This window comes from Heptranchias perlo, chromosome 31 (assembly GCF_035084215.1).
Source record: "Heptranchias perlo isolate sHepPer1 chromosome 31, sHepPer1.hap1, whole genome shotgun sequence".
Classification (NCBI taxonomy): Eukaryota; Metazoa; Chordata; class Chondrichthyes; order Hexanchiformes; family Hexanchidae; genus Heptranchias; species Heptranchias perlo.
The window spans coordinates 33,774,025-34,001,941 of NC_090355.1; the positions used below are offsets into that span (position 1 = coordinate 33,774,025).

At 44.6% G+C, this 227,917-nt stretch overlaps 2 protein-coding genes across 8 annotated transcripts; both read left to right on the plus strand.

Moving 5' to 3' along the window:
• The first annotated feature begins 5,631 nt into the window (after positions 1-5,631).
• Positions 5,632-29,096, plus strand: LOC137300355 (fibrinogen C domain-containing protein 1-A-like). Its single transcript, XM_067969438.1, has 7 exons — positions 5,632-5,673; positions 10,971-11,435; positions 13,347-13,503; positions 15,278-15,414; positions 23,238-23,334; positions 27,880-28,059; positions 28,837-29,096. Exons 1-7 carry the CDS (start codon positions 5,632-5,634, stop codon positions 29,094-29,096), a joined length of 1,338 nt encoding a protein of 445 aa, XP_067825539.1.
• A 29,590-nt stretch (positions 29,097-58,686) lies between these two features.
• On the plus strand, positions 58,687-207,798 carry abl1 (c-abl oncogene 1, non-receptor tyrosine kinase). 7 transcript variants are annotated; one of them, XR_010958148.1, is made up of 13 exons: positions 58,687-59,144; positions 149,612-149,776; positions 151,315-151,610; positions 173,434-173,706; positions 183,456-183,540; positions 185,662-185,839; positions 186,901-187,085; positions 188,067-188,219; positions 189,948-190,037; positions 193,263-193,433; positions 194,978-196,751; positions 199,436-203,051; positions 206,947-206,985. XR_010958148.1 is itself a non-coding variant. In XM_067969935.1 (13 exons), the coding sequence occupies exons 1-12, from the start codon at positions 59,012-59,014 to the stop codon at positions 203,014-203,016; spliced, it is 3,528 nt and encodes a 1,175-aa protein (XP_067826036.1). In that variant the 5' UTR covers positions 58,687-59,011; the 3' UTR covers positions 203,017-203,051; positions 206,947-207,798. The 7 variants fall into 7 exon arrangements, 6 of the variants coding, with proteins under 6 accessions (XP_067826036.1, XP_067826033.1, XP_067826035.1 ...); XM_067969935.1 differs by having other exon boundaries at positions 202,992-203,051; positions 206,947-207,798; XM_067969932.1 differs by having other exon boundaries at positions 199,436-207,798.
• The last annotated feature ends 20,119 nt before the right edge of the window (positions 207,799-227,917 follow it).

Here is a 227,917-nt window from a genome sequence, read left to right on the forward strand (position 1 = left end):
TTTGGACTGTGATGTTTGGAGTGTGATGTTTGGAGTGTGATGTTTGGACTGTGATGTTTGGACTGTGATGTTTGGAGTGTGATGTTTGGAGTGTGACGGTTGGACTGTGACGAATATTATGGAACGATAGATCTCCAAGTATCAATGTCCACATTGTCCTGTACGACTTCTTTGTCTCATAATGGAACACTATTTTTTTTAGAAATGAAACTGAAACATTTGAACAGCTTCAGTGATTTTCTCCCACGGTGAGGTAAAGCATCTCCACATGAAGGAGGATTATGTCGACAATTCCCGGCCCTTAATGTGCCCGGTCGCTGCGTGAACACAGGTGTGGTCCTTTCACCAATCAGCATGATCCCACGTGTTCACCTTTCTGAGCTATTAAACATGTCTCAAGGTCACAATTAATTATGAGCCAGGTATTCAGCTGAGTGATGGCAGATGTTAAGTAAATATTTTATGATGTTCAATGCATTTTTTGCACCATGTTTTTTGCTTTGAGAAATGTTTAAATTGGTCTGGGACGAGATTTATAACAAAACACGTACTGACCTGAATTGCAATTAGCTCCAAACCGATCCATATCCAGAACGGAAAGCCACCAAATCACCTCTCGATCGGTCTCTCCGCTGTGCAGAATTTTAAATTCAGACTAGTGAATCTCCCGTGGCAGTGCTCACGATATGTGTGAGGATACCGCTTGTTATGCAGTGTGTCAGCTGTGATTTAGTGGGTAACACTCTTGCTTCTGAGTCAGAAGGTCGTGGGTTTAAGCCCCACTCCAGGGACTGGAGCACACAATCCAAGCCGACACTCCCAGTGCGGCACCGAGGGAGTGCTGCCCTGCCGGAGGTACTCTCTCTCAGATGAGACGTTAAACCAAACGTAAAAGTTGTTACTCGGATTAAGGTCTCATCTGAAAGACGGCACCTGCAACAGCGCAGCACTCCCTCGGTACTGCACATCGGCCTGGATTATGTGCTCAAGTCTCTTACAATTACATAGAAGCTACAGCATAGAAACAGGCCATTCGGCCCAACTTGGCCTATGCTGGTGTTTATACTCAATACAAGCCTCTTCCAACCCTGCTCCCATATCCCTCTGTTCTCTTCTTCCTCACGTATGCATTTATATAGCGCCTTTAACGTGGAAAAACACCCCAAGGTGCTTCACAGAAAGATACCGAGCCAAAGATGGAGGGGGAAAGAGGTGGCTTTAAGGAGGTTGATAAAGGAGGAGAGGGAGGTCGTGTAGATAGATAGACACTAGGCGACAGGACGTGATGATATCTCTTCCACCATTCTACGTGCTGGAGCATAATTACGAATAAACCTACAGCTGAGACAGCTCGCCTGAAAACATCTTTACTGGTCCTTTCTCTACCAGTGAGAACCCACAGACGCTATCGCCTCGTTTTAAGATTTTATACAGAGTCCTAACATTCTGCACACCAAAGGCCCTCCAGGTATAATAAATCTGACAGCAAAATGATGAACATTTGACTTCCATCTCGATATTTATATGTACCATTCCAACATTAGTCAATACTCCCCTGTCCTCAGAATTAAATCTGCCAATCGCTCCTGTGAGAAACCCATCCAGGATTCTGAAAACATTCGGAATATTTCCAAACAATATACTCTGCGCAGACCCCTCTGAATTCTCATTCTAAAGCCCCCCCCTCCCCCACTCACAGTTCTTGCACAAAAATGACAACCGTATAATACGTAGATGCATTTAAGAGGAATTACATAGAATGGACAGCGCAGAAACAGGCCATTCGGCCCAACAGGTCCATGCTGGTGTTTATGCTCCACATGAGCCTCCTCCCACTCCTCTTCATCTCACCCTATCTGCATATCCTTCTATTCCTTTCTCCCTCATGTGTTTATCTCACTTCCCTTTAAATGCATCTGTGCTATACGCCTCAACTACTCCTTGTGGGAGCGAGTTCCACATTCTCACCACTCTCTGGGTAAAGAAGTTTCTCCTGTATTGCCCATTGGATTTATTAGTGACTATCTTATATTTATGGCCCCTAGTTCTGGTCTCCTCCGAAGCTCGATAAACACATGAGGGAGAAAGGAATGGAAGGATATGCTGATAGGGTCAGATGAAGTAGGGAGGGAGGAGGCTCATGTGGAGCATAAACACCAGCATGGACCTGTTGGGCCGAATGGCCTGTTTCTGTGCTGTACATTCGATGTAATTCTATGAAAGGATCATTTATTTCACAGTTTACAGGTTGATCCCATGGCCTTTCCCCGATTTTCCTCTCCCGTAGCCTCTGAGAAACACTCATCCTGGGAATTCCAAGGCTTCCGGAATTCCGGAATATTGGCATAGCAACGATGGCAGAAGGGCTGGGAACGCCCCCAGTGTTGCTATGGCAGCAATGACAGAAAATGTGACGGATATCGTCACCATGTCACATTTCCTTATTTGGTTATGTCCCCTGCCCCCTCCTCTCTGCCTGTTTCCATCCGAATTATACCAGGAAACCACACCTGCCACTGAAACACTCGAGACTCGACTATTCCGAGGATCTCCTGGCCGGCCTCCTGTTCTCCACCCTCGTAAACCTCAGATCACCCAAAACTCTGCTGCCCGTATCCTAACTCACCCCATGTCCCGTTCTCCCATCACCCCCTGTGCTCACTGACCTCCATTGGCTCCCGGTCCAGCAACGCCTCGATTTTACAATTCACATATTTGTTTTCAAATCCTTCCATGGCCCTCGCCCCCTCCCTATCTCTGTAAGCTCCTCCAGCCCCACGACCCTCTGAGATCGCTGCGAACCTCCAACGCTGGCCTCTTTTGCATTCCCCCCACTCCCTTCGCCCCCACCATTGGCGGCCGTGCCTTCAGCTGCCTGGGCCCTCAGCTCTGGAATTCCCTCCCTAAACCTCTCCGCCCTCTCGCTCTCCTCCTTTAAGACGCTCCTTAAAACCTACCTCTTTGACCAAGCTTTTGGTCACCTGTCCTAATGTCTCCTTCTTTGGCTCGGTGTCAATTTTTGTCTGATGACACTTTGGGACGTTTTACTACGTTAAAGGCGATGTATAAATGCGAGTTATTGTAATTTATTTCCATCTGGCAGATCGTGTCGAGCTTCCTAACTGAGAACTCAAACATTAAGTTCACTGTGGCCTTTTTAATGACACATATCTTCTTCCCAGTCGGCTAAACATATAAACTTTTACACAAAGTCAGTAGTAAAAGCGATGAAATAGAAACAATACAGAAAATTTGTAAAATCCCCCCAAATCACACTGGAAATAAAAGGGGGGTCTCAGTAAAAGTGACCATGAAACTGTGGGATTGTTGTAAAAACCCCATCTGGTTCACCAATGTCCTTTCGGGAAGGAAACCTGCCGTCCTTACCCGGTCTGGGCCTGTATCTGACTCCAGTCCTCACACCGACGTGGTTGACTCTTAACTGCCCTCTGAAGTGGGCCCAGCCGGCCACGCGGTTCAGGGCAACTGGGGACGGGCCATAAATGCCGGCCTTGCCAGCGATGTCCAATTGGCCTTGGAGGGGGTGCAGCGCAGATACACCAGAATGATACCGGGGCTAAAAGGGTTAAATTACGAGGACAGGTTGCACGGACTGGGCGTGTATTCCCTCGAGTGTGGAAGATTAAGGGGTGATCTAATTCAGGTGTTTAAGATGATTAAAGGAGTTGATAGAGTAGATGGAGAGAAACTATTTCCTCTGGTGGGGGGAGTCCAGAACAAGGGGGCATAATCTTAAAATTAGAGGCAGGCCGTTCAGGGGTGATGTCAGGAAGCACTTCTTCACACAAAGGGGAGTGGAAATCTGGAACTCTCTCCCCCCAAAAAGCTGTTGAGGCCGGTGGTCAATTGTAAATTTCAAAACTGAGATTGATGGATTTTTGTTGGGTGAGGGTATTAAGGATTACAGAACCAAGGCAGGTAAATGGAGTTAGGATACAGATTAGCCATGATCTAATTGAATGGAGGAACAGGCTCGAGGGGCTGAATGGCCTCCTCCTGTTCCTATGTTCCTATAATAATAAGAAGACAGACTGGAATCTGCTGTGAATGAACTGATTCCGGCCTGGTGCGGAACACTGAAAGCCGTGATTTATCCATTATCCAGCACCGGGGTTCCTTAACTCTCTGCACCTCGTGTATCTTTGCTCAGTGGCGGGTCTGCTCTGCACTTGCTGAAAAACTGTTAAATCTTTACTTCTTCCTGTTCTGATGAAAGGTCATCGACCTGAAACATTAACCCCGTGTCTCTCTCCGCAGACGCTGCCTGACCTGCTGAGTGTTCCCAGCATTTTCTGTTTTTATTTCCGATTTCCACTATTTTGCTTTTGATCTTATATTCTGACTCCACCATGCTGTCCCAGGGCCTGATTTTGAAAGCCCAAGGCATTTACCCTGGTTAAATATTCCCAGCGAGCGATACATTAACAAGCAAATAAGGCTTTGCTCTTATTCACAGCATACTGCATCAGGGGGGAACTGCATGTCTGCTCATATAAGAGAGAGATGGAGAGCTCGTCTGCTTCCCATTTGTCCAGCTTCTCTTTTCTTACATTACCCGAGGTCCTGAACCTTCAAGCCATGGTGGAGGACGTGCTCGGAAGCAGCAGGTAGATGGGAACGAAGCAAGAAGGGGCTGTGGTCAGAGCTGATGTGACTGATGTCTGTCCCCCTCCCGACAGGAGGCTGTGTCTCCCGACCGTACAGTGTCTCTGCTGTTAGCTCCCACGTCCAACCCTTTTTTCTAATACCTGCTGATCAAATGAGCTGGTGACAGGAAGCTGAGGGATTTTTTTTTTACCTTGTACAGAATGCTGTGTGGGCTGAGATCGAGACTCCGACACTCTGACAGATCAAACTGCTCCTGTGTCCTCGGGAGGTGGGAATTTTAAATTGCTTTCTGACCTCTCGAACACACCCTCACAAACAAAGCAAACTCTTCAACTGTGTGTCTATTTACCCTGAGCAACAAGGCACAGTACAAGGAGGCTGCTCACTCTGTGTTAAAACCATTCTCCAGCTCCCTGTCTATCTCTACCACTCTCTCTATCTCTCGCTCTCTATTCACTTCTCTCTACCGCTCTCTATCTCTCTCTATTTACCTCTCTCTCACTATCCCTCTCTCTATCTATCTCTATCTATCTCTCTCTATCTATCTCTATCTATCTCTCTCTCTGTTCCTCTCTCTATCTATCTCTGTTTATCTATCTATCTCTCTCTCTATCCCACTCTCTCTCCCTCTCTCGATCTCTCTCTCTATTCTTCTCTCTATCTCCGTCTATCTATCTCTCTATTTATATCTCTCTCTCTATCCCTCTCTCTCTTCCTCTAATTACATAAATCTCTCTATCACCTCTCGCACCCTCCCTCTCTCTCTATTGCTTTCTCTTTCCTCTCTCCTTCTCTCTATCTCTCTGTCTCTCTATCTCTCTCCCTCTCTTTCTATCTCGCCTTCTCTCTCTCTCTCTCTCTGTCTCTGTCTATCTATCGATCTCTCTCTCTCTCTCTTCTTTCCTGGAAGAAAAACTGTGGAAAGCCTGGAATGAAAATAGGACGAGAGCTTCTTCAGGAATTAGTCAGAGCCCCTGCTGCCTGGCCTCAGGTGGAAAAAGTATGGATGGAGATCTGCAGGACAGCCCAAAGCAAAAAGTCCAGGTAACCAGAACATTTACTTTCTTTTACAAGTCACAAGAAAGTAAGAAAGCACAAATGTTAATTCTTCTCACAGCAAAGACTAAAAATAATCGTTCGAAACCTGTGGTCGGGTTTTTAAAATTCATGTTTTTTTTTTCCCTTTTAACCTGCGGGGACAACGCAGGAGAAAACCAGGAATAATTCCCGAACAAGGGATCGCTGAGCAGCATTCCGATCCCACAAAGCAATTTCGATACCTGTCGTTATCGAAAGGGGACAGAATTAGCAGTGATCGGATCGCATGACTGTGATGGTGGCCTGTACATTATGAGAAATTCTCATTGCTTTATAATTCATCGCAATACAGTGAGAGCAGTGACTGGGTCATATCAGATTCCTGTTGTGCATCGGGAGATGAAAGGGCACAGCGTTCCTCGTATGTACATCTCCCATCTAAACTGCATTGCATTTCTCCAGTAGCAGCAAAAGGCTGATGTTATCCCTGCTTTATTCAGACACGGATATTCTATTCCGCAGTTTAAATACGTAACCTGGGGAACAGACAGTGAGCTGAATGGACAGTGTGGTTCCTCACTGCCTTCCAGACTTAATTCTTTTTTAAGTAATCTGACAAAACTCGCAGATGATAAAAAAAAAAGTATTTATTGCACCAGAGGCAGACGGTGGGAGTGGGGAGAGGAGGATTCAAAAAAAAAAACAACTTGCAGAGGCTGGAAATTAAAATCAGAAGAAATGCTGGAAATACACAGCGTCTGAAAGAGGTTCGGGGTGTCGACGAGCAAACAATGACTTCAGCCATTGTTCTCTCTTCCAGGTACTCACTGACCTGCTGTGAATTGTAGAATCGTACAGCACAGAAGGAGGCCATTCGGCCCATTGTGCCTCTGCTGGCTCTTTGAAAGGGCTATCCAATTACCCCCACTCCTCCCTGCTCTTACCCCATAGCCCTGCAATTTTTTTCCTTTTCAAGTATATATTATTTTATTATATATAGATTTTCATGTATATATTCCCAGAATTTATTATTATTATGGCACCTCTGATTCCCACCACGTTTACTTTTATCTGTCTGATTGTTTAATGCAGAGATCGTCCTGATTACTCTATTTCTCACTATTCCACACTATTTAACGCCATTTTGCACAATTCCACACTATTTCACACTCATCTACACTATTCCATACTATTTCTCACTATTCCACACTATTTAATACCATTTTGTACTATTCCACACTATTTAATACCATTTTGCACAATTCTACACTATTTCACACTCATCCACATTATTCCACACTATTTAATACTATTTTGTACTATTCCACACTATTTAATACCATTTTGCACAATTCTACACTATTTCACACTCATCCACATTATTCCACACTATTTCTCACTATTCCACACTATTTAATACCATTTTGTACTATTCCCCACTACACCTCACTATTTCTCACTATTCTCTATTATCCCACAATATTCCATGCTATTTAACACTATTTCATGCTGCTCCTTAGTGTTCCACGCTATGTGATACTATTTTACACTATTCCAAACCATCCAACGGCTGCACAATATCCCGTGTTATTTCACACTATTCATAGGAGCATAGCAACAGGAGGAGGCCATTCAGCCCCTCGAGCCTGTTCCGCCATTCAATTAGATCACGGCTTACCTGCACCTTAAGTCCATCTGCCCACCTTGGTTCCGAAACCCTGAACACCCCCCCACCCAGCAAAAATCCATCAATCTCAGTTCTGACATTTTCAATTGACCCCCAGCCTCAACAGCTTTTTGGGGGAGAGAGTTCCAGATTTCCACTCCCCTTAGTGTGAAGAAGTGCTTCCCGACATCGCCCCTGAACGGCCTGGCTCTAATTTTAAGGTTACGCCCCCTTGTTCTGGACTCCCCCCACCAGTGGAAATAGTTTCTCTCTATCAACCCTATCGAATCCTTTAATCATTTTAAACACCGTAATTAGATCACCCCTTAATCTGCGATACTCGAGGGGCTACAAGCCCAGTCTGTGCAACCTGTCCTTGTAATTTAACTCTTTTATTCCTCACGACTGCCCCTGTGGTTTTCAGTTGTGACCGATGGTGACGGGAGAGTGAGGAAACACAAAATGATTCTTGCAGCTCTGGGCGGCTTCCTGTCACCAATTTATTTTTTATTAAGCCGGAGGATCAGAGTCCGTGTTGAAGCTGCAGCTCGGAGTGATTCAGACCGAACGCTGTTGGGAGCGGTTATTTTTGTTCAACACGCTGCTCTTTTTCCGTCAGTTGGGGTCGATTTTGACTCCCACTCTCCTGGAGTTAACGGGGACGGGAGCTGCCTCAGAATGGCCTCACCGTTAACGGCAGGCGAGGCGTCCGACGCCATTTTGAATGGGGCCTACCACCAGGTGTCCAAAGCTCCCGCCCGTTTGGGGCGACAGACCCCCCCCCCCTTTCAATATGGAAATTAGGTGTCCCGCAAGGTAAATGGGACCCCAGTCGCCATTGTAGGCCGGAGCCTGCGCCTCGCTCACTCTGAGCAGCTCCACGGGCGATGGAGCCAAAGAGGCCCCGGTCAAAGGTTAAACATGGAATTGCCCCCCCCCCCCGCCTTCAGCGATGACCCCCACCCTTCGTGATCACGGGACCCCCATTCTCCGCGATCGTGGCACCCACCGTCCACAATCATGGGACCCCCACCCTCCGTGATGACAGGACCCCCACCCTCTGTGATGACAGGACCCCCACCCTCCGTGATGACAGGACCCCCACCCTTCGTGATCACGGGACCCCCAACCTCCGCGATCACAGGACCCCCACCCTCCGCGATCGCGGGACCCCCACCCTCCGCGATCGCGGGACCCCCACCCTCCGCGATCACAGGACCCCCACCCTTCGTGATCACGGGACCCCCACCCTCCCCGATCACGGGACCCCCACCCTCCACAATCATGGGATTCCTACCCTCCCCGATGACAGGACCCCCACCACTGGCGGGAGGGTCAGTAACCAGAGGACACAGATTTAGAATAATTGGCAAAAGAACCAGAGGTGAGATGAGAATTTTTTCAGGCAGCGCGTTGTTTTGATCTGGAATGCTGCCCGTATCCGAACTCGCACTAAGTCCTGTTCACCCATCACCCCCTGTGCTCGCTGACCGACACTGGATCCCGGTCTGACAACACCTCCATTTAAAAAATTTTCATCATTGTTTTCAAATCCCTCCCTGGCCCTCGCCCCCTCCCTCTCTCTGTAACCTCGTCCAGCCCTACAACCCTCCGAGATCTCTGCGCTCCTCCAATTCTGGCCTCTTCCGCATCCCCGATTTTAATCACTCCACCATTGGCGGCCGTGCCTTCAGCAGCCTGGGCCCTAAGCTCTGGAATTCCCTCCCTAAACCTCTCCGCCCCTCTCTCCTCCTTTAAGACGCTCCTTAAAACCTACCTCTCACCTGTCCTAAAATCTCCTTATGTGGCTCGGTGTCAAATTTTGTCTGATTACCCTTGGGACTCTTTACTACGTTAAAGGCGCTATATAAATGCAAGTTGTAGTTGTTGTCTTGTGGGTAACTCTGCCTTGTGGAAAGCTGGCCGGGTGTGTGGGGAGAGAGGGGGGGGGGAGTTAAAATGGGGAGTTCCCCTCTCCGTTCCAGCCCCAAGCCAGTGGGGTCCTCTTTAAATATGCAGATCGAGGCTCTGACGACGTCATTGGGGCCCGATCTGCGATTTTAACCCAAGGCCTGAACCAGGGAGTGGTAGTGACTTCCCTCCCAGACCAAACCTAGATGGATTGAGGGCCAGAAGAGGCCCAGGCAGGTAGAATTATTTTTAGGTTTCCGTGTGGGCCAGAAGGAGATGGAGTTTTTTTCTTTCCTTAGCCTTGTGAGGGAATTTAACCCCGCTCGTATCTCAAGAGTTTAGAACAGTGGGCATTGGGTCTTTAGAAATGATTCTGTAAACACTGCCTGGAACCAGTCTCATTAAATCCAGCTGTGGACCGAGATCAAAACAGAACATAAAGCCACAGCAGAAAATCCTCTCAGTGCTTTGTTTATAATACATTTGCATTCTGACTTGTTAAATGCCGTATAAATTTTGAAGTTGCATTAAACACTCTCAAAAGCCTTCAATCAACAAGTGAAGCTTACGGTAAAATCAGATTAGTTCGTTCAATCCACTGGAGACTTTGGTTTCCAAGAGTAGGCTCTGATTTTTGAATTTGAAATTCTCATCTTCACCTTCATCGGTTCAAGGATTGGTTTGCTGGCCTTCCTCCCCAGCTCCTCACCACACTATCTCCGAGCCCATCCAGAGTTTATCCCAACCCACACAAAGCCCCACAGGGCCTGTCACCCCCCGTCCTCAGTCAGCTCCACCAGCAACTTATCTCCCAGAGTATCGACTTCATCGTCATAACCCGCCCTGGCCTCTCCTCGCCCTGCTTCCACAATCTTCCCCAGCTGTTGTATCTCAGCTCACACTCTCTTTTCTTGGCTCAGTGGGTATCACTCGCGCCTCTGGGTCAGAAGGTCACGAGTTCGTGCCCCACTCCAGAGACTTGAGGTCATAATCCAGGCTGAGGCTCCTAGGCGCCAGGGCTGAGGGAGTGCTGCACTGTCAGAGGTGGGATTAGAATGGGCACCTGGTTGTTCTTCGAGCCGGCGCGGACACGATGGGCCGAATGGCCCCATTCTGTGCTGTATCTTTTCTACGGTTCTAGGTGCCGTCTTTCGGATGAGAGGCTAAGCCAAGGCCTCGTCTTGCCCTCTGGGGGCGGACATAAAAGATCCCATGACACTATTTCGAAGAAGAGCAGGGGAGTTCTCCCCGGTGTCCTGGCCAATATTTTCCCTCAACCAACATCACCAAAACAGGTTTAAGATGATTAAAGGGTAGAGAGAGAAAGAAACTATTTCCTCTGGTGGGGGGAGTCCAGAACAAGGGGGGCATAACCTTAAAATTAGAGCTGGGCCGTTCCGGGGTGATGTCGGGAAACACGCAAAGAGTGGTGGGAATCTGGAATTCTCTCCCTCAAAAAACTATTGAGGTTTGGGGTCAATTGAAAATGTCGAAACTGAGATTGATAGACCTTTGTTAGGCGAAGGTAATAAGGGTTACGGAACCAGGGCAGGTAGATGGAGTGAAGATACAGATCAGCCATGATCGAATTGAATGGTGGAACAGGCTCGAGGGGCTGAATGGCCTCCTCCTGTTCCCATGTTCCACAATCTCAATGATGACCCTGTCCCACTGCCGTGGTTTAAATATGAGCTTCCTAATGTTCTAATCCTCTCCATTGTTGCAGAAGCTGAGCTGTGGCTACGTGCTGTGTATGGTCGTGCTTTTCCTGGCCGTGTTACTGGCAGTCGCGGTAACGGGAGTGCTCGTCTTCCTCAACCACTATCACCAGGCCGGGGAGACCCCGCCCCCCATCGACGCCAACCAGGACCAGACCCAGGCCCAGGCCACCACGGACCAGGCCGACGGCTCCAAGACCAAGGGCCCCACCGTCGGCCCGAACTGCCCGGACTACAGGAGCGACCTGGCCCTCCTGGGGGGGCTCCATTCCTCGCTGCTCGCCGCCCTGTCCAGCCAGGGGGAGGAGGTGAAGGCGGCCGAGGGGCGGGACAGGGCCCTCCTGCTCACCGTGGCCAAACTCTCAGACCGCACCGCCGGGCTGAGGCAGGATCACGAGGCCTTGAGACTGGGTCAGGCCAGCCTGAGCCAGGAACTGAGCTCGCTCCAGTCCGAGCAAGGGCGATTAATCGAGGTAAGGTCATGGAATTCCCCACCATTCGTGGGCAGCAAGACTTGACCCGAAATCCCCTTAGGTCACGGGGTTCAGACCTCAACACACTGACTTTGCTACCCGCTTTCCAGGTTCCATGTCATCACAGTAAAGGATATCCCTTTGATCACTTTTATCATTGAAGCAGAGACTGGAGAAGCTGGGATTGTTTTCCTCAGAGCAGAGAAGGTTAAGGAGAGATTTAATCGAGGTGTTCAAAATCATGAAGGGTTTTGATAGAGTAAATAGGGAGAAACTGTTTCCAGTGACAGAGGACACAGATTTAAGGTGATTGGCAAATGAACCAGAGGCGAGGTGAGGACAATTTGTCATGCAGATTGAGTAGTTCTGATCTGGAATGCGCTGCCTGAAAGGGCGGTGGAAGCAGATTCAATAATAACTTTCAAAAGGGAATTGGATAAATTCTTCAAATTTGCAGCTCGATGGGGAAAGAGCAGAGGGAGTGGGACTAATTGGATAGCTCTTTCAAAGAGCCGGCACAGACACTATGGGCCGAATGGCCTCCTTCTGTGCTGTATCATTCTGTGATTCTATGAAAGATTCTTCACTTTATTTACAAAACGACTTGTTTTCACAGCAGTAACAAGGGCCGTCATTCAGAGCAGAATGGGGTTAAAATGGCCAAGTAGTTGGGAATGACCAATAGCAGCAACACGGGAACGAACGCTGGCTTTTGGCTTAAAAGATCACTTTTGAATCGAGGGCCTCGGCGATCGGGGATCGGCAGCCTGAGTTGCTCTTCTGTTGAAGTCGGCCGTGACACAGTGGGCAGCACTCTCGCCTCTGGGTCCAAGCCCCACTCCAGGGACTTGTGCACGAAATCCAGGCTGACGCTCCCGGTGCCAGTACTGAGGGGGGTGCTGCACTGTCGGAGGTGCCGTCTTTCGGATGGGATGTTAAACTGAGGCTCCGTCTGCCCTCTCAAGGTGGACGTAAAAGATCCCACGGCCACTATTTCCAAGAAGAGCAGGGGGAGTTCTCCCCGGTTGTCCTGGCCGATATTTAAAGATTAATCTCTTGGACATTGCTGTGAGCAAACCGGGAGTAAAATCATCGGGGCGTCTGTTCGCTTTCCAATTGACAAGTATAGGTGTGTCGAGCGACCAATGGCGGGAGTGTGGGGGCGGGGCGTTTGGAGGCAGGAGGTCATGTGATGACACCTCCAGGAATATGTCTAACCAGAGTTGGCAACCTCTACACATTCCTATTATTCTTTAATATCGCCCGTCTCCGCCCCTGCCTCAGCTCACCTGCCGCTGAAACCCTCATCCGTGCCTTTGTTACCTCCAGACTCGACTATTCCAATGCTCTCCTGGCCGGCCTCCCATCTTCCACCCTCTGTAAACTTGGGTTCATCCAAAACTCTGCTGCCCGTATCCTAACTCGCACCGAGTCCCGTTCACCCATCACCCCCTGTGCTCGCTGACCCACACTGGCTCCCGGTCCAGGAACACCTCGATTTTAAAATTCTCATCCTTGTTTTCAAATCCCCCCATGGCCTCCCCGGCACCCCCCCGGCTCCCTCTGTAACCTCGTCTAGCCCTATAACGCTCTGAGATCTCTGCGCTCCTCCAATTCTGGCCCCTTGCACATCCCCGATTTTAATTGCTCCACTCTTGGCGAGGCCCGAAGCTCTGGAATTCCCTCCCTAAACCTCTCCGCCTCTCTCTCCTCCTTCAAGACGCTCCTTAAAACCTACCTCTTTGACCAAGCTTTTGGTCACCTGTCCTAATATCTCTATGTGGCTCGGTATCAAATTTTGTTTGATAATCGCTCCTGTGAAGCGCCTTGGGACGTTTTACTACGTCAAAGGCGCTATATAAATGCAAGTTGTTGTTGTGGTTGTTATTATCCCAATTTTCTTCCCCACAGCTGCTCTCGGAGAGTCAGGCTAACTTGGTTAAGGTTGCGGGCTGGGTGAGCGATGTGCTGGACTCCCTTCAGAGAGAACAGGGAGCCACGAATGTCCACCTGAAGGCCGACCTGGTGAAACGACCCGCCAGACCCAAGCCCAAGAGCTGCCTGAACTGTGAGTCGTTGCCTGTCCCATCACCTCATTTGTCCCGCCTCACCATCGGTCATTCCTCCCCGCTCTGGTGCCATGACTCCCATTTCACTCGCAGCCAGCCTGAAACCGAAAGATCCCACCTTTCCCACGCTTGGCGAAAGAAAGAAAGAAACTCCATTTATATAGCGCCTGTCACAACCTCAGGACGTCCCAGAGTGCTTCACAGCCAATGAAGTACTTTTGAAGTGCAGTCACTGTTGTAATGTAGGAAATGCGGCCGCCAATTTGTGTACAGCAAGATCCCACAAACAGCAATGTGATAATGACCAGGTTATTGGTGTTGGTGATATTGGTTGAGGGATAAATATTGGCCCCAGGACACCGGGGGGGAAACTCCCCCTGCTCTTCTTTGAATAGTGGCCGTGGGATCTTTTACGTCCACCTGAGAGGGTAGACGGGGCCTCGGTTTAAGGTCTCGTCTGAGAGGCGGCACCTCCGACAGTGCAGCGCTCCCTCAGCGTTTAATTGGGAGCGTCCGCCTGGATTACGAGCTGAAGTCTCTGGAGCGGGGCTCGAACCCACAACTTTCTGACTCAGCAGCGAGAGCGCGACCCACACTGAGCCGCGGCTATCAAAGTTATGTGTTTTTTCAATTCTAGCCTGAATCATGAAATGGGGCAGGTTTCAGAGTAGGAGGACTTACACACGAGAGGGGCGTGAGTGAAACTGACCAATTCAACGCGCCAACCGATCCGGGAGAATTGAGACGGTCGGTCAGTGTCATTTGGCGCTCTGACTGGGCATCACCTCCCAGGATCGCAAAGGGCCATTCCTACCAACCTAGATATTCAATAACAACAAAAGCTTGCATTTATATAGCGCCTTTAACACAGTAAAATGTCCCAAGGCGCTTCACAGGAGCGATTATCAGAGAAGCTTTGACACCGAACCACATAAGGAGATACTAGGACAGGTGACCAAAGGTTTGGTTGAAGAGGTGGGTTTTAAGGTGGGTCTTAAAGGAGCAGAGAGAGAGGCAGAGGGGTTTAGGGAGGGAATTCCAGAGCTTAGGACCTAGACGGCTAAAGGAACGGCCAGCAATGATGGGGTGAAGGAAATTGGGGATGCGCAAGAGGCCAGAATTGGAGGAGCGCAGAGATCTCGGAGGCTTGTATTGGGGCTGGAGGAGGTCACAGAGATAGGGAGGGGGCGAGGCCATGGAAGGATTTCAATACGAGGATGAGAATTTTAAATTCAAGGCGTTGCTGGACTGGGAGCCAAGGTCAGCGAGCACGGGGGGTGATGGGATTATGGAGGGTAGAAGGTCAGAGGCCGGCCAGGAGAACGTTGGACTAGCCGAGTCTGGAGGTAACAAAGGCATGGATGAGGTTTGGGAACATTTTTGTCAGGTCTTGTGTGGCCCATTGGATGTTGAATCTGTATGGTTTATCTCCCCTTACACCAAACGCACGTCAAATCCATGCAGTACAGCGGGGGTGTTAGACCTGTGAGGAGCAGGACATTTCCTGCCTTGCACTCCCACTTAAAGGTGATGATTGCACAAAATATTCTAAGCAAAAAAATGTCCAGCATCTGGTGCTGTCTCCCCATCTGTCTCCATTTGTAACCAATATGTTCATGATCTTAACCATTTTAACTCCACGCAACGTTCTTTCATGATCTTCAGTTCTCTGCTCTTCTAACCTTTAATAATTGGCATCATTCTAAATGCCCGAATTGTCATTATGAATTGGTTCACTGCATTAAGCCTTTCTTCTTTGGAAAACCCCTGTAGGCCCTCGCCCTCGAGACTGCTATGATATCTACATGAAGGGACAGAAGGAGGATGGAATCTATTCGGTGTTTCCGACCCACTATCCCACAGGATTTCAGGTATCCTGTGACATGACCATGGCCGGAGGAGGGTGGACAGTAAGTAATCGATCAAATCAAATGGTGACAATCTTACATTTCTTGTGGAATTCCATTCAATCTCCCAATCCCATTCCATCCTATCGCTCAAATCTCAATCCATAAGAACATTAGAAATAGGAGCAGGAGTAGGCCATTCGCCCCCTCGAGCCTGCTCCACCATTCAATAAGATCATGGCTGATTGACCTCAACTCAACTTTCCCGCCCGATCCCCATATCCCTTGATTCCCCTAGAGTCCAAAAATTTATCGGTCTCAGTCTTGAATATACTCAACGACTCAGCATTCACAGCCCTCTGGGGAAGAGAATTCAGTTCTATCTCCCAATCCCATTCCGTTCTATCTCCCAATCCAGTTCCGTTCTATCTCCCCAATCTCAATCTCTTTATATATTCAGCCATTAATACCACTTAAAATGGTTTTATGGTCATTTCCAGGCTTCGAGCTAGTTATTCCAAAATATTTCAGACTGGGGGCCTCAAGTCTCGGCAATCCAGCTCACCAATCCCAGCCAACTCTGTTCTATTTTTATGTTTATATTTCTTCGTCGCTGGTTTGCCTTGTTTGACTCGCCTCGGTCTGGAGGTTTGGGAAGGGCTGTTCCCTCACTGATGGATGAACCCTAAATCAGAATCTGTCAGAATCAGCTACTTGAGATATTACAAAGAATTACATTGAATGTACAGCACAGAAACAGGCCATTCGGCCCAACGACTCAGCATTCACAGCCCTCTGGGGTAGAGAATTCCGTTCTATCTCCCAATCCCATTCAGTTCTGTCTCCCGATCCCATTCCGTTCTATCAGGTCTATGCCGGTGTTTATGCTCCACACGAGCCTCCTCCCTCCCTCTCACCCTATCCTTCTATTCCTTTCTCCCTCGTGTGTTTATCTAGCTTCCCCTGAAATGCATCTGTGCTACTCGCCTCAATCACTCCATGTGGTAGTGAGTTCCACATTCTCACCACTCTCTGGGTAAAGAAGTTTCTCCTGAATTCCTTATCGGATTTATTAGTGACTATCTTATATTTATGACCCCTAGTTCTGGTCTCCCCCACAAGTGGAAACATTTTCTCTACGTCTACCCTATCGAACCCCTTGGTAATTTTAAAGACCTCTATCAGGTCACCCCTCAGCCTTCTCTTCTCTACAGAAAAGAGCCCCAGCCTGTTCAGTCTTTCCTGATAGTTGTACTTTGCTGATATCTGTAAATTAATAGGGGCATGGATTTAAACCCCGTGGGGGTTAAGTTGTTTTACGTCTGAAAGCGAGCGTGGGCATCGCATTGCGCGATTAACCTGCGCCCGGTCGACCTGTTGCAGGTAGCACGAGACATTTGTGCCTAAACGGACCTCGTGCGTGCGATAAAACCAGGCCTTGTCACCGCGCTACCGCGACATTCGCACTTTCCACCAGCAAGGGGAGCCCAAATCTCTTAAAGGCAGGCTGTTTCTCTTAAAGGTAGCCGGACCTGTTATTTGCGAAAAATAAGATACGGGTCTGCAGTGAGTCTGAACAGAGATCAGACATCGCACACGTAAAACACAGGTGCAGGTCCCGTCCCTATGTTTACAAACTGTTGAGTTATGTTAAAACATTGAATAAAGGTCGCGCACTACTAAATCCCACATCCTCCAATCTGCACACCAGACCTCAGCAATCTGATGGTCCGTGTTGGTACCAGGCCTGTGAGAGTGCGTGCACCAAGGTTCTCTGCTGATGCACTAGAGACCTTGGTGCAAGAGGTGGACAGAAGGAGGGACATCCTATATCCGCAGGGATTGGGGCAAGATGCCCTCCAGACACATGCTCAAAATGGAGGCCGCAGGGGGCGGAGTCAATGCCAGGCGCACAGCACCACGAACATGGATGCAGTGCAGGAAGAAGTTCAGTGCTTTGACACGAGTGGTCAAGGTGAGTGAGGTCAACTGTCAAGTGGTGTCTCCTACCAATTACACCATGCACTACACCCCCATCACCCACATACCAATAAACTCTTCCCAACAGTACTCAACTCTTCCAACCAGATGCTTCCTCTCACCCTCACACATTACCACTGTTGCAAGCCGCCCACCCACAACTCACAGACCACACACACCAGCAGCTATTCAACCATGACAGGCACATCACCCAGACACACGCCCCGCTTCCTTGCAGGAGAAGGTGGCGCATATCAGGAGGCAGCAAGTGGCAGTGGCATTTAGCCCCTCGAGCCTGTTCCACCATTCAATGAGATTGTGGTGGACCTGTGACCTAACTCCATATACCCGCCTTAGCCCCACATCCCTTAATACCCTTGGCTCACAGAAATCTGTCAATCTCAGATTTAACATTCACAAGTGAGCTAGCACCAACTGCCGTTTGCAGAGGAGTGTTCCAAACTTCTCCCACCCTTTGCGTGTAGAAGCGTTTCCGAATTTCACTCCTGCACGTCCTTGCTCTAAATGTCAGGCTACGTCCCCGCGTCCTAGAATTCAAGTGTAGGAGGCCTCCAAAAACAGGTACAGAAAACAGCAGCCAGAAGAAATAATCTCCGAGCCTGTGAATCCTGCATGGTCCCTTTAAATAACGTTGGTAGGGGGGGTCCTCCAGACACTCTGAGATGTGTTCGAATGGTCAGGGTTAAGACAGTGCGTTGAGTGGAGCGTTAAATGCCAAAATGGTGTCCATCACTTTAAATCAGCGTTGCACACTGATCGAACGCATATTATTCTCCTTACTTTACATGATGCCGGCGTTCGTTCTTTGCGTGTGCGCTGAACCCTTTACCAAGATGGCGTCCGGCGCACATCACACTAGAAGCGTGCGTGTGCACGCAAGACGCCATCTTGGATATTCAGGAGACCGCGTGGCGCTGAAACAACCACGGCCCAATTCAGCGCCCGCTATACGAGGTGCCTGGGGTGTCGCGAGACGGACCCGATGCAACCCACAAGGACGTACCGCTGGGACGCCACTGCTATCGATGTTGTGAATCAAAGGCACTCGTGTACGTCATCTGCAGCCCACTCTCTTCCATTTGGAGCGAGAGTGTTCGGAAGCAGAGATTTTTTAATATTTTTTTTAAAACCTGATTTTGTAAAGCACTTAAAGTCCGAAAGCAGTTCGAATTCCCCAGGTTTACCTGTCATGTAGCATCAGGCTCAGGCTTGCATCGTTAAAAATTTCTACTTGCGACATCCCGATGAAAGCAGCCCTTCCCCCACATCGGAGCTGCGTTCCTACTCCTCGTCTATCCACCCATCTCTTCCAGAATGCCCCCGGTGTGGACCTCAGGTGATCTCTGAGCTCCTCCGATTCTGGCCTCTTGGGCCTCCTCGATTCCCATCGCTCCACCGCTGGCGGCCGTGCCTTCAGCCACCTCGGCCCCGAGCTCTGGAATTCCCTCCCTCGACCTCTCCGCCTCTCTCTCTCTCTCTCTCCTCCTTCAAGACGCTCCTTAAAACCCACCTCTTCGACCAAGCTTTTGGTCACCTGTCCTAACATCTCCTACTGAGGCTCGGCGTCAAATTTTGTTTGATTCTCGCTTCTGTGAAGCGCCTTGGGCCGTTTTGCTACGTTAAAGGCGCTATATAAATGCAGGTTGTTGTTGTTGTTGTTGTTGACATGCCCGGTAACCAATGGTGGGAACGCGAGGCTGAGCAGTTGGAGGCGGGAGGTCATGTGATGAAATCTCCAGGACTGCATCCAACCAGAGTTGGCAACAGCAATTGGGCCCTGCGAGGGATAAGCTGATTTCACACCCTTCAACGCAGAATCTCCTTTGAGGAGTTCTGAAAATGTCTGTGTTCCTCATTTATTTTTTCAGGTTTTTTTTTTAATCAACCTCTCTTTGAGGATCTCGTCCCCCGTGTCAGGCCCGAAAGACAGGGAATGGGCGAACAGCCTGATCCCGAGAGTTAGACATATTTGCTGTGAGGAACGAGCAAAGGAGAGAGTGGGACTAGTTGGATAGCTCCGTCAAAGGGCCGGCACCGGCACGATGGGCCGAACGGCCTCCTTCTGTGCTGTGTGGTTCTATGATTCCATGTCGAAGATCGCACGCCCTCCCCTCCCTCTCCACCGTACCTCAGGATGTGTCAAACTGAGGACCCACACCCGCCCCCATTACAGGGCGAAATGTTTAGATTTTGAACAGCACCTCGTTAGAAAACGGCCAATCGTCCCTTAAAACGTCTCACGGTGCTTTGCCTACCCTCCGAGTCCAGAATTCCCAGCAGTGTGTGGGTTATATACGATCCAGTGGGGATCTGGACAAAGGGAATCCACCCAATGTCTTGACCCTTATAGGCCCATTTCAAGCGGGCAAATTCCACCTGATAGGTGTGGGGCTGCCAACCCTCCAGGATTGTCCTGGAGTCTCCAGGAATTGATGATTAATCTCCTGGACGCTGCTGTGAACAAAAAAAACCCAGGAATCAGAGAGGACGCTAAAAAAAAAATTGTGTTTTTTTTCATTTTCTTTGAACTTTTGTTTATCAGTTATAAAAATATTCGAGATGGGGCGGGGGGAAAGGCTGTTTGACTGACAGTCAAGAATCAACCAATCGGGTAACGAGGAGTCTGTTCTCTTTTCCAATTGGCCGTGGGAAGGCGGGGCACCGCCAGGACGGACATGTCGGGCGACCAATGGTGTGAGCGTTGTGGGGGTGGCGGGGCGGGGCGGGGCGGGGCGTCCGGAGGCAGGGGGCCATGTGACGAAACCTCCGGGAATACGTCCAACCAGAGTTGGCGACCCCGAATGACAGGCGGAAACTCTTAACGGCGAGATAAAACGTCGACCGTCCTCTGAGACTTGCCTGTTCGCATAAATGAGCAAAAAAAAAGAAAGAGAGTGGGTTTTTTTTTGTGCAGTTTCGCTTTTCTGCAGCTGCTTTCATCACCTGGAGCTCAGTCTCCTTGGTCTTGGCCTTCACCACCTCACTGCGGCATCGAACCTGAGCACTAATGAGGCTCTGAGTTGTAATAATGGCTTGGGACGTCCCCGCTCATTGACTGAGTAAATCCCACACTTCCACACACTCGTCCTCTTCAAAAGCGAAGTGGTATTAAGGCGGACTAGCAGGATTAGTAGATCGAGGTTTTTGATGGACTCCGAAAGTAAATCTGTGGAGGGAGAATTCTCTTCTTTTACACGCTCTGACCTTCCGTGCCTTTGCTCTTTGCAACGAGAGGCCTTCAGATCTTCTCAGCGGTTCCCATGTTTAGACTTTCTGTTGCGATGCATTACAGGCGAGGGAGGCCATTCGGCCCCTCTGGCTCATCCTTCCTTGGAAACCTACAGATCCCGCCCCCCCGCCCCCCCGCGACCTCCCCCCAGTCACGGCGTCTAACAGCTTCTGGAATCCATGGAGAGTTTTTGCCTCTTCTCCCCCCCCTCGCCCCATCCCGAGCCCTCTTGCAAGCGTTGTCCCCCTCTGACAACGGTCCCGAACTCTCCCGTCACCGGCTTGTACCTGGCCCCCTTGTCCTGCCGTCATGGTTTGACTCGAGACAGTGACTCAGCTTTTACCCTTTCCCTCTCACCGAGTACCATTATATCCCTCCAGCCGAGGCTCTGCGTGGGTCGCACTCTCGCCTCTGAGTCAAGGAGGTCGTGGGTTCAGAGTCCCCGCTCCGGAGACTTGAGCCCAAAATCGAGGCCCACACTCCCGGTGCCAGTGCTGAGGGAGTGCCGCACTGCCGGAGGTGCCGTCTTTTAGATGAGACGTTAAATCGAGGCGCCGTCTGTCCCCTCAGGTGGATGTAAAAGATCCCACGGCCACTGTTTCGACGAAGAGCAGGGGGAGTTCTCCCCGGTGTCCTGGGGCCAATATTTATCCCTCAACCAGCATCACTAAATCAGATGATCCGGTCATTATCACATTGCTGTTTGTGGGATCTTGCTGTGCGCAAATTGGCTGCCGGGATTCCAACGTCACAACAGTGACTGCACTTCAAAAAAAAAAGGTACTTCACTGGCCGTGAAACACTTTGGGACGTCCTGAGGGTGGTGAGAGACGCTGTCGAAATGCAAGATCGTCCTTCTCTCATTCGCCTCCTCTCAAGGCTGAAGAGTTTGAGTTTTTGTAACGTTCCCTCCACACCACGGTGACAGGATGTGGAACGGCCGCAACAGCGCTCGACTGCGGTGTGATCTGTGGGACCTCTCCTTCGCAAAATAGTCAACATGAAACGCCTAAAGTCAGCCGTGTGAAACAGTGGCGCCGCCTTTTTGCGCGGATCGCTGTTGTGCTTGGCTCTGTTTGGAGGGAGGTGCAAACGCGTGTACTGGATTCGTGAACAGGGCTCGAGGGGCTGAATGGCCTACTCCTGTCCCCGCGAGCTCCATTCTTCCAGCTCCTTCCCCTCTCCGTGCCTTTTCCCTGTGCGGGATTCCACCCAGTGCCCACCGGCTGAGCCCGGGATAGGTAGCCGGGAGAGAGGGAGAGGGGGACTTCGTCTTGTCATGTTTTTTAATCCCAGACTTTGAATGCTCGTTGACTGTTTAATTTTCACAGCTCTCCTCGTGTCTCGTTGTGTTTAATTTTCACAGCTCTCCTCGTGTCCCATTGTGTTTAATTTTCACAGCTCTCCTCGTGTCCCATTGTGTTTAATTTTCACAACTCTCCTTGTGTCTTATTGTGTTTAATTTTCACAACTCTCCTCGTGTCTCATTGTGTTTAATTTTCACAGCTCTCCTCGTGTCTCATTGTGTTTAATTTTCACAACTCTCCTCGTGTCTCATTGTGTTTAATTTTCACAGCTCTCCTCGTGTCTCATTGTGTTTAATTTTCACAGTTCTCCTCGTGTCTCATCGTGTTTAATTTTCACAACTTCCCTCGTGTCTCATTGTGTTTAATTTTCACAGCTCTCCTCGTGTCCCATTGTGTTTAATTTTCACAGTTCTCCTCATGTCTCATTGTGTTTAATTTTCACAGCTCTCCTCGTGTCCCATTGTGTTTAATTTTCACAGCTCTCCTCGTGTCTCATTGTGTTTAATTTTCACAGCTCTCCTCGTGTCTCATTGTGTTTAATTTTCACAGCTCTCCTCGTGTCTCATTGTGTTTAATTTTCGCAGCTCTCCTCGTGTCTCATTGTGTTTAATTTTCACAGCTCTCCTCGTGTCTCATTGTGTTTAATTTTCACAGCTCTCCTCGTGTCCCATTGTGTTTAATTTTCACAGCTCTCCTCGTGTCTCATTGTGTTTAATTTTCACAGCTCTCCTCGTGTCCCATTGTGTTTAATTTTCACAGTTCTCCTCATGTCTCATTGTGTTTAATTTTCACAGCTCTCCTCGTGTCCCATTGTGTTTAATTTTCACAGCTCTCCTCGTGTCCCATTGTGTTTAATTTTCACAGTTCTCCTCATGTCTCATTGTGTTTAATTTTCACAGCTCTCCTCGTGTCCCATTGTGTTTAATTTTCACAGCTCTCCTCGTGTCTCATTGTGTTTAATTTTCACAGCTCTCCTCGTGTCTCATTGTGTTTAATTTTCACAGCTCTCCTCGTGTCTCATTGTGTTTAATTTTCACAGCTCTCCTCGTGTCTCATTGTTTTTAATTTTCACAGCTCTCCTCGTGTCTCATTGTGTTTAATTTTCACAGCTCTCCTCGTGTCTCATTGTGTTTAATTTTCACAGCTCTCCTCGTGTCTCATTGTTTTTAATTTTCACAGCTCTCCTCGTGTCTCATTGTGTTTAATTTTCACAGCTCTCCTCGTGTCTCATTGTGTTTAATTTTCACAGCTCTCCTCGTGTCTCATTGTGTTTAATTTTCACAGCTCTCCTCGTGTCTCATTGTGTTTAATTTTCACAGCTCTTCTCGTGTCTCATTGTGTTTTTTCAGGTATTTCAGCGGCGGAAAGATGGGTCAGTGAATTTTTTCCAAGGGTGGGATGCCTACAAAGACGGATTCGGGAAGATTACAGGAGAGCACTGGTTGGGTATGTGTACATGTGTTTTATTGGGAACATTGGGAACAGGAGTGGGACATTCAGCCCCTCGAGCCTGCTCCGCGATTCAATTAAATCGTGACTCATCAGTACCTCAACTCCATTTCCCCGCCTTTGCTCCGTATCCCTCGATACCCTCACCCAACAAAAATCTACCGATCCCAGTCTTGAAAGCTCCAATTGTCCCTCAGGCTTTTGGGGGAAGAGAGCTTCTCTGATTTTGTACATTTGCCTCCTTTTCAGTTTCAGAGGGAGAGGGGGATGAGGGAACAAAGAGGCTCCAATCCCTTGTCCCACATCATGGTTCGATTCCCTGTCTTCCTTGACCAGATAATCTGTTTTAGTGATGTTGTTTTAGTGATAAATATTGGCCCCAGGTCACCGGGGAGAACTCCCCTGCTCTTCTTCAAAATAGTCAGCGTGGGATCTTTTACCCGAGAGGGGGCAGACGGGAGCTCGGTTTAACATCTCATCCGAAAGACGGCACCTCCGACAGTGCTGCACTCCCTCAGTACTGGCACCAGGAGTGTCCGCCTAGATTTTGCGTTCAAATCTCTGGAGTGGGGATTTGAACCCACGACCTCCTGACCTCAGACGAACGACCTAAACGGCTGCCGTGTTTAACCTACATAAAAACAATGGTTGTACTTCAAAGATAATCACAGTGCGCGGAAAGGTGGCTTTGGGATGTTTCTGCAAGCTCAGATGAGGCGCTGCGTAAATAAAAGTCTTTTTTTTTTACTTTGGCTGTCTGTCTTGTTCCAATCGATCGGGTTCCCAGTACAGCGATCCTGCAAGGTGAAGGAGCTGACCTGGTCACTGGTTATTATATAAATACCAGGCCGCCTGCTCTGCAACAGCCACTGATAGCTGTCAACCTCAAGATGGTTTCACTCTGCTGATTTTAGCTAATTTGATTCTGAGTGCAATATCCTGCTGGCTCTGACATTGATAATTGATGTTTCCCATGTTGGCAAGGAATCCCTGATTCACTTGTCGGAGTTTTAACTCAATCCACTCTCTCCAATCAAACATTACATCCAGGTAAAAGATCCCATTTTTTTTTAAAAAAAATACCCCAAAGCTGTTTTGACCTTGGGAAATCTCCGCTCTCCGACTGCTCAGTATCGAGAGCAGACCACTTATCGTCAATACCCGACGAAAGTTGAATTGCTTCAGATGTTCCTCTTTGGAGGATTCGACTAAAGGTGAGACAGATGGCATCACTCGTCATCACCGGTCAATGCTCAACGGGGTTTATCTCCCCACTGTGCCGCTCCCTCTTAAATTCCTCTGCGTGCTACTTAACCCAGGTGTGACCTCGTTTGTTTTGTTGCACATGAAGGGGAAAAAAAAGAACTTGCATTTATATAGTGCCTCAGGACGTCCCAAAAAACACTTTACAGCCAATGACGTACTTTTTGAAGTGTAGTCACTGTTGTAATTTAGGGAAACGCGGCAGCCAATTTGCGCACAGCAAGATCCCACAAACAGCAACGCGATAATGACCAGATAATCTGCTTTTTTTTTTAGTGATGTTGGTTGAGGGATAAATATTGGCCCCAGGACACCGGAGAGAACTCCCCCCTGCTCTTCTTTGAAATAGTGGCCGTGGAATCGTCCGTGTCCACCTGAGAGGGCAGACGGGGCCTCGGTTTAACGCCTCATCCAAAAGATAGCACCTCCGACAGTGCAGCACTCCCGCATTGGGAGTGTCGGCCTGGATTTTGTGCTAAAGTGTCTGGAGTGGGACGTGTGTTCAAAATAAAGCACAGGGAGGAATTCACTTTTCCCGCGCAATGTTTGAAGTGAGCCGGCTGTTTTCGCTGTGGGGGAAACACGGCCGCCATTTTGGGCATTCATCTCACTGCTGTTTTTTGTGGGATTCAGCAAGATCCCAAAAAACAGCAAGAAGACGAATCAGCAGTTCACGGGTGGTGTTGGTCGAGGGAAGAACATTGGCCGGGACATTGGGAGAACTGCTTCTCTTCCCATAGAGCCACGGTATCATCAAAACCCACCCAAAGTCCTGCAACAGGGAGATAGAACCTCGGGTTTGGTGCTCGCACAGAAACAACGCTGGCTGGAACATCCACCCCAACGACCATTGCCATGACCACGAGAAGGTGATGTCACAAATCAGCTCCAAACACCACCAAAACACTCATTCAAATTCCCTGTGTGGGTTTCACCCCCCAGTTGGTGGCAAAGTGGAATCAGTGGCTGCCTTTAATGATTCTCGGTGATCAGCCGGTATCTGCTGCAACGCTTTGGCTCCTGCCCCTCATTTGGTTTTCGATCACCATTGTCGAATGAGATGTGCTCCCTCCAACCGTGTCATTCCGCTGGGTCACCCTGAGCTCACAGCTCCCACCGCAGCTCCGGCAAAGTGAGGGCAGCTCGGTGGGATTATCCCAGCCGCTCAGTCCAGCATTCTCCTCATCCCCCTGATAATCTCCTCCTGCCCCCCTGATAATCTCCTCCTGCCCCCCTGATAATCTCCTCATCCCCCTGATAATCTCCTCCTGCCCCCCTGATAATCTCCTCCTGCCCCCCTGATAATCTCCTCCTGCCCCCCTGATAATCTCCTCCTGCCCCCCTAATAATCTCCTCCTGCCACCCTGATAATCTCCTCATCCCCCTAATAATCTCCTCCTGCCCCCCTGATAATCTCCTCATCCCCCTGATAATCTCCTCCTGCCCCCCTGATAACCTCCTCCTGCCACACTGTAATAGTGCTACATTTTGGAAGTGACACACTATAATAATTGCACACTGTACTAGTGCCACATTGCAATATGACCATGCTGTTATAGTGCCATGCTGTAAAAGTGCCATATTATATTAGTGCCACATTGTAATCATGCCGTGCTGTTATAGTGCCACATTGTAATCGTGCCATGCTGTATTAGTGCCACATTGTAATCGTGCCATGCTGTTATAGTGCCACATTGTAATCGTGCCATGCTGTATTAGTGCCACATTGTAATAGTGCCACAGTGTAATAGTGTCACGTGGTAATAGTGCCATATTTTAAAAGTACTACACTGTAATAGTACCACACTGTAATAGTACCGCACTGTAATAGTACCACACTGTAATAGTGCTGCACTGTAATAGTACCACACTGTAATAGTACCGCACTATAATAGTACCACACTGTAATAGTGCTGCACTGTAATAGTACCACACTGTAATAGTACCACACTGTAATAGTGCTGCACTGTAATAGTACCACACTGTAATAGTACCACACTGTAATAGTACCACACTGTAATAGTGCTGCACTGTAATAGTACCACACTATAATAGTGCTGCACTGTAATAGTACCACACTATAATAGTACCACACTGTAATAGTGCTGCACTGTAATAGTACCACACTGTAATAGTACCACACTGTAATAGTACCACACTGTAATAGTGCTGCACTGTAATAGTGCTGCACTGTAATAGTACCACACTGTAATAGTACCACACTGTAATAGTACCACACTGTAATAGTGCTGCACTGTGATAGTACCACACTGTAATAGTACCGCACTATAATAGTACCGCACTGTAATAGTACCGCACTGTAATAGTACCACACTGTAATAGTACCGCACTATAATAGTACCACACTGTAATAGTGCTGCACTGTAATAGTACCACACTGTAATAGTACCACACTGTAATAGTGCTGCACTGTAATAGTGCTGCACTGTAATAGTACCACACTATAATAGTGCTGCACTGTAATAGTACCACACTATAATAGTACCACACTGTAATAGTGCTGCACTGTAATAGTACCACACTGTAATAGTACCACACTGTAATAGTGCTGCACTGTAATAGTGCTGCACTGTAATAGTGCTGCACTGTAATAGTACCACACTGTAATAGTACCGCACTGTAATAGTACCGCACTGTGATAGTACCACACTGTAATAGTACCGCACTATAATAGTACCACACTGTAATAGTGCTGCACTGTAATAGTACCACACTGTAATAGTACCGCACTATAATAGTACCGCACTGTAATAGTACCGCACTGTAATAGTACCGCACTGTAATAGTGCCGCACTGTAATAGTACCACACTGTAATAGTACCACACTGTAATAGTGCTGCACTGTAATAGTACCACACTGTAATAGTACCGCACTGTAATAGTACCACACTGTAATAGTGCTGCACTGTAATAGTACCACACTGTAATAGTACCGCACTATAATAGTACCGCACTGTAATAGTACCGCACTGTAATAGTACCGCACTGTAATAGTACCACACTGTAATAGTACCACACTGTAATAGTACCACACTGTAATAGTACCACACTGTAATAGTACCACACTGTGAAGGCAGTTCACATTTCCTGAGGACTGATTGCAAATCCCACCATTCTCTCCCGTGTACTAACAGTCCGACCCTCTGCCGGCACCGATTGCATCCAGCTGTTTTATTGAGCTGCTGTGGGCTGCCCACATCTCTGAATCTTTCCTGCTGCTGTCCTATTGACTGAAAGTGAAACTTCATCCACCCCTAGGTTTGAAGAGGATTCACGCCCTCACCATTCAGTCGCACTACGAGCTCCGTGTCGAGATGGAAGACTTTGAGAACAGCACAGTTTACGCTCAGTACGGAAGGTTTGGGGTGGGCCTGTTCTCTGTCGACCCGGAGAGGGACGGATATCCACTGACTGTGGCCGAGTACTCGGGCACTGCAGGTCTCAAAGTCCTTTTATTACCTGACCCAATGACACACACCTTGGGAGACCCTCCTGGTCAGGGGTCACGAGGAGATTATCAGGGGGGGTAGGAGGAGGAGGTTATCAGGGGACAGGAGGTGATTATTGGGGGCATTTGGAGATTTTCAGGGGGGCGCACAGAGACTATTGGGGGCAGGAGGGAGCAGGCACCAGGAGATTATCAGTGGGGAGGCTGTAGCACCTTTCACAATCTCAGGACGTCCCAAAGAGCTTTACAGCCAATGAAGTACTTTTGAAGTTTAGTCACTGTTGTAATGTAGGAAACGTGGCAGCCAATCTTGTGCACAGCAAGATCCCACAAACAGCAGTGTGATAAACGACCAGATAATGTGGGGGTTTTTTTTTTAGCTTATGTTGGTTGAGGGATAAATATTGGCCCCGGACACAACTCTCCCTGCTCTTCTTTGAAATAGTGGCCATGGGATCTTTTACATCTACCCGAGGGGGCAGACGGGGCCTCGGTTTAACGTCTCATCCGAAAGACGGCACCTCCGATAGTGCAGCACTCCCTCAGTACTGGCACCGGGAGTGTCGGCCTGGATTTTTGTGCTCAAGTCTCTGGAGTGGGAATTGAACCCCGACCTTCCAGCGCGGAGGCGTGAGTGCGACCCACTGAGCCACCAACCGTTGCTGAGCAACAGGAGTTCACAAGGTGATAAGGAGCGAGACACGGGCTCAGCGCGAGACTCAGCGCCTTTTCCATCCATTGCCGTGACCGCTCGCTTCTTTTCACAGGGGACTCCCTCCTGAAGCACGGCGGCATGAGGTTCACCACGAAGGATCGGGATAACGACCACTCCGAGAACAACTGCGCCACGTTCTATCGCGGGGCCTGGTGGTACCACAACTGCCACACCTCGAACCTCAATGGCCAGTACCTGAAGGGTCACCACACCTCGTATGCTGACGGCATCGAGTGGTCCTCCTGGACAGGCTGGCAGTATTCGCTCAAATTCGTCGAGATGAAGATCAGGCCGAGAAATGGAGGCGAATGAAGAGAGGTTCAGCAATGTGACTTTTTAATCCTCGAGAGTGAGATTCGTTGTTGCAAAGTACTGAGTCCTTGAGACACATTCACACACTCCGCCAGCAAAACATTATATATAATATAATATACACACTCCGCCAGCAAAACATCATTTATAATATACACACTCCGCCAGCAAAACATCATTTATAATATACACACACCGCCAGCAAAACATTATATATAATATAATATACACACACCGCCAGCAAAACATCATTTATAATATACACACACCGCCAGCAAAACATTATATATAATATAATATACACACACCGCCAGCAAAACATTATATATAATATAATATACACACACCGCCAGCAAAACATCATTTATAATATACACACACCGCCAGCAAAACATTATATATAATATAATATACACACACCGCCAGCAAAACATTATATATAATATAATATACACACACCGCCAGCAAAACATCATTTATAATATACACACACCGCCAGCAAAACATTATATATAATATAATATACACACACCGCCAGCAAAACATTATATATAATATAATATACACACACCGCCAGAAAAACATTATATATAATATACACACACTGCCAGCAAAACATTATATATAATATAATATACACACACCGCCAGCAAAACATTATATATAATATAATATACACACACTCCGCCAGCAAAACATTATATATAATATAATATACACACACTGCCAGCAAAACATTATATATAATATAATATACACACACTCCGCCAGCAAAACATTATATATAATATAATATACACACACTGCCAGCAAAACATTATATATAATATAATATACACACACCGCCAGCAAAACATTATATATAATATAATATACACACACCGCCAGCAAAACATTATATATAATATAATATACACACACTCCGCCAGTAAAACATTATATATAATATAATATACACACACCGCCAGCAAAACATTATATATAATATAATATACACACACCGCCAGCAAAACATTATATATAATATAATATACACACACTCCGCCAGTAAAACATTATATATAATATAATATACACACACCGCCAGCAAAACATTATATATAATATAATATACACACACCGCCAGCAAAACATTATATATAATATAATATACACACACTCCGCCAGCAAAACATTATATATAATATAATATACACACACACCGCCAGCAAAACATTATATATAATATAATATACACACACTGCCAGCAAAACATTATATATAATATAATATACACACACACCGCCAGCAAAACATTATATATAATATAATATACACACACTGCCAGCAAAACATTATATATAATATAATATACACACACCGCCAGCAAAACATCATATATAATATAATATAGACACACTGCCAGCAAAACATTATATATAATATAATATACACACACCGCCAGCAAAACATCATATATAATATAATATAGACACACTGCCAGCAAAACATTATATATAATATAATATACACACACTGCCAGCAAAACATTATATATAATATAATATACACACACCGCCAGCAAAACATCATATATAATATAATATACACACACTGCCAGCAAAACATTATATATAATATAATATACACACACCGCCAGCAAAACATCATATATAATATAATATACACACACTGCCAGCAAAACATTATATATAATATAACATACACACACCGCCAGCAAAACATTATATATAATATAATATACACACACCGCCAGCAAAACATTATATATAATATAATATACACACACTGCCAGCAAAACATTATATATAATATAATATTCACACACTCCGCCAGCAAAACATCATTTATAATATACACACACCGCCAGCAAAACATTATATATAATATAATATACACACACCGCCAGCAAAACATTATATATAATATAATATACACACACCGCCAGAAAAACATTATATATAATATACACACACTGCCAGCAAAACATTATATATAATATAATATACACACACCGCCAGCAAAACATTATATATAATATAATATACACACACTGCCAGCAAAACATTATATATAATATAATATACACACACTCCGCCAGCAAAACATTATATATAATATAATATACACACACTGCCAGCAAAACATTATATATAATATAATATACACACACTCCGCCAGCAAAACATTATATATAATATAATATACACACACTGCCAGCAAAACATTATATATAATATAATATACACACACTCCGCCAGCAAAACATTATATATAATATAATATAAACACACTGCCAGCAAAACATTATATATAATATAATATACACACTCCGCCAGCAAAACATTATATATAATATAATATACACACACTGCCAGCAAAACATTATATATAATATAATATACACACACTGCCAGCAAAACATTATATATAATATAATATACACACACCGCCAGAAAAACATTATATATAATATACACACACCGCCAGAAAAACATTATATATAATATAATATACACACACTGCCAGCAAAACATTATATATAATATAATATACACACACCGCCAGAAAAACATTATATATAATATACACACACTGCCAGCAAAACATTATATATAATATAATATACACACACTCCGCCAGCAAAACATTATATATAATATAATATACACACACTGCCAGCAAAACATTATATATAATATAATATACACACACCGCCAGAAAAACATTATATATAATATAATATACACACACTGCCAGCAAAACATTATATATAATATAATATACACACACTCCGCCAGCAAAACATTATATATAATATAATATACACACACTGCCAGCAAAACATTATATATAATATAATATACACACACCGCCAGCAAAACATTATATATAATATAATATACACACACCGCCAGCAAAACATTATATATAATATAATATACACACACCGCCAGCAAAACATCATTTATAATATACACACACCGCCAGCAAAACATTATATATAATATAATATACACACACCGCCAGCAAAACATTATATATAATATAATATACACACACCGCCAGCAAAACATCATTTATAATATACACACACCGCCAGCAAAACATTATATATAATATAATATACACACACCGCCAGCAAAACATTATATATAATATAATATACACACACCGCCAGAAAAACATTATATATAATATACACACACTGCCAGCAAAACATTATATATAATATAATATACACACACCGCCAGCAAAACATTATATATAATATAATATACACACACTCCGCCAGCAAAACATTATATATAATATAATATACACACACTGCCAGCAAAACATTATATATAATATAATATACACACACTCCGCCAGCAAAACATTATATATAATATAATATACACACACTGCCAGCAAAACATTATATATAATATAATATACACACACCGCCAGCAAAACATTATATATAATATAATATACACACACCGCCAGCAAAACATTATATATAATATAATATACACACACTCCGCCAGTAAAACATTATATATAATATAATATACACACACCGCCAGCAAAACATTATATATAATATAATATACACACACCGCCAGCAAAACATTATATATAATATAATATACACACACTCCGCCAGTAAAACATTATATATAATATAATATACACACACCGCCAGCAAAACATTATATATAATATAATATACACACACCGCCAGCAAAACATTATATATAATATAATATACACACACTCCGCCAGCAAAACATTATATATAATATAATATACACACACACCGCCAGCAAAACATTATATATAATATAATATACACACACTGCCAGCAAAACATTATATATAATATAATATACACACACACCGCCAGCAAAACATTATATATAATATAATATACACACACTGCCAGCAAAACATTATATATAATATAATATACACACACCGCCAGCAAAACATCATATATAATATAATATAGACACACTGCCAGCAAAACATTATATATAATATAATATACACACACCGCCAGCAAAACATCATATATAATATAATATAGACACACTGCCAGCAAAACATTATATATAATATAATATACACACACTGCCAGCAAAACATTATATATAATATAATATACACACACCGCCAGCAAAACATCATATATAATATAATATACACACACTGCCAGCAAAACATTATATATAATATAATATACACACACCGCCAGCAAAACATCATATATAATATAATATACACACACTGCCAGCAAAACATTATATATAATATAACATACACACACCGCCAGCAAAACATTATATATAATATAATATACACACACCGCCAGCAAAACATTATATATAATATAATATACACACACTGCCAGCAAAACATTATATATAATATAATATTCACACACTCCGCCAGCAAAACATCATTTATAATATACACACACCGCCAGCAAAACATTATATATAATATAATATACACACACCGCCAGCAAAACATTATATATAATATAATATACACACACCGCCAGAAAAACATTATATATAATATACACACACTGCCAGCAAAACATTATATATAATATAATATACACACACCGCCAGCAAAACATTATATATAATATAATATACACACACTGCCAGCAAAACATTATATATAATATAATATACACACACTCCGCCAGCAAAACATTATATATAATATAATATACACACACTGCCAGCAAAACATTATATATAATATAATATACACACACTCCGCCAGCAAAACATTATATATAATATAATATACACACACTGCCAGCAAAACATTATATATAATATAATATACACACACTCCGCCAGCAAAACATTATATATAATATAATATAAACACACTGCCAGCAAAACATTATATATAATATAATATACACACTCCGCCAGCAAAACATTATATATAATATAATATACACACACTGCCAGCAAAACATTATATATAATATAATATACACACACTGCCAGCAAAACATTATATATAATATAATATACACACACCGCCAGAAAAACATTATATATAATATACACACACCGCCAGAAAAACATTATATATAATATAATATACACACACTGCCAGCAAAACATTATATATAATATAATATACACACACCGCCAGAAAAACATTATATATAATATACACACACTGCCAGCAAAACATTATATATAATATAATATACACACACTCCGCCAGCAAAACATTATATATAATATAATATACACACACTGCCAGCAAAACATTATATATAATATAATATACACACACCGCCAGAAAAACATTATATATAATATAATATACATACACCACCAGCAAAACATTATATATAATATAATATACACACACACCACCAGCAAAACATCATATGTAATATAATATACACACACACCACCAGCAAAACATTATATATAAAATAATATACACACACACTGCCAGCAAAACATTATATATAATATAATATACACACACTCCGCCAGCAAAACATTATATATAATATAATATACACACACCGCCAGCAAAACATTATATATAATATAATATACACACACACCACCAGCAAAACATTATATATAATATAATATACACACACCGCCAGCAAAACATTATATATAATATAATATACACACACACCACCAGCAAAACATCATATGTAATATAATATACACACACACCACCAGCAAAACATTATATATAATATAATATACACACACACTGCCAGCAAAACATTATATATAATATAATATACACACACTCCGCCAGCAAAACATTATATATAATATAATATACACACACACCGCCAGCAAAACATTATATATAATATAATATACACACACACCACCAGCAAAACATTATATATAATATAATATACACACACACCACCAGCAAAACATTATATATAATATAATATACACACACTCCGCCAGCAAAACATTATATATAATATAATATACACACACTCTGCCAGCAAAACATTATATATAATATAATATACACACACCACCAGCAAAACATTATATATAATATAATATACACACACACCACCAGCAAAACATTATATATAATATAATATACACACAAACCAGCAAAACATTATATATAATATACACACACACTGCCAGCAAAACATTATATATAATATAATATACACACAAACCAGCAAAACATTATATATAATATACACACACTGCCAGCAAAATATTATATATAATATAATATACACACACCGCCAGCAAAATATTATATATATATAATATAATATACACACACATTGTGTATATATAGATTCATATAAATAATATATGTGCATGTGAGTGTATATGTACAGTACATACATATGAGTATATACATATACACATGCCTGTGTGTATGTGTGTATATGTCTGTGTTTATATGTGTATGCATGTGTGTGTGTATATATATATAAAATGAGTGTGTGTATGTGCATGCATGTATGTGTATATGTGCCTGTATGTTTGTAGATATACATATATATGTGTATATATGTATATAACATGTATGTATATGTGTGTTTGTGCATGTCTGTATATATGTGTGTGCATGTGTGTGTATATGTATATCTGTGTGAATATATATATATGTATGAGTATATATGTGTGTGTGCATATATATATGTGTGTGTATATATGTATATGTTTGTGTGTGTCTTTTATTTCTGTTGCCAACTCGGGACACCCATCTCATCCTTTAACTCACTCTGGTTCCTTTCGATGTAACTATTCCTACATTGGGCTATAAAGTGGTGAGTCCCTGTGCCTGGGCCACAGTGGTGGGCCTGGAATGGGGAATGCAGCAGGAGGTAAGGATCAAGCGGACCAGCAGGTGAACACAGACCTTGGACTCCAGGGACAGGCTCTGCTCTGACAACCAGTTCATGGGTCAGCCCATCCCTGTCTCCCCGTGACCCTCCAGGGTTCATTTGGTGAATCCCTTTCATTATGTCCGTGGGTTTGCTGCGGGGTTTTCACCACTGTGAATTTACATAGAATGTACAGCACAGAAACAGGCCATTCGGCCCAACTGGTCTATGCCAGTGTTTATGCTCCACATGAGCCTCCTCCAATCCCTCCTCCTTCACCCTCTCACCCTATCCTTCTATTCCTTTCTCCCTCATGTGTTTATCTAGCTTCCCCTTAAATGCATCTGTGTTATTCGCCTCAACTAATCTTTGTGGTAGTGAGTTCCACATTCTCACCACTCTCTGGGTAAAGAAGTTTCTCCCGAATTCCCTATTGGATTTATTAGTGACTATCTTATATTTATGACCCCTAGTTCTGGTCTTTGTCACAAGTGGAAACATTTTCTCTATGTCTACCCTATCGAACTCCTTCATAATCTAAAAGACCTCAATCAGGTCACCCCTCATTCTCTTTTCTGGAGAAAAAAGCCCCAGCCTGCTCAGCCTAGTTAAAACCTCTCAGTTCTAGTATCATCCTCGTAAATCTTTTTTTTGCACCTCGATATGCTTTTTATAATATGGAGACCAGGACTGTTCACAGTCCACCCCGCAAGGAAGTAATACTTTCAATTCATTTTTATTGCTTTAATTTGACTGAAACGTCTAACCCGCATCCAGCTGGTGTGGAATTATGTTGAATTGATCCGAGGTTGTGTTTACACTGACACTCGAGGATGGTGTTTTGGGAATGTGCATCTGCTCAAGTGGTGACATTTTAACTCAGGATGATACTGGGGCTTAGAGGGTTAAACTATGAGGACAGGATGCATAAACTTGGCTTGCATCCCCTTGCGTATAGAAGATTGAAGGGTAGATGCTGAGGGATTATTTCCCCTGGCTGGAGAGTCTAGAACGAGGGGGGCATAGTCTCAGGATAAGGGGTCGGACATTTAGGACTGAGATGAGGAGGAATTTCTTCACTCAGAGGGTTGTGAACCTTTGGAATTCTCTACCAGAGGGCTGTGGATGCTGAGTCGTCGAGTATATTCAAGGCTGAAATTGATAGATTTTTGGTCCCTAGGGGATTCAAGGGATATGGGGATCGGGCAGGAAAGTGGAGTTGAGGTCGAAGATCAGCCATGATCCTATTGAATGGCGGAGCAGGCTCGAGGGGGCGAATGGCCTACTCCTGCTCCTATTTCTTATGTTCTTGTGATGTGATCAAGGTGTTTAAATTGTTGGAAGAATTTGGTAGGGTAGATACAGAGAAACTATTTCCTCTGGTGGGGGAATCAAGAACAAGGGGACACAATGTTAAAATTAGTCCGGAGCCATTCAGGAGGGAAATCAGGAAGCACTTTTTCACACAAAGGGTCGTAGAAATTCTGGAATTCTCTCCCCTAAAGGTTGTGGATGCTGGGGGTCAAATGGAGCTTTCAAGACTGAGATCGATGGATTTTTGTTGGGTGAGGGTATCGAGGGATATGGAGCAAAGGCAGGGAAATGGAGTTGAGGTACAGATCAGCCAGGATCTAATTGAATGGAGGAGCGGGCTAGAGGGGCTGAATGGCCTCCTCCTGTTCCTAATGTTGTTCCGTTCCTAAATACCATCCCCAAAACACGAGAGAGAATTCCCAGAAGCGAGTGTAATAAAAATAGAGGGGGAATGTGATCAGTCGCAGGAGCAGGGTTGTGGAGTGAACAGGTTTGGGTTGGACTGGATTGGCTCTGTGCTCTCATATCCCACTCAACCACAATGTGACCTCCAAACGGCTCTCTCACAGAATCGCAAAAAGGGACAAACACATCGCTGAACCGTCAGAAAGATGTCGATGAAATGTATTGTACACAACCAACACTCTGTGGACCTGGGTTTTAAAAAATGGGAAAACGCATAACTGGAATGCGCTGCCTGAAAGGGTGGTGGAAGCAGATTCAATAATAACTTTCAAAAGAGAACTGGGTAAATATTTGAATTGGAAAAATTTGCAGGGCGATGGGGAAAGAGCTGGGGGGAATGGGACTAATTGGATAGCTCTTTCACAGGCAAGATGGGCCGAATGGCCTCCTTCTGTGCTGTATCATTCTATGATTTTCATATTGATTTACGGCAAAGAACATTTGCTAAACTCACCTCCCATGTGTACTGCAGTTTATTGTTTAAAAATGAAACAATCACACATTGATCCCATGTATACTTTCCATTAAAGCATTCAGTTAAATAGTCACACAATTGTGAGCACTTTTATTCCGCCATTTATTACTCTATTTCATTACTATATAGTGAATTTTTAAAGACCTCCCAAACTTCACTGTAAAATTAATAATGATTGACAGGATAGTGATTTCCACCCAACCTTGCCTGGATGAGTGCAGCTCCAACAACACTCAAGAAGCTCGACACCATCCAGGACAAAGCAGCCCGCTTGATTGGCACCCCATCCACCACCCTAAATATTCACTCCCTTCACCACCGGCGCACTGTGGCTGCAGTGTGTACCATCCACAGGATGCACTGCAGCAACTCGCCAAGGCTTCTCCGACAGCACCTCCCAAACCCGCGACCTCTACCACCTAGAAGGACAAGAGCAGCAGGCACATGGGAACAACACCACCTGCACGTTCCCCTCCAAGTCACACACCATCCCGACTTGGAAATATATCGGCCGTTCCTTCATCGTCGCTGGGTCAAAATCCTGGAACTCCCTTCCTAACAGCACTGTGGGAGAACCTTCACCACACGGACTGCAGCGGTTCAAGAAGGCGGCTCACCACCACCTTCTCAAGGGCAATTAGTGATGGGCAATAAATGCCGGCCTCGCCAGCGATGCCCACATCCCATGAACGAATAATAATAAAAAAAATAGAAGCCCACAAGTAGCTTAGATATCAGGAAGGATTTCAAAAGCCCTTTGATTTTAAAAAGAAAAGAAACACTTTGCATTTATATAGCGCCTTTCACAACCTCAGGACGCCCCAAAGTGCTTTACAGGCAATTAAATACTTTTGAAGTGTAGTCACTGTAGTAATGTAGGAAATGTAGCAGCCAATTTGTGCACAGCAAGATCCCACAAACAGCAATGTGATAACAACCAGATATCGTGTTTTAATGATGTTGGTTGAGGGATAAATATTTGGCCAAGACATCGGGGAGAACTCCCCTGCTCTTTGAAACAGTGGCCATGGAATCTTTCACGTTCACCTGAGAGGACAGACGGGACCTCAGTTTAACGATTTATCGGAAAGACGGTACCTCCGACAGTGCAGCACTCCCTCAGTACTGCACGGAGAGTGTCAGCCTCGGATTATGGGCTCAAGTTTCAGGAGTGGGATTTAAACCGATGACTTCTGACTCAGAAGCAAGAGTGTTCCTCACTGAGCCACAGCTGACACCTGAGTGATGCTGCTCCGATTCAGTTATCAGACAGTTCTGTGTCACCTGAAGCTGCCTGCCAATGTTTTGGGTGAGTTCCATTCGTTCACAACTGGGCTGAAACACAACACTCGGGAACTCGATCTTGGGGAGGGAGGAGCTGAAGAGGCCCCACCTTCCCTGGCCACAGATACATGTCCTGTTCCTCGGTCACCAGAGCTTCACGGCAAATTGTCTGCTCTAAACGTCAGCCTGGGTGTCGAGGTGCTGGCAGCTATTCCACTGTGGGGGCATCACAACCAGATCCTGCCCACACCCGGCATCCGTTGACAGGCATACACACGTATAGCCAAATGCGGGCACACACACACACACCCACACACACACCCACACACACACCCACACACATACACCCACACACACACACCCACACACACATGTGCACCCACACACATATACACACACATACACAGACACACACATGTGCACTCACACACATACACACACACACCCCCACACACACATGCACACACACACATATATGCACCCACACGCACATACATACCCACACACACACACATAAATGCACACACACATACATGCACACACTCGTACACACACATACACGCACACAGACACGCATGCATGCACAAACACCCATATACACACATAGATACACACATACATACACTCACATAAACAACATACATACACACACACACATACACGCGCACCCAGACACACATACCCACACACACATACACACACATGCACACACACACGCGCACACACACATATACACACACCCACAAGCACATACATACTCACACACACACGCACATACACACAAAAACACACACACCGGACACTCATGCACAGATACACACACCCACACACATGCACACCCACATGAGCACACTCACATGCACACACACACCCACACACACACAGGCACACCCACACACACCCACAAGCACACACACATGGTGATGTCTCAAGGCTTATATATTCTTTATACTCCTTTTTAAACAACAATAAGAACAACAGCTTGCATTTATATAGCGCCTTTAACATAGTGAAACGTTCCAAGGCGCTTCAAAGGAGCGATTATCAAACAAAATTTGACACTGAGCCACATAAGGAGATATTAGGACAGGTGACCAAAAGCTTGGTCAAAGAGAGAGGTTTTAAGGAGCATCTTAAAGGAGGAAAGAGAGAGGGAGAGGTTTAGGGAGGGAATTCCAAAGCTTAGGGCCCAGGCAGCTGAAGGCACGGCCGCCAATGGTGGAGCGATTAAAATCTAGGATGTGTAAGAGGCCAGAATTGGAGGAGCGCAGAAGGTTGTAGGGCTGGAGGAGGTTACAGAGAGAGGGAGGGTTGTAGGACTGGAGGAGGCTACAGAGAGAGGGAGGGTTGTAGGGATGGAGGAGGTTACAGAGAGAGGGAGGGTTGTAGGGATGGAGGAGGTTACAGAGAGAGGGAGGGTTGTAGGGATGGAGGAGGCTACAGAGAGAGGGAGGGTTGTAGGGATGGAGGAGGTTACAGAGAGAGGGAGGGTTGTAGGACTGGAGGAGGCTACAGAGAGAGGGAGGGTTGTAGGGATGGAGGAGGTTACAGAGAGAGGGAGGGTTGTAGGGATGGAGGAGGTTACAGAGAGAGGGAGGGTCGTAGGACTGGAGGAGGTTACAGAGAGAGGGAGGGTTGTAGGACTGGAGGTGGTTACAGAGAGAGGGAGGGTCGTAGGACTGGAGGAGGTTACAGAGAGTGGGAGGGTCGTAGGGCTGGAGGAGGTTACAGAGAGAGGGAGGGTCGTAGGACTGGAGGCTACAGAGTCTTGGTTTAGGTTCATTTGAGAGTTTTTCTTGGAATGCTGTCAAAGCTACTGACTCATAATGAAGACATTCTACTGACTCGACTCGCAGCTCACAGCCGCAGCATTGGAATGGGAGGAGAGGGAGATTAGAAAAACATCTCTCATATATGAAAAAAATCTTCGGTCTGCTTGCACTTCCTGTCAAATTCTTAAATCCTTCCTTGTGTCCACGTTTATAAACAAAAGGAATGGACTTCCATTTATATGGCGCCTTTCATGATGTCCCAAAGCACTTTAAAACCAATGAAGTCCTTTTGAAACGTCGTCACTGTTGTAATTTAGAATGAGATAATGAGCAGATAATCTGTATTTTTTAGTGATGTTGGTTGAAGGATAAATATTGGTCAGGACACCGGGGAGAACTCCCCCTGCTCGTCTTCGAAATCGTGCCGTGCGATCTTTTGCATCCACCTGAGAGCCCGTTCTGCCTTTCTGTCAGATCACGGCTGCTCTGTACCTCAACTACATTCACCAGAGGAAATAGTTTCTCCGCATGTACCCTATCAAATCCTTTTAACATTTTATACACCTCGATCAGATCACCCCCTCAATCTCCTGTACCCAAGGGAACACAAGCCAAGTTTCTGCAAGCTGTCCTCATCGTTTAACTCTCTAAGCCCCTCTTTCACAACTTTATTCAACAACGACCTGCATTTATACAGCACCTTGAATATAGTAAAACATCCCAAGGCGCTTCACAGGAACGATTATCAAACAAAATTTGACACCGAGCCACAGGAGATATTCGGACAGGTGACCAAAAGCCTGGTCAAAGAGGTAGGTTTTAAGTAGTGACGTAAAGGAGGAGAGAGAGGCGGAGAGGTTTAGGGAGGGAATTCCAGAGCTTAGGATCTAGGCAGCTGAAGGCACGGCCGCCAATGGTGGAGCGATTAAAATCGGGGCCGCGCAAGAGGCCAGAATTGGAGGAGCGCCGAGATTGCTGAGGGTTGTAGGGCTGGCGGAGGTCACAGGGAGAGGGAGGGGCGAGGCCATAGAGGGATTTGAAAACAAGGTTCAGAATGTTAAAATCGATGTGTTCCTGGACCGGGAACCAATGTAGGTCAGTGAGCACAGGGGGTGATGGGTGAACGGGACTTGGTGTTAGGATACGGGCAGCAGAGTTTTGGATGAGCTCAAGTTTATGGAAATTTCTGCTCATCCAGTACTGGATATTCATTTATAAATAGGTCTACTGTGTCATGGTGACTGAATCAATCAAATCCTAGTCTATTACAATGGGATATTTGGATTTTCGCTGATGTGTTTTGGGGATCACGTTCCACCCGCCATTCCATTAAAAATTGGCCTCGTTCGCAACGGAATCCGTGTCGTAGCTACAGCATACTCAGGGTTAAGACCGATGGCCGCCTGAGGCTGAGACCTGCCGGCCGACTGGGTGAGAGGAATGCAAGGGGCCTGCTCACTGTTCCTCCCCCCCACAGCAGCTGAGATGAAACTTCCACGGAAGTGACCCAGGCTCGCTCGCACGCCAAGTCTGGAGATACTGCACCGCAGCTCAGGAAGGGTATATTGGCCTTGGAGGGGGCGCAGCGCAGGTTCACCAGAATGATACCAGGACTAAAAGGGTTAAATTACGAGGCCGGTTTGCACTGACTCGGCTTGTATTCCTTTGAATATAGAAGGTTAAGGGGTGATCTAATTGAGGTGTTTAAGATGATTAAAGGAGTTGATAGGATAAATAAAAGAGAAACTATTTCCTCTGGTGAGGGAGTCCAGAACAAGGGGGCATAACCTTAAACCAAAAGACATCAGTGCAGTGCTCCCTCAGTACTGCACTGGGAGTATTCGTCTAGATTTTGTGCTCTCAGCTCTCTGGAGTGAGACTTAATCCCACGACCTTCTGACTCAGAGATAAGAGTGCTGCCCGCTGAGCCAGAGCTGGCACCTGAGTTCAGAGTCAACCACGTTGGTACAGGGACTGGAGTCACGTACAGGCCCAGACCGGGTAAGGACGGCAGGTTTCCTTCCCCTAAAGGAGATTGTAAACAATTTTACAACACCAAGTTATAGTCCAACAATTTTATTTTTAATCCCACAAGCTTTCGGGGGCTTCCCCCTTCCTCAGGTGAATGGTGTGGAAATGACATTTTCGAATCCTTCGCATTTGAAAATCACAGAACAATGCCTGGTGATTACTGCCCGTTGCCAAGGCAATCACAGTGAGCAGACAGAAAGGTGTCACCTAAAAAGGCCACCGAATATACAAACCCCCATCGTTCACCTGACGAAGGGGGAAGCCTCCGAAAGCTTGTGAATTTAAAATAAAATTGCTGGACTATAACTTGGTGTTGTAAAATTGTTTACAATTGTCAACCCCAGTCCATCACCGGCATCTCCACATCAAAAAAAAAGAGAGAGAGAGATAAGGAAGACAGTCAATGACCCGTTATATTAAAAACAGATAACATTTGTTCGCTGGTGGGGTTACGTGTAGCGTGACATGAACCCCAAGATCCCGGTTGAGGCCGTCCTCATGGGTGCGGAACTTGGCTATCAACTTCTATCAATATAAAGGAGATTAGTGGTTTTCACAACGATCGGACAGCCTCGCGGTCACTTTCGCCGATACCAGCTTTTTAAAAAAAAAAAATTTAAATCACTGTCTCTGGGCCGGAACTCACATTCTCTGGATCGCTGGTCCAGTAACATAACCACGATGCTGCCGTCACCCATTCATTCCATTTGGGACTGTCCCTCCGCCAAAGCAATGCATCAACACCAACAGCAGGTGGCGCTGCAGCCTTGCAGGTGGACCAATCGCCTCCAGCATCAACGAGGGCCAATCAGGGGCTCCCCTCGAGCAGCGGATCCATCTGCTTATTTGTCGCCGAACTTTGAAACTTTTCTTTTTACTCTCACCGGCCCGAGAGAAAAAAAAAACCCCCCGCCAAACCATCGAGCAGCGAAACCAGAGGCATGTGGAGCAGCGATTCTATCACCAGACCTGGCTTCAGGTGCGAAAACGGTCTTTCAAGAATAATAGAGAACGAAAGGCAATCGTTGAGCCGCAGCCTGTGATTTACAAGCCGCTCCGACTGCCCTCTGGTAGACCTCAGCAGTTTATAAGTCGTTCCAATTCTGTCGGCTTGCATTGATATATATTTATATATATATATATATATATATATATATATAGAGCGCCTTTCATGTTGTAAAAAGTACCTGGACCTGCACCTAAAGTGCTGTCAGCTGCAGGGTTACGGACCGGGTGCTGGAAGGTGGGATTAGAATGGGCACCCGGTTGTTCCACGAGCCGGCGCGGACTCGATGGGCCGAACGGCCCCCTTCTGTGCTGTATCTTCTCCATGGTTCTATGGCTCTATGGTCGTGAAACGTCCCAAGGCGCTTCTAAGGACAAAATTTGACACCGAGCCATATTAGGACAGGTGACCAAACGTTTGGTGAAAGAGGTAGGTTTTAAGGAGCGTCTTAAAGGAGGAGAGAGAGGCGGAGAGTTAATTGTATCCATGTGGTTTATATCAATTGGTGTTAATTGTATTCAGGGAGTGGATATCAATTGGGAACTCTCTTGTATCCATTTATATGAGAGCTGATTTAGGGTGTGGTGCAGGTAATGTGGATCTCTGTGAATAGAGGCTTGGAAGCAACTGAAGACCAGGCTCTCGTATTCTATCCTTCAACACCTGGCTATCCAGTTTATTACAATGAGGCGGAGGGGTGTCAGGAGGGAATTCCAGGGCTCACAGGTTAAGCAGCTGAAGGCACGGACGCCAAAGGTGGGGGGTGAAGAAAATCGGGGGATGCACGAGAGGCCAGAATTGGAGGCGCGCAGAGATCGCAGAGGGTTGTAGGGCTGGAGGTGGTTACAGGATAGAGGGTTATGGTCTTGAAGGGATAGACCAGGTCATCAGCTAAAATACCACAGTCGTGCTTCAGATCCAAGACAGCCCACGAGCAACACCACGGGAGATAGGCTAATTCTTCCCATTTTATATATTTTATAAGATAGCTGGATTCGAGTAAACTTTTGAAAAGTCAACGGATGAAATATCTTCTACTCTATCACATTTATTTACCAATGTTTAACGTGCCTGTTTCTCAAGAGAAATCTCAATTATTATCACACTGTAACAAAAGACTTGCATTTATTCTGCCTCTCAGACACACCCCACAGTGCTCCACAAATAATGTGTTCTGTTGAAGTGAAGTGAATGTTGTTATTTAGAGAAAGAACTTGCATTTATATAGCGCCTTTCACGACCTCAGGACGTCCCAAAGCGTTTCACAGCCAAAGGATTACTTTTGAAGTGTAGTCACTGTTGTAATGTAGGAAACGCGGCAGCCAATTTGCGCACAGCAAGATCCCACAAACAGCAATGTGATAAATGACCAGATAATATGTTTTTAGTGATGTTGGTTGAGGGATAAAATATTGGCCCCAGGACACCTCCCCTGCTCTTACTTTGAAACAGTGCCATGGGGTCTTTTAAGTCCACCTGAGAGGGCAGATGGGGGTTCAGTTTAACATCTCATCTGAAAGACGGCACCTCCGACAGTGCAGCACTCCCTCAGTGCTGCACTGGGAGTGTCGGCCAGGATTAGGTGCTCAAGTGTCTGGAGTGGGACTTGAACCGATGACCTGTTTGAATCGGAGAGGTGAGAGTGCTGCCCCACTGAGCCACTGCTGACACCATCATTTAGGTAACTGGATCGCTGAAGGTGGAGTTTTGTTTGCAGAAGCTGAACTGCTGCTCTGTGCAACGTTCTTAATTCTTAATAAAGTTATTCCTTTTCATTCAATTTTGGACTACGAGGAAACAAGTTCAGAGTAAAATGCAATGATTGGGGACCTGCATGGGTTGGAGAATTGGGGTGATAGTGTTGTAGTCATCTCTCTGACCCACCCTCCCTTCGGGAGTGGCTTTCCTGGTGGGAGCACCGAACTTACCCTGAGGACTTTTTTTTTCTCTGGAAAAGAGAAGGTTGAGGGGTTACCTTACGGAGGTCTTTCAAATTATGAGCGGGTTTGGATAGGGTGGACGTAGAGAAGATGTTTCTGCTTGTGGGGGGAGTCCAAAATTAGCGGCCATAAATATAAGAGAGTCACTAATAAATCCAATAGGGAATTCAGGAGAAACTTCTTCACCCGGAGAGTGGTGAGAATGTGGAACTCGCTCCCACAAGGAGTAGATGAGGCGAATAGTATAAAAGCACTTAATGGGATGCCAGATTAGCACATGAGGGAGAAAGAAATAGAAGGAGATGCTGATAGGGTGAGATGAAGTAGGGAGGGAGGAGGCTCATGTGGAGCATTAACACCAGCACGGACCAGTTGGGCCGAATGGCCTGTTTCTGTGCTGTAGATTCTATGTAACTCTCAATGTAACTCTACGACTTTACTTCGGGTAAGGAGTTTTTCCATAGCTAACGGGAAGCTCCGATTGCAAGTATTTGCTTTCAATTTGGTCGACTGTTCTCAGTAAAAAGGCATTTACAGTGACAAATACCCACGCTACTTTTGTCTAAATATGGCCAGGTTGAGACTCACTCCTGCCCTTCACTTATTTAGGCCTCTCCCTGTTGGTTCTTTTCCTGCCCCTTCTTCCCTGATTCTGTATTTTCTTAAATGCTGTTAAATCTCCAATATCTTCCAGTTCTGATGAAAGGTCATCGACCTGAAATGTTTCTCTCTCTCTCTCTCCACAGATGCTGCCTGACCTGCTGAGTGCTCTCCAGCATTTTCTGATTGGTATTTTTATTTTTATCGGTCCAGAATGTATTCCCGATGCCGTACAGAAGTCGCTAAACTTGTCCACTAGATGGCGGGTACTTTGGTTGCCTCGTTTCCTGTCTGAATGAGCAGGAACATTGGGGCAGGAGGAGGCCATTCAGCCCCTCGAGCCTGTTCCGCCATTCAGTTGGACCATGGCTGAACCCATCCACCCGCCCTGGTTCCATAACCCCTAATACCCTTGCCTGACAAAAATCTATCAATCTCAGTAGTGCAAGTGGCCATTTTAAGCGTGCCAGAAACCAGGTAGAGAAACAATAAACCATTCAAAGTGGCCACCATTGCTCTCATCTCCAATATTCCTTTACCGCGTTCCTGTTTTCTGCTGTTTAAATTTTATTAAAGCATGATGTTGTAAACTTAAATCCTACGTTAATAAAGCCGAGAGCATGGAAGTTGGGTTGCCAACTCTGGTTGGACATATTCCTGGAGGTTTCATCACATCCCGCCTCCAATTGCTCCGGCCCCCCCCCCGCAACACTCCCGCCATTGGTCACCTGACACCTCCATCCTCACAGCGCACCAGCGTCCCCTGGCCAACTGGAAAGCAAGCAGACTCTTCGTTACCCAATTGGATGATTCTTGGCTGTCAAACAGCCTTATTTTCCCATCTCCTAATAAAAGAAAGTGTCAAAGAAGATGAGAAAAAACACCCAATTTTTTAAAAAACCTGTATCTACGATTTATCTCCCAGGGCGTTTGCTCGCCTGGAGATTAATCTTTCATTCCTGGAGACGCCAGGACAATAGAATCATAGAATCATAGAAGTTTACAACATGGAAACAGGCCTTTCGGCCCAACATGTCCCTGTCGCCCAGTTTATACCACTAAGCTAGTCCCAATTGCCTGCACTTGGCCCATATCCCTCTATACCCATCTTACCCATGTAACTGTCCAAATGCTTTTTAAAAGACAAAATTGTACCCGCCTCTACTACTGCCTCTGGCAGCTCGTTCCAGACACTCACCACCCTTTGAGTGAAAAAATTTCCCCTCTGGACCCTTTTGTATCTCTCCCCTCTCACCTTAAATCTATGCCCCTTCATTATAGACTCCCCTACCTTTGGGAAAAGATTTTGACTATCTACCTTATCTATGCCCCTCATTATTTTATAGACTTCTATAAGATCACCCCTTAACCTCCTACTCTCCAGGGAAAAAATTCTCAGTCTATCCAACCTCTCCCTATAAGTCAAACCATCAAGTCCCGGTAGCATCCTAGTAAATCTTTTCTGCACTCTTTCTAGTTTAATAATATCCTTTCTATAATAGGGTGACCAGAACTGTACACAGTATTCCAAGTGTGGCCTTACTCATGTCTTGTACAACTTCAACAAGACATCCCAACTCCTGTATTCAATGTTCTGACCAATGAAACCAACAATCCTGGAGGGTTGGCATCCCCTAAGTGAAAGCCAGCCTTGTGAGGTTTGCAATAGACTCACTGAGTGCAGCAAGGTGGAAATAATTGGATTAAAACGTCTGGTTACTTTTAAGAGCAACTCAGTGCAGAAGTGTATGAAGTTCAGCGTTTGTGCTACAAGCGTCGATCGGCATCGGTGGGAGCAACGCGCAGATTGGCGTCTCGCGCGAGACACCCGGAAAGGTCGCGTTTTACTTTGATGAACGCTTGAGCTCCGTCGCTGGTTTTTGGCCGTTGGAGGTTGGGGCTGCCGAATCGAGTTGCGTTCCTCAGCAGCAGCAGCGCACCGCACCTTGGTGGGGAGGGGTGGTGCAGGGAAGGGGCACAGATGACCCCTCCCCAAGAACGTGCATCTCATCTCAGCTAATCGTACTGTTGATGCCTGAGGAGAAAGCTGTGGCTCCCGGCCCCAAGTAAAAGTAAAATTGAGTGGAATGGGCCTCTCCTCTCTGGAGTTTAGAAGAATGAGAGGTGATCTCATTGAAACATGTAAGATTCTGAGGGGGCTTGACCAGGGTCGATGCTGAGAGGCTGTTTCCCCCGGCTGGAGAATCTAGAACCAGGGGGCATAGTCTCAGGATAACGGGTCGGCCATTTAAGACTGAGATGAGGAGGAATTTCTTCACTCAGAGGGTTGTGAATCTTTGGAATTCTCTACCCCAGAGGGCTGTGGATGCTCAGTCATTGAGTATATTCAAGCCGGATATCGATAGATTTTTGGACTCTGGGGAAATCAGGGGATATGGGGATCGGGCGGGAAAGTGGAGTTGAGGTCGAAGATCAGCCATGATCTTATTGAGTGGCGGAGCAGGCTCGAGGGGCCGAATGGCCTACTCCTGCTCTTATTTCTTATGTACTTATGTTCAAACCAGCGCTCCTTCCTGAGGTTAGAATCGTAGGGGGGGGTAATTTTAACCCCCAAGGAAGGGTGGGCTGGGGGTTGGGCGGGAAGGTAAAAATTAGAAAAATATAATTAGAAAAACATAAAACCCGCCCCCAACCCGCCCACTTCCGGATTGAATGGAGGCAGGTCGAGGGGCAAGTGACCAATCCGCTCTCAGGGGGCGGGGCGGTCAGTAAAATCTTTTAAGATGGCGGCTGCGTGCCTCCATCTTAATAGTTTTTTTATTTTTAACCCCTGGAGGCCCTAAGAAAAGGCCAGGACCAATCGGCGAGTGCCTTTATTGCACTGTTTGTGGGCCCGGAGGAGCAGGAGTGTTTCCTCCAGGCCCGACAAGCTCACCTGCCACGATCCCACACGCACGATCGGCCGACCGCCCCCTCCCCCCATGTCTGGCCTCCCCGATGTCTCCGACCAACCCCCCCCCCCCCAGCCTCGATCTATCCACGGCCCCCACCCATGTCTCCGACCCCCTCCCCCCACCGCTGATGATTAAACCCAAGCCCCCCACCCCCCCCCCCCCCCCCCCCCCCGATGTCCGACTTACCTGGCATCTGCTCCCGGGCTGCTTTCCCGTCCGACAGGCCTGTCAATCTGGCTGGTTGCCGGGCAGAAAACCTGCTGAGAAAATATTAAAAGACGTCCTGACTTCAAAATTGTCAGGATGTCCAGGAAACCCGTACTTCTAGGATTCCCGTCCGGAAGTGCTTCCCCCTCACCCCGCTCTCTCCATGGATCAGTGTCAAAATCCAGGCCATAGAATCACACAGCTCAGAAGGAGGCCATTCAGCCCATCGAGCCAGTGCTGGCTCTTTGAAAGTGCTATCCAATTCGTCTCACTCCCCCCTGCTCTTTCCCCATAGCCACTGTGAATTTTTTTCCTTTTCAAGTATTTATCCAATTCCCTTTTGAAAGTTATTATTGAATCTGCTTCCACCGCCCTTTCGGGCAGCGCGTTCCAGATCAGAACAACTCGCCGCGTAAAAAAAATTCTCATTTCGTCCCTGGTTCTTTTGCCAATTATATTGAATCTGTGTCCTCTGGTTATCGACCCTCCTGCCAGTGGAAACAATTTCTCCTTATTTACCCGATCAAAACCCCTCATGATTTTGAGCACCTCTCTACTAAATCTTCCATTAACCTTCTCTGCTCTAAGGAGAACAACCCCACCTTCTCCAGTCTCTCCACATCGCTGTAGCCCCTCATCCGAGGTTGGAGAAAAAAAAAATCATAATTAAAAAGGAAAGATTAGATACCCTGAATCATCTTGAGTCATTTTATCTAAAATGCCCGTCTCTGTTCTAACCAGACATGGTAACCCTCAGGTATGCTGACTTACTGTGTGAAAATAAATTGACTGATGCAATAATGACATCTTCTGTCTTGAGCTGTGGAATCAGTGAGGAAACTGAAGGGGAATTGAACTGAAGATTCATCAAGCTTACAGCACAGAGATGGCCAATGTCACGCCGGCAGTTCGCAATGAAAAGATCTAGAGGGGGTAAGAGGCCAGAGGGAGGGGTCCCAGGTGGAACGAGGATTCTGAAGACGGGACAAAGGGCCCGCTGTGCCTCGGGGTGGGGTGGGGGGGGGGGGAAGACTCCCGGGCCAGAGGAGTGGGCGCGGAGGCGAAGGAGGAAGAGCTCAGCATTGTGTGGAGCTTGAAATTCACTGAGGAGGGGGCGTACGGGGATGAAGCTGAGGCCTTTGCTGAGGACTGATCGTTCGGGGTCAGAGGGGGAAAGGTCAGCGGTGGGGGGGGAGTTTGAAAACACGACAAAGGGTGAGATTGGAGGGAGGGATGGGGTCAGAGGAAAGTGAAGGGGAAGAAGGTGCTGGTATCCAGGAGTTGTTGAAGCTTGCGGTCCCTGACACCTGAAAGGAGGAAAAAATGTTTCGATGAGGCGAAGGATGAAATGGAACTGCGGACCAGGGTAACTCTGAAAGAGCGTGAGTCGGTGCTGCTGCTGAGAGAGGTCGAGAGTGTACACAGAGCGGCGCGTGGCGTTGAGCGTGGATCTCGGGAAGCAGCGAGAGCGGTGGTTCGAGGAACGTCCATCGTGTCTCTGTGTTGAGCTCCTTGCTGGAGCAATTCAAAACATATTCCCACTGCCCTGCTCTTGGACGCGGTCTTCCGGAAGAGACATTAAACCGAGGTCATGTCTGCCTTCTCAGGTGGCCGTAAAAGATCACTATTTCGAAGAAGAGTGTCCAGGACCAGTATTTATCCCTCAACCAACATCATTAAAAAAAACAGATGATCTGGTCATTATCACATTGCTGTTTTGGGATCTTGCTGTGCACAAATTGGCTGCCACGTTTCCGACATTACAACAGTGACTACACTTTGAAAGTAAAGAGCTTTGGGGCATCCTGAGGTCCTGAAAGGTGCTATAAAAATGCAGGTCGTCCTTTGGATAGCTGGCACTGTCTTTCAGGGGGTGCCCGGGAGTGAGGCGGCATTTGCAGAGGGTCCCTGGAAATGGATTCATATTTGCAGGGGGTCCCTGGGAACGTGTCAGTATTTACAGGGGGTCCCTGGGAACGTGTCAGTATTTACAGGGGGTCCCCGGGAGTGTGTCAGTATTTACAGGGGGTTCCCGGGAGTGTGTCAGTATTTACAGGGGGTCCCTGTGAGTGTGTCAGTATTTACAGGGGGTCCCTGTGAGTGTGTCAGTATTTACAGGGGGTCCCTGGGAGTGTGTCAGTATTTACAGGGGGTCCCTGTGAGTGTGTCAGTATTTACAGGGGGTCCCTGGGAGTGTGTCAGTATTTACAGGGGGTCCCCGGGAATGTGTCAGTATTTACAGGGGGTCCCTGGGAGTGTGTCAGTATTTACAGGGGGTCCCTGGGAGTGTGTCAGTATTTACAGGGGGTCCCAGTTATTGTGTCAGTATTTATAGGGGGTCCCTGGGAATGCGCCAGTATTTACTGGGGGTCCCAGTTATTATGCCAATATTTGCAAACACCCCAATGTTTGGAAGAGTTTGGAAGGCATTGCCTTATTGCTGAAGGAAACAAAAAAAGGTCTTGAGTGGGAATGAAACAATAGAGTGGAGTATGTGGGCATCTGTCCAAAGTAATTTCTCAAGTTATTTTGTTACTCTGAGGAAGCTGAATCACTTTCTCAGCTGCTCAATCTCTGCTCTCTGGTAAAAAAAACAGCCAACAGGAACTCTTCACAATGAAAATACAGTGTCAGGGCCGGTGCTGTATGATTTGTGATGGGAATGCAAAGACCCAACTTTCTAAATATATGAGATAGAGGGTATGAGAGAGAGGGTATGAGATAGAGGGTATGAGAGAGAGGGTATGAGAGATGGTATGAGAGACAGGGTATGAGAGAGAGGGCATGAGAGAGAGGGTAGGGAGATGGAGGTGTTCAAAATCATGAGGGGTTTTGATAGAGTAAATAAGGAGAAACTGTTTCCAGTGGCAGAAGGGTCGGTAACCAGAGGACACAGATTTAAGGTAATTGCCAAAAGAACCACAGGCGACATGAGGAAACATTTTTTACGCAGCGAGTTGTTGTGATCTGGAATGCGCTGCCTGAAAGGGAAGCAGATTCAATCGTAACTTTCAAAAGGGAATTAGATAAATACTTGAAGGGAAAAAATTTGCAGGACTATGGGGAAAGAGCAGGGGAATGGGACTAATTGGATAGCTCTTTCAAAGAGCCGGCACAGGCACAATGGGCCGAATGGCCTCCTTCCGTCCTGTATCATTCTCTGATTCTGTGATATTTCAGCTCATCTAAAGGACAGTACTCCAGACAATGCAGCATTCTCTTTGTATTACAATGGTGTGTCAGCTGAGGTTATGTGCTCATGTCTAAGCAGGGGTTTGAACCCACGACCTTCTGACTCAGAGGGAACTGAGCCAAGCTAAAAAGAAAAAGAAAATGTTGATGTTTCTTCGATAAAAAGAAGACTCCTTCCAGGATTCAGATTACCCATTTTCTCGGCACTTTGTTCCTATGGTCCCTTTTGAAAGTCACGGTGGTACAAACACGGTTTGGGAAAACGAGAAGGAAGATAAATAGACAAGGAGTGAGCAAAGCAACACAAGAATTTCATCAAATTGAGTAAGAGTGCAAGAAACAAACCACAAGACCACAGAACCACACTCCCATAAAGGTTTGGAGAAACATAAACGAGATGAGGCTCTGCTGATTCTGAATGCTGACCTGACTGAAATCCTGAGATGATATTGTGTAAATATAAAAAGAAAAAAAAATATGAATGCTGGAAATGCACAACAGGAAATGTCCAATTCTGGGCACCGCACTTTAGGAAGGATGTCAAGGCCTCGGAGAGGGTGCAGAGGAGATTGACCAGAATGGTACCAGGGATGAGGGATTTCAGTGACGTGGAGAGACTGGAGAAGCTGGGATTGTTCTCCTTCGAGCAGAGAAGGTTAAGGGGAGATTTAATCGAGGTGTTCAAAATCAGGAAGGGTTTCGATAGGGTAAATAAGGAGAAACTATTTCCACTGACAGGAGAGTCGGTAACCAGAGGACACAGATTTAAGATAATTGGCACAGAATCTGGGGGGAAAGGAAGAGAATATTTTTAACGCAGTGAGTTGTTATGATCTGGAATTCACTGCCTGAAAGGGCGGTGGAAGCAGATTCAATAGTAACTTTCAAAATGGGATTGGATAGATATTTGAAAAGGAAACATTTGCAGGGCTATGGGGAAAGAGCAGGGGAGTGGGACTAATTGGGCAGCTCTTTCAAAGAGCCGGCACAGGCACGATGGGCTGAATGGCCTCCTTCTGTGCTATATCATTCTATGATTCTATGAACAGGTATGTTAAGATCTGTAAAGAGAAAGGACAGGTTAGTGTTTCAGGTGTAGACGCTGCTTCAGAACTGGGCACTTACCCAAAATGGAAATCTGTCTTTCCTCTTCACAGATGCCTCTTTTTGACAAAATGGTAAGTAGACACTGGGTTGCCCCAATGTCATCAGCTTAAAATAACTGACCAAAGTGCCCCCCTTTTTAGAGGGGGCACAACTAAAAAAACCCAAATCATAAGAAAGACAAAGGAAACTTATCAAGTTAAATAATATTATTTTTGCTATCCACCATACACTCCAGTCCCTGCAGTGCCCACCAGTCGCGCAAGGCCTCAAGCATAATGGCGGACACCGCACGCTCCTTCTCCAGGGCCACCCGGGCGCGGACAAGGCCACGGAAGACAGGCAGGCAGCCACAGCGATCGTCCCCCCCGCCCCCCAGGGGCCACGTCCAACCTGGACCTGTGGGAGGCCAACTCGGCCAGGCCCAGGAGCAGACCCAGGAGGAGGCCCTCCGACTTGTGTGCACCCCCTCCCCCACTCCGCACCGGGCGGCCAAATATCAGGAGCGTGGGACTGAAGTGGAGCCAGAGGTCGTGGGTTGAAGTCCCACTCCAGAGACTTGAGCACAAAATCCAGGCTGACATTCCCAGCGCCGGTACTGAGGGAGTGCTGCACTGTTGGAGGTGCCGTCTTTCAGATGATACATTAAACCGAGGCCCCAACTACCCTCTCAGGTGGACTTAAAAGATCCCACGGCCACTATTTCGAAGGAGAGCAGAGGAGTTTTCCCGTGTCCTGGCCAATATTTATCCCTTAATCAACATCACTAAAACAGGTTATCTGGTCATCATCACATTGCTATTTGTGGGATCTTGCTGTGCACAAATTGGCTGTCGCCGTTTCCTAAATTACAACAGTGACTACACTTCAAAAGAACTTCATTGGATGTAAAGCACTTTGGGACATCCTGGGGTCGTGAAAGGCGCTAAATAAATGTAATTCTTTCTTTCCTTCATTCGTGAAAACACAAAATTTGATCCTCAACTCAACAGTTAAGATCCTGCATTTCCGTGTCATGAGAACAGCAATTTGACTTATTCAGTCACTGTAAATCAACGACTAATGCCTTCATTGCCAACTCACCTTCTTGAGCTGGATGACTTTGAGTGAGAGACACTGATGAAATCCCACAACATCACAAGATATTTACAATGAAGAAAGCCATTCTACCCACCTTAGTTCATACAATCCAGAGACACCCTCCAATACCCCCCCCCCATTACAGCATTCAAGTGATCCTTACGTGATTCCAGTGTTTTTGCCTCTTTCTGGAATTTCATTCCATGGAGTGATTACTCCTTGTGTGAAGAAGAACTTCCTGACATCGGTCTTAAATCTGTCCTTTACCACCCTGAACCTGAATCCCCCTTGTCCTTTTTACGCAGTTAATGCTGTTAACTATCTTATATTCTTCTATAAAATGACCTCTTAGGCATCTCCTCTCAAGGCTGAAAAGAAAGAAAGAAAGAACTTGCATTTATATAGCGCCTCTCACGACATCCCAAAGCGCTTTACAACCAATGAAGTTCTTTGAAGTGTAGTCACTGTTGTAATGGAGGTAATTGCAGCAGCTGCTTTGTGCACAGCAAGCTTCCACAAACAATGAGATAAATGACCAGATAATCTGTTTTTGTGATGGGGGGATAAATATTGGCCAGGACACCAGGGAGAACTTCCAAGCTCTTCTTCAAATAGTGCTATGGGATCTTTTCTGTCCACCTGAGAGGGCAGATGGGGCCTCAGCTTAATGTCTCATCCAAAAGACGACACCTCCCTCAGTTCTGCGCTGAAATGTCGGTATAGATTATATGTTCACGGCTCTGCCATGGGACTTTGAACTCATAACCTTCATGATTCAGAGGCAAGAGTGCTACCAACTGAGCCATGGCTGACACCTCAAACCCCCACTTTCTTCAATCTTTCCTCATAACTTAGACCTCTGACACTGGGGATCAAGCTTTGTGGCTCTTCTCTGCATTGCCTCCAATTCTTGAATGTCTGCCTTGTGTCTCGGTGACCAGGACACAGTACTCAAGTTGTGGCATGGCCAGAACTGGACACAGTACTCACGTTTTGGTCTGACCAAAGCACTGTTTGATCATGCGTTCTTTTGACTTGTATTCTACTCTTTTGAGTTATGTAGTTGCTAAGTTATGGATTCAAGCACAGCCAAACACATGAACTATTGAGCAAATCATCTTAACACAGTTATAAAGCTGATGTGTCATCATTCCTCTGGAATATTATATAAAAACCCAACCAACGCCAAGCTAGGGTTGCCAACTCTGGTTGAATGTATTCCTGGAGGTTTCGTCACATGACCCTCCAGCCTCCAACTGCCCCCACCCCCACACTCCCACCATTGGTCGCCCAACATGTCCATCCGCCTTCCCATGGCCAATCGGGAAGCGAAAAGACTCTTCTTTCCCAATCGGATGATTCTGGACTCTTAGTCAAACTGGACTTTTATTCCCACCATCTCCAGTATTTTTATAACTTATAAACAAAAGTACAAAAGTGTTCAAAGGAAATGAAAAAAAACTCCAGCATTTTTAATGCCCCTCCCCTCTCTCCCTCCCCATGATTTTCCTTTTGCTCCTGGAAATTAACTTTCAATTCCTGGAGGCACCAGGCCAATCCGGGAGGGTTGGCAACCGTTCTGCCAAGCCATGGTCCACTGAAGCCAGAGGTTCCCCCTTTACGTGCGCACGTCGGCCGTTTTTGCGCGATGACGTCACGCGCGCCGTGCGTGGCCTCGTTTCGGCAGCAGTTTCCCCCAAACATGGCGGACGATTCTGGCTGAGCGAGTGGCGGCTTCGAGCTGAGAGGAAAGTTTTTACTCCCCCTTCACGCCTGTCTCCCCGAGGCGTAAGAAGAGAAATATGAGTGAAGGGGACCCGATGGGAGTGGAGTCGGCCCGAAACAGCGCCCCGTGAGGAGACCGAGAGGGTTCTCATTAACCCCCCCACCCCCGGGCTGGGAACTTTGACCCCCCCCCCCCCCCTGTCTACCCCTAGCCTCTGACCCCAGCCTGACCCCACTCTCTGCCCTCAGCCTCTGACCCCCTCTCTGCCCCCCAGCCTCTGACCCCCCCTCTCTGCCCCCCAGCCTTTGACCCCACTCTCTGACCCCCCCTCTCTGCTCCCTAGTCTCTGACCCCCCTCTCCACCCCCCGTCTCTGACCCCCCCGCCTCTGACACCCCTCTCTGCCCTGCAGTCTCTGACCCCAAGTCTCTTACCCCAGCTTTTGACCCCCCCCCCTCTCTGCCCCAGCCTGACTCCCCCTCTCTGCCCCCCCAGCCTGACTCCCCCTCTTTGCCGCCCCCCCAGCCTGACTCCCCCTCTTTGCCGCCCCCCCAGCCTGACTCCCCCTCTTTGCCGCCCCCCCAGCCTGACTCCCCCTCTCTGCCCCCCCCCCCAAGCCTGGCTCCCACTCTGCCCCCCCCCCCAGCCTGACTCCCCCTCTCTGCCCCCCCCCCCAGCCTGACTCCCCCTCTCTGCCCCCCCCCCCAGCCTGACTCCCCCTCTCTGCCCCCCCGGCCTGGCTCCCCCTCTCTGCCCCCCCACCAGCCTGGCTCCCCCTCTCTGCCCTCCCCAACCTGGCTCCCCTCTCTGCCCCCCCCCAGCCTGACTCCCCCTCTCTGCCCCCCCCAGCCTGGCTCCCCCTCTCTGCCCTCCCCAGCCTGGCTCCCCCTCTCTGCCCCCCTCCAGCCTGACAACCCCCTCTCTGCCCCCCTCCAGCCTGACAACCCCCTCTCTGCCCCCCTCCAGCCTGACCACCCCCTCTCTGCCCCCCTCCAGCCTGACCACCCCCTCTCTGCCCCCCTCCAGCCTGACCACCCCCTCTCTGCCCCCCTCCAGCCTGACCACCCCCTCTCTGCCCCCCTCCAGCCTGACCACCCCCTCTCTGCCCCCCTCCAGCCTGACCACCCCCTCTCTGCCCCCCTCCAGCCTGACCACCCCCTCTCTGCCCCCCTCCAGCCTGACCACCCCCTCTCTGCCCCCCTCCAGCCTGACCACCCCCTCTCTGCCCCCCTCCAGCCTGACCACCCCCTCTCTGCCCCCCTCCAGCCTGACCACCCCCTCTCTGCCCCCCTCCAGCCTGACAACCCCCTCTCTGCCCCCCTCCAGCCTGACAACCCCCTCTCTGCCCCCCTCCAGCCTGACAACCCCTTCTCTGCCCCCCTCCAGCCTGACAACCCCCTCTCTGCCCCCCTCCAGCCTGACAACCCCCTCTGTGCCCCCCTCCAGCCTGACAACCCCCTCTCTGCCCCCCTCCAGCCTGACAACCCCCTCCCTGCCCCCCTCCAGCCTGACAACCCCCTCCCTGCCCCCCTCCAGCCTGACAACCCCCTCCCTGCCCCCCTCCAGCCTGACGCCCCCCTCCAGCCTGACATCCCCCTCTCTGCCCCCAGCCTCTGGCCCCTTCTCTGCCTCCCAGCCTGACCACCCTCTCTGTCCCCAACCTCTTAACTCCTTCTCTGTCTCCAGCCTCTGACCCCATCACTGCCTCCAGCCCGTGACCCCCACCTCTGCCCCCAGCCTGTGACCCCCCCCCCCTCAAGCTGTGACCCCCCCCTCTTTCCCCCCCCCCCCCACACAGGCCAGGCCCTAGGACATTCACCCCTTCTCTTCCCTCTCTGCTCCTCCTCCCCTCCTTCCTCTTTCCCCATCACTATCGGTTGTAAAGGACTATACGTTTTAAATTTTTTTTGTTGCTTGCACCTGGAGCGGGTTAATTTATGGGGCAACAACCAGGCAAAGTTCTTGCGGACCAAAGGAGGCCGAGTCTGCCTGCGCTGCACTTTATTAAAGGAGGAAGGAGAGAGGCAGCCAAACATGGAGCTCAGCATTTCAATGTGTTCGTGGAGCACGGTAAGGAGAAATCTGATTGTTGCTGACAACCATCCCCCTCCACCAGCCAAATAAATCATGGTTAAAAGTTAGTAAAGTCAATTATATCCAGGGCTTTATGGTGATTAAATCAATCAAAATTCTGTTTTATTGGATTTTTAACCATGTTTGGAGAGTGGGTGGGTTATGGTTGCTGGTTATCATCAATGTATAAATTCTAGATTTGTTACCAGATTCTTGGACTTCTTTCGAAAATCGCTCGTGCCTGTGATCGTAACCAGTGTGGAGGCTGCTCATTTTAAATCGTTATTACGTTTGTATTTCCAAGTCTAGTGCTGCTGCAATTTGTTGGATGAGTGGAAAGCCAAGGGACTTCAGTCACCCCACTTTAACTCGGCCCTGTGGAAGGTTATTTGCATGCTATTCCTAGAGATTGATTGTTCCAGTCTTAATATTACACACAATTATTTTACAACTTTGTGTAAGAAGCAACCCCACAGCACCAGCTCTCTAATTAGTGGTATTGCTTACAGTACAGGTGAGCTAGGAGGAGGTGGCATATTAAAGATGAAGTGAAGCCTAGCCTCGAGGGAGTACTTTCAGTACGAAGTACATCCTCTTTATATAATTAGAAAACAAGGACAGGAACTCTTCAATTTAGTCACTTGTTTTTTTTCTCCTGTGGAGTTTTGCCATTGGTTTTCACTCAGTCATTATTACATAGAATGTACAGCACAGAAACAGGCCACTCGGCCCAACTGGTCCATGCTGGTGTTTATGCCGCATGTGAGCCTCCTCCCTCCCCACTTGATCTAACTCTACCAGCGTATCCTTCTATTCCTTTCTCCCTCGTGTGTTTATCTAGCTTACCCTTAAATACATCTACACTATTCGCCTCAACCACTCCATGTGGTCGGAGGTTCCACATTCTCACCACTCTCTGGGTAAAGAAGTTTCTCCTGAACTCCCTATTGGATTTATTAGTGACTATCATATATTTATGGCCCCTAGTTTTTGTCTTCCCCCCACAAGTGGAGACATCTTCTCTACGTCTACCCTATCAAACCCTTTCATAATCTTAAAGACATCTCTCAGATCACCCCTCAATCTTCTGAGTTGCTCCAGTATCTTTGGTTAGTTGAATATTCTGGAGTGACTCTGTACAGCAGCACACACCCCAGCATTTAGAACTGGCTTGGAGGGTGATTTGGAGGCATTGAAATGGCTGGGTGCACTTAAGTTAATGTGGCTCCGGTGACTTTGGATCGGCCCCCAGATGCGTCTGAAGCATTGATTTCTGTGTGGGGGATTGGAAAGCTCTGGGAGCGTCTGCGACTGACATGGATCAGAGCCATTATGGGTGCGAGTGGAGACTTGAAATGATGGGCCTCTGGGTATGAGATACATTCCTGTTTTGTCATGCTGATGGAATACTTGGCTGTGGAAGAATATGCTTTTCTTCAGCTTTAAGTGAAGTTCTCATCAAATTTCTGGAGAGCGAATGGTAGTAATGACAGCTTCACCTTTGAGTGATGTTCTCAACAAATAGCTGTGGGGAGAATGGAAGTGATGACAAAGTTTAAAGCTGCAGAATGTAGTGATTTAATCCAAATAGAACAGTAACATTATGGCCCTGTGGATTTTGAAGTAAATTATTGTGTGTTTAATTTTTTTTCTGGTTAGTTGGGTTCCTGACAAACCAAAACCCATCACCAGACTTTATACCAAGTTGCTGAAAAATTCTCACAGCTAGAGTTTCTATTCCGTTAAGGAGTCACCCTGGAGGGACACGTCCCACGTACCTCAACTGGGAGAGCTGAGGCACAAGTTGGCAAGAGCTTAAGAACTCGCTGTTCCATGCAAGGGCTATTGCTGGAATTTAATCAGCCCAAAAAAAAACATGTAGTTTTCTGGCACAGAGCACTGGTACGCTTGCCGCTGTTTGTCCAATTAGGACCATTTTGCCCTTTAGGGGATTGGATTGCAGGGTTACCTGGAACTGAGTGGGAAGAATTTCATCTGTCAGTGACGCTTCTGTCTGCCAGACCCAATTGATGAGCCGGGGTAGCTGGTCGCTTGTAAACTGTGCTTTGGCGTACTGTGGACCTGCTGGCTATTTCGACCCGAAAGAGATCCCACTGACTTATGTTCCACTGAAAGATGAAGTTTAGTTCCCTCCTCCCATTAACAGCACCATGTTGGGAAGGGAGTATCAGTCACTTGGTTTTGGAAAAGCCAAGCAGCATCCAGCTTATGTCGTCCTGTCATGGGCAAGCAGTAGAATTATGTGACACAAATAACTTGTGCTGTGATTTGTGTTGATAAACTAAGGTTACAAAAGAAAGCTGTGCTTAACAGCCATTGAAGGGTGACAGTGCTCCTTAAAAAGGCTATTTAACTTTACAAATGATCAGATCTACGTGATTCAAAGAGTTAAAGTTCACAAATGGAAGTTTTACCAGTCACGTGATGTAAATATGAGGCTAAATGTACCCAGTTATCTGGTCAGCCTTATTGGAGGTGTTTACTTATCACATGGTGGATTCATAATGTTCTAATTGTAATACTTGCAGTGGTCTTCAAATGAGAGATGAATGGTTATGATGGATGTTTTTAAGTTATTATTATTGTTCACTGTCCATTGTGTAATTTCTTGTTGGGGGCGTCCTGTAGACACATGATTGTGAGCAGTGGTTTTAGTGTACAAATTTAAATTGTGACAGCCATGCCACAGCCTGATGATCGTAATCTCCATGAATTGTTTAAAATCGGATACTGGGCATTGAAAGAATGCACAATTTTTTTTTAAAAAGAGTGTTGTCTGTTGCGTGTTGCCCACAGCATATACCTTCGATTGAAAGTGAACGAAGATGAAGTATGCTGGCCGCTGGAGGTAGGGAAAAGTGTTAGTGTTGCAACAAAGATTCTGGTTAATACTGCGACTGGGGCATTCTATCTAACACCTCCCTGGCTCCCCGTGTCACATTTGGGAGCTGAAGTGCTGAAGGAATCAACACTGGAAGTGTTCAGTCGTTATGGTTGTCCATTGTACTCGGGACTGCTGGTAGAGGGTCAGAAAATAAAATGTCAGGAAGTAGTCCTTCTGTGCTGCAACCATTCTATGATTCTATAAATTTGCAGGGCTACGGGGATCGGGTGGGGGAGTGGGACTAGCTGGATTGCTCTTGCAGAGAGCCAGCACAGGCTTGATGGGTCGAATGGCCTCCCTCTGTGCTGCAACCATTCTATGATTCGAAGTAGGTTTTTAGGTTTAGCTTTCAGCCTTAAGAACTGCCAAATACTAAGGGAAGGTGTTCTCAGGAGTTTTTTTTATTTCAACCCAAGGTGAATTAGCAAAGCAGCTGGTTGTTTTTGAGTCCAAAATCCCAAACTCGGTATGTGACTCAATTTCTAGTATTCTGACAGATACAAATGAGTTTTTTCTGATATCCTTTACAGGATTATAGGAAGCAGGGTTAGTATACCATGTTCTACTCTGGAATGTCCTGAGTACAACTACCACGGATCCTGGCCTTGAACATAGTACTTTTTGATAAGAACCAGTTAAAACTACATCTAGAATGACGCTGCTGTCAGTAACTCCTGAAAGCATAAAGCATGGAAGAAGAAAATCCTGTTCAGTTCATCCAGCCCACTCCTTCCACAGATCATATGTAACCTATCATATCGTGGACTCTACATCAACCATTTTATTCCTCCCAGGGAAAGTTCTATAAATACTTAACTGATGTCCAAAGGTAATCAATCAAAACTCCATAATGGTCATTCGTTCTTGCATTTCCATGGTTCAACTGTTGCTCTTCTCTTCCCCCCCCGCTCTCAGAAAACCGCATTGACTTGTTCTCTTTGCCTCTCACCACCCACCACTCTTGGTGGCAAAGAACCACTGTGTCTTGTGCAGTATTTAGCTATCTCACTCTGTACCTATCCTTGAGCCTCATGGACTCCCAACATCCTTACATTGCTGTGACACTATCACCTGAGATAGTTGCCCTCTGTTGGAATTCTCTTCCATCTGAGCTATATCCACTGCCATCCATTTCCCTATTGTTCAACAACTCCTCTCTTACCTGGCATTACAGCAACCAAGAGAAAGGGAACATCGCTGTATTTGACCCTCAGCATGTACAGAACCGTTATTTCCACAGACATATGCTCTCCCACTCTGGAGGTGAAATTAAGTGACGTTGGCAATAGATGGGATGTCGGGTTTAAAACTCAGCTCAGGATCAAACAGGGTGCCAAGATTCTGGATAGTCTGGCTTAGCAGGAGAGTGGCCAGGGAATGGATCTAGTTGATGGTAAGTAAGCAGAGTTTCTGGAGGGGCTGAAGGTGGTGGCTTTGGTTTTCCTGATATTGAGTTGGAGGAAGTTCTGACTCATCCAAGATTTGGTGTGGGACAGACAGTCTGACAATATGGAGAGGAGTGATGGTGCTGGGTATCGTCAACATATGAAAGAAGAAAGAGCCCAAGCCTGTGGATCATCTTGCTGAAAGGCAACACGTAGATACGGAAGAGGAAGGGACTGAGAGGATTCTGAGGTGATGGTGGTAGGAGGGAAGAGAACCATTGCTGGAAATACACTGGCTGCTTTTGGATAGGTAGGAATGGACTCATGCAAGTGCAGTCCCATGGAGCTGGATGGTGAAGGAGAGGCGTTGGAGGAAGATAGTGTGGTCAGTTGTATAAAATTCTGCAAAGAGGTCAAGGAGGAAGGGGAGCGACACCATTATGTTACAGAAGATGTCACTTTTGACTTTGGCTATGGTTGTTTCTGTGCTGTGAGAAACGTGGAAGCCAGATGGGATGGAACAAACGGGCAATTTCTGGGTGAGTTAAGTATGGTGCTGTGGAATGGCGACATGCTGAAGGACTTCTAAAAAGGAAAGGGAGATTAGAGATGGGACAGTATTTGGAGAAAGAAGACAGGAGATTGGATGGATGGATGAAGGGTGAGCTTTTTGAAGAGGGGAGAAGGATGGTGTGTAAGGAAAGGGAGACATTGATGATGACGTCAGTTAGCTTGGAGCCCCACAAATGGGAGCTGTATTCAGGAGTTTAACAGGGAGGAGATCTCATGGATGAGATAAGTTTTGAGAGGGCAGCGTACAGATAGATGAGAAACTGAAGAAAGATGAAGGATCCTGGGCTGGAGATGGTGGGAGACTGTTGAACGTAGGGATGGTAGCAGAAGGTAAGGAAGGAATTGGTGGAGGTGGCTGCACATATGGTCCTAATCTTGAAGGTGAAGATTTGGTGTGAGGTAGGTTTGAGGGGGAGGAGGAGAGGGGTTAAAGGAAGTGGTTGGTCATGGAAAAAAGAAGCCTGGCATTGTCCTTGCCCTCTCGTGTGATCCTGGTGTAATGGATAGTTTTGGCTGAGGAGGTGAATGAGGCATGGTAAAGCCAGATCTGGTTGCCCCCGAAATAATTCTGGCCACAACTCACTGGTGATCAACAGTCCCAATCCTCTGTAGCCCATTTCCTTATCTTTCAGAGTAAGGAATTGATGCACGAATGTGTATGGGAGAAGCACATTCATCTAAACAAGGGCAGTTGGGTCTCAGTGCATGGGGATACTTTCTCCCAAGGCCTGAAACAAAAGAACAAGTTCAACAAGATAACTTGATGCAGAATTAATGTGGGTACAATCTGCCGGGGCTCCTGTGTTTAACTTAACTCAAGTGGCTGCTGCCTACCTAGTTACAAAGCACCTGATGCCTCAGTTTGCTCCCGCAACCACTAGCTCGAATGCTATGGCAGGTCCCAAGGCAAGGCCCACTGAGAAAACTGCACCCCGCCCCAGAGGACACAACCGAATCACAACCTGATGGGAAAATTACCTCCTGTCAGTCCCCGCACAGGAAATGCTAATACTGGAGAAGGGGCTCTGGTCCCTTGTGCCTTTCATGGAATTAAATAAAAACCATGTGTCAGACTGGCAATAAATCACTTTTGTTCTGTAATGATGTGAACTTGCACAATGTAAATAATAAGCATGCTCCTTATTTCTCCCGCCCCCATTTGCCAGAGACACTGAAACGGAGGCCAGTATCCATGGCCCACCAGTATTGCTTCCCTCCCCCCGCCCCCATTTCCTCTTGAAGTGGATTCCCATCGGTTTTTGTAGTCATTTAACCATACACATTCTGCAGGTTTAAGGTTGTTAGTTTTCACTGAACGAGTCAATTCTTATGAATGGTTAATTGAAAGAGAAAGTCTTTGCCGTTATCTATGAAAATATCTCAAAGCAGAATCGGTGATGGGAAAGTTTCACAAACTGCTTCTGCATCATTTTCAGATTTAAAAAAAAACACCCTTTGTCACAGTTTGTAATTCGTCGTGGTGCGTCCTTTACCAATTTTATTTTCATATTTAAGAAAAAACTAGCACCTCCCAAATCCGCAACCTCCACCACCTGGTAGGGCAAAGGGCAGCAGGTGCATGGGAACACCATCACCTCCAAGGTCCCCAACAAGTACTGCACTGGAGTGCTGGTCTAGATTACGTGTCCAAGTCCTGGAGTGCAGCTTGAACTTCTGACTCTGAGATACTAGGGCGACCAACTGAGTCAAGCTGATGACAAAAATTATTTCAAATATATATGATTGACAATTCTGCAAAGGGTTAACAATGCCTACATATAAAAATCGCTTGAATGCATAAACAATATTATTCTGATCGAGTATATCGCCATTAAGACCATTTAACTGTAGAAGAGATTTATTGGAATGGTACTAGGGATGAGGGACTTCAGTTATGTGGACAGACTGGAGAAGTTGGGGTTGTTTTCCTTAGAGCAGAGAATGTTAAAGGGAGATTTGATAGAGGTATTCAAAATCATGAAAGGTTTTGATAGAGTAAATAAGGAGAAACTGTTTCCACTTGCAGAAGGGTCTGTAACCAGAGGACACAGATTTAAGGTGATTGGCAAAAGAACCAGAGATGACATGAGGAAAACATTTTTTGCACAGCGAGTTGTTGTGATCTGGAATGCGCTGCCTGAAAGGGCGGTGGAAGCAGATTCAAGAATAACTTTCAAAAAGGAATTGGATAAATACTTGAAAGGATGAAATTTACTGGGCTATGGGGAAAGAGCAGGGGAGTGGGATTAATTGGCTAGCTCGACCAAAGAGCCGGCACAGGCACGATGGGCAGAATGGCCCCCTCCGTGCTGTATCATTCTATGAAAAACCCTTCAATAGTCTCAAAGATCATCATAGAAACCTACACATCTATTGCAATGTGAGCAGGTTTGTTAAATGTAAGTAGTTCGATTGCAAACGGTGTCTGTCTTCACCAAAAAATATTTTACATTTGTGATTACCCTATCATAACAGTGGGTTATAAATGTCTCCATATTTTGATTACTTGAGGATCTTGTAGATTTTTAACAGGCGTTCTTTAAATGCGTTCTCTCCCACCCCCTCTGCACAAACACACTTCTTTGCAAGTAATGAGCAGCAGACCAATTTCAAGTATGTGGATTACATTTGCCAGACCTCCTTTTCTCTGCGTACAGAGTGCAATGTATTTCCTGGTCACGCCAACTGAATGACAAGATACTAAAGTTAGTTTGGAAAATTGAATAGAGTTGATAACTCGTTATGAATATAGTGAGGAGTAATTTAGATTTTGAGTTCTTCATTTCAGTCTCCGTTTCATCTGTAATTGTAGGTTTAACGACATTTTAAAAGTTTCAAAACCTATTTTGTTAATATCCAGGGAGCGTTTATATTGGCATAATTACTGGTTAGGGTTTATTGGTGTGCAGTTGTTAAAAAAAAATGTCATGGTGCCAAAGAACAGAAAATGTGCATGAATTAACATCACCAAACCAGCCAAGTGTTAGAATTGAGCATTTAAAAAATTTTATATAAAGGACTTCAGTATGTGATTTGTATTTCCAATCTTGGGTCACAAATCTGTAGACCAGATATGTGTTTTCAACCATCTTGGAACGCTTAAGAGTAATACCATTCCTGTTAAAGAGAATATACAAGGAAACCACGACAGTAGTAAGAGATGTCCCGAGATCATAGAATCATGCAGCACAGAAGGACGCCATTCAGCCCATCGGACCTTTGCCAGCTCTTTGAAGGAGCTATTTAATCTGTCCCACTCCTCCTGCTCTTCCCCACCCACCCCCCCCCCACCAACCCTGCAAAGTTTTGCCCTAAGGATCAATGCCCCCTACAGATCGCTGTACACGTTGTTAATAATTGGTTCGTTGTTGGAGGATCATCACTTTCTACTATGTTATAATATGGGTTCTTTCCTTATTAATCCTTGTGGGCTGATCTGAAATGGAAAATGATAGCTTTCAGTGTCCGTTAGAAGGTGATTGAACCATGTGCTCAGGTCATTGAACGTTATCTACTTTGACAACAGAATGGAGCAGTATCCAACCCTCAACCTGACGCTGTATCTTAGTTGGTGATGTCCTATATAGGTCAAGAAATTGCAATTTTTCTTCCCTGCTTCATGTATATCTAAAATGGAGGGGAGGTTTAATCATTTCTCTGCAACTTGATACATAAAGTGCAAGATGACTGGAAATCCACTAAGTAGCTGGCATCCTCAAGCTATAGGCATTTAAATAAAAATCGATGGTTACAGCTTCCAGCTCCAGTCAGTTTAGATATATATATATTTTATCTGGATCCTGTTAAAATGCTTTGACTAAGGAATAAACTCTGTGTGCTTTCTTTTACTTAAAACTCTCTTAAACTCAACACAGTCAACATGGCAAAATAAGAGTAAGCATTTTTCATTCAGGTGTGTCTGGAAATTAAGAGGAGTATTTTTTGCCCATTTTTGGGATTTTTATTTGGTTCTAAAAGAAGTTAACCTTACGGATAGACTGGTAGTTTTCCATCAGTAATTGCCATGACTTGTGCATTCTCTGGTTAGATTAAGTTCCATCCGTTAGTAAATGTACAAATGGTAATGGCAAATAGTTTGTAGTTTGCTGCTGGTAATCAGAAGTTTATTTACTAACAAAAGTACTGTTTAGTTCAGGCTGCATTGTACAACAACTGTAGCATCTATAGAAAGTGAAATGCAGCCAAAGTTGTCGTGTAAAGTTAAAACAGAAAATACTGGAAACACTTAGGTGTCAGTCAGCATCTGAAAGAAAGAAAAAACTTGCATTTATATAGTGCTTTTCACAACCTCAGGATGTTCCAAAGCGTTTTACAGCCAATCAAGTACTTTTGTAGTGCAGTCACTGTTGCAATGTAGGAAACACAGCAGCCAATTTGTGCCCAGCAAGATCCCACAAATGGCAACGTGTGATAATGACCAGAAAATCTGTTTTTAGGTGGTGTTGAGAGACAAACACTGGGGAGAACTCCCCTGCTCTTCTTCGAAATAGTACCATGGGATCTTTTACATCCACCTGACAAGGCAGACAGGGCTTCGGTTTAACGTCTCGTCCAAAAGATGGCACATCCAACAGTGCAGCACTCCCTCAGCACTGCACTGGAGTGTCAGCCTCGAATTTGTGCTCAGGTCCCTGGATTGGGACTTGAACACATGACCTTCTGACTCAGAGGTGAGTGCGCGACCACTGAGCCACGGCTGACACGATGACTCAGAGGTGAGGATGGAATTGAAGTTAATGTAGATCCTTAGTCAGAACTGGGAGAAATTACAGATCAACAACATTGATCAAAGGGGTAGGAGGAGAAACGACACATACAATCTTGTCCCTTATGTCAGTATTTGTTCTTGTGAATGCTGGCAGTGCGGTGAAAGGAAAGGTAGTGAAATGACGTGTTGCTAAATTGTCATTTAGAAGAGTTTTGTGGTTACTTTGAGGAAATGTAACGTGAGATTTATCCACAGGATATGCATATGGTTTTGTGGTGGTTGACACAAAACCTTCCACAAATACCTCAGCTCTGTGAATAAATAATTGAAGGTCTGCCCGACAAAAGCTGAATAAGTAGCACTGGCTCTCCGAGAAGTGCTTGCGCTGAGTCCAACATTTGTTTCTTTTTCTGGTGTGCAACAACTAGCTGCACTTGTAGTGGTTGAAGGCACGGTATTCATTGCGGGCCCAACCCCCAACCTTGCGGAAGGAAACTGGGGAAGTAATTGAAGCTTGTTTCACTAAAACTAGCAGATCTCACGTGGTCACAAAAGCAAAGTACTGCGGATGCTGGAAATCTGAAATAAAAACAGAAAATGCTGGAAACACTCAGCAGGTCAGGCGGCATCTGTGGAGAGAGAAACAGAGTTAACGTTTCAGGTCAGTGACCTTTCTTCACCTGGTGTTGTTTATGGTGAGTCAGAGATTAAACTGTTTTATAACCATTGTACATCAGTGAAGTGTGACCCTGGAATATGTGCAAATCTTTTAATGTATAGATGGTTATAGAAAGCCTGTTTTACACAGGAGTACTGAAGCTCTATAGCATTATATCTGCTTTCACTAGTTAGCTTGTGTTTTTAAGGGTTGGTTTGTATTATGGTATTGTGACCCTCTGTTTTATTTTTCTGCTGACTGAAATCGACACACATAGAATTGCACAGAATTTACAGAACATAAACAGGCCCTTTGGCCCAACTGGTCTGTGCTGGTGTTTATGCTCCACACGAGCCTCCTCCCACTGCTCTTCATCGAACTCAATCAGAATATCCTTCTATTCCTTTCTCCCTCGCATGTTTATCTAGCTTCCCTTTAAATGCATCTATGCTATTCGCCTCAACTACTCCTTGTAGTAGCGAGATGCACATTCTAACCACTCTTTAGGTAAAGAAGTTTCTCCAGAATTCCCTATTGGATTTATTAGTGACTATCTTATATTTATGGCCATGATGTGGAGGTGCCGGTGATGGACTGGGTGGACAAATGTAAGGAGTTGCACAACACCAGGTTATAGTCCAACAGCTATATTTGAAATCACAAGCTTTCGGAGCGATGCTCCTTCGTCAGGTCAGACTTCACCTGACAAAGGAGCAAAGCTCCGAAAGCTTGTGATTTCAAATATAGCTGTTGGACTATAACCTGGTGTGGTGCGACTCCTTACATTTATATTTATGGCCCCTAGTTCTGGTCTCCCCCACAAGTGGAAACTTCCTTTCTACATCTACCTTATCAAACCCTTTCAAAAAGTTAGTATGCAGGTGCAGCAGGTGATCAAGAAGGCCAACGGAATGTTGGCATTTATCGCTAGGGGGATAGAATATAAAAACAGGGAGGTATTGCTGCAGTTATATAAGGTATTGGTGAGACCGCACCTGGAATACTGCATACAGTTTTGGTCTCCATACTTAAGAAAAGACATACTTGCTCTCGAGGCAGTACAAAGAAGGTTCACTCGGTTAATCCCGGGGATGAGGGGGTGGACATATGAGGAGAGGTTGAGTAGATTGGGACTCTACTCATTGGAGTTCAGAAGAATGAGAGGCGATCTTATTGAAACATATAAGATTGTGAAGGGGCTTGATCGGGTGGATGCGGTGAGGATGTTCCCAAGGATGGGTGAAACTAGAACTAGGGGGCATAATCTTAGAATAAGGTTGCTGCTCCTTCAAAACTGAGATGAGGGGAAACTTCTTCACTCAGAGGGTAGTAGGTCTGTGGAATTTGCTGCCCCAGGAAGCTGTGGAAGCTACATCATTGAATATTTCTGCTTTGAATTTAGACAGTTTCCTAGAAGTAAAGGGAATTAGGGGTTACGGGGAGCGGGCAGGAAATTGGACATGAATTTAGATTTGAGGTTAGGATCAGATCAGCCATGATCTTATTAAATGGCGGAGCAGGCTTGAAGGGCCGATTGGCCTACTCCTGCTCCTATTTCTTATGTTCTTATGTTCTTATAATCTTTAAGACCTCCATCAGGTCACCCCTCAGCCTTCTTTTATCAGCTAGTCTAAGTGACCATGCTTCACATGTTGGCCTGCATAGTAAATGTTGGGCTCTTCTACCATGGTTGCCATTACAACCGAGCCCGATCCTGTCCTTGTCCAACATCCCCATCCATGTAGGGGTCAGTGGGTAGCAATCAGGAGGTCAGTTCCACATACCCAGACATACCTTCCACGACACAATTAGGTTCAGCCCAACTTTATTTCAGCAGCAGAATTGAGAATTTACTGCAGCATCATAAAGTGGGAATTTGCTAGGCATGAAAGAAAGAAAGAACTTGCATTTATATAGCACCTTTCATGACTTCAGGACGTCCCAAAGCGCTTTACAGCCAATGAAGTACTTCTTGAAGTGTAGTCACTGTTGTAATGTAGGAAATGCATTTGCACACAGCAATCCCACAAACAGCAATGTGGTAATGAGGTCACTAAATCTGTTTGTGATGGTTGAGGGATAAATATTGGCCGAGACACTTGGTGATGGCAAGGGAGGGGAGGAACTCCCCAGCTCTTCTTAGAAATAGTGCCGTGGGATCTTTTGCGCCCACCTGCGAGGGCAGCCGGGGCCTCGGTTTAACATCTCATCTGAAAGACAGCACCTCCGACAATAAGGTGCTCCCTCAGTACTGCACTGGAGTATCAGCCAGGATTATATGCTTAAGTGTCTGGATAGGGCATTAAACCCACGACCAGCTGAAAATGCCAGTTGTCACAGCAAACATAGCAAGCAAACTCGGATAGAACATGCTCAAGAGTAAGGGAAACGTCAGAAAAATGGAAGCACTGCAATCACGGAGAACCTGCTGAGACTCCAGCCCAGGACCCAGAGAGAGGGGTTAAACTGTGTGGGGGGAAGTTGTTACCGGGATTTCTACGGTAAAGTAGGTAAGCTTGTGGCTAATTTTAGTGATTGAGATTTTGTTTATGGGTTTGTTGTAAATTAAATTTTTCGATGTTTATAGTAAGTGGCTCAAAAAGTACTTTTTTTTTTTTATTCGTTCATGGGATGTCGGCATCGCTGGCAAGGCCAGCATTTATTGCCCATCCCTAATTGCCCTTGAGAAGGTGGTGGTGAGCCAACTTCTTGAACAGCTACAGTCCGTGTGGTGAAGGTTCTCCCACAGTGTTGTTAGGAAGGAGTTCCAGGATTTTGACCCAGCGACGATGAAGGAACGACGATATATTTCCAAGTCGGAATGGTGCGTGACTTGGAGGGGAACGTGCAGGTGGTGGTGTTCCCATGTGCCTGCTGCTCTTGTCCTTCTAGGTGGTAGAGGTCGCGGGTTTGGGAGGTGCTGATGAAGAAGCCTTGGCGAGTTGCTGCAGTGCATCCTGTGGATGGTACACACTGCAGCCACAGTGCACCGGTGGTGAAGGGAGTGAATGTTTAGGGTGGTGGATGGGGTGCCAATTAAGTGGGCTGCTTTGTCCTGTATGGTGTCGAGCTTCTTGAGTGTTGTTGGAGCTGCACTCATCCAGGTAAGTGGAGAGTATTTCATCACACTCCTGACTTGTGCCTTGAAAATGGTGGAAAGGCTTTGGGGAGTCAGGAGATGAGTCACTCGCCGCAGAATACCCATCCTCTGACCTGCTCTTGTAGCCACAGTATTTATATGGCTGGTCCAGTTAAGTTTCTGGTCAATGGTGACCCCCAGGATGTTGATGGTGGGGGATTTGGCGATGGTAATGCCGTTGAATGTCATGGGGAGGTGGTTATACACTCTCTTGTTGGAGATAGTCATTGCCTGGCACTTGTCTGGCGCGAATGTTACTTGCCACTTATCAGCCCAAGCCTGGATGTTGTCCAGGTGTTGCTGCAGCAGGCACAGACTGCTTCATTATCTGAGGGGTTGCGAATGGAACTGAACTCTATGCAATCATCAGCAAACATCCCCATTTCTGACCTTATGATGGAGGGAAGGTCATTGATGAAGCAGCTGAAGATGGTTGGGCCTTGGACACTGCCCTGAAGAACTCCTGCAGCAGTGTCCTGGGGTTGAGATGATTGGCCTCCAACAACCACTACCATTTTCCTTTGTGCGAGGTATGACTCCAGCCACTGGAGAGATTTTCCCCTGATTCCCATTGACTTCAGTTTTACTCAGGCTCCTTGATGCCACACTCGATCAAATGCTGCCTTGATGTCAAGGGCAGTCACTCTCACCTCACCTCTGGAATTCAGCTCTTTTGTCCATGTTTGGACCAAGGCTGCAATGAGGTCTGGAGCCGAGTGGTCCTGGCGGAACCCAAACTGAGCATTGGTGAGCAGGTTATTGGTGACTAAGTGCTGCTTGATAGCATTGTCGACGACACCTTCCATCACTTTGCTGATGATTGAGAGTAGACTGATGGGGCAGTAATTGGCCGGATTGGATTTGTCCTGCTTTTTGTGGACAGGACATACCTGGGCAATTTTCCACATTGTCGGCTAGGTGCCAGTAAATTGGCCCCTGAAAGGAGTTGGTGCAAAATGTCTGAGCAATTTGGACTGCAGTACTTGATTCATGACTTGTACCGTTGGAAAGAAAAACTGAGGTATTTTTGTTGATAGTCAATTGGTAGCTTTTCCTATCAATCACACAGTGGTAGCAACAACAACTTGCATTTATGTAGCGCCTTTCACGTGGTTAAACATCTCACGGTGCTTCACAGGAACGTAATCAAACAAAATTTGACACCGAGCTACACAAGGAGATATTAAGATAGGTGACTAAAAGCTTGGTCAAAGAGGTAGGTTTTAAGGAGTGTCTTAAAGGAGGAGAGAGAGGTAGAGAGGTTCAGGGAAGGAATTCCAGAGCTTAAAGCCTAGGTAGCGAAAGGCACAGCCGCCAGTGGTGGAGCGATTTAAAATCTGGGATGCCCAAGAGGCCAGAATTGGAGGAGTGCAGAGATCTCGGAGGGTTGTCGGGCTGGAGGAGGCTACAGAGATAAGGAGTGGGCAAGGCCATGTAGGAAGTTGAAAACAAGAATGAGAATTTTAGCACTCTGGCCTATATGTCAGAAGGCTGCAGGTTCAAGTCCCACTCCAGAGACGTGAGCACAATATCTAGGCTGTCACTTCACTGAGGGAGTGCTGCACTGTCAGAGGCGGTGTATTTCGGATGAGACATTAAACCGAGGCCCTGTCTGCCCTCTCAGGTGAACGTAAAAGATCCCGGAGCACTATTTCGACAAAGAGCGGGTGAGTTCTCCCCGGTGTCCTGACCAATATTTATCCCTGAACCAGCATCACTAAAAACAGATTATCTGGTCGTTATCTCATTGCTGTTTGTGGGACTTGCTGTGCGCAAATTGGCTGCTGTGTTTCCGACATTACAACAGTGACTACTTCATTGGCTGTAAAGTGCTTTGGGACGTCCTGTGGCTGTGAAAGATGCCATATTTCTATTTTTTTCTTTCTTTTTACTTATTTAGTGAATGGAACTGGTTTTTGACTGGTTCATGTTCACCAATTTGCACAGCTAACAACCAATGGTCGTTATTTGAACCAGATACAAAAATTTTAATTGAGTACAGTAACACCGTACAGGAAACGAAATGCAGGAAGAGGAAGTCACCTGTGGTCACTTGTTAGTTTAAAGAACCACACATCCCACAAGATAATATTGCAAATACTGGTTGTGAATGTAACAGTCGTGGAGGGTTATGTATAGATAGTTTACTAAAACTGCAAGGACACAGCATTGATGTATACTTTTTCAGTTTTTTTTCGTCCATTGGTCCTCCCCTTTTCCTTCCTTCCTTGCTCCACCTTGGCAGCGAAGCATCACTACCTACTGTGAGCAATGCCACGGTAGTCCAGCTAACACTTCAAAACTCAGCGTAGTAACTAAATGAAATTCAGATGGTAAGTTGTTCTTTCTGGCAGTTGGGTTAAACCACAGAGGTCATCCTTCCAACTATTTGCATGTTTCAGATATTGATGTAACTGAGTAAGGGCCGGGAATAAAAAAAATAACAATTTGTTGAGAAAGAAAAAGAAACTGTTTAGTGTGATTTGATATTTTTTTTCCCACAAGAATTTCTTCATCCCCTGTGTTCAGTCTGTTAAAATGTCACTGCCTCTTTCTTCAACACCTTTGAAGACATGATTACAATTTGTGTTGTTTAATTTGGATCAAAGTAACCTTGTGTTTGGATTGGGCACACGTATAGTGCAACAAACACAAATTTCAGAAGGACGCAGATTTCTTTATCGGTTCTTAAATGAGTAGATTATTATCGAACACACTATAGGCATCTTGAAGCAGCACTTGATGGCTGGACACATCAGGAGACACCTCATGCAGCCAGAATCCCCAAGATCATTGTAGTCTGCTGTGCGGCCCATAATCCAGAGGCATAAGCATGGAGTAGTTGGTGGAGGAGAACGCCACTCAAAGCCAAGAGCATTCCTTTGGTACGGTATATTTTAATTCACCATTGGCCATATGATTGCACGTCTAGGTAAAACCACACACTAATCAATCCATATGTTTGAGGTGTACACACTAAGAGCAAGGCTTCACTAAACACTCGCAATGCAAGCTGTTCTAATCAGATTTAAAGGTCTGACTTGATATGCTCAAGTATGAAGAAAAACAGTTGGAAACAGTCCTTTGTGATAAATTCAAGGCTGTCACATAACTGGCACACGCAAGTATTGTGCTGAGAGACTTGTTCAGTTCTGTAAACATAGCCATTATTTTGTTACTGATGCAATAATCTAGCTCAGCTCTCTCCAACTTTGAAGGTGGTGCATGTCTCCCTGAATTGACCGCTTGATGAGAGTGTCCATCTCACTGCAGTCAGTTTCCCTTCACTTGGGCGTTCTGCTTTAGTTAAGCATTTCACCCAGTTAGTCTCTCTGATACGAGAGTGGTGAAGAGCTCGAATGCAAACTTATAATCACCAAGTTGCCAGGCTGCTCTCACAACATTTTCGATATCCAGAATGAAGTATAAAGAGTTGGCTCCATCATGTTTGTAGATGCTTTGTTGCTGTAGGTTTTGACTTATAAACTGGATCTTTTGCTGCTTTTGTAGTCGCAGAATGGAAGGCACAAGTTCAACAGCTTTAATATTCACTGCCGAGAGGGAGCGTTTGTCTGTGCATTGTACACAGAGCAGATCTTGTGCGATATTTTGCATAAGGCACAGGCAGTGTGGGCGCTAGTGTCGCCTACTGCAACTTTCCCAGGATTTTCAAAACATTGTTTTTTATTTAGGAGCATTGTATTTTGATAGAGAAAGGCATACAGTGATTGGCACACATGGACTTGCAATAAAGAATGTGACCCTTGGCAGATTCCAGCATAAAATGCTTCACATAACTTGGTGCATTTTGGCTTGTGTATGATGAGAACTTGCTGCCTTGGTAACGCTGTATGGCTGGTACATAGTACACTTCAACAAGGTATAAAATAAGTGCCATATTGGGAATGAAACAAAACCCTACACAGTTTTTAAGATGTAAAATACTACCTTTTGTTCGTTCAAGTAAGCTACATTTCTTGCTGTGATTGGGAACTTGTATTAGCTTATGGGAGGCCTAACTAAGGGCTGCAGTTTATTGCATTCAAAACTGCTAGTACTTGTGTCAGCTTGGCTCAGTCAGAAGGTTGCGGGTTCAAGCCCCATTACAGAATTTGAACGTATGATCTAGGCTGACACTTCAGTGCGGTACTGAGGTCACCATCAGAGATGCCATTTTTCAGATGAGACGTTAAGTTGAGACCCCAACTGCCTGTTCAGTTGGACAGAAAAGATCTTTTTCGTATAAGATCCGGGAATTCTCCCAGTGTCCTGACCAGTATGGGGCCTAGCCCTAGGTTAAGAATGGACTGGTTGTGAATTGGCCTTGCGTCTCTCTGCCTCTCTTTGACAGTTGTAAACAATTTTACAACACCAAGTTATAGTCCAGCAATTTTATTTTAAATTCACAAGCTTTCGGAGATTTTCTCCTTCCTCAGGCAAATGTTTCAAGATCTCCTTGAAGCCTACGCATTTATACATATTGAACAATAATACATGGTGTTTACAGACTGCCCCTGCAACTGCCCGTTGCCAAGGCAATCACCGTGTTCAGACAGAGAGGTGTTACCTGCAGAACCTCCGAATACACATTCAACAAAAAAACAAACAGGGAAAAAAAACAGAGAAAAAAAAACACAGAGAGAGGCAGAAACATCCGGAAGGCAGAGAGAGCCAGCAAATGACCCATTATATTAAAAACAGATAACATTTGTTCGCTGGTGGGGTAACGTGTAGCGTGACATGAACCCAAGATCCCGGTTGAGGCCGTCCTCATGGGTGCGGAACTTGGCTATCAATTTCTGCTCGACAATTTTGCGTTGTCGTGTGTCTCGAAGGCCGCCTTGGAGTACGCTTACCCGAAGGTCGGTGGATGAATGTCCATGACTGCTGAAGTGTTCCCCGACTGGGAGGGAACCCTCCTGTTTGGCGATTGTTGCGCGGTGTCCGTTCATCCGTTGTCGCAGCGTCTGCATGGTCTCGCCAATGTACCATGCTCTGGGGCATCCTTTCCTGCAACGTATGAGGTAGACAACGTTGGCTGAGTCACAGGAGTATGAACCATGCACCTGGTGGGTGGTGTCATCTCGTGTGATGGTGGTATCTGTGTCGATGATCTGGCATGTCTTGCAGAGGTTACCGTGGCAGGGTTGTGTGGCGTCATGGACGCTGTTCTCTTGAAAGCTAGGTAGTTTGCTGCGAACGATGGTCTGTTTGAGGTTGGGTGGCTGTTTAAAGGCGAGTAGTGGAGGTGTGGGGATGGCCATAGCGAGGTGTTTGTCCTCATTGATGACATGTTGAAGGCTGCGGAGAACATGGCGTAGTTTCTCCGCTCCGGGGAAGTACTGGACGACAAAGGGTACTCTGTTGGTTGCGTCCCGTGTTAGTCTCCTGAGGAGGTCCATGCGATTTTTTGCTGTGGCCCGTCAGAACTGTCGATCGATGAGTCGAGCGTCATATCCCGTTCTTACTAGGGCGTCTTTCAGCGTCTGTAGGTGTCCATCGCGTTCCTCCTCGTCTGAGCAGACCCTGTGTATTCGCAGGGCCTGTCCATAGGGGATGGCCTCTTTGACGTGGTTAGGGTGGAAGCTGGAAAAGTGGAGCATCGTGAGGTTGTCCGTGGGCTTGCGGTAGAGTGAGGTGCTGAGGTGCCCGTCTTTGATGGAGATTCGTGTGTCCAAGAAAGAAACTGATTCTGAGGAGTAGTCCATGGTGAGCTTGATGGTGGGATGGAACTTGTTGATGTTATCGTGTAGTCTCTTTAGTGATTCCTTGCCGTGGGTCCATAGAAAGAAAATGTCGTCGATGTATCTGGTGTATAGTGTTGGTTGGAGGTCTTGTGCAGTGAAGAAGTCCTGCTCGAACTTGTGCATGAAAATGTTGGCGTATTGGGGTGCGAATTTGGTCCCCATGGCTGTTCCGTGTGTCTGGGTAAAGAACTGGTTATCGAAGGTGAAGACATTGTGATCCAGGATGAAGCGGATGAGTTGTAGGATGGCTTCCGGAGATTGGCTGTTGTTGGTGTTGAGTATTGATGCTGTCGCAGCGATGCCGTCATCGTGGGGGATACTGGTGTATAGTGCCGAGACGTCCATCGTGGTGAGAAGTGTTCCTGGTTCAACTGGTCCGTGGGTACTGAGTTTTTGTAGGAAGTCTGTAGTGTCACGACAGAAGCTGGGGGTTCCCTGTACGATGGGTTTCAGGATGCCCTCGATGTATCCAGAGAGGTTCTCACACAGGGTTCCGTTGCCTGATACGATGGGACGTCCGGGTGTGTTGGCTTTGTGTATCTTTGGGAGGCAGTAGAAGTCTCCCACGCGGGGATTACGTGGGATGAGAATGCGTAGGATGCTTTGAAGGTCTGGATCGAAGGTCTTGATCAGTTTGTTGAGCTGGTGGGTGTGTTCTTTGGTCGGATCTGCGGGTAACCGTCTGTAGTGTTCCTGGTTGTCCAGTTGTCGGTATGCTTCTTTGCAATAGTCTGTTCTGTTCTGTATGACGATGGCTCCTCCTTTGTCCGCTGGTTTGATGACGATGTTGCGGTTGGTCTTGAGAGCGTTGATGGCGTTGCGTTGTGCTCGGGTGACATTCTGGACTGTCTTCTGAGTGCGGCTGATGAATCTGGCATTGACGCATTTCCTGACAGCTTGAGCATACATGTCCAGCTGAGGGCAGCGACCCTCCGGAGGAGTCCAGTTTGACTCTTTCCTCTTCGGTTGCTGTACCGCGGATCCCTCTGTCTGCTGTTCCGGATCGTCGATTGTCTCATTGGGTTCGCTGCTGAAATCTTGGGGTTTGTGGTAGAATTCCCGGAGCCTCATTCTCCTGATGAATTCCTCTGTGTCCGCCGCGAGACTAGTGGGGTCCATTTTGGTAGTGGGGCAGAAATTGAGCCCTCGGCTGAGAACTTCGATTTCGTCTGGTTGAAGGGTGTGGTCGGATAAATTGACAATAGACTTCCCTGTGGTTGCAACCGTGGTACCAGGGGAAGCTTGGTCGTTGCTGGTGGTGATGCCGAGTTTCTCAAGCTTCCTGCTCTTGGTTTTCATGTAGGCAGCGTAGTTCCGTTGCCTCGTCTGTTTGGCGGTATAACGTAGCTGGTCTGCTGTGTCCTGAGTACAGGTTGAGAGTATGGACTCTATCTTGGTTTCGAGGTTGTGGCGTCTGCTGTAGAGTTGGTGTATGAGATGGTTGCGGAGTGTGCGAGAGGTACGGCGGCAGAGTCTCTCAGCGTAATCCGAGTTGTATGTGGACTTGAGTGGGTTCGTGATCTGGAGTCCTTTCGGGATCTTGTCTGCTTTCTTGCAGCTCTGTAAAAACTTGATGTCTGTGTCTAAATGCGCGATCTTCTTGGATATCCTTTCCACTGTGAGCCGGCAGTTTGTGGTGTCGATGGTAGTCATGATGTGGAGATGCCGGTGATGGACTGGGGTTGACAATTGTAAACAATTTTACAACACCAAGTTATAGTCCAGCAATTTTATTTTAAATTCACAAGCTTTCGGAGATTTTCTCCTTCCTCAGGCAAATGTTTCAAGATCTCCTTGAAGCCTACGCATTTATACATATTGAACAATAATACATGGTGTTTACAGACTGCCCCTGCAACTGCCCGTTGCCAAGGCAATCACCGTGTTCAGACAGAGAGGTGTTACCTGCAGAACCTCCGAATACACATTCAACAAAAAAACAAACAGGGAAAAAAAACAGAGAAAAAAAAACACAGAGAGAGGCAGAAACATCCGGAAGGCAGAGAGAGCCAGCAAATGACCCATTATATTAAAAACAGATAACATTTGTTCGCTGGTGGGGTAACGTGTAGCGTGACATGAACCCAAGATCCCGGTTGAGGCCGTCCTCATGGGTGCGGAACTTGGCTATCAATTTCTGCTCGACAATTTTGCGTTGTCGTGTGTCTCGAAGGCCGCCTTGGAGTACGCTTACCCGAAGGTCGGTGGATGAATGTCCATGACTGCTGAAGTGTTCCCCAACTGGGAGGGAACCCTCCTGTTTGGCGATTGTTGCGCGGTGTCCGTTCATCCGTTGTCGCAGCGTCTGCATGGTCTCGCCAATGTACCATGCTCTGGGGCATCCTTTCCTGCAACGTATGAGGTAGACAACGTTGGCTGAGTCACAGGAGTATGAACCATGCACCTGGTGGGTGGTGTCATCTCGTGTGTTGGTGGTATCTGTGTCGATGATCTGGCATGTCTTGCAGAGGTTACCGTGGCAGGGTTGTGTGGCGTCGTGGACGCTGTTCTCTTGAAAGCTAGGTAGTTTGCTGCGAACGATGGTCTGTTTGAGGTTGGGTGGCTGTTTAAAGGCGAGTAGTGGAGGTGTGGGGATGGCCATAGCGAGGTGTTTGTCCTCATTGATGACATGTTGAAGGCTGCGGAGAACATGGCGTAGTTTCTCCGCTCCGGGGAAGTACTGGACGACAAAGGGTACTCTGTTGGTTGCGTCCCGTGTTAGTCTCCTGAGGAGGTCCATGCGATTTTTTGCTGTGGCCCGTCGGAACTGTCGATCGATGAGTCGAGCGTCATATCCCGTTCTTACTAGGGCGTCTTTCAGCGTCTGTAGGTGTCCATCGCGTTCCTCCTCGTCTGAGCAGACCCTGTGTATTCGCAGGGCCTGTCCATAGGGGATGGCCTCTTTGACGTGGTTAGGGTGGAAGCTGGAAAAGTGGAGCATCGTGAGGTTGTCCGTGGGCTTGCGGTAGAGTGAGGTGCTGAGGTGCCCGTCTTTGATGGAGATTCGTGTGTCCAAGAAAGAAACTGATTCTGACAGACCAGCTGAGATTGGGAGCTCATCGTGTGGAGGGTTGGAGCAATGCTGCCTGTCAATAGTTATTTTGTCACAGCACCACTTGAAACTTCGAGCTCTGTGACTCAGTGGGGTTGTACATATATATTACTGTAGCTTTACCAGGAGTGGCTGGTAACTGGGTTGTTTCTGGCTTCGATGGCATTTGGTGCCCTTAATTAACCTGCTGAGCCCAAAACCAAAGCACGTCTCTGTTACTAATGCTTCCCAGAACGAGCAAGATGTCTTTGTATTTTTAAATATTTACATCTCCAGTGAGTCACGGTGCCTGAAATATAAATCCAGCTCTATAAAAAATGGCTGTATACGAGTATGTACTTGACCCTATTTTCTAACCATTGCTCAAGCAATTTCCAATTTGATGGTCATCCATTTTTGGATGGAAATGAAAGCCATATAATCATGTGGAATTTTGCATTAATGTGTCCTCTGAGCCTATCTACATTAAAATCAAAATATAAAGTATATTATGTGTAGATAGAGCACTGGGAAGTGAGTCATTGAGTAAGAGATTTATGCAGATCACCTTTTCAGCTGACATTGACACGTGGCCCTCTTGAATTATTTGGTTTCCCCTCCCTTCTGGAATAAATTCAGTTTTCAACCAAGTGTTAGCCTGCTTATATACAACAAACAAAAACCTGAGCTTCTTCTGAACCAAGGACATTTGGCTGGATGTTTTCAGTCTGTTTAAAATGTACCACATGCTCATAACAGAATGTGCTGCAATAAAGTACAATGAGTCAACGTGCTTCTTGGAATTTAGTCAAGATTTACTGACGGACATTAAGTGATATTAACTTTTATTGTAGAGGGTAACACTAACTGTTTGGGCATTGGGTTGGACGTAACTGTGTTTCTTGATTTTGCTTAAATGTTGTTGTGCAGTGTTGTAATCGTCCATTTAGTTTGCCATGTAGCATTGGGCAATATGAAAACATTGTGTTGAAACTTGGATGATAGAAATAGAATAAGTTTGTTTCAGTACTGCACCGACCCACTGGTTGGGCCTCTCCAGTCAGGACAATCTGACCAGATGATTTTTTTGTTTTGTTTTTTGAATTTGCCTTGTAAGGAGTATTCACTTGAAAGGAGGGGGTGAGGAAGAGCAAATGTTTTATCATGAACCAGCCTCCACCTCCATTATCAAGGTTTGTTTTTTTTGTTTTAAACCTGCTTGAGCTCACACTGGCAGCCTGCTATTGTCCAGACTTACAGCCAGACACACAATGTTCTACTGGTCATAGTGTGGGACATTTGTATTGTCAATGTTGAAGTGTGTTTCAGCATTCCTCCTGATCCCTGTTTTTGAGGCACGTTCAGCCCCAAAATTCCTTTTTAATGACTTGTTACATGGAACATGTTTAAATTTTTATCTTTGTGACTTTGTAGCGTTATAAGTATCAGTTTGGACACTAGGCTCACTGTCGGCTGGTAGACTTTGTTCCCCAGTGTTTCCAATACCAACTGGAAGAGAACATTTGATGGATTGTAACTCAGTGAAGTTTGTGTTGGGTTTCTAGCAGAAATGGCTTCGCATGATAGGCATCGAGGAACAAAATGGTCTGGTTTGTAAATCGTTCAAACCCAAAATATGTCACCATTTCAGCACCACTTTCCACAATAACAATGCGAATGATGCACAGCGCGACATGTTCAACAAACCCATCCATCCCCTCTTGCACCACTCGCAGTCTGAGACAGGAGCGAGGAGGTTGAGGCAGAAACTATGTCAACATTCAAGGTTAGAGTGGGAAGGTTGGATGAAGGAAGGAAAAGGGAATGAAGTGATATGGGAAGAGGGGCAGGTAAGTGTGATTAGGACAGTTTGGGCTGAATGGCCTGTTTCTGTGTTGTAACTTCTCAGTATTTCTAGTTCTAATTGTTGCTGACTCGTTTTAATTTGACTGAAATTTGATTTTTTTTTGCTCCCAGCAAGAAAACACCTTCACTAAGATGAGCAGGTTGGAGTCTGAAGCTCATCCTAGTTCACACACCTGAATAAATTGTGCAAATGAAAGACAATTAACAAAAGCATTATCACACTGATTAAAAAGTGCAATCCCCAAATACTTAAATCTTCCTGTAGTAAATTTCGCAGTCAAAATATGGATTTGCTTGAAGGCAAAATTTTCTGCCTGTTAGTTATATTGATCAAAATAAAATAATGATATAGAAGCACTGGAGAAACTGCAAAAAAGATTTACACGGATGACACCAGAACTGAGACGGTACGACTATCAGGAAAGACTGAACAGGCTGGGGCTCTTTTCTCTGGGAAAAAAGACTGAGAGGTGACCTGATAGAGGTCTTTAAAATGATGAAGGGGTTCAAAAGGGTAGACGTAGATGAGATGTTTCCATTTGGGCAGGAGTCCAAAACTAGGGGCCGTAAATATAAGATAGTCACGAACAAATCCAATAAGGAATTTAAGAGAAACTTCTTTACCCAGAGAGTGGTGAGAATGTGGAACTCACTACCACAAGGAGTAGTTGAGGCGAATAGCACAGATGCATTTAAGGGGAAGCTCAATAAGCACATGAGGGAGAAAGGAATAGAAGGATGGGGTGAGATGAAGTAAGGTGGGAGGAAGCTTGTGTAGAGCATAAACACTGGCATGAACCTGTTGGGCTGATTGGCCTGTTTCTGTGCTGTAAATTTCTATGTAATTCTATCAAACGGGGCAGAATCAGATAATTGAACCTGTGTCCCTCCATCCCATTGCGCTTTTCCATTGATGCGTCAACAAGTGGCACCACTACACCGGCAAGTTGGGTTAATTTTAACTTAATCCGCCTGGCGGGAAACTGACGGGATCAGATTGGCTGCCCGTTTTACACCCTGCCCGATTTAATTTCCTATTGAAGTCGGTCGGCTGATCTCATGCTGTCAGGTTAAAATTATCCCGATGATGTTCTTGAGCAATATCTACTTCTGGTTATTTTGGGACTATTTTTAGTAAGGGGAAAAGACCTAACAAACCTGCCTGTCTTCAGTTGATTTGAACGCCCATCTTAACATATTCCTCTTTTTCCAGAAATAATATCTAGTTGTATTTCAACCACATTTATATAATTTGCTTCAGCAGCTTTTCCAGGTAAGTTATTAAATATGTCTATTATCCTGATTGTGACATCATGTAAATTACAGCACAGAAAGAGGTCATTTAGCCCACTGTGCCTGTTATTTACTGTAATTCCATTTCCCAAGCCTTTTCAGTATCCTTTTATATTATTGCTTTTCAAATATATATTCAATTTCCCCTTTAAGTAGTGCCAGTTGAGTTTCCTATTTACTTCTAATTTTTAAATTACGTCCCCAAGTTGACTAGTCATTCGTCAGTAGGAACAATTTATTGGATCACAGTCACCTTTATGATTTTGTAAACTTGAATCACCTTGAAGTCGCCTTGTACGCAGAGAAATTGTTCTGTGCCTTTTTAGTTGTCCCTGTTTCACTTCAAAGAGAAAACTGTTCCCTGTTTGACTGGATCCTGAGAATTGAACAGGGGTGGGGGGAGTATCTCATCTTTTTCTCCATGATCTCAATTTTTCCCATGGTTTTGTGTTTCTAGCTCAGCCTTATTGCAGAATAGATGGAGGAAGAAAGTGGAATATTAAAAATGGTACTGTCACAGGAGCAGGAAGGTTTTACATTCCAGTGAATGCTCCATACTCGAAAGTGTTAGGATACATCTTACAATAAGATGTACACTGGTGAAGAACGAGTTTATGCACACTCTTCAAAAAGCACTTAATTCCAGTAAAAGTATGCGAAAGCAACTCTTGCATCTAGTGTGCATCTGCTGTCCTGTCCCAGACCTCACATTTTGTTACATAGGAATAGGCCATTCAGCCCCTCAAGCCTATTCTGCCATTCTCTTAGATCATGGCTGATCTGTACCTCAAATCCATTTACCCGCCTTGGTTCCATATCTTTTGATACCCTTATTGAACAAAAATCTATCCATCTCAGTCTTGTAAATTTCAATTGTCCCCAAGCATCCACAGCTTTTTTGGGGTGGGGGGGGGGGGGAAGATAATTCCAGATTTCCACAACCCTTTGTGATAAAAGTGCTTCCTGATTTCACTCCCAAATGGCCCAGCTCTAATTTTAAGATTATACCTTGTTCTGGATTCGTCCTCCAGAGAAAATAGTTTCTCTACATCTACTATCGAATCCCTTTATAATTTTAAACACCTCAATTAGATCACCTATAACCTCTTAAACTCAAGGGAATACAAGCCAAGTTTATGCAACCTGTCCTCATAATTAAACCCTTTCAGCACTGGTGAATCTGTGCTGCACCCCCTCCTCGGCCAATATACTTCCTGAGGTGCGGTACCCAGAATTGAAAGCAGTACTCCAGATGGAGTCTGACCAAAGCACTGTACAACTGAAGCATCACTTTCTTACTTTTGAATTTCAACCCCTGTGATGCAAAACTTTATTTTCACACAAAGAAAGAGAAATCAGAGCTTTCATGTTGGGTTTGTCTGACCTGGAGCCAGAAATTTTCACTCGGATTGCCTATTTAGACCACTTCCGCAGAGGAGCACTTGACCAATGGTCGTAATGGTCAGGTCATGTTAAACACAGCTGCACCGTTGCAGCAAATTTTGCAGTTGTCCTCCAGGCTGCCAGTGAGCAACGCGACATGATCAGCTAGTTTAATAAAATATCCTTTGTAGTATAAATGTAGAGATTGTGATACACAGTTAGGCACATGTTACTCGATACACTTAAAATTAATTTTAATTACGGAAGTATTTTCAAAAATACTACTTCCAGGGTTTCAGTCCTAAAGTATTTCATTATAACCCGTGTCTTCTCTGCAGCGAGAGCCAGATATATAATCAACAGAACAGGGTGATTTACTTTCAGCAGAAATAATTCAAGTATTCGCTAATGTTTAGACCCCAAAATTGGGAAATTACTTCTGTTGGGTCAATTTGAAGTCTCCTTATTTACAGCTTTATGCTTTAAATTTTTCCTAGTTAAAGGAAGGAGGGGGGGGGGAGCAAGCTGTCTCCTGGACCCATAGGCACTGAGAATCATGTCTGTATGGAGTGGGAGAGGACTGGGGATCACATTTGGGGTGGGGGGGGGTGGGAGGTGAAGAGGGAGAATCTTGAATTATTACAGTATTTTGCTGCATTAGATAAGCTAATGGAAATTGTAGCCATGTGCTGTGAGTGTTGGAAATTTTATAAATATCAAACTGAGAGAATTGGATTGACGCTCGGGAAGGCTGTTAGTTTCCTTAATGAAAACCAAGTTCATTTGTACCCTCGGAGGGACGACCGAGCCGTGCTAGTTTGTTGCTTCACAGCACTTTGAGCGTATGGCTCATAATACTCGAGCCGGTCTTTTGAGACCACGAACAACGGTAAAGGAATAACAAATCATCAGTGTTGTTGAAGCTATCCAAAGATTTTGTCGACAGATGGGCCAATTCCCAAATTCCCCTGGTGCGTTGCAGGGACAAGGCCAGCAACACCATCTGGTTTCATTTACACTGTGTATGAGTTACTGTAAATGCATGTTTTTGAAGACTTTGCTGGTTTTGCCATTTTTTTCTGCCTCCTCCTGTGGGAGCGAGATCAATAAATTGGCCCTGCAGATGGGAGGGCCGTCAAGTTTTCAAGAGTCTAGAATCATAGAAAATTTACGGCACAGAAGGAGGCCATTCAGCCCATCGTGTCCGCGCCGGCTGAGGAACGAGCCACCCAGCCTAATCCCACTTTCCCGCGTTTGGTTTGTAGCCCTGCAGGTCATGGCTCTTCAGGTGCACATTCAGGTACTTTTTAAATGAGTTGAGGGTTTCTGCCTCTACCACCCTCTTGGGCTGTGAGTTCTAGACCCCCACCACCCTCTGGGTGAAAATTTTTTTCATAATTTCTCCTCTAATCGTTCTATCAATCACTTTAAATCTATGCCCCCTGGTTATTGACCCCTCCGCTAAGCGAAATAGGTCCTTCCTATCCACTCTATCTAGGCCCCTCATAATTTTGTACACCTCAATCAAATCACCCTCGGCCTCCTCTGTTCATAGGAAAACAACCCCTGAACAACATCCAGGCTTGGGCTCATAACTGGCAAGTAACATTCGTGCCAGACGAGTGCCAGGCAATGACCATCTCCAACAAGAGAGAGTCTAACCACCTCCCCATGACATTCAACGGCATTACCATCGCCGAATCCCCCACTATCAACATCCTGGGGGTCATCATTGACCAGAAACTTAACTGGACCAGCCATATAAATACTTTGGCTGCAAGAACAGGTCAGAGGCTGGGTATTCTGCAGCGAGTGACTCAGCTCCTGACTCCCCAAAGACTTTCCACCATCTACAAGGCACAAGTCAGGAGTGTGATGGAATACTCTCCACTTGCCTGGATGAGTGCAGTTCCAACAACACTCAAGAAGCTCGACACCATCCAGGACAAAGCAGCCCGCTTGATTGGCACCCCATCCACCACCCGAAACATTCACTCCCTTCACCACCGGCGCACAGTGGCTGCAGTGTGTCCCATCCACAGGATGCACTGCAGCAACTCGCCAAGGCTTCTTCGACAGCACCACCCAAACCCGCAACCTCTACCACCCAGAAGGACAAGAGCAGCAGGCACATGGGAACAACACCACCTGCACGTTCCCCTCCAAGTCACACACCATCCCGACTTGGAAATATATCGCCGTTCCTTCATCGTCGCTGGGTCAAAATCCTGGAACTCCCTTCCTAACAGCATGTGGGAGAACCTTCACCACACGGACTGCAGCGGTTCAAGAAGGCGGCTCACCACCACCTTCTCGAGGGCAATTAGGGATGGGCAATAAATGCTGGCCTCGCCAGCGACACCCTCATCCCATGAATGAATTTTTTAAAAAAAGCAAGCCTATCCAATCTGTCATCATTGTTAAAATTCTCCAGTCCTGGCAACATCCTCGTAAACCTCCTCTGCACCCTCTCTAGTGCAATTACATTCTTCCTGTAATGTGGTGACCAGAACGGTACACAGTACTCAAGTTGTGGCCTAACTAGTGTTTTATACAGTTCCAGCATAACACCCCTGCTTTTATATTCTATGCTTCGGCTAATGAAGGAAAGCATTCCATATGCCTCCTTAACGACCTTATTTACCTGTCCTACTATCTTCAGGGATCTGTGGACATGCACTCCAAGGTCCCTCACTTCCTCTACACCTCTCAGTATCCTCCCATTTATTGTGTATTCCCTTGCCTTATTTGCTCTCCCCAAATGCATCACCTCACACTTTTCCGGATTGAACTCCATTTGCCACTTTTCTGCCCATCTGACCAGTCCATTAATATCTTCCTGTAGTCTACAGCTTTCCTCCTCACTATCAACCACACGGCCTATCTTTGTGTCATCTGCACATTTCTTAATCATGCCCTCTACGTTTAAGTCCAAATCGTTAATGTATACCACAAAAAGCAAAGGACCTAGTACCGAGCCCTGCGGCACCCCACTGGAAACAACCTTCCAGTCGCAAAAACACCCGTCGACCATCACCCTTCGCTTTCTGCCACTGAGCCAATTTTGGATCCAATTTTCCACATTCCCTTGGATCCCATTGGCTTTTACTTTTTTGATCAATCTGCCATGTGGGACCTTGTCAAAAGCCTTGCTAAAATCCATGTAGACTACATCATTGCACAACCCTTATCGATCCTCCTTGTCACCTCCTTGAAAAATTCAATCAAGTTAGACACGACCTCCTTTTAACAAATCTGTGCTGACTGTCCTTGATTAGGTCTGTGCTTTTCTAAGTGACAGTTTATCCTGTCCCTCAGAATTGATTCCAGTAATTTGCCCACCACTGAGGTTAGAATGACTGGCCTGTAATTACTCGGTCTATCCTTCGCTCTGTTTTTAAACAACGGTGCAACGTTAGCAGTCCTCCAATCCTCCGGCACTCCGCCTGTATCCAGTGAAGTTTGGAAAATGATTGTTAAAGCCTCCGCTGTTTCCTCCCTGGCTTCTTTTAACAGCCTGGGATACATTTCATCCGGCCCTGGTGATTTATCCACTTTCAAAGATGCTAATCCCCTTAATACTTCCTCCCTCACTATGTTTATCCCATCCAACATTTCACACTCCTCCTCCTTAACTTCAATCTCTGTATTATCCCTCTCCTTTGTGAAGACAGATGCAAAGTATTCATTAAGAACCATACCCACATCTTCCACCTCCACACATAGTTTACCTTTTTGGTCTCTAATAGGCCCTACTCTTTCCTTAATTATCCTCTTGCTCTTAATGTATTTATAAAACATCTTTGGGTTTTCTTTGATTTTACCTACTAATATTTTTTCGTGCCCTCTATTTGCTTTCATAATTTCCTTTTTAACTTCACCCCTGCACTTTGTATGCTCCTGTAAGCTTTCTATAGTATTGAGTTCCCGGTGCCTATCATAGGCTTTCTTCTTCTGCCTCATCTCACCCTGAATACTTCTTGACATCCAGGGGGCTCCAGATTTGGCAGCCCCTCCCTTTTTCTTTGTGGGAACATGTTTACCCTGAACCCCTTGAATCACCCCTTTCTAAATCTCCCACTGCTCTGACACTGATTTACCTTCAAGTAGCTGTTTCCAGTTTACTTCTGCTAAATCACTTCTCAGTTTAGTAAAATTGGCCTTTCCCCAATTGAAAACTTTAACTCCTGCTCTGTCTTTGTCCTTTTCCATAACTATGCTAAAACTAACTGTATTATGATCACTGCCACCAAAATGCTCTCCCACTGCTACTTCTTTCACCTGCCCCTCTTCATTTCCTAGAACTAAATCCAGAACTTGCCCCCCCTTTCGTTGGGCTTGCTATATACTGGGTAAAAAAAATTCTCCTGTATGCAATTTAAGAATTCTGTGTCCTCTATACCATTCACACTGTTATCCCAGTTAATATTCGGGTGGTTGAAATTTGCCTACATATTTGCTCCTCCATCTCCCTCTGACTGGGAGTCTATAGTCCACTCCCGGTAGTCCGACTGCCCCTTTTTTGTTCTTTAGCTCAACCCATAAGGCTTCATTTGTTGCTCCTTCCAAAATATCATTCCTCCTCACAACTGTGTAATTGTTTCCTTAACCAAAATTGTCAGCCCCCTCCATTTTTATTCCCCTATCGCGTCTGAAAACCCTGTAACCAGGGACGTTGAGCTGCCAGTCCTGCCCCTCTTTAAGCCATGTTTCTGTAATAGTTAAGAGATCATACTGTCACGTGTCAATCTGTGCCCTCAACTCATCCACCTTATTTCCTATACTCCTTGCATTGAGGTAAATACATTTAAGGACTGCCAAACTGCTCTGTTGTTTATTTTCTAACCTTCGTTCCCTCTGCCTTCCAGACTCTCTCTCTAATTTTCTGCCTTCCATTTCCAGTTCCGACTTTATCCCATTTGATTCTACACTCAGGTTCCCATCCCCCTGCCAAATTAGTTTAAACCCTTCCCGACAGCAAACCTCCCCGCAAGGATACTGGTTCCGGCTCTGTTGAGGTGCAACCCGTCCGGCTTGTACAGGTCCCAATGCCCCAGGAATCTAAAGCCCTCCCCCGTGCACCACCTTTGCAGCCACGCATTCATCTGCTCTACCCCCCTATTTCTATTCTCACTCGTGCTTGGCACTGGGAGTAATCCGGAGATTACTACCTTTAAGGTCCTGCTTTTTAATTTTTTTCCTAACTGCTTAAACTCTGCCTGCAGGACCTCGTCCCTCTTTCTACCTATGTCCTCACCGAAACAGCACCAGAATTTGGGATTGTTACTCTCTTGATCAGATTCTCTGTGCTTTCGCAGAACACCGGTCTCTCACCTGGAGAGTTTGGGGAAACTGCCCGTTAAGAAGTGGGATAATTAAGATAATTGATCATCTATTTCAACATTGTACTGTCTTGAATTATGTTCAGCACTGAAACTTGATACACAACAAAACAATTGTACTGTACTAAATTCCAACTACAGGTAATTTGCTGCAATTAAACCTGAATATTTTCACAAGGCCACAGGATAGATTCAGATGAAGAAGCCCCTTTGGCCGATTAGATGTCAGCCTTCCAGAATGCCAGTCCTGTTGTCTTCACATTGCAACATCTAGCTGTTTCCTAAATGAGTCCAGTGCCCTCGTCTGAAACTATTTTTGACAACCTGTCTCAGCTGTCACCTGCCCCATTCCAGCTGTTGACCTGCCGTTGTAGAATCATAGAATGGTTATAGCACAGAAGGAGGCCATTTAGCCCATCAAGCCCATGCCTTTGTAAGAGCAATCCAGTTAGTCCCATTCTCCCGCTCTTTCCCCATTGCCCTGACAAATTTTTCTCCAAATATTTATCCACTTCCTTTTTGAAAGCCACGATTGAATCTGCTTCCACCACCCTTTCAGGCAGCGCATTCCAGATCATAACTACTCGCTGCGTAAAAAGTTTTTCCTCATGTCGCCTTTGGTTCTTTTGCCAATCACCTTAAATCTATGTCCTCTGGTTCTTGACCCTTCCGCCAATGGGAACAGTTTCTCTTTATTTACTTTATCTAAACCCTTTATGATTTTGAACATTTCCATCAAATCTCCTCTTGACCTTCTCTGCTCGAAGGAGAACAATCCCAGCTTCTCCAGTCTATCCACGTAACTGAAGTTCCTCATCTCGGGAACCATTCTAATGAATCTTTTCTGCACCCTCTCTAAGACCTTCACATCCTTCCTTAAGTGCGGTGCCCAGAATTGGACACAATACTCCAGTTGTGGCCGAACCAGTGTTTTATAAAAGTTCAATATAACTTTCTTGCTTTTGTACTCTATGCCTCTGTTTATAAAGCCCAGGATCCCGTATGCTTTTTAAACTGCTTTTTAAACCGCTTTCTCAACCTGTCCTGCCACCTTCAAAGATTTGTGTCATCTGCAGATTTTGAAATTGTGCCCTGTACACCCAAGTCCAAGTCGTTAATATATATCAAGAAAAGCAGTGGTCCTGGTTCCGACCCCTGGGGAACACCACTGTATACCTTCCTCCAGTCCAAAAAACAACCGTTCACCATTACTCTCTGTTTCCTCTCGCTTAGCCAATTTCGTATCCACATTGCCACTGCCCCTTTTATTCCATGGGCTTCAATTTTGCTGACAAGCCTATTATGTGACACTTTATCAAACGCCTTTTGAAAGTCCATATACACCACATCAACCGCATTGCCCTCATCAACCCTCTCTGTTACCTCATCAAAAAACTCAATTAAGTTAGTTAAACACGATTTGCGTTTAACAAAAGAAGTACCTTGCATTTCTCCATATTGAACTTCATTTGCTTCTGTTCATACCAAGTGCAAACACTGTCCTCTGCCCTTTGTAATATCCTGGTTGCCTCCTTTTGAATCCAGACCCTTTTCCTTCTTATTAATCCACACTTGTCCAAGTGACTATTAATTTTGTCCCGGATTATCGTTTCTAAAAGCTTTCCCATCATCGAGGTTAAACTGATTGGCCTGTAGTTGCCGAGTTTATCCTTACACCCTTTTTTGAACAAGGGTATAACATTTGCAATTCTCCAGTCCTTGTGCAAAGAAGCGCTTTCTAGTGTCTGCTCTAAACTTAGTCCACAACCTAGACTCTGAACCCTCTTGTCCTACCACCTTGGTATGTATCCGAAAGTACTGTTCTGGGTTCCATTAAGTATCTTATATGCCTCTGTTAGGACTCTTCTGCGATTTTTGTTTTAATAAGATTGAAAAGCTCTAGCTTGTCTAGTCATACCTCATAGATCATCCTTTTGACACTGGGAGTCAACTGTGTTGCTCTCAACTGCACTGTCTCTAGGGTTTGAATGTCATGGCAACCAGAACTGCACACAGTGCTCTTAAGTACAGCCTGACCAGAGCACGGAAGAGCTCCAGAATAACTTTGAGATTTAAGCTCAATAGATTTGCAGTCTACCTCCTGTAGCCTTTGCCTGTCCATTGCTGCCTTGTGCCGTTTGGATATGGTGAGCAGTGAGTCATAGAATCATAGAAATTTACGGCACAGTAAATTTCTATGATTCTTTGGCCCACTGTGTCTTTGCCGGCTGAATAAGAGCTATCCAGGCAATCGCTCTTGGTCCGTAGCCTTGTAGGTTACAACACTTCAAGTGCATATCCAAGTACTTTTTAAATGCCATGAGGGTTTCTGCCTCTACCACCCTTTCAGGCAGTGAGTTCCAGACCCCCACTACCCTCTGGTTGAAAAAATTTCAGTCTCGTCAACCAACCTCCCCTGAGGAAGTACCTTGCATTTCTCCATATTGAACTTCATTTGCTTTTGTTCATACCAAGTGCAAACACTGTCCTCTGCCCTTTGTAATATCCTGGTTGCCTCCTTTTGAATCCAGACCCTTTTCCTTCTTATTTCCCCCTCGCCTGAGTTTGGTGTCATCTGTGAACTTGTCTTTCAGAACAATTTCAGTGTATTTTCAAAATGCCATAAACAATTGCAAAGGGCTGGGGTTCATTTCTGGAGGCATAGAATTAAAAAGCAGAAAAGTTATGTTAAACTTGTATCGAACCTTGGTTAGACCACACTATCTGTGCACAGTCCCGGTGCCCATTTTACAAAAAGGATATAGAGGCACTGAAGAAGGTGCAAAAAAGATTTACGAGGATGATTCCAGAACTGAGAGGTTAGAACTATCAGGAAGGACTGAGCAGGCTGGGGCTCTTTTGGAAAAGAGAAGGATGACAGGTGACCTGATTGAGGTCTTGAAAATCATGAAGGGGTTTGATCGGGTAGACGTAGAGACGATATTTCCACCTGTGTGGTGTCCAAAACTAGGGGCCATAAATATAAGATAGTCACTAATAAATCCAATAAGGAATTCAGGAGAAATTTCTTTACCCAGAGAGTGGTTAGAATGTGGAACTTGTTACCACTTGGAATGGTTGAGGCGACTAGCATAGATGAGTTTAAGATGAAGCTAGATAGTATGTGAGGGAGAAAGGAATAGAAGGATATGTTGACAGGGCTAGAAGAAATAAGGTGGGAGGAGGCTCGTGTGGAGCATAAACACCGGCATAGACCAATTGGGCCAAATGGCCTGTTTCTATGTAATTCTCTGTATAAGTACTGCATACAACATAGTAAGATTGCCAACAAATGCCAAGCTGTGAGAACAAATTTAATGTTTGAGAACTGTTGTACAAATACAATATCGCAATTTACAGGTACTTAACATTAAACAGGTACTCCGACGCACTCCTGCAGTCTAGTCAATCTAATATATATATATATATATATATATATATATATATATTTAAAAAGACCTGTTGTCTCGATGTGTGGTACTGTTTACTTGGAACATTGTTCAGTCTCTGCGTCAAAAGAAACTGAATTGGCTGCATCTCAGGCTGTGTTCCCAATGATCCAAGTGTCGTATTGAATGCACTGTCTGCCTCCACGTTGCTGATGGTGCAGGATGTCATGCGGCCCACGTCCTCTATCATTGTTAGGGACAGGCAAGAGTTTAATAGTGAAGTTATTTTCTCATCCATCAACAGCCGGTGCCGTGGATCATCTCTAGTTTTATTTGCCTACTCAGCAGTATCATTGCAGTCACATTGTGTATCTGGGACCAGATCCTTCGCTTTGTTAGTGTCGCCACTTCCAGGTCCTTGTGCGTCTTTGTCAGAACTTCAAGCCTCACCTGGTTCAACTGCAAATAAAAGATTGGTCCTGTAGGGTTTTTTTTTTGTTCGCAATTTGTTCATCCCAGTTGCTTTGAACAAAGGAGAAGTTATCACATCTTCTTTGTTGGGCTTGAATCTGTTTTTCTAGCTGCTTTGTCCAACCAGTGTGTTTGTCAGAAAACATGTGCCTTCAGCTGTGTGACTATCAAAGATGTCTGCAATGTTAAATTGTTAAGATGCAACTCCGTTCTCTGCCAGTTGGTTTAAATAATAAGCTTCTTCAATCACGACCCACCGTATCGCAATTATAGTTGGGTAAGTTCCTTTTCAATTTTTGGGCAATTCTTAAAAAGTACCATGGTACTTGTATCTGCCGCCTTTGGAGCTAAATGTGATGATTTTTGATATGTTCTAAGCACCTAATCCTGGCTCAAAAATGCTTGTTGCCCATGTGTTCAGGATTGCTGTTAATGGTCGAGATTTTTCCAATAACATCATAACTTGGCTATGCTGCTACATAAAGGCATAAATAGATTTGACAAGTTTGACATTTTCAGTTTGTTGTATTCATCGAATCTTGTAGCATAGAAGGAGGCCATTCGGCCCATCATGCCTATGCTGGCTCTTTGAAAGAGCTATCTAATTGGTCCCACTCCCCTGCTCTTTCCCCATTGCCCTGCAAATGTTTCCTTTTCCAGTATATATCCCAATTCCCTTTTGAAAGTTACTATTGAATCTGCTTCCTCCACCGTTTCAGGCAGTGCATTCCATTATCCTGCATGTGCTTCTAAATCAGGAGAGTTTTCATAGGCCATTTACTTGTGTATCTGGGAGACTTGAAAACCACTTACAGAGTTTGTCACTGTTCCTGTTAATTTGCACCTATCTGAGGCTGCAGTAACTACTAGATCTTGGTGTATTATTTGGGATCCTTCTTGTTCTCCAGGCTCATAAAGTTTGAATGGTGCAAACCAATGAGTAGAAAACCAAGGAAGTTATGCTTAACCTTTATAAAACATTGGTTAGGCCTCAGCTGGAATTGTGTGTTCAATTCTGGGCACCACACTTTAAGAAGGATATCATTGCCTAAGAGAGGGTGTAGAAGAGATTTACTAGAATGGTACCAGGGATGGGGGACTTCAGTTATGTGGAGAGACTAGAGAAGCTGGAGTTGTTCTCCTTTGAACAGGAGATTTGACAGAGGTGTTCAAGATCATGAACGGTTTTGATAGAGTAAATGAGGAGAAACTGTTTCCAGTGGCAGAAGGGTCGGTAACCAGAGGACACAGATTTAAGGTGATTGGCAAAAGAGCCAGAGGCAACAATAGGAAACTTTTTTTTATGCAACGAGTTGTAATGATCTGGAATGGGCTGCCTGAAAGGGTGGTGGAAGCAGATTTAATAGTAACTTTCAAAAGGGAATTAGATAAATACTTGAAGAGAAAAAATTTACAGGGCTATGGGGAAAGAGCAGGGGAATGGGACTAATTGGAAAACTCTTTCAAAGAGCTGGCACAGGCACGAGTGGGCCGAATGGCCTCCCCCTGCGCTGCACCTACTTTAATACTATGAGCTACAAGCAGAAGCAGAACTCAGTTGTCTGACCTTCAAGGGCTGTATCGTCTTGGGAACTCAGTAATCACTGGTCTTTTGAAAGTGCAGTTTGTGTGTAGTGTTAGCGTCACAAATGTCACCCTCCCTGATACTGTCAAAATACAATTTAAATTTTTAAAAATCTGTTTCAGTTAACTCCATCACCCTTGTGTTTTCAAAGAGTGGTTTCTGATGCTGAAACTGGAGTCTTAAGAAATTCCGTGGTGCCTCTTTCTGGGGGTGGATGTGAGAAATCTGACTCAATGTACAGTATGTACTAGTTACTGGAAAAGCTGTCTTTTAAGGCTGCCTGCAATTTTGTTGTTTGCCTGCGCAGATAGGAAAGCTGTTCCACTTGCCTTGTGATTCAGTTGGCAGAGTTTCAGTGACCAGTGACCTCCGGCTACAAGCATTAAAAACACAGCACTTACGTAACATGGCCCGTTTTATCTCTGAAGGGATTGTACAACTCGTGTTTCAGTGAAAATATTTTGCTTTAGTCAAAGGAAGTTAATTGAACAGCACAGTGGTCTCCTTTTGAAATAATCTAATATTGTTGCTGTTAAGAATACATGTGCAGTTCCAGGCTTAAGAGTGCTACAGGTGGTGTGGTATATGCGAACTTGCTGTATGGGTATAATTATTTGCAAACAGAAACTGGGATTCCTTCCCATCCTCTAAGTATTTGTTTTGTAATCTTGCACCCCCTTCCCGCTTTCTCTTACCAAGTTAACCCTTTCACGTAAAGCAAGAACTTGCATTTACATCGTATCTTATTCTGTCCTTGGGCCATCCTTTATATCCCAATGCATTATTTTTGAAGTGCAGTCACTGTTGTGATGCCATGTAGGCAAACACTGCAGCCAGTGTGCGCGTAGCAAGCTCTCACAAACAACAAATGACCAGCTAATCTGTTGTTGGTTGAGAAAGAAATGGTCAAGATATTGGAAAAATTACTTGCTGCTCTTCGAATAGCCATGATGTGGAGATGCCGGTGATGGACTGGGGTGGACAAATGTAAGGAATCTTACAACACCAGGTTATAGTCCAACAATTTTATTTTAAAATAAAATTGTTGGACTATAACCTGGTATTGTAAGATTCCTTACTCTTGGAATAGTGCTGTGGGATCTTTTACATCCACCTGAACAGCTTGATTTACCCAACAGCAGAGCGCTCCCTCAATACTACACTGAAGTTTGAGCCAGAACACATGCTTAAATCCTAGACTGGGACTTGAACCCACAACCTCCTGACTCCGAGTTGAAGCTGGCACAAGGCTCAGTTGATAGTACTCACCTTCCATTTCGAATAGTTAGCTAGCACTGTTTTGTACTGAGCACAATGGGCCAAATGATCTCCTTCAGCACTGAAACATATTTAATAATATTCTATATCCGCATTATTCTCTCTTTGGGGAACAGGACGATCCAGCCTCTTGGGTATTGCACGATGTTCAAAAGTTGCATTTGAGTAATAGAGAAAATGTACTTTCCCACCCTCTTCCTTACCCTCCTTTGCCCTCCTCCACACTCTCACTCTCCCCTCCCCCACCCCCAACCTCTGCAGCAGTTCATTTGCCTGAAGCATTTGCCTTTTGTATGAAGAGATCAACTTAGATTTGAATTTGGTTTTCTGATTGAGCCCAGAGCTTGTGTCGTAGCTACTAAACTGTCCCATACTGTACAAGTACTTTTTTTTTTACTTGGGATGCTTGGCTGACACTTCAATGCAATACTGAGGGAATGCTGCATTGTCGGAGATGCCGCCTTGTTACACAAGATACAGGCTCATGGGGTTGGGGATAATATATTAGCATGGATGGAGGATTGGTTAATGGACAGAAAACAGAGAGTAGGAATAAATGGGTCATTTTCAGGTTGGCAGGCTGTAACTCGTGAGGTGCAGCAAGGATCAGTGCTTGGGCCTCAGCTATTTACAATCTATATTGATGACTTAAATGAAGGGACCGAGTGTAATGTATCCACGTTTACTGACGATATAAAGGTAGGTGGGAAAGTAAGCTGTGAAGAGGACACAAAGAGCCTGCAAAGGGATGTAGACAGGTTAAGTGAGTGGGCAAGAAGGTGGCAGATGGAGTATAATGTGGGGAAATGTGAGGTTATTCACTTCGGCACACCCTTCTCCCTTTATGGGCTGCTGCTTGTATTTTTTTCTGTCAGTTATTCTTTGGGTTTTGATGTGTAAAATGCATTAAGAATTGAACTGACTCATGCTATTTATAGAAACGAGCGACATTCTGTTTTGTACCTCCTTAAGCCGACGTAACTAGTTATAAATCAGCACTTCTACATTGTTTTTTTTACCACAGCGTATTTGCAATATCCTACTCGTAACTGTGGGATGAATTCATGAATGATTCTGGAAAACCGTTTGCACACTTCACAGATGTCACGATATTCATTTTTCTCGCTCGCTGTTGAGCCCTGGCTGTGTTCATTGAAATCAACACATTAATCAGCACTGACTGCAACCTTACGACAACTAAAGTGCTCCTCCCATATGTCTGAAAGCATATTGTAAGGCAGAGAGATGAAGACCAAGCAGGAAGGAGGAGGAATTTGAAGGAGGTTGATTGAATGCCAAGTTGAAGAGATGAGTTATTAGGAAACTTTTGAAAGCAGCGATGGAGGTAACGAGGCAAGGGCTTTGGGAGAGAAGTGCAGATGGCAGGGGTGGAGTTATGCACTGTATTCGCTGGGACAATGAAGTTACACTGACCTTACCTTAAAGTAGCAGCCCCCAACCCAGAAAAAAACGTTTTGAATTGGTTCAGATTGCATGCAACAATATCTCTTCCTCTTCATTTATTAATGATAATCGGATACTCTGACCCATGTCCTGCATTGGGGATAGCAGGTTGGACAAGACCTTGTATGAATGTGTTTCTAATGGCAGTTATGTGACTAGCAGATGGTGCGAGGTGGAAGGTACTTTATAGTAAGGCACAGCAGCAGCCCTGGTCTGTTAGCGTCCCAATGGAGTCTGTGATTGAAAGTAACAAGCCATTTCTTGTTCATGACCTAAAATAAGAAGTGGTGACCTAGTTGACCTGTAGTTTTCTATTTAAAATCTTCATATAAAGATACAGTAACTTACTTTACTGAAAACCATTAGTTAAAAATGAATGTCCTATTTGGGAGAAGACAAACAATTGTTTCTGATATCTGCCGGGCCTGATCGCTGCAGAGACTGTCATCAGCTGTTGGCTCAGATCTTACTCTTGCTGTAATCCCGTTATTTCACAAAACGAAATGAATAGACGAGATGCTGAATTAATCATGCCTTCTATGCTGGTGGATTTAAAACACGATCTCAGACCACAGCTTGTGTCCATGACAAATTCTGCACTGTTTCCTTTATATAATAGTTTAAATTTGCTATGTATGTTGCACACTCCTTATTTGGGCATCACCATTCTGTGACACGGTCACACCTGCAGCTGCACACTTCTACCACTAGATGGAACTTCAGAAGCTGCAGATCCCCGTACCCATACCCGTACCGCATCACTAATGCGCTCTGAGGGAAATTCACTGGTTCCTGACTTCTGTGTGAGATCCCTACTGGATGATCAAATGTCACATTTGGGTAAAAGCAGATTGTGATTACAGGGGAACCTTCTCGTTGTATTCAGTTCGAAACTCCGAAGCTGATTCCATTTCAGTGCCGAATATTTGAAGAATCAAAGTTTGTACAGAACCATACAACGGAAATATCAGATGTGTTCATGCACCTTGTCAGCATTAAGGTATGGTTGCTAAAGCTTCCGGCAAAAGAGTTGGCTCTTTTGTATTAACTGGCCCAATCCAGATTGCTAACCAGTATAATTAATAATGTTATCTGCTTGGAGTGTACTTCAGCAGAAACGATTGAACAGTGATCTTCATTACGTAGCACATGAATCATAAACAGTTGCAAGATTTATTAAGGAGTATCAAAATGTTGACTGATGGGTTTCAAGATATTGGAGTGTGTTCTGAAATAATATTGGTAGTCTATAGAATAATAGGATGATTGGAGGCAAGTATAGTTCTGTATGTGGATATGAGTTGCTTTTGGGTCATTGTTTGGAAAATCATCGAGGGAGCAACTTAAACGTCAACTTTGTGTTTTGCATGATAGAATTGTGAAAATGGCCACCTTTCTATCGAGTGAGTGTGTCTGCACAGGTGAGAAAAGATTGGACATTCATTATCAGGATTAATTGCACATGAATGGGTGTCTGGCGTTTTATGTTTTCAGATGTGATCGGCATATTGTTAAACAATTTTCAGGAAATGCAGGTGGGTGAATAAACCTGTAAACATTATAAGGCCGTAAATGAAGTTCTTTATCATATTGAAACCGTTGATTTAGAAAAGCCTTAAACTTAATTTAGTTGAAAACATAAGCTCGACAAGGAAACACATCTGAATTGACCAGCTTTGGGACGTATCAGTAATTTAGGATATCTGACAACTAATGGGCACGTGGGTTTAAACTTTATATGTGGTGTGCCTGGCTCCATGGTGCATAATTAAACAGCCCACTGTAGTTTGGTCACTCTTGCTAAAAAGTGATGATTTTTAAAGGCAAGTTTCACAGCGTATCACCTTAAATGTTGAAACCAACTACATTTTTTTAAAAAGTCATCTTGTGTAGACGATAACCTTAGGATTTCTTTGATAAAAGATCCCAGTGCAGAAGTGTCTTTAAGCATTGGGCTGCAATGCTGGCTTTTGGCCTTTAGTGTTCTCTATAATTAATTATGGTAAAGCTGTCACAGAGTGTTGGTGACATGTAGCAGAAGTAATAAACAGGAAAACGTAACTGAGTAATATTGCACGCATTTCGTGGCTTGCTTGCTTTTAATTTAAATTCACCACCGTGCAGAGGGTAAGTGCGTATCTTCAAAAGTGACTAGGGATTAAAGCATTCAAATGTAATTTTTGTGTGGGAGGAAGATGATTGTATAACAAGTTTAACCAACTGGTGGTAAACCCAGCTGGTGTATGGGCATGAATTGTTGAACATTTGGAAAAGTAAAGGGAAACAGCACAAAAAACTTGGTGAAAGGGAGATTGAAAAGTTCTACACTGGCTGACTTCCACTGAAACCATGAATAAATGTCACCCTTGGCACTCTCGCCACTGAATCAAATGGTTGTGGTTCAAGTCCAACTCCAGAGACTTGAGCACATAATCCAGGCTAACACTCCAGTGCAGTACTGAGGGAGTGCTGCACTGTCGGAGGGGCCGTCTTTCGGATGAGACGTTAAACTGAGGCCCCGTTTGCCCTCTCAGCTGGATGTAAAAGATCCCATGGCACTATTTGAAGAAGAGCAGGGGAATTCTCCCGGTGTCCTGGCCAACATTTATCCCTCATCCAGCATCACTAAACAGATAATCTGGTCATTTATCTCACTGCTGTTTGTGGGAGCTTGCTGTGCGTAAATTGGTTGCCGCAATTGCCTCCATTACAATGGTGTCCACACTTTAACAGTACTTCATTGGCTGTAAAGCGCTCTGGTCGTGAAAGGCCCGATATAAATGCGAGTTTTTGTTTCTTTCTTTAAAAATACAGTATGTACAAGAAACCTGTGTTCTGATTTTGGCCCTCTCCCAACGTTTTTAGCAGATGACCGCAGTATACAGGCTGATTCTATAAGCAGCTTGAATCTCCCATCAACTGAAATTTGCACTTATGCGCGCTGTGAATGGGATGATATGCCACGGGATTAATAATTACCCTTTAATTTTTAGTATAATGCACAGAAGACCACGTGGGATGCCCACCATGCTCTCCTGTTCATTCCAAAAGATGGTAATACCACTTAGCCAGGCTGTTGGATTCAGGCTGGCCATAGCTAATAGATTTATTTACAAGTTAGATATTTACACCAAAGTAAAAAAAAACACAGCGAGTGACTATCAGTGCAATACTTGACTTAGACAATATATAAAATGTTTCAAAACAACATAAAGTCCAAATTCTTAGCTTTTAATTCATTCTCTGATGAAACATCATGAAGAACCTTTCAGTCACCTCATATGGAATAGATGGTGTAAAGCAAAGTAGGGAACTAAGGGCCCCAGAGCTACTGACCCATTATAAGTCTGTCTAACTTGGAAGTTGAAACAGGCTCATTTGAAGATCAAATAGATTCTTCTGAATGGTTGGGCAATTAAGATATTAACTATTTCTCATACTTCAGTATATAAGGGATGAATAGCGGCCTCCTCGCTTCTGGTAGCTTGTTTACTCATGATTTATGACCCATCTTCCCCAGTTCTTGTATACTTTTCAATGTTTTTCAGCAACATACAACCCGATTGCTGAGCCGTTAGTGGTAATAAATTTAATCTACTTCCCCCAGTCTGAAAACATCTCAAAAGGGACCGATCAAGTTATCTTCTGATGTAATTAGTTTCTGAAAATGTGCATAAACCTCAATGAGGCCAGCTATGTCAGACAGAGGGCTCTCATTAAAATCAGGAGAATTTCATGTGTTCACTCCTCTCTAACACAGAGACAAAAAACTCTTTTAAAGGTATAGCTAATTAAAAGGAAGTCCTTAATCAACATTACTATATTTATCTAAAGTCACCTAAAGGTAGTGTAGTACAGCAATTATGGTACTAGCCTAGCGAACCAGAGTTGTTGAGTTCAAATCCATGACAAGTGAAATGGAATTCAATAAATCTGACACCAGAAAAAAATGACCATGTAAATGCTACAGAAACCCAACTGGTTGACTTATGTTCGTCAGGGAAGGAAACCAGTTTGGCCTACACAAGCCCAGTCCCATGCTGTGTGGTTAATTCTTAATCCTAGGGCAACAAATGCTGCCTTGCCATCCCAAGAACAAATTGAAAAAAAAAATACAGTAATGTTCCCTGTTTGACACATTAATGAAGCCCTGCTTTCTTCACAGCTTGTAGATTATGGAATCACTACTGAAACGCTACCAAAACACCTCAAGCTGCCAATCTGTAGTGTGAAGCGACAGACCTCTGGTCTTACGCCACTATAATATTTTTCCCCCCCCCTTCCTTTTTACTTTTTCTGACAGTTTTCTTGTCCTTTCCTGAAGGCCTTGTTGGCTCCTTCCTGGGGTTTTGTTCCATGGGAATTAGTCACGTCCCACAAGTGGGACGAAGCCCCGAGGGTCAACAGGCTATTTGACTATGCAAATCCAATCCTGCCCTTACACATCCGCATTTCCAGCACAGGTCGTTGGATAGAGTTGGGAGCTGGAATCGTGCCCGAATGTTCCCTTCTCTCTAATCCAGTGGCGCTAAGGTGAGTTGTACTCATTTACTCTGAGCCAGAAGGTCGTGGATTCAAATCCCACTTAAGGGACTTGAGCACAAAATCTGGGCTGACACTCCAGTGCAGTACTGAGGGAGCGTTGCACTGTCAGAGGTGTCGTCTTTCGGAGGAGACGTTAAACCGAGGCCGTCTGCCCCCTCAGGTGGACATAAAAGACCCCACAACATTATTTCGAAGAAGTCCAGGGGAGTTCTCACCGGTGTCCTGGCCAATATTTATCCCTCAACCAACATTGCTAAAATAGAGCATCTGGTCATTATCACATTGCTGTTTGTGGGACCGTACCGTGCACAAATTGGCTGCCGCGTTTCCTACATTACAACAGTGACTACACTTCAAAAGTATTGACTGTAAAGCGCTTTGGGACGTCTTGAGGTCATGAAAGGTGCTATCGAAATGCAAGTTGTTTCTTCCTGTTGCCCTGGCTGAGATCAACACGCTTTAGGAACCAAGCCTTACTGGTCTGTACGGGTCAGTGACTCACCACCTTAAATAGCTCAGTTCCAGAGCAGCTAAACTGTAGGACTTGATGTGGCCGGTTATTATGTAATGGCAAGAAAACTGTTCGACAAAAAATTGACAGGTGGGGAGTAAATGAACATGTTTCATTGCGGCCAGAAATCATGTTCTTTCATAAAGGAACTGTGTTTGAAACAGTTTTACAGCGATGTTTGAAAATGTCTTGCAAACTATGACAATCTGGTTGCAACCCTGACAAACGTTTCACAGTACCTGCCCAGCCGAGACTTTGTAATGGTGTGGAGCAGCAGTTTAAAACTGCATTCTTCCACAGTTTTATTGTTTTAAAAAAAATGGAAAGATACCACTAAGAAACAACTTGCATTTCGATAGCACCTTTCATGACCTCAAGACGTCCCAAAGCGCTTTACAGTCAATACTTTTGAATTGCAATTCAGACTTGTTCGGTTTTCAAGTTGCTTTTAAGTTGTTCACAATGGAGCTGATGGTTTACATCGGGGCAGTGAGGTGGTTGTCATTCAGAGACCAGCGCAGTACGGCGAGGGAATCCGTTGCTTCACTCATTCCGTATGGTTGAAGTTAGTTGTCCAAAAGGAGGCAATTTACTTTTACCTTTTGTGACGTTAGCAACGACTTGAGCTCTCCATTTCATCATCTGCCTTGCTTCTGCTATGAAAAAGAAAGAACTTGCATTTATATAGTACCTTTCACGACCTCTGAACGTCCCAAAGCACTTCACAGCCAAGTGTAGTCACTGTTAGAATGTAGGAAACACGGTGCCAATTTGTGCACCGTTTCTTTCCTCTTTCCCACTGATAGTTGTGACTCCCGTCACTTACTCTTATTTACATAAATCCTTTGTCCAATCCCACATTCCTCTCCAAACTTGTGTAATGTTCTTGTGTCAATCCAGCACTACATTTTTTTCCCCATTATTTAGCTTTTTAAAAAATTTCCACTTCCCTTGACTAATCAAGAGGCAGGTGCTGAAGTAGAATATAAGTCTTAGTACAACTTAGTAATTTTCAACTAACTGACAGAATGTGTGGATGAGTCATCATAGATGGAAACCATAAGATGCGTAGCATTTTCTAAAACCATGTGGCTCATATGCTTCATTGATGGTGGAGCCGACAGACTGAATTCTTTCAGCTGGTTGAGCCTATGAAAAGCTGAACCCTACAAGTCATGAAATGTCCCAGGTTCAATCATTTGTCAGTGCTGCGTTAGCTGAGCTCAGCTGGGGGTAATGGTTGGGATGCTACATTTGGCTTCAGTGCATCTGAGTCAGTTGAGGGAAGATATCACCCAGAACCTGGTGTGTGTTTGATTGTGTTGGTGGGGGGAGATCTGGTAAGGAAGGGATGACGCTTGGTGATGATGCCCCTATTGTCATATAGCATGCTGATGCTTACTGTCCAGGCTTACACATGAATACTGGATACTTGAGTTGGAGGGCCACCAATGAAACCACACTCAGTTGTTAGCTCAGGAGCGAAGGATAGAAAGCTATGAGCTGGCCTAAAATGCATGAATTAGTTTCACTTAGAACCTTACAACTAACCGAGAAGAGACTTTTGTTTCACTGTTCAGGACTGGATTCAGATCCAGAGGTGAACTGGGTAATTGTCCCCAGTTAATACTTTTCACCGTTGAATGGTAGTAGTGTTTCTCCTTTCATGTGACCCTTCCCACCCAAAGCTAATGCATCCCTTGATCCGGTGTCATCGGTGATTCACTCTAGTTATTCAGCTTTTTATTGCAAAATATCTAGTCTCCACTTGTTTCCTCCAATGAGACAGGCACAACCAGGACAGCTATCCTGGAGAATAACAGGCTTGAACCAGTCTTCCAGTCCGTGGCACTACACGCAAAGAGCATCATCTGTCTTCTGCCCAGAATTAGTGCAAACAGGGAAATTAGAAACAGAGATGGCCACAAATGACGTGCAACATTAGTTGTCAGTTAGGGCCGGGCAGGAACCAGCGGTCAATGGGGAGCGAGAGGCAGCAGAAGGTAGAAGTAGTTTTTCTTGCTAGATTATAGATTATTGCAATAGTTACTGTGCTTTTTTCACTGCTTCCTATCCCCTTAACGAGTTCCACAGCTTTCTAGTTTCTCCTGCCGTCCACTGTCATTGTCACAGATATATTTTTGAGTTACATAGAATTTACAGTACATAAACAGGCCATTTGGCCCAACTGGTCAATGCCGGTGTTTATGCTCCAAGCGAGCCTCCTTCCATGCTACTCCATCTAACCCTATCAGCATATCCTTCTATTCCTTGCTCCCTCGTGTGTTTATCTAGCTTCCTCTGGCAAGTGGGTCAGTAACCAGAGGTCATAGATTTAAAATAATTGGCAAAAGAACGAGAGGGGAAAAGAGGAGAAATTTTTTCGCACAGAGGGTTGTTAAGATCTGGAATGCACTCCCTGAAAGGTTGATGGAAGCAGATTCCATAGGAACTTTCAAAAGGCAATTGGACATGTACTTGAAGAGGACTAATTTGCAGGGTTATGGAGAAAAAGCTGGGGTGTGGGACTAAATTGGACATCTCTTTCAAAGAGCCAATATAGGCAATACGGGCTGAATGGCCTCCTTCTGTGCTGTAAGATTCTATGATTCTAATTTATACAGAAAAACAAGATTTCTATCTTGGAGCTGCTGAGAGAGTGTGGTGTAACCAACTCCACTTGGATGTCCTTTGTGAGCTTGAAGTACTTACTGTCGGTTATAGCCGAGGACCTTAATTGGTTATAAAACTGCAGCCAATAGTAAATGTGCAGTCCCTGCTGTACTTGGAGATATAAGATGCTAGAATTGACCCTGTTCCTGGGACAGTGGAGACCTTTTTTTTTGTGTGTGGGTCTTGAGCTGCTGCTGAATTTGCCAGCTGCATTCTGGCCAGATCCAAGAACAAAAGAAAGAACTTGCATTTATACAGCACCTATCATGACCTCAGGATGTCCCAAAGCACTTTACAGCCAATTAAATACTTTTAAAGTGTAGTCACTGTCATAATGTAGGAAATGTGGCAGCGTTTGTTTTAGTGATGTTGGTTGAGGGATGGGTATTGGCCAGAACACCAGAGAGAACTCCCCTATTCTTCAAATTGTGCTCTGGGATCTTTTACGTTCACCTGAGAGGGCAGTCTGGGCCTCGGTTTAATGTCTCATCCAAAAGACGGCATCTCCAACAGTGCAGCACTCTCTCGGTACTGCACTGAAGTGTCGGCATAGATTATGTGCACAAGTCTCTGGAGTGGGACTTGAACCCACAACCATCTCACTCAGAGACGAGAGTGCTACCAATGAGCCATAGCTGACACTAAAGGAGAACAATGCTGGATAAACGGGAGTGGGGAGGGTGTGGTTGGCAGGGGAGGGAGAGTGAGTGAGAGAGAGAAGTGGTCCTGGGAGGCCAACATTGCAGCACTTCCTGAAAACAATGCTGCTAGGTAAAAGCATATTCAGTATAGTTATGACGTACCAGAAGCTGGTTTTAAAGATCAAATTTGGCTACGTAAGCAGTAAGTAATCACAGGCTTGGTAAGTTTATTAAAATGTTCCAGCATGTGGAATGGACAGGTTGGTTGATCTTTGTTCCTAATCAGTGGTCGAGGTAACATTGCAAAAGCTACAAGGGAGGTGATAGAAACCATAACACTGAAACTGTCTGGCCTTAATCTGCATTTGGCTCATAGTTCTGATCCAAACAGCCTGACGGGTCTGCAGAACATGCTTGGAGATCAAATTTCAACCCAGCAAACAAAACAAGCTTCTTCTAAGATTTTTCACTGCAGTGTAAGCTCAAAGAGCCGGATTAGAGAACCCAGCTTGCATCAGAATGAACTGTCCCTTTGCAGGTTGACTGAGGGTATGTTGGAAGAAATTGGTCACATTTCTATTTCTCTCACATCCCTTTTTAATTATACAAAGCATTCGTCTCCCCGTTGAAAGTTTTTTTTTAAAAAAAAAGTATCTCTCTGAAGCCATGTGAATGTTCTCATTTCTTGAGTGCAGAACAACATGTTCCAGGGTTAGGGACTCTACTTCCGGCACACACAGGGCTATGAGATCAGCTGTCATAAAATGGGAATTGATTTTTTCATCATTAGTATTGGGAATAAAATGCAACAAAACACCAGTCTCTTAATCAAATTTGAGCCGATCCCCTATGGCATTGTTCATAGTGAGTCAGTGGATACGTTGTTTTCTAACAATAGGGGTGTTAGCAACAAAGTTTGACAGTGAAAGTGTTACAGGAAGTAAGTGTGCTACTAATAGGAAGTATGCTATACACAAGACTTGTAATATATTCTCGATACTAGTCGATCCCCTGTGCCATTGTGCATGGTGAGTCAAGATCAAGTATAGTCAACAACATTTAAATAGCATCTTAAATGTAGTAAAACATCCGAAGGCGCTTCAGAGGAGCGTTATCAAACAAAATTTGATACCAAGCCACATGAGATATTAGGACAGGTGACCAAAGGCTTGGTCAAAGAGGTAGGTTTTTAGGAGCATCTTAAAGAAGGAGCAAGGTAGAGAGATGTGGAGGTTTAGGGCAGGAATTCCAGAGCTCATTAATTTCCAATAATTTCAATTGCAGCTGAAGTGTGCAAGTTGTGAAGTGAATAGGGATTATATAACCCGATTGATTTCAGTTCTTCAGATGAAGCTGTGCTAGAGGGTGGAAGTTAGTTGGATGAGCATAGGGATCTACAAGACTGGGAAGAGCCATTAAGGTCCAGCTGCCTGGTCCTAAAGTTACAAAAAAATCGTATATACTTAACCTGTTATACCCCAAGTCACTGTCCAGCTGTATCTAGAGTATTCCTCCACTGATGAACTTTTATGAAGTGGCAGTCAGGCTTTGCAGCAAATTATCTTCTTACTCCCTTTACGAAACATGCAGAGGGAATTGGAACAAATATTAACATGGGTACTCGTTTTCATGGCAAGATTAATGGAATTGTAGAATGCGATCCTCAAAACACCAGGAAATATTCTGGATTTCTGTGCAAGAGAATTTGATTTGTTCAGTTACGGTAAAGCAGTGACCCTGAATACTTGTGATAATAGCAGCTGTTACATTTCTTTCACGAATGTAACTTTGTGTAATCAAAGAAAATTTTGTTGCATTTTTTTTCCTGTCGTGATTGTGATTGAAGCAAGGACAAAAAAAACCCTGTGGGAGTACAGTGTGATTTAAAAATTGTAATGCATCGCTAAACTGATTTTGTGACATCCTTGCAACTTCTAATTCTGCAACGTGAGATCATTCCTGACTAAGCTGCCTGTATCATACTTGGGATTTTATTCTGCTCCAATGTAATATATGCATTCAAAGGTTAGGCTGTTGTGTATTTGTTCAGCAATTCGGAATGACCAATTATGGTATCAGATAGTCTCTCATGTTGCATGGATAGACATGAGAATCACAGAAGAGTGATATGCTACTTGGAATTCACAACATGTTAATTCTGCCATGGTGCAGTAGTGGCAGAGAAGGATTGCACAGCAGTTTATTACTGATTGGATACAGAGACGGAAACTATTCTCCATCCAGCAAGCTAGTTTATAACCTTGTGCAATTTATCAAGGGGAATAAAAATTACATTCAAAACGATTATTCTTTCATTATCCAGTCATGCATCAGCTGCAGCCAACGGTGTGACCTGTTTCCAGACTTCCGACAATGCAGGTCAAGGGTCTGTAAAAATAGTCCCCGGTGAATCTCCCAATTGATTTTTTTCCCCCCCCCTTTCTCTCCCAGTGGGAATCACCTGACCTTTGCTCGGTGCCTCTTCACAGGAACACGAGCTGAAATGTCAAGAATTAAACCCGGGTCACACTACTCAGTGGCTCTGCACTGCGTCCACACAGCTGTATTTCAATAAATATTTCTGTTTTAAAGCGGCAACACACGATTTTAATTTCTAAAATATTACCGGAGAACGCATTGAATTGCTGGGAATGGGATCTTTGTTGCATTTATCTGACTTGTGACCTACCCAACAATAAGGGAATGAATAGGACCGTGGGCTGCTGATTGATTGGATCATAGCACATGAACATCTCGATTGTTTCTCTGTATCTACCCTGTCGAATCCCTTTATCACTTCAAAACATCTCAATTAAATCCCCCCCCAACCTTCCAAATTCAAGTGAATACAAGCCAGGTTTATGCACCCTGTCCTCATTTAACCCTTTAAGCCCCGGTATCATTCTGATGAATCTGTGCTGTACCCTTCCCAAGGCCAATATATCCTTCCTGAGGGTTCTTCCCGCTCCACTCAAGTGCCATCAATATGGCCAAGGGCTGAAGCGAGTAAAAGGCCTGGGCAGTGTACTCTTGTGCTATAGAGTGGGATATACAATGAGCAAGAACTTTTTAAAAATTGTTTGGAACTGAGCCACATGAGATAATCTAATGGTATTGTAATGGTATTACGTGCTTCAAAATTAAGGTATTTTGTTGATTGTAAGATCTTACTGCACAGAAGGAGACCATTCAGACCATCATTTCTGTACCGGCTTTATGAAAGAGCTATCCAATTAGTCCGATTTCCCCCACTCTTTTCCCATAGCCTTGCAAATTTTTCCTTTCCAAGTGTACGATGTTGGTCACAGGGATGACAGAGAGTTGGGTACAGGTAATCAGAATAGCCTATCTTATCTGGGGCTGAGGTTGAGTTGGGCTGCAGTTCTATGCCTCCAGAAGTGGGTTGGGGTGTGCTTCCATTCATTCGCCCGGTCCTCTTTAAGAGTTGTACTGCAATGTTTATAAGGCACTCTTGCATAAGTTTCCAAGAATGGGATGCAGACTTGCTGCTTTTTCAGCCTTAGTCCGAGCCCAAACATCATTCACACTGACTGGTATATGCCTTATTCTTGTGCTTTATTCATATTTTGAGGAGGCAGGTGCTTTCTTGCCACTGGCAGCCAAAGTTCAGTTCACCAATGTATTGCAAGGGGTTCTCAGTCCTTAGTGATAAGGCCAGCCGTCAAAGCCTTTATGGCCTGCTGGATTTGGGGACTTGCTGCAGAGCCTACTAATATGGAAGGTAGCACAGTGAGATATGTTTATTAATGTCTCTGAGGTTGAGCAGGTGTAGTTCTAAGGGGGAGGGGGATTAGTGTTTGCAGCTTGTGAAGTTCCCTGGATCTTTGAGGAAGTCCTTGATTTAGAGGTACTGGAACTGGTCCAGTTATAAGAAGTGGACTTTGTCTGCAAGCTACTTATTGATCCTTGCTTATTGAGGAGCTTGGTGATCCTTTTCTCAAACCTAGTTTTCAGTCTGCTCACAGCAAATGCACCTGGGCTGCCTGTTGTGCTGGATGAGGGATATGGCTGACTGGTCCACGGAGATCTCCACTGAGGGGGGGGGAAATCCCTTTTGTATTGGGCCGAGTTGCCGTTAATCTAGGTATCTGAAGCTTGTCTCTGACCACAGAGAGGGGTAAGGTTCTCACAAGTTGCACAGGGATGTCTTGTGCAAGGGTGAATTTGGAACAGTTGAGCTTATAATGCGAGAGCTGGCCAAAATCCTTGATGGCTTGAAAGATGATAGTGAGTGGGTTTGGTCACGCATCTATACATATTGCATGCTGCAAAATTTTGAGTTTTCCCATGTCTTCGTCTCTCCCACCCCTAGGCTAGCCTGCCCTTCATAAATAAATGGATATCTGAGTTCTTCCTTTTTACTTTTGTTGGTGGTCAGGGCAAAGAGGAGGTGGGAAGCATTTGGGAATTCCGGTTGCCAGTGCAGGATGTGAGATGTGCCGTCCAACTCAGCTCCTGAATACATTTATGAAGACAAATCTCGAGCGCAGGGAATTGGATGTCTCAATCCACCCGGCTGAATGCCTTCCTTGCATGATTTATACGGTGGCGTTTCAGTGTCACAGCAGTGATGTACCGTAAACAATAGCTGCCTGATGATGTCCGCTGAATGGTGTCCCCCCGCCCCCTGTATGAACCTCATTTGTACACTCACTGCAACCTGAAATAGCTGTTATTCTTTGTTGGTCACATCATACGCAGAATGCTGGGAGGTAAGTGCCAATCTCAGTAACGTTGAACTGATTTGTTGTGTGCATTGGAGTTGTACGTTTGGGCAGCAAACTCCAAAGCTGCAGACTGTTTGATGAATTATGCAGTGGTGGGGTGGGTGGGGGTTGGTGATTGCACTGATGATATGGTTTGCTTGCATTTTATTCCACAATCAGTGTTCTTGACAATTGATTCCATTTTGTGCCATCCTACTTCAAAGGCAGTGCTTTCGTGTCTACATTTTAATAAATTTTTAAAGGAATACTTAAGGTCCCTTAAGGCAGAAACATAGATGATTTCTGGAAATTCTTCCAATAAATTCCATAACATCAAATGGTGAGAAGTTTGATTAGCGTGCGTCCAAGAACACTGAATACAGTGTCTTGGGAGATCGCTTCTATTTTGTTTGGGCCTGTGTTGCAGCTGTCACTGTCTTCCATGAGTCTTTGCAGAAAGGTTCCTTTGGGGCTCACCCCATATTTCCAGATTCATGAAAGGAGTTTGGAAATCGGACCCAGTGCGTTCTCCTCCTCCTCACCTGAATTTGATACTTAAACCGATGTCTGCCTCTCTTTGAAGTGCTAAAGTTTCTTACACGGCTGGCTACACTTTGTAGTTCTGGTTTTTGTCAAGACAGTTAGCGAACTCCAGACATTGGTAGTAGAGCAGCCCTATTTAACTTGGCAACAGAATATTCCTCATCCAAAATTCATCCCTTAAGTGGTCACAAAATTCCGTCTAAAGCAGAATGGCACAGTTTTTCATTTTGCCCTCCCCCATGTAAGTCTGAATCTATAGAACCCAATTCCATTGTGTGGGTACCCGAAGAGCTTTAACCTTTTACATTGACGAGACATACAACCCTTTTATGTTGTCAAGAAAGTCCCAATGTACTTTTCCTCCTGTCACCATCCTTAATCAGGAGGCTGGAGACCTGCAATTCCAGTTGTTGAAAGAGAGGGACTCTGCTCTGCACTCTTAGCTTTAACGGGAGACCTGATAGCAGCTTACAAGATTTGCAAAAATGTGGGTTTCTATGCTATCAGGCCCTTTATATTACAGAGTGCCATTGAGTGTACGTGAATACAAAGTGTCTGCCATCAGTGGCGTTCCTTGAGTGTGAAACCACCGAATGTCTTTTTGTAAAGCTCACCAGTTGCTTGTGTTCTATGGACCTTACAGATCTTGTACTCCTCATACTGTCATATCCACACAAAAGGTTGGAAGCTGGTGGAAAACCCTCAGTTCAGCTAAGGATTCCTCCAGTAAGTCTACGTCAACCTGACTGTCAAATCTTGGAAAGAGCACTTCTCGCAGCATTTCAAAGCTGCTATTTGGGGCAGTCTGCGTGCTCTTACTTGATGAGATTTCACTTGAAGTGTCAGCTGTGGCTCAGTGGGCAGCACTCTCGCCTCTGAGTCAGAAGGTCAGGGGTTCAAGTCCCACTTCAGAGACTTGAGCACATAACCCAGGCTGGCACTCCAGTGTAGTACTGAGGGAGTGCTGCACTGCCAGAGGTGCGGTCTTTCGAATGAGACCTTAAACCCCATCTTCCCTCTCGGGTGGATGTAAAAGATACCATGGCAACTATTTCGAAGAAGAGCAGGAGAGTTAACCCCGGTGTTCTGGCCAATATTTATCCCTCAACCAACATAGAAAAAAAGATTATCTGGTCAATATCACATTGCTGTTTGTAGGACCTTGCTGTGTGCAAATTGGCTGCCGTGTTTCCTACATTACAACAGTGACTGCACTTCAGAAGTACTTCATTGGCTGTAAAGTGCCCTGAGGTCATGAAAGAAGCTACATAAATACAAGTTCTTTCTTTCTTTAATACTGAGACATAAGAACAGGAGCAGGAGTAGGCCATACGGCCCCTCAAACCTGCACCACCATTCAATAAGATCATGGTTGATCTTCTACCTCAACTCTACTTTCCTGCCCGATCCTCTTATCCCTTGATTCCCTTAGTGCCCAAAAATCTATTGATCTCAGTTAACAACGGAGTATCTACAGCCCTCTGGGGTAGAGAATTCCAAAGATTCGCTAACATCTGAGTGAAGAAATCTTTCCTTGTCTTGGCCCTAAATGGCGACCCCTTCTCTTGAGACCATGACCCCTGGTTCTCGATTCTCCAGACAGCAGAAACAGCCTCTCAGCATCTACCCTGTCAAGCCCCCTCAGAATCTTATATGTTTCAATGAGATCACCTCTCATTCTTCCAAACTCCAGAGAAAAAAGGCCCATTCTACTCAATCTCCCCTTGTAGGACAACCTTCTCATCCCAGGAATTAATCTAGTGAACCTTTGTTGCACCGCCTCTAAGGCAAGTACAACCTTCCTTAGATAAGGAGACCAAAACTGTGCACAGTACTCCAAGTGTGGTCTCACCAGAACCCTATATAATTGCAGCAAGTCATCCTTACTCTCATACTCCAACCCCCTTGCAATACAGACTAACATACCATTTGCTTTCCAAATTGCTTGCTGTGTCTGCATGTTAATTTTTTGTGATTCTTGTGCAAGGACACCTAAATCTTTCTGAATACCAATATTTCTTAGTATCACGCCTTTTAAAAAATATTCAGTTTTTCTATTCTTCCTATCAAAGTGGATAATTTCACAGTTCCTTATATTGTTGGGGGAGATGACTTATCAGGGAATGCAGCAAAAGCAATTTTTTGAAGAGGTGACTAAAGTTGTGGACAGGGGAATGTCAATGGATGTTATTTATATGGACTTCCAGAAGGCATTTGATAAGGTACCACATAAGAGACTTAGCTAAGATAGAAGCCCATGGAATCGAGGGTAAAGTACGGACTTGGTTAGGAAGTTGGCTGAGCGAAAGGCGACAGAGAGTCGGGATAATGGGTAGGTACTCACATTGGCAGGATGTGACTAGTGGAGTCCCGCAGGGATCTGTCTTGGGGCTTCAATTATTCACAATATTTATTAACGACTTAGATGAAGGCATAGAAAGTCTCATATCTAAGTTTGCCGATGACACAAAGATTGGTGGCATTGTAAGCAGTGTAGATGCAAACATAAAATTACAAAGCGATATTGATAGATTAGGTGAATGGGCAAAACTGGCAAATGGAATTCATTGTAGACAAATGTGAGGTCATCCACTTTGGATCAAAAAAGGATAGAACAAGGTACTTTCTAAATGGTAAAAAGTTTAAAAACAGTGGATGTCCAAAGAGACTTAGGGGTTCAGGTACGTAGATCATTGAAGTGTCATGAACAGGTGCAGAAAATAATCAATAAGGCTAATGGAATGCTGGCCTTTATATCTAGAGGACTGGAGTACAAGGGGGCAGAAGTTATGCTGCAGCTATACAAAACCCTGGTTAGACCGCACCTGGAGTACTGTGAGCAGTTATGGGCACCGCACCTTCGGAAGGACATATTGGCTTTGGAGGGAGTGCGGCGTAGGTTTACTAGAATGATACCCGGACTTCAAGGGTTAAGTTACGAGGAGAGATTACACAAATTGGGGTTGTATTCTCTGGTATTTCGAAGGTTAAGGGGTGATCTGATCGAAGTTTATAAGATATTAAGGGGAACGGATAGGGTGGATAGAGAGAAACTATTTCCACTGGTTGGGGATTCCAGGAGTAGGGGGCACAGTCTAAAAATTAGAGCCAGACCTTTCAGGAGCGAGATTAGAAAACATTTCTACACACAAAGGGTGGTAGAAGTTTGGAACTCTCTTCCGCAAACGGCAATTGATACTAGCTCAATTGCTAAATTTAAATGTGAGATAGATAGCTTTTTGGCAATCAAAGGTATTAAGGGATATGGGCCAAAGGCAGGAAAATGGAGTTAGATCACAGATCAGCCATGATCTTATCAAATGGCGGAGCAGGCATGAGGGGCTGAATGGCCTACTCCTGTTCCTATATTCCTAAAAGCGAAGTTCGTGGCACCACGAGTGAATCAGCTGCATAGGAGGGGAGGAAAAAAAATGGGAGAGCAATAGTGATAGGGGATTCCATCATAAGGGGAACAGATAGGCGTTTCCGCGGCCGCAGATGTGACTCCAGGATGGTATGTTGCCTCCCTGGTGCTCGAGTCAAGGATGTCACGGAGCGGCTGCAGAACATTCTGAAGGGGGAGGGTGAACAGCCAGAGGTCGTGGTCCATATCGGTACCAACGACATCGGTAAACAAAAGGGATAAGGTCCTGCAAGCAGAATATAGGGAGTTAGGAAATAAATTAAAAAGCAGGACCTCTAAGGTACCAATCTCAGGATTATTTCAAGTGCCACGTGCTGGAGAGATCAGAAATAGGAGACTGGTCAGCCAAGGAGAGCCTGCCGGTTGACAGCTTTTTTCCACCCAGGTATCTTGTCTAAACCAAGAGGGCGACTGAGGCAGTCTTCCATAGCATGTGGAGGCTATTGAATGACCAAGTTGTAAGGCCATCTTCATTCATCGAATAGAAACATCCTCCACACACCAAGATACCATCTAGCCAATCCGCCAGTCAGTCTTTTGGGGATATATTGTAAGTAGTTAACTTATTTCTACTTGTGTTTTTTTAAACCTGATCGAGCAGCACAGGAGAGGTGTTCAAAATGAGCTTCCTAATTTCACGACATCATCATAAAAACCATTGTGGAGGCATTATCGCTGTTAAGCTGATATAAGTGTCAGTTTGGCTCAGTGGTAGCACATTTGCCTCCGAGTCAAAAGATTATAAATTCGAGCCCCACTCCAGGATTTGAGCAGATAATCCAGGCTGATGCTTCAATGCAGTACTGAGGGAGTACCATATTGTCTGAGGCCCTGCCTGTTTGTGGGACCTTGCTCTGCACAGATTGACTGCGGTGTTTGGCTACACAACAACAGTGTAGTCTCTGTTAATGTTAGGCAGAAGTACAGAGACGGATGAAGGGCTGTAATATTAGTCTGTAACAGCACAACACTTGGATTTCAAGAAGTAGGCAGTAAGTTTAAGTGCATGGCTTCCTGTTACTTAGATCATAGTTGCCTTATTTGGATGAATTTAGTCTGTTCCTAGTTGGGTGACTGGATGGAGTGAGGTGTTCTACACTGTTATTGGCCACCTCCAGTTGCTTGAGTCACACTTCCTGCTGGCTGGCTGATCATGAAATTCATTGACAGCTGCTGTTGAGGTCTCTCAGCTTTATCCTAGCCACTCAGCCAAAGCTAGGTCAGAAACACAGGGGTGAGTGGCTTATCATGGGAAGGAAACAGAAAAACAGTTTAAAATGTATTTAGAATATTTAAGCATACTGAAGGAAAGAAATGACTTGGCCATATTATTGTACGAATGCCTGAACACACTTGCACCAAATCCCCACTCCACTGTTTTAAAAGTTAACTGTTTTATTTTAAAGTTATCACCTCCATTAAACTAGTGGAGAGGGGAATTTGGTGCGGCATGTTAAGCGATTGTTAACAGTAATTTATATCCAGTAGAGTACAGCTCTACAGTGAAAATAGAAACTTCAGTGATTGGCAAACCCCAAACCATATGATCAGGAAAAATTATGTCTACAGGCACAAACTAAATATAAAGCAGCTGCCCTGATGGCCCAGTTTAAGGCCAACTAACTGACCCACACAGGTCAGTAAGGTTTTTGGTTCAATTATCGGTCTGTGCTGAGTTACTGGTAGAAGGCAAGACAGTTGGCCTCAGTGCCTCAGGGAAGGGGAGGAATCGGCCAGATCCTGATTGCAATCCAGCTACTCCAACTGGCATGTGTGGACATTAGGTGAGCACAGAATCGATGCCACAGTTGGTCAAGTAACCTGCTATCTAGACACAACAACAACTTGCAATTATATAACTCCTTCAGTATAGTAAAACGACCTAAGGTGCTTCACTGGAGCGATTATGAAACAAAGTTTGACACCGAGGCACATAAGGAGATATTAAAACTGTGACCAAAAGCTTGGTCAAAGAGAAAAGAACAGAAGAAATAGGAGCAGGAGTAGGCCAACAAGAGAGCGTCTAACCACCCCCCCCCCCCTTGACATTCAACGGAATCCCCCACCATCAACACCCTGGGGGTCACCATTGACCACAAAAACTTAACTGGACCAGCCATATAAATACTGTGGCTACAAGAGCAGGTCAGAGGCTGGGTATTCTGCGGCGAGTGACTCACCTCCTGACTCCCCTTTCCACCATCTACAAGGCACAAGTCAGGGGTGTGATGGAATACTCTCCACTTACCTGGATGAGTGCAGCTCCAACAACACTCAAGAAGCTCGACACTATCCAGGACAAAGCAGCCCGCTTGATTGGCACCCCATCCACCACCCGAAACATTCACTCCCTTCACCACCGGCGTACAGTGGCTGCAGCGTGTACCATCCACAGGATCCACTGTAGCAACTCGCCAAGGCTTCTTCGACAGCACCTCCCAAACCCGCGACCTCTACCACCTAGAAGGACAAGGGCAGCAGGCACATGGGAACAACACCTGCACGTTCCCCTCCAAGTCACACACCATCCCGACTTGGAAATGTATTGCCGTTCCTTCATCGTCGCTGGGTCAAAATCCTGGCACTCCCTTCCTAACAGCACTGTGGGAGAACCTTCACCACACGGACTGCAGCGGTTCAAGAAGGGGGCTCACCACCACCTTCTCAAGGGCAATTAGGGATGGGCAATAAATGCTGGCCTCGCCAGCGATGCCCACATCCCATGATCAAATTTTTAAAAAAATATGGCCCTTCAAGCCTGCTCCGCCATTCAATAAGATCATGGCTGATCTTTGACCTCTTCTCCACTTTCCCGCCCGATCCCCGTATCCCTTAGAGTCCAGAAATCTGTCTATCTCAGCCTTGAACATACTCAATGACTCAGCCCTTTGGGGTAGAGAATTCCAAAGATTCGAAACCCTCTGAGTGAAGAAATTCCTCCTCATCTCATATATTCACTGAATCATAGAAAGGTTACAGCACGGAAGGAGGCCATTCGGCCCATCGAGTACGCTAGTTCTATGCAAGAGCAATCCAGCTAGTCCCACTCCCCCATCCTTTCCCTGTAGCCCTGCAATTTTTTTCCTTTCAAGTACTTATCCAGTTCCCTTTTGAAGGCCATGATTGAATCTACTTCATCACCCCCTCAGGCGCTGCTTTCCAGATCCTAACCACTCGCTGTGTAAAAATGGCCGACCCCTTATCCTGAAACTATGCCCTCTAGTTCTAGACTCTCCAGTGATGGGAAACAACCTCTCAGCATCTATCCTGTCAGGCCTCCTCAGAACCTTATATGTTTCAATGAGATCATCTCTCATTCTTCTAAACTCTGTCTGTCTGCACACTGATTGCCTTGGCAACGGGCAGTTGAAAAAACTGTCTGTACTCACCAAGCATTGTTCTGTGAATTATAAATGCGATTTCATTTCGAGGATTTCATTTTCACATCGTTCACCTGACGAAGGAGGTAGCCTCCGAAAGCTTGTGAATTTAAAATAAAATTGCTGGACTATAACTTGGTGTTGTAAAATTGTTTACAATTGTCAACCCCAGTCCATCACCGGCATCTCCACATCTTCTAAACTCCAGAGAATATAGGCCCATTCTACTCAATCTCTCATCATAGGACACCCCTCTCATCCCAGGAATCAATCTAGTGAACCTTTGTTGGACCGCCTCTAAGGCAAGTATATCCTTCCTTAGATAAGGAGACCAAAACTGTAAACAGTACTCCAGGTGTGGTCTCACCAAAGCCCTGTACAATTGTAGCAAGACTTCCTTACTCCTGTACTCCAACCCTCTGCAATAAAAGCCATCATGCCATTTGCCTTCCTAATTGCTTGCTGTACCTGCATGCTGACTTTCTGTGTTTCTCGTACAAGGACGCCCAGATCTCTCTGTAAACCAACATTTAATAGTTTCTCACCATTTAAAAAATATTCTGCTTTTCTATTCTTCCTACCAAAGTGAATAACCTCACATTTCCCCACATTATACTCCATCTGCCTTCTTGCCCACTCACTAAACCTGTCTACATCCCTTTGGAGACTCCTTGTGTCCTCCTCACAGCTTACTTTCCCACCTAGCTTTGTATCATCAGCAAACTTGGATACATTACACTCGGTCCCTTCATCTAAGTCATTTATTTAGATTGTAAATAGCTGAGGCCAAGCACTGATCCTTGCGACACCCCACTAGTTACAGCCTGCCAACCTGAAAATGACCCATTTATCCCTACTCTCTGTTTCCTGTCCATTAACCAATCCTCTATCTATGCTAATATATTACCCCCCAACCCCATGAGCCCTTATCTTGTGTAACAACCTTTTATGTGGCACCTTATCAAATGCATTTTGGAAATCCAAATATACGACATCCATTGGTTCCCCTTTATTTACCCTGCTAGTTACATCCTCAAAGAATTCTAATAAATTTGTCAAACACGATTTCCCTTCCATAAAGCCATGTTGACTCTGCCTAATCATGTTATGATTTTCTAAGTGCCCTGTTACCATTTCCTTAATAATGGATTCCAGCATTTTCCCGACGACTGATCTCAGGCTCACTGGCCTGTAGTTGCCTGTTTTCTCTCTCCCTCCTTTCTTGAATAGCGGTGTTACATTTGCTACCTTCCAATTCGCTGGGACCATTCTAGAATCTAGGGAATTTTGGAAGATCACAACCAATGGATCCACTATCTCTGCAACCACCTCTTTTTTGAACTCAAGGACGTAAGCCATCAGGTCCAGGGGATTTGTTGGCTTTTAGTCCCATTAGTTTCTCCAGTACATTTTCTCTACTGATATTAATTGCTTTAAGTTCCTCACTCTCGTTAGCCCCTTGGTTCCCTACTGTTTTTGGTATGCTTTTTGTGTCTTCTACTGTGAAGACAGATACAAAATATTTGTTTAACATCTCTGCCATTTCCTTATTCCCCATTATAATTTTTCCTGTCTTGGCCTCTAGGGGACCAACGTTTACTTTTGCTACTCTCTTCCTTTTTACATGTAGAAGCTCTTACAATCTGTTTTTATATTTCTTGCTAGTTTATTCTCATTCTATTTTCTTCCTTTTTAACAATTTTCTGGTCATCCTTGCTGGTTTCTAAAACTCTTCCAATCCTCAGGCTTACTACTCTCCTTTGCAACATTATAAGCCTCTTCTTTTAATCTAATACTATCCTTAACTTTGTTAGCTAGGATTTAAGGAGTGACTTAAAGGAGGAGAGAGAGAGAGACGGAGAGGTTTAGGGAGGGAATACCAAGTGACTTGAAGTCTACTGGTAATTCAGTGTTATTTTTGCGGTTTTTTTTTTGAATTATCAATAATTTGAATTAAGTAATGTAAATAACGCAGGAGTGTAGGAATCTAGTGCCACTTAGCATTTAAATTAAGCACCTTTGAAATAAGAGTAGACTGTTTCGAGCCACCCATTTTATTTGAAAATATCATTACTGTTTACACCTAGTAATTGCCATTCACAGAGAACTAACAGTATTAAGTGGAGTTCTGTGCCATTTATAAATTAAATATAGGAGCCGATCTCCCATGGCATTGTATGTGGGAAGTCGAGACCAAATGCAGGCTTCAGGTGAACCGGTGTTAGAAGGCAGGGGATGATTGGACCAGGGCGAGGAGACGTACATCAGTTCCCATTTTAAAATCATACGTTCTCTCCCTACTTTTATATTCCATTATGAATTCCTATGTGTACATTTACAGTGAAAATATCTATGTAAACTTGTCACACTGTAATTACAGCTTTCCACCAGTGGTGGTGCTGTAGAGGCTCTATGGTGGGTGTAATTACATCCTGATAAGTTTTACATAGGCAATTTCCATAATAAATGTGGAGATAACATTGAATCGTAAAAAAAGACAGATGTGTGGAAATGAAAGATCTTTAATGTAGATGTTACAAAATTCAGCCTCAAAGAATGAGAAAAGAACGTCTGAAATTGAGGGTGATTAGGGGAGGAGGTAATTAGCCTATTTTTGTACCATCTAAAGTTTTTTTTTAATTCGTTCATGGGATGTGGGCGTTGCTGGCAAGGCCAGCATTTATTGCCCATCCCTAATTGCCCTTGAGAAGGTGGTGGTGAGCCGCCTTCTTGAACCGCTGCAGTCCATGTGGTGAAGGTTCTCCCATAGTGCTGTTAGGTCGGGAGTTCCAGGATTTTGACCCAGCGACGATGAAGGAATGGCAATATATTTCCAAGTCGGGATGGTGTGTGACTTGGAGGGGAACGTGCAGGTGATGTTGTTCCCATGTGCCTGCTGCCCTTGTCTTTCTAGGTGGTAGTGGTTGCTGGTTTGGGAGGTGCTGTCGAAGAAGCCTTGGCGAGTTGCTTCAGTGCACACTGCAGCCACGGAGCGCCGGTGGTGAAGGGAGTGAATGTTTAGGGTGGTGGATGGGATGCCAATCAAGCGGGCTGCTTTTTCCTGGATAGTGTTGTTGGAGCTGCACTCATCCAGGCAAATGGAGAGTATCCATCACACTCCTGACTTGTGCCTTGTAGATGGTGGAAAGGCTTTGGGGAGTCGGGAGGTGAGTCCCTCGCCACAGAATACCCAGCCTCTGACCTGCTCTTGACACCTCTCTGTCTGAACACGGTGATTGCCTTGGCAACGGGCAGTTGCAGGGGCAGTCTGTAAACACCATGTATTGTTCTATATGTATAAATGCGTAGGCTTCGAGGAGCTCCTGAACATTTACCTGACGAAGGAGGAAGCCTCCGAAAGCTTGTGAATTTAAAATAAAATTGCTGGACTATAACTTGGTGTTGTAAAATTGTTTACAATTGTCAACCCCAGTCCATCACCGGCATCTCCACATCATGCTCTTGTAGCCACAGTATTTATGTGGCCGGTCCAGTTGAGTTTCTGGTCAATGGTGACCCCCAGGATGTTGATGGTGGGGGATTCGGCGATGGTAATGCCGTTGAATGTCAAAGGGAGATGGTTCGACACTCTCTTGTTGGAGATGGTCGTTGCCTGGCACGAATGTTACTTGCCAAGTGTGAAATCTGGTCGTGGAAGACTACAAGCTGAAAGTTTCATGTTATGTGCTTCCTCCCGCGCTAACGTTTGCCAGAGTCTGCAGACGAGAAACGCAAGAGTGATTTGAGTGAGCTTTGACTGGCTTTTATTAAGCCTGTGTGGGTGGTTCCAGTCTGCTGATGTCACCGATGGAAGCCAGGCAAGAGCTTCAAAGGCGTTCATTGTTGGATGTGTAACGTAAGCAAGTCTCCCAGTCCTGGACGTGGGGGGAGGGGGGTGGTGGGGGGCAGCAGGCTCATATGTCTCGCACAGCCTCTCAACTGCTTCGAACAGTCAATTCGCCGAAAGAAAAGTTAAGTTGGGTTTGAATTACTGCAACAACAAACAAAAAATGGGTGCGGTGTGTGTTCGCTAAGTTTTGCAAAGAAAGTTTTCTCTTAAATCAGCTTGGAGTTTTTTTTCTTTCCTTCCTTCCCCCCCCCCCCCCCCCCACTCTCTGCTTTTGGATTTGAAGCAGACATCCTGAGGGGGTTTGGAGCTGGAATTCTTTTAACCAAACGTGGGAGACTTTTAAGAAGGAAGAGAAGAAATCACTTCGAATTGAAGTTTAACAAATGAAAATGCTGGAGATTTGCCGTAAGCTGGTGGGGTGTAAATCAAGGAAAACGCTCTCTGCTTCATCCAGCTGCTACTTGGAAGGTAAGGCTTTGGTGCCTTAGGAAAGTAGGCAGTCGAGAGAGGCCCTGAAGTAAATTCCTTAGCTCTTGGAAAAAAAAACCTCTGCCGAGGCCTCTGCTCTCATGTGGCTGAGCATTTGCGAGGAGAGAGAGAGAGAGACAGATAGATAGCAGCTTGCGTAGACACAGGCGTAAACAGCTGAATTTTGGAAGACATTTTGCTCCTTGCCGGAGCCGCAAAATTTATACTCGTGTTTCTCTCCATTTCTTCCCCACCCCCCCCCCCCAAACGGAAGAATTATTCCAAAGAGAAATAAATGGGTGTCCGTTTCTGCACATCACATCTTATAGTCCCAAGTACTTCCTTGTAGATTGTTCAAGTTCTAAAATGGGAGTTTTCTTACTGTAAAAGTTGTTCAGTTTCAAAAGTGCACTAAAAATTGAGAGAAAAGAAGTCAGCTAGTTGGTGGGGAAAACGTGTAGCCCGAAGCACGTTGCCCTCTGCTTCTGTACATCATCCTTGTTTTCAATTCCCTCCATGGCCTCTCCCCTCGCTATCTCTGTGACCTCCTCCAGCCCTCCAACCCTCCAAGATCTCTGCGCTCCTCCAGTTCTGGCCTCTTGAGCATCCCCAATTTTCATTGCTCCATCATTGGCTGACTAGGCCCTAACCTCTGGAATTCCCACCCTAACCTTCCTGCCTCTCTACCTCTCTCTTCTCATTTAAGATGCTCCTTACAACCTACCTCTTTGACCAAACTTTTGGCCACCTGTCCTAATATCTCCTTACGTGGCTCAGTGTCAAATTTTGTTGATGCTTCTGTGAAGCGCCTTGGGACATTTTACTATGTTAAAGGCGCTATATAAGTGCAAGTTGGTGTTGAGGTTACTCGTGGTAATTCAGAGGGTGCACTGTTTTATAAGATCAGAGGTATTATGCCATGTAACACACAGTATTATTCTGCTGCTAAAGTCGGAGCTGTATGTAAACTGGCCTATGCCTTTAAGACCGTAATTGCTTGACCATAAGTCCAGAGGTGGCACATCCTGAGATTTGTTCAAGACCTGTTCTTCTTGGGCATATTCTGATGCCAGCTAGAGGTTAGTAGTTTCTCTGTAGATTGACAACTAATTGTAAATCCCTGGCTCCTTCCTAAGGTTAAGAAAACCAGCAGATAATGACTGGCTTTCTCTCTTTCATGCTTTTAACGTTATGAAGTGTCCCATTTTTAAAAATTACACTTCTGTTAAGTGGCCTGGGGCATTTTCTATGTTAAAAGCGCTATATAAATGCAAGTTGTTGTAACTTCATGCATGTTAAGTAGTAGATGCAAGATTTCAGTTTTTATAAATATATTTGCTCAGTGTTACTGATTATTATAACAAATGGAAAATCTATTTTGAACAGAGCAACGGTATTTGGTGATGAATGAAATTCATGGAGTTGTAAATGTGATTTGGATTTCTGAAATACCAATAAAGGCAAGGTCTGCTGACCAAGGAATTAATCTGGCTCTCAAGTTAACAGATGAATGTTACTCATCCACTTGTGACATTTGACCGCCTTAGGGTAAATTTAATTTGCTTCTCAGGATAGACAGAGGGAAAGTTGCTGATTTGAATCTGTATTTGTAGTGGGCTGGTAGGTGGGTTATTTTGCTGATAAGGTTGAGAATGTACTGCTCTGTGCATTCATCCAGACAAATGATGTAGCACAGAGCCAGTTGGATCCACCACCGAATAAACGTGGAGAGAAAACTTATTTACACACAAGTCAGCAACTAATTCTTCACTGGTCCGTTTTTTAATTCAGAGACTTCTCTTAAATGAGGCATTGAATTTTTACTTTGACATGCTGGAACATTTGGTTTGCAATTCTTTGTAGTTGAATCCACTGCTGTCTTAGTTATAAAATAGTGGTTTGCGAACTTTTCTGTCTGGGGGACCCCACTCCTTTCATATATCGCCGCAGTCTCAAGGAACTCGGTTCCAGTTTCTTGAAGTGTCAGCTGTCTGAAGGAAAATGGTGATTTGGCAGAAAATGTGTTTTATTAGCACGCTGCAACAGGAATAATGTTAAGTAGAGAAAAATGCTAAAATCGGATGACCGTGGGGACATCCTGGGGGTTCCTTGGCGACCTTAGTTTGAAAAGCTATGTTGTAAAATATATTAATTTTCTTGCATATAATGCTCACCATTTTGTGTAGTGAAATTGTCTGAAACCCAGATGCACATTACATGCAAGTGCATGTTACCTGAATATTTTTCTAAAAGTGGATTTAGAAGGTATTTTTGTGCATAACACGCCCGTTACTGGGGCATGTCCAGTTCCTGTGTGGAGCCTGATGAGTGTTGGAATTGCATTACTGCAGAGTTAAGTTCAATGTGAATGGGTCCAGTGTGTGGGATTGGTGAAGAGTTCAATCCCTCAATGTCCTCCCTCAGGCTCAGCATGATCCAGAGAGAAAATGGCCTTAATTAAGAGAATAAACTGGGTTGGGTTCTGACAGCGTGATGAGCAGCCAGCATTGGCAAAAGTTGACCCTTCTTACTGAGAGGAACCTCACCGGTTTCATGGAACTCCAGTCTGAGTGACAACATTTATGGGCTGACTGTATGCTCTCTACAATGTAGATGAAAATAGATTTATTTAGCACCTTACCATGTTGTGTAAAAATGACTGTAGGACTCTTCCTGCACAGAAAGATGTCTTTACAGGGAAAGAAACAATTGATACCAAATAAGTGGTAAAAAGGAAAACAGAAAAGGTTGAGGGAGTGGAACAAAAGCCTGGTCAAAAAAAAAGAGACTCTTAGGAAGGAGATGGCGAGAGGGAGTGCCAGAGCGCAAGGTGGAGGGATTTAGAAGAGTTCCAGAAGGCAAGGGTGTCATGGCTGAAGGAGCAGCCAAGAATGATAGAACGTGCCAAAGCACATCACGCAGCTGAGTTACTTCTGAAGTGCATCGATTGTTATGTAGGCCAATGCGGTAACAATCCTGCACCAATCATGTTCCGCAAACCAATCTGTTTTTAGTAGTATTTGTTGATGAAGGAATGTTGGCTGGGACCCCGGGAGAACTCCCAGCTCCTCCTCTGGTGGTATCATGGAATCTTTTAACATCAACCTGAACAAAGATATTAAGAATGGCACCTCAGTACTGTACTTAAGTGTCAGCCTACATTATGTGCTCAAGTCTGGAAATAAGGTTTGAACACTCAACTTTCTAACGTAGAAGTGAGAGTGCTACCAATCTGATGCTCCAAAATAGTGGGCTTGGCAGTTCCAACTAACCAGGAGAGGATGACCATCTTTTCAGCCATCGCTCTTGATAATTGAACTCAATAAACCCACAATATGGACAGTGATGTAGCTGTCCAATGTTGAATAAGCACTGGCTGTACCTGGATGTCTATCCAAGTTTCTTCATCCACTGGATGTAGCAGTTAAAAGTATATTCAAAGTTACTGTCGGGAAGCTATGGGAAACCTGAATGTCTAATGACCTGTATATCGTCACTGCAGGTGGCAGAATGAACTAATCCATCATAGCCAAACCTGTATCAATGGCTAGTGCTCAGAAGTCTGTAATCTGGCCAACCCGTTTAAGCTGGTTAGCTGTGCTTTGGTGTTGTTTTCTTGGAGATGCACAAATTTAGCGAAAACAGTTTTGAGACATCCCAACTTGAAATAAATGGTACTGACTCGGGCTGTCCTCATTCCTGCTCTTTGGGACTTTCTAGATCACTCGCCAAAAGCAGCTGAGAGGGTGTTTGGGCAACATGCTCTAGGCAGTTTCCACTGCACGGTGCACACAAACTAGTGGAAAATACATATAGTGATTCAAGTGTGACTTTTTTTTCCCTTTCCTGTGGGGAAGATGCCCAACCTCCACTCGAGGTCTTTCACAGTGACTAAAGTCAGGGATTGCACAGTGGAAATCAGTCTTGCATTCTGTCATCACATTGGTATTCCATGGAACTGTGCCACCATGTCGTCCTTGATATTTTATGGTGTGCTCCATGTGGCAGAGAATTTCATAGAATCACAGCACAGAGGGAGGCCATTCAGCCCATCATGCCTCAGCTGGCTCTTTGAAAGAGTTATCCAATTTGTCCTACTCCTCTGCTTTTTCCTTATAACCCTGTAAATTTATCCTTTTCATGTATATACCTAATTCCCTTTTGAAAGTTACTATTGAATCTGCTGCTTCCACCCTTTCAGGCAGTGCATTCCAGATCATAACTCGCTACGTAAAAAAAAAATCTCCACGTCTCTCCTCTGGTTCTTTTGCCAATCATCTTAAATCTGTGTCCTCTAGTTACTGACCCTCCTGCCAGTGGAAACAGAGTAAATAGGGAGAAACTATCAAAACCATTTCTGTGAGGAGAATGTAATGTGGGGCATCTTCTGAAGGTACGGGTGCCTTCATATAGTGTTTATACAGTCAGTGATCGCAGATATTTATAGAAGCTGGTAGAAACTTAATGTGTAACACTGTAAGCTTTTCACTTTGAAATGAGGCATCTGAGAGGTGATCTTGTCGAAGTATGTAAGATAGTGAATGGCATGGAAAAGATTAAATCATGAGAGTAGAACGAATGAGCTTTCGGTTCAAACCAATATAGGACTGATATCTGAAAGATCTTCATACGTAGATTGATCATCACTTGGAATCAACTTCCAGATAAGGGTTGTAGGGGTGACAACCCTGGAGTCATTTAAGAAACAATTGGTTGCTGCAATGGGGGGACTTTGGGGTCATTCTGGATGGATGAGCTAAGAGGGTTGAATGGCCGATCTCACCTGTAATTATTTTGTGATCCTCTGACCCGCTGGTTTGCAGGCAGCAAGGTGAACTTTACTGGCACCTGATTCTTCAACTTTGAGGGCAGCATGGCTGGTGGATGTTTGCAAAATTCCAAAGGAGCAGCTGTAAAATCACCGAGTGGCAAGAGCTAGTGACTTCTTGTGAGAAGTGATGATCCATTCCTGCAACAGGGGCCCCCAGACTTCTGTGGTCAATAGATATGAAACAAAATATGTCGTCAATATGATTTTTTAAAAAGTTGTTCTGTTGAATTCTGTGATCTTTTCTTTCCTTCCCCTCCCAAGTTACCCTCTGGTATTCACACTGGCCTTTTCTATATAGTGGGGAAAAGGATCAGTAATAACATAGTCCATATGTTAGCGACACCTCCCCACTGGCAGGGAGGGGAACTCTCCTTTCATGTTCTTTCCTTATTTTCCCAGATGACACAACAAAGACCAGTAAACCTCCCACTCCCCTTTTCCAAGGAAGCCCGAGTACAAGTGTCAGGAGTCTGATTAAAACTTAGCTCTCTTGGCCGAGTGCTGTAGCTACTAATCCACACGCTATCTGCATTCACCATATTTTAACTTCTCTTAGCTGTAATATGTTTTGATTCTTTTACTTGCTCAGTCAGCATTGTTCATTACGCAGTGTGTTTGGCCTTAATAAAGCAAGAAGCTGTAATCTTTGAGACGTGGAATTTATTGTATATGTACATTAAAAACACACCTTCTCCATGCTAAAACTATTGATCCAATTTGCTGGGTACCATTCAAGAGCTTGTCTTGAACTGGCTCCTAAAAGGCAAGCCAGAGTGGCTAGAGTTGACTTGGATTTTTTTGGGGTATATGATTGGGAATTCACTGGGGAATTGTGGGGAATGCACAGGTCACTGAGCAAGTTTATATGGAATCAATCTGTTTAATGTAGTGCCAGCAAGTGAGTTCTAGATTCCCTAACACTCTAGCAACAGTCAACCAGTTAAATGGAAATTAGACATGGGCACTGTGATTGAGCTGTATTGTTCTAATTAATGTGCTGGAGTTTACGTTTACGTAGAGAAGGAAGAATTATAAAGCAGTAGATTTGTTGAGTGGTACAGATGTCAAAAGTTTGAAGTGATTCATAATACTATGCCGAGTCAGAAGATTGTGGGTTCAAGTCCCACTCCAGAGACTTGAGCACAAAATCTAGGCTGACACTCCAGTGCTGCACTGTCGGAAGTACTGTTTTTTTTAAATGAGACGTTAAACCGAGGCCCCGTCTGCTATCCCCGGTGGAAGTAAAAGATCCCATGACACTATTTCAAAGAAGAGCAGGGGAGTTTTCCCTGGTATCCTGGCCAATATTTATCCCTCGACCAACATCACTAAAACAGATTATCTGGCCGTTATCACATTGCTGTTTGTGGGAGCTTGTTGTATGCAAATTGACTGCCACATTTCTTACATTACAGCAGTGACTACACTTCAAAAGTACTTAATTGGCTGTAAAAGTCCTGAGATCGTGAAAGGCGCTGTATAAATGTAAGTCTTTCTTTCTGAATCCTGAGACTAGAAACTGCAAGAGTGAAGCTTGAGTGATATTCTCTTGAACAGCCAGCTGTGTGCATGTGTGGCCCCACATTGTAGCCTGTTCAAAGCAATATTGATTGGATGTTATAAAATGGATATGGGAGAGTGGCTCAGTTAGCTCACTCCCCCATGATCCAGTCAGCTAATGACACCCACACTAAAAGACAGCTTTTTTAAAAATAGAAAAACAGAGTAAAATCACCAAATCATGGTGTATATCATAGAAAAAGTATTTCTGAGCGGTAATATAGTCTCAGGGTTCAGGAGACCTCAGGACATCGCAAAGTGCTTTACAGCCAATTAAATACTTTGTGACTAGTGTGCATACGTCACGACATTACATTACAACATCTTTACAGAGATGATCGGACAAGTTTGTGCGTGATGACGTCACTACAGAAATGCCATGTTGTTATACAAGCTGCATGTTTGCTGACCCGAATAATACTGGTGGCAGCCAGGGAGACTCGATGAAGAAATGGGTCTTGTAGCTGGTCTCGTAGGTTTAGGTTGATGCGGCCAAGGAAGACCCATGCCACAGCAATCAGCCATGGGACACCTGCACTATGGTGATTAGCCATAACCCTTGTTATGGAACCAGCGGCCAGAGAGCAAAATTAAATGTCCGAGATGCTCCATGTTGTTGCAGGGTGAACAATAGAAGATCATGATGTAATCATCTGCCAAAGATGAAACATATTCGCTCACTCCGATCAATTTTAATATCCAAATTACAGTCCATAAGCCCCTGAGTCAGAAGATTTCTGAGTTCAGGCTCCACTCCAGCTTGTGAGCACAAAAACTAAGCTGACACTGGAGTGCAGTACTGAGGGACTCCTGTATTGTCTTCAGTATCTGTCCTCAGATGAGATGCTAAACCAAGGTCCTGTTTGCATCTTCCTGTTGTTCAGATTGCAGTTACTGACCCCATGGCACTATTCGAAGAAGAGCAAGGAATTTTCCATCTCCTGGCCAATATTTCTCATGCCACCAGATTAACTAGACATTCGTCTCATTGTTTCTGGGATCTGTTTGTGATGTATTCGCCTAAATGACAACGCTCTCTTCACTTCAAAGTAATTTATTGTATGTGAAGCGCTTTGAAACGTTTTTGAGAAGGGTGATAAGTTGCTATATAAATGTAAACCTTTCTTTCTAAAGCCAAGTTAAATAGCCCATTACATTCCCCTTATCAACAACAAAGTAAATCCAAATGTTGCAGTTGTCAAATCACATAATTTGATTCTTAGCACATGCTGTTTGCCCTGATACTCTTTTTTTATTCGTTCATGGGATGTGGGCATTTATTGCCCATCCCTAATTGCCCTTGAGAAGGTGGTGGTGAGCCGCCTTCTTGAACCGCTGCAGTCCCTGTGATGACAGTTCTCCCACAGTGCTATTAGGAAGGGAGTTACAGGATTTTGACCCAGCGACGATGAAAGAACGGCGATATATTTCCAAGTCGGGATGGTGCGTGACTTGGAGGGGAATGTGCAGGTGGTGTTGTTCCCATGTGCCTGCTGCTCTTGTCCTTCTAGGTGGTAGAGGTCGCAGGTTTGGGAGGTGCTGTCGAAGAAGCCTTGGCGAGTTGCTGCAGTGCATCCTGTGGATGGTACACACTGCAGCCACAGTGCGCCGGTGGTGAAGGGAGTGAATGTTTCGGGTGGTGGATGGGGTGCCAATCAAGCGGGCTGCTTTGTCCTGGATGGTGTCGAGCTTCTTGAGTGTTGTTGGAGCTGCACCCTTCCAAGCAAGTGGAGAGTAGTCCATCACACTCCTGACTTGTGCCTTGTAGATGGTGGAAAGGCTTTGGGGAGTCAGGAGATGAGTCACTCGCCGCAGAATACCCAGCCTCTGACCTGCTTTTGTAGCCACAGTATTTATATGGCTGGTCCAGTTAAGTTTCTGGTCAATGGTGACCCCCAATGGTGGGGGATTCGGCGATGGTAATGCCGTTGAATGTCAAGGGGAGGTGGTTAGACTCTCTTGGCAGAACATGGTAATTGATTCTTGAGCAATACCCTTATTCTTTCTTTTGTCGACATTTTTGGGCTCCGGGTCTCTTCCGAACTCAAATGGAACTCCAGCATTCACTCCATTGCTAAAGCTGCTTCCAAGAACCTCAGTTTCCTTTTTTGTGCCAAACACTTCGTTTTCTCCACCTATTTTCTCACTGCCCACTCTTCCCTGAAGCTGTTGACTCCTTGATGTAGTATGCATCGGTGGGTGATGGTCAACCGTCCAGTAACCCGCCTAAGTGTCTGTTCTTCACCTGAGCCGAGACAGTGAATTTATTGGGAGGCTACGATACTGGGAGTGGGGGGAAGTCTGGATGTTATTGCAGCCAGGACTGATGCTGTCAAGAACTAACATGCACAGCTGCACGCTTGCAGCAAGTGTCCCTGGATAGCAATAAGGAATGGAATCCCTGGCGAACATTCTCTTCATTGGCTCAGGGGTGCTACTGGAAAGTGGAGCTCCTCTCCACTTTCCAGGCTGAGATTGACTAACTCAGCCACTGATTGGCGATTGAACCTGGTGCCTTCCTGGTTTGTGTGGCTCTGCTACTCACTGCCTTAATCAGTAGAATCATTGGGTAAGCGGTGCCAAATGCTTCTCTCCCTCTCAACAATCCGTAATTCTGTCAAACTCAACTATGTCCAAGACTTGAATACTGTCCCCACATCTGCGGAAGCTCTTTTAACATTTCTGTCATGCTCCTGGACAGGTTACAAGAAAAAGTTCATCAATCCCTTTCTTACCTTTATCCCGCAGGTTCTTTCTCTGTCCCAATACTTTAAATCTATTGTACTCTGTCCAGTGCTCCTTCAAACGTTTCTCTCGTGCTCCCCCTGAGCCATAAATGCACCCGTCCTACACATTTTTCTTCCTGCCTGTGTCCTCGGCTTGCTGAAATCAAGACTCCTTGCACTGCCTGCTACTCTATCCTTTCCCAAGCCCTCAGAACTCTGGAACTCCTTACCCCCTTCAGCCTCTTCTGCAACAGTCACAAGGCCTTTATATCCAAGCTCAGTGTCACCTAGTTACTACTTCCTGATTTCTCTTCTCTAATGTCTCTTTTTCTCTTTTCTTCCCCCATCTCCTCTTCACGAGGTCTCGGTCCTTCACCTTGGATTCCCAATAATACTTTTTTTTTAAAATTATGTTTCAAAACAAAAACCTGTGTTGGTTGAGTTTGTAAACATCTCTTGAATTTGGGATGCTTTGCTGCCATAGAACACATTACAGACTCTGTTATCCTGTGCTTATTTATCATATTTAAGCAATAATTTGATAGCAGTCAGACCAGTCTTCAAGTAAGTTTGCCACAGTTTCTGTGCATCCTTTCTCCGCACTTTGGAGCAACTATGCCCTGCATTATATAATGGGAAATGGTTTACTCCTACAGTTACCCAACTTATTGAGTAGTAGCCAGGCACTTGCCCTGAAAGAGGGTAAAATACATAAGAGTTCTCCTGGAGCTTCTGCCAGCAGCTGGTTTCAGGTGGTATTTTTTTGGAGCCCTGAGAGCAGGTGCCCACTGGGCCTTTCAACTGCAGAGTTTTGTGACTCAGGCAGTCCAAGAAAGACAGAATTTCTCCCCTCAACAAATAAAGTGATTGAGAGATAGTGTGGTAACTCTCCCAGCAGAACTTTGGACTCCCAACCCAGAGGTCACTACTTGAAACCCCTGCTTTGACTCCATTTTGCACTTGCATCCCCTCCCATTTGGCCATTCTTTATTTGCTGCAGTAAAGAGAGTACTTTGCAGTAACAGAGCACTGAGAGGGAAGTAGGTGAATCCTGCACTGACGAATACTCATGATCGCAGAGTGATATTGACAGATGGTTATGGAAAGGCCCATTGCCCAGATACTCTCATCTGTCTGGCCAGAGGAGGAACTGGAACAGTAGGAGACAACAGTGGGAGATTGAAACGGTGGCTTTAAAAAAAACACATTAAAAAGACTTGAGCAGAAAAGTAATTTGATAGAAGCAGTGGGTGTCCTGTGGTGATAAAGCAATATTTTTGTTTGGAATGCTTGGAGATAATTGAAGAAATCTATAAAGCAGCATTTAGTAGAGTATGTTCCTTGTTTATCACTACAACCCCAACCATCTCAGTAAGCAACTTCTGACTTGGTGTACTTCATTTCCTCAACAGAAGATGGATGGGCAAACTGCTTCTCAGCCTTTCCATGTGGCGTCCTGAGAAGTGCAGGAGAGTGGTTGGTTATGATTTGATTCTCTCAGCTTTGCTCATTTGGTAGCACTTTTGCCTTTATATCAGAAGTGCTGCATTTTTGGAGATTCAGGCCCCACTCTAGAATCTGAGTATGTAACTTAGACCGACACCCAGTACAATATTATGGGAGTGCTGCGTTGTTGGAGGTGGTGTTCTTCAGATGACATAAACCATGGTTCCATTTGCCCATTCAGGTGGATGTTCAGAATCCGATGGCATTATTTGAAGAGCAGGGAAGTTCTCCTGGCGTCCTGGCTTACAATCATCCCTCAATCAACAGTACCAAAACAGATTAACTGGTTATTCATCTCATTGCTGTTTGCTGTGCGCAAAATGGCATTTGACCACATATCACTGCACTTCAAAGTAATTCAGTATACGTGAAGTGTTTTGTGATGTTTTACGACATCTGTTAAGGGACTATCGAAATGCAAATCATCTCTCATTGCTCGCTTTCTTGAACTGCCTCCTTTTATCTGACAACTTCAATGGGTGATCAGCTGAACTGGGAATCATTAAGTGGCGTGCCTGTTCCTACTATTGCCATGGAGCAGGCACATATGGCCTCTGTATAGTTTGAAAGTTGAACTTCACAGTTGTCACAAAATGCTGGCTGAAGACTATGTAAGAAACTTCAATCAGTGTCTCCACCCTGATAGAGTAGTGACATTTTTATCAAAGTGAAGTGGTATGTTGTTCTAAGTACTAGCTAGAGATAGGGCAATGCGCAGTCATTGATCATGCTTGCAGCAAGTCCTGTTGCATGTCTCAAAATGTACCCTGTAAGTAGTAACTATCATTGACCAAGTTTTCATGATGTGGTACCATTTGTGGTGCGCTCTGTATTTACTCAAGGGTGTGTTCAAAGTTTTGGCAGGTCTTGTTTTTAGTTTGCTAATGTTCTTCTCTTCCACCACCTTTTGTAAAATCAACAATGGAAGCAATTATTTGTCAGAAAGGAATGTGTGTGTGGTTCCAGCTGTAATCATTAGGTGTCACTAGCTTAGTTGACTATAGAAGAAAGAAATACTTGGTATATAAATTGTGCTTTATGTCTCAAAGCAATTCACGTGCATTGAATTACTTTTGTTTTGGTAAGTGAATTATTAACTAACAGTGCTCTTTTCAGTTTGAGGGAGTTAAGTCTGTTACTTAATACCGTTTGTTCTCCCATTGCCTCCACATTTCCAAATAATATTTTATGTCCTGACATGAAGTCATGTTTCTTAATATTAAGCAAAAGCATAGGAGACGGGAGTGAGGAGATATTAGGACAGGTGACCAAAAGCTTGGTTAAAGAGGAGAGAGAGGTAAAGAGGCGGAGGAGTTTAGGGAGGGAATTCTAGAGCTTCGGGCCTAGGCAGCTGAAGGCACAGCCGCCAATGATGGAGCAAAGGAAATCGGGGATACGCAAGAGGCCAGAATTGGTGTAGATGGTACTTGTGTTTTTCTCGTCACAAAGTTTAAATCTTTGAAGAGAATTTTATCCTACCCTGCCATTCTTTTCCGTTTATTTCACTTGCAGCAGGGAATTCAGTTGTCAGTCCCATCAATTAGCTGCTAAGGAATTTTTGACCAGCTGTAGTGAGGAAGAGGAGAATTAAGAGTCCCTCATGGGAGGATTGCATAGGAAGGCTTCCCTCTCTTGAGTGATGCATTAGACATTTCAATCTTCATGTCAGATTTGTAGGCAACATTTAACCTACAGGCCTATGTATAAAAGGTCCAATTGAAAAATCTTGGAGAAATCCCCAAGCACTATCTTCATAACGTGTCTGGTGGCCTCACTGGTCAAGTAACCTGGAGTCAGTCGCCATCCAGAGTGTCTCATGAGAAATCCTTTTGGCACTGATGCTTCTTGGGTTGGATTCTGGGAGATTGGTCCGTGAGCCGTCTCTTTGCTTTCATACCACTAAATCCGCTTCCCTCAGCAGAATCATTGACTCAACTTTTTGTTTATCTCTGATAAGGGGACCAGATTTGGTAGCATATATTCCAGGAACCAGTTTAAGGGCAGTCTCCTGGACTCTGACCTGAACAAGAGCCAATGTAACAGTGGCTAAAGGGTAAGCTGTTATATGTGGAACAACATCCCAACATAGAATTTCAGCAGGGCTGGAGAGGGTGGAGAGTTGGGATGGAAAGGAGTAATAATATATTAGATTTGTTTTGTTGATTATTAGCTGGGCCAATGACAATATTTTAGCCAAAAAATATAGTAACACTTCAAGGATGTAATTTCTTTCCTTATTTTAAAAGTACCATTTGGCAAGCTTTACAACTTGGGTGCATAATCTTAAACAATTCCAAAATTCCACCCTTAACTGGGGACAGGGAACAGCTAATTACAATCTGATGAAGCTATTATTAAAAGAAAATTCTTCATTTAAGGCAGTGGTGGGGTGAAGTGGGACACTGCGTTAAAAGCCGTTTTATCTTTCAAAATGGCCCAAAAAAAAATCGATTTTCAGATATGATCGGAATATTGTTAAACAAAACTTCCAGAAAATACAAGTCAGTGAAAGAACCTATATGTAAGGCCGATATATGAAGTTCTTTGTAAAAATGAAACTGTTGATATAGAGAAACCCTAAACTTAATTTGATAAAACATCTGGAAACACATCTGGATTGACCAGCCGAGGGAATGGTTTCCATTAGGCTTTACAGATGTGCATTGCTCAAGTACAGATTAACTGAATTAGTTGCAATTGGTTGAGTGACCACTGTGTAGAGCAGAGGTGTCCAGATTATAGGCCATACTTAGTTTACCAACCCTGCGAATCCAGCCCAGGCAACCAAGTTCTGTTTATGTTCATATCTGTCACTTGCTGGTTTGCCCTGTTTGAATTTCATGAGCCAGGAGGTTTGGAAAGGGCTATTCTTATCGCTGTTGCCCCATTGTGGGATACATTCTATATCAGACACCGAGACCAATTAGTATCAGCAACTTGGAATATCTGCAAATTAATGGGATCAGGGATTTAAATGTAATGAGGCCCATGAGGTTCCATGATAAGCACCAATAGGGCTCACAAAGACAGAAATCTGGGATCCTCATGTCTTAGGCTTTTTTCTTCTGATGCAGTTTCTCACATTCAGCCTGTCCTCATCCTGCTGCCAGCCTTCCTACATAGGCTAAAAGAATCTCTCGCATATGTTGCAGGAGATTATTTTAAGTTGCAGATAATACATGTCCAGTAGCTGATGCATCGGCTGTTGGTGTTACTACCCAAGTACATTTAATCTGAAAAACCTATACTGAAACTTGTACTCCTGTTAATTTCTAATGTGTGCGTCACAAGGTTACATAGAATTACATCACAGAAGCAGGCCATTCGGCCCAACTGGTCAATGTTGGTATTTATGCTGCACACGAGCCTCCTTCCACCCCTCTTTATCTAGCCCTATCAGCCTATTCTTCTATTCCTTTCTCCCTCATGTGTTTATCTAGCTTCCCCTTAAATGCATCTATGCTACTCGCCTCAACTACTCCATGTGGTAGCGAATTCCCCATTTCCATGCTTTCCATATGAGTCCCATACTTTCTGGGTAAAGACGTTTCTCCTGAATTCCCCATTGGAAATAAAAATTTATAAAATCTATTTTTCTTTTAGTTAAGGATGTTCTTATTTTCAAAATTGCACAACAAACTTGAGTTATATAAATCTTTCATACGTCCGATAGTTCTTGTACAATTGTCCATTCAGAACAGGGCCTGACCCCTTTGAGAAGGACGGGTTGTTTTTCTGTATCTTGTTGTATGGCCACTTTTTTTCTTCGCATGAAGTAGACATAAATTCAGCACACGTGATGTAATAAACTGCTAAGTTGAGCATTCTGTGAGCTTTAGGCTTGGCTTCATTCTGTATGCATTGCGTAGTGTTGCTATGTAAACACAACATAGAAAGAAAGAAGTTGTATTTATATAGCACCGTTCAAAATCTCTATGTCCCAAATGTTTCGTAGCCAATGAAGTACTGTTGAAGTAGACACTGTTGTAGGGGAATGCAGCAGCCAACTTGCACACAGCAAGCTCCCACATAACAGCAATGAGATAAATGGCCAGATAATCTGTTTTAGTGATGTTGGTTGAGGGATAAATGTTGGCCAGGACACTGGGAAAACTGCCCCGCTCTTCTTCGAATAGTATCATGGGATCTTTTACGTCCACCTGAGTAGATAGACGAGGCCTTGTTTTAACGTCACATCTGAAAGATGGCACTTCTAACAATGCAGCGCTCCCTCAATGCTGCACTGAAGCGTCAGCCCAGATTATGTGTTCAAGTTCTGGAATGGAACATCAACCCATAATCTCCTGACTCAGAGCTGAGAGTGCGACCACTGAGCCAAGGCTGACACCTCGTACGTGGATTGAAATCTGGAATCCTAGCCATGGCACACTATGTTTTGGGAGGAGCTTCAGCAGTTAATTACTTACACATCCTGAACACTGGCTGCACAGTGAACAGTAGATCATGCCCCCTTGCTGTGTCTGCATCGTAAATGGGGGTGACTCCATTGATGCTGGAGCCCAGTTCTGAGACCAGATTGGGCGCCCAATGTTTGAGAGAGATATTCCAAAGTAAATTTTTGGAATGACCTCATGCAACAGGTGGTGGCTTGCAGCTGAAAGAAAAAGTGAAACGTAGCTTGGTGTTTCTCCACATGTGGTGGAAACTCCCAGCCAATGGATATTTTGGAAAAAGTAAGTGGCAAGCTGAAGTGGAAAACACATTTCCTGAGCAGAAGTGATTCAAACAGTATGGAAAGTACCTGTAACCGAGGTCTCGAGTGTGGTGCGTTCAGGGACTAACCAGCTTCCGACATCAAAAAAAACTTCTGCGGTTTCCCACGAGCAGATTGTATCACTTTCCTTCCAGAGTGCTTTCGAGCTTCAATTGAGCGATTTCGGGGGCTGCCTTTTTGGCTAAAGTATTAGCCCAGTCTGGTAACTGGAGCTGAAAACTTTTGTTGGACCTGGAGACGCTGAGTTCAAATCCCTTCCTGTCACTGAACAAAATGATAATCCCCCAGTTCTGCTTGAGGCAGGGGAGGGTAGGAAGAATGGTAGACTAATAGGACTGTGGAGGCGCACCTTCTGTTAGCAGCACACACAGCAGTGATTATAAGATTCAGGTCCAGATATTATATCGTCCCTGCTTAAGGAGGAACCGTGACCATGGGAAACTGCATTAGTTAACTATCGGGTAAGGACAAAATGGGGTCTCGAGCAAGACCACTGGTTTGCAGTTTTCATGGAACAATGGACAGAATTGCAGAATACAATTCCCCAAAACGCCCCGGTTTTAAAAAAAAGTCTCAGAATTCTGTGTAACAAAAACAGGACTTGACTTAAATCAGTCACTGGAAAAAAGACAGTCTCCTGATCATGAGCAAAATATATTGAGCTGCCTAAATTGGAGAAAAGGCTATGGGTAGTAGAAGTAAGAGTGCAGAGATGTGTCAAATTTGTATGTGTTAGTGGTGATGGCTTGGCTAAAAGTGTTAGTGCATGGCACTCCGAATGGAAGACAGATTGTGAGTGTAACAATGTAAGGGCTGGAGAGGGAGTAAATAGAAGCGTAGACGTCATTATAGCTTACATAAAGCCTGAATTTAAAGGGATATAGGATGCCTGTGAGAATGACCAGAAAATCTGTTTTATTGATGTTGGTTGACGGATAAATATTGGCCAGGAAACCCGGGAGAACTCCCCTGCTCTTCGAATAGTGCCGTGGGATTTTTACGTCCGCCTGAGAGGACAGATGGGGTTTCGGTTTAACGTCTCATCCGAAAGACGGCACCTCCGACAGTGCTCAAATCTCTGGAGTGAGGCTTGAACCCACAACCTTCTGACTCGGGCAAGAGTGCTACCACTTATCCACTGCTGACACTAGAAACTCGGGCTTTTACCAGTAGAGCCAAGAGTGTTATGAGGTAATGTGATAGAGGTGTTCAGGACTATGAGGGGTGGTGATGAGATGAATGAGGACAGCTCATTTCCACTGATCAAGGTAGTAACACAACAGCAAAATTTAAGATTATCATAAAGAGAATTAAAGGGGAGGTCAGAAGAAATGTCTTTATTGCAGAGGGTGGTTAGAATCTGGAATTCTCTGCTGCAAAACATTGTTGGAACAGAGTCCATGTATTCGTTTAAAAGGGAATTAGGTAGTTGCTTGATAACTAATATTGTGGAATGAGACACGGTGGCTCATGTATAGGAAAAACGCCAGCATAGGCTTGATGGTCCAAATTGGCCCTCTCTGTGCTGGAACATAGTCTAATTCTATAAGGAAAACCTGGGTTTGACATTTCAAGGACTGCATGATTTCATTTAGTATTTTTCTCATTTTCTTGTGGCCCAAAGAGACCTTTACTTCCAACTGTTCTATTAGTGATCCTATTCTTTGTATTGCTTTATACACATGGTCCTGTTCCGTGTATTCCTATATCTGCATAGATCGTTTGATCAGCAACACATCCACCACTATAAATATCCACTCCTTCCACCACCAACGCACTGTGGCTGCATTGTGATCTATCTACAGGATGCTCTGCAGCAACTCACCAAGACTTGTTTGGCAGCACCTCCCAAACTCAAGACCTCCACCACCTAGAAGGACAAGGGCAGCACACGCATGGGAACACCATCACCTCCAAATTCCCCTCCAAGTCACACACCATCCTAACTTGGACATATATCGGCCGTTCCCTCATTGTTGCTAGGTCAAAATCCTGGAACTCCCTACCTAACAGCACTGTGGATGTACCTTCATCACTTGGACTGCAGCGGTTGAAGAAGGCAGCTCATCACCGCTGTCTCAAGAGCAACTTGGGATGGGCAATAAATGCTGGCCTTGCTAATGCACATCCCAAGAATTAATTTTTAAAAAATCCTTTATATGCAAAGTCCTGTTCCATGTCTTGCTTTCTATGCAAGGTCCTTTTCCGTGTATTGCTTTATATGCATGGTCCTGTTCTGTCCATTGCATTATATGCATGGTCCTGTTCAGTGTATTGCTTTAAACACGTTGTCCTGTTCCATATATTGCTTTGGTTGAGATTTTCTCTGAGGGTCGTGAGACTGTGGAACTCCCTTCCCCAGAGAGCAGTGGAGGCAGGGTCATTGAATATTTTTAAGGCTGATTTAGATAGATTCCTGATTAACAAGGGAGTCAAAGATTTTAGCAGTTAGACGGGAAAGTAGGGTTGAGGTTACAATCAGATCAGCCATGATCTTATGAAATGGCAGAGCAGGTTCGAGGGACCGAATGGCATACTCCTGCTCTTAATTCGTATGTACGTATGTTTGTATGTTTTATAGGCATGGTCCTGTTCTGTGCATTGCTTTACATGCGCACACAGGGATGCTGTACGTTGGATTTTTAGCCTTCGGGGCTTTGCTAAAATAGGTGTTTACAGCCACGGGAAGCACAAGTAAACCAGGACAAGGATGTGCAGCATAACAATGCATTGAGATGTTGTTAAACCCCCAGTACCCAACCCATAATAGTCAACAACTTGCCCTTTATAGAATAATTCAGGGAAAGAAGGATCAATGGTTATGCTTGAGGATATAGTAAAACCTGTCAACTTAAGAATTTTCAGGCCAAGCTCTTGGGGAATAAGTACAGTGTGTAGGAGAGGGTAAGAGAGAAGAAAGGGACTATTTGTAGGATCAGAAATATTCTTGTGATAGACCATCAAGTACAGAATTAGGCTATTTGAATTCTCTTCCACAGCATGCTGCTTTCTGACTTTGTATCCTGCAAGCTGAACTTTAGGCAATGTTATATTGAAGGACTGCAGTCGACAGGAGACAAGTGGGTATTCCTCAGATTCCATTGTTTGGGAGAACCAACCCACTGCAGACCCACAAAACGCTGTTGTCGGAATAGAGCTGCTTCAAGTGAAGCAGGAGGAAGGGCTTGGCCCCTGGGGTTTCCACTGATAACAGCAATTAGATTTCCACATTCTGTAGTCCAATGCTGCCGGTACCTGACTGTAAAAGTAAAAGGGGGAAGAGTGCCACACTAGGAATGACATGTAGTGGTTACTCACTCTGAATAGGGTGGGGGCAAGCAACTGGGCAACATAAAAGCACCTTTTACATGTTTTGGCGCCCCTTTTAATGAAGTTAAAAAATTTCCATCTATCTTTTTTATATGACTTGGCACTTTCTCTTCAGAGCTTAAAAATCATTTGTTTGTTGAGTGTTATAACTTCTAAAATGTTCAATTACAAAATACTGGAGCAGAATCTGACTCCATTCCAGAATGAATTTCATTCCAGCGTCAAAGTAATATAGAGACCACCCCACTAAAACAAATTAAGTGCCCTGTTTATATTGGCAAGCTGGAGGTCAGATCGACCCACAGTCTACCAGAATCCAGTATTTAATTGCCAGTGTGAACTCTGAATCCATCCTGGGTTCACATACACCCACCTCTGGAATACGTTTCATGCTCGGTCCCACCCTGAGACATTGCAGTGTAAGCATTGATTTTAATATTGGCCACATCTGTTTGTTTTAAAACTGTATCTGATAGATACAAGTGTTGCACATAGCTTACATGCGCAACATAAAAAATTGGTGCATATATTAGACACTGGAGATGGCCCACTCAGACCCGGCAGTGTAAAAATGGCAGCCACTTTTAATCCTACCCCTGTGGGTATTACTGTATAAACCTGCCACCAGTCTGTGGCTTTTCATTATCTGTGTAAATGATCAGGTAGTGAGAAACTTGAACTGGTAACCCATTAGTTGTGGTTTCTGTGGTAACCTAAGATACCAGTGGATGTTTTCAGTATCTGTAACAAAATCAAATTGCTTTTACTTGTATTGCAGAGTTATTTTTTATGAATCTTTTGGTTTGTAATTTGTTGGAGCTGCACCACCTTGTGCCCTGCACTGGTGAAAAAGAAGGAAAGAAAGACTTACATTTATATCGCGCCTTTCACGACCTCAGGATGTCCCAAGGCGCTTTACTTTTGAAATGTAATCACTGTTCTAATGTAGGAAACGCGGCAGCCAATTTGCACACAGTAAGGTCCCACAAACAGCAATGAGACGTGGACCAGATAATCTGTTTGTGATGTTGGTGGAGGGATAAATATAGGCCAGGACACCGGGGAGAACTCCCCAGCTCTTCTTCGAAATAGTGCCTTCGGATCTTTGACATCCACCTGAGAGGGCAGACGGGGCCTCAGTTTAACGTCTCATCTGTAAGACGGCACCTCTGACAGTGCAGCGCTCCCTCAGTACAGCGCTGGAGTATCAGCCTGGGTTATGTGCTCACGTCTCTGGAGTAGGGACTTGAACCCACAACCTTCTGACTCAGAGGCAAGAGTGCGACCCACTGAGCCACGGCTGACACCTGAAGCAAGAGTGAGGAGCGGGATGGCGTGAAGATTAAGGAAAATTGGAGGACCGGTCATCGCAGGCCACTTGCGCACTTCCTAATGGTTTTTTATATATTACTTTGTATCGTAAAAGAGGTGCTGACAGCAAAGGTGCATTTCCTTGACTGCACCACGAAATATAAAAGGGTCAAATTGTCGTCTTCCAGCTACAGCGGGAGGCCCCCCTTTTCACGGGTTTTGTGAACTGCTGCTGGATTTTGGGCAGCAGACAGGACCAACTGGAAAAGTGAACGGAGGAATGGTCGCAAGAGGCTAGTGTAGTACTAGTGTCCCAAAACCGGCCCAGAAACATTAAAGCGCCTGTGGAATGGTGTTGATGAAACCCCGGGAGCAAGATCCACCCCTCCTCTTGAGGAAGGTGTGTTGCGCAAGCAGATTAGAGGGGTGAAAATAACATACAAGTTATCATTCGTAAATTACATCTTTGGTTTTGTGTTCGCCGAAGAGGGATTTCACTCCTTTTCCACTTTTTATCCACACTAAGCAGACGTAGATCTGGAAAAACTTGATGGAGCGAGACCTTGGCGTTGTGTATCAATTCAAAAAGCCAGCATAGAATGTCAATGAAAGGCTTCACACAGCTCCTCCTGACTGATCAGTACCATGAGATGGTTTAGATCCTAGTCCCTTTGGTGTCAGAATTAACTGTGGATTTCCATCACCTGTTGAACTAAGATGGTTGGGGGGGGTCACTTTTTGAACTTTTGAAATTGTAATTTTGTGTCCTTTGGTATGTGAACAAAAATTGGGCATTGGAAGCAGGATCCAAACTAGGAGAAAATCTGCAAAGCTTTGAATCTGAAGTAAGTGCGTCAAAGCAATGTTACATGAGCTCTGAGGCTTTGGGTGCCTTGCAACAGCCATAATTGGGCTTTGGCTGTCCTTTATATCTGGAGGACTAGAATACAAGGGGGTGGAAGTTATGCTACAGCTATTCAAAGCCCTGGTTCGCCCACACCTGGAATACTGTGTTCAGTTCGGGGCACTGCACTTTAGGAAGGATATATTGGCCTTGGAGGGAGTGCAGCGTAGATTTACTAGAACGATACCTGGACTCCAAAGGTTAAATTACGAGGAGAGATTGCACAAATGAGAGGTGTATTCCCTGGAATTTAGAAGATTAAGGGATGATTTGATCGAAGTTTTCAAGATATTAAGGGGAACTGATAGGGTAGATAGGGAGAAACTATTTCCGCTGGTTGGGGAATCTAGGACTTGGGGACATAGCCTAAAAATTAGAGCCAGGACTGAAGTTAAGAAACACTTCTACACACAAAGGGTGGCAGAAGTTTGGAACTCTTCCGCAAATGGCAGTTGTTGCTAGCTCGATTGTTCATTTTAGATCTGAGATTGATAGATTTTTGTTAGCCCCATATCCCTTAATACCTTTGGTTAAGGCGGGTACATGGAGTTAGGTCACAGATCAGCCATGATCTGATTGAATGGCAGAACAGGCTCGAGGGGCTAAATGGCCTACTCCTGTTCCCATATTCCTGTAATAGTACTTAAAAACAAATCTCTTGAAATTCCACATTCCATTAATGTGGGAGAGTTTACACTTACTACGCTGAAGGTGTCTTGACTGGTCCAACACCAAAACGTTAGATGAATGTGCTTGTTGGAACAGATGTCAGACTTGTTGCACGGCTCTTTATAATATTTATACAGTACAGTTACATCAAAGCATAAAATCTGCAAAAAAAACATTGGCTCAGTCTGCCCTAATGTAATTTCTTAGCACTGTTGCTAAGTAACAACAAATGTTATGGTGCGTAGTACAGTAAATTATTCAATGTGAAACGTGTTCATTTTTTCCAGTGAGTCACAGCTCCGTGGCAATCTCTGCCCAATTCTGAAAGGCATCAACAGACCTTTGTATCATCACTAGTTCAATCGCTATAGATACTCCTAGCTTTTAAAATGGTGGGTCCAGTAGTAGTGGTTTGTATTGATCTTTGAATCGTACTGATTCTGTGCACTATTCTGTGTTGGCACTATTTGAAAACCCAAAATGATGGAAGGTCTAAAATGTTTTGATATATGAATTGCCTAAATACAAAAAAGGTGGGGGGTAGAGGGGGGGGGGCAACAAATCTTGCCATAACTTTGAATAGCTTGAATCCTTCCTCGTGCACAGCTGGTCATGGAGATACATTGGTTGTTGGTGTAGAAAAGCACATAGTGCAGTTTTGACACCCTCCTCAGCTGTTCGATGCTGATCCAGGAATAGAATCATAGAAAGGTTACAGCACGGAAGGAGGCCATTCGGCCCATCGAGTCCACGCCGGCTCTATGCAAGAGCAGTCCAGCTCGTCCCACTCCCCCCCCCCCCCCCTCCCCTTTTCCCTGTAGCCCTGCAAATTTTTTCCTTTCAAGTACTTATCCAGTTCCCTTTTGAAGGCCATATTGAATCTGCCTCCACCACCCACTCTGGCAGTGCATTCCAAATCCTTATCATTTGCTGTGTTTAAAAAAAAAAGTTTTTCCTCATGTCACCCTTGGTTCTTTTGTCAATCACCTTAAATCTGTGTTCTCTGGTCCTTGACCCTTCTGCCAATGGGAACAGTTTCTCTCTATCTACTCTGTCTAGATCCTTCATGATGGGGAAGCAAATTGTGTTGGGGGCCAGATAATGTGAATTCCTGGTCTCAACCTAGTGGTTCAAACAGAGATTTGCTACTTCTCCACAGGGACTGAAAGTTGGAGGACACATCTCAAAACATCTGTATATCAGCAGGTATCTCGCAGCAAATCAAAGGATATGCTGTTTTATGCTGTCCCTTTTAAGGCAATAAAGTCTACAATTGCTTTAAATCCTGAGATCCATTAGATGTAAATTGTTGGCAGGGGAAGTGTGCAGATTGGGCAGTACTTGTAAATTCAGAAGAAATCAACGCAAAATGACTGCTTTCCTTTTTGTTTTGCATAATTTTGGCAGCCTGAAGTGTGACACGTGCAAGATGCAAAAATTTTTTTTATATATGTGTAGATATAGAGATACGTACAAGAGATAACTGGATTGATTGTAGAATCTGTCAGTAATAATGTTGAATAAAATACATAGTAAGTGATGGAGTGGATTAGAACACTGTCCCATTAACTTTATGCCCTGGGTTTGAGCACAGGATGAAAGTCGTCTTCTCTGCTGACTGCAAGGTGTGAACTCAACTATTCTGGCCAATTCTGTGTCATTTGCTTGTGGGCCACAGCACACATTTCCCTCAATTGAGAATTGAAACCTGCAGTTGGGGGTTTATGGGGTTGCAAGTGGCCCTGGATTGAATTGCACCCTTGTGATTCATGCCCAGATACCCGTTGTTCTCAAAAATGGCAAGTGAATTTACACAAGCTGAACTTATTGAGTCACATTAAATCTGTAACTACTTGCCTGGGCTGATATGCCAGTATACCTACGTCAGCTCAGTGCATCAGGGGAATATCTTAATAACTGGTATTAGCCGCAGTCTTGATTTTTGTGGCCATCGTATTAACTGCAGGGAATGATTGAATTTAATACTAGAAATATTTGTAAAGGTTGGAGGTGTTTACATTTTACACGAGATTCCTCTGTTACTGTTATTCATCATCACTGCAGTTTTAACAATCCACTAGAGGAGGAAAAATACAGAACGAGTCAACTTTTCTTCAATATTAAATAAAAATAGAAAATGTTGGAAATACTCAGCAAGTCAGGCAGCATCTGTGGAGAAAGAAACAGAGTTAACGTTTCAGGTCGACCCTACTCCGCCATTCAAGAAGATCATGGCTGATCCCCATACTTGCTGAGTATTTCCAGCATTTTCTGTTTTTATTTCAGATTTCCAGCATCTGCAGTATTTTGCTTTCTCTTTTCAATATTTGTTGTTTTAAAAGTGATGACTCAGCAAGTGTATCAGTTGAGGGGGGGAGAAAAAGAAAGAGCTTGCATTTATATAGCGTCATACACGACTTCAGGACGTCCCAAAGCGCTTCACAGCCAATTAAGTACTTTTGAAGTGTAGTCAGTGTTGTAATGTAGGAAAGCACATGACACCCTTGTTGGATGCCTTGTTACCAGTTGCTGTACTGTACTTACCTGGTTATCTTGATACTTGGTTTTATTTCCCCTACTGGGATAGCTGTTTTTGGAGAGGGTGGGATTAAATTGTTAAACCAAGTCAAGTTAAAATGTTCAGATTGCAGAACTTTCTCAGCTCTCTTTTGAATGTTGCATTTATTTTACCCAGTCTTATCAGCTGTTTTCATAGTTTAATTTTCGCCATAGATTCATTTGTCTGTACTTAATCTAATACTGGATGCATTTCTACACCAGTGCATTTTATTGCAGGGGTGTCTACGGTTTTTGTTTTAGTGGTCTGTTTAATGTGTGCCATGAAGTTGGGGGCAGGGCATGTATAAAGTCTGAAGATCCTTGTTCCCATTAGTTAAGAGTCTCCTGTGCCTTGTGGCACATGAGGCAACTTATTTCTTGCACTACTCTCTGTCTCGCACAGGATATTTGACTCCAATCAGAGTATCGTCTTGCCTCACATCCAGCAGATCGTGGTTCTCCACAGTCTATGTTTATATTTGCCGGTCTTGTCAGTGTTCCTGTAACGAAAGGCATTTTTACCTAGTCAGATCGTTAGCTTAATTCCGAACCCCCTACCAGGAGGACCGGTGGACTCCCTTCCGCCTGGACCCTACCTTACAACCTGTCTGGTTTAGGTGGCCCTACCAGGAGTTATACTCCCGCTGGCATAGCTCCCGGGGTCATCGGAGCAGGTGAGCCTTCCTAACAAGGTGCAGTCCCTAGAGATGGTCCCATTAATTTGCATCGATTTCTGAAGTGTTGATCCTAACTGCCATTGGTGGTCTGATTTAGGATTAATCCATCAGTGCGGCAGCAGCGTGAGAACTAACCTTTCCAAACCTCCAAGCCAACAAAATCCAAACGGGACAAAACAGCAAAGAAGCACCAACTTTAAGCTCAAATTGAGCAAGTTGCCTGGACTTCATGGGCGGAATGCCTGGGCTTGAGGGCTGCATGTCACCTCGGGCCACAGTTTGGGCACCCCGGTTTTCTTTGATGTTGCACAGGCTGTGTGTGAAACAGTCAAGAAATGTTATGGGGGGAACTTGAAGAAGGCAGCAATGAGATGTCATACATATCCTTGGAATCCTGGAATTTATTTCCCTTTAAATCATCCTTCAGTATCCTTTAAAATACACATAAATTTAATTTGAAGTGAGCACTTGAAAGCTCTAATGATTTACCAGCTGTCGGGTGTTTATTGTGTGACGGGGTTAGTGTAATATTATAAGAGCTGGTAACCAAAGTGAATGCCCACCATCGTGTCGTCTGACTGACATTGCAGGATTTAGCCAAGTTGTTTATTACGTTATGTGTATAGTGTATTATTTTTGTTCTGTTTCCTTTCCAGAAGCCCTGCACCGTCCAGAGTTTGAGTCGCAGGGTCTGAACGAGGCTGCCCGGTGGAACTCCAAAGAGAACTTGCTTGCTTGCCCCAGTGAAAATGACCCCAACCTTTTTGTTGCACTGTATGACTTTGTCGCCAGTGGGGACAACACACTCAGCATAACCAAAGGTAAACAGCAAACGGGATGCTTTCACAAGAAATTATCAATCTGCTCACTGTCATCGACTTGATACACAGCTAGGTTGTACTTAAGTGCCAGAGTGGGGGCAGGGAAATGGCATGAGGAGAAGGCAGTTGGTGATCCAATGGTCAAGCAATAGGAACTCTGCATGTTAACCTAGGCCATGCCTGAGGTCACTAAATCCTTGCAGATAAACATTTTGCTGGTGCAAGCTGAAATTGTGGTGAAGGTTTAAAAAATATATAGAACTTAACATTCCCTTATGAAGATGTTATATGGATCTTGGTTCACCACCATCTTGGCACCAATGTGGCAGTGTCTTGATTTGTAATCTAATATTACCCTTGGACCTGTGCCATTTTGTGACTTGGTTGCAATATTTTCTAAACATGTCTTCAAAAATACTTCTATGCGCAGCTGTTTATAAGTGAACTTCTTTAACTTTGAGTGTTGGTCAATATTCAAAAATTGAAAACCTAAAAGTTTTGCCCTAAAAGTTTCTACATCTAGCAATAGACGGTGGAGATATTGTCGGGTTTTTTTCTGGTACAAAAAGCAATTTACAATTTTTCTCCCTAAATGTAGCCACTTCCTTTATAGTCCTCTCAAATATTTAATTATTGACCTCTTCTGATTATGGTTGACAGTTATGTTAAGGGTATACGTGGACTCTGTAGTTTGGTTTGACTAAATAATGACTTGCCTTGCATCTGCTTTGTAGAATGCGGCTTGTAATAGAAAACTGTAAAGCAGCCCAGTACCTCTGAAGCTCGAGCATTGATCTCTGCACCAGCATACCTGAATCTGAATATTAGACTGCAGTTATACTGCCAGTTTTGCCTTGACACAAAGCGGTTTTGAGTGTACATCCATGCCGAAGTATAGACTACCAAGCACATTAAAACCCTGAGGTGTGAACCCCCCATTTTTGGAGACCATTTCACATCTGTTTGAGTTCCCAAAGGGTGCAGTATAAATCCAGCTTGGGTCTGGACTGATATTTGCAGTTGGTGTTTACATTTGCTTGCGTGGAGGATAAGCGCCAGCACGTACTGGATGGGCCGAGTGGCCTGCTTCCGTGTTGCAACTTCTGTGGAAGTGGGAGTATTTTTCTTTCTTGCCCAGATCAAGGAATGGAGCGGCAACTGGATGGGAAGCAAGCATCCTCCCATATCACTCAGGCACACCTATACCTCCTGGCAGGTCAGCCACAGAGTGAGGTCGGGTGGGTGGCAGTAAATTATGACTCTACTGACTGAGGTAGATGGTTGGATATGTTGGGAGGGGGACTGGGGACTGCAGACTGCAAAGACTTGTGCATGTAAAGTTAAAAGGGTCTCTTAAGCTGGATCCAGAAATACAGTGGACTTAGGACATAAGAGGCTCAGCGGTTTAGAAAAATAGAATGTACAACACCGATATCTAAATTTGCTTTTATTTTGTTCAGAAAATGACTTCGCTATGTTGTGTGTGTGACATCAATTTGTATATTGAGACCTCTATTAAATGATTCTTTCTCTGGCAGGTGAAAAGCTTCGTGTTTTGGGCTACAACCACAATGGAGAATGGTGCGAGGCTCAGACTAAAAATGGTCAGGGCTGGGTTCCCAGCAACTACATTACACCCGTTAACAGTCTAGAGAAACACTCTTGGTACCATGGGCCAGTCTCGCGCAATGCTGCAGAGTACCTGCTCAGCAGTGGCATCAATGGGAGTTTTCTGGTGCGGGAAAGTGAAAGTAGCCCCGGACAAAGATCCATATCACTTCGTTATGAAGGAAGGGTATACCACTACAGGATAAACACTGCGTCTGATGGAAAGGTAAGTCTCCACTGGTGCTAAACTGGCTGCGATCGGGATTCCGTTGAATTCATTGTGCTAAGAAATGCAATGTTTTGTATCTGGATTGTGTTACAATCAAGATTCACGTGAAGAACAAATTCTGGTGACCATGGTGGGTTCGTATAGCTTGGTCATTGGATGTGTATAAATAGAAGCTATATGAGGGAAACAAAATAATAATAAAAGTTTTGTCTGCTGTACGCTGCTGTATAGTTAGTATCCGGAACCCTTCCATCCACACATGGCGCATGCTGTTCATTCAGAATTTGGCCAGGTCTCGGGGCGCTCACCAAGTAAACTTTGAGGGGCCACATTTTGCAGTTACCAAAAAAGGAGTTTAATTATGCATTCTGTCCTGGCCTTGTGGGATTAAAGATCTAAATTGGGTAAGCACATGGATTAATTGTACGTCACTTGATTGGACTAGTAACTACACTGGCTAGTGTTAAACATCGGGTATTAAAGACAGACAAGTATTTATATGGTGCTTTATCATGTCTCAAAAACCTCTCAAGTGCTTTACACACAATGAATTACTTTGAAGTGCAGTGGAGGATTTATATTGCCAAAAACGGCAGTCATTTTGCACACCGTAAGTTTCCACAAACAGCAATGAGATGAATGACCAATTAATCTGTTTTTGATGGGCTTGGTTGAGAAAAGAACTTTAGTACCTCTGACAATGCAGCACTCCCTCTGTACTGTACTGACATGTCAGTCTTGATTCGTCCTACAGTGAGCCTTGAACCCACGACCCTCTGACTCAGGTGCACGAGTACTACCAACTGAGCCAAGTTGACATTTATTAAAGAGCATTTGCTATGTATAAACATGGAGTAATCCTTGTAGTTACATCTCAGAATATTATCTGAACAGTAATGCAGTTTGCAAAGCTTTTTTGGAAGCTGTGAATTCCAAGGAAGGTAGGCCCATACTTAGGTTAAAATGGTGTGCTGGAGGATGAAGCCCAGTACACAGAACATAATGGTGGGTAGAGTGTAATGGAAAATGAATGAGGAAGAGTGGTAGATTGCTCATTCTTAGGTCCTGTATTTGTTCTAAGAATGAATCGTCCATCCCTTTGAACATTGTCCAGCAAGAGTGCGTTTCAGTGTCTGGATTATATGTATTCTAGCATGCCAGTATAGTAACCAAAAGTATTACTTTAAATCTTGATCTGATTGATGTACTTTTTTAAATGGAAGGTGAGAAGCTAACTGGAAACCTCATTGTCCTGGAAAGCCATATTAAAAAAAATAATTGATGGGGAGCCGTGTTGGAATCCTGTGAAAATAAAGAGAGAAAACTGGAAATTTGATACAACGCAGCAGTTGGTCAGCATCTGAAGGAGAGGACAATGTTTCGGGTCTCGATCCTTCATCAGAGCATTGACATGTCTGACCAGGCATGTACACTTAAAGCATTAGCCTGCCTGTCTCTCCGCAGATGCTGACTGACCTGCTGAGTATTTCCAGCACTTTCTGTTTTTATATGAGGGCACTATAGGATGTGAGGAGGAAAATATTGTGTTCTGCAAGGACAAAAACCTTTTGAGAGATTGGCATTGAGCGTGTTGTCCTCTGGAATTTCTTGGCATTGTGTGAGGAGAATCTGGAACACTAATTAAAAATGAGTGATCCACCTTTTCATTTGTTTACCATTATGTATTTTTTTAAACTTTTATTTTAATACTGAGTCCATTATGGATAAAATATCTTGTGCTGCGCTCCCATGATTTCCCGGCCTGCCCTTCCTAGGAAGCAGTGGCGTTGACAGTATTTTCTTCGGAGGGCGTTTGGGTATGGGTTTGCCAGACTAAACAAACCTACTTCAAAAGGTCTATTTTTCACACAGAAATTTCACCATAAGATTCAAACAGAAACATTATTGCTTCCATTAATCTTAACAACGTGGAACTCTCCCCCCAAAAGACTGTGTTTGCTGGGGTACAATTGGAGCTTTCAAGACAGAGATCGATAAATTTTTGTTAGGTTAGGGTATCAAGGAATATGGAGCTAAGCCGGGAAAATGGAGTTGAGGTACAGATCAGCCATAATCTAATTGAATGGCGGAGCAGGCTTGAGGGGCTGAATGGCCTCCTCCTGTTCCTTCTGTTCCTCATGTTCCTATGTTACTAATTCAAATAAAGCAAATGAAAAGGAGAAAAACAGTCTTGTCGGTCAAAAACTAAAACACTAACTCAAAACGCTGGTTATGTGTCGCTAGTCTTTCAATAACTTTGCTACTATTCATGACAATATCCCGGCGAACATTTAGAAACACAAGCTCAAATAATCTATTTTCACTGGTCGAATTGTGGAGCTAACCAACCCTGGAAGTACATCCATTGTCTCTGCGTTTCATAAAGTAATCTAAGGCATGTTCTTTCCAAAGAAGGAATGCTTCAATTTTTTTAATAAGAGAAATTTTGTGGGCTGTTGGAACACGCTGACTATCCCTCTGCTGGGAGGATCTGATTGCAGTCATAATGCAAGTTGTCCTCCCACTCTTGCTCTGGGTAAAAGTTATAATTTTTTGTACATTGCTGGACATTTAGCTTCACAACACTTGAAGCATTTTTTACCAAAAAGTGACCACATGCAGAATATTTTAAATGCTGCCAGTGTGGACCCCGATTTTTCTACAACTCCAATTTGATGACCTCCACAAAGATTACGATGGGAGAAAAATATTTGTTTTCCACAGGCATTCGTCTCTGCAGTTCAATTCCTGTAACCAGTCTGATCTTCCTGAATTCACAGTATAGTTCTGACATACAGCAACAATTCTGATTCTGCCATGGATTTATAATGGTTTTCAGGCAATCAGAGCCTTGTTTTTGACGTACCTGTGATGCAATCAGCGTGGCGTCATTTGACGGTATGAGGAAAATATTGTAAGATATCAAATTGAATACAACACCATCCTGTGGAGGCTGAAAAAAGGAAGAGGGACTTGTATTTTTATACTGCTTTATCACATATCTCAGAGAAGTGGCTCAGAGCAACTCACATACCATGAGTTATTTTGAAGTGCAGCAACTGTTACGTAAGCAAATGCAGCAACTATTTAATGCACAGCAAGATCCCACACAACAATGAATTGGATGACCAGTTAACCTGTTTGTTGGTGGTATTTGAGGGAGGAACGTTGGCCAGGACACTGGGAAAAATGTCTGGTTCACTTCAAGTTGTGACTTTTAAATTCACCCGAACCACTGGGACAGGCAGACCGGACGAACCTCAGTCTTGTATCTGATTGAAACAAGCCAACAAAACGTGCATTCCCTCAGTTCTGCACTAGTCAGCCTAAACCAGTAGTATCCAAACTATCCAGCCATGAAACCCAGAGAACTCAGTTCGATTTGCTCTGGTTTGTCCTGCTTGGGTTTCTTGGGTCTTTTTTAAGCAACAGGAGCGGGCCATTCATCCCCTCGAGCCTGTTCTGCCTTCCAGTTAGATCATGGCTGATCTGTATCTTAATTCCATCTACCCGCCTTGGTTCTGTAACCCTAATACTCTTGCCTAGCAATCTATCAATCTGAATTTTGACATTTTCAATTGGTCCCCAGCCTCAACAGCTTTTTGGGGGAGAGAGTTCCAGATTTCCACTACCCTTTTAGTGCAGCTTCCTAAATCAGAACACCCAAGATCTGTTAGTATCAGCAACTTGGGACATATGCAACTTAACTGGAACATGGGTTTAAACTTTGTACCCCATGAGACTCCAAGGTGCACGGCTAAGTAACCCACAAAAACAAAACGCTGGGACACTCAATCCAAACGGCATTCTAATTTCTTGGCATGAGACTTGAAGCCATGACCTACTGATTGAGAGATAACACTACTGCTTGAGTCAAACTGACATTACTCGGGTATACTGTATTTACTCTCCTGATGATGACATGGAGCAAACTATGTATTCTTTTTGTACTTGAAGCTAATTACAGTACCAAACAATATAACAATGCTGAACAAATACTTGCCTGTTGTACTCGAACTTCACTTTATTTTAATCACAGCTGATATAGGATATAAAATATTTATCTTTAGGAGCGTATTAAATAGGCAAAGTGCCGAGACAGGAAGAAAATCTGATTCATGCATTAGAAAAATCTTTTTGTAAGTAGGCTTTGTTATGGTCAGGTGCAGGAAGTAATAGAATCTTGTCTTATTATTGCATAGTTTTAAAGAAATTTGATCTTTGCTCTGACGTATCTAGTCATTTGTATCCAGAGCTTTAGAATAAATAATTGAGTTTCTAGAAGAATCTATGGCATCTTTCCATTGGTAGTGATTTAACGCAACAGATGTGTAGAATTTAAGAGGGGGAAGGACATATAATGAGCAGTAAATACACTAAATCTTAAGCAAATCAGATTCAGATGTTGCTTCCCTGAAATTGCCCTTTCTTTGAATGTTTTACTTCTGGATGTGAAATGTTTGGGATTGAAATTCATATTGGAGATTTGCTTCCAGCAGTCAGTGCAGTTCAATCTCAGGGTCACAGCTTTTTAATAAAATGCTCAGCAGGGTTCTGATGTGAAACTGGCCATTCACTTCATTGAAACATTGTGAAAGGGACTGTTTACCAACCTGAATTTACTACCCAACCCCCTACCCCCCCCCCAGTTTAAGGGGATTTGTCACTTGGGATGGAGATAGTGAGAGGAGGGGAGGGAAGAGGCTACATTTTGTGTCAAACTCTATCCTTTGCCTCTAAGTCTGGACGAAGCATCACTTTATACATCTTTGAATCTGAGTGGGGATATTGATGCTTGGCCCAAGTCCAAAGGCAACCTCGAGGGCAGGGGGGGGGGCTTGGCCATGTCAGGTCCCCTGACCGGAGAAGACCACGTGGATGATTCATTCCGTCCATCTCTGGCCAGCTGCCAGTCGCTGGAGCTGAAATCAGAATCAAGAAATTAGGAATGCTTTTGAAGAGAAAAGGAAGTAAATTAAAAAGAGGGAGGGGAAAGAAATTTCTGAGATTAGTGTTTGACTTTTCTTGCATCCCCCTTAATGAAGACTGCAGCTTTTGCTTTGTAAATGTTTTAAAATCGTCCATAATGAACATTGAGCTGCTTTCAACAATTCGATCCTCCAGCCTCATTTTAATCAACCACATTTTAGAGACTGCTAGCTATTGGACTGGAAGAAACCCAAATCAGTTCATCACTGGCTCCTCTTCAGTATCTGCATGTTGTAAATTATCAAGTGGAGTGAGAGAGTCTGTACCTGGGAATTCTGGTTGTTGAACGTGGGAATATTGGCTTTTAATGCGTTAAATTCGAAGCTTTGTATACATTCAAATCGATCAACTGGAGTGAAGATCAGTATTTTATTTGTATTTTTCCTGTCAAATATCTATGTAAATGTATGGAAATTTGACATGATTATGGAGAACATAAAAGGTTCAGTTAGAACAGTGACAGAAGAGAGTCTCTGGTGGAACTCTTTTAGCTGCAGTGGAATCTGTGTAATAGAGAAAGTAGCTGGTTGGAAAGTGGTGATAATCAAAGGGTTAGAGCAGTCTTTTTTTCTCTTCCCCTCCCTTCTTCAAAAGCTGGCTCAAAATATGCATGTTATTCTCTCTCATCTGAATGACCGAATGATGCTACTTGATTCACCCACTGAGCTGGATAACTGAATATGCAAACATTGATAAAATGTAGGCACTGTATTTTTCCCATTACTCTGGTGTTCTGGGTAAGTGGCAGTGTATAGAACACCAACAGAGCCAGTAGTAATATGTCAGCTCTTAATACTTTTAAGTATGTTCCCCCCTCCTCTCAAGATGGTGGTGGGTTGCAGGGGTAGTTCTGTGGACACCAACCATTCTGCATTTCCGAGCCAAGGCAGTGAGTATTGTCCAGCTATTCGACTTTGGAGGGTTCACAGCGAAGCCCAGTCTTGTCTTCACCTAATGCCCATCAGAAGTAGTGAATGACAATTACCTTTCCTTAGTGCAGGGACACAGAAACCAATTATAGTGCCTTTCACTTCCCTGGCTGAAATCAGCTAACTCAGCACAGACCTGTGATTGAGCCTGGTTGACTGTGTGGCTCAGGACACACTACTTGGAATGTTGTGTCAGCGGGGGAGTCTGAGCCTCTATTTTGGTATGCAAGTAAACAGGAAATCCCAGATTTCAATCTCTGCATGCAATAAATGCTCTATGTATAGTGCGTTAAACTTCTTGATATTGCATTTCCCCCTCCAAAATGAGAAGGCTGAGGGGCGACCTGATAGCTGTCTTTAAAATCACAAAGGGGTTTAACAGGGTAGACGTAGAGAGAATGCTTCCACTTGTGGGGGAGTCCAAAACTAGGGGCCATAAATATAAGATAGTCACTAATAAATCCAATAGGGAATTCAGGAGAAACCTTTTTACCCAGAGAGTGGTGAGAATGTGGAACTTGCTACCACAAGGAGTAGTTGAGGCGAATAGCATAGATGCATTTAAGGGGAAGTGAGATAAACATGTGGGGGAGAAAGGAATAGAAGAGTATGCAGATAGCATTGGATGAAATAGAGTGGGAGGAGGCTTGTGTGGAGCATAAACACTGGCATGGACCAGTTGGGCCGAATGGCCTGTTTCTGTCCTGTAAATTCTATGTTTTAAAAAAAGGGTCATTACTGTAGCACTAACCCATGGTGTCAGGCTTTCACGTCCTATGTCAATATCATCTTTCTGTGCGTTGTGCCATGTTAGCAAAAATCACAACGTTACCATTGGAAAATAAACTGCATAGAACAAGGGATAATGTTTGACAGAGAGGCCAAGTAGATAATTCAGTCTCGGTTCTTTCAGTCTTCAGGAACCACCATCACGGATGTGAAATTTCAATTGGAATTCAAATGCAAATTTAATAGAGGTTCCCACCAGCAAGAAAGGACTTTGAATCGCTATCTGAATAGGCTTCACTTGAGATGTTTTGTAAAGATTTGGACAGCCCATCACTGGGAAAGTACTGACTCAAAATAAACTGCACCCAGTTGAATGAATCTGAACATTGGCCTACGATTCTCTTGTCGTCTTAAGTCTGTCGGTGAAAGTGCTGAACTGCTTTTGGATTCATTGTTCTTTGAGCTGAGCTGTGTGGCTCGTGGCATGGGATTTTCTGATCCTTGGCGTACCTTTTCGGAGAAACCAGTGGGAAGTTTTAACATTTATACAGTTTAAAATGCAGTTGTCCATTGTTCAGTCGCGAGGTGCTGATGTATGTGACTAACGGCACGTGCAGATCTAAATTATTTTTTTGTAATTGCTCAAGAGGAAATGCTGCAGGAAATCCCAATATTGAAATGGAGCTGAATCCATTGTTACTTTGTGATTGTGCAGGCAATGCCAAAATCCTTCATTAACTGCTGCAGTTGCCTCTTGAAAGTTTTTTTTTAAACAGAAACTGAGGCACTGTTAATGGGGTTTGAAATCTCTCCAAGTCTGAAATCTTTGACTTCAAAGTTTAGTGACTGTACAGTAACTTTTTAATCAAAAAAACTGGTTTGCATCTAAATCAGAATCAAATTAGCTTCATGTAGGCTGCTATACCAAAACAACTGCTTGCATTTATATAGCACCAATTAATGCAATATAACATCCCATGACACTTCACAGAGGAGAATCTGATGTTGAGCAGTAGAAGGAAAAGAGTTCGAGGAAGTGACCAAATACGCAGCTAAGGAGAGTTTTTCAGAGGGTTCACCTCCATTGTTGTGGTTAGTATAGATTCCTTTGTATTTTTAAACTTTTGCAATATTTTATTGTGCGTGGTTAATGCAAAGTTCAAACTATTTACATTGATTGTCGGTACGGCATGTCACGACTTTGTGTACCATACTTGTGTGTATTCAGTAGGTATGGGTCAGTTGCCTCAGAAAGTTGGGTCTCTAAGCAGTTTTCATGTGCAATGGGTATGCATGCTTTTGAAAGAAAGATAGATCTATATTGTACCTTGTCACATCTTAGTCTTAAGGTGCCTCACGTACAGTGAATTACTTTGAAGAGTAGGGACTTGTGTAGGCACATGCGGCAGCCAACTGCACACAAGATCCCACAAAGAGCAATAAATTAATGACCAGTTATCCTGTTTTTGATGGTGGTGGTTGAGGAAGAATGTTGAGCAGGACACTGGGAGGGCTCTCTGCTGTTTGATGAATAGCACAGGACTAAGCAGACACATCCGAGCAATGGCACCTCTGCCAATGCAGCACTACCTCAGTATTGTATGGAGTTTGTGCTTCATGTACTGAGGGACTTGAACCAATAACCTTCTGACTGAGAAACAACAGTGCTACCAACTAAAGCAAGCTGGAAATGTAGTAACTGGTCTATTTTGTACGACATCTTCACAATGCCAATCAGCAAGAAGCTCCCTTTACGTAAATAGAAGCATTTTGTGTTTTGCCATTTGCTTTTTTTTTGGTCTCCCCTTGCTCATGCACCATCTGCAGCTGAGAGGGTGGGACGGGCTGTCCACTCCCAGGCCTCAGCAGTGGTGCTCTGAAAATGGCACAAGAAAAGCCTGAGATGATTTCGTCCCAATTTTTCCACCTGCCCAGCGTGTTGAGCTTGGCTGCTCGGCATGTGAGGAGAGAACTGTGGGTACTGAACCCATTTCCCTTGATCGTTTATCCTTTGATGTTGTTCATGGTTTTTAATGTAGAATTGTGTGTGTTTTGTTTTATGTTATACGCACACACATGCGCATTCTGTTGGAGATCTATTGGGTGGTCCCATTCCAATGCAGGAGTATCCATGCATTGTGCCACTATAGAGTTTCATAGCCACGTCTGGAGTTTCAAATGATGTTCCACTTAATTTGCCTGTCTCTCAACTTGGTGATACTAACAGATCTTGGTCTTCTGATTTAGTCACTATTGGGACAACCAAGCTATGAAAAGCCCTTTCTAAACCTCCAGGCCCAGTAAATTCAAATCAGTCAAAACAAGTGAGTAAGAAATATAAGCCAAAATAGGACTTAGTTTGCTGGGGTTTCACGAGCCTGGTTGCCGGGCTCACCAGCTGCAGTTTGGATAACCCCTGATTTAACAGTTGAATGGATTTGTAAGAGGAGTGGCATCAATTTCTATGGCTTTAAAATCTATCTAAATACAATATTTTGGATCTTCTGTATTACTTTTTCATAGGCAAAAGAAAGAAAGACTTGCATTTATGTAGCGCCTTTCACGACCACAGGATGTCCCAAAGCGTTTCACAGACGATGAAGTATTTTTGAAGTGTAGTCATTGTTGTAATGTAGGAAACATGGCAGCCAAATTGCGCACAGCAAGATCCCACAAACAGCAATGTGAGAATGACCAGGTAATCTGTTTTTTAGTGATGTTGGTTGAGGGGATAGAAAATATTGGCCCCAGGACACTGGAGAGAACTCCCCTGCCCTAATGCGAAATAATGCCATGAGATCATTTACGTCCGCCTGAGAGGGTAGATTGGGCCTCGGTTTAACGTCTCATCTGAAAGACGGCACCTCCGACAGTGCAGCACTCCCCCAGCACTGGCACTGGGAGCGTCAGCCTAGATTTTGTGCTAGAGTCTCTGGAGTGGAACTTGAACCCACGACCTCCTGTCTCAGAAGGGAGAGTGGTACCACTGAGCTAATGCTGACACTTCAATGAGTGGAGTTGTTGCTCTGTAAAACTGTATAGTCGGTGATGTATACATTGCTCTCAGGCCCTCACTTCATTCTTTTATGCCACAATAAATTAACTAAAAACCAAATACTGCAGATGCTGGAAGTCTGAAATAAAACAAAAAGCAGGTCAGGCAGCAACTGCGGAGAGAGAAACAGAGTTAACGTTTCAGGCCGATGACCGTTCGTTGGAACGGGTCAGTAAATGAAGCCATTGCTCCTACAGTGCATTAAAGCAGCTTAGACGAGGAGGAAAATTCTGAGATGCCAGCAAGAAAAAAATCCTCCACAACCATGATGTGGATAAAACAATTGTGGGATACATACCAGTGGAAATGTGTGATGTGTAGGGCCTTTGCCTGAGCTCAGGAAGTACCAGACATGGCCTGGAGCCCCACAACACACTAGCCTCCTCCATGAACACCCAAACCACATCCCAGGAAGAGAAAGTTGGCCAACATGAAAGAAGGAAATGAGTCAACACCAGCGCCCTACCCAAAGGCAGTGACCTAATCCAGCGTGGTCACCATTCCATGTAAGCACGACCTCAACTCTTCCACTTAGCTATACCCCAAGGGGTGGAGTGAAATTGCCTCAAATCATAAGTGCACGTTGGCCCCTGTATAAGCACAACCATACCAGCCAAATCACAGTTCCAGTGCATTCTCCCACCAGCATCGTGCAACTTGTGTATTAAAACTCTCAAACAATGAAAAACTTATTTTAATGACTTAAGAAACTTACTCTATTAGAAGAAAAAATTGGTTTAGAATCTTAATCTCGGGTGCCTCACGAGGATCTTGTCCAGTTTTATAAAATAGGTGGGGGAGGAGAAAAATCTTAAGTTTTAAATTGAATCTGGATTTTCAGGAGCCTATCGGCAACATTCGTGTGAAGCTAGTCACAAAAGCATAACTTTTCCTTCATATACAGCATAGGTTTTCATAATGGGACCATGAGGTCATCAGATTTCCAGCCCATCTGGTGCTGGAATACCATGTAAAAAACCTTGGGAATCCTGTATCCTGTGTCTTTATGTATTTTTTGAGTTGCAAGCATGATATTTCTGTTGCTGTATAGTTGAAATAAAACACGATCTGCCGCAAAATCCCGATTTCTTTTGGGTTGCTGACGCTGTCTTTTTGACGTTAGAACAAGTGTCCCCGGGAGTCAATATTTGCAGAAAAATTGAGAAAGTATTGATGTATAATAGAAAGAAAGACTTGCATTTATATAGCACCTTTCACGACCTCAGGACATCCCAAAGAACTTTACAGCCAATGAAGTACATCATTGTGCCATTGATACCAAAATGGAAATCTTGTGACAGTGTAGGCTTGTTCCTTTGTTATACTGGCTGACCACGTTCCCTCAAAGTCTGAATTTGATTGATTTTTTTTAAAAAGGTTTGACTGTAGTTTGAAAATCGAAATGGGCACTGTAGGGGATTATTTGTAACCTTTTTAGAATTCAAAATCTCCTTCAAAGGGTTTCAGGAATTTTATGAAAATTCACAGTAACTTAATTTAGTGATGAGACTCCTCACTTTTTTTTTATTTATATATTGCTTTGTTGATTTTATAGTCTTCATGGAATTAGAGAAACTTGATTGAGTTGTGTGAAAGAGCTGAATGAATATAATTAAAATTACATGATACTGGCTCAGCGCTGAATGCTGATAACATGACTCCTTTTCACTGTGGAGCTCAGTAGCACATAGCAACAGGAGTAGGCCATTCAGCCCCTTGAGCCTGTTCCACCATTCATTGAGATCATGGCTGATCTGTATCCTAACTCCATCCACCCGCCTAGGCTCCATATCCCTTAATACCCTTGGCTAGCGAAAATCTATTGATCTCAGATTTAAAATCATTAATTGAGCTAGCATCTACTGCTTTTTGTGGGGGAGAGTTCCACACTTCTACCACCCTTTGCGTGAAGAAGTGTTTCCTAACTTCTCTCCTGAATGGCCTGGCTCTGATTTTAAGGTTATGTCCCCTTGTCCTGAACTCTCCCTCACCAGTGGAAAAAGTTTCTCTCTATCTACCCTATCAGTTGCTTCCCAAATCCTTAAAACCTCAATCAAATCATCCCTTAACCATCTATATTCCAAGGAATACAAGCCTAGTTTATGTAATCTCTATTCATAATCTAACCCGTGAACTTTTAATTCTGTTCCCCCTGATGACGTCATTAGCAGTCAATTATTTAAATATTCAATCAGCAGAAATAAGAAGAAAAACCTTGTTAATTTTTTTATGACTGATTCCTAAAAAGCTTTTCTACAGAAAATAATCCTTGGTCAGCAAATATTAGTCCAGCACATTAATCTGGTCAAGTCAAATATGAATGAAAGTCTTTGTTAACTTGTCAATGCTCAGACCAGTAAAAATTCAAGTTTTTCCACATGATCATAACTTAGCTGGGATTTTGCAACTAAAAATGTAATTTATTTCTTTAGCCAACTGATACTTTCTTAATGATTGGAACATTCAGTTTACAATTGTTTATCTCAGTTTGAGGCTTATCCAAATGTGTCAGCCTGTAAGCTGAGATGTGTCAATGGACAATATTGGCTGGATCTCAGGATAAGCAGCCAGTTGACTCAGAACTGAAAAACAAAAACATCCCCACCACCCCCCTTACCAAAAATCAACTTAACTGCAGAGCAAAGGGGCATCACAGTAATAAGGAATTAATTTTAAGCGACTCCTGTGAAATCTAATTTTTGGTTAATTTATTGAATATTACATTGGAGTTGTGTTGAATTGACAGTTAAAATAACTCACTGATAACTCAGACCCTTTGCACTGTTGAACTTAGGAACACTTCCAATCAGTTGTCTGATGCCATTGACAGTCAAGATTTGGTCACTGAGATACAGGGAAGGCTGTGCAAAGGAGCGCCACAAGACTGGTCCCTAGAGTTAAAAGACCGAGTTACGAGGAAAGACTACACCCTCTCCTCAAAACCAACCCCTTTGACCAAGCTTTTGGTCACCCCCCCCCCCCCCCCCCCTAACCGATCTTCCTTTGGCTCAGTATCCATTTTCTCTCCTTACGCCTTTGTAATGTGCCATGGGACATTTTTTATGTTAAAAAAAATTGTTCTCTGGATGTGGACGACACTGGCAAGGCCACATTTATTGCCTATGACTCTTTGTCATTCATTTTAATCTTGTGAATTATTTAAACATATAATCGACTGAAATAGTAAAGATCGCATTAACTTTTTGTAGTTGATTTCTAAAAAGGGTTGCTGATGGTGAAACGCATACATTAAAAGCAAATTTTTAACAATACACCTTCAAATAAGTTTGAGATAGCTATGAAAAAGATCTTAATTATCTTGGGGGCTGTAGCCATCTATGGTTAAAGAAGAAATACTTGCTTGGGGAGTTAAGTAGCGAGGAGTTTTAAGGTGAAGGTTGCAGTGTGTGGGGCCAAGAGGGCTGAAGACTTGCCAATGGAGTGGGGAGCGGGAAGAACACGGATGCACACGCGGCCAGAGTCCGAAGAGTGGAAGGCATTAGCTGCGACACGGGGCTGGAGGAGGTTGCCAAGGGAGCACTGAGCAAGGCCACGGAGGGATTTGTAAACCAGGATTCCAGGATGCAGTGGCTGTATCCGCAAGTATGTGTGGGGAAAATAACCACACTCCCGTATCTAAAGGTACCGTCTGCTAACAGGCCTCAGTTTTGGTGGCATCTGAGGCTGGATACAAAAATGTTCCATTGCTTAGTCCTGTCTATTTGTCCTGAACACGCTGATTATTAGCATGAGAGCTAACGACTACAGCACTTTTCTGCACAGCAATTAAAAACGAGGTGATGCAGTTCATACATCTACAACAACAACAACAACAACAACAACTTGCATTTATATATTGCCTTTAATGTAGTTAAAAACGTCCCAAGGTGCTTAATGAGAGCGATTATCAATCAAAACCCCAACACCGAGCCACATAAAGGAGGTATTAAGACAGGTGACCAAAAGCTTGGTCAAAGAGTTAGATTTTAAGGAGTGCCTTAAAGGAGGATAGTGAGGCGGAGAGATTTAGGGAGGGAATTCCAGAGCTTAGTGCCCAGACAGCTGAAAACACGGCCATCAATTTGAGTTCATAAGCGGGCATCTGAAAAATCAGATTACAGGCACTGGGTGGTGGAAATGTGTGTTAAATTTGAAAGCTGAGTATGTTCAGTATTTGCCTCCCAGTTCAGTGAGGTTCATTATTCATTAGATTCATTACCAGTAAATGGGAATACTGGTAAAATGAAGAGGCACTGTGGTGCAATTGGACAAGTCATTGGAATTTTGAAAGTAAAAATGTTAGGTATGTGGGGGTCTCTTTGGGCTATGGCGCTGGCCCCAGAGGGGTTTTTTTGGTATTTGAAGAGAATGTTGCGAGATGCGGGAGGATTTGGTTCCAACCGTGCAGTCAACTCATTCAATTTTTATCCCAGTGACACATTAAACCACATAGAATGAAACAAAAAAAACCCTCCCTTCAGCTGTCTGCTCTTGCGGAGACCCCCTGAGATTAGCTGAACTACTGGATCTGAAATTGCTTGATCCCCAACTATTCAGGGCGAGGAATGCCTGATAAAATTCTTTGCAGGGTGGTTGTCTGGGGACTGGAAACTAGTTCGCGCCGGAATACAACCATTCCAAGACTGCATGTGCAGACCCTGACTCTGTACAACATACCATTCATAGTAACAACAACAAAAAAAAGTGGTTTTTTCCCCCAAAGAAAACTGTATTTACATTTTTGCCATTTCTTTCCCCCTTTGATGGCGCTCGCCTTCACGAAACATCCCACGGGAAGGTCAGGCTCGCGAGGCACTGATTTATTGGCTTTGATTCCTGTGCTTACGATGGTAACCTTGTGATAAAATTCATGAGCATTACTAATGTGGAATGTCACTTACTGTTATTTTTTTTTATTCTCCTTCTCTTCTACTCAAGGAAAATACATTTACAGAATATCGCTGCCTATTAGAGCAAATTCATAGAATTACATAGAATTTTACAGCACAGGAACAGGCCATTCTGCCCAACTGGTCTATGCTGTCATTTATGCTCCACACGAGCCTCTTGAGGCTGGGGGTCAATTGAAAATGTCAAAACTGAGATTGATAAATTTTTGATTGGCAAGGGTATTAAGGGTTACAGAAACAAGACGGTTAGATGGAGTTAAGATACATATCAGCCATGATCTAATTGAATGGAGGAACAGGCTCAAGGGGCTGAATGGCCTACTGATGTTGCTAAGATCCTTCCTACTCTACTTCATCTCACCCTATCAGCATACGGTTCTATTCCTTTCTCCCTCATGTACTTATCTAGCTGCCCCTTAAATGCAATCTTTTCAAGTGGAAAGTAACATGTTGGGATCCAGTTTATTATCTTTTGTGCCTATTCTGTTTTGATTCTTGATTGGCAGTGGGAGACGGGCTACAGTAGCACAGCTTGATCTGGGTTAAGCATCTGTGTTCCCGGCTAATTCAAAGTAATTTCTAGCGCTGCTTTTGAATCAGGTGATTGTGCTTTCAGGACTGAAGCTGCCTACCTTAACCTTGCTACAGGAAACCTTGTTACAAAGCTCCTGAGCCACACATCATTATAGGAACAGCAAATGTTGCTTTGGGAACCAAAACTTCAGCAATTGCCACATTAAGAGCGAGGCTGTCTGGTACATTCGTTCAAATCTTGGTAATGCAGATTACAGGGTCTGGGAGACCATTTAGAATAGAATACTTCTTTGTGATTCATAGGCTGTGAAGCACTTTGGGACATCCCGAGGACATAAAAGGCGATGTGAGGAAAAGCTTTTTTACACAGCGAGTACTTAGGATCTGGAATGCGCTGCCTGAAAGGGTGGTGGATGCAAATTCAATCGTGGCTTTCAAAAGTGAATTGGATAAACATTTGAAGAGAAAAAAATTGCAGGGCTATGGGGAAAGAGTGAGGGAACAGGACTAACTGGATTGCTCTTACAAAGAGCTGACACAGGCTCAATGGGCTGAATGGCCTCCTTCTGTGCTGTAATGATTTTATTCTATAAAAGGTGCTTAACAGGAACAGGGGGAGGCCATTCAGCCCCTCGAGCCTGCTCCGCCATTCAATTGGATTATGGTAGATCTGCATTAAATGGAAGTGCGTTAATTCTTTATTTTATTTTCCTTTCAATTTCTTTTGAGTGAGTTCCTGCTTGTGTTGCCTTTAGAATTATACACCACCCCTCTTTTGGGAGATTCATGCAGTCTGCCGCTTTTTGTGCATCTTTGGTGCAGGTTGAAAGCAAAATCAATTACAGGTAATTTGAGGAGTTTCAGTTCCCAAAGCTACACATACACTGACCATCATGAGTAATTCATTGCGAGTCCAGACCTTCCTATACTGCAGCAGTGACTACACTTCAAAAGCACTTCATTGGCTGAAATACACTTTGGGACATTCTGAGGTTGTGCAAGGCATTATATAAATGCAAGTCTTTTTATTGAAATTTTTTTGTTTACTCCTCTCTTCTTACTTCCGTCCCTCTATGATACGTTGTAAGTAGCTAGTTTCAAGTATTTTCTGCTTATGCTGCGCTGCAATTTTTGTCTGAATTTCTTTTCATTTTTGAAACTCAATTAAGTAAAGGCTTGAAAGTATAATCAGCATCCTGGCTGGTTATTAGAGGCTGTCAGTTGTGTATCTGCGAGGTGGTTTCAGTTGAGCAGCGACACAAAGATGGCAGCTTAACTCCAGAGTCAGTTCCCAATCTAGAATGCAACCAGAGGCAGTCTCGCATAGTGTGGGCTCGACACCATGTGGAGTAAAAGCAGACTGTGATTCACAGCCACCAGCAAACCTTGGTATAACTGGTCTGGCCGGCTGCATCTTGCTCTATGCAGCTACTGGTCTCAGACTGATTAGCTGCAGTTATATTGCACGTGATGCTGTAAAAGTCCTCGTGCAGCAGAATCCGCTTGTGGTTATCTTAAAATTAGAGCCAGGTCATTCAGCAGTGAAATTGGGAAGCACTTCTTGTCACAAAGGGGAGTAGAAACCTGGAACTCGCTCCCCCAAAAGGCTGTGGATGTTGGGAATCAATTGAAGCTTTCAGGACTGAGATCAATAGATTTTTGTTGGGTAAGAGTGTCATAAATTGGATAGCACAGTGGTGAAGGACAGAATACGAGAGCCTGGTCTTCATTTACTTCGAAGCCTTTATTCACAGAGATCCACATTACCCACACCACACCCGAGATTTTCTCTCTCATAAATGGATGCAAGAGTCCCCACTTGATATGCACCACCTGAATACAATTAACACTAATTGATATAAATCTTATGGATACAATTAACAAAGGGTATCAAGGGATATGGACCAAAAGTGGGTAAATGGAGTTGAGGTACAGAACAGCCGTGATCGTGGGCTCGAGGGGCTGAATGGCCTTCTCCTGTTCCGATAACCGTGACTGTAAGGACCGATCTTTAAGCACCAGACCTGCGTTGCCTGTACTATCCAAACCAGTTGTAGTGATCAGTGTAAGTCAGTTGTGCAGATCATTTTGAAGAGACGAGCATGCAAGGAAAGGATAACTGCTCTCTCTGGATGGCACTGCCACAGTCTTCACTGTTGTAACTGCTGGTGGGCACTGCTCAGCTGTTCAATAAAACTGCTCACCGGCACTTCGAACAGTCCTGCTTGGAGTTCCGTTTAAAGAATAAAACAAGGAAAATTCAGACTAAGCTGTAAAACATTGTTTTTGAGGGGAGAGGCTGACCAGCTGTTTGAAGTGCCTCTCAGCAGTAAAAATGGGAGATTGTCAGTAATGTTGATCATTTGGGCTGCTGGCCAGTGGTTCACTATGACCTGATTCTGCAGTGTATATACTGTACACACTTTTTGAATGTTTGATTCAGTTCTAGTTGTTCCCTCAAGCACTTTTTTGTTTGCAGCAAATCTTTAATATTTTCCTATTTAAGTAAAAATACTGATTTCATAAATAAGACAGGTTTGGAATAGTGACCCTCAAATCACCCACGTGTCTGTGATTTTAACCTTGCCAGCAACTGTTCTGGATAATAACCCCCTCCCTGTATAAATATGCCTCATTGTTTCTTGTATAATTTTTAATGTGTGAAAATGAATGGTATCCAACTGAAGATCTTTCCTCTCTTTTAGAGCTTAGTCAGCTGAAAGGGATCTTAGAAAGACCTTTGAGTACTGATTAAATGGCACTTAGAATACCAACATACCACAGACTGGTGGAACGTAGGTTTCATCTCTCAACTCACCCAGTTCAGCTGCATTGCTGCTGGAAAGTGCCGAGGGAGAGATCACAAAGACTGCCTACTTTCAGCTTCCAGCTCAGGAGCATCATCCGCCTCTGCCCCTACCTCAGACAATCGACCGCTGAAACCACTCATCCATGCCTTTATCCCCTTCCCAACTCGATTACTCCAATGCTGTCCTCACCAGCCTCCCATTCTCCACCCTCCATAAACTTCACCTTACCCAAAACTCTGCTGCCGATATCCTATCCTACATCTTATCCACTTGTCGATCACTGACCGACATTGGCTTCTGGTTCCCCAACACCTGAAATTTTAATTCTTATCCTTGTGTTAAAATCCCTCCATAGCCTCACCCTCCTTATCCGTTAGCTCCCTCCAGCAGTTCAGTCCCCACCCTCCCCCACCCCCAAAAAAACCCGGGCAAACTCTACTTCCACTTCCATAACATAAACCGCCTCTGCCCCTACTTCAGTCCGTCTATTGTTGAAACCCTTATCCAGGCCTTTATCTCTGACTCCCGTGTCTTGTGCATCCCCACCCTTGGCTGTGTCTTCAGCTGTCTGCATCCCATTCTCTGGAATTACCTTCCTAAATCCCTCTGCTTTTCCACCTCCTCCCGCCTTTGTCCCTCCTTAACATCCGCTTCTTCGAGTTTTTAGTTGACCCTCCCAGTCTCTCCTTTAGCCTGGTATTCATTTTTTTCCTGGAAGCACCGTGGACTTTTTTCTGTGTTAAAGGTGCAATATAAATAGAAGTTGTTGGAGGCAAAAAAGGAGACGTAACGAAATCACACTCAAGTACATGCCTTTTTAAAAAAAATAATAATTTGTATTATAAAAATTCTTCTAGTACAGAGTACAGTTTAACCCGGACTCGATATTGATTTGGAAGAAAAACAAATGCACTGAGTCACACAGCAAGTTTAGCATTTAAATAGTTGTGGTTCCAGGCAGAAGCATTAGACTGTCAGTGTAGTTGATCGGACTCCTTCCTGCTGATTGTGTTATTGTCATTATGGGAAATTGTACTGCTTGTAGGAGGCGAGATTACATTTTACTAATACTGCGTGGGCAAAAGTAAAAATCTTTCATTGCGAGTAGTTCACTCCTTCAGCATTTGGATCTTTTCTTTGTGGAAACTTTTCACTCATTTCCAGTATTTTAACAGAATTCCAGTAATATCCATCCTGGAAAGGCTCATTGTAAGACTTGGTGTCAGTTTGGCTCAGTTAGTAGCACTTTCACCCGGTTCAGTGTTGTGGTTTCAAATCCCCCCTCTCCAGGACTTGAGCATGCAATCCGAGGCTGACACTCCAGTGCAGTACTGAGGGAGTGCTGCATTGTCGGAGGTGCTGTCCTTCGGATGAGGCATTGGACTGAGAATCTGTTTTGCTTTTGGTGGATGTTAGAGATCCAGTGGCACTATTTGAAGGAGAACAGCAAGTTCTCCCACTGTCCTGGTCAACATTCCTCCCTCAACTACCCAAAATAGATTAACTGGTCATTCATCTCACTGCAATTTGTGATTTCTTGCTGCGTACAAAATGGCTATCACACATCCCTGCTCTTCAAAGTAATTCATTGTACATGAAGCACTTTGAGACATAAGACACTGTATAAATGCTAGCCCTTTTTTAAAAAAAAATGTTTGAGATCTCACTTGTGGCGTAGATGATGTAAAGACGGCGTGTGTGTGCGCGTATAGACGGCGTGTGTGTGCGTATAGACGAGCCACTTCCCTGCATGTGTTTTGTAAAGTGCAGGCTGCACTGTGGGCTCAACATTCCACACATGCATAAGCCTGGCCATGACATTTTGGACAGCGCACTTGCAGAGTATTGACATCATAACACCGTTCTGAAGACAACAGAAAAACTTGTGTGCGGCAGTGTCACCATTGGTGCATTTACTGGGTCCAACAAGACCTGCTGCTGGTCAACAAGAACCCGCCAGGGTTATACTGACATGGCCGCTGACCGCTGGAGACCGGAGCTGCTGGAGCCAGGTGGCTGAAGTGCGAGATATCTTCTAAAAGCTCATTTTTCTTGTACCAAAAATCTCTGCTTAATCTACCAACTACTGAACAACTATCCTGAGGCAAGTTATTTCCAGCTTTTATGAGCTGACAAACAAAATAACTCACCACCTTATATGTAGTGTCAGTGTATTTATCCCTTTCTCTCCATTTCTTTTAAAGAAAGGAAAGAACTTTCATTTATATATCGTGCTTTTCACAACCTCAGGACGTCCCAAAGTGGTTCATAGCCAATGAAGTACTTTTTGAAGTGTAGTAACTGTTGTAATGTAGGGAAAGTAGCAGCCAATTTGCGCACAGCAAGATCCCACAAACAGCAGTGAAATAAATGTCAAGATAATCTGTTTCAGATGTTTTAGAAAAACTACATCCTGTGCCTCTCGCAGCTCTTGTTACTCTTCCTCCCTGGATCAGCTTCTCCTTCAAATCCAAAGTGTACTATCCTTCTCAAAGCCTAATGCTTCTATCTTCTGCCTGTAATAACATTAACAACAATTACTTGCATTTATATATCGCCTTTAACGTAGTAAAACGTCCCAAGGTGCTTCACGGGAGCGTTATCAGACAAAATTTGAGGCTGAGCCACATGAGATGTTAGGACAGGTGACCAAAAGCTTGGTCAAAGAGATAGGTTTTAAGGAGCATCTTAAAGGAGGAGAGAGAGTTGGAGAGGTTTAGGGAGGGAATTCCAGAGCTTAGGGCCTAGGCAGCTGAAGGCACAGCCACCAATGGTGGAGTGATTAAAATCGGGGATGCGCAAGAGGCAAGAATTGGAGGAGCGCAGAGATCTCGGAGGATTGTAGGGCTGGAGGAGGTCACAGAGATAGGGAGGGGCAAGGCCATGGGGGGGATTTGAAAACAAGGATGAGAATTTTAAAATTGATGCATTCCCAGACCAGGAGCCAGTGTCGGTCAGCGAGCACGGGGTGATGGAGAACGGGACTTGGTGCGAGTTCGGATACGGGCAGCAGAAATTTGAATGAGCTCAAGTTTGTGGAGGGTGGAAGCTAGGAGGCTAGCCAGGAGAGCATTGGAATAGTTCAGTCTAGAGGTAGCAAAGGCATGGATGAGGGTTTCAGCAGCAGATGAACTGAGGCAGGGGCGGAGACCCACAACTATTCAATTGCAGTTGTTATTGCATGATTAATTTCTTCTGGTTAAAGCTCATATAAAAATGCTTGCTGAATGAAGAGATCATCTTTTGTGTGATCATCTTTTCTCTAATAAATTCCCTTCTGGCTGCCTGAAGATTTTTTTAACATGGCTCTGGTCTAAAGTCATCCCTGAGAGATGATGCTACAGTCTTGAAAATTATCTGGAAATGCTCGTCCTGATCTGTGGGTTTCACCGTTTTAATTCTTGATGTAAACGTCCACATAGCATGCATCCAGCATTGGTATCCCGGTAGCTTGCTGACAGCTTTCAACACATACGATCTGGCCATTTCTGTATTCCTCATACGCAGCACAGCTCTGTCTGTAGAGAGGCCGGCTGTGTAACTACTTACATTTATTTATAAAGCGCTCCTTGCATAAAAGAACATCTTCGAGTGCTTAACAAGGGGAGAATAGGAAGTAAAGGAATTTTGCAGAGGAGCGAGTCAGAGAGAGAGATTTTAGGAGGCTTTTGAAGGCTGGATAGAGAAGCAGCAAAGTCAAGCGGATTTGGAAGAGGGCAGGGCTGTAATGGTCTGATGGTGAACCCTGGGAGCCAGGGAACACGGAGAAATATGGAGTCAGGTTATCTCTGACCGTTTCCAAACTTACTGAATTTCCAGTGTTGTTTTGAATACTGGTAACACGTACCTCCCTTGTCTTTGCAGCTGTATGTATCTTCAGAGAGTCGTTTCAACACGTTGGCAGAGCTTGTGCACCATCACTCGACAGTGGCCGACGGACTTATCACCACCTTACACTACCCGGCTCCCAAACGCAACAAGCCCACAATTTACGGAGTCTCCCCCAATTATGACAAGTGGGAGATTGAGCGAACGGACATTACCATGAAACACAAGCTGGGCGGAGGACAGTACGGCGAGGTGTACGAGGGAGTGTGGAAGAAATACAACCTCACCGTGGCGGTGAAGACACTGAAGGTATGGCAGATTTCATTCACAGCTCCTTCACACCGAGGGGCGAAATTCCCGAGTCGCTGCTGCTTAGGCTCAAGGAATGTCGTGACGAGAATGCACTTTACAAGTTTGTAATTTAGATAAATTGTTGGCGTATCAACTGTGGCTCAGTGGGTAACGCTCTCGCCTCTGAGTCAGAAGGCCGTGGGTTCAAGTCCCCGCTTCAGACACAAGCGCAAAATCCAGGCTGACACTCCCAGTGCAGTGCTGAGGGAGTGCTGCACTGTCGGAGGTGCCGTCTTTCAGATGAGACATTAAACCGAGGCCCCGTCTGCCCCCTCAGGTGGATGTGGAAGATCCCGCGGCCACTATTTTGAAGAAGAGCAGGGGAGTTCTCCCCTGTGTCCTGGCCAATATTTATCCCTCAACCAACATCACTAAAACAGATTAACTGATCATTATTACAATTGTTGTTTGTGGGAGCTTGCTTTTGTGCAAATTGGCTGCTGCATTTCCTGCATTACAACAGAGACCTCACTTTATAAGTAATACATCGGCTGTGAAGCGTTTTGGGGCATTGTGAAGGGCGCAGTATTAAAATGAAAGTAGTCTTTCTATAAAAGTAGACATGAAGTGGATTATGTCGACCTTAATGGCCCATGCACAAACTGTTATGTGCATGTGAACAAGTTAAGAATTCATTCTTAGCTGTACAAGGTTTAATATAGCCGTTGGTAGTCATTGGTGAATTACTGCAGGGAGATGGAAAGTCACTGGACGAGTATTGTACATCCAGCAAACGGTCACGGTCAAACATAAAAGGAATACATGGAATTGTGCTGACTTCATTGAAGTCAGCACGATCCCATTATCACTAATGCTAAAGCAAAGGCAGCCCAGAATCTCTCTCTGAAATTGAAATTCTGTATTCTGAATCTAGAAATTCAATCAGTTAATTTGATCTGGCAGGTGAGTTACAAACAATTGTGTTTTATTTAATGAGTCGTCCCTTGCCATTAATTGGGACGTTTACCGCCCCCCCCCCCCCCCCCGACCAGATCCACTGCTGGAGTGCTACTTTACTGTGGCTTCATAGAATCATAGAATGGTTACTGCACAGAAGGAGGCCATTCGGCCCGTTGAGTCAGTGGCGGCTCTCTGCATTTGACATGAACCATGGAGAAATGCATCCTGTGTACTGCTGAGTCACATGTAAAAGTTGCATTTTTCTCTTCTTGGCCAATCTGAAGATGTTTCATTGTTTTACCCAAGGGATCACATCTCTGTGGATCCTGGTGATTAAAGATGAGAGACACAGTAAAGGTTGCCTGCAACCTGGCAACTCACCAAATTAATCTTGGTTGTTTGTGTGTTTTATTTCCCAAGGTGTGGGATGTCATTGTTGGGAAATGGAACACTTTCCAAGTTAGGGGCCCCGTGTCAACACTGAACAGTCCCGGGTCAGGAGTAGCACAGCCAGGTGTCGAGTAAAGCTCCCTATTACTCTGCTTCAACAATGGACTCCACCCAAGCCTCAGAAGAGCACCACCGTGGGAGGGAGCGAGCCGTTTTCCAGGGGTGGCAAGAGAGGATGGGTGTTCAAGGGACAGGAAAGGGATCCGTAAGAGGAACAGAAGAAGAAAGTGACTTGAGAGATCTAGGGGGCATCGTCTCAGGATAAGGGGTCGGCCGTTTAGGACTGAGATGAGGAGAAATTTCTTCACTCAGGGTTGTGAATCTTTGGAATTCTCTACCCCGGAGGGCTGTGGATGTTGAGTTGTTGAGTATATTCGAGACTGAGATCGATGGATTTTTGGACTCTAGGGGAATGAAGGGACGTGGGGATCGGACGGGAAAGTGGAGTTGAGATCGAAGGTCAGCCATGATCTTATTGAATGTTCCAGGGGTCGTACGGCCAACTCCTGCTCCTATTTCTTATTTTCTTGTGTTGAAATGGGCCTTCAAGGAGGCAGGGCCTTGTGATGACGAGGCCGAGGGTTGGGGGAGAAAAAGAGAGCAGGAAAATCAGGGACGGGTCATGGTGAGTTCAGGTGGTTAGAATTGCCAAGGATAAGGAATCAATCAGTGCATGACTGAGGACAGAATAGAAGAGAGATTGGTTTAATTGTAATAAATATTTTTATAAATGTACATAGATTATTGGAGAACATTGCAAAGGAAATTGACAATAAACTGGTTCGTGTGGCTTAACCTTCCATGGGGAAATTCCGGGCGTGTCACTGTTTCTACTCTGCCAGTGCACAGGAATGATGTATGTTGAGCCAGAACACACAGTAACCAACCTGGGCGTACAATGAGGGCATGAATTGCTCGATAAAGAGGGATTACAGAGCAGTAGTTTTTAAATATATCTGTCCCCAGACAAAGTTAACACTTGCACTTGGAGGAGGTGCTGAGATGCATTGGGGATCCTGGTTAGTTGGGGGCTGGAGTGCCACTACCTGCTGTACTTCAACAGGTCTGTCAACTCTCTCACAGGGGGAGTCTTGTACAAGACATTGGAATCTCCTGCCAACCCCCCAGGATCGCAATTTCCTGCCTGCACTGTGCTGGTAAATCCTGGCTTTACAGTTTTCTTTTGTTACCTCCAGGCTCAACTATTCCAATGCTCTCCTGGCCGGCCTCCCGTCTTCCACCCTCCATAAACTTGAGCTCATCCAAAACTCTGCTGACCCATCTTAACCCGTACCAAGTCTCGTTCACCCATCACCCCCTGTGCTCGTTGACCTACATTGGCTCCTGGTCCACCGACGCATTAAATTTAAAATTCTCATCCTTGTGTCCAAATCCCTCCACGGCCTCGCCCCCTCCATATCTGAATATCCTCCACCAGGCCTACAGCCGACCGAGAATGCTGCGCTCCTCCAACTCTGGCCTCTTGTGCATCCTGCGCTCCACCATTGGCGGCCGTGCCTTCAGCTGTCTCGGCCTTGAGCTTTGGAATTTCCTCCTTAAACCTCTCCTCCTCTCTGCACCTCTCTCCTGCTTTAAGACACTCCTTAAAACCTACCTCTTCGACCAAACTTTTAGTCACCCATCCTAATATCCCCCCTTCTTTGGCTCGGTGTTAATTTTTGCCTGATAACGCTCTTCTGAAGCGCCTTGGGACGTTTTACCACATTAAAATTGCTGTATAAATGCAGGTGGTTGTTGTTTTGGTTTATTTTACTGGAGTGTGAGAGAAAGAAAAGAAGCTGTATGGAAGTGCCACTTTCCCAGACTCTCAGAACCAGTAATTGTTTCCTATTGAAGCTATAGGACCTGTGTAATTAATAGTGGACTTTCACTAGCGCCATGGATTCTGGGCAAGCTGTGCCTCCATAGCATTCTGACCATTGATGCAGAAAGCAAAATAATCTATAATAGCATCTCTTGTATCTGTAGCCAGTCAGGCTTTGAAGACTGAAATAGCAAATTATAAAAGCAGAAAATTAGAACACGGCAAGAGATGTGGTGAAAGGGATGGTCAAAAAGAGAAGGGACAAGGGGAGGGAGAATGAAACAGTGAGACAAATATACATTATTGACCTGAAAGGATACTTTATTTTCTATTTTAGTCAGTTTATTTCAAATATGAACACTTAGTTTGGTTAATAAGTCTTGGAAGACATGGCTCTACACAATTAAAATACACAAGTCTACATTGCGACTGTAAATACACTCCTGTAAATGACGATGATCTAAACAAGGAAAACTTACAGTAAAGACAGCAGTGAACAGTGAAGAATGGAATGTGCCAAGGCTCATGATGCAATTTGTGGTTCTGTCCAGTTAAATTCTTTATTGAAAGATGCAATGTTTTTCGAACATGTTCTGCTGCAGATGTGCTTCCTGCTGTAAGGAGTAATTCAGAAAATTTTTATTCTATTTTAATCCTCATTTTATCAGACCAATACAATTCAAAGTAACATTATGTGGATAGAGTTATACAGCACGGATAGAGGCCCTTCGGCCCATCGTGTCCGCGCCGGCCATCAGCCCTGTCTACTCTAATCCCATATTCCAGCATTTGGTCCGTAGCCTTGTATGCTATGGCATTTCAAGTGCTCATCCAAATGCTTCTTGAATGTGGATCACTGTGTTACTTTTAGAGCAGTGACCTTTGATCCCACACCTAAAGAATAGTCGAACCATGCCTCACAAGGTATAAGACATTCAACATTACTACTGACTTCATTTACAATCCTTATTGATCACCACTTAAAACCACAAGAAACACCTATCGTAGCATCACACTGTACCTCAGTTAGCCTCATTATGCCAATTGTACCATGATTAGTTGCTACAGTGTTGGAAGCAGGAGGCAGGTTTTCAGTTGCTGTGAGGTTGAGGAAGGCAGGGGTCCGTGCGTGTACTGGTGTATGAATCAAGATAGCCTGTTTTTTACATTCATTAATATGAGCACTCCCTGAACCCGTTTAACTTGATAAAACATATCCACGTGACAGTCACTGCACCTCAGAGTAATTCACTATCAGTATAGTGCTTCAAGGTGTTTGGTATGACATGAGACTGTACTTTATAAATACAGGTCTTTCTATTAGTGTTTGTGGAAGGGCCTCACACCAGCTGCTTTTATACCACGGACGGTGCCTATCCTCCCTGGTATGAGACTACTTCTTCCCAGTGATTTCTGTTGGGTGTTTGGCTGTTAGGATTTTTTTGTAGTTATCAGGGGACACAACTCAGTTGCTGAAGTGACTCACAGCAGTAATAGGCCAGCCATCTGGGATTAAAATACAGACAAGCACCCTGCACAATAGAGACAGCTCGCTGCTTTTAACCAAGCTCTTGGCTTGAGTGTGCGGCTTTCTCGTGACTGAAAATCTCTCCGTGTGGATTTGCCCAGTGTTGCCAGCCTGGTTTCTGCCTCTCCTGAGTCTCTGATCTGGTTGGCCTATCTGAGGGTTTATGACACCAGACCTCGAGCAATTCAGCCCTTCGGATTCTGACCCTCAACCAAAAGTGAAGAGTACGTGACGAGAGAGGGGAATGCCCGTTAGCAAACTTCAACAAAAATCCAATTTGAAAGACTGTCGTGTAGTCCCCAGTTGTGTGACATGACCTTACTAAGTGTGTCATGAGCCCCACCTAGTGTTGTACTTGTGCATAACATTACCATGTCGCACTTGGTTGAATCATATATATGAGTTAAATATAGTGATAGGTAGAAATTCTGTTGTGTAGTGCAGTCTGTACACTGTATAATCTGGTGCAGTGGACTGACAAATTCGATTTTTTTTTTTTTACTTATTTCTCATAATGCAGCAGTGTCGCTGCTTGGATTTCAGTGGGTGAAACATTTTTTATTATATGTCTACTTGAGCTGTGAGGATTACCCTAAAGAGCAATAAGAGATTGCAGATTTCATCCTCCCAGATTTGCGTTCCGTCTAGAGAGTGTATTGAGTAGGTTGGCTGTGGCAGCAATTTGAGGTGAAGAATTAAGTGTCAGGCAAGAAGTGTTGATGCAACATTACAAGAGAATCGGCTTCATCCTGTACAGTGGAACCTCGATTGTCCACCATGATGGAGAGTCCCTGGTTTTTGGTGGATAATTGAGAGTCTTCATATTGAACTCCTCCACTTAAAATTATGGTTTCCCTTTTCCCGAACTAACACAACAACTTGCATTTAACGCAGTAAAACGCAGCCCAAGTTGCGAATAAGGAGAAAGCTGACAATAATTTTCAGCTTTAACAAACAATTTTCACATGTCAGCTACCCGATGTGTCGATCACTTTTAAGACCCATGCTGAAATGGAGCTGGACAGATGATTTACATTTGAACTGTTGACTTAATCGAACTGCAGCCACCCATTGAATAGTCAGTTTCAGCTGAGTTCCATTACACAGCCTGTTGCAATGAAATTTAATATATGAGAAACTTCCCAACAACTTTGATTGTGGGAGAACAAGTTCCGTTATCCTCACTTGCATGCAAGATCAACTGTGGCATTGGAGAATTGTTCTAGCATTCCACTGGTCATCTGCCCGAGTTTGCGGATACTTAGGTAATCAGTGTTCTACTGTAGCATGTTGGTGCCAATCCACCAAATAGCCGAAGTTATAGCATTGGTACAAGATCTATTAGAGTCAAGCTATGCTGTATGGATAGCTGAGAAGTACCCGGAAGGGCTCAAACCTAATAAAATAGCTAACTAAGTCACTGTTCCAGTTGGTAGAGATCAGTTATGATAAGCTTGGCTCAGTGATAACACTCTAGATGCAGAGTCAGAAGGTTGTTGGTTCAAACCCTACTCCAGGACTTGAGCATGTAATCTAGGCTGACACTTCAGTGGCACCATCTTTCGGACGAGACGTTAAACAGAAGCCCCATTTGCCTCTTTAGGTGAACATAAAGGATCCCCTGACACTATTGATCGAAGATCAGGGGAGTTCTCCCAGTGTCCTGGCCAACATTTGTCCCTTAATCAACAACCACCGGCAACAGATTAACTGGTCATTTATCTAATTGTTGTTTGTGGGACCTTACTGTGTGCAAATTGGCAGTCACATCTGCTTATAAAATAACAAGAGACTGCACTTCAAAGAGTACTTTGTTGGCTATGAAGCGCTTTGGGATATCCCGAGGACATGAAAGGCGCTATATAAATGCACGTACATTTTTTCGATTTCAGCAATCTATCTCTGTGCCATAACCACTTTGAAGATGGGAGAAAAGTAAAGTCCTCAGTGTTAACTAAAACAGAAAAAGCTGGAAATACTCAGCAGGTCGGCAGCACCTGTGGGGAAACAGTCAGATGGTAACTTTGGCAGTGTACCTCATTTATAAGAATGCAGGACTCTAGATTTGTATTCAAATTCATAAAGTACGCATCAATACTGCTAGGACTCTCCTAGTACCCGAGTGTGAAATGCTCAGTGAAACATTTTGCAGATGCAAATTCAGTTGGTATCGTCCAACTCCTGGAATTTATAATGATCTGTTATTAGTGGTAGCCTAGCACTTGTGATGCTATTTTCCTGTCAGTGAAAATCAGTGGAAAGGTGGACAAGCAGTGTATAATATCCTCTTTTGTAGCCTTGTTAACTTTTCGTTTTTAAAATTTCTCACAGTATTCATTTAGGATGCATTTTACAAGTTTAGCATTGGCATCAAGGAGTTTCAGCTAAACCTGTGCAGTGTAATTCGGGTCTTGTGGCCTGAACCAACTCCAAAGTGAAGCTGGGACACTCTGTCCTCAAAATAGTCTCGCTTTGCTTCGCTCAAGTGTCAGGCCAGGCCCTAATCCCAGATGCAGGCAGCGTTGCGTGGTAACAGGGTCAGTGCAGTGTGAATATAAGTGTCCCTGCATGTCAGCTTATAACGTCTTAAGTTCAAATGCTATGTGTCAGCTAAACAGTATCCTGTTTTAACATAGGGCAGTTGCTGTGTCCTGTATAAGCACGTACAATGCTGGTAATATTTTCTAATTACACTGTTAACTTCCTTAACACAGCTTCCCTGTTTTGCACTGTGCATCACAGTTTCAGAACAAATGAGCCTTCAGAGACCATTGCACCCTTTAAGAGAAAACATTTAAAGCAGAGGAAAGTACAGGACTGGGGAGAGAGCGGGGCAGTGGGATTCGTTTTGGGTTGCTCGAGCAAAGAACCAGCACAGACCTGATGGGCCGAATGACCGCGTGTGCTGGTTCTAAATGAGCTGGTTCCTTTGGAGAAGCTTTTTGAGCTGCACACATCAAATTTATGACTTCACCAATTAGTTAGTTATTGAAGGTGTTTTACTGACTTCCAAATAATTAGTAATCTATGAATGTAACCTGGCTGCGAGTTAGTTCCCCCGGTTACTGCACATTTCTTCAAAGTGTAGCATTTGGTTGATTCAAGTAAGGACAGACCTGACTTATGGGCAGGGTGTGGAACCAGTCTCACCATAACCCTGGTTATTTTATGTTGGGCTCCTGCATCAAAGCCTGTTATATGGACCTGCTTGTTTGTCCACAAATTCAGTGGTTCCTGTTATGTTTTACTTGAATTAAATCAGGTGTGTGTGTGTGTGTGTGGTTTCAATGCATTCGTCCCCAGGACAAATATGCATCAGTGACATCAATGGATGTTTCAGTATATTGACCGCACAGTGTCAACAGGGAACAGAATCTTGTGGATAACGACCTTGATGGATTATTGCAGACATCGGCGTGAGAATAGAATTGATAGGACACCGCCATGTGTGGTCGCCTTGTGTTTATTGTACTGGACTAGGAATCAGAGGTTCAAATTCCACCTCGACTCAAAATAAACATGGTAATTTGTGGGCTAGCACCAGAAAATGACAATGGGAGTTGCCGGATTGTCCTATAAACTGCCGTCTCTATGTGGCCGGGCCTACATGTGAGACCAGTCCCACACTATGTGGTTCACTCTTGATGCCTTCCCTACGACTAGGATTGGGCAATAAATACTGCCCTTGCCAGTGTTGCCCACATGCCGAGAACAAATAAACATTACCACATGGCAGCACCATCCACCCACGTCCGTTTTACTAACCGCATAAAGTTCCACTCCACTCAGCAGTGCGAAGGGTTTCCCACAGTCCGCAGTGCAGAAATAGGAGTTCTTATGAAATGATTGTAGTAAAGGCAGCTCAGGTTTTTTTTTTGGTGGGTCAAGGAGTGTCTGTAGGGCACACGGTGAAGGTGCCGTACTCAGGGCAGCAATGGTAATGGGGTAAGATTGGGGAAAAGTACTCAGTGTCAACATAAGTAGAGATCCAACAGTAATCGTGGTCAGCCAGTGCCATCCGCACTTGGTTTAACTGGTCACTCACTACTGTTTGTGTGTTCTTGTGCACAAACTGGCTGCCGTTTCAAAGTAACTCATTTCGTGTGACATGTTTTGAGATATTTCTAACACAGGATAAGGTGTTGTATAAATGTGAGTCTTTTCATAGAATCATACAGCACAGAAGGAGGCCATTCGGCCCATTGTGCCTGTGCCGGCTCTTTGAAAGAGCTATCCAATTAGTCCCACTCCCCTATTCATTCCCCATTGCCCTGTAAATTTTTCCTTTTCAAGTTTATATCCAATTCCCTTTTGAAAGTTACTATTGAATCTGTTTCCACCGCCCTTTTAGGCAGTGCATTCCAGATCATCATAACTCGCTGCGTAAAAATAATTTCTCCTCATCTCTCCCCTGGTTGTTTTGCCAAAGGGAATGTTAAGCAGAATTCAAATTTCATTCATTTACAGTCAGTGATTTGTTTAAAATATAACATGTTTCACTTAGTTCTTGAAACATTTGCCTGAGGAAGGAGAAAATCTCCGAAAGCTTGTGAATTTAAAATAAAATTGCTGGACTATAACTTGGTGTTGTAAAATTGTTTACAATTGTCAACCCCAGTCCATCACCGGCATCTCCACATCATCACTTAGTTCTGGGATTGTAACCTTCATGCATGTATTCCAGATTTCACTGTAACTTGCTGTGTGTACATTCACTGTATATAACCGTTCATTATATTAATCTTGTAAACAAAAGTCTGCAGCAAAAGGCAGAATATATTCTTTGCAAGGAAAAGGCACTGCTATTTCAGTTACAGAACTGAGTGAATCACAGGCGATGCATTCGAGATTGACCCTGCACCTGCTGTACTCTCTTGTCACGGCACAACAAAGAACTTTGGCAGAGGTTGCATCGAGCTCTATATTTTTTTTTGTGTGTGCGGTACCAGTAGCCCTGCACCCCTGATCCTCCGTACCTAATGCAGAGCTGTTCTCTTTCCCCAGGAAGATACTATGGAAGTGGAAGAGTTCTTGAAAGAAGCTGCAGTTATGAAGGAAATTAAGCATCCCAATCTGGTACAGCTGCTAGGTAAGTGAGTGCAGGTGAGGTGACTCACACCAATGCAAGTGTTTGAGCACTCTGCTTTTTAGGAAGAAAGATCATCTCCAATGATTCCATGTCCTCCCCCCAAAAAAAAAATTTAAATACAAAATAAGGAGGTATAAAGTTAGGGTTATAAATAAAAGCATTGGGGAGGGGGGTTTAGAAGCAACTTATTTTTACGCAGACTGTTACTGGGTTTTGGAATGCATTACCAGAAGGGGTGCTACAGGAGCTCAGTCAGTCATGGCATTGAAGAGGGAACTGATAAGTACTTGAAGGAAGATATTAAAGGGTGCAAGGAAAGGGTAGGGGAATGAGATTAGAGTAAATGGCTCCAATGTAGAGCTAACACTAGCACAGGCCTTCTGTAAACCTATTACAGAATAACTGTGACTGCAGATTGTATGAGATTGGATTTAAGTAGACAAACCTGTGTCCTGAGTACTGAAGTATCATTGTGGATAATAAACTACTTACGCTGACAGCAATCATGAAATACATTGAACTTGGTTACCATTGCATTCATTACATCCCATTTAATTCGCTAGACGCAGGTGTTGCTGTGAAACCTTGCATACCAAACATGGTCTTCGACCCATGAAATGTTAAACCACATAAGTCTGCAGTGTATCCTGTGACTAAATTCCTCGATAGTCTGTGGTTTTACGTCTTTAGTTATTTTTGTAGGAGATGTTTACATCCTACTAATAGAACAATTCACTGTAACGAAGAACTGTACGTTACAGCAGTCAACTACTGGATGCATCTTCAGTTAGGAGCACAAGAGAGCTCCTAGATGAGAAATGGCCATTTTAGCTTTTCGAAGCTTTTAGCTTGCAAGAAATACCCATAAAATCATTTTTGTGAATCACCCTTTGAGATCATGTGTTTAATTTTGGTCTCTTTCTTAGAAAGGATGTAGAGTTCATACAATCATATAGAACAGAAGGAAGCCATTCGGCCCATCTTGCTATCCAGTTAGTCCCACTCCCCTACTCTTTCCCCAGAGCCCTGCAGATTTTTCTCCATCGTGTATTTATCTAATTTCCTTTTGAAAGTTACTACTGAATCTGCTCCGACCGCTCTTTCAGGCAGCGCATTCCAGATCATCATAACTCGCTGCTTAAAAAAAAAAATTCTCCTCATCTCACCTCTGGTTCTTTTGCCAATTACCTTAAATCTGTGTCCTCTGATTACCATCCCTCCTGTCACTGGAAACAGTTTCTCTTTATTTACTCCATCAAAATCCTTCATAATTTTGAATGCCTCTATTAAATCTCCCTTCAATCTTCTCTGCTCTAAGGAGAACAACCCCAGCTTCTCTAGTTATCGGAGGGAGTCCAGGGGAATCTGCAGAGCTGATGTCTGAACTTAGAGGGCTGGGTTATGAGGAACGATTGCTGACTCTGAGTTTTGAGAAGAGCAGGTTGAGAGGGGACATGATGGGGGTCTTCAAAATGTTCAGGGTTATGGAGAAATTAAATCCAGGAAGGTTCTTCTGGTGGGCACTGGATTCGAGGACTGGGGGGATTCAGGTTAAAGTTATCAAAAGAAAGCAAGAAATTGAGTCAATTTTTTTTCAAGTAAGAGGGCAATAGAATTGGGGAACAGATTACCAACAACTTGATGGAACAGCTGGTCTTTTTCTGTCCGTCATTTTTGTACGTTCGTAACGAAGGGGGAACAGAAAACCAAAGCAGGATTTTTTTTTAAAAAGGACTGATGAATTCCTGTTCGGAAAGGGGATACAGAATTGTTAGTTCTGGAATCACAGCCAGGAACCCGATGGGAGATTTGGAAGAATAGGCTACATGGAATACTCGTTCTCAGCTCAAAACTTTGCAATGTTACGATAGGGAAGTCGTCTTTCAAACCCTGGAATGTTGTGTCCCATTTTATAACAAAAAAAGTTGGGGAACGAATATTTTATCAGAGACAAAACTCCATTAAAATGCCTTAGAGTGTATTTTTTGGACTGAGTTTATGTTCTCAAGTTGGTGCTGAGCAATAGGCCACTCTTCCAGCTGGGAACATCTGTATTTGAACACCGTGTCGAATGTTAGTAACACACTTAACGATGAGTGTTTTCTGTCATTTCCCCCCAAGGTGTATGTACTCGGGAGCCTCCATTTTACATCATCACAGAGTTTATGACTCACGGTAACCTCCTGGATTACTTGCGTGATTGCAACAAGGAGGAGGTGAATGCTGTTGTGCTGCTATATATGGCAACTCAGATATCCTCTGCGATGGAGTACTTGGAGAAGAAAAATTTCATTCACAGGTACCCCGTCCTAGTATGCGAGAATCTTATTAGGGTGTGATTAATTTTGCCGTGTGGGATTGTGATTCACTGCAGCAAGTTGTTACGCTTCAAATTTACTTTTAAACGCCAACTCCTTGTAGAATAGAACACAGCATTGAAGATTGTGCCTTGAACACTTTAGCCAGTTATTTCTGATTGTTGCTGTTTTCGCCATTGGTAAACCATTCACAACAAAGTGAGTATTGACACCACCGTGTCAGCCAATGAGTTGGAGGTGGGGCGGGACTTACGGCACGACTTACAGCAAACAGTCTATTTTACAGCAAACAGTCTATTTAAACAGCGCCCTATGGCAGAGTCTCTACAAACTACAGTAAACAGAACTCATGACCGAAACTACAGCAAAGTCTCCCGGTAAAAGCAGGATTATTTCTCCAGTAAAATGTAATGAATGGAGGATAGTTAAATATACAAATTATGTGCGTTAAATCAATCCCAGTCGCTTGCAGCAGTGACTCCAGGTGTGTTTGACGGGGGAATTACCCAATCATCTCCATTCTGGCCGGGAATAGTGGTGTCACTATACACAGTCTTTAAAATAACACTGGCTCGGTCAAATGTAGACTCTTCACTCATGCGAAAACAGCTTGAACTCTCAGGAGCATCCAGCACTTCTGAGTTACAGACCATTCACTGCTCCTGTGCTGCAATAGCCTGTTCAATACAAGTGAAAGCTGATTATTTTCAAGGCACAAAAAGATTGTCATAGAACGATTTCTGTAAGTAAGGTACTTAATTGCATAATGGCGATATTTACTGGTGACCAGAGCTTGATTTCTTTTCTACAACTATATCTGGCGCAGAGGAGAGGACATTGTGTGCTAAAAATGTCGAGTGTCTATCCTTTTGTCTGCAGAATGTCTGACCTTTCCATATGCAGTCATTAGCAAACTTCACATTCTTCAGAGGCAAATGTAGCTTCCTAGCCATCTAGTTGTGCCTTGTACCTTTTTCTAGGAATCTAGTTGTGCCTTGTACCTTTTCCTAGCGATCTAATTGTGCCTTGTACCTTTTCCTAGGGATCTTGCCGCTAGGAACTGCCTTGTAGGGGAGAACCACTTGGTTAAAGTGGCTGATTTTGGGCTAAGCAGGTTGATGACAGGGGACACGTACACAGCACATGCTGGAGCTAAATTTCCCATTAAATGGACTGCTCCAGAGAGCCTGGCCTACAACAAATTTTCAATCAAATCAGATGTGTGGGGTAAGTACATAGTTGCTCCAGCTGAATATTTAATAGGATGCATTATTAAAATTCGTGCATGGCAGGCAAGTGCTTTGAGTGACCATCTGGAATAATGAACTCCAGTTAAGGAAAGATCCCTCGGTTTTAAAAAGCAAACTCCTGCAGTTAGTTTGGGCCACCTGCTTAGTTTTTTTTCTTCTCCTATTTATGTTGTGTTTTGTTGTTCAAGTTCTGATGATTTAATTAAGGTTGCTGCCTGGGGAGTGTTTGTTGATTCCAACAATGTAAGGAAGCTGAATTAACAGCAGTTGATACCACCGTTAACCCTGAGTTGTTTAGCTTTGTGTGTTTATTCAGTTAATCCTTCGAGCCATTCTCTCCCCCAACGCCCCCTTCCCCCCCCCCCACCCCACCAGCCACCGACTGTGGTCCGTGCTCGTTGATGAGTGGATAGAACTAATGGGGAAGACATTAAAGAATATCTATGTTGATTTACCACTCTTCAACCCATTTATTAACTGTAAGGAGTCTTACAACACCAGGTTATAGTCCAGCAGATTTATTTAAAATCACAAGCTTTCGGAGGCTTCCTCCTTCGTCACTCACCTGACGATGGAGGAAGCCTCCGAAAGCTTGTGATTTTAAATAAATCTGTTGGACTATAACCTGGTGTTGTAAAACTCCTTACATTTGTCCACCCCAGTCCATCACCGGCATCTCCACATCACATTTATTAACTGTAAGGGCACCTGAAGGCAACAGTCCCTCTACAAATGTGAAATTATGTCAGCCTGCCATTGTATATCCTTAACATCTTCAGTAATTTGAGCATTTCTTACTCTCTCACTGTTTGAAGGGGACCAGTGTGTCTAATGTTGGAGTTAATGGTCAATCATTTTACCACAATTGCTTACCTTAAAAAACTGCTGCAAAGAAAATGGTCCCCATCCATACTGTGTATCTGAACTAATATAACATGACGTTTACTTTCCCCCATAGCATTTGGCGTTCTCCTGTGGGAGATTGCAACGTACGGCATGTCTCCATACCCTGGAATTGACCTTTCGCAAGTTTATGACCTGTTGGAAAAAGATTACAGGATGGAGCGGCCTGAGGGTTGTCCGGAGAAAGTCTATGAGTTGATGCGAGCGTGTGAGTACCCAAGGAGTTCATTCATTGACAAGTTTAGAGCGTGTATAATATATTAATTATCTTACGGCTGCTTGCATTTCCTGTCAACTTTTTCCATTATAAATTCCTATTTTCATACATAATGGAAACTGCCTATGTAAACGTCACACTGCAATTACATCCTCAAGCCAGTGGAGGCACCATAGTGATGACGGCCTCTCCGCAACCAACAGACCAAGCAAAAATACTCAATCCATACAAGACTTTCAACTTCAGAATGCAGAGTAATTATGTTGAACCGTTCTTACCTTAGCTTTCCAAACAGTCAGTAGTCCCAAGATTTTCATTTTTAAAAAAAAGTGCTTACAATTCGTAAGAGAAATATAAATATCTGGAAAGCTGCACGTTTACATTTCCAGTGTGGCTTGCAAGCATTTAAATTTTTTAAAACATTTCTTTAATATTGACCAAACGTGAAAGTGAATCACAAGTTTTGGCAACACCATGTGCTCAGTTCCACACTGACTGCCTTCTGTTTAGATGATGATCACATCACTTTCTCTGTTTTTCTGTTACCCATATTTAAATATAGTTTACCAATTAAAGACTAAATACAACTTAAAAATTAAACTTTCATAATTACCTCTATTCCAGAACACCTTCCCCTCTCACCCACGACAACAGCTTGCATTTATATTGCTCCTTTTAACACCGTAAAACATCCCAAGGCACTTCACCGGAGCGTAATCGGACAAAATTTGAAATAAAATGAGCCACATAAAGAGATATTCGGACAGATGACCAAAAGCTTGGTCGAGGAGGAAGGTTTTAAGGAGTGTCTTAAAGGAGAAGAGAGAGGGGGAGAGGTTTAGGGAGGGAATTTGAGGCCTCGGTAGCACAGGCACCATGTAATATGGGTTACGTGAACCGTTCTAAAAGATTCTAATAATATGTAGATAGATGAAAGTTTTGCACCATATGTGCAATTAGAGGTAGTTTTCTACTTTTGCCGATATTACTGTGTTTCCCATTGCAGTTTGAGGAGGGGTGTTCAGAAATGTATTGTTGTCGACTTAACCCTCCTAATTCCTAAAAAATAAATCTGTATTTCCAAAGAAAAGCTTGAACTGCAAAATATTAACCGAATAAGGTCACAATATCGAAGTGTGAAGAACTGCATTGTGCTTTAAGTAGACCACTTTACACAGAAATTACAGCACAGAATCAGGCCATTCAGCCCAACTGGTCTATCCCAGTGTTTATGCTCCACACGAGCCTCCACCCACCCTACTTCATCTAACCCTGTCAGCGTATCCTTCTGTTCCTTCCTCCCTCATGCGTTTATCTAGATTCCCCTTAAGTGCATCCATGCTCTACGCCTCAGCTACTCCTTGTGGTAATGAGTTCCACGTTCTGACCACTCTCTGGATAAAGAAGTTGAATTAAACAACTGTCACTGTCGATCATTAAGTCAACAAAGGGTTAATGGTGAGAGCTAGTTTGAGCTACAATATATCAGTGCAGCTGCGGGTGGAGTTTTGACATCTGGCTGCTCGTTGGACAGATGGCACTGAAAACTGCGCTTTGAGCCAGTCCTTAACTTTGGCGGAATCACCTGCGGTAGAACGGAGGGAGCCTGATTGCTCTCCTCACGAAATCAGTCGATGGGTTAACGATAAGAAGTCGCCGCATCATTCCTGTTGGATGGGAACGCTTTACTTTACTGCTAACCACGATACTTGTGTCTAGGTTGGAAGTGGAACCCAGGGGACCGGCCATCATTTGCAGACATCCATCGAGCATTCGATACAATGTTTCAGGAATCCAGCATATCAGAAGGTGAGTGTTGGTGTAGAGCAAACCGGGGTACACGAGGGCATCCTAAGGGGTTCACAGGGTCAGCTGAATTCAGTCCCTCTGAGGCTACACATACCATGCGCCACAAACAAAAATTCTGAATCCTATATTTATAGACTTGTTTGCACTTTATTTCCGTTGCTGTGTACTAATAAATCACGCCTGTTCCACAACGATAGCATCGTCTTACTTTAGTACAGCAGACTTTCAGAAATTAGGAGCGTGCCGATATTTATGATGGTTCATGGGAGCGTGCCAATATTTGTAGGAAGTGCATGGGAGTGTGTCGGTGTTTGCGGGGAGTGCGCGGGATTGCGTCGGTATTTGCTGGGAGTGCGTTGGTATTGTGTCGGTATTTGTGGGGGGTGCGCGGGATTGTGTCGGTATTTGCGGGATTGTGTCGGTATTTGCGGGATTGTGTCGGTATTTGCGGGGAGTGCGTCGGTATTTGCGGGGGGTGCGCGGGATTGTGTCGGTATTTGCGGGGAGTGCGTCGGTATTTGCGGGGAGTGCGTCGGTATTTGCGGGGAGTGCGTCGGTATTTGCGGGGAGTGCGTCGGTATTTGCGGGGAGTGCGTCGGTATTTGCGGGGAGTGCGTCGGTATTTGCGGGGAGTGCGTCGGTATTTGCGGGGAGTGCGTCGGTATTTGCGGGGAGTGCGTCGGTATTTGCGGGGAGTGCGTCGGTATTTGCGGGGAGTGCGTCGGTATTTGCGGGGAGTGCGTCGGTATTTGCGGGGAGTGCGTCGGTATTTGCGGGGAGTGCGTCGGTATTTGCGGGGAGTGCGTCGGTATTGCGTCGGTATTTGCGGGGAGTGCGCGGGATTGCGTCGGTATTTGCTGGGAGTGCGTTGGTATTGCGTCGGTATTTGCGGGGAGTGCGCGGGATTGCGTCGGTATTTGCTGGGAGTGCGTTGGTATTGCGTCGGTATTTGCGGGGAGTGCGCGGGATTGCGTCGGTATTTGCTGGGAGTGCGTTGGTATTGCGTCGGTATTTGCGGGGAGTGTGTCGGTATTTGCGGGATTGCGTCGGTATTTGCGGGGAGTGCGTCGGTATTTGCGGGGAGTGCGTCGGTATTTGCGGGGGGTGCGTCGGTATTTGCGGGGGGTGCGTCGGTATTTGCGGGGGGTGCGTCGGTATTTGCGGGGGGTGCGTCGGTATTTGCGGGGGGTGCGTCGGTATTTGCGGGGAGTGCGTCGGTATTTGCGGGGAGTGCGTCGGTATTTGCGGGGAGTGCGTCGGTATTTGCGGGGAGTGCGCCGGTATTTGCGGGGAGTGCGCCGGTATTTGCGGGGAGTGCGCCGGTATTTGCGGGGAGTGCGCCGGTATTTGCGGGGAGTGCGCCGGTATTTGCGGGGAGTGCGCCGGTATTTGCGGGGAGTGCGCCGGTATTTGCGGGGAGTGCGCCGGTATTTGCGGGGAGTGCGCCGGTATTTGCGGGGAGTGCGCCGGTATTTGCGGGGAGTGCGCCGGTATTTGCGGGGAGTGCGCCGGTATTTGCGGGGAGTGCGCCGGTATTTGCGGGGAGTGCGCCGGTATTTGCGGGGAGTGCGCCGGTATTTGCGGGGAGTGCGCCGGTATTTGCGGGGAGTGCGCCGGTATTTGCGGGGAGTGCGCCGGTATTTGCGGGGAGTGCGCCGGTATTTGCGGGGAGTGCGCCGGTATTTGCGGGGAGTGCGCCGGTATTTGCGGGGAGTGCGCCGGTATTTGCGGGGAGTGCGCCGGTATTTGCGGGGAGTGCGCCGGTATTTGCGGGGAGTGCGCCGGTATTTGCGGGGAGTGCGCCGGTATTTGCGGGGAGTGCGCCGGTATTTGCGGGGAGTGCGCCGGTATTTGCGGGGAGTGCGCCGGTATTTGCGGGGAGTGCGCCGGTATTTGCGGGGAGTGCGCCGGTATTTGCGGGGAGTGCGCCGGTATTTGCGGGGAGTGCGCCGGTATTTGCGGGGAGTGCGCCGGTATTTGCGGGGAGTGCGCCGGTATTTGCGGGGAGTGCGCCGGTATTTGCGGGGAGTGCGCCGGTATTTGCGGGGAGTGCGCCGGTATTTGCGGGGAGTGCGCCGGTATTTGCGGGGAGTGCGCCGGTATTTGCGGGGAGTGCGCCGGTATTTGCGGGGAGTGCGCCGGTATTTGCGGGGAGTGCGCCGGTATTTGCGGGGAGTGCGCCGGTATTTGCGGGGAGTGCGCCGGTATTTGCGGGGAGTGCGCCGGTATTTGCGGGGAGTGCGCCGGTATTTGCGGGGAGTGCGCCGGTATTTGCGGGGAGTGCGCCGGTATTTGCGGGGAGTGCGCCGGTATTTGCGGGGAGTGCGCCGGTATTTGCGGGGAGTGCGCCGGTATTTGCGGGGAGTGCGCCGGTATTTGCGGGGAGTGCGCCGGTATTTGCGGGGAGTGCGTGGGATTGCGTCGGTATTTGCGGGGAGTGCGCGGGATTGCGTCGGTATTTGCGGGGAGTGCGCGGGATTGCGTCGGTATTTGTGAGCGTTTCCTGGGAGAGTGTTGATATCGGAGAGTGAGTATTTTCAGTCGAGTCCCTGCTTAAAAAAAATTTTGAAAACCAATGGCGTGGAGCCTTTAAAGAAAGGGCATCGATCTCCAGAAGGCGGCCAGAAATTTCAATAACAAGTCACTGACCAATGAATATATTACACTGCAACACTTCACTCAGTTTGTACAACTGGGACATGCCAGCAGATGCACCCAGCTCATGTATCAAATAAAGATCAGTCTTTTCACTTCACTGTCCTGACCTGCCAAGATCAGCAGGCCAACACAGGAAACGCCCAAAGCCATAGAGCAAAACATATTTTCACCGATTAATTTGTGCTGAAAATTTACAGAGCTAACAAAGTGGTCAATCTACTGCTACGTATTTTTGTGGCCCAAGAGTCTGGTTCATCACAGTAAGTCCAGCTAGTTTTGTGTGCAAAATGTGACATTATTCTGTAGGTCATAGAAGCTGTTGCATGGTGTGGTGTTTCACATTTTATGGATCAGTAGACTGTTAAACATTAAGCACTTTCCATTGTTTTATTGGTCTGTGGTAAGTTTCCAGACTACAGCTGGCTGAAAAAGTGCTCAAGTTGTCTGATCGTCTCCTCCTGTATTTATTTTTGGAAACCCTACCACAATTTAAATAGAAATTCGACAACGTCGTATTTAACTGTCCAGGAAAGTAGCGCTGATCTTTGTCGTGTACTTTTTTTTAAGAGGTCGAAAAAGAACTGGGAAAGAAAGGAGGGAAGAGCTGTGGCAGTAACAAGCCACAAGCCCCGGAGCTGCCGACCAAAACACGAACTCTTCGGAGAGCGACAGAGAGCAAAGAGCCAAATGAGGTCCAAGAGGCACCCCATTCAACGTTTAAAGTCCCAAGCGAGCATGGTACGTCTCACTCCAGATGTGAAGGTGTAAGTAACACAAACGGGGGGCAGCGAGATTATTGGGAGGTTATGGACTGAACCCCAATGTTGTGCTGACGTTAAGTTTGCTTATAATGAATTTCCATCTGCGCTGTGCCTCTGTGCTATAACAGACAGGATTTCTCCCAACACATCGGGTACACTGGGAGCTGTGCAGGTACCATGTTTGTGTGTCTGTGAATGTGGACGTGCCCCGTTGGTAATTATAAAACAGCTAGATTTTCACCAATCGTGATTGGTCCACAGGCATGCCGTTAACTGTTGTTACAGAGTAATCAATTTGATCACAGTCAGATCTTGCCCGTCATTGCTTTTTTACGTCCTCTGGGACTTTTTATGCAAAGTTGCGATACTCGGGCGGCAAATCATTCCCCGCGTCAAGTGTGAAAATACACGAGATTTAATGCAGGATGTCCCACTGCACCAAATGACTTGCCCTAAGTACAGTTCGACCTCACTCCCTGTTCACTAATTGAATCAGCTCCTGTGGCTCTGAAATAATCCTGGATTGTTGCCAACTTCAAAAAAATTATTTTTCACCAGTATTTATTCTGAATGTGCTTTTTAACCCGTGAGCTGCCACCTCGATTAAAATTTAATCTTTTATTATAGTTACACAAAAGTAACTGCCTTCCTTTCATCAGATACAGGACTTCTGGTATCTGTTCGTCTGTGCAGGGACCCAGGGCCCAAAATGTTGCACTGAAAGCAAAGTAGGCTTTATTTGCATGTTAGTAAAACTACACTGAGCTCTTGAAAGCGGCATAAAAATGCTGCAACTTTGTTTAATTTTTATTACCGCTGCCTCAAACAGTGAGTTGCATTGTATGGTGTCATTACCCAGACCTGCGGGGATGAATACAGAGTGGTCCTCTGTCATTGTTTTGAATAACTTGTATAGTTCTTTTCCCCCCACTTTTGTGCTCATCAAAGTGCGGGGAATGTTAGTCCTGAGGAATGGGACTCGGGTCAGATTACAGCACAGTAAAGCTCCCTCGACTGTGCCACGAACAACTTGCTTCAGCCCCAAATCCCAGAAAGGCTCCCCCTACTTCGCCAACGTGACGTTGCCCCCCTCCCCCATTTCCTATACCAGCCAACCTGTGGCCTCTGAGTGAAAGTGCTAAAATTAGCACTGAATAAGATGCTGTCGGCCCATGTCCACGAGGAGCTGAATTGCGGGCATCCAAGCTCATTTCAGAGGAGACCCTTCATCCCATTATAGTACCATAGTACTTACAGCACAGGAGGAGGCCATTCGGCCCATCAGTCTGGTCTGGATTTGAACCCAAGTCCAGTTCTTCTCCCCCCCAACCCCAGCGCAGACCTGCCTCTCCCCACGACCAGAAGTGGGGGCTGCACCGCAGCGCAGAAGTTGCTAGTCAGTATGATCAGTTGTTTGGACAGTAAGAATAATGTTTGCCCAGAGTGCGTGGGTAAGTATAATCCTCTGCAGAGCAAGAAGTGCCGGTGTTTATCTTTGCCTCTCTCTCTGTGTGTGTGCAGATTCCGGGGACCACGAGATGGCCATTTCTCCAATGATGCCACGTAAGAACAGAGACCCGGGCAGCAACTTCGACGAGGATCCTTTACAGCCTTTTACGAAAGAGAAAGGCAAATCCAGTTCGATCTTCAGTTCCTTCATCAAAAAGAAGAAAAAGACTGCACCAACCCCTCCCAAACGCAGCAGCTCTTTCCGCGATATGGACGGGCAGTCGGAGAAAAAGGGCGACGCGGTGGAGGACGCCAATGCAGCCAGTAAAGACGCAAACAACGGAGCCTTCGTGAACAGCGTGGCGCCCCTCGACACGATAGACCCGACGAAATTCCAGCACTCGTTTAGCTCTGGGGCGCAAAGTCCGAATGGAGGAGGAGGAGGCGTCACCAACGGCAGCTTCTTGGGACCAACCGGCTTCTTCTCCCCGCATTTGAAGAAGTCCAGTACGTTAGCCGTGGGAAAACCTGTGGGGAATGAAGAGGAATCAATCTCGAACTCGAAGCGCTTTATGAGATCTTGCTCTGCGTCATCCATGCCCCCGGGAAGCAAAGACGTAGAGAGGAAAGCACTGACACTCCCTCGTGACCTGCAGTCCACAGGGAAACAGTCTGAATCAGCCATTGCAGTTGCCTTAGGTTGTGACAGGAATGAGAAGCCAGCCTTGCCTCGAAAGAGAACGAATGAAACTAAAGTGGACGTCGTTCCTCGGGGAAGCCTAACGGCTCCCCCTCGGCTACCAAAAAAGACTGACGAGTTAAACGACGACGTTTTTAATAACCTGGAGTCCAGCCCCAGCTCAAGCCCACCTGCATCGACTCCGAAGCTTGTTCGTAGGCAGCCAGCAGTGATCACCTCCAGCAGTCTCGCCCTCAAGGACAAAGATGAGGGCGGGAAGATTTGTGCCTTAAGTTCTGTTTCCCAACAGGACCACGTCTCCTCCAGCGTTGCTTCTCCGACACTGAAACAGAGCAGCACATCGTTCCTAGGCGGGGTTAAGCTGCTGAACGATGACTCGAGGATACGGAGGTTCAGGCAGGTCCCCGAGCAGCTGCTGTCGGCCCCCGTGAAGGACAGGGGGAAGTTGCAGAAATCGAAACCAGCTCCCCCTCCTCCGCCGGGCATGAAATCTGTCAGGCCACCACGGAGCCCCACCCACGAGACCGCAGGGGAGACCGTGGCAGGCGGCAAGCCCAAGCAGTCAGCTCAGGTGGCCGACGCTGTGAGCGGTGAGGCCCCCAAGCCGAGCCAGTCGGGGGACGTGGTCAAAAGAACTGCCCTCCATTCTGCACCAAAGCCTCAGTCCTCTGTGAAGCCATCAGCCGCCGTGGGGACAAATGTCCCCTCAGCTGCTCCTTCGTCCCCCGCGCAGCCTGCCTTACCAAACCCCAGTGGGGACCAGCAGTCTTCGGCCACCACGGCCTTCATCCCACTTATCTCGACCAGAGTCTCCCTGCGCAAAACGCGGCAGCAGCCGGAGAAGATCGCCAGCGCGAACATCACCAAGGACACCGTCTTGGAAAGCACGGAGGCGTTGCGCGTCGCCATCGGAAAGAATTCCGAGCAGATGGCCAGCCACAGCGCGGTGCTGGAGGCCGGCAAGAACCTGTACACCTTCTGCGTCAGCTACGTGGACTCCATTCAGCAGATGCGCAACAAGTTTGCCTTCAGAGAGGCCATCAACAAGCTGGAGAACAACCTGCGGCAGCTGCAGATCTGCTCAGCCAGCCAGGACTTCACCAAACTGCTCTCGTCTGTGAAAGAAATCAGTGACATCGTCCAGAGGTAGCAACGGCTCGGGGGGAGGGAGGGGGGGTTGGGAGGGATTGGGGTGGGGGAGGGTATAAAAGAAAATATATACACAAAGCTGCTCCCAGACTCCGTAACAGTGTGACAGAATCAGGAGAAGGACTTGAATTCGGCTGATTGCCAGGGGTGTGCATGGAAACACAGCATTTGTTGCTCGGTAGCCCTGTAAATTCCCCATGTCTGCATCAGTTACCTCTCGTCAGGGCTTCGAGGCGACAGCGGTTAATCCCACTCCAAAAAAAAAAATTCAAACAGCCTGCCGCTTCCTTGATGATGAGCACCCGTGACATTTAGTGCAAATTTTTGAAATGTGCCTGACGTTTGTGGCTTGCAAGCTGATAATTAAAGCTTGCTTTCTCTGGTGGTGTGATGCAGCTTCCCTGCCCAGTGAACTGCACTAATTTCACTTGGGAGCAGCCGTCAAAAGGTTGAAGCGGTGACTTGTGTCAGCGCAGCTTTTGAAAGTGCTTCCTCCCTCCTCAGAAAATAACCAACTTTTGTTACTTAAAATCAAGAAATGAGTTGAAATCCTTTTAAAGGGGGAGGAGGGAGAAGGAAATAAACTTTAATCCACAGTAACGGATTAATCACCAGATACTTTGGCATGTTGGTTTCACTTCGTATCCTTCACTGCAGTTAACCCTTCACCACTTGCATCGAATTGTGTTTTTTTAGGGGGGGCTGTACAGTTTAGCCCTCGCAGTGTTGAACAATAGACGGGAACTCCATACAATTGGCACTATAAGTGATGTTAGCACTTTAACAGACAATGCTCTCCTTTGGGTACAAGACCATCGGATGTTAATACCGTGTCTAAGCGGTTAGAATTAGAGGCCACGCCATGCCCTGAGCACTACTAAGAGGTTGCTTTGACTAATGTGCAAGAGTCGAGCACTCCTGTGAGTGCAGTAGTCCCTCAGCTGACAGCATCAAAAGACACCTGACCACCGCTACAATTCCCTACCTCATTACCACTGATGTCTCTTTCAAAAGCTCAGAAAAACGGAGGAGCATGTCAAATCAGCCATTGCCCCCTTCAAGGGGCTAATCTCATCCTGGGCCGGGGCTGAGGCTGGTTTTTTATTTTCAGGGTGAGTGGTTCAGTTTTAATTACCGACCCAGAAATGCTCTATTGCGCTGGTGCTTGTTGAAGTCTGGAGTCCATGCATTGCCCCCCCCCACCATTAACACGGCTGTACCCCACTACCAGAATCGTAGACCTGCTTCTTCACTGGCCTGTGCATTTTGCCGCTAGGAGCAGAGATAGGGTTGCCAACTCTGGTTGGACATATTCCTGGAGGTTTCATCACGTGACCTCCAACCGTCCCACAAAACAGCCTCTGTTCCCCCCATCTCCAATATTTTTATAACTTATAACTTCAAAGAAAATGAAGAATAAAACACTTTTTTTTTGTGATTTTTTTTTTCTCCTGGCTTGCTCGCAGCAGTGTCCAGCAGATTAATCTTTCAATTCTCAGAGGGTTGGCAACCCTAAGCAGAGAGCAGGTTTGACGATATAAATGCAGGGAGCTGGCACTTGGTGACTGCTCCCCCCACGATCCGAGCTAAACAGGCCGGGCCGTGTTGGTGCTCCATGTTCAAGCGCACAGGCGTTGCCTGGCAGAATCTCGCTCAACTTGACAGCACTTAACACACTCTGAAATACTCTGCTGCGAAGAAAGGTTTTAGCGATTTAACCAAAATTCGCTGTCCACAATATCCCTTTGTTTCCTCCCCTCCCCTCCCTCACAAACTGTTGGACTTATAACCTGGTGTTGTAAGATTCCTTACATTTGTCCACCCCGGTCCATCACCGGCATCTCCACATCATCCCTCACATCAAACACTTCCATCATCCTGAAGGGATTAATGATGGATCTGGCTTCTCAGTCTCGCTCGTTGTAACAGGAGGTATCATCAAGAGCAAGACTGCCCTGTACCAGGGGGTGTCCCAGCTTTCCGACTCAGTGGGTCACACAGGAGCCTCGGGGACCAGATTACAAAGTTTAAACCCATTAAGCTGCAGCTACCTTAACGTCGCTGATATTGTCCCATTAATCTGAAAGTTGCTGATTGTAACAAATCTGCGTGTTCTAATTTAGAATTTATCCACTTATCAGGCAACAGCTTTGAAAACATCCCTTCCCAAAACTCCAGGTCTACAAAATTCAAACATGGCTCAACCAGCAAATAAGCAATACAAAAGCAAATATAACCGTTTGAGGGCCAGATTGCCAGGGCTCGAGGGCTGTGATGGATACACTTGCTCTTTCTACTTCTCTTAACCCCCTGGTGAGATAAGTCTGATCCTGACGCAGCAACTTAAAATGAATTTAAAAAATAAATAAAGATTAAGATTATATATTCCTGGCCAGATGAATATTACTGATATTTAGCAATATTGTGACTTGGCGGTATTATTTTAATCATAGAGTCAAAATAATTGGTTCTGAGAACTATACGTAACATTAACTGTGGTAACTGAAGCAGACCTGGGGACTTGTCCCATCGTTCAATATTTATATTCTTGTGTCTCAGCCTCGCCCAAACTGAGAACCACTCGCAGGGCTTCAATGCAATATTTCTCATTAGTGGTAAGATTTTTTTTCTCTATTTCTCTCTCTCTCTCTCTCTCTCTCTCCAACTAAAATTGCCACCAGCGGTAAATGTTATTTGCCAATTGCAAAACTCACTCCAGCAAAGTAAGTCGGGTCATTCGAACCAAATGGACACTTTAACTTACCCTGTGAATTTCACCAGCCAGAATATTGCTCATGACTGCAGAAGTTGCCTGCAAAGACTGAAGAATTCACCAGCATTTTTAGTACTCATTAGGTTAAATCCGAGACCTTGCATCAAGGCTGCCCATTGACATCCTCATTCCTGATGTCAACGTGAACCAGCAGTTTAAGGAGTGTATTTTGGGTGGTGGCGGGGAGAGAAATCACTGTTTTGTTTCGATGGAATCACACAGAAGCAGCCCGTAACAAAGCTGTTATGATGTACACTGTGCACTGCTTCAGGGGGCAGTCGGCTTGCTGTGATGGCTGACACTTAAATACACCATTTACGTGTGTGATTAGCTTTGACACTTCCGCTCTGAATCATTAGGAGCTTAGAAAACAGACCAGTAGAAGCACAATGTGAAATATCAAGATGGTTCAGACGTGGAGTTTATCTGTACACTTTAGTTTTATTAAGCAATGCCTTAACTTCCTTCCCACAGCAGTCAAGAGATTGATTCAGCAAAAACAAATATTATTCAAGTTTATTTACCAATTGTGTCATTACTTCAACGTCCACCGAACTCATCGATTGTGAAGCAGGTTCTTTTGTCGGTTATTAGAATGAGATGTTTTTGTATTGTGATTGTAGAACTGCACTGTGTAGAAATCTGGAGAAGGGAGGCTGAATGTGGCCACATCAGAGTCGAACCATATGCAATCTGAGAGCTTGCTATTTTACTTTAATTCCACGTAATGATCTGAAAACACTTGAAAGAAATGTAATACGTCTATATTTTTTAAGCTGAGGTCTAGCTTCGTTGCTAAAGCTTAATTTTTTTTATATATAGTTAAGAACTGGTCTTAATGTTCTTTGGTGATCCCTCCTCACTGTGATGATCACTAAAGACGTTTGGGGCGATTTTAACCTTACCCACCCATCGTGCAGTGCTGGTTTTACAGCCCGCCTGAATTTACTCTTCATTGAAGTCGAGGGTGTAAAACCAGCCTTCCCTCCCCGATCCCCTGGGTTTCCCGCCCAGCAAGTTAGGTTAAAATTACCCCCGTAGTGTCTGTATTGATCAAGACAGGATCAGCTTTGATTCCACTGATGGCTTCATGGCTGCACTATTTTCATTCAATATATTGGAGCAGTATTTTTTTTTTAAAAAAGAGATTTCCAGTTTCCAAATACTGTACAAAAGTTATGTAGGCACAATATTGACAGGACCAGAAACTGCTATGTTTCTTTCCCCCCTGTAAAAAGTAGAGGCTCAGTATAATAAATGCTCTACAGCAGGTGTTTGACCAAGTTGACTGTGTTAGGATGCACTGAAGCTGAAACCCTGGCATCGATATTGGACACTTGATTTCATGCTGTTGCCGTAAATTGATTTTATGTTGATCGAAGTGCCACCAGCTCCTGGTGCGTGGGTCTCGCGTAGCTGCCGGTAACACCGCAGTGAACTTGCCGGATTCACTAAGACTGGTGCAAGACCACGCCAAATCAGTGTGAAAGCAGCTTGTACGTGGAAAAGCATCAAATTTACGACACGGAAACAGGCCATTTGGCCCAACCAGTCCATGTTGGCATTTAAACCCCCTCCCTCCCCCACGTGAGCTTAAATCTGGATTACACTGCAAGCTTAGCTCTTAGCCCTTGTTTTTAAAAACAACTCGGGGCCCCAGTAAGACTTAGCAACAAGTGGGCAGAATACATTGCTACTGTATGATACGACACATATAACCCTGAATTTCATTGTTTTGTTGATCCAGAGGATGGGGCGTTCTAAACAGCGCAAGTCTTTTCAATCATTATTTTTAATGCTGGGAGACCAAGGAAGTTTTGAAATGTTGAAAGTATTAATTTACCAAACTTCCTGCTTTCTTTCAGTCTGAAGTATTTCCTCCTTCTGCTCCTACCTCTTGCTTACTGCTTCCGAAACCTTAATCCGTACTTTTATCGCCTCGCGGCCATTTCACCCGTGCTGTTCTTGCCAGCCTCTGCACTTCCACCTTCCGTAATGAATGCTGCAGCCTGAGCCCAAAGCAGCTCACCCGCGTCACCATCCTTGCCCCTCACCCGCGCCCACACCTTCACCAAGCTCCACTGCCTCCCTATACCTTGTTGATTCAGTTTTAGGATCATCTTCCTCATTTTCAAATCCTTACATATTTTGCCCTCCGCTGCCTTGGCACAGTCCTGCAGCACTGGCTTATCACTTGTTCCTTCTGCCGCACACTGCGCCCAGCTCTCTGTTAATCCCCAACTAGTCTCCTCCCTCCCTGCTTTCCAAAGCCTCCTTAAGACCCTTCTCTCTCACCACGTTTTGCCCCTTCTCTCCCCGTGTTCTCTCTCGCTCTCGTTCATGCTCCTTCACCCAGCGAAGCACCCTGATACCGGTCTCTGTATGTGAGCAATGCTATAAAAACCTGAGTTGTGCAATAAGTATATTCTCTAACTATGCATAAAGTTACAACCTTTAAATGCACAAGCTGTGTAATTTTAGTAAAGAACTGTTTTAAAAAGAATCCGATGAAATGTAACCAGCTGACTTCGACCTGAGTAGAGTGTGGAGACCACCACTTAAACCGAAAGCAAGGATTTATCTGGTGTCTGAGAGTCAGTGTCTATATTATGAAGCCATATTTTAAGCTCAGTAAGTGAAGAAGGGTTTGTATTTCAGTTTAGTCCTGTTGAAATTTACAGTGTTTGTAGGTTTGACTTTTAACTCTGTCCTTAGTGGTGAACTTTCTCCATCGAAACATTTCACTAAATTGGATGCATGTTTTTTTCACCCCTGATCGGAACAAACTGCTAAAATCACAAGATGGGTTGGCATGAAGAAAGCCCTTTGGCCAAATCCATCTAATTCCCTGCACAATCCCAACCCTACGGTCTCCCCATTACAGCTTCCAGCTGTTTCTTAAATGAATCCAGTATCACGGCCTCAACCTGATTTCCTCTTCCCTCCCCCCCCCCCCCCCCCCCATTCCAGATGTTGATCACCCTCTGCGTAAAGGGAAAAAAAATAATGGGAATACACAGCATCAGTACGGAGAAGTAATCCTTTATAATGTTTCAGGCGTGTGTACCTGTCATCAGAACACTTCCTGAACACTGTCTTAAAGTCGCCGTCCCCCACCCTGACCCCGTGCCGCCTTGTCCAGCTGCCCTGCCATATCTGGAAGTATCGTTTCAGGTTTCGTATCTTTAACCCCCCACCCCCACCTCCCTCCTGTTGGTCCCATCTGAGACATCTTGTTTTTCGAATGAGGACCCACCTCCCCCAGCTTGTCCAGTCGTTCTCTGCTCATTCCTCTGACAGAACTGAGAACCAACATACCGTTTTATAGATGTAAGTGCCGAACTTTTTGAGTTTGTGCAGTCATAGCAGTCCGAATATATCCTGGGCATAGAATGTCCTAGTAATCAACTCCAGATTCTATATCTCCGACCTCGTAGTGATAACATCCCTTGTTAATCCAACAGTGCAATCATCATCATGGATCAATGATACTGATCATTCCGGCAGATGTTATCAGCACAAAGGTGAGCCCAGACAATAGAACCAGCTCATAAAATTAATGTGCATTATAAAGAAGATGCTTTTTGAGTGATTGCAAAACAATAATCCAATCTTATAGCCTCAACTCGCACATCATTTTAAAGCCTCCATTCAGTTACTACTTTGTAATCATTCCTGAATGCATGTGATTCTTAATTTTGCGTAAAACTTTTATTTCTCAAACAATTGAATAAATAGGAACTTCATACAGTTTTGGCACTCATTGTTTTGGGATTACGTAGAATTTACAGCACACGAACAGCCCATTCAGCCCTACTGATCCATGCCAGTGTTTATGCTACACACGAGCCTCCCCCACTTTGTCTGACCCTATCTGTATATCCTTCTATTCCTTCTCCCTTATCTACTTATCTAGCTTCCCCTTAAAGGCATTTGTGCTATTCGCCTTAACTGCTCCATGTGATAGCAACTTCCACATTCTAACCACTCTCTGGGTGAAGAAGTTTCTCCTCAATTCCCTATTGGATTTATTAGTGACTATCTTGTATTTATGGCGACCCTAGTTTTGGACTCCCCCCACAAGTGGAAACACCTTCTCTACGTCTACTCTATCAAACTCCTTCATAATCTTGAAGACCTCTATCAGGTCACCCCTCAGCCTTAACGTTTCTAGAGAATGGAGCCCTAGCCTTAGTCTTTCCTGATAGTTATAACCTCTCAGTTCTGTTATCATCCTTGTGAATCTTTTTTGCACCTTCTCCAGTGCCTCTATCATTCTTTTTGAAATATGGAGACCAGAACTGTACACAGTACTCTTAAGTGCCTTTACTTTTGTCCCCCTGTTTTTCTATCCCCTTCCTGCCCCCAAATTTATGTCATCTTTCTAGATGGAGAGTCAATGCCACTCCTTTGGTCAAACTCCCAAGAGAGAGGTATTTGAGCAGTCCCCCTTTATTAGCCTGCAATCGGTGGCATTGCCGCAGAGGTGGGGAAGGCGTTTTCCAAAAGTCCTCCATCTCGGGAGGTTGGGTAATCCCATTACTGTCTCTCCTCTCCAGTGTTGAAGACCTGAGCCCAAGCACAATACCTCCTTTTGACTGGATGGCTGAAATCTGGAACTCACCATGTTGGGGGGAACCAAGAGTGTAAATCCACAGCCTACCACCGCAGTGCATGCAGAACAGCAATGCGATGTTGCTGCAATTTCAATCAAAGTAAATTAGTCAGAGTGCAGGACCTTAGCAAGAACATTGATAAGATCTGGAGCTACTAATGCAGTTTGTCCTTACTATATGTGCAGCCCTGTCAACACAAATCAGAAATCGTAGCAAGTGTTTGGATATTGAGAGTTTGCACAAATGAGGTGCATTGTTTTTTTTTAGAAACTTATTTATGATGGTGAAGCAGATTAGAAAAGCATCAAAACCTCTGTCTAAAGGGTGTCTTTATTTAAAAGTATAATTAGCAGATCCCCATGGCGTTGCTCAAGAGTAAGTTCAGGCTACGTTATTTTGCAGGACAGGAATGTTAAATCATGTGCTTTTTGTTGTTGTTCTGCAGTTAAGGTGCAGCCATCTGTCCATTCATGGCCCATTGGTGTAAGTGTGCCAGTTGGAGGCTGTTGATCTTAGGGACAACCTGAGGTCAATTAGAAGGAATTTTCTGTCGAAGTTTTTCCGTAGATTGGAAAACTACTGACTTTGTTTTTTAAAAAAAAATGCTTTATTTTTTAAGTTTGATCAAGTGTGACGCTTGAAATGTGACAAACTTGCCTTGAAACTTTTTTCATATTTATTTATTAATTCCTTACGCTTAATTAGCTCAACCATGAAAATTGTAATGGTGAGGTTACCTAGTGTCTGATGGACTGCCTCCAAAGACTATTCAGGCACTCCAAGTCCAGTTCTTTCTGTTACTGATATTAAAGCCCCGTTTCAAAAAAAAAAAATCCTGCTTGTTCTCTCCGTATTAAGGTCACAGTACATACGTTCGCATTTAGTGACTCTGAATACAACCAGAGGAAATCGGCCCTGTAGAATGCCGTCCCCTTCAGAGCCAATGAATTATAATTCATGTCTGATTCTGGGGCGGGTTAAATGATCCTGCAGTAACATTAACTTTTCCAGCTTCGTGCAGATTATATGAATTAACGATAGAATGGAAGTTTATTCGGTACTTTAGAATTCGACGTTCAGTTTAGGTACGCATTTATCTGCAGTCAGTCGCATTAGAATCCGATTTCGAAACTGTGAATGTAAACTGACTGAGCCATGCAGAATATTCCTATCAGCTAAGAACTGAACAAGTCACCAGTTGTATAGAGTATGTTTTTCTTTAAGCTAACACATTGTGGATGGGGAGGGCACACCCGGTAGACTGAATTACAAAAGTGTGTTCAGTGTAACTGCACATAACAAAACCACTGTCGCTGGAATAAAAACAGTAAATGCTGGAAACACTCAGCAGGTCAGGCGGCATCTGTGGAGCGAGAAACAGAGTTAACGTTTCCGTTCGATGATCTCTTGTCAGAACTGTAGCTGGAGTTGCCCCTAGTTTGTGTGTGAGTTTATTAAATCGGGTTCAGCATATTTGAAAGCACTTTGCTGCTGGTCTTGATGCAGTGGAAGAAGTTATCAGTGGGGTACAGTCACCAGCTGATGTATGTTAAAGCCCTGCCCTGCCAGACAATATTTCACCCCAACCAATTCCACTCTGAGGGTTTCCACCCCAATTTTTTTTTTTAAAAAGCTTCTATGTGACAATAACTTAATTGTACAGGGTTTTCTGTCATAACTTGATTTCAGTATGCAGTTTGTACTGTAACAGCATTGTGTGAAAATGTGGAGCACCCTTCATACAGGAAATTACAAAATTAAAATTATAATTTAATAAAATACATTTAAAGCACTTGAGATGAATTTAAGATGTTCGTTTTGGAGTGTGACCTGGATTAATTTACTAAACCGTGTCCTAGAAAGATGGAACAAGAAGGCGCCTTTTACAGTGAGATATTTCATCCTGTAAGTGTTGAATATGACTAGAGTTTTGTTTACTTGTCAATATCCGTCTGGCTAAGAACGAGAGTCTGGCGCTTGCTATACATTTGGGGCACTCGTTTTCCTGTATTTGGTCACTCGCTGTGAGTTGATAAGTATCTATCAAGTGGTGGGTGTGTCACGTGAGCACGATAGGGTTGCCCTTTATTTATTTATTTATTTGACTCAGGTTTTTGCATTCATTTTTTTTCCCTCCATTCCCACTCTTCCCAATTGTCGCTCACTTGTACACATCCTCGAGCAGCCAAATGGGCTGCAGGCTACTCTCTCTGTCCCTTACTGCGATATACCTGGTGAACCTCAAGAGCTAGTTTATACAGAGTGTCAGATATCTCCTGAGGATAACATGTCCTATCTACAATTCTGGTTGAGAGTTAACATCCATTGACCCAGGTAGGCAGGTATGAGTGTCAGCCAACACAGCCTTGATCTCTTAAACCATGATAATATGAAACCAGTGCTTTAACTGCCACAGTCCCAGACTGCTGTATCAGAGAACCTTTTTCTTACTTTTATTCATGAGAAGTTTTGGATAGAGTCGTACGTAGGATATTGTTGTGTGAATGCACCCGACTGGTGCAGTCTGCCGCGTGGGCGGAGAGAGGCTTTGCAGTGTCACTCTCAGCACATCGTGTTCGATGAGTGTGTGGATACAGATCCCGCCTTGGTTTTTTTAATTAAACCTGGAATCGCTCAATCGTTCCTGACCCATCGGTGCTGTTTCAAGTGTAATTTTTTGATCTTTCACACTACAAACCTAGAGGCAGCAAAGTTACCATTCTGACTCCTGTAATACTTAAGTTATTGATTCTTTTTCTGCTAACAAAGTATGTTAAAACATAATTTTGTTTTTTTTAAAAAGAAATACAACAAGCATGTTCTACCTGTGGTCACAGAGATAAACTGTTCCTGATTTCCAGACAGCTTCTTTATGTGAAATTGAGTTTGGAAATGTTCACCCTTCATTGCCCGCCCAACTCTCATCAGCTGGGTTCAGTGCACATCTCTGGGTCCTTTTCAAAACTACACGCATCGAAACAAACCCAGTAACAACTTGATAGCCATGGACAATGTTTACACCTATCAGAAAGACAAACCCAAAAGGATACAGTAGCCATCGACAATGTTTACAGGGGGCCGAATAGGAGGAGGTTAGATACCCAGACACCAGGACCTGGGCTGGCGGACGCACTGGCCTTTTCCACGTAAAATAAATAGCACACCTATAGACAGCTTACCTGTTGAGAACAATATTGGCAGTGCAATTAACTCCAAAAAAAAAGAAACAAAGTTCCTTGGTGGATCACCTTCTACGATTTGATTGTATTATACAGTGTCATGTTAATCACCTTGGTTTTGTTTGTTCCATTTATAGTTTTCAAAAAAAAATTTATTTCAGTATTAGTGTTGTCAAGTTATGACCTTCCATCATTCTCGCCCTTACTGACTGCTGTGAGTCGGAATCGAAGAATCTCGCAGGCTGCCTTTTGTTAACAACAGAATCTATTCTTTTTGCGAAGGTACTGTTTTATTCTTGTTGGTTTTATTTGGACAGCATATTGTGCCACTATTATCTTTGATCTTTCTCTTGATATTACCAGCATTCTGTAGGGTGACTTATGTATTCCTTTTTACGTGTAAATGTCATTTTGTTTCTGTAACATCTATGGTGCAATTTTAATTTTTCTGGTCAAATACAGTTTGTGTTTATGTACTTGATGATGCCTTTGTTTTTTTTTTAAATTTTATTCAGAATTAAGTATTTGCAGCAAGCGATACGCATCTGAGGGCTGGAAAAATTCAGTTGATCCTTCACTCCAGCTTTTTGTCCATGTACCATGGACACTGGGGCCACATAGAGAGTTTAAATCCCTGTTACGGTGTCAGCCGTGGCTCGATTGGTAATACTCTCCCCTCGGAGTCCGAGGGTCGTGGGTTCGAGCCCCACTCCAAAGACTGGAGTCCCATAATCCAGGCTGACACTCCAGCACTGTACTGAGGGAGTGCTGCACGGTCGGAGGTGCCGTCTTTCGGATGAGACGTTAAACTGAGGCCCCGTCTGCCCTCTCGGGTGGACGTAAAAGATCCCATGGCACTATTTCAAAGAAGAGCAGGGGAGTTCTCCCCGGTGTCCTGGGGCCAATATTTATCCCTCAACCAACCTCACCAAAACAGGTTATCTGGTCATTTATCACATTGCTGTTTGTGGGATCTTGCTGTGCGCAAATTGGCTGCCGCGTTTCCCTACATTACAACGGTGACTACGCTTCAAAAAAAAAGTACTTGTTTGGTTGTAAAGTACTTTGGGACGTCCTGAGGTCGTGAAAGGCGTTATATAAATGCAAGTTTGTCTTTCTTTCTTTCTGTTCCCGTTTATTTGCAGATATCTCAAGTTGCTGATAACTGGTGTTCTGAGTTCAGATTTATCCATCAATAAGGCAACAATGGGAAGAACAGCCATTTCCAAAGCTCCAGGCCCACAACATTCCATCAATAAACCAGAGAAAAAGAAATAAAAGTGCAGTTAGGACGGAGTTGCTGGAGCTCCGAGGGCCACCTGGTGGGGAACGTAGGGCCGGATCGCAGAGAACTGGAGCTTAAAGGGTTAAATTATGCCGACAGGCTGCATAAACTTGGCTTGTATTCCCTTGAGTTTAGAAGTTTGAGGGGTGATCTGATTGATGTGTTTAAAATGTTAAAAGGGATTCGTTAGGGCAGATATGGAGAAACTATTTCCTCTGGTTGGGGGAATTAAGAACACGAGGACATAATAAAATTAGAGCTAGGCCGTTCAGGAGGGAAATCAGGAACCATGTTTTCGTAGAGGGTAGTGGAAATCTGGAACTCTCTTCTCCCAAAAGACTCTGGATTCTGGGGGACGGTTAGAGCTTTCAGTTGATAGATTTTTGTTGGGTAAGGGTATCAAGGGATATGGAACTAACGGGGGTAAATAGAGTTAAGATACAGATCAGCCATGATCGACTTGAATGGTGGTGCAGACTCGAGGGGCTACTCCTGTGCCTGTGTTCCTAATCTAAGCCGATGCCCCTGCAGTACTGAGGGAGTGTCGTTTCTTCAGACGAGATGTTCAGCTGAGGTGGCACCTGCCTGCTCCAAAGCTCCACAAGATCCTGTGCCACTATTCAAATAGGAGCAAGAGGTTCTCCTACGTCCAGATCAGCATTCCTCCCTCAACCGATATTACCAAATACCGATTCATCTCGTCGCTGTGTGTGAGATTTTGCTGTCCATAAAAAAAAAACTTGCCACGTTATCCACATAACAACATTCGCTGCGTCTCAAAGTAGCTCATCGTGCAGGAAGCACTTTGAGACATTTCTGGGAGAGATGATAAGGTGCTCTATAAATGTCTCTCTCTCCTTCAGCAGTTACACTGCATTCAGTCACTGGAGGTAACGGTGAACCCGTCACTTACAGACCAGTCTGTGGGGGAGAGACGGCCTCTTCCTCACCTCACATCACACTGCATAAAGTTACGTAGATACGTACAGCCTACAGCACAGAAACAGGCCATTCGGCCCAACTGGTTTATGCCGCACATGAGCCTCTTCCCACCTCTCTTCGCCTCACCCTGTCAGCATGCCCTTCTATTCCTTTCTCCCTCGTGCTTATCTAGCATCTCCTTAAATGCATCTATACTATTCACCTCAACTACTCCTTGTAGCGAGTTCCACTCTCTGGGTAAAGAAGTTTCTCCTAAATTCCCTATTGGATTCATTAGTGACTCTCTTATATTTATGACCTCCAGTTTTGGACTCCCCAACAAGTGAAAACATCTCTCTGTCTATTCTATCGAACCCTTTCATTATCTTAAAGACCTCTATCAGGTCACCTCTCAGCCTTCTCTTTTCTAGAAAAAAGAGCCTCAGCCTGTTCAGCCTTTCCTGATAAGTATATCCTCTCAGTTCTGGCATCGTCCTTGTAAATTGGTTTTTCACCTTCTCCAATTCCTCTATATCCTTTTTATAATATGGAGACCGGAATCGTTCACAGTACTCAAGTGTGGCCTAACCCAGGTTCTATACAAGTTTAACATAACTTCTCTGCTCTTCAATTCTATCCTTCTAGAAATGAACCCCAGTGCTTGATTTGCGTTTTTTATGGTCTAATTAACCTGCATCGCTATTTTTAGTGATTTGTGTATCTGTACCCCCAGATCCCTTTTCTCCTCTAACCAATTTAGATTCTTATTTTCAAGGAGTTGGTGGCCTCCTTATTCTTCCTACCAAAAATGCACCACCTCACACTTATATTAGATAATCTTCTGCTTTGTTAAATGGGTTCCTCTACATGTCGAGATTTGTTGATAGTAAAAGTATTTGGTTAGCAATTTCAACTACTGGCATACTGTGCTTATTTACACACACACACACTCTCAATGGAAATAAAATTTAACAAAAGGAGGAGTTGATCTGGGGGATGTTCCCACCTTGGAAAGAAAATCTGACGTGCACCAACTCCCCAACAAGGTAAGCTTTCAGCAACGTGCCCAGGATAACACACAGAACCTTTTCATTTTTTTTAAGATTTAGACTATTGAATGAATTTATTTAACTTAGGATGAATTGGTAACTAATATATGTATTTACAGTAGAAATCCCATCTATTTCCTTGAAAGGAAAACAATAACAGATCACAATCTAACGATAAGCTGTTGTTTTTGCAATTAGACTCTTGTATTTCTCACCACTGTAGGGGTCGTGCTAGTCTGAACCATATCTCTCGTAGGTCCCAAGCTGACTATTAGACTCAGAACAGAGCCAGCTCTTTCAAATATCTCCAAAAATCAGTTACCGGGACTTCCTGAATTTACAAACCTGTTCGAAAAGAACCAGCTGCCAAACACGTCAATGAACAAAACAGACTGTTTGACAGTGACTTGGTTCCTCCCTCCGGTTTTGCACACAATTGATGAAAGTTGCCACGTTCTTATTGAGTTAAACCTGGGACAAGATTCAGCCGTAGCTAATTATTTTTTTAAAACTCCTTAATGATGTCCTAGGATGTCAAGGCCTTGGAGAGGGTGCAGGGTAGATTTACGAGAATGGTACCAGGGATGAGGGACTTCAGTTATGTGGAGAGACTGGAGAAGCTGGGATTGTTCTTCTTAGAGCAGAGAAGGTTATGGGGTGATTTAAGAGGTTTGTTCATAATTATAAAGAGTTTTATTTGGGTAAATGGGTGATAAATTGTTTCCACTGGCAGAAGGGCCGGTAACCAGAGGACACAGATTTAAGATAATTGGCAAAAGAACCAGAGGGGAGCTGAGAATTGCTTTTATGCAGTGAGTTATGATCTGGAAAGCGTGGCCTGAAAGGTGATGGAAGCAGATTCAATTGTAACTTTCAAAAAGTAATTAAATAAATACTTGAAAAGGAAAAAAATTGCAGGCGTGTGAAGAAAGGGCAGGGGAGTGGGACTAATTGGATAGCTGTTTCAAAGAGCAGGCATGATGGGCCCACTGGCCTCCTGTGCTGTAAGATACCATGATTAGAGACTGAGTTAAAGGAACCTCTAAAAGCTAAAACTAGACCGAACTGTTCCATTTTTGTCACTGTTCACTGTAGTCCCAGTTACAGGAAACCGTTTCCAGGAACCCAGTCTATTTCATGAGCAGGAGTAGGCCATTCGGCCCTTAGGGCCTGTTCCGCCATTCACAATGATCATGGCTGATCGTCTAACTCAGTACCCTGTTCCTGCTTTTTCCCATATCCCTTGATCCCTTTAGCATTAAGAAATATATCTGTCTCCTTCTTGAATACAACTAATGACTTGGCCTCCACTGCCTTCTGTGGTAGAGAATTCCACAGGTTCACCACCCTCTGAGTGAAGAAATTTCTCCTCATCTCGGTTCTAAATGGAATACCCCGTATCCTGAGACTGTGACCCCTCATTCTGGACTCCCCAGCCGTCGGGAACGTCCTCCCTGCATCTAGTCTGTGTAGTCCTGTTAGAATTTTATATGTTTTGATGAGAGTCGACCCAATCTCTCCTCATAAGTCAGTCCTGCCTTCCCAGGAATCAGTCTGGTAAACCTTCGTTGCACTCCCTCCATGGCAAGAACATCCTTCCTCAGATAAGGAAACCAAAACTGCGCACAATACTCCAGATGACAACTCACCAAGGTCCTGTATAACTGCAGTAAGACATCCCTGCTCCTGTACTCAAATCCTCTTGCAATGAAGGCCAACATACCATTCGCCTTCTTAATTGCTTGCTGCACCTGAATGCTCACTTTCAGCAACTGGTGCAAAAGGACTCCCAGGTCTCGTTGCACCTCCCCTTTTCCCAATCTATCACCATTCAGATAATAATCTGCCTTTCTGTTTTTACAACCAAAGTGGATAACCTCACATTTATCCACGTTATACTGCATCTGCCCACTCACCCAACTTGTCTAAATCACATTGGAGCCTCTTTGCATCCTCCTCACAGCTGACATTCCACCCCAGCTTTGTGTCGTCTGCAAACTTGGAAATGTTACATCTAGTTTCCTCATCCAAATCATTGATATATATTGTGAATAGCTGGGGCCCAAGCACTGATCCCTGCGGTACCCCATTAGTCACTGCCTGCCACCCGGAAAAAGACCCGTTTATTCCTACTCTCTTTCCTGTCTGTCAACCAATTCGCAATCCATGCCAGGATATTCCCCCCAATCCCATGTGCTTTAATTTTGCACACTAACCTCTTGTGTGGGACCTTATCACAAGCCTTCTGAAAATCCAAATACACCACATCCACCGGTTCTCCCCTATCTATTCTACTAGTTACATCCTCAAAAAACTCCAGCAGATTTGTTAAGCATGATTTCCCTTTCATAAACCCATGCTGACTTTGTCCAATCCTGTTAATGCTCTCCAAGTGTCCTGTTATCACATCTTTTATAATACACTCTAGCGTTTTCCCCACCATTGATGTTAGGCTAACTGGCCAGTAATTCCCTGTTTTTTCTCTCCCTCCTTTTTTAAATAGTGGGGTTACATTTGCCACCCTCCAATTTGTAGGAACTGTTCCAGAGTCTATAGAATTTTGGAAGATGACCACCAATGCATCCACTATTTCTAGGGCCACTTCCTTTGGTACTCTGGGATGTAGATGATCAGGCCCTGGGGATTTGTCAGCCTTTAGCCCCATTAATTTCCCTAGCACTTTTTTTTTACTAATACTGGTTTCCTTCAGTTCCTCCCTCTCACTAGACCCTTGGTTCCCTAACATTTCTGGGAGGTTATTTGTGTCCTCCTTTGTGAAGACAGAACCAAAGTATGTGTTTAATTGTTCTGCCATTTCTTTGTTCCCCAGTATAATTTCCCCCATTTCTGACTGTAAGGGACCTACATTTGTCTTCACTAATCTTTTTCTCGACATATTTATAGAAGCTTTTACACATTCTTCAAATATTAGCCATTGTCTATCCACCATCATCCCTTTTAGTAAAGTTCCCCAATCTGTCGTAGCCAACTCGCACCTCATACTTTCTAAATAAAGGAAATTACGATTCAGGATCCTAGTTTCGAATTCAACTACTTCACTCCATCTTAATGAGGAATTCTATCATGTTATGATCGCTCTTCCCTAAGGGACCCCGCACAACAAGATTGTTAATTAATCCTTTCTCATTGCACAATACCCAGTCTAGGATCGCTTGTTCTCTAGTTGGTTCCTCAACGTTTTGGTCTAGAAAACCATCACGTATACACTCCAGGAATTCCTCCCCCATGGTATTATTGCTAATTTAGTTTGATCAATCTATATGTATATTAAAGTCACCCATGATTATAGTTGTACCCTTCTTCCATGAGTCTCTAATTTTCTGTTTGATGCCCTCCCCTACATCTCCACTACTGTTTGGAGGCCTATAGACAACCCCCACCAATGTTTTCTGCCTCTTGGTGTTTCTCAGCTCCGCCCATACAGATTCCACATTGTGATTTTCCGAGCCAATATCCTTCCTCACTATTGCATTGATTTCCTCCTTTACTAACAACGCTACCCCACCTCCTTTCCCTTTTTGCCTGTCCTTCCTAAATATTGAATACCCCTGGATGTTCAGTTCCCATCCTTGGTCACCCTGCAGCCATGTCTCCGTAATCGCGACTATATCATAACTGTTAATATTTATCTGCGCTGTTAATTCATCTAGCTTATTGCGAATGCTCCGCGCATTAAGACACAATGCCTTTAGACTTGACTTTTTAAGATTGCGAGTCATCTTAGTTTTATTTTGCACTATGGCCCTATTTGTTTCTCGCCCTTGTTTTCTCTGCCTTCCACTATTGCTTCTTCCCTTTCTGTCTTTTGTTTCTATCCTTGTTTCCCCCTCCTCTGTCTCCCTGCTCAGGTTCCCATCCCCCTGCCATTCTAGTTTAAACCTTCCCCAACAGCACTAGCAAACACCTCCACGAGGACATTGGCCCCGTTCCTGCTCGGGTGTAACCCGTCCCGCTTGTACAGGTCCCACCTTCCCCAGAACCGGTCCCAATGTCCCAGGAATCTAAATTTCTCCCTCCTACACCATCCCTGCAGCCACGCATTCATCTGGTCTATTCTCATGTTCCTATACTCACTAGCACGTGACACTGATAGTAATCCTGAGATCACTACCTTTGAGGTCCTGCTTTTTAATTCACCTCCTAACTCCTTAAATTTACCTTGCAGGACCTCATCCCTTTTTTTAACCTATGTTGTTGGTCCTGATATGGACCACGACTACTGGCTGTTCATCCTCCCCCTCCAGAATGCCCTGCAGCCGCTCCGTGACATCCTTGACCCTAGCACCAGGGAGGCAACGTACCATCCTGGAGTCACGTTTGCAACCGCAGAAACGCCTATCTGTTCCCCTTACAATTGAATCCCCTATCACTATAGCCTTAATATAAAGTCTTAAATATATTCAGTGACTTGGCCTCCACAGCCTTCTGTGGTAGAGAATTCCAGAGGTTCACCACCTTCTGAGTGAAGAAATTTCTCCTCATCTCAGTCCTAAATGTCCTACCCCATATCTTGAGACTGTGACCCCTTGTTCTGGACCCCCCAGCCAGGGGAAACATCCTCCCTGCATCCAGTCTGTCTAGCCCGGTCAGAATTTTATATTTTTCAATGAGATCCCCTCTCATTCTTCTAAACTCGAGTGAATACAGGCCGAGTCGACCCAATCTCTCCTCATACGACAGTCCTGCCGTCCCAGGGATCAGTCTGGTGAACCTTCGCCGCACTCCCTCTATGGCAAGTATATCCTTTCATAGGTAAGGAGACCAAAACTGCACACAATGAAGTGTTTCTTTGGTCAGCCATGCAGTCTTTAGCTTATAATTCATCAGATTGTTTGCATTAGTGAACCTGGATTGTTATCAAGAATGGAATAACTCCCAAGTTCAGCTGTTGACTGTATCGGAACTTGCTGCTTTCTTTGTGTCGCTGAGCATTACTGAGTGACCGTTTAACCAGCCATGTTAAGCTAGGTTTTCCTATTGAGGAGCAGCAAAGTAGCCCAAGAAATACCAACTGGCTTAAATCATGCTGCCCATTGGACGTCTGATGCTGTAGGATATAATCTGAACTCCACGACAAGCAGCTGCTGTTCACCATAAAAAGTTCTAGCCTAGCCCCCAAAAGGAAAGGATTTTACCCACTCTAGAGACTGGAGCACAAAATCCAGGCCGACACTCCCAGTGCAGTACTGAGGGAGTGCTGCACTGTCGGTGGTGCCGTCTTTCAGATAAGACGTTAAACCGAGGCCCCCGTCTGCCCAGGTGGATGTATTTTTGATGAAGAGCAGGGGCGTTCTCCCCGATGTCCTGGCTAATATTTATCCTTCAACCAACATCACTGAAACAGCCCATCTGGCAAATAATCACATTGCTGTTTGTGGGATCTTGCTGTGTGTGCAAATAGGCTGCCATGTTTCCTACATTGCAACAGTGACTACACTTCAAAAGTACTTCATTGGCTGTAAAGCGCTTTGGGACGTCCTGAGGTCATGACAGGTGCTGTATAAATGCAAGTTTTTTTTTGTACTATAACTGAGAACTGGAGCCAATTTTCAGCTGTCTGTAAAGAGAAAATGCTGGAAATACTCAGCAAGTGAGGCAGCATCTGTGGAGAAAAACAGAGTTAACGTTTCAGGTCAAAGACCCTTCGTCATTACATAGATCACAACAGTGACCGCTTCAAAAGTATTTCATTGGCTGTAAAAAAATTTTGGGACGTCCTGAGGCCGTGAAAGGCGCTATAGAAATGCAAGTCTTTCCATTTGTTATAAATTTGAGTTTAACTAAGATTTGAAATGTAACTTTCACCTGTAAATTTGGGTTTTCATTTTTTGCTGCGAGTGAATTATGTCTTTGGTGTTAAGGAAAATTAAGAAATTTGCCTGTTTTAAACAAATGTGCTTATAATGTAGCGTGACAAAGGAAGTGTGACCAAAACTCGTGTTAGATGTCCCATTTTTAACATATTACTAGCAGGTGCTCATGGTAACTCGCACGATGCTGTGCATTATATAATGGCTGCAGTATTACACTATATAATGCACAACGTATTATTCTGCTGCCGGGGTGGGGGTGGGGGGGGCTGTTTTTAAGCTGACCTATCCCTTTAAGACTAGAAAGTCTAATTGCTAACGGTAAATAGAGCCCGAGGTCACTGAGTTTAATTGTTTGTTCTAGGAACATTGCAGATTGGAAAATGCTTGTTAGATTCCAGTCGAGTTACAGCTCAGAGGCATACTGCATTTTAAGATTCCTTTGCATATATAATAAAGCGTTTTGTCTGGAGTGTGACATCGAACACGTACTGAACATACTATGTTTAATATATACTACTAGTGAATCTCCTATGGTGTTGCTCATGATAAGTAAGATGCTGCACTGTTAAGGAGTATCCTTAAAGGGACAGGCCAGGTTAGTAGTTTAACGTCGCAGTTTGCAGATTACCTGTAAGTAACGCCTCAGAACCATAGCGATATTTTAGTTTACCTGGTGCAGGTTACACGGTAGGGTTATGTTTACAGCTGGATACAATGATAATCTACACAAACAGATCAGCCAGGATCGAATTGAATGGCGGAACAGGCTGGAGGGGCTGAATGGCCTTTTCCTGTTCCTAATGTCGTGTCCTGTGCAGAGATTTCTTTAGACAAAAAATAAGCTAGCAGGTGCCTGACGCGCATCTAATTTATTGAAAAGTTAGTCCACTGCGTTGTGTAATGCAGTTTCATGCAGCAATACAATGTACAGGTATAAAAGGGAGCAGTAACTGAACATCAGTCCAGGATCTGGAGGATATTGAGAACAGAATGGGGGAAGACCTGATCATTTAGTGATCTGTTCACCATCAAAGCATCTGATGTCTATCAAAATCATTGAAAGTTAAAATAGGAAATATGCATAACTTAATAGAGTAAATGAACTACATATAGAGAGAGAAACATACCGTTAATAGTTTTCACTGTAGAAACATTGCATGTAAACAAAATAATTTAATTGGAACCAGTGCAAATTACAATGACTGCATTGCAATCCTGTGAGTAAAGACAGGATTCATCAAACCAATTTAAACAGGGGTTTTTTCCACTTGATGGAAATTTGTGGGGTTTATTTTTTTTTGTTGCCAATTCTCGACGGAACCGCTCTTTCTCTCTGGTTCTAACCATTCAGTTCTTCTGCCAATGGTTCCTCCTCCTCCTCCTCGCCTCCCTAGGGCACTCTGTTCAGCAGAGGTCCTTCCATGGCTTCGGCCCACTCTAGCCCAGGGTCGCCCCGCTCTCCCGAACCTAAACCTGAAGCCGGCTCGCTCTTGGCCGAACCCTTGCAACTCCTTGGCTGCGCTCCCCAGCACATTCGGAGCTTCCGAGGATTTCCTCTTGAGGGAGAAGCCTGAAGTGAAACTCAGCCCCCGGTTTTGAATTTCCTTCCCCTGGTTCTTTACCCAGTTTTCGCAGAAGTCCGCTTTGTCTGTACGAGCAGGATAAAGTTTGAAGCAGTTTGTCAGGGAGGTGAGCAGCAAGACTAAGCCCAGCACCTTCATCTAAAACTCAAAAGAAAGAATTAACAATTAGCAATGACCTACAGAAAGAAAGGACGTTCCAAAGCGTTTTACAGCCAATGAAGTAATTTTGAAGTGTCGTCACTGTTGTAGGAAATACTGACCCTCCGACAGTGCTGCACTCCCTCAGTACTGACCCTCCGACAGTGCAGGGCTCCCTCAGTACTGACCCTCCGACAGTGCAGGGCTCCCTCAGTACTGACCCTCCGACAGTGCAGGGCTCCCTCAGTACTGACCCTCCGACAGTGCAGCGCTCCCTCAGTACTGCCCCTCCGACAGTGCAGCGCTCCCTCAGTACTGACCCTCCGACAGTGCAGCGCTCCCTCAGTACTGACCCTCCGACAGTGCAGCGCTCCCTCAGTACCGACCCTCCGACAGTGCGGCGCTCCCTCAGTACTGACCCTCCGACGGTGCGGCGCTCCCTCTGCACTGCCCCTCCGACGGTGCGGCGCTCCCTCAGTACTGACCCTCCGACGGTGCGGCGCTCCCTCAGTACTGACCCTCCGACAGTGCAACGCTCCCTCAGTACTGACCCTCCGACAGTGCAGCGCTCCCTCAGTACTGCCCCTCCGACAGTGCAGCGCTCCCTCAGTACTGACCCTCCGACACTGCAGCGCTCCCTCAGTACTGACCCTCCGACACTGCAGCGCTCCCTCAGTACTGACCCTCCGACAGTGCAGCGCTCCCTCAGTACTGACCCTCCGACAGTGCAGCGCTCCCTCAGTACTGACCCTCCGACACTGCAGCGCTCCCTCAGTACTGACCCTCCGACACTGCAGCGCTCCCTCAGTACTGACCCTCCGACACTGCAGCGCTCCCTCAGTACTGACCCTCCGACACTGCAGCGCTCCCTCAGTACTGACCCTCCGACACTGCAGCGCTCCCTCAGTACTGACCCTCCGACGGTGCAGCGCTCCCTCAGTACTGACCCTCCGACACTGCAGCGCTCCCTCAGTACTGACCCTCCGACAGTGCAGCGCTCCCTCAGTACCGACCCTCCGACAGTGCGGCGCTCCCTCAGTACTGACCCTCCGACGGTGCGGCGCTCCCTCTGCACTGCCCCTCCGACGGTGCGGCGCTCCCTCAGTACTGACCCTCCGACGGTGCGGCGCTCCCTCAGTACTGACCCTCCGACAGTGCAGCGCTCCCTCAGTACTGACCCTCCGACAGTGCAGCACTCCCTCAGTACTGCCCCTCCGATGGTGCGGCGCTCCCTCAGTACTGACCCTCCGACAGTGCAGCGCTCCCTCAGTACTGACCCTCCGACGGTGCGGCGCTCCCTCAGTACTGACCCTCCGACAGTGCAGCGCTCCCTCAGTACTGACCCTCCGACGGTGCGGCGCTCCCTCAGTACTGACCCTCCGACAGTGCAGCGCTCCCTCAGTACTGACCCTCCGACAGTGCAGCGCTCCCTCAGTACTGACCCTCCGACAGTGCAGCGCTCCCTCAGTACTGACCCTCCGACAGTGCAGCGCTCCCTCAGTACTGCCCCTCCGATGGTGCGGCGCTCCCTCAGTACTGACCCTCCGACAGTGCAGTGCTCCCTCAGTACTGACCCTCCGACAGTGCAGCGCTCCCTCAGTACTGACCCTCCGACAGTGCAGCGCTCCCTCAGTACTGACCCTCCGACAGTGCGGCGCTCCCTCTGTACTGCGCTGGAGTGTCAGCCTAGAGTTTTTCCTCAATTCTCTGGAGTGGGGCACGAACCTACAACAGATTCCCCCAAACAACGCTGAGATGAATGACCAGTTAATGTGCTTTTGTTCGTGTTGAATGAATGATATTGAAGTTCGCTGATACCACATTATCGAATTGTAAGGACGAATGCAGGACAGAGGCAGGTTAGTTGAGTGGGGAAATATGTTTTAAATGGTAAGATTCTTAAATGAGGTCTTGGGCTGCAGATACAAAGATCTTTAAAAAGTAGAGAAGCCCATAAAATGTCAAGTGGAACTCTGGGATCAGCCTGTTCTGGCCACCACCTCCAGCATGGTTCTCGGGTTCAGTCTGATCAAGGATCCCTACTGTTTAAAAATCGCTGCCTCAGACTCACACTCTGTAGTTCCCTTATACTTCAGCATTCAATTTAATTGGTGGTACACAAAATTATTAAATCTTACAGCACAGAAGGTGGCCATTCGGCCCATCAGGCCTGTGCCAGCTCTTTGAAAGAGCTATGCACCCTGCTCTTTCCCCATAAGTCCCACTCCCCTTGCTCTTTCCTCATAGCCCGACAAATGTCTCCTTTTCAAATATCTGATTTCCTTTTGAAAGTTATTATTGAATCTGTTTCTACCGCCCTTTCAGGCAGCACATTCCAGATCATAACAACTCGCTGTGTAAAAAAAAAAAAAAAAAAATTCTCCTCATCTTCCATCTGGGTCTTTCGCCATTACCTTGAATCTGTGTCCTCTGGTTTCTGACCCTTCTATCACTGGAAACAGTTTCTCCCTGTTTACGCTATCAAAACCCCTCATAATTTGGAAACACCTCCATTAAATCTCCCCTTAACCTTCTCTGCTCCAAGGAGAACAATCCCAGCTTCTCCAGTCTCTCCACATAACTGAAGTCCCTCGTCCCTGGTACCATTCTAGTAAATCTCCTCTGCCCCCTCTCCAAGGCCTTGACATCCTTCCTAAAGTGCGGTGCCCAGAATTGGACACAATGCTCCAGCTGAGGCCTAACCGGTGATTTATAAATGTTTAGCATAACTTCCTTGCTTTTGTACTCTCTGCCTCTATTTATAACATCAAGGATCCTGTATGCTTTTTTTTTAAGTTTAAGAAATGTTAAAATTAGCATGAAATAAATGGAATCTGAGAGATTGGACACGATGGGCCGAAGGGCCTCTATCCGTGCTGTATAACTCTAAGATACTGTGGGCAAATTATCCTTTATCGTCACACACTTTACAAATTGCTCTTCAGAACAGCCAGCAGTTTCGATTAAAGTTAAGAATTTGTCTTTTATTTCCTGACTGTATCTCAGACCTCTCATTTATAGCTTGCATATTTTGCCCTTAATCGCAGGTTGAATTGTATTCACATCCTGCGCACATTTCCTATCCTTATTTAACCGGTAGCAATGATCCATTTCAAGTCATTTTGTGAGATGGTTCTTACATTTCTTAAATATGGAACCTTGTAACAGTGACAATCTCCTTGATCAATCACTGATAATCTTACTTAAATGTTAATTCTAACTGAATTACATGAATTAAACTCTCTGGATGAGCTGAAGTCATTTTCAAGATCTGCCTAATACAAAGCGTATGGTTTGCAACTTTGACAAGTAATTTGTCGAAATCTATTCGTAACCGGAGATAACCAATTAGCAGAAAATAATGGCTTCTTTCTTTCAAAAGTCCTAGCCTGAAGGTTGCACCGTTCACAGCTCACATCCTTATTAAAAGAGAGTATTAAGTTAACATCTTGCACAGTGCAAACAAGTACAGATCCTAGATATAACGTAACTTAGGAGTAGACTAGGTTAGTTTGAAAAATTAATATTTTTAAATTGATATACAGCAGAAATACTGTAAATAAATTTGTTTACAAACATAGAACAAGTTCAGATCTAATCTTGCAATCTTATTTCACACTGATTATACTATTTTTTATATATATATATCATTCAGTGCTTACATTTTGATCAGCTGGCATGGAGCAGAGTCGGTTCCCTCGGATTGATCCGATTGATTGAGTCTCTGACCCAGGGCTTGCTGCATTTATATACTGTGCGATTAAACGAGTCAAGAATATAATCCAGGTCTGTCCAATTTGCATATTCCTCAGCCCATGCGAGCAATGCAGACCCTTTAACAGACTGCAGATAGCAGGTTACAGGAGGCTGAATATTTAATTGAGTACGTTCAGGGCAGGTGTCATTCAATTACAAAAGACTAGTTTCCCAGTGCCATGTGACTCATTCATGGAAAACAGAATCTTCACTTAATCTTTCTTAATGCAGGATGAGTAATAGTGCCTCTTAAATGTATTTGCTTATATACTGTTAGTAACCTGAAAGTCAAGGCATTATAGGGAGCGACAGCAGGAGTTTAAGTCAAAAGCAAAATACTGCGGATGCTGGAAATGTGAAATAAAAACAGTAAATGCTGAAAATGCTCAGCAAGTCAGGCAGCATCTGTGGAGAAAGAAACAGAGTTAACGTCACAAAACAAAGTTGATGACCTTGAGTTTAAATGTTTCAGTAAGAGCAATTAGGATTGATGAATGTTGTCACACATTCCTGTGCTCTGACTAAACATGGCCATAGAATCAATACTTGCCTTTTAGTGATATGTACTGGTTTTGTGTTGTACCAAATACTTCTTTAAATACTTCCCACTGTTTGTCTCTAGATTTACCCATTAACAGTTCAGCCTAGTTTGCTGCGGTCAATTTATTTCTCATCCCTTCAAAGTTTGCCTTCCTTAAATTTGAAACCTTGGCTTGTGACTCTCTCTCAAACCTAACATCAAATTCAATCATATTACGGTCACTACTTGCAAGATGCTCCCTTACCAACAGACTGTTAACTAATTCTGGTTCATTAGTAACTTTCAAAATGCACTCTCTTGCTTAACATATACAGACCCACACTCGGCTATTCTGGAACATTGTTGTTGAGAAGGAGATTCACTGGGCTGGATTTTGATGGTGAGCCATCCAATGTTTAACAGGAAACCACAGAAAGAGAATTAAAAAGGAAACTTGAGTTTTTTCATACCGGCATCACTGTGTCGTCAGGTGACGGGGCTCCTGCTGATATTCCCAAGTGAGCTCCTAATCTTAGTCCTACCTGGAAGACATGGGAGAAGCTGGGATTGTTCTCCTTAGAGCAGAGAAGGTTGAGGGGAGATTTAATCGAGGTGTTTCCAATCATATGGGGTTTTGGTAGAGTAAATAAGGAGAAACTGTTTCCACCGGCAGAAGAGTCGGTGACCAGAGGACACAGATTTAAGGTAATTGGCAAAAGAGCCAAAGACGAAGATGAGATTTTGTTACGCAGTGCAGTTGTTCTGATCTGGAATGCGCTGCCTGAAAGGGTGGTGGAAGCAGATTTAATAATAACTTTCAAAAGGGAATTGAGTAGATACTTGATGGAGGGGGGAAGTTGCAAGGCTATGGGGAAAGAGCAGGGGAGTGGGACTAATTGGATCGGTCTTTCAAAGAGCCGCCACAGGCACGATGAGTCTCTGTGCCAGAACCACAACTGGAGTATTTTGTCCAGCTCTGGGCACCGCACTTTAGGAAAGATGTGAAGGCCTTAGAGAGGGTGCAGAAGAGATTTACTAGAATGATTCCAAGGATGAGGGACTTTAGTAACGTGGATAGACTGGAGAAGCTGGGGTTGTTCTCCATGGAATAGAGAAGGTTGAGAGGAGATTTGATAGAGGTTCTCAAAATCATGAAGGATCTCGACAGAGTAGATAGAGAGAAACTGTTCCCATTGGCGGAAGGGTCAAGAACCAGAGGACATAGATTTAAGGTGATTGGCAAAAGAACCAAAGGTGACAGGAGGAAAAACTTTTTTACACGGCGAGTGGTTATGATCTGGAATGCACTGCCCGAGGGGGTGGCGGAGGCAGATTCAATCATGGATTTCAAAAGGGAACTGGTAAGTACTTGAAAGGAAAAAAATTGCAGGGCTATGGGGATAGGGCGGGGGAGTGGGACCTGCTGGATTGCTCTTGCATAGAGCCAGCGCAGACTCGATGGGCCGAATGGCCTCCATATGATTCTATGATGGGCTGAATGGCCTTCTGTGTTGTATGACTCTGTAATTCTGTCCGAAGAGATACTGCCAGAAGCCAAGACAGCTGGCATCTTTTTGTACAACTTCTAAGCTGGTTACAAAGTGGCATTGATGGTTCTTGCTAGACACGCCCAACATATCAGCTGGAGGCTGGAAACATCCATCATTGGGAGGAAGGATGCACTACACAAAATTAATGGGATGTACACTGAGAATCTTTGACCTCCATGGGTGGGATGGAATTTACTGCAGGGAAAGTTGAAAGAAACCTTGGGGTGTTAGCTAACTCCTTGCTCATCATATCGAAACAGTGCGAAGTGGAAACAAACAAAGCAAATAGGATCTTGGATTACGTTGCTAAATCCATTGAGTTCAAATTCCCAAATGTCTTGCTGAAGCTGGTCAAACTGTACCCAGAGTAGTGGTCAGCATGACGTAATGGGAACTGAGGTCTTACAGGCAGTGCAGAGGAGATGAAGGAGGGCCGATTTCCAATATTGGGAGCGTTGACAACCAGGCAATGTATGGCTATTCAACCTCAGCGACAACACAGCAGAAACTGCCCGATACTCTAGTGCAGTACTGACGGAGTGCTGCACTGTCAGAGGTGCTGTCTTTCGGATGAGATGTTAAACTAAGTCTGCCCTTTCAGGTGGATGTAAAAAAATCCCACGGCACTATTTCGAAGAAGAGAAGGGGAGTTCTCCAGGTGTCCTGGCCAATATTTATCCCTCAACCAACATCAATAAAACATACTTTCTGGCCATTATCACATGGATGTTTGTGGGACCTTGCAGTGTGCAAATTGGCTGCCAGGTTTCCTACATTAAAACACTGACTACACTTCAAAAAAAAAAGTACTTCGTTGGCTGTAAAGCACTTTGGGGCAGCCTGAGGTCGTGAAAGACGCTATATAAATGAAAGTCCTTTCTGAATTTTGGGGTGAATCCAGAATACTTTCAGATATCATCAGAACACGCGGACACAGGTTCAGGATCATAGTGATTTTTTAATATAGAAAATTAATGGTTTGCTACCTGGGTGGATAAAGCCAAGACACTGGACTTGTCAAGGAAATATCTGGATGCTGTAGTGGAAGAACTGTCGGGGTGATATTCTGGAAGGATGGGGATCAAATGGGCTTTCTTCATCTGAACCCAATAATTTGTGATCTTGCCTGGTGATTAGTGAATCAAATTACAACGGTATTCAAAATTGTGAAGGGTTTTGAAAGAGTAAATAAGGAGAAACTGTTTCCAGTGGCAGGAGGGACGGTAACCAGAGGACACAGATTTAAGGTAATTGACAAAAGAACTAGAGGGGAAAATGAGGAGAATTTCTTTTACTCAGCGAGTTGTGATCTGGAATCTGCTGCCTGAAAGGGCAGTGGAAGCAGATTCAATAATAACTTTCAAAATGGAATTGGATAATTACTTGAAGGGGAAAAAAATGCAGAGCTATGGGGAAAGAGCAGGGGAGCGGGACCAATTGGATTGCTCTTTCCAAGAGCCGGCACAGGCACGATGGGCCGAATGGCAGCCTCCTGTGCTGTGTGATTCTACAATGATTTTATTGTTTGAGGTTGATAATCCACTTTTGGAACCAAACATATAGGATGAGACCTTTTTTTTTAAACATAAACCAGGTATGACTTTCAGCCTGTGTAAGGTTAAACGCGTAACAGTTGTAGTGAAATCATCTTCTCATTTTTGAGCCTTTATGTGAAACAGTTTGTGCTGATATGTCTAGATGACATCAGTGTAAGTAATTGAATGGTGAAGCAACAATCAGACAAACAGAATTGAAGATCTCTAACGAACACAATGCATCACCCATCGCCTGGGGGGCAGCAATAAGGAGAGTGGTGTAACAACAGCCAACGTCAAACCATCCGTAAGCACCAATATCCATCTTGATTTTTTTTCGCTGCATTACTTGGGATGCATCCTCTTGATGTGCTTCATTATCCCAAATTAGTTCCACATTACTGCAAACCACAGGTAAGAGAGGTTATTTGCAAAACACATTAGAGCCACTTAGAGAAACTGTTTTGAGTTTGGGCCATTCTCTTTCAATGGTCTAATTATGCATTTGTGGATCTTATCCCCAACTGTATGGAATTTGTACCTTTTCTATACTCTGCCCTTGCAGAGTTGCAGACCTGAGGGTTTAACAATTACTCCACTTGCTCACTGCTAATTGGACTTGGCATAGTCCTGTGCTTCACTCCCAGACTGATCGAAATAGCAAATGAGATCCCCGTTGCCTTACCACCTCCCGTGGCCTCTCCAATCCATGGTTTCTATCAGACAAAGCCAACTCTGAACACTTCCTTGTATTTCTCACCACCCACATCCCCCTTCCAGCCCCTCCATTCTGCATATGCCCCTGAAACAACTCTTCCCCACCCCCAAGTCACTTACAACTGCACTTTCAAACTCCCAACCGTCTAGCCTTTGGTCCTCCGTTTGCCACGATACTTTTGCAGCTGTTTATCTCTTTTGCAGCTGTTTATCTCGCAACCACTCCCTCACTTCCATCTTTGATGTCCTTGTCCCGAGTAAAACCTTTACTCTTTGTCACAGCCTGGTGGTTCCCCCCACCCCGCTGCAGCCACAATCTTCACTCCCTCAAGTCCAAGGGCACAACTGGTTTCACCATCCATCGCCAGATCTGACCGGACCACTTGAAGCACTATCTGGCCTCGCTCTCCTCTGCGAAAGCCAGCCATACTCCAGGCTCATCCTGGAATGCAATGGTGTCTTCTCTACTACCAACTGTCTCCTGAAAACCTTCGCCACTGCCCCCTCCACCCTCACCTTCAACAAGTACGAGGAGCTCATGGACTTTTGTCACTAACATTGATACCATCCATTCAGCTGCCTCTGCTGCATCTCTCTGCCCTAAACCCACACTTTCTATCTTCTCTTCCCCCCCCCCCCGCACCAAGTCCTCTCTGGGTTCACCTCCTGCTTCCTCGACCCCATTCCCACTAAACTGCTGACCACCTATCTTCCCTTCCTAGCCCTTATACTGGATGACATTGTAAATGGTTCCCTCTCCTCAGGTGCTGTCGCCCCCCCCCACCCTTTCAAAACCGCCATCATCATTCCACCCCTGCGCCCCCACCACCACCAAACAAAAACCTCGGGATCATTCTGTCCTTACAAACTACCCCATGAAAGGTATTGTTGGAATAATTCCTACATTATCCCTTTAAACAGATTTGTAAAGCTAGAGACAGTAATATGTCTGAGAATTAACTTTTGTTTATTCTTGCTTCAAAACATTCATAATTCGGTGGAGCACACATTCTGCCCCCACGTCTGAAACCAGCTGTACAGGGAACTTCGAGGGTGAAATCGCAAGAATGGCTTATCCAAGCCGATTCACGTACCTGTCTTGTCGGTAAAGCAAAGTTCCGACTGTGTCAAATGTTGAATCTTTTTATACTATTTTCTGCTTCCTGCTGGATGCAACACTATTGGGTGTTTTATGACTCCCAGTTCTTTGAACAAATTGACAGATAGGGATGAGAGGCCTCGTGTCTTTTCATACCATACTGTTACTACCTTCTGACGAAGGGTTCCTGAAACCTTATCTTTCTTTCTCCACAGATACTGCCTCACTTGCTGAGCTTTTCCAGCATTTTCTGTTTTTATTTATTTCCAGCAGCCGCAGTATTGTGTTTTTGATTCTGTATTCTTACAATTGTCACCTCCCCATCTCGGATCAGGTTTCCTCCTCTGCCACAGCACTGAAACAGCCCTAATCAAAGTCACAAATGACATCCTCTGAGACTGTGACCATAGTGCACTATCCCTTCTTGACCTCTCTGCAGCCTTTGAGACGGTTAAACCACACCATCCTCCTCCAACGCCTCTTTGCATTGTCGGAAACGCTGTCCTTCAGGTGAATACAAAAGATCCCACGATGCTAGTGAAAGACGAGGTCTCCCCCTGTCCTGTTCAACATTTATCACTTAACCAATACTGCCAAAAACAGATTAT

Coding starts and splice junctions, on each gene's coding strand:
- LOC137300355 (XM_067969438.1), top strand. CDS start 5,632: ATGGATGGAGATCTGCAGGACAGCCCAAAGCAAAAAGTCCAG. Junction 5,674..10,970: donor GCCCAAAGCAAAAAGTCCAG/GTAACCAGAACA, acceptor CCATTGTTGCAG/AAGCTGAGCTGTGGCTACGT. Junction 13,504..15,277: donor GCCCAAGAGCTGCCTGAACT/GTGAGTCGTTGC, acceptor AAACCCCTGTAG/GCCCTCGCCCTCGAGACTGC.
- abl1 (XM_067969932.1), top strand. CDS start 59,012: ATGGGGCAACAACCAGGCAAAGTTCTTGCGGACCAAAGGAGGCCGAGT. Junction 173,707..183,455: donor TGGCGGTGAAGACACTGAAG/GTATGGCAGATT, acceptor CTCTTTCCCCAG/GAAGATACTATGGAAGTGGA. Junction 185,840..186,900: donor AAGAAAAATTTCATTCACAG/GTACCCCGTCCT, acceptor ACCTTTTCCTAG/GGATCTTGCCGCTAGGAACT.